Source organism: Quercus suber, unplaced genomic scaffold (assembly GCF_002906115.3).
Source record: "Quercus suber isolate HL8 unplaced genomic scaffold, Cork oak 2.0 scaffold_401, whole genome shotgun sequence".
NCBI lineage: Eukaryota > Viridiplantae > Streptophyta > Magnoliopsida > Fagales > Fagaceae > Quercus > Quercus suber.
The window spans coordinates 179,221-465,913 of record NW_027069852.1 but is presented as its reverse complement, the minus strand read 5'-3'; the positions used below and the strand labels follow the sequence as shown (position 1 = coordinate 465,913).

Sequence of the window (286,693 nt, the reverse complement as noted above, 5' to 3'; positions counted from 1 at the left end):
TCCTTCTGTTGTGCCTCATGCCATCCATAGAAACTAGTCAGGTACCATTTAAATCCATCCTCCTCCATTACTAAAGCCAAGACATGGTTTGCAGTGTAGTTAATGACCTCCAAATTTACAGTATTTTTCCATAAAAAAAGCTAACCCTCCACCGGCATTAGAAAGTTTAACAATAACCTTATTTTGAAAAGGTAGATTACTATATAAATTTTCAAATCCATCATTGTCCAATCTTGTCTCTATAAGAAAATAGACTGTGTGATCTTTTTCCTTCACAATCTTGCGAAGGCTTCTACCTGTCCAAGGGTTCCCAGCCCTTAACAGTTCCAACTTATCAGCCTCATTGCTCCCAGCAAGAGTGGCTGTCCACCCCCATCGATATATCAACAATACTTCCTTCCTCATTAACCACTTTACCTCTTTTGGCATTTTGTTCTTCATATTGCCCATCTTCAACATCCCTCAGGTCATGCTTACCCAATGCCAGTAGCGTAATAGCCCTAGCTAAACCACCAAGGCCAAAGTCCATTCTATTGATACGAGTCCACGTATTTTTAGGCTTTGTAGAAGATGGCCCAAGTTCCCTTGTAGTTTTATTATTATTGAGAGATATATGACTTTGAACTTCATCTATCTTATATTTTGTTCTCCCCTCATCCGTTTTAACAAAGGATATGTCCTCGCTAAAAGTTTTGTACAATTCATCATTATCATTTAAGCTTGGCGTGATTTCTAGACTTACCCTTAGTGCATTAGAATTATCTTCCTTCACGTTTGCTTGGCGAGCAAAATCTACGCTATCAATGCGTGTGATTTCCGTATCCATAACTGAATTCACGGGATCATCCTCATCAGCACTCCTAGGGTTTTCTAGACCTAACTCCCTCATTGCCGCCGTCTTCATCAAGTCATGCACCATCGGAACTGGACTATGTCCTGAATCATTGCCTGTACCCTCCTCCATACTGAACTTGGGACTGGTATGTTGACTTGCTGAGACCCTTGCATGACCCCCTACTGCCTTTAGAAAATCTCTGTATTGATACTCCATACTTCCACCATTTTTCTTTGCTGCATAGTGTGTTGCACAATGCTTCAGATCATGCCCTATTGCTCTCCCTCCGATCCAACAATAAACCCTCCTCTTCTAAGAGGCTTCGTTATTGGTAATGCCACTCTTACTCTCATAAAAAATTTGATATCATCCTTCTTTCTTTTCCATTCCACCTCCTCAACCTCTCCTAATCTGCTTCCAACTTCCGTTACAACCTAGGGAGAAATCATGTCAAACGGAGCCCCCTAAATTTGAACCCAGAGCGAGGCTTTCTCCATTTGGATATTTCCCACATTCATTCCTTTCTTCCATCGTTGTAGCATGAGAAGTTAGTTATCAAACGACCAAGGACCTCCTCTCAGAACCCTATTCATATCAAATTCAAATTGAAATTTAAGTTGAAACAGAATTGGCCCCACTTCTAAAATCTGCAGAGAATCATCCAATCCCCATGCCCTCCTTATTGTGTTCTTTGCCACCAGTTTATTAAAGGATTTGCATGTTAGGAATTTCCAAATTAGACTCAGGTTACAACTTTCAATGGCTTCTAACCTTCCTTCGTCAGATATAGCTATGATTTCTTCCTCCTCTGATGTTAGCTTCATTCCATCCATACTGTTAACCACATCATCTGCCATGTTTGTAGTAAAAAAAACAAGCAAATCAATACCCTTCACTCAAGGCCGAGGGAGGAAGAAACTCGTGCTTACGCGAGAGAGAGAGAGCTCCACTCAAGGGAGAGAAACTATTACATGTGTAGTTTAGCTCTTAGCATTTTGAAACAAATTTAACATAACTTTTGATAAAATTAATCTAAATAAGCTATTGAAAACATATTTGGTTTTTATGAGTTCCAATTAGCCCAAATATATATTGAAATACTATTGTATTTATATCTATAATAAAAAATAAAATAAAATAAAAGAGCTACGGACAATAAGCAATATGCTACAAAAAATAATAATAATAATAATAAAAAGCACAGCTATATATATATATATATATATCTAAAAGTTTAGCGTAATAGGCTTCTTTTGAGTCACATTAGTGTAGAATTTTGGTTCACTTGGTCCGTTGGGTACACTTCAATCCATTTGGTCCAATTTGATCGATTTTGGTTCACTTCTATCCAATTCGGTCTATTCGGTCAAATTTAGTCCAATTTGGTCCACTTTGGTCATTTCGGTTCATTTTGAACTAATTGGGCCTTAAAATAATAAAAAAATTATTATTTTTTAGAAAATATAATTATAGGAGTAAGATATTTCCTAACATATATCTTATATTTTATTCTAATGTTTCAACTCACAACCAAACTTATAAATATGTTTAGTTATTCTATTATAACATATTTTATTCCGTATGAAAAAAAACTATCATTACTATCGTAATTCTCATTCAGTATACCAAACGTGCCCTTAGTTCTACATGTCTCTCCATCTTTATCATTTTTTTCTTTCTTCTTCAAATTCTAAAAAACAAATCCAATCATGCACATATATTCCTACCTTCCTATATATAAATATATAAATATATATATATATATATATATGGGTTAGGTTCAAGTTACACATGATGTAACTCTAAGCAGTGTTACACCAACCAATAGTTTTTAATTTGATGCAAATTTTGACAAATCCACCGTTAAATTACATTAACTTTGCATATTCTTCATGCTTGCAAAATTTCAAGGTAATCAAAGATCAATAACCATATCATCAATCAATTGTTTTTATTCAAGTTTTTGTAGTTTGAATAATGCATAAAAGATTAATTTGTGGATCGAATGGTAAATTACATTTAATTGACATGAAATTTGATATGCATGTTAAGAATATATAAAACATATAATTCAACAGTTGGATAGTGGCGTAACATTACTTAGAGTTACACCAGGTATAACTTGAACCCAACTATATATATATATATATATTATATGAGATGGGTTCAAGTTACATCCGATGTAACTTAATAAGAGTTATATATTTTTCTGACCATTGATTTATATTAGATTTAATGGTAAATAACACACTAATTGCCATGTTATCAACTTCCTAAAAATAAGTGATGGCAAAGCATTGAAAGTCATTAATGCCTTTATATATTTTTTATAAAGTCATTAAGCTACACTTTCTCTCCCTATCATTGTCTTCTTCTTCTCTTCTCTTCTCTCTCTCATCTGCCTAGGCCTCTTTGAGCTCACCTCCTCCTCCGCTAACCCACTCAACTCACTGGAGCTACACGTTAAATTTAGCTGGTTAAATTCAGAAGTATAATTTAGTTTTAGATATAAGTCTAACACCAATCTATTAAATTTTTTTACTGGTTAAAGTCCTCTGTCACTTAACAATGAAATAGGGGTGTTCTAGTAGTCTGAATGAAAATCTTATAAAAATTCAGAGAATTGAAGCTCAGTAAGAATTGGATCAAAGTTAATTGTTATGATGATTTTAGAGTTGCATTGTTTTAGAAATAAGAGCCACACGTGGGACATGGCACAGCAGCCTCATCATTTAGGATATATGAAAGGCCATGGTGATCAAAGAAAATAGTGTGAAAGATATAAAAGGACAAATTTATCTATCAAAATACTCCTCCACGCAAAATGCATTTTATATTGTTTTAATTATAGCAGTCAGTAAATAAAGGGCGAGACAATGAGTAATTTTGGAAAGTTAAAATGAGGAAAATCATAGCCATGCCTAAATCAAAAAAAGTCTTTGATCTCTTTAAATGAATTGTAACGTTGAAATTTATCAACCATCTTGTTGGCTTTATTCCGTGTCAATTTGCTTATAATTTAGCACTTAGTAACCCTGTATTTAGGTGGGATTCATGTAAGGGTAGTGTGTGAAGAGAGTGTGAAGAATTGCTCATCCTTATGCAAAGAAGCAGAGACTCGCGGCTAGGACTCGCGACTAACTCGCGGCTTGCAAGCCGCCAAATGTTGTGCACGTGAGAAGCATGCGGGAAGGTGAAGGGTCACACCAGTTGTCGCACTACAGAACAAAAGTCTCAGGCTGGCCAGGCCATTACCTTGCAACTTGGACAAGCTGCGAGGTCAAGCCGCTAACCAACCCTATTTGGTAAAAACTGACTCTTTGTATTCCAAACACACACCACTATATATAGACCCTTATACCCACGAAATCAAGAGAGCTTCCAGAGAGAATTTTGTTAGAGAAACCCTAAAGAAAAACAAGATTGCCTCGTCCCCAATCTTCACTAAGAGACTTTACAAATTCCTCTACTCTCTTCCTCTCCATTGATACATCCTTGAGAGGCTATTGACTAAATCATTTTCTCATCTCACCCACGTCTGTGAAAAGGTACATTTTGTGCTAAGGGAAGCAATTTGAAAGGGACCAATGATTATTGGTTGATGCTATGTGTTAGGACATATGTGTTTTCACTTATTAAGAACATATGTCACTTATTGATGTAAATTGGCTAATCGTTTGATAAAACTCACTCTACTTGTAATTGGGTAGTTCTAGGTGTTTTTAATACTTCAAGAAACAAGGTTTCAAGGTCAAGTGTCGAAATCATCAAGTCTGTCCAAGAAAAAGCAAGCTGAAGTGCAATTTCATTAAAGCTCGACACCTACTCGATAGCTACCTCGACACCTGCTATCTGTCGAGATTTAAAATTTCAGATTTTCTGATCTGATTCTTAGGATCCGTGAATATGTTTTTGGACCTTCTTTTCTCCAAACCCTAAACATATAAAATGATTGTTTTAAGAGCCGTCAAGTGTGACACAAGTTGCAAACTTATTGAGCAATCTCTGTTCAAGCAAATTGTGATCAAAAGACAAAGTTCTTGACCTAGTTCATCTTCTCTGAAGAAGTTGCTGTGTATTTGCATCATAGGGTTTTGTGACCAAGCATCTTCCTGATCTTCATCGTGTAGGATGAACTAAAGAATTTTGTAGCCAACCTTTCTCCTTAAGTTGGTGTTTTGAAGTCACGTTCTGGGATCCGCGCATTGGTTAGTCACGTACTTGGGAGCCGTGCATCAAAGGTGGGAACTGTCGCTACAGATCAAGTCCAATTGGGTATTGGGGTAAGGGTTCAACTGTAGGTTGGTAAGGTACTTGGGATTCCTTTACTTGTAACCACTTGATTTGATAATAGTGGAGTTTCGGGAGTGGTGACCTGAAAATCACCCGGTGGAGTTTTTGCCACGATGTTTTTCCCCATTCGTAAATAAATCACCGTGTCATTTAATTTCCACTGCATATTTAGTTATTTGGTGATTTATTTGTGCTTCCACGAAATTGCATGATAAATTGATTAATTAATAACTTGACTAAGTAATTAATTGGTTTAATCACAACGGGTCATTCAGATTGTGGCCTATCAAGTGGTATCAGAGCGGGCACACTCTGATTAGGTTTAATCTTTACAGTGTTGATCCATTGACCCCTGCTTGTCATGGATAGAGGACAGTCATTAATTATACCTCCTTTATTTGATGGCACTAACTATGCATACTGGAAGGTACGCATGAGAGCTTTCTTGTAGTCTTTAGATGAGAAGGTGTAGCAGGCTGTAGAGATTGGCTATACCAAGCCAAAAGAAGAACCAGCCAATTGGGATAACGCAAAGATCAAGGCGGCTAACTTAAACAGCAGAGCATTAAATGCCCTATTTAGCGTAGTCACCAATGAGGAGTTCAAGAAGTTATCCTCAACTGAAACTGCTAAGGAGGCTTGGATCATCCTCTAAACAACCTATGAAAGAACAAAGGCTGTCAAAGATTCAAAATTTCAGAAGCTCACTATAAGCTTTGAAGAAATTAAGATGGAGAAGGATGAGTCGTTTGATGAGTTCTATGCCAAGCTAAAGGACATAGTGAACTCTCAGCCTTCAATTTTGGAGAAACCATCCCTGAACCCAAGGTTGTAAGGAAGGTGCTTAGATCTCTACCTGAGAGATTCCATGCCAAGATTACGGCAATAGAAGAATCAAAGGACATTGACAAAATTCCTTTGACTAAGCTGATTGGAAACTTGCAGACCTACGAGATAAGACTATCTAGGATTGGCAAAACTAGCAAAGGCAAGAGCTTGGCCTTGAAGGCAAAGAGCAGTGATACAGATGAGTCTTCCGATGATGAAAATTCTAAGATGAAGTCCTATATTACAAGGCATTTTAAGAAGTTTATGAAGAATGCCAATGGGAGGAACTTCGACAAGGACCGCAGACAATCCAGTTCTTCTCAATTTAAGAACCAAGACAAAGAGAAGAAGGACACTAAGGATGGCGGTCAGTACACTATTCCGACTGGACCAAAGTGCTTTGGATGTCATGGATTCGGTCACATGAGACATGAATGCCCAACATATCTCAAGAGCATTGGGAAGAGTAAGGCACTTGCTGCAACCTTGAGTGACACTGAGCCCGAAGATGATTCCGACAATGAGGATGACGGAATCTTAAATGCCTTCACTGCCACAGTCAATCCTACTGAAGGGATTGTTGAAGAAGTGGATGAAGAAGAAGAACTGATGGAATCCAAATTTGAGAAAATGGATGATCAAGATGATATCCACTCAGCCTATGAGAAGCTTTACAAGCTCTCTGAGAAGCATGAGAAATTGTATAGGCTAGCCACCAAGAAGCTCAGTGATGTGGAACTTGACCGTGAAGAGTTGTCCACAAAGGTTGATGAGGTGAATCAAACTATTGGAGTACTGAGGTTTGAGAACAACTTTTTGGCTGAGAAGACCAAGAAGCTTGAAGTTGAGCTGTTTCAAGTTAGAGCTCAATTGAAAAGGACTTCAAGTGCAAAGCTTGATGAGATGCTGAGCAATCAGAAAATTGCTTCGGATCGAACAGACTTAGGGTATGGTCTTTCTTTCTCTAATACTGCTTCTACTAGTAATACTGTTTTTGTTTCTCCTGCTAATAACACTGAAATTGAGAACACTGATGTTAAAACTGAATTAGCTAGTGAGAACTTAGACAAGGATAAATCAATCTTAAAAGCACCCCCTAATCAAGATAAGAGAGATGCTAAAAACCCTAAGACTAAGAAGACTAACTCTCAAAAGCCTAAACAAAAGAAGCAGCATCTCTGTCATCATTGTGGAGCTGCCAGTCATACTCGACCTAATTGCTATAAGTGGTTAGCCACTCAACAGAGCAATAGCATAATAGCATTTGGAAGCCAAAATCAGCTTCAATCCTCTCTTGCACCTCTTGGAGATCTTCTAAAAGTCCTCATGTTCCTTTCGAACTTGAACGGTTTCAACTCTTCCCCCTCATCGTCTGTTCAAGGATTCAATCAAAAGAAAGGTTCTTCCAAGGTGTGGAAGAAAAAGGACTCTAAGTGATTTCATCACTTTCTTTTCCCTTCTTGCTTTTCTTGTTTGTTGCATTGCTTGTGTGTTTTGCATTTTTGTTGAGTCAGTCTAGTTTTATGCTTTGTTTTGTTTAACATGTTTTTGTATGTTTATTTTCAGTTTTGTTTATTTTTGCTTTTAAAATAAAATAAAAAATTGAAAAATCAGAAAATACAAAAACAGTGTGTGTTTTGTATACTTTGGTACTTGTGTACTTTGGATGGCTATTGAAACAAAATTTCTAAACTTTGTATCTCTTGTAGCTTAGATGAGCATCTCTATGCACAACTAAGCAAGTGAGTTTTGTGGCTCTTGTTTGTGATGAGTAAGATTAAGTTATCTCTTAAAGCTTAACACTCATATCATTCTTTTTGACGGGTGGGACTAGAAAATCCTAAGAGAAAGACATAAATAACCATCTCACCACTGTTACTCGCCAATCATAAATGACACATGTATGCTTCGGCATAGCAAAAGTGCAGTGTCATAGACACCTGTATGCTTCGGCATAGCAAAAGTGCAATGTCAAAGACATTCGTATGCTTCGGCATAGCAAAAGTGCGATGTCAAATGCTTAACATCTTGGGTATTTCTTTTCTCTCTTTTATATTCCCATGTATGGTATGCTAAAATAAAAGAAAATATGCAAAGAAAATAAAAAGCAAAAAGATCAAAAATGCTTTAAATATAGTTGCAAACGTGTATTCTAGGAAATGTGGGAGTTATAGGATGTACCTCGAAGGTGATAGTCCCCATCAAACAGTTATGATTGTATGTGAGTTAAAGTTATTTTCTCATATCTCAAATCGTCATAACATGTATACACATATGCAATCTTGTGATGTTTTTCACACACAACACACAATATTCTTTGCTACTTTTGATACATGTGCAGGTACAATATGATTTGGCCATCACAAAGGTTCTACATGTGCTAATGTATGCTCACTAAACTGTCTTAACTTATTTTTGAAAAATAAAATTGGTTAGACTTATTTAGTGTATGTGTGTATTTTTGAGGATCCATGTGCTTAAATTCTTGTTGAGAGATGATTTTGAGAGCTTTATATGTTGAGTGGATCTTTGATTGAGGTGTATGTTGGATTGCATTCATGTCTGTGTTTTTCTTTTCTTGAAAAACTGCTTTTTCAACCTGTCTTGACACCTCCTCGATACCTGGTTATCTGTCGAGCATCTTAGGCCTTTTTCTTATCGTAATCTCGACACCTCTTCGACACCTGATGGATCGATCGAGAAAGTTCCCGTCTCCTCGATACCTTCTAGATACCTGGTCGATCGATCGAGATTCTGTGCTTCAAAACTGTTCCTTATTCCTTGATACCTCTCGACACTTGAAGCTATCAAAGGCAAAATTCTCGACACCTCCTCGATAGCTTCCTCGATACCTCTCGACACCTCAGTTGTCGAGATTTACTGAGGTGTCTATAAAAGGACTTTTCACGATTTTTCACTCATTCCTCGATCTCTCTCGATCTATCCGAAGGCTTTTCATCTCCCAACCATTTTTCTCTCACTCAATTCTTCAAATCCTCTTCATTTTCAGCCTTCCCTTGGTTTTAATCACTTGGTAAGTTCATTTTTCCCTTCCTTTTTCATTCATTGCATGTTTTGAAACCTAGTTTTTGGGATTTTTGAAAATTTTTGGGGTTTTTCAAAATTGATGAGTTTTTCTTGAAATTTTGGGTTGGGTTTTCATTTAAATGCTTTCCAAATGACATACATTGCATTCCATGTGCATTAAAATGACGTTTACATGCATTTAGATGTGTGCTTTATGCTGTGTGCTGGTAGGATTGGATTGAGCTGAGCTCATGATGCCTTTTGCTTTGCATGTCACATGCTCATGCATTCCCATGCATACGTTCTTTTTGTTCATCATATTTGCTCTATTTGAACTATGTTGGGACTTTTCTGAATGTCTCCCTCTCTATCTCATTCTCATTCTTTTACGTTAGTAGTGTCTATGGCACCCAAATGTAAATCCACTCCTGCTCGAAATCCTCTGCATTCTGGAGCTTCCTCTTCTTCTGACTCTGCTCCTCTTAACCTTCGGTTCCGTGATGGAGATGCCCACAAGGCATTTACGGAGAGCTTTTCTCGATGAGGTGTTCATTTGGAACGCCAAGTCATTCTGGTGGACTTCGCCGACACTGACCTTCCCTCTGTCATTCACAGTAGGGGATGGGAGTCACTGTGTAACGTCCCGGTCACTTGTCTTCTCGTGTTGATTCAGGAGTTTTACTCCAACATGCACGGGATAGATCGTTCAGTACCTCTCTTTTTCACTCGCGTTCGAGGTACGCGCATCCCTGTCACACCGCAACTAGTTGCGGATGTGCTTAGGGTTCCTAAGATAGAGTTTCCTAACTATCCTTCTTGTGAGCGTCTAAGGACTGTGTCCAAAGATGAGCTCATCTCTACCTTTTTTTTAGCGCCCTGCTGATTGGGGTGAGCATCAGTACACATCATGTAGGCCTTTTGCTAAAGGTCCTAGATTCCTGAATATGGTGATGACGTTTGTACTCCATCCTTTCTCTCACTACAACTCTATCACAGAGCCTTGTGCTCAATTTTTGTTATCTCTTCTTGAGCATCTCACTATAGATTTTCCTTCTCACTTTATTCTTTCTATCATAGATGTTCATCTTAATTCGGCGTCCCGTGATAAGCTCATCTTTCCTTCCGCTATCACGAGGATCTTACGCTATTTTTCCATTCCCTTTCTTGTGTCCAACCACTTCACACACATTTGTGCCATAGATGCCACTACCGTAAAACGTAGTGAGGCGCAGTTTAGGTCGCGACAGTCGGATTCCACTCCTCCCTCCTGTTCGGCTCTATCTAGATTAGCTCCATCTACATCTGCTCCTTCTTCCTCTACGGGCGATGTATATCTAGGAGACATTATGACGCAGCTGCAACGCATGGACACTCGCCTTGATGCACTCTCTGCTGAGTTGTATCAGGTGAATGTTCGTGTTGGTCGTATTGCACGATGGCAGGCGACCATGGGTGGTTTTGCTCCAGAAGCTACTCTTTCCCCACCTACTCTGGCAGCTTCAAATTCTAAGGATGATGAAGATGATGATGATGATGATGATGATAGAGATGCTATCTCTACTGATGAGATGTCTACATGACACTCTATCCTTTGTCACTCGTGACAAAAAGGGGAAGTAATTTTAGGTTATGAGAGTAGTCATCTTAGGGGGAGAGTTAGTATAGGACATTTTGATAGGGGGAGTGTTGATATTCTTGAGGGATATAGTGAGGTTTTTATGTATCTTTTCTTCTCTATTCTTTATAAATACATTGATCTTGTATATGAGGTCCTTTGACCATTTTCACATACATTGTACTTATACTTCTTTATATATGTGGATGTACGTTTCTTTCACCTCTTTCTTCATGTGTTGTTTCTTCTCTATCTTTATACACATATTCATTATATTTGTATGCAATCTATTATTTCTATTTCACACAAGATGCCTTGATGAGTTTTGTTTAAAGTGTTTCAAAAATACAGGTTGTCAAAGTCTACTTGCCATAAACTCTCTTCTTCCAAAGCTTTTCAAGAGTTTGTGTTAGGATAGATTTTATTGTATTCAATAAGTGAATATGAGATTAGTGATTTATGACTTCTCTCATATGTTCATTTGCTTGTTATGATTTTGTCACGGATTGCCAAAGAGGGAGATTGTTAGGACATATGTGTTTTCACTTATTAAGAACATATGTCACTTATTTATGTAAATTGGCTAATCCTTTGACAAAACACACTCTACTTGTAATTGGGTAGTTCTAGGTGATTTTAATACTTCAAGAAACAAAGTTTCAAGGTCAAGTGTTGAAGTCATCAAGTCTGTCAAAGAAAAAGCAAACTGAAGTGCAATTTCATTAAAGCTCGACACCTGCTCGATAGCTACCTCGACACCTGCTATCTGTCGAGATTTAAAATTTCAGATTTTCTGATCTGATTTTCTTGGGATCTGTGAATATGTTTTTGGGCCTTCTTTTCTCCAAACCCTAAACATATAAAAGGATTGTTTTAAGAACCGTCAAGTGTGACACAAGTTGCAAACTTATTGAGCAATCTCTGTTCAAGCAAATTGTGATCAAAAGACGAAGTTCTTGACCTAGTTCATCTTCTCTGAAGAAGTTGCTGTGTTTTTGCACCATAAGGTTTTATAACTAAGCATCTTCCTAATCTTCATCGTGTAGGATGAACTGAAGAACTTTGCAGCCAACCTTTCTTCCTTAAGCTGGTGTTTTGAAGTCACGTATTGGGATCCGCGCATTGGTTAGTCACGTACTTGGGAGCCGTGCATCAAAGGTGGGAACTGTCGCTACAGATCAAGTCCAATTGGGTATTGGGGTAAGGGTTCAACTGTAGGTTAGTAAATTACTTGGGATTCCTTTACTTGTAACCGCTTGATTTGATAATAGTAGAGTTTCGGGAGTAGTGACCTGAAAATCACCCGGTGGGGTTTTTGCCGCGAGGTTTTTCCCTATTCATAAACAAATCACCGTGTCATTTAATTTTCGCTGCATATTTAGTTATTTGGTGATTTGTTTGTGCTTCCACGAAATTGCATGATAAATTGATTAATTAATAACTTGGCTAAGTAATTAATTGGTTTAATCACAAGGGGTCATTCAGATTGTGGCCTATCACTATGGTGTATAGCGGAATCTGGTAAGCTAAAAAAGAAATAGGTTCGCCGCAACCTCGTTGGAGTAAGAAACTTGAAGGACTTAGGTACACTAGGTAGATTAGGCTTAGAGGGTCTTCTGCTATTGATATATCCCAACTACATTCTTTAGTGGATTATTTACCGCTTGGAGGGCGGCGCAGAGGTTTTACGCTAAGAGCTTCGGTTTTCTCTTCAATAACACATCGCGTGTTGTCCTTGTGTTTGCATCTCTCTTCCTTTATCTTTGCCAATTATTTTCTATTGTAGATGTGATTATATTTGGTTTAGATTGTTTATCAATTCTGTGTTTGGCTTATGTTTATGTTCCACACGTTAATTTTTTGATTATAAGCTTGAATTGATTTTTTTGTTATTTGGGGTTTAAACGTTCAAGAATGTTTTACACATTTTTTTAACTTTCACGAATCTTAGAAAATGAATAAAAGTTTCTTTTAAGGCCACTGCAATTGGGTTTGCCTCCTTGAACTCCTTCTCATTCATGCCATAATATCGCAACTGGCTCTGTATTCATCGTCAAAGAGGGTGGCATCGAATTTGCAGTTTTTTTTCCCTCTTCCTCTCAACGTTTAGATGACTGTAAATGTAATAAATGGGGAGAGAGAAAAAAAAATGCTATTATGCAAGATGAGGTGGATATAAGAGATTTCTAACCGTTAGATCTAATAGAAATCAATGGTCATAAAAAAAATGTAACTTGAACTCATCTCTCTCTCTCTCTCTCTCTCTCTCTCTCTCTCTCTCTCTCTCTCTCTCTTTATATATATATATATATATTCTCTCTCTCTCTCTCTCTCTCTCTCTCTCTCTCTCTCTCTCTCTCTCTCTTTATATATATATATATATAAACCTCAGAGAGAGTTCAATTATAATTTTGCGTCATGTGTCTAAATTTTGTGGGGACCACACCATAACTATCTACTTAAGTTTTTTAATCTTTATGCCAAGTGAGTTAATAAGTGCAAAATACTAAGAATATAATATTAATGAACTATAAAATTAAAAAAAAAAAATCACATATACTTAATAAAAATTACTACATGTTCTACTTTATTAAAAAAAAATGATTAATTATTTATAATTTTATAATAAAAAATTTGCTTAATTTTAAATATATTCATGCATTTGCATGAGTTACATACTAGTTTCAAATAATGGCAATCACTCAAAACTCAATTAAAAAAAAGTATAAACATACCATTTGTTTTTAATAAAAAATTTTATATTGATCTCTTTTTCACTTTGTCTTTCTCTTTGTCTGTCCCTCTTTCTCTAATTGCTCCACACTAGTATAGTGATAAAATAGTACTCTACAAATAAGCAATAAACCAATCAAACGTCCACACGCGTGCTAGAGTTTTGGTAGTTAGTGGCTTCAACTTGGAAATAAAATAATTGATATTTTTAGTACTGTTGACTTCGACTGACAATTGAGTTTGATCTAAAAACAGTGTTTTTCTCCTTCTTCTGCTTCAAGACTTTACAGAGACAATTACAGCAACTGGAGAATGAATGAAATGGAAGAGATAGAGATTGTCATAGTTGGTGGTGGCATTTGTGGTCTTGCTACTGCTCTTGCTCTTCATAGGTACTGTCTATTCACTTCTTTTCTTGACTTCTTTCTTATACCATGTTCGGTAACTTATAACTTCTGAGACATATAAAAAACCAAACAAAATGAAATATGGAAATATGTATAGGAAGGGTATCAAAAGTGTAGTATTGGAAAAATCAGAGACACTGCGTGCAACAGGAGCAGGTATCACTATCAGGGCAAATGGTTGGTGTGCTCTTCATCAACTTGGTGTTGCCTCAAACCTCAGACTAACTTCCCTCACTGTGCAAGGGTAGGTCCTTTTTATTATTTGATAGATGTGTCATATATCAAATTCATAGCTTAAAACTAAGAAAAAAGATTAGTGAAGTAGTTGTTCAAATTTAAGTCTATATGTGTGTGCTGTGTGGAATTGTATATTTTTCTTATATTAATGTATTCTACTCAACACAGGGGGAAAAATATAAGTGTTGCTAGTGGAAAGCAACAAGAAAGACCATTTGAGTAAGTTCCTGTGCTTCTAAATTAGCCATCTTTACTGTTTGTGCAGAGGCCAAATCTGAAAATTATGTGAACTTCAACTCAGTAATCTTCAAACCAAATGATATGACAATAATAATGCCTTGAGTGCCAACTAGTTGCTTCAAATTTCGTTCTTTCTTTATCTATGTATAAGACCATATTCTTCAAATATTTTGCATAAATGAGCTACTTAAAAAAAAAAAAAAAAGCATTGTTTCTTACTCAAGACAGATACAGAATAAATATTATGAATATGTTTCATCACTTGATTGCTTTCAAAATGAAAACAACTACCTTTTAAGTTACAAAAATTCTTGAAGGGTATGATGAGAGATTTGATTGAAGACTCAAAGCCTATCCTACTTAACTATGTAATATACACAAGAAGTCCTTTAAAAGGGGGAATAAAAATGCTTAATAAGGATTAAGGAACCATATAACCAATTTTTCAAGATGTCTACAGGAAGGGGGAAATTCGATGCTTGAGGCGAAGTGAGCTTATTAAAGGCCTAGCAGAAAACTTGCCTCCTGGGACAATACACCTTGGATGCCAAGTACTCTCCATTAGACTAGACCCACTTTCTTCCCGTTCAATTATTCAACTCCAAAATGGACGTACCATCAAGGCTACGGTATTCTTTCATTAATTTTGTTTAGACAGATGGATTTATATCAGTTTGCTCAATCAAATTGGATGACATACCCTGTGCAGTTATTGTGAGCATCACTTTATAAATCTTATTATCATCAATTTTGAGGGGGCTTTGGAATCATTTTTTGGGGCCAATTGGGTCTACAGCTGAACTAAAATTACTTTGGAGTTCTCATAGGTTCAATCAAAATATATGAGAAATTCTCTCAATGAAAATGCCATATTGAAATTTCCTGAATTTGTAATTTATAGAAAAAAAATCTTAGCATTTCCCAAAACTAGTACTAGCTTTCTCCAGGAATGTACATAAACATTGCTGAGGCTACTCAAATCCTAAGTTGTGTTAATCAATTGCTTCAAGCAGTGTTAGACTCTTTTGAGACTGCTGATCAAATGCTGGAAAATATATTAGCAAGAATAATTTATAGCCCCCACTTTTTGACATATTACGTCTGAATTTAGACACCCATCTAAAGCATTCAAAGTCAAGGTGGCTATACTGGTACAGACCTAAAGTAATAATGAATATACGATGAAAATAATACACTTAAAATTTTTTATCTCTCCTTAGTATTGCTAACAATTGAAGAGAGTTTAATCGCTTCTTTTTTTAAATAAGAAATTATTTTTAACCTTTTACTAATCATATCACAGGTTTTGATTGGATGTGATGGAGCCAACTCAGTTGTTGCAGATTTTCTTGGGCTAAAACCAGTGAAGTTTTTATCATTGTCACAGGTTAGAGGTTTCACTAAATATCCAAGTGGTCATGATTTCAAAAATGAAATTGTCCAAGTCATAGGAGGCCATAGTAAGATTGGGAGGATCCCAATTGACAATAAGTTGGTCTATTGGTTTGCAACTCTCAAAATGAATCCAAAAGGTACACTCCAAGATGACACAATTTATCTTCAACTGTTGCTTCTTTATGCATGTCACAACCTAAGGAAAGCGTCATGTTGACATCTACATCAGTGTCATACCTCAAAAGAACTAGTAAGTAACAATTAGGTTTCATTGATCTAGTTCAAATCCAATATAAGATTCAACACACACTTACACAGATACAATCTAATCTAGTCTATCCCTAACGTCCTTGTCAGGTTATGCCCCAAGCCATATGATATTACCACATCAACACCAGACCATAAAAAGACTAGTCAAGTTATAATTGCAATTCCCTGTAATCATTTATATAGCCCAAATCAACCTAGTATGCATCTGATGTTGGACCTAGTACACATTCACGCAACACACACTCATCCAAATCAATCCACATAATCAAGGGCATTGCAATGTACATTCAAAAAATTATTGTTAGAGACAGTAACTTATATTTTAAATTGGAAGTAACATTGATCTATAGTCCAGGTATTGTAAGGATATATTGGGAAATATCAATATACCAGGCTAGGGTTGGAAGCACAATAAAGTATTTGGAATTGCAAGTGAGGATTTCCGTTGCTCGCTCCCATGAATATAGGCATACTGTTGAACCACATAAATCTCTGTGTTGATATTTTCTCTTTTCTCTCTATTATTCACTAATATTGCTAAGTTCCCAAATCTTCAACAATTTTCCATTTGAAAGTTGTTTAGTTTAAAAAGGTAAAAACTCCATTGTACACCCAACGAATTTCGCATGAGCTAGGTGGCAACAACCATGCCAGTCAAAAGGCATCGGCCTATCAGTACCTAACAAGATAGTTACTAGCTACAGCCAGTAAGTTTAAGAATTTGAGAGTTATAGTCTTGCTAGGCACAGCAAGTAAACTTCAAAAGGCATCAGCTTATCAGTACCTAACAAGATATAAAGTGTACCTATCTTCATTTTTTCACATCCTCATTTTGAACTAATTCAATAGCAAGACAAATTGTTTGATAAGACTATCTAAGATCAAGTAATAATTAGGCAGCAACCCCACACCCTGCTATACATTCTGCAGCAGAGGAATGGAAGTAGCTTGTTGATTTGTAGTTTTGAGCCAAACCTGCAGTTTGTTCCCAAACGCTCCAGCTGTTGACAGTCCAGGACCAATTGTCAAGACAATCACAATCCAAAACAATCTATGATTAAGGATATAAGTGTTCCTATATAATCTCAAAGTAATATGCATATTATTAGAAATTAAATTTAATGATATTTCCCCTGCAGTGCCAATATGTTACTTGCTTTCCAGTAATTGTGTTGTTACTGTGGCAGCAGGCTCAAATTTTCACATAAGTGTTTATTTATTATATGAACAGATGTGGTTGCGAAGGATCCAGAGCTCCTTCAACAAATGACTCTTGAATCAATTAAAGGCTTCCCTACAAAAATGTTAGACATGGTAAAACACAGTGACCGAGACTCTCTCTCTATCTCACGCATGAAATATCAAGCACCATGGGACATACTACTAGGAAGTTTTAGAAAAGGAACAGTGACAGTGGCTGGAGATGCCATGCATGTCATGGGTCCATTCTTGGGACAGGGTGGCTCAGTAGCTTTAGAAGACGCAATCATCTTAGCAAGATGCTTGGCACAAAAGAGGCATGAAATTGATATTAAGACCAATGGAAGCCAAGTGATAGCGTACAAAGTTGGAGAAGCATTGGATCAATATGTGAAAGAACGCAGGATGAGATTGGTGCGGTTGTCAACACAAACTTATCTCACTGGTATACTAATAAAAAATCCACCATTGCTAGTGAGATTTGTATGTAACATCCTAATGAAGGTTCTCTTCAGTGACTCCACTGCTCATTCTCAATATGACTGTGGCCGCCTCTAAGATATGGCATTTTAAGTTGAATTGTAGAATCTATAGGGAATTTTAACTTTGTTTAATTAGGATAAAAAAAATTGCTGTTCAAAACAGATACTTGTTGGGTGTGAACCCTTGTGCAGTGGTCTCAATAATGCTTAAAAATAATTTTATTGCCATTGTTTTACAAATTTTATTCTGTTCATCTTGTATTATAATCTATTTGAGTCATCTTTCTATGTTTTACTACGACCGAACCATTGCTGCATCTCCAGATGTGTAGGATTTGTTTTGTCCTATCTTTGAAGAGGCAGTTTTCTGTTCCTCTAAAACAGCACATAAGGGAGGCCTGCTATCAAGAGTGGCATTTTTAAATTTTAAGTAACTATATGCAAATTGGTATTCAGTTAACAAGGATTGTCGTGCATCATTGCAGAGAGAAGTTTTACCAGTCCAATTGCAAGTATTTTAACTCCCATGAGATGTTAATTTCTTGTTACTATAGTTTCACATTGTGTATGTCTAAATGCTAGTAAAGTGTGAGAACATGGTCCCCAATTGGACAGCTTTAATGAATACTCCTACATTAATAGCCTTTATAAGATGTTAGGAGGGTGATTTCAAAATCAAATGACAATGATATTATATAACTTTATAGAGAGCAATGGCGGAACTTTGGTTCAAATTCTGGCAAAAGATTAAAAAGATGGAAAACAAAAGCCCTACGGAAAGTCCATTATGTCCACCCAAAACCGTGTACCTCATGAAGATCTTTATAAAGGTGCCAAAGGTCATTCATTTCTAGGCAGCAAGAGTGCAAAATTCTCTCTCTCTCTCTCTCTCTCTCTCTCTCTCTCACATATACACCCCACACAATATGTCAATGGTGAATAGTACTAACACAAGAAAAACTACCAATGGAAGTTCTCTATATGGGAATTTGGTGCTGAATTCCAATTCCATCAAGTAGCAGCCACTGCAGATGATTACCACAGATGGATCTCAGCTGCATCAAGGCTTGCATTTGACAATGAATTGAGAATGACAGAAAGATATGAAAACATAGGTGGTGATGGTCACTGTAGAAAGAGTAATATTTAGATCTATCACTGAAGTACTCTGAGATGAAAATTCATCACACTTTTCATGGGATGAAGCCTGATAAGTGGTATAAGACTCTGCCCTCTGCTGAAATGCTGCCTAGGAATGAGGCCTTGGGAAGCTTCATTTTTGTATGTAACAATGAGACAATGCAAGAGGATCTCTGCCGCCAACTTTTCAGTAATTTCTCTAATTTTCTTGTCATTGTTCTGTTAGATTTTTCATAGAGTTAGAATGAGTCATCAAATCCGTAAACTTCATGAGATGTTTCTCACATCACTTATGGGTTTGGTTCAAAGTTCAACCAAAAAAAAAAAAAAAAAAAACTTATTTAGTTACTATGTCATCCAAAAGTTACCATCTCAATTGAACTCAACCTACACAAATCTGTCCATTTAAAATTTGATACTTATTAGTAGTATTACTTCGTATTAAGCTATGAAAATATAGCAAATTTGAATTAATGTGTCATTACTTTCTTTCCAATTACTAATCCAATTCTGTTTACCGGCTTACCTTAGAAATATAAGGACTCTTTTAGGGCAATAACCCCTGGCATACCCCTTTTTCTATATAACTACAATTCTCACCAGCTGCATGAAGTATTCCAGGTATGAATGGTAAAAACCTTCCTTAAGGGGGCCTCTACTCTCAACAATTTGACTCAGCCTAGAAAATATTTAAAAAGCTAAATTAAGTCACAATTATATACACTTTTTCTTTCTTCTTTTGAGTTACTTTTATTTACTTTGAAATGAAAAAAGGCAGTGATTTTTGGAGGAACATAGACCCAACAGCATGGGAAGACAAGAAGTTCAAAGGAGAATCAAGATTTCCAGCACAAGTAAGAAAGACTGGTGATGTGATCAATACATTCTCTTTTAACTTCTTTTTGTGAATTAGAACTTCAAAGGATTGACATTGTTAATATCTGACTTCATTTCAGGTTAGAATTCAAATCAAGAAGAAATGCAAACCATTAGAAGAAGATGAATTTAGGCCAATATTGCACCACAATGATGGCCCAAAGTTTTGATTGAAGCTCTCTGTGCCTGAGGTAAGCCTCTATGTCTTGCCTATATACTTGGTGTCAAAATTGTTACATGCCTGAATTAGTACATTCTTAAAAAAAAAAACGAAAAAAAAAAAAAAAAAAAAAAAAAAAAGCAGATTGATACACATGCCTTAATCATTTCCACTAGGCACATATTGAGTTTCAAATTGAATTTATGGCAGACACTTGCATTGTTAAACTTGTTTAAAGAGAAGGATACCATGGCAACCTGTTTTCTGAGTCCTGCTGCTTCTCTAATATCATACTGCATTATAAGGAAGCTACAAACAAAAAGAGAGACTACACACACACAAGCGCGCGCATAATGCAATGGGATTTAATCAGACGAAATACCTATAACTTTCAAGTTTCAAAAATAAATTTCTTCTTTTAAAATCGAAAGGCATCCTTTCTTGTCTTCAGTATAATGGATTCCAGCCTCATTATATGGAAACAGAAAATGGGGTTCTAGGATTTTAGCAACAAGACCAGTTTCTTTGCAGAGTGATTGTATTAGCATTTTTATGAACTCCTACTTGAGAGGCTTTCAAACCCTGCACACCACATTTGATCAGAAAACCAGAAGAGGACAAACACAACAGTATTTTTTGGTGCAAAAAGAGAAGCAGCACACCACATTCATTGCTATTAAAAAAAAAAAAAAAAGGCTGTGCTGACTTCTGTTAGGTTACATTTTTTTACACCTAATTTTATATAAGTACCACCTACTTATGAGTCTTTTTGCTTAATATTGCTGAATTTGGGGTTTATTTACATTATGGGCACTATTTTAACTTATTTAAGGAAGTGAGGAGAGAGAGTAAATTTCGGCAATGGTGTTGCCGAAATTCCTGCTGTCCAGATGTGAAGTGCTCGAAGTGTGCTAGGGTGCCCAAAAAAATTGTGGCAATGCCATTGCCGAAAATGGGAGGGGAAAAAAAATTCGTGGCAACCAAGTTGCCAAAAATGGAGGAAAAAAAAAAATGCTACGTCCACCACATTTTTCACAACAAATTACAGGTGCTTAATTGTTATTGGTTCAAATTTAAATATAACACTAAGATTACTTTTTTGTCTCAAAAAAAAAGTAACAACCTGCCACTTAGGATTTATTGTAAAAATGTTGTGAAAATGTTGTGGACATATCATTTCTAAAAAAAATTGCAGTGCCGAAATAGAAGGAAAGAAAAAAAAAAATGGCAAATTGATTTTTGGCAATGGCATTGCCGAAATAGAGGAAGGAAAAAAAAAAGAAAAAAGAAAATAAAAGAAAAGAAAAAGGCAATGCCATTGCCACAAAACAATTTGTGGCTTTTGCGGCACCCCATTTTTTTTTTAGAAATGATACATCCATAATATTTTCACAATATTTTTACAACAAATCCTAAGTGACAGGTTGTTACTGATTGTTACAATTGGGACGAAAAAGTAATCTTAGTGTTGGGTTTAAATTTGAACCAATAACAACTAACCACCTGTAATTTGTTGTGAAAAATGTTGTGGACGTAGCATCTTTTTTTTTTCCCTCCATTTTCGGCAACTTGGTTGCCACAAATTTTTTTCCCCCTCCCATTTTTGGCAATGGCATTGCCACAATTTTTTTGGGCACCCCAGCATAGTTCAAGCACTTCACATCTAGGCAGCAGGAATTTCGGCAACACCGTTGTTGAAATTCAACATTTTCTCTCTCTCCCTTTTTCTCTTTCTCTCTCATACTTTTATTGGAATTTCGGCATTCACTCTCTCCTCTCAACCCCTAAATAAGTTGAAACAGTGCCCATAGTGCAAATAAACTCCAAATTTAGTAATATTCAGCCAAAAGACTCCCTATTTATTTTTAAGGAAATGCTAATGAGTGCCCTTAGAGCACTGGTTAAGAATCCAGTTAAAGAAATTTTTAACATCACTTTTATGGGAAATGAAAAAAGCTGTCAAAACATTAATTATTTTTTTTTCTTTTCCCATAAAAACTTTATTTAACTGGATTTTTAACTAGTGCCCTAAAGGCACTCGTTAGCATGATCCTTATTTTTAAAAACCACTAATAAGTTATTAGACTTTCCCAAATATTTTTTACCCTATTATTATATTAACCACAAATATTTCATATCCCATTATCTAAATTAGGTCATGATATAAATTATCACAAAAAGCCTAAAAAATTCATATTTTATCTAATTTTATTATCATTATTTAACTAAGCCCAAAACTAGCCCTATGAGCCCAATTCATGCATAACATTCTTTTTTAAAGCCCAAGGCTACTTATGCTTAGCAATATTTCAAAAGCTCAATTTTCATTGGTAATATCAAAAGCTCAATTTACGTTGGCATTCTTAAAAGCCCAAGCTAGTAAAAAGCTCAAAATTATCAATACTTGGCAAAATACTATATCATAAGTATTTTACTTAAAGTCCAATGATTAACAATTTTTTAAGTTCTTAATAAACTTATTACTATAATACTAAAAGCCTATGAAATCTATCTTATAAAACCCATGATAACCATTTATGTTACATGACACTATTCATTTTTCCAAAACCCATGGCAAACTTATATTAAGTCCATGGAGAATTATGAATTTGTTTTACTAATATAAAAACTCAATGAAAGTTATGATTTATCTTAAATCCAGAATATTTATTTATTTCATACCATATTATAAACCCATGGTAACTATTTATATTACGTAACACTATTCATTTTTCCAAAACCCATGACAAACATATGTCAAGCTCATGGAGAATTATGAATTTGTGTTACTAATATAAAAGCTCATGGAAAGTTATGATTATTTATTTTAGACCTATGACATTTATTTATTTCAACCATATTATAAACTCATGGAATTTATATAATAATAACCCATGGTCACTATTTATATCACAACATTTATAATATTTATTTACAAAACTCATGGTGATTATTCACCTTACAAGCCCATTATGATTATCTAAAAAAAAAAAACCATGAGAATGTCACATTATTCCACTATAGTGGCTGTTACTATATTTTATTTGAAACTCATGGATATTGCCTCGACTTAAAACCCATGGTAAATATTATTCTCAAGAAATATTAAAGGTCATTATTTAAAAGCCCAAAAAAAATATCATTTACAAAATAATCCATGCAAAAATTATGAGAAACTATTCAAATTGTTATTTAAAGCTCATGGAAACTAATACCCAAACCCTATCATAAATATTTATTAAATCTCATGAATACATTTTGTGGAGGAAAAAGCCCAACCATACGTAGTGGGCCTAAAGCCCAATATGAAAGTTATTGTATGTCCGAAGAGCCTAAAATTGTCGAGGGGTACTTCCCGTGAAAGAAGGATACATGGGGACGAAGAAACTCCGTCCGAAGAGAGCATTAGTGTTCCGAAGAGATCATTATCATTGGATGAAAAGATTCTGGGTCATATAAATATCTGGGGAGTTCGAATGAGCTTACTAGTGACTTTAGCAGTCTAGATAAGCTTTGGACACGCTTGGAGACGAGGAATGGAGAAATATCTAAAAGGAAAAGCTGCCACTACCGTATTAAATGCAATGCAGCAACTTTTCTAGCCGCATTTATGTGGAGAAGACCCCTGAACAGTATAACTTCAGCTACCGCCACTCACAAAAAGCTGAGGGAGATACATGACATGACATGCACTCAAGTAAAGAACTAGATAAAGAACAAGTGGACGATGGGGATGATGGGGGAGGATGCTATATAAAGAAGAAGGGCTCCTAATAGAAGTGGGGGGAGAAAAAAGAGAAGTCTGACTGTAACCCTAAGAGTTGTAACCCGTACTCAATTTATCATAAATCTCTTCGGACTTCAGCTTATTTGATCTTTACGTATACTTTGATGCTGGTTTATACTTGTATGTTGTGATCATCCGTTGTAAGCTCCATAGTTAACCTGGCTCTATCATCCACACTCTACAAATTTATTGTTTTTGGACTTGGGCTACAAATCCTAACCCTACACATTTCATTTTTACTAATAACTAAAGCCCATGTGGAATAAAGATCCATGGCAACATATGGTAACTTTGTCCATTTTGTAGAGCTCAAAATGAGAAAGCAAAAGGATAGGCCCAAGTGGAGAGGACTTCCAAGTCAAAGGTCCATCAAAATACTAAATCCTCATGGCCAAGCCCAACATGAAGTCTCAACCAAAACAACATAAACTAACCCAGCTAGAGAACTCCATTTAGTTCTGCCTTCTGCTGCAACTAAGCTTCCAAACCAAATTAGGAGCTGACCACCTATCCCACTGCTAACTTTGACGTGAACAACACCATAAGCTGACACCTAAAGGCTAATGGGCAATAAATATCCTTCTTCTCCAAGTTTTGGTCACAACTTAAGGAAGCCATAACCAAGACCTCCAAGATTATAAAATCCTTAACTAAATAGTTTATTTTATTACTAAAAATGTATGTAATTGATTCATGAACCAAGCCCATGAATTCTAAAGAGGAAAATTTGGTAACATGTAGTTTGGAGGGCATAAAGGGATCTCCAGCAGAACCTTTCCTCTAAACCACATGTTCCCAAGAGAGACTACACACACAAGCACACGCACATAATGCAATGGGATTTAATCAAACGAAATACCTATAACTTTCAAGTTTCAAAAAAAAAAAATTCTTCTTTTAAAATCAAAAGGCATCCTTTCTTGTCTTCAGTATAATGGATTCCAGCCTTTTTATATGGAAACAGAAAATGGGGTTCTAGGATTTTAGCAACAAGGCCAGTTTCCTTGAGAGTGATTGCATTAGCATTTTTTTGAACTCCTACTTGAGAGGTTTTCAAACCCTGCATGCACACCACATTTGATCAGAGAACCAGAAGAGGACAAACACAACAGTATTTTTTGGTGCAAAAAAAGAAGCAGCACATCACATTCATTGCTATGAGGAAAAAAAAAAAAAGGCTGTGCTGACTTCATCCCTAGATCCATACACCAAAGCAAAACTTAAATGCAGTCCAAGTAACATTATCATGAATTATGGCTTTGCCGACTTCCTACCCAAAAAAAAAAAAAAAAAAAATGGAACAACACCTAAGTATTGTACCTAAGTCCTGCTCTAATATATATATATATATATATATATTGATTCTATGAGGGATCACCTTTTTAATAAATAAAAAATAAAGAGGTTTCATTGGATTTGTTCAATTTAAAATATAACCAGGTAACTGGAATTAGAGGTTGAAACTTGGAAAGGTTGATGGAGATAAATTGTGGGGGTGCCAAATTATTAGTAAAAAAAGTTCATTCCTAACCAAATTTTTATGGGTGAGGCATTGTTGTTGATTTTTGCACCGTACCACAATTTGACAAATTTTGTATCCATGACCAAACTATTCCACAATTTTTTGTTACGACTCTGACGTGGCAAATTATAAGTGGTTGTCAATTATTTACACATAAACTCTCTATTTTTTCTTCATTGCTCTCACTCTATCACACCACAGCTGTGGCAAAGAAGTTGTGTAATAGTTTGTGGTACTAGATTTTTTTTTTCTTAAATTACATCTTATTTCTACTTATACTAATCATTCCAGTATGTTTCGACAATTTTGACTAACACTTACAATCCAACTAGCACAACCTACATCTCTTCTACTCACTTCCTTCTCTTCATCAATCACATCTATCCTCCTCTTTCTTCTTCTTTGTTTTCTCCACCATCCATTTACGCGATATTTTTTTCATTAATAATTCAATTGTTAGGAGAATGATCATTTAAATCTTAAATATCTTTATTTAAAAAAATCATAAAATTGAACTACAAAGTTTTTCGCCACCAATTCAAACTTTATTGTCTCTTTCTATTTGTTGTTTGTAGGTTTATTGGTGTGTGCACTTGTGTCATGATCTTTTTATTAAATTCCCAATTTTTTTTCCCATCAAAGCCATCACATATAATCTTTTATTATTATTATTATTATTATTATTAGATCACATGTATTCTATAAAGGTGTTGTGGGGGATGAAAACCCAGACATACTTATTGGGCTATGGGCCCTATCCCGAGGGATACTGTACGTCCGAAGAGTAATAGTGGGTCGGGGGTAGGATTCATCTGAACGCAACCAACCCAGAAGTAAAAGAAGAGTAACGTCCGAAGAGATCACATTTTGTCCGAAGAGATTACACACCTCGGACGTAAATAGTCTCGACCCAGCCAGCGAATAGAAGGTCCGAATGGACTCTCGGGCAATCCCAACAACAAAGATTAGCTCTGAGCGTATCTGGGGATGATTAGGACGAGAAAATATCTTAAGGAAAAGCTGTCATCACCGCATTAAATGCACTACAGCTGCTTTTCTGGCCACATTAATGTGGAGAAGACCCCTGAACAGTGTAATCTCAGCTACTACCACTCACGGAGGGGCAAAGAGAGTACCTGATGGGACATGCACTCAAGTGGATACTTAGATGAAGAACAAATGGACGATGGAGATGATAGAAATGGGTGCTATATAAGCAAGAGAGGTCTCTGATAATAGGGATCAAAAAAGGAGGGGGAAAAAGGAATTAGAAAAATTCATTGTAGTTCCAAGAATTGTAACCACCTCACATTTTAATAATAAACCTCTTCGAACAGACATTTGTAAAGGAAGATGAATGTAATCTTATGTCAATGAATCCTTAAAAGATATAATTAATCTCTGTTTGATTCACACCTAGCCCAACTCTTTTGCTCACTCTCTACAAATTCATTGTCTTGGGTTCATTGGGCTCTTAACCCATCCCTCTTGGGCCTGGGCTGCCAAATCTGACCCTACAGGTGTCATTCGACCTATATATTGGGCTGGGGCATGGATTTGCATGTATAATAAATTACATGGGTTTTAACTTCTATCCATAATCCCAAAATTGTGTATTGATATTTTTTTTTTGAAAAATATGTTGATTTTCTAACAAGAATTTTGTAGCTCAATTGATATTTAATAATTTCATCTGAAACTTCAAGGTTGAAATCCATCTCTAGCAACTAAGGAATTATATTATATATACTCTTAACCAAATATGGAAAGTAGGGCAGTAAACGAGTCAAGCCAAGTCGAGTATTAAAAGTTCAAACTTGTTTATTTAATATTTTTTCTTCAAAAACAAGCCGAGCTTGAGCTCATTATATATCAAACAAGATTTTATTCTCAAGTTTTGCTCATTTTCTTATCGAGCAAGCTCAAACTTGTTCACTAGTTATTTGATTAACTTATTCGTTTTATCTATATTGTGAAACTATGACTAAAATATTTTATCTATTCACAATCCCATGAATTTTTATTATAAATAGATTGTATATATCATTAATAAACTACAAATAATAATTTAATATCATATGAATCTATTAAAAAATTTATACAATCCAATTTCAAGTCTATATTAATAAATTTTAAACAAGTATACATATAAAATGTTATATTATATATAGTTAAATTGAGCTCTCATATTAACAAATTTATTCACGAACACAGTATTATGTTTGAATTTGACTAATTTAATAATCAAGTCTAAAATTGAGACTTAAACTTTACTTGTTTTCTAAACAAATAAATAGAAGTTTACTTGTTTTCTCGAGTCAATTGTTCACAAACAACTTGGTTTATATACAGCTATACGGTGGGAGGGGAAATTTGAAGAGTAGACAACAAAGGCCACACTTGTCTTCACCCTTCACATCTCTTGACCAAATTTAATAAGGTGGGACCTATGGTGATAGGTCCCAAGCTAAGTTGTTCAAGGTTAGAAGTTAGAAGTTAAAACCTGGCCCACGAGTGTAAAACCCTGGCTGTAGTATAGCTTAAATTGTTATTTCCAAGAAATATAAAAATTATTATTCAAGGATTTGAATTTTATTGCTTTTTTTTTTATTTTTACCTTTGCCACTCCTTATTTAATTTTTTTTTTTTACATATATGTTATATGCATGACTCTAGTGCAATATGCGGGATTTTTATTAATTAGTAAATTAGACCATATAATATGATATAAAAAGTTAACCTAAAGTATAATTATTCAATATTTTGAAACCATATGGTTGAAAGAGAACCACTCAAATTTGTCAACAATCTTCTGTATTAAATTTTATTTTTATAATAATTTTTTAAAAAAAAAAGATAATAAGATTTCTATAAACATAATTTTGTGAATTTCACAACTTTCATATGACAAAATATTTTGTCAACACTTCTAAAATGCTTGAATAGTTGAATTTGCAAAAGATGCCCTTACAAATTAGAGAGGAAGAAAAAGCTTGTAATAATCAATAATTGTATCAACCAATAAACAACTTTTGTAAATTTTATTGTAAATATTCACCAATAAATCGGAAAGAAGTACCATTACGAGATTTTGGGTGATATTCATAGCAAAGAGTTGTGATGTTTGGACTCCATCAAGTCTAGTAAAGTTTTCAAATTTGATATAGCAGTGCAAAATTCCTCAGTAATCTTGGCAATAGTTTAGGATTTTTTAAGAAAATAACTATAAAACCCAAACTATATCATTATTTAGGCAACGTTTCAAACAAATTTCGTTTCTAACAATTTGAGTTCAAAGAACTATTTTCGGGTCATTAGTTTCCTATTTTGCCAACAGCTAAGGTGGAAGAAGTGTCCACGTAGGACCAAAAATCGAGTTCATTGGACTCGGTTTTTGTGGGTAGAAAACAAGTCCTCTGAACTCGATTTCTGGATACAAAAACCGAGTTCTTTGAACTTGATTTACTAGTCTCATCCACTAGTTTCTGGTCATGTGGGTACTGAGCTGGAAATCGAGCCTACTGGACTCAATTTCTATGAATGGTCCCCAACCCTCCACGTGTTGCCGTGGGTCCCAGTTGGGACTTGTTTTCCTCCTTACCTCTCTCTTCAACTCTCAGACCTTCAGCACTCAAAATATCTCTTCACTACTTACTTTCCTAAGCTGTCTCACACAACACATCTCAGTTAATGTTTTTACAAAATTGTGATTATTTGCTAGTGTTTTTTTTTTAAGAAAAATTTAGAACATATTAGGAAAAGTTTTGTTTCTGTTTTTTGTTAGTGTAAATATTGTGATTAATTTTATTTGTTAGTATATTGTGATTATTTGCTAGTTTTTTTTTTTTTTTTTACATTAATATTATTTTGATGAACTTGATTACTTACTGCCAAACCAATGTCTGAATATTTGGACACATTTATATAAGATCATTAATCTACATAAGAAAAAATTGTTTATAATGACTAGTAATATTATGATTAATTATTGGGAATATTGAGTACTAAATATTGTGATTAAATTACAACATATTGGGAATTTTTTTTTGTTAGTGTAAATATTGTGATTAAATTATTTGCTAAGTTTTTAAAAAAAAATTAATATTGTGATTATTGGGAATATTTAGTACCAAATATTGTGATTAATTTTGTTATTACAACATATGGGAATATTTGTTTTGTTTGTTAGTGTAAATATTGTGATAATATGCTAAGTTTTTTTAAAAAATTAATATTGTGATTAATTTTGGGAATATTTAGTACTAAATATTGATAATTTCTCCTTTTGATCAACTTTTATATTGAATCCATCCCATTTTACTCCTTGCAATGCCTCCACTACAATTCTAGGCTATCCTTGGGATCAAATTATATTGTTATCAAACTTATCTTTTTTCTTAATTTTTATTTTGTAAGATTGAATTTCAAGTTAGTTTTTTAGTTGATCAAATCCTAACTATCAAAACCCTTGGGATGCTAATTTCATGTTTCTAGAGTTTTATAACAAAGACAGTTCGTGGCTTAACTTTGAGAACCTTAAAAGCATTATGCATAAGTGTGTCAACAAGTAATTATTGCATTTACTTTTGTCCCATCAAAGGACACCAAAGGAACCATGCAAGTTCCTGCCTCATGGATTTGATGGCTATAAAAAATAGCATATGACCTCAGCGGTGCTTATGGCACACTACCTCCTTGTTTGCATTAATCCTATGCACTCTTTTTACCATAAATTATTTCAAGATATATTTGTTTAAGATTTGTAACAGAGATTTCAATGGATAACTGGTTGATATATAATATTTTTGTTCATCATAACTTATTTGAATGGGTTTTGAAAGTCATGCCCCTAGAACGATTTGGAATTTTAAAATAATATGAAATTGGTGATGAATATTTTTGTATGTGACCTGAGGTGAGTATACGCAAATTTGGTTGAGGTTAGTATTGTTGGCATTTCATACGCAAAGTTTTGTGATTGATGTTGATTGAGAGTAATAAATTTGTCACTAACACAATTGCACTTGATGATCTATAGGTTGACAATGATCCATATAAATATATACTACGGTAGACCCCTTAGCAATGCCAACCCTTATGACGGATTCTCATTTTAAGGTCCAGGTATCCAGTGCTACTATATGATAATATACCGTAAGCTAAAGACCCTGAATGATTTGAAAGTAAAAATTATGAAAGAGTTGCAAGTGAACCCTATTTTGCATGACTTACATATTACTTTCCGTTCTCCACATGAAATCCTCAATCAATGCATTAATTACAAATATATGGCGATAACAGATGATAAACATGTGAAATTCATGTTTAGTAAGATGCAGAAATGGGAACAAGTAGCAAATTTTGAGTTGTAAGTCACTTTGGAGCCGCGTGCGGAAGTTGGCGTAGAGGAAGAAATTGTACAAACAACTACATCTTTACAATTTGCAGTCCTAGATAATCAATGCACCACATTAGGAGGCTATACACCCTTTTTTCAAGAGATACCAACAACAATTGAGAGCGAACCTGGAAATAGATATGAAGATCAATTTTGTACACATCGAGGTGAATCCTCTATAGTTCCAGTAGTTGAAGATGAAGACGAAGACTGTTTTGGGGAAGATCTTGACGAGAGAGATGAGTACGAAGAGAGGATTGAGTGAGACGACTTTGACAGGGGTGTTGATGACCATGAAATTACTCACATTCCTCATGTTGATGATATGGCTGAATGTGATGAAGATGATGCGGTCGCTAATGTTAGAGTTCAACATGTTACAAATACGACCCCCGTTTATGAACCTCCTGCCTCATCATTTTATGAAAATACTTGGGAAAATATTATTGATACTAAAGTTGTTCAACAAGCATTTGATTCTTCTTGGAATGCGAACATGAATTTTGTGAAAGGGTTGATTTTTGCGAATAAAGAGGTGGTGAAACGTACATTAACAATTTACGCCGCAAAGTATAACAGAAACATTATGACTAGTAGGTCGACCAAAAGTAGACTGTCTGTGAAATGCGTTGATGAATCATGCATGTGGTACGTTGGAGCAATCGCGAAGCCTAAACATAGACTATGGATGGTCACATCTTATAGGAGTACTCACAGTTGTATACCCCTTGCCACAACCCTTAATAGTAGAATGATAAATTGTAATTTTCTTACAGCAGAATTTGTCCCATTGTTGCAAGAAAAACACATAGCAACAATTTAAATATGTAACTTCCCAAAAAAAAAAAGCTCTATTGAGCACATTTTATTAAAGGCCAGCTAGATGACCATAATCAAAATCCTACATTTTACTTGAATTGAACAAATCATTTCCTCACATAAATTTGGTCATACAAAGTTACAAATGCCTCACAAGATAGAAATGGTATTTGCAGCAAACTCTGCACCCCCCAAAATCTATCAAGTACAATGCATGCCAATAGAAAATCATCCATTACCAATAAACCCAGAAAAAAGAAATAATCAAAGCAAACTCATATATGATGCTATCAGTTGTAAGGAATAGAGAGAGAGAGAGAGAGAGAGAGAGAGAGAGAGAGAGAGTCCTTACTTTTGTGAGGTAGTCGAAGCCAACTAAAATCAATGTCTGAGGGAGAAAGGTTGAGCGAGGCGGAGACGGAGCGATGGGAGCGAGAGGCAGCGACAGCGACGGAGCGACAGGCAGCGACGGCGATGGAGCGAGAGGGACTAAGACTGAGACTAAGAGTGAGAGGGAATGAGGATTGAGAGCGACGGCAACAGAGTGAGAGGGAATGAGAGTGAGAGTGAGAACACTATGTGTTTTGAACTTAGTGTTTTTGAGTGCCTGCGATCTGTGTTTTTTGATGGACACGTGGATGGCCGAAAGGAAATCGAGTTCAATAGACTCGTTTTCCATAAACGAGTACAATGAACTCGATTTCCTTTAAACCAAATCGAGTCCAATGAACTCGATTTCTAGGTCTACAAACCCAGTCCAATGAACTCGATTTCTGGGCCTACGTGGACACTGTGTCCACCTCAACTACTGGCAAAATAAGAAACTCGAGTACAATATACTCAATTTATAACCCAAAAATCGAGTCATCTAAACTCAAATTGTTAGAAAACAAATATGTTTAAAACGTTGCCTAACTAATAATATACTTTGGGTTTTATAGTTATTTTAAAAAAAAAAAAAAAATCCAATGGTTTATGGACAAAACTTAGGTACAGTACCTTAGATGCTATTCCTTAGGTTTCTCTCTTAGGATTCAATCATATGGTTTCTTAACTAAAAAAATACACTTTCATCTCATAAGAAAAATTTCACATGACAAAATTTTAAAAAGGGAAGCTAAAGAACAGCACCTAAGTACTATACCTAAATATTGCCCATAATTTATAAAGACAGTAAGGAAGTGCTTAATGTCTAAACCCTTTTGTGTATTGGATTCACATTTTCAAACCCGTTAGTTTTTTATTGTTATACCTTAATTATATGTACCATACTTGATTACTTATTTAAATTACAAAATACTTCATATTAATTTTCTTTACACACAAAAAAAGAAAAAAAAGAAAAAAAAAGAAAGGTTTCTTTAATCAAAGTGTCTCTTTCTCTCTTAAAATATTATCTAAATTTCCATTTTAAAAAAAATCTAATTTAGTATAAAAGTGCTTAGCACTGCCTAAATTTTATTAAATAGAATTTTAAATGTTCATTGTTAAGTGAACTCAACCCGTTTAAAATTCAGTTTCAAGGTTTATTCTCATCTCCATAAAATAAAACCAAACATACCAACGACACTTGACAAATCAAGAAAACATGTACACAGTACACTTCTCTTTGTGAAAATTATTTGATAGAGTAATCCCACATACACAACAATTGAATAGTGTTAAAAGATACTACCAATTTTACAAAATAAGTTTACAAAAACTGATGTAACAATACATGTCAGCAATGGGCTTCAGCCACCAAATGAATATGTTTAAATTATTTTTTAGTAATTGGTGACATCGGATTGTAAGTTCTGTACAGTAAAATTAGTAATATCCCCAACAAACAATTTTCACTTTTTCACATTAGTTGAATTGAGGTATTATTACTGGTTTTATCAAGATCCTTCACCAACATCATTTTTTTTCCTTACCAATAACAACTAGTCAAATTAACAGTTGTGAACTTTTTGCACCTTTAGTCTTATTGTATTTGATGTGAGAGCTTCTGAAAAGCTAATGCAGATCAGCTTAAATGCTGAAAAGTGAGCTGGTGCATTCATTCTTTCGGTACCATGTACATTACCAACAGCAACGGAATTTTGATACTTGGAAGTGCAAGGAAACCGAACCAATTGGGGTATAAGATATCAGATGCACAGCAATTGTGTGCATGAGTATCACTGCTGGTGCAGAGAGTTTGGTTTTGAGTATAAAATAAACACTCACAAAAGTATTTTGTTTCCCAGCAAAGCAAAAGTAAGAGAAATGAAAGGGAAGCAAAATAAAAATAAATAAATAACAGTTCCAATCGGAGAATTCTATGAGATGAATGCCGACAATTTAATCAGCAATAATTCATTCTCCCACAAATCCGGTAACCATCCAAAACATCTCAATCTGCAGAGTGGTGTGTGTACTCTTGGTCATGGGATTATCTACTTGATTTCCATGTCTACTCCTGTCAACAAGAAAAGGTACTTGATAATTAAAGTACTCTAGCAAAACCAACTATTAAGCAGTAAAAACAAAACAAGTCAAGGTTGCATTCAAGTTCCTACCACAAAATACTAAACTAAGTTAGGCTGACAGAATTTTGTTGAACTTTCTCAAAGTATCCAATCAATTATAGCATACACAACCAAAAATGAAATACTTAGATAAGTTGTACACGGTTACCGGCATTAAACTTGGAAGTTTCCAAAGACGTGTAAAATTATTATTGCTGACTCTCTTCCGGAACACAAAGATCATGTAGCAAAAGTTGCAACAAGACAACCAGACAAGAAGCCCCAACATTAGTTTAGAAATGTAAAATGTAAAAAGTATAAGGACCCAATTAGAAATATCAAAGACCACATTAATGCTTGTGCACATTAAGGACTAGGGGTGGTGGATCTATAATGACTTGCACATTAATAGATCCAGATATTGCAGCATGCCCACAGAACAATGGGGCGTGAAATTTGGGCCATTTACGCTAAACAATCTTTTGGTAGAATCCAATACTTGCATATATTGGTAGATGAAAAATCTTCAGAATCCACCAACAAGCATGTGAACCTCAAAGACAAAAATGTCTTTCCATAATTTTAATTATTTAATGTGTAAATGATGGCTGATACAAACAATACACTGCACCTCTTTTGATTTTTAACCCCTTGAATGCAACACAAGCAGGTATTAAAATAATTGATTATGTAAGGCTAAGAAAATAACATATTGCAAACATAACAATTCAGCACGACTATCCAAGAAAATGTTGCAAATAAATGTCAAAGTAAGCATACATACTATCTTCTGGAAGTAAATGCAGCACCAGGCATCCTGTCAAGTTAGGACAGAAATAACTCAATAAGCTTCAATAACCATGTGCCCAGGCATAAAATTAATAAACTGCAGTTTGCTAGAAGATTTCAGCCGTACCTTCCCTGCTGTTTTCCAGCAAAATTCAAGTTAGCTCTCCCATTAGCTGAGCCCACGCTTTGGGTACTGCTCAAACTTGACCTATCAAGATTTGATCCATTCCCAACTGTCAAAAACGTAGACTGCACATGCCTATTTTCAGGGCCATTCATTTCTCGAGGTTCTTTAGATTTGCTCAAAATTTTAACATTCGTGACACCTCCAGGAACACCAAAATAAACACCATTTGATTGCTGATTCTGGACTGCAGAGAACTGTGATGGCTCATCAGTCTTCACACTTTTTGAATCAACAGATGGAACCTTCTTCAGTCGGTGAGATTGCGCCATTGGAGTAACAGCCACAGAAGGCAAAAATGAGGAGTAAGGAGAGGATGCCGCAGCAGCTGCAGCAACTTTGGCAACAGCTGCTTCAGCTGCTATCATTTCTTGTGCTCCTTCTCGAAGCTGAATATAGTCGCCCTCAATCACAAATAACTGATCACATTTCAAGGTTCTCAGATTAATTAATACATCTAAATAAACCAATAGAAAACAAAAATGCAAGCATGTACTCTGAAATTCCAATGAACTTACTTCAGGGTGACCAACCACAAAGTCATCAAGCTTTCCATATTTTCTTTTGTAATCATGCCAGTGTAAAGGTGCAAGCATCTTGCCCAGCCTGTTTGGAAGCTGTCTCAACACAAATAACAAATCATAAAACTCACCCAAAATTAAATAAATAAAGCATGCACACTACAATGGACTAAGAGTACACACTAACCGTTGAACTGATTCGAATTCGACCACCAGCAGGAACTGTGCGAACTATGCAAGCCAACAGTGATCTTTCATCAAGAAGAGCAGGCTCTAAAGTCTTTCCCACTGCCAATGCATTTGCCTGTCCAGTTGAAACAAATGATTCAGGCAAAGCTGCACCAGTGGCATTGTTTACAGAAGTTTCACTGAGATTAATAGAATGGCTTGAAGTATCAGATGCAGATGGGTTGGCAGCAGAAGCAGGTTGTTCTGCTGTGAAAACTTGGCCTTCTAACCCATGATTAGTTGATGTTAGAACATTCTGCTCCTGTGACAATTCAAGTACAAGGAGCATCTTAATCACTGCCAACTTACCTGCTGCTATGAAGAGTAACCAGGTTGACTGCATCATAACAGAAATACCAACAAAAAATAATGACAAACCTTGTTTTCGCTGTTCTGCTCAAGAGCATCCAATCTTAAAGCATCACGAAATTGAGAAGAAATTTGTTGCAGGCTCTGCTCAGATTGGGGGACAACCATGTAACCTCTATCAATTGACTCAAGAACCTGAAACAAAAAATTTTGGTGGGTCCTGTCACATAGTGCATACAAAGCCAAAAAACAAACTATTATCAGAACAGCAACAACTTTATTCACAAGACCTGTGCTGCTTCCACAGTGGATGACGAGATTCCAGAATCAGGCATTGCCCCTTGGCTGTTTTGAACATCCAGATAGTCTTGACGTAGACCTTGTCCATTAACAGAAATTTCATAGTTGTAGTTTGCATCTGATCTCAATAGGTTTTGATCAGTTTGGGATGGTGGAAGTTCATTCTGCGCAGATATCTGTGAACCTTCTGAAGCAGCCTGAAAACCAAAAGGTCAATAAGAAACACATTATTTATTATTACCATAGTAATACTGATTCATAACAAGAAAAACAGTAAAAGTGCTTTCATTGGTCAGGACCTGTTGGTTCTGCCACTGTTGGAGGGAACCCATTGCAGGTATCGAGTGAAAATGCCCAATATGAGATGGAGTAACATGTGATGGCAAAGACTGGGGAACCCCTTGTTGATGCATAACATATGGATGCAAAGCAGTCATTTGTCCAGGTGGAAGGTATGTAGGCATTCCAAGAAGAGAGGATGGAGCAATTGGAACACCAGGAACATGATCGGGCTAAAAGTGAACACAAAAGAACATCAAATGCTATGGAAACATATTTGAAATTATTCATTCCACTTCCTATACATGGGAAAAAAAAAATCATTCCTTTCACCAAAAATATATTCCAAAACAGAGAATCCACAACTAAGTCCCAAGAGAATCCACAACTAAGTCCCAATTTCAATTGAAAAAATAAAAAACCAGTTGAATACATACATATGAACATGTGTATGTGTGCGCCATATATGCTAAATTTTCATAAATTATCCACTGAACATCCAGAGATATGTTTCTGAAGTAACAAATTAATGAAAAAAAAGTATTTCAATTTTATAATATATAATTCCATAGATATTTCCATATAACATAAATTTCCTTCAAATTACATTTATAAAATTGTTATAAACCACACCCACATGCCATTCTATGTCAATCAGCATCAATGTTGTCATCTCTCCCTTTTCTCCTTTTCTGTTCTATCTCTTTATACTCTATTGCTAATCAAACTACAGAACTAACTTCCCAGTGAGTCTAAAGGATCAAAGCATTGATCAATCACTAGATATCCTGCCACCATAGTCTCAATTATTTAGCTTTATTTATTTGCTGCCTTTTTGAATTCTGCACAACGCTGGATTTAGTTATGAAACAAACTAAAACATATTTCATTTTCTTCCACATTTATGATTTAAATTAATAGTTTTCAGTTGTAATAGTATCTTTCTAATTACACACACACACACACACACACACGCACACACACACGTGTGCGTGCGTGCGTGTGTGTGTGTGTGTGTGTGTTGTTGGGCTATCAAGAAACCACATCTTCATAAAATAAGCATAGTTGAAATAAGAATATTAAGATGGATAAGTGAAAATTCAAGGAAATAACAAATCATTTGAGATGGTTTGGTATGTGCAAAGGAGAGCAATTAATGCACTAGTGAGGAAGAGTGATTTGATTCCAGTTGAGGGAACAAAAAGACGGAGAAGAAGACCTAAAATAACACTAATAGAAGTAGTTAAAAAAACATGTTAATTAAGGAATATGGTCTTAGATAGGATAGAGTGGCATAGCCAACTCAAGCAAAGCATAATTGTAGTCAACTCAGGCAAAAACATACCACTTTAAAGAATGTTACATTCCTACAAAAAAACAAGCAAAATAAATTGAAGGAACCAATTGCAAAATAGCAACAAAAAGAAAGAATGAAATGACACCTATAAATTTTAAATTTTAAAATATTTAAAAAATTAATTTTAATTAATTAAATTTATAATATGAAAAAAATTAAAAAAATAATGAATGAAATGGTACAATTAGAAACAAACGTTATAAACCAAAATGGTAGCATAATGCATATGATTGTAGCCATTGTTAAAAACACAATTAAAGCTCAAAGCCCCAAGGTATCAATTTGACGTGCTACTCTATGTACCATGTGGACTATTTTGGAAAAACAATCGACAAGACATTTAATGGAGTGGAACCTCCATGATATATAGCTTAAGTCTTTATTTTTGAGATCATTGTATGAGTACATGCTTGCTTTTGGCTGCATCCAGTCTCTTTTTTAGATTCCATAGACTGGGTTGAACTTGGCATGTATTCTTTAGGTGAATCTTTTGCATGCATATTTATATACTCCAGGTTTTCCTTCAATGTACACATATTTATTAATTGTCGAAAAATAAAGAAAGACAATCCCTAGAAGTGCAATTTACCTGGGCTGGTGCATTGCCAGTTGAAGCAAAAGATGAGACATTGTCAGAATTCCCATTTGGAAGGACCCCAGAATTTCCGCCTGATGTGCCACCTCCTCCATTTGCATCTAGCTGGTTTCCATTGCTTTGTCCAAACTGAGATACATCCTTTGAATTTGTTTGGGATATACGTGACTCGTCACTATATATTCCACTCCTTTCTCGTGCATCGGCCAGCTCAAGTTGAAGCTGTTGTATTGTATGCATATGAAGTCTTTCCATCTCTGCAAACTGACAAAAAAACCCAAAAGACAAACAATAATAAAAATGATAATCTTAGAGTGAAATAACACCCCTCCCCAACAAAAGGAAAACAAAAAACTCAAAATCTTCACAACAAACAGATTAAACTCAGGAGAAATTAAACAGCACTGCATTACATTCTGTGCAGTATATGTTAGTCAATATCAATTGACCTAAATATTGCTGAGAAATGCAACGATAGGTACAGAAAATTTGAAAGTTCAGTCACGGAGATCAGATTTAAAGTCAATAACAAAAAGCATAGAATGTGTACATTTATATGTGCAAGTTCATCTACAAAAAAGAGACCTGTCTTTGACAATCCAAAGCAGGTCACACTTGAACTGCTTTGTAATTCTCTATTCAACACACCATAAATGTGCAAAATAGAATCCCAAAGCAAGCTTACCTGTCTTTGACAACCAAGCCACAGCTGGTTATATTGTTCAGTTCGTTCTCGCAATTCAGCCTGTAATGAATGGTTTGTATTTGATTGTAAGACATCCATCTCCTGGACACGTGTAATCCAAGCTTGGGCTTCCCTCAACTGTTCATCTTTATAAAGAATGGTTTCTTGAGCCACCCTATGCTGAAAGATAAGATCATTATCAGGTAATGAACCTCCTAAACAATACCAAGCCTGTGATAATTTCCACGAGGATAAAAAAGGGAAAGTGGGGAAAAAAACATGAAGATAATTTATCATTACAATGATAACATTTCCCAAAAAATAACATTTATTATTAATATTAGGTAAATTTTAATAAGAAAACAATGATTTATTCAACATATGTGTGCAATTTAGAGATGCCTTTCAGTACAACATAAATGCAAATAAAAAACCTGATCCTGCAACTCAATAAGTTGTCTCTCTTTTTCTTGAATATGTTCTTGAAGATCATGTATCTGTTTTATATGTTGGGCTCTTTCAACTTCAGAATGATCGCGCTCTCTTCTGCAGAAGAAAGCAATATAGCCAAATTTGTTCAAAAGGTTCAAACCTTAATTTCAATAATGGCAATAAATAGAACAGGGAAGCAATATATCAAGACACTGTCATTGAAATCATAATAATATATATGGAAATTTTTTTCTTGTTCAAGTAAACGCCCATAGTCAACCGAGTGTTGAGGTTGAACAAAAAAAAAATGATATACTTGAAGAGGAAAGGACTAAAGGCATAAAACAAACACATACATACACGCTTACAACTTGAAGAAAAAGGGTTATGCATGCAAATTCATACCTGAAGGATGCTAGTTCTTTATTTTGTTCTCTAAGAAGGTCCTCTTTAGCCCAGGCCTGCCCAGTCAACCCAATCAATATTAGTAATTTTCAGAGTTTATCAAAATAGCTCATTCGTCAGCATAGAGAACATATCAAAAGTAAGCAAGCACTCAACAAACCGCTTCATTGTCCAATTTGATTGCATGCAGCTCCCTATCTTTCTCTTCCATCTTTCTTTCCAACTCATGTACAGCCTGCTCCCTTTCGCAGAGTTGCTCCTGCCCAAATAAAGCCACGTTTAGAAGCATGACATTGACTGGCCATTAAAAGCATATTTAAAGAATATGGTCTCAGAGATCAAAGCCTGTATCAGCATGTAATTTCAAAAGAACATATGATTTCTTTTAGCTTAAAAGAATCCCCGTAATAATTCACACGAAAAACCAGTCATGCCAGCTTTATTTTCGGTCACGCCAGCTTTATTTTGTAGTCACATTGACGTATGATGACATTAATTGCTTGATGTTACTTTCTATAACTACTTAACAATAACAATTTCAATCAAGTTGTACTCCTATGGCAGACCTATTATAATCTAAATCCAATTATAAAGTCATACTTGAAGCTTCGCAGTGGCATTAGCATGGTCTTTGATCCGAGCATCAAAGGTGGTTTGCAATTCCACTATCTCAGATCTTGAAATTAGCTGGGCTTTAATTTCAATCTCCATCCGTTGCAACTCTTCTCTTTGTCTAGCAAGATCATGAAGTCTCTGTGGTAAAAGTTCATCATTTAAGCCACCATCCACTGTGATTGAACAGTAGCCAACATCAAGTGGCTCTCTGCCCTGCTGCACCTTGACAAAACAGCAAATCATCTTCATTTTCAATAATTCATAGACATTACAAGGTATTTCTGATATCAGATTCCTTACCTCATATATAGTTCTCTCATCCAATTGCCCTAACTTCGAACGCTCCAACTCCTGTGCATTAGAAAAAATTCTAATTAAAGAGTAAAAAATTCACCACCAAGCTTCAAATCTTGCTCTAAAATATACAAATCCCCAATGCTTTGAGCTCAAGTTCAACCCACCAAGTGAAAATATTACTTATAATGTGGTGTATGAAATGGGAAGAGACAAATTTCAAATTTCAGACTTTCATTATTTCTGACACAGGTAAAACTGAAAGATATGTTTTCATTGTCTTTTTATTGGTAAGTTACATACGCACCCAATCGGTTTTGTGCCCTCTCCCTATAACTTATAAGGGGAGGAGATGCCAGTTGAGCTAGAGCTCATTGGCCATAACTTCAACCAAACAGCATAAAATTGTCATTGAAGCTCAACAACACAAGGTCCTCTCCTAGATTACCTCAGGGCCACGTTTCTAACACTTTCCTTTTCCCCTCTATTTTTTGGTTTACCCACATTTCAAATTATCAGCTCAGCATTAAAATTTCATATTCCGAAAATGAATTCAAATCCCTTTCATAGTTTCGGCCCTGAAAATAGTCCAGCCAACTTAACATTATAAGATCACCAGCTCAGTAAAGCAGTGGCATTCATAGTTAAGCAACAAATTATTGAAATTAACAAACTTCACCCACTGTGACAAACATTTTTAGCTCAATGCCCATAACAAATCATCAAACTTAACCCACTGTTTGGTTCCAGTGAAAACTAAAGCTTTTTAAGAAAATTTCCATAAATAAAACACGGATAAAAGAGAAAGAAAAAACAATATCACCAATAAACCCTAACCCTAATCATCAAATTTGCGTCGAGTATAGCAAAGAAAGTTCATCACTTTATTTAATCCCACAATCAAACAACGTTCAAAACCCTAAAACTCACACTCCAGTTTCCCACATTTTTCAGTTGCCCACAAACAAAAAAAACCAGTACCTCATCACCGGCGTTTCGATGCTCCGAGACGGCGCGCCACTCCTTGCGAGCCGCAGAAGACGACGAGGACGACGACGGAGGAGGAGGAGGAGGCATCGAGAGAGACGGACCGCGCGTAGAAGCGGAGGCGGCGACTCCGGCCGAGACCTCCATTGGAATCAAACAAAGCTCCGATACTGCTCCAACTCTCTCTCTCACTCTCTAACGCACACAAAAACCCTAGGTTTCGAAAAGAGGAGCTCCAAAAGAAACCCTAGAATTGGAGAAATTTACGATGGAGGGACTTTTGTGGTGGTGGTGGTGGAGATTGGTGAGAGAGAGTAGTGTGAAGGGTTTTGGATTTTGGAGGGTTTTGAAGAAAGGTTTGGGACTGTAAATTATGGAGTGTGAGAGAGAGAGAGAGAGAGAGAGAGAGAGAGATGATTGGGCGTGTGAGAAACTTCGACCCCAGCCTAGGCTCCCGCCATTTATAGGGCTTAGTTCATTGCCTGATGGGCTTTGTTACTGATATTTTCTCACGCTTTTTGGTGGCGCGTGCATCTTACCTTTCTTATTCTCTTGTTTTTTCCTTTTATCGGGTTTCTCGCGGCGACGCGTGTGGTTATTGTCTCTTGTTCCCCGACTCTCTTAAACTCTACTACTCGCAACTTGAACCCTTTCTCTTTACACCTCCAAACACTTTGTACATGCGGATGTGTCAATTTAATTACAAGACTTTTGACTTTTTCTTTGTTTTTTTTTTTAAATGCAATGTAATTATTGCATTTATTTAGATGATCTATATAGATAGATTTGATATTTATATCAATTCCATAAAGTAATTTGACCAAAATTCATAGTTTTTAAGAAATTTATGATTATGTAAGTGTACATTTTGGGTAAAAATACACTTTGCACTATGAAAAATAGTTAATTATGGCAAAAGTTGTGTAAATAGTTATGATCTTAGCATTGTTTTTACACCATTTTCCTTTGATCAATTGTTATCTTAGTCCACTAAGTTTAAAATTTGTCATTTTAGTTTATTAGTTTTGATAATATGATCACGTTTTCCTTCCTTCCATTGATGTTTAAAAGTTTCCATTAACTCTCTTAAAGCAATGTTGTTTTACATTTTTATCATTAAAATAAAATTTAAAGATTATTATGAATTTACTAAACATCAAAAAATTAATAAATAAATTTAACAAACTAAAATGATAATTGTTCAAAATTAATAAGCTAAAATTATAAAAAATTAAAAAAAAAAAATTTAAACTTTGAGGATGACACTTGATTATAGTTAATGGACTAAATTAACAATTTCTGAACTTAATTGACTAAAATAACAGTTAATCAAAGCGATGTGGTGTAAAGTGTATCTTTTTCCTAATTTTTTATTTATAATATGAGTTTCCCAAAATTAGAAAAGTTATTTGTTAAAAATCATATTCGTTCTCAAAGGTTACAATGGTTTTTGATATGTGTTGTGGATGCCTTTGTGTTCGAACTTTGAACATTTCTCCCATTTCTCATGTGTGTGTGAGAGAGAGTTAACTACTTACCTTTAACTATATTATGCTTACAGCTCAATGTTTTCTTTTTTGGATTGATTCCATTTTAAAGAGTATCTGGAATTGTGTCTGGTCTTTGATCCCTCCTAAATCGAATCATGTAATCACTTGCTATGAGAATGTTCTTAGCACAAGCCGTTTGGCTTAAGACTTCATTTTGGAACACATTTAGGTTGACTATACATATTTGGTTCAAGGAAAGTCATAGATTCTACCCCCTCAAGAATTGTACTCCTAGGAAGATATCATGCGTTGTGTAAAGGATGATATGGAATTGTTCTGATGCTTATGATCACAAGCTGCTACTTATTGTTGAATTAGCGGATCTTTTGAACTCAAAATAGGATCTGTGTCATTGGAAGTGGCTTGGATTCACGAGGATATTAAGCTAATATAGGAATATTTTGTTAGTATATCATTTGTAATTGTTTCTTTATGATATATTCATGTTGCTCTAGCTTTTATTAGTGTTGCAAAAGATATTAAGGAGAATGTTCATTTTTTCTCTTTTCCATTGAATGGTGTGTTATATTAATAAAGTCTACTATCGTTTCCTCTAAAAAAAATGATTAAAAAAAAACTGAATAAAGCTAATTTTGCTCCTTTTTTTAATTATAAATTAGTCCCAAAACTGAACAAAGTATATGAAAATTAAATTGTGGGTTGCTTTCACCAGTATTTCTTTATTTAAAATAATGATAGAATATTTAAAGTTTTAAACAGCCAAATTATGCATATAAATATTTCACAACATCCAATAAATTTGTAATTCATTATTACTTCCGTTCCAGTTTGTTTGTCCTCTATTCCATTTTGGAATGTTCCAAAATAGTCTTATTTCTAAAAGTAAAAATTATTAGTTTACTAATGTTCCTATTATACCCTTACTTTATTATCAAAACTATTTGAAAAGAAAACTAACTCATATTAAAAAAAAAAAAAAATCAATTTAATTGAGGCACCTTTTTAGTTGCCTTATTAAGAATAACTTCTTTTTTTTTAAAAGATGATAAATTTATTTAAGGGTAGTTTTGTAAACTTATACATTTTTATAAGACAGACAAGACAATAAATGATGTTCTCTTAAAAAATTTGACTTTTCAGACAGGACAAACAAATTAAGACAAATGGGAGTCCAAATCTTCTGTCTCATCAATTGTGCTCCACTTCATACTCCACCAATAAAATTTAGACAGCTAGCCTCTCTTATTAAATAAAATATACAACTAACCTCTCTCATTAAAGTCAGAGTTATCTTATTTAATGAGAGAGGCTAGCTGTCCAAATTTTATTGGTGGAACATAAAGTGAAGCACAATTAATGAGACAGAGGATTTGGACTCATAGGAGTACATGTTTGTGAAAAATATCAACACAAATAAGAGTTTGTTGTACTCCACTAAATCTTATTACCACAACATTAATTATATACTAGTATATTACTATATTAGGACCATTGACATTGATATATAAGGTGTGTTACTTTATATTTACAATCCCTTAATCTCCAAGCATTGACATTATATTAATAAGGTGTCTTCGATGGCATGTGAAGATTCTTAGAGCATTCACACAGTGGGCAAAATACAGTGATGAGTATTACTGTATAAGATAAAGACGAATTAAATGCAATATTTTTTTTTTCAAAAAAAAAAAAAGCACTATTTTAATGCCAACTTTTTTTTTTTTTTTACATTATTTTCAAAGTTAAATTTTCCTCTCATTGTAATAGTCATTAATTAATCAATATTTTATATGTAATCAAAGTTGATTTTCGTTTACGGGTTGTCAATATAGGATAGGATACCATAGTTTTATTTATATCAAGAATTTAGAATTGCCTTGTGCTTTAGAGCGAAAGAAGATTATTTTGAAATTTGTAGTACACCACCTTAGATGTTTACTTTAAAATGTATTAAAAATAGTTAAAATGTTTCATTTATTTATATTGTGTTAATATAGAATAAGTTTTATTTTTCAATAATTCATTACAGAATATTTATATGTTTCTCATTATTAAATGGTGAAATTCTTTTTGTTCGTACTTGACCCTCTAAATGAAATCTTGGTTCCATCCTTATCCAAACAGATAGTTGCAGTTGGTGTTCTATGACACTTACTTTTATTAATTTCCACTCATATGACATGTTTGTGGTAAGATAAGGCTTAAGCCTAAGGCTTCCATTAAAAAAGGTATACTCCCTTTGTGAAAAAAGGTCCACCCCATTATAAAAACACCCAAAATTACAAAGTGATGCAAGGGAATTAGACTGATGTGTTACCAATAATTTATATTAAAAAAAGTCATTTATTAGTGTTTAAAACTCACCAATCGTATTCATTAGCACATCAATGTGTATGTTTCATATAGAAAAATTTATATTGCCTTTAACAATTTTCAAATTTATATAATGACAAGTGCTTTTAAAAAAAGTGTGCATTATTTTTTTCTCACCTTTGAAAAAGTCTCCAAACTATTAGACTAATAGAAACTCAATCCAATTGGAAATCATAAAATGTATACCAATATCATACATGGTAGATTGTCAATATTAGTCACCTAATCTCTATAAAAATAAATAAATGTCCCATATGACTACATACTAAACAATTTCTATTTCTTTCTTGACACCGAAAATCATAATTGAAAATTAGTTCATAACCTTACTTAACGATAAATCGTCTTATCCAAGATAAAGTAATCATCTTTTGTAAAATATTAGTAGTTTTTCTTCTTCTTCTTTTGGGTTAACTTTATGTGTGAACCTATTCTCAAAAAAAAAAAAAAAAATTGATATGTGAACCATGGTTAGCATTAATTCATCAAAAATTAACATTGCTCCTAAAAAAAATCAAATTAACATTGATTTGAATAGTATTATATAAATTTATTTAATTTATATTTAAATATAAATTATCCACTTAAATTTATCGATTTAGTCCCCAAACCATACCTAATTGGCCTTGCTTCCGCCATATTTAAAGAAGAAACCGCTTTCTAAATACTATGACCAACTTTGGATTAGCAATTCTTACAAACACATATGAAAACAATTTTCAAAAAATTGAAATTGAAATTAATTTTCAAATAATAATTTTTACATTATACATGTTTGGCTCCCAATTTTAAGAATAATTTACAAAATACTGAAGAAAAAAAATGTTGAGAGACCATTTTAAAAGTAACATGTAGATTATTATTATTATTATTATTATTATTATTATTATTATTATTTGTGGGGACTCAATTTGGCTTGACCCTGAGTGATGGGTTTACAGCCCAATAAGCCCAAACAATAAATTTATAGAGAGTGGGGTGAAAGGTTTAGGTGCTGACCGTCGATCACCAAGTAGGAATTTTCTTACAACGAAGAAAAGGGCTAAGAGTTTTTCTCTCAAGGGGGGAGATGCTCCTCGGCCCGTGGCCAAGGAGGCCTTATCGTTCTCTTTCCCCCTCCCCTCTCTTCACTTTACTAACTTTTCTTTTATAGTTTTCATCTTCCTATCCCCTCTCTCCATCTGTTGATCATCTATTTGCCTTCTTATCTGGCCATCCGTCCCATCAGAGGCCTTATCGGTACTCAAGTGGTTCACTCTGATCAACGTTATCCTGCCAAGGGGTTACCTCCCCATTAATGTGACCAGGGGGAGTTAGTTGAATGCATTAAATGTGAGAATGACAGCTTACTTTGGGGTTAGTCTCTCTCTCTAAAATCCCCCTCGTCAGGCCGAGGATGAGGTGGTCCTCGGTGTGGATTGGGAAAAGAGGCTTCCCCTAAGTTAGCCTAGCAACACCAACAAAAAATGGCATATGCTCCTCGGCCTGGGCCTTGGGCCTGTTTCGCGATGGGCCGAGGCTGTGAGGCTCACAGGCCCCACATTATTATTTTGGATAATAATAAGGGAATAGAGCTTATTTATCTTCTTTTTTTCTTTTTCTTTTTCTTTTATAATGATAAGTTTCAAATTTGAAGCATGTGAATTTTTATGTGATAAAGATATGCTCCTTAATTCAAGAGATAAAAGAGTTTGGACTTTGGACAAATCTATGATATCAAAAAAAAAAAAATTGTATCTTGAAAACATTCATTCACTATTTTCAAAATCCTATTTTGAACTGGAAAAATAGGAAACAATTTTCTGAAAGATGAGTGCTATATTCACAATATTTTTATAATATATCATAGATGTTAAGTTGTTATTGGTTTTAATTAGAATCTATTATTGAAATTACTTTTTTGTTCACCAATAACAACCTGCTCTTTACAATTTGTTGTGAAATTGTTGTAAAAAATATTGTAGACATAACATTTATTTTTCTGAAAACTATATTTCAATAACATCAGCCAAACAATAGATTTAAGTATAAGACCCACCATTTTAATGGTTTCCAAAACAAAAGGTTGTACTTAAATCCTCTTACTAAACATGTCCTATAGTTTCTGTAGTTTTATTTGACTGGTATAATTGGAAAGAGCCATTGCCATTTTGGGACTATCTCTCACTGGGCTAACTTGGGCTTCATTGTTCAGTTCCTAAGGTCTATCAGACACTCCTTAAAAGGCTTTATATGAGTCCAACAAGACATGTTCCAAATTTTCGCAGGTTCATAAGTGTAATAAATCAATGCATCAGAATCAAACACAAAAAACTTTCTATAACATCATACGAAAGTTGTGCCAAAACTCACATCAACGGCCTAATTTTCCAACTGTAAGAAAGGGACTGATAGTTTTGGAAGTCAAACTTCAAGAGATTGTATTGTAAAGTAAACCTCAAATGCATAAAAGGAAAGAACGCCAATAGTTGTCGATGTCATTTTTTGAATAAAACCTTGTAATGAAAACAGAAAGAAAACAACTAGAAGTCGGCACAAAGTGCTTCGCGAAAATTGGGAGCAAAGGCTGGGCTCGGCAAAATGCCATTAGAAAAGATCTCATTTACATAATTTATATAAGGGTCATGTTAATGAGTACCCTTAGGTCAATTATTAATAAATTATTTTTGAAAAATTTTGACACCACTTTAATGAGAAATAGAAAAAAAAAACTGTCAAAATATTAAAAAAAAAATTTCCTTATCTCATAAATACTTTTCTAAAATAATTCACTAACAAATGCCCTTAAGGCATTTGTTGATATTTTCCTTTATGTAAATGGGATCCCAAAAATGTAACAAAATGCATGAGGAGCCGAATTGGCCTCCTTAAAAATCTAGTAAAAGTTACAAGAAACAAAAGAAGAGGTGAGGTTGATAATATCATGTATAAATTCACTCACTTTCCACCTAGATTGGGAGCCCATTTATTTTATGTTACTTTTTGATGAAGGAAAAAAGGATAGGACAAATTGACCACTTCCCATTTATTTCATTTTCTTAGGTGATGATTGATTTTGGATGAAGGGAATGATGAATTTCAAGAAAATTATTCAATACCAAACAGGGACTGAATTTTAAATATTTACATAAATATGTATTATAACAATTTTTCATTTTGGTATGGTATGTTTGGGGCAAGTATACTCTGAAATGGGTGCCTAGTCCATGACATGTGGACGTGGTCCTCTTCAAAAAATAAATAAATAAATAAATAAAAACATAAAACATAAAACATTTTTTAAAATTGTTTTTTAACATTTTCTTGCTGGTCACGAGCACAAGGACAACAAGACTACTGAATAATTTTCCTAAAATCCATTCATTTGCGTAACATTAAAGTCATTATTTGTGATAATCTTTTTTTTTTTTTTTTGAGAAAGATTATTTGTGATAATCTAATAGTAATGACAATATGACATCCTTTGTAATATTTTATGTTTGTATTTCAAACCCCATCTTTCCCCCTATTGTCTACTTGTCAAAAAATTATGCCGACATTCATTTTTATTGGATTCATTCACTAAGCTGGTATCTATTTGGATTTCCTAGTTAGTTTTTATATTTTTTTAGTTTAGTTTATAAAATGGGAAGATATTATTAAAGCAACAAGGGTCTTATTTAATTGGGTGAACTATTGGGCACTCTTGGGGATAGTCCACACCCATTGCATCTAACATAAAAGATTGAGATATAAAAGTAGGACATTGGGGGATATTCTCTTGTTCTTCTGTTTTGGTATCTGCCTATCCTAGCAAAAATATATGCATTTGAAGTAGACACACCAATTGAGAGGAGAGATTGATCCCATTGATTTGATTCTTTTGTGCCAAAGTGAAGGCAGTGAATGACAACTCAAAGCAGGGCCTCCTACATATCTATGTCTGTTTTGGTAAAAAAATTTATTAGTACAATGACATTGTTGAATACTCCAAAGCTTTGGAACAACTATATTTTAGGGACAAAATGATATAGTTTAGGTTTCATTTTTGCCCATAAAATATCATCAGTGTTTTGTTTTTTTTCCCTGAAACTTAACTGGAGTGAATTGAGTAGATAGATAATAGAATCATAGAAAGAAGAAATGTAGAATATTTTTAATTCTTAGAGACATCAAAAAAATAAACTTCTCTAAAATAGGTTATGTTAACGAGTGTTCTTAGAACAATTGTTAATAAATAATTTTAGGAAATTTTTGACACCACTTTCATGAGAAAAATAAAAAAACCATCCAAAAAATTAATTAGTTTTTATTTCCATAACAAATTCCGAAACCAATGCCCTTAGGGCATCCTTTAACTTTTCCATTCGAAAATTGATTTTAAAAACAAAGATAAGATTTGAACCATATTTTGATCTTTTACATATCTAGACATGGATAATTGAATTGTTTCAGTTGGGAACATAATCTATCGTGACACTGGGATGAGTCTCCTAAACTATAAGAAGAACTATATACTTTTATTATCCTCCAAGTAGCAGAAGAATCCTCATTTATAAAATGCCAATTTTTCTGATCTGATGGGTGTCCTCAGACAATATAAAATTATTGTCAATGTAATGTGTCTCAACGTTCAAACCCTCCTGTGTCAACCAGCTCAGTCGTCTTTGCATAATTATTTTAATTTTGGTGCAAATAATTTATTAGTCCATCACCTGTGCATAGTTATTTTCTTCACTAATTGTTTAGAAAAAGTTGTTGACCTTTCATCTTCATTCCACCAGATAATATGATTCAATCCTATATTTGCAACTATCGAGTTATGGGGAATTAAAAAAAAAAAAAGATTAAATTCTATAAGGGGACTTTTAGTGTAAATTCTTTAGTTTACACCATTCAATATGGTAATGTCACATCATCGTATTATTTAAACATAAATACATCTCAATAAATACCATATTTAAAGTTTTAGGTAAAATGTTACCACCGCATACTCTTGGTGCGATGGTCACTCTACAAGTATAAATACTTGTGGGGTATGGGGGACAAGTACCAGGATCCAAGTCTTTAAGAGGGAGCTTTACACACATATACACTTAGATTAAGTTAGAGTATAATTTTATTTTGTATAAAAAAAAAATTAGGTAAAATGTTGATGTGATATTATTAGGTATGGTAAAATGTATTAAGTTTTAAGTAAAAAGATGATATGACAATCTTTTATTGAATTGTGCAAAACATGGGTTTTACACCTCATATTTTACACAATTCAATAAGAGATTGTCATATTAGTTTTTTTATTTAAAACTTAGGGCACGTTTGATATGCTGAATGAAGATTATATTAGGAATAGTAATCTTTAGTAATATGATATTAAATTCTATAAAAATGGGTGTAAAACCCATGTTTTAGACCATCCAATAAGTGATTGTCACGTCAGCATTTTACTTAAAATTCAATACATCCTACATCACCTAATAACATCTCAATAAATTATCAATTTAATTGGATTTATATATGGGTTTTATAATTGATTAAGTGTGATTATATTTATTCTTAAATATGTGATAAGATAATATGCCATGTTAGAATTGGAGGGGTAAAACATGAGTTTTACACCACGTCCTTATAGAATTTAATTTCTATTAGTATAAATATAAGATATTGTATTGAAATAACTATCACTGTTCATAAGTTTGGTTATAACATATATAAAACTTGTAAAAGTTGATATATAAGGAAAATTTATATTTTTGGAAATATATTAATTTTAAAACCTATTATACACATTAAGGAATAACTATTACATCCATTTTAAAGATGAATAACTATTTTTCAATTTAAAGAATGATTATTCCTTTGTAGTAACTAATCCATGTAATATTGAAGCAAAAAAAAAAAAAAAAAACACTAATCCATATAATAAAGATGCAATGAAATGACTGAATTGCTATTACACATAAATAGTTATTCCATTACAAGAACTATTACTCTATAACAAACGTACCCTTAATACATTCTATTACACTTAATAACACCACATCGCTCTTTTACTTAAAACCTGAAATATGGTGTTTATTGAGATGTTATCATATGTGATCAAATGTATTTATGTCTTAGTAATATGATGATGTGTCGTATTCTTATTGAAATGTGTAATGAGGCGGGCTAAGATTCCATTCGAAGTAGTCTATTCGACTTTCTAAATTATATTATATATATTTTAAAAACCGATGTTGTTGTTTTTCAAGATATAAAATTGCTAATTAGGTTTTAGTATTTATATTTTATTTATACCTCTTTTACAAGGTGGGAAAATTTTGTCAATAATTATTCAGTACACTTGTAACATTTTTTATATTTTATTTGTGAAAGTAGTTTTATAGTTTCAATTGAGTTGGATTTCTATTGACTCAATATTTTGGAAGCCTCCTTAGAGGTGGGAAAACAAATTCAAAACACACCTATTTTTTTTTAATTAAAAAAAAGTAATTATCATTTTAAAATTTTAAGATTTTTTTTTATGCAACAGGGACTTGAGGCTCTTAAAAAAAATGGGACAAGTGACGCCTCAGGCCTAGGCCTTGAGCCGCTCCTAGTCAAAGGTTAAAATTCTATCAAACCTTTAAAAAAATAAAAAATCTGGACACAGTTTTATTGGGGAAAATATTACAGGTCTCATTTGTAGATTTATTAGTGAGTGTACTAAAGTAGATGGGAAAAAAATTAATGTGTTTTATACAAGATTTTATGTATTTATTGTGAGGGTCTCAGGCCTACTCCTTCACTTCACAGCTTATAAAGCAGAAAGTAAGAGAAATTCTCTTCGATGTGAGATAGTAAAAAAAGCCAAAGGCTACAAGGACACCCTTGGCCTAAAGCTAAAAATGCACCCACATATATATATATATAATAAATGTTACTACAATTCAATAGTTTTTTTTTTTATTTTTTTTTTTATGGAATACTACAATTCTTTTTTTTTTTTTTTTTTTTGCTCAGCACTACGATTCAATTGTTAGACATATAATACACGTGTACATAAATTGACCATACAATTTGAGTCCAATTATGACTCATTCTAGTACTAGAACACGGGATATTAATGTGTTTTATAGAAGGGTTTTTATTTTTATTTTTATTTTTTTTTTAATAAATGTTACTACAGTTCAATAGTTAGACATATAAATTGACCATACAATTTGAGTACAATTATGACTCGTCTCATCCTAGTACTAGAACAGGAGACAAGGCCATTTACGATCGCAGCACTTACTAGCCACATGTTTTAAAAAAGTTTAATTTATAGCGTCTGTTTGTGATTATAACTTTTGTGATTATAACTTTTTATTATCAGACTAATATACCAATCGATTTTTTGTATAGATGGAGATTGAATCCCAAATCTCTTATTTACCTATTAAAGACTTAACCAATTGAACTAATTAAAATATATGGATTTAAATTAAGTGTTGCAAGGTATAACATTTTCACAACTCTTTTACAATAAAAGTGATAAGTTGTTACTAGTTTTAATTTGAACCTACCGTATAAATATTTTTTAGTTCACTAATAACAACAATTAACAATTTGTTATTTATAAATTGTTGTGAAAATGTTGTATATATATCATTTCTCTAAATTAAAATGTTTGGGCACCTCTATAGTTTACAGGAAATGCTCCGTTCACAACAAGTCTTAGGTAATAAATTGNACGTAAGAGGATTTGATGTTGCACCATCTTCAACTCTTCTCGAGACTAATCCTATAGAATTTAATCTCAATTAATAAAGTAACTTGCGAATGAAATTGTGCCAAATTTGAGCAAGTAATATAACTGATGACGGACTTGAGCTTGGTTGGTGTTCAAAATTAAATTAAATGAATAATATAGACATTTTTATACTTGGCTCGACCCATTCGTTTACAACCCCTAGATGATTAACAACTAGTGGGGAAGGGCATTTTGCACAAAGTCGCACACTTCCATCAGGTGCTGTTGTTGTAGCTCATTCATTGATAAGGAAGTGTTTTCACTTCCCATAAGCCAAAAACCATGGAATTCAAACTATTCTTTTACTTCAATAACTTTACTTGTAAGGCATAAAACTATTGACCCAAACTCTTAAACAATCACGAACCTTCTTAATCATCAATTCCTAATTGGCTAAGCAACAAGTGCCCTTCATTCTATTCAAGTGCTCTTTCACTTTTTAGCTCTTTCTGCTTTCTTCTTCATTAGAATTTTGGGTTGTTAACGAAAATGACAACACTATTTTTTGGCCTTGGCCTAGACTTCCCATTCATCCAAATATCAAAGACAGTTCAAGAACTTTGTCCGAGTGTGTTTGGGTACAACTTATTGCAGTTTTTAAACTTCACTATCTTTTTACTTTTTCTCGCTTTTTCAAAGTTTAAGTATATTCTAACACGCTTTCAGAAAAAAAATTTCAGCAAAAAAGGTAAATAAGTTGTTCCAAACAATACCGAGTATGAACTCAACTAAATTGCCAAGTTGGGTTTGTTCAACCCAATAAGTCAGAGTTTCCAACCTTTTTTATTTTTTTATTTTTTTATTATTATTTGGCTCATTGAGAAACTCTCTAACTTCACACAATCCCACTGCAATTCTAGATGGGTTTTTTTTTTTTTTTGGTTACCTACCCTTTGATTAGTTGCAAACTCTCATGTGCATCATGACTCATGAAGATGACCAGTGTAAACTAAGGACTGGCAAAACAAATAAATAAAGAGTGATGCAGCCATTGTAACCTTCAAGCTTACTCACAATTAAGCATATTCTAATCCCAACAATATAAACAAAACCAACAGCGATATGTTCAAAGAGAGATTTAACTTAAAATGCCAATTAGAAAAATACAAAGTGGCCTTCATAAAGTTCAACGGCAAATCTGACTTTAGTTTCTCTTAAAAAACTGTTTTTTTTTTTTTTTTTTGATGGGTTAAACAACTGTTTTTTGTTTGGCTTTGTTTTTAAATACCAATTATAATGGTTTTTATGCACAACATACATGTTTAATAAAATAAGTCAACACTGGATTCCAATTAACTCACTAATTCCTTGAGGTTCAAACCATGCTTATACAAAAAATCAATTAGTGTCTTAACTTAATGTTAAAGTGCAAATATCATAGAATAGACTTCATAGGCAAGTTGGCTCAACCAAGGGCGAAAAATGTTAATGAGTTTTATAATATTTACATATTAAATACTGTCTATTCGACTTTCTAAATTATATTATATATATTTTAAAAACCGATGTTTTGTTTTTCAAGATATAAAATTGCTAATTAGGTTTTAGTATTTATATTTTATTTATACTCTTTTACAAGGTGGAAAATTTTGTCAATAATTATTCAGTACACTTGTAACATTTTTTATATTTTATTTGTGAAAGTAGTTTTATAGTTTCAATTGAGTTGGATTTCTATTCACAACAAGTCTTAGGTAATAAATTGTTAATAAGTAATATTAGTTTGTCACATAGGATTTGTTATAAAATTATTGTGAAAATGTTGTTAACACATCTTTACTCATAATATATGCTAGTGTATAACCTCGTGCATATGTATGAGTACATTTAAAAACAATTACAATTACACAGATATGAGTTCTAATTATACTTGATATTAGAGTTACAACTTACATATTTTTTAAACCATAGATTTTTAAAATATGTAATAGTTTCTCATATCATATATAATTTAGAATCTAATTGGATTTGGACTTTTTGATTTTTGCACAAAATAATTCACTTTTCACAAATTTTCTTTTAAAAAAAAATTAGATAAGACACATGGCTCAAAATTGAATTCCAATTGAAATCCAATTTAGAATTTAATTAGATCTAGACTTTTAATTTTGCACATAATAATTCACTTTACACAAAAATTTAAAAATTAAATAAGATATATAGTACAAAATTGGACTCCAATTTAGAATCAACCATTTTCTCTCTAAGTTTTAGGTTTCATTGTATACAATGTACATAGGTTGTGTCATGACGTGGGTGCCCTCGTCATTTCCTCATGCGGTGTCCGCTGATTACAGTTGATTTTATTTATTTATTTATTTTTTATTATATAATTTGAATCATTTGATAGATGGGTATTTCTCAAGTTCATGAACATAGAGGCTGCTTCTCATTTAGCACTCACAAATTAAAAAGTAAAAACAACAGCAATAAAATAATAATCAAGGATGTTTAGGAATAATAAATCTAGTCAGGGTCGGAGATTGCAGCTTAGGCACATTTTTTTTGACAATATTCAGCCGAAAACGTACTCAAGATAAAATAACACATAAAAAGCTAAATAAAAAAGCTATTTAATATTTAAAAAAAAAGTATGAATAAAATCACAAACACACACATATATATATTTTTATTGTAAATGAAGATCCCATATGTCAATTGAGGGGATGAAAGAAAAGGAAAGTGATTACAATAAAAAAAAAATATATATATATGTTGTCAATTAAGGAGGATGAAAGAAAGGAGAGTGGTTATTAATAAATAAACCCTACTATTGTTTTCTCTTAAAATAAATTAAGAAGGATGAAAGAAAAATGAGTGCAGTTAAACTTAATTTATTTATTTATATTTTTGGTAAAAAAATAATTAATTTATTGAGGATGGATAACCGATCATAAATTTTTTAACCAAAAATACCATGTTGAAGAGTTTATCACCAATTTTGACCAACAATACCATTTTTTTTCTTTCTTCTTCTTCTTTTAATAACAAATAAGACCATTGTTAAGTTGTAAATTCAATGGATATGAGCTTTCCTTAAAAATGAAGCAAAGTTTATTATAAATTGAAGCAAAATATAATTCACACAGTCATATTCACCATAACTAAACTCAATTTAAGTCAAACAAAATAAGTTGTGATTTCAATTAAATTAAAGTTGGTTATTACTGTGGACTTTAAGGTAAAGCGGATATCTCCCTTTAATTGGGGGGAGATACTTTGAAAAAGTAATTTGTTTATATGAGATGAGGCTACAATCCATCAAAATACTACCTTTATAAACAGATATGTAAAGGTTTATTAGTTTCATTTTCATTTATTTTCCCTTTCAAGAAATTCTTAATTCAGTTAAAAAACACATTGCTCTAGGAAGTAGAGCTTTTTTTTTTTTGTATAAATTTTTAGTTGTACATTTGTTGTCATAGAGAGTGTTAATTAAAATATGAAAAGAAAAGAATGTGGGTGAGTAGAGGATTTGAACCTAAATGTTTCAATAGAAAACACTAAAGGGTGCTAATTGAACCACAAAACTTTTGACTTCATGCATTATCTTTTAATATATATTTTCACACTTAAACCTAGTTAATTCAAGTAATGAGCAAAGTTTTTTTTATTTTTTATTTTTTTTAATAATAATAATTATCATTCTTCTTCTTCTTCTTCTTCTTCTTCTTCAATGGTTGGGCATAGTGCTATTTTGAAAAATAAATATAACCATTTGGGTAAATTCATTATATTTATTCACAATTGGGAACAATGGGCTAATGTGTTTAATGTAAAACTGAAAATGTAAACTCCAATTTAAAGATATTTACAGCTTTAGGGAGGTCGTTAAAGCTCTTTTATTACCAAATGTGAAATAGATTTACTAAAGAGTCTTTTTTTCTTTTTCTTTTTTTCTTTTTTAATAAGAATTTACTAAAGAGTCTTAAGTACCCTTGAAAGCTCCTTCTTTTTTAATTTTTTATTTTAAGTAATGTTTGAAACATGAAATTTCAATATGAAATGCTATTTAGATTATTACTCCAAAAAAAAAAAAAATGCTATTTAGATTAATCAAACACATTAATGTATACTTCTTGAAACAAAATTTGACCACCCATGATGTGAATTCTAATTAGTGTGTATAGATAAAATTCAATAATTTAAACTTTTCATTTGCCAAAGTAAACACCATGAATTGACAAAAATAGATTATATTGAATATAAAATAAAGGTCTTATATAATAGTAGACAAAAAAAAAGAAGAAAAAAAAAGAGAGCCCATAACAGATAAAACAAAAAACATTGTCTAAAATTTATTAAAGACTTAATTATAAATTACACTATCTAACTTTTATTTGTTATCAATTTCGTACTTTAAATTATTGGGAAGTGGCAACTAATTGAGCTATGTAAAGAAAAAGAAAAAAAAACTACTAATATTTAATAAGTATAATGAATGCACTTACCAACTCACAGTGATTATTGACTCATTGGCATGGGAAGTTAAAAACATAAAATTGGAATTAAATTGCTGAGTAAAACAATAACTACAAAAAGTAATGACTTGAATGAACTTTATATTGGTCCCTTTTATGAATCCCAAGCTAAACCACAAGCTAAATCATAAATGCAATTTATGGTGTACAACTCAAAATCCCCCCTTAAAAAAAATAGCCAAAAAAGAAAGAAAAAACCATAGCAACCACATCAACTATATATAGATTATTCCACCTTGTTTATGAGACATACTAGAATTCCTAACAATGTGAGACTTTTAGATTTATGTAAAATTGGTCCCTTTTATGAATCCTCTAGAAAAAGATTTGAATTAAATCACAAGCTAAATCATAAATGCAATATATGGTGTACAACTCAAAATATCCCCTAAAAAAAAAGCGAAAAAAGAAAGAAAAAACCATAGCAACCACATCAACTATATATAGATTATTCCACCTTATTTATGAGACATACTAGAATTCCTAACAATGTGAGACTTTTAGATTTATGTAAAATTGGTCCCTTTTATGAATCCTCTAGAAAAAGATTTGAATTAAATCACAAGCTAAATCATAAATGCAATTTTTATGAGACATACTAGAATTCCTAACAATGTGAGACTTTTAGATTTATGTAAAATTGGTCCCTTTTATGAATCCTCTAGAAAAAGATTTGAATTAAATCACAAGCTAAATCATAAATGCAATATATGGTGTACAACTCAAAATATCCCCTAAAAAAAAAGCGAAAAAAGAAAGAAAAAACCATAGCAACCACATCAACTATATATAGATTATTCCACCTTATTTATGAGACATACTAGAATTCCTAACAATGTGAGACTTTTAGATTTATGTAAAATTGGTCCCTTTTATGAATCCTCTAGAAAAAGATTTGAATTAAATCACAAGCTAAATCATAAATGCAATTTATGGCGTACAACTCAAAATCTTTCATTAAAAAAAAAATCCAAAAAAGAAAGAAAAAACCATAAGCAACCACATCAACTATATAGATTATTCCACTTTATTTATGAGACATACTAGAATTTCTAAGAACATGAGACTTTTTGATTTATGTAAAATTGAGGCCAAAGATCATCCAGGTATCCTAGCGGGATTAATTATTTATAATTTTATATTGACAAAATTTAACTACAAAATTGGTGGTAGCTTTAGGCTATAACCTTACTTAATATATTTTTATTAGAAATGAATTTTGACAAATCCACCATTGGAATACATTTTCTTCTTATATCCTTTATGCTTGCAAAATTTAAAAAAAATTAAAGACCAATAGCTAGGTCATCAATAAATTGCTCAAATTGCAAATTTTGTAGTTTAAAATTATGCATAAAATATAAGCATATAGACCATATAGTAAATAATATCCGATTGACACAAAATTTCATATATGTATTAAGACAGTAAAGAATATATAATTCAACGGTTAAATTTTCAAAACATGTAGTAATGTTATTTTTTAGAGTATTATTTATTGGGTTTTAATAACGTAAGCTCTTAGAGCATATATTAATAAACCATTTAAATTTTTTTTTTAGGAAAAAAAAAAGTGATAAATTCTGTCGATAATTTTTTCAATTTTTCATAAATTTTTTTTTAAAATAAATTATTAATGGGGGTTCTAAGAGCATACATTAATAGGTTACACATTAATCATACCTTTAATTTATTTTTAAGTTTATATCTTATTCTACAAAAACTTTTAATTTTAAATAATATATATATTATTTTAAAAAATTGAAGAAGTGACTTTCATTCATTAAATGCACACATCTAACTGTCACATTAGCTTAAACTCTCCTACTTTTCAAAAACTTTTATATAATACCACCATTTCTACACTCTCTCCTCTCAATTTCTTCTTCCTTCTTCTCTACTTCTTCTTCTAAACACCTCTCTCTCTCTCTCTCTCTTTCTGCTTTCTCTCGGCGGTGTAAACTTCTAAACTCTCTACCTCAAGCTCTCTCCACCGTCTGATGCTTTGACTTTTTCCCGCCGGTCAAACCTCCAGCCAACGATGGGCCATTGCTGCAGCAAGAGCACCCCCGTCGTCAACACTGACGAATCCCCCACCGTCAACGGTGTTTCCACCGCCGGTCCACCGTCGGCGACTTCCCAACCGCACTACGCCAACTCATCCTCCGCCGCTTCCGCCGTCTCCGGCGGCGCCACCCCCTTGCACTCCTTTTTTGTTAATAACTTGATTGGATTTTGTTTAACTGCTTTACAAGTTTTCTGATATTCTGATCTTCCATTAGTAGCTTATTGCCAGACCCAAGTTAGGTAGGCCTCTATTTACACAAGAAACACTTTTGGGTATCCATTGTAGAATCTTTTCCAAGTATTTTGTGAAATTTTCTTTCATAGAACTGTTAAATTCAAAATGTTTTTCCTTTTTCAATCACATGTTCAACTAATCATGGCTTGATGAAGGGAGGGGGGAATTTTATAAGAGAATCTTTTCCAATCATTTTATAGGGGCAGATAACTATCTATTCCGTAGTGATATACTTGTTGCTCCAAATATGGTCATGGCAACAATATAGCGTTAGGTTTTAAGTAACTTCAATCACTTCCTTGTGGATAAGGGTTCAATTTTGATTGACGCATTTTAATATCTTATAATGGATCTATGCTTTGACTAAGTTCTTACTATTTTTGTTCAATTTTTGCTTGTAAAAGCTTTTCTCTCTTTAGGCTGCATTTGGTTAACAAAAAAGTGATTCTCATGAAAAGTGAAGCGAAAAGAAAGGAATTTTTTTTTCATAACTTTAGAAAGGAATCCTAAAAGAGTTAGAGCAGTAAGTAGACCAAACATGCCCAGAGAAAGCCTCCCCATGAATATTGATCTGCTTCCTGGCATTGATAAAANTATTATTTTAAAAAATTGAAGAAGTGACTTTCATTCATTAAATGCACACATCTAACTGTCACATTAGCTTAAACTCTCCTACTTTTCAAAAACTTTTATATAATACCACCATTTCTACACTCTCTCCTCTCAATTTCTTCTTCCTTCTTCTCTACTTCTTCTTCTAAACACCTCTCTCTCTCTCTCTCTCTTTCTGCTTTCTCTCGGCGGTGTAAACTTCTAAACTCTCTACCTCAAGCTCTCTCCACCGTCTGATGCTTTGACTTTTTCCCGCCGGTCAAACCTCCAGCCAACGATGGGCCATTGCTGCAGCAAGAGCACCCCCGTCGTCAACACTGACGAATCCCCCACCGTCAACGGTGTTTCCACCGCCGGTCCACCGTCGGCGACTTCCCAACCGCACTACGCCAACTCATCCTCCGCCGCTTCCGCCGTCTCCGGCGGCGCCACCCCCTTGCACTCCTTCGCCGCCAGTCCATTCCAGAGCCCACTCCCCGCTGGAGTAGCTCCCTCGCCGGCGAGAACTCCGGGGAGGAAGTTCAGATGGCCGCTCCCGCCTCCGTCTCCGGCGAAGCCGATCATGTCGGCGATACTCCGGCGGCGAGGTCCGGCGAGGGAGACGGGAGGACCGGAGCCGATACCGGAGGAAGGAGGAGCAGCAGCAGGAGGAGGAGGAGGAGGAGAGGGAGAGAGAGGACTTGATAAGAGCTTTGGGTACCCAAAGAACTTTGGAGCAAAGTATGAGATTGGCAAAGAAATAGGGCGAGGGCATTTTGGTCATACTTGTTTTGCTAAGGGCAAAAAAGGAGAGCTCAAAGGTCACTCTGTAGCTGTTAAAATCATCTCCAAAGCTAAGGTGTGTTTTGGGTATGTGTTTATTTGGTCATACATTGTTTATTATTGGTAAAAATTAGTACTTTATGTTTAATTTAATTGAAGTGGGTGATTAGTAATTAAAGCTTGATTTTTTTTTAATTATTTTTTTTAGTTGAGTTTAGTGCTTATGTGGGGAAGTGAAGGTTTAGTTGAAAAGTTGAAATCTTAGTTGCGTCACTCAAAGTTTGAGAAGAAGAGACAAGAAATATGGAGGTTGAGGTGGTATTCAGTTAAATTTTTAGAGCTAGATTATGTTGGACTCATTTGATCCAGAGTGAAATTGGGGAAGTGGGTAAATGGGGAATAAAACTCAGTAAATTTTGATTTGAATTGTGTTGGGTTGTTTGAATTGAGTTGGTTGAGAACTATGGGGGTGGTTATTGGGTCTCATTAAAATAACAGGAAAAAAAAATAGAGAGAAAAGATTATCGGGTTTCGGTTTTGTTGTCATATTTCGAAAAGACTTGGGTGCTCTGTGTTTCTTTATGTTTTAAAATTTCAGTGGTGGATAGGATAGTGTTTTGGAACATGTTGAGGTGGTGGGTGGTGCTTTAAACTGTGATTGGTAATACTGAAAGATGCTTGTTGGTTATTGTCCGTTGGGGTGGCTCAAGAGTCAAGTGTGTCTCTACTCTCTAGTCTCTACTTATGATTAGGTTGTAGAAGTTGATGAACATGCTTATAGCAGAATGGGGGTAGGAGACTGGCTCAGCTGAAGGATTATGAGGCATTTAAGGAAGAGAAATGATTACAGGGAAAGTGAGTATGGTGGGGAAAAAACTGGTCATTGGAAAACTAGTTACACCTCTTGGTTTACTTTTGACAGGGTGGAAAGTATATGTGGTTCAGTGGCTGCAATTTTTTAAGCTGCACCATGTTTTGCAAGGACAAGTTGGCTTGCACGGTGTGGAAGTTTTCTGAAGTAGTAAGATCTTTATACTAGATTGAGGAAAGTAAAGGAAACAAAGATAAGCAGAGGAAGTTGTTTTTAGGTAGGGGATGGGATGTGATGACTGTCAGGAATGCACTACCTATGAACAAGCATGAATAGAATAAGTTGATTGACAGAAGCTTGATTTCCTTTATGATCAGTGACAAATATAGCAGACCTTTATTTTTGGTTCATACCTAAGAAAGCAATGAACACATGGTTACATTCCCATAGGCACATTCTCAACTATTCAGGAAGAATATTCATGACTCCATTGGACTGATGACCAGAGCAGGAATGATGTTCAATTCAAGTTGCAAGTTTTTAGTCATGAAAACAGGGAATTAAGAGCTCATTTTAAGTTGAGGGTATTGATCTTAGTATGCATGAGTAATCAAGTGCTCCCTGCAATGGCACTGCGTAATTAAAATTACCTAGAACTTCATGGCCATTACTCATCTTTTGTTTGCCGATGTCAGTTTTTGAACCTTTTTTTTTTGGAAAATTATGTGCACCAAATACTATTATGTGCATTGTTTTGTTGACTCACTTTATAATTATAAGATTAATTTTTACTATTGGTGCTGAATTTTATAGGGACAAAAGATTATCAGCCAGAGGGAAATTATTGGTTGATTTCAAATTTATGTGCTAGGGGAAGTATTAGCTACTTTTTTTTAGTACTTTTGAGCTAAGGTTTTCTTGGATAATACATCATGAGAATTTTATAGGGACAAAAGATTATCAGCCACAGGGAAATTATTGGTTGATTTCAAATTTATGTGCTAGGGGAAGTATTAGCTACTTTTTTTAATACTTTTGAGCTAAGGTTTTCTTGGATAATACATCATGAGCTTAATAATAGTTCTGGCTTTTGTTCATGTATAACTTTTTAATTTCCAACTCTTCTTATTCTTGTATTATTGTAGGTGAGACAAAATTTTATTCTTATTTTATCTTAATGAAAGTTAATTGATTTATAAAGATGACGCCTCTGGGATTAGTTGGGTTTTAGTATCTAACAAAGTGTTATGTGGCAGATGACAACGGCAATAGCGATTGAAGATGTTCGCAGGGAAGTGAAAATATTAAAAGCCTTATCTGGGCATAACAATCTGGTCAAATTTCATGATGCGTTTGAGGATGCCAACAACGTGTACATAGTTATGGAGTATGTATATCCTTGTTGGAGTGTTATTCTAAGAAGACTTAATTCATGGAGACAATTATTTACATTTTTCTTTGTTATGTGAGGAAACCTTTACAATCCTAGAGTCCTCATGGATGGTTAACTTTATATAAAATCCGAAATCTTGTGAAGAAGAATCATGATAAAGCTAAATATATAGATGGGTTAGTGACCAAATCAAGCACAACAATAGCAAAATTGAAGAACAAAAATAATAAAAATTACCTAGGAGTTGGCAAGTAGGGTTGGTTGGAGTCAGCACCAAAGATTTCCCAACTCTAGGATATTAAGTAGAATATTGATAGCCTAATTAATAATAATTCCTAAGATAAATTGATCGAATTCCTACTTTGGTTTGTGAAGCTTTTCAATTTTCCTGATCTTTTGTACATTTGAACTGCCATGAAAAAATTCGAAGTTCTTTTCATTCAATTGGCCATTAACAACTGGGAAATAAAGCCTTGGTAAAAGGAGACAAATGTGTTTCCGGTAACTGTTTCGATTGCAAGATATTTTTTTTTCTTTCTCAATAAAAAGTTATAGCTTGCCTATGATGCATAATCCATTGATAAATTATAAATTGTTCCAGAAGTTTAAACATTTAATAAATGGTGAGTTTAATCATTTAACTATTATTCTAACACTGCTCTTCACTTGCGGGCCTAGACTCCCCATTTTATAAATGGGGTCCAACACTTGAGATTTTAACTTTTTAAATGGGAGGTAGGGTGGAGACAAGGTTCAAGCTCAGGAGCACCTGCTTTGATTCCATGATGGATTACCAATTGTCCCAAATGTCGGAGTTGTTAGGAAATAGTGAATTTAATTACTTGATCATTATTCTAACCTTAGTTTTAAAAACCGGACCGGACCGGCTGGTTCAACTAGGAATCGGCCTTCAATCCAGTTCGGTTATGATAAAAAACCGGAAATGACTTAAAACCCAGTGAACAGTAAAAACCAGCCGGTTCAACCTGAGAACCGGAAAAACCGGAGGTCGAACCGGTTGGGGGGGTTTTTTGACTTTTTTCGGAAAAACTATGTCGTTTTGGTCCTCAAAATTAAAACTAAAGTCCTAAAAACTAACCCTAAGCCTAAAGTCCTCACCCTCAGACTCTCTCATCTCACTCACGCCTCACTCCCTCACCTCAAGCTCTCAAATCTGAAATCTCAAGTTCTCAAGCTCTCAAATCCCTAGAAGTGACGCACCCAACTCAGAGATCAGTCAAGCTCTCTACTCACCTCAAGCACGCACTCGGCACCTCTCTCTGTGCTCTCTGCTCTCTGCCCTCACGCACAGCGGCACACTCTCAACGCCGCACTCTGCTTCAGCCTTTGTTTTCTGCTCTTGCACAGTTGCACTTGCACTGCACATACCCGTATTGATGAGAGAGACAAAGAGAGGGAGAGAATATTGAAGAGGGAAATCTGGAAATGAAACTTTAGCAATAAGTGGATAGGAAAGAAACTTTTTAAGTCCTGAGAGTTGTTTGAAAGTTTGAATAAATGTGTGGTGGGTGTGATACAAACGTGTAAGTGTAGGATAGGTTGGAAAAAAGTATCAAGTGGGTAATGATATTTTACCCATTGGTGACTTTCTTTTGGTTATTTGACAAATTAAAAAATAACTAAAAATGTTTTGTAATTGTTACACTTTACCTTTTTATATATATATATATATATAAAAAAAAAAAAGCCCTTGAATTTTGTTAAGTGGTGTCCAAAAGTTGGTAAGTTAATATTTAATGTTTTACTATTATTAAATTTTTTAGTTAAAATGACTAGTTATAAAATTATTTATTTATTTTTATAATTAATAATTAATTATTTATTATTTATGACATCATCGGTTCGACCACCGGTTGGACCATAAAACCGGTAAACACTCCTTATTCCGGTTCTTTCACTGTACCGGTTTTTAAAACCATGATTCTAACACAGTTAAAACCGTAGGATGAGGTTTGAGGGAGAATTTTTCCTTCAGGAAAGTAGTTAGTGGTGGGACCTACAAGTTTTCTGACAACCAAATGCATGAAAAATGCTGAAAACAGTTTTTATTCCTTTTTTCCTTTCCTTTTCTTTTCTTGTCAATCAAATGGAGCTTAAGTTGTGGAATGCATCTCATATTTGCATTGTATGTGCATAAATGTGGCACACATTTGTTTTTGTCGAGATTGTTTATAGTTTTGGGTCTTTACTTTGAACACTCTTTGTGAAAATGCCGCTTTTTTCTATATATACTTCTTCAATAATTGCTTGCCTTTTATTCATGGTCACTGAAGGTCTAGTTCTTGTACATGTGCAGAACAACGGCTCAATGATATTGTTGGTAGTGCATACTATGTTGCACCTGAAGTGCTTCATAGATCTTACAGTGTTGAAGCAGATTTATGGAGCATTGGTGTCATAACATATATTTTGTTATGTGGAAGCAGACCTTTTTGGGCACGTACCGAATCAGGAATCTTTCGTTCTGTGCTAAGGGCTGATCCTAATTTTGATGATTCACCTTGGCCTATTGTGACACCAGATGCTAAAGATTTTGTTAGAAGGCTTCTGAACAAGGACCACAGGAAAAGAATGACTGCTGCTCAAGCTCTAAGTAAGTTATATTTGATTTATGAAGATGTCCTTAATTTGATTCTCAGTTGTGAAAACTTATACTCTCTCTTATATTATAACTTCTGAGTTTATACGGTTTGTCTAAATTTTCTCAATTAGTCATAAGCTTTAAATTTCTTATCAATGGAAAATAATATTTACCTCTATTTCTGCAGCTCACCCATGGTTACGAGATGAAAACCGTGCTGTGCCTTTAGATATTTTGATCTACAAGTTAGTTAAGTCATATATTCGTGCAACACCTTTCAAACGTGCAGCACTAAAGGTAGTTGTCTATTATGTAATTGTTAAAAATTTATTATTATCATTTTTTTTTAAGTAAGCTTTGGCCCCAAGAGGAGAGGGAAGGGTATATTTGATTATGTAATTCTTAAAACACATATGGTTATTTATGAAAGAAGCTGACTTCCACCCCTTTCTTTCCCAAAAATTTTGAAAAAGAACCTAGAACCACACACACAGATACAAAAGGTGGCCTAAGATTTAATGTATAGGCGTTTGCCTTTGCATGCCACTTTTCAGTGGCATGTGGCACACTGCTTGGGGCAAGATAGCCTTTCACTTGACATTTTAAGTGTGCATTTTTTCTGGTCTCTGCAGCATATTTCTTTTTTGTTTATTTATTTACTGTTTTTTAAATAAAATTGCAGGCTCTCTCAAAAGCTCTAACAGAAGATGAGCTGGTGTACCTTAAGGCTCAGTTTAGGCTCTTGGATCCAAAAAATGGATGTGTGTCCCTCGAGAATTTTAGAGCGGTTAGTTGGTGCTTCCTTTTATTTAGAATCCTTGATGACATTTAGATAAGCTTTTAAACATAAGATTTTGTTATCAAGTTACACAGTGTAATATAAGCTTTTTGATTAATGAATTGAGTGACTTGTATTTATGTAGTAATGTATTTTTTATTTAAATAATTTCATCATGACATTTTAATTATTATGAAGAAAATTGCAGGCTCTCATGAGAAATGCCACTGATGCCATGAAGGAGTCAAAGGTTTCTGAGATTTTGAATTTGGTAAGACAACTTGACATGCTAATTAGCTTTCAAGAACAAATATAACTTCAGAATAACATATGGAATGTGGGCTTTCACATTTCAGCAAAAAAAAAAAAAAAAAAAAAAACCATATACCATTGTGTTCCTTGTTAAGATTTTAATGTTAGTATGAAATGTCCTATTAGTGGGCAACACCATTTTCAACTCAAATTGAGTCATTGATCTTGACTCATTCTTTTACTTATTAAAAAAAAGGAATAAAAATGCACTTTACACCAACCAAGTTTGGTATTGCTTCTAAATCAGTCTCTCGACTTTCAAAACTTAAATTTACAGCCTTGACTATTACAGTGATGTTAATTTTTCCCTTGTACTATGTTCTGTCAGTTTCTGCCGTTAACCTATCTAAAATGACAATTTTGGTCCAAAATGATGCTGTTTATGGGTGGGTTAAAGGCAATAGGACGGAAGGTGAATTTTGACATTGTTGTAATATTTGATAGTTTAAATTGTAAGTTTTTATGGTCAAGGGACTGATTTAGAAGCAATTCAATGACCCTAATTAGAGGGGTATAAATTGCATTTTAACCCCAAAAAAAAACCCGTATTAGTTTGCATTGAGGGGTACTAGTGAGTCCTTTCATAATTTTGAGATGAGTTAGACATGCATAGCCAGCCTTGTTCCTAAATGCAGGCACATAATGGAAAACGAAAATGGTTTTTCACCTCTTTCCTTATTGGATGCTGTTGAATCTTGTTCCTACAGGAGACATTCATTTGACATTCCACTGCTAGCTTGTTCTCCCTATTGACAAACATAGCCCTAAACTCAAAATGGATTGGATTGATAACATGAACTGTTAATATTCTTTGTTTGTTTGTTCAATTTGAATGCTTTTCCTATAATACTTTATGCTAACTGTTGTAATGAGTAATTTCAGATGGATGCGCTCTCTTATAAAAGAATGGACTTTGAAGAGTTTTGTGCTGCCGCAATCAGTACCTATCAGCTTGAGGCTCTTGAAGGATGGGAGAACATTGCAAGTTCGGCTTTTGAGTATTTTGAACAGGAAGGAAACCGGGTCATTGCAGTTGAGGAACTGGCACAGGTATGGACATCCACGCTCATAAGATCAATATAATGATCTGAATTTTATCCCACCTAACTTGATAAATAATCTCTGCAGGAACTGAATCTGGGTCCTCAAGCTTACCCTTTACTTAAGGATTGGATCAGAGACTCAGACAGAAAACTCAGCTTCCTTGGATTTACCAAATTCTTACATGGTGTGACAATACGTAGTTCTAATACAAGACACTGATTGCATGTATAAACAAAGAATTTTCAACAGAACTTTCATTGACATGGTTTCTTGTCACTTATTTTTTCACCCCAGTTTAAAGAAAAAAGTGTAAAGATGAATGCTTCAACAGGTTGAGAATGAGCGATTTTAGCAGGTTCTTTGTAAACCTTCTTTTGTAAAAGTAATGTTCTAAATTACCAACTTTGAGTGTCTTGAGGCAGTAAAGATAAGATTGTTTAAGATTTTTTTTGGGGGAAAGAAGATTGTTTAAGTTGATATACATATATTCATTCAAGTATATGCCCTTTATGAATTTTATGCTCATTATTTCCGATAAGATATGATAATGCAAGTTTATTGCTTTAATTATGGTCCTTAATCCAAGAGCATGCATTTCGAAATGCCTGGAATAGAGTTTTTTAGTCCAACGATTCAGTCATAACCGTTAATTTTATATTGAAGTTGGACGATATATCGACAGTGCAAATTGCTTGAGGTTTAAGCGCAATTTTTGTGCACTGCTTTTATGAGAACATTATCCTTCCAGTCGCCATGTAAATTTTTACACGGTAAATTTTTACACGGTTGCTAGACAAGATAGGGATAATCTTAGACAAACTGAGGTCAAGATTGAATAGTAGAGCTGAGCCAAGTTGAGTCAAGTATCAAAAGTTCAGAATTGTTTATTTAAATCTCTTTCGAACACAAGCCGAGTTTGAGTTTATTACCAAACTAAATTACAAGTTTAAGATTGGTTCATTTTCTTGTTGAACGAGCTCTTGAGTTTGTTTACTAACTACTTATTTTTTCCCCATATATAGAGACAATTTAAAGTTTTTTACCAGTTCATAAATCTAAAAAAATAATCACTAAATTATAAGTGAAATTATATTATAGGAGTTAATTAGATAGTGGTTTTTGTTTTTGCAATTATAAAAATTAGATTCAATAACCCTATATTTTGAAAATTACATATAATTTAACTATCAAATGGACTATTTATATCATCAATAAATTACTAATAATAATTTGTTATCTTATAAACTTATTTACAAATTTATATAATTCAATATTAAGTCAATATATATTTTATATAATTATACATATAAACATATGTAAGGACACAAATTGAGTCCTAAGCCCAAACAGGAAGTGGATTTAGGCTCAATAAGCATAATACAATGAATTTGTAGAGAGTGAGTTAGAAAACTAGGCTATAATGAGTTGGGAAACAACTACAATGAATCCAGAAGACAATAAAACAAAAATGAACTAGATTTATCTAAGATAAATTATACTCAGTATAGTCCGAGGAGGTCAGTTCTTATACATATTACTTGAAATTGGTTACAAATATTGTTTTAATCGCTACAGTACTCTTGTCTTAATTCTTCGATCATTTTTTCTTAGGACCTCCCTTCTAATTTATACCACATCTCCCCTTTTATCTCTACCCTCCACGTGGACAACAGATTGTTTGTGTTGATCCTTGTCCTATCAGCACCCTTTTAAAGTCTTTGGGGGTAGCTATAAAGTTGAAAAGCACTGTTCATACATTACTTCCTTATTAATGCGGTCAGAGAGTTAGCTACAGAGCATTTAATGCGGTGATAACAGTTTTCTCTTAGATATTTCTTAACTTCCATCTATCATGTACGTTCACAGTGCATATTCTTATCAATAGAACTTCCTGGTACTTAATCCTGGATGATAGAACACACATTTTGATCTTTGCTTCGTTTAGCCGAGGGGATATTCCTCCTCAGATCACCTCCCCAGCCTTTATAGTCATAACATGTTCGTGGAGCTCACAGTCTTACATCTTCCTTACTATTGGTATGCCCTTGAACCACTGAGCCTCCTCGGACAAGGCCCAAGGCCCAATATATATTTGGGCCCCTTGTCCCTACAACATATAATATAATAAATACTTTAATAGATCCTTATACTCACGAGTATATTATTATGTTTATGCTTGGCTTCCTCAATAGTTGAGCATAAACTTAGGCTTGAGTTCAACTTATTTATCAAGTAAATGAAAAAAAAAAAAAAACTTTTATAGATCCGAGTTCGAGCTGCTCCTAATCTTCTTGTAAATTAAAAAAAAATTTGGTGAAATTTAAAAAATATATATATAAAAAAATTCACCTCGCTTAAGAAGCTTATTGATGTCATTGACCTTTAGTTCAAATGACATTTTTTTAGTATTTTTAATGAAGAGCTTTAAAGTTAGAATTTGTTTTCTTCAATTTTTAAAAAAATGAAATTTATTGATGATGAAAGGTATTTGGTATATACTATATATACGGTATACTTCTCACAGCATATACCATATGGTATGGGTCTTACCTTAAAGAGGATATGAATCTCACAGCATGCATATGGGTCTGAGTCTCACTTTAAAGGAAGTCCACCCCACATGCAGAGTTATTGGTGGATTTTAATGTCAAATGTGTTGAACTTATTATACATTTGTACCTTAATACAAAGGTTGGCTTAAATTTCGTCTAGCCTATAATGTTGATTGTTGAACATTCATTCATTCATGTGCCTTAAAAGTTAAAACTAGGTCACACTAGAGCCGTGCAGCCCATAAAGTTATATGTTCTGGGTTATGAAATTTATCTACTTGTTTATGGTAAACAACCTAGTTGCTAGCAAGTAATTTATCTTCTATACATTTGTACCTTAATACAAAGGTTGGCTTAAATTTCGTCTAGCCTATAATGTTGATTGTTGAACATTCATTCATTCATGTGCCTTAAAACTAGGTCACACTAGAGCCGTGCAGCCCATAAAGTTATATGTTCTGGGTTATGAACCTTATCTACTTGTTTATGGTAAACAACCTAGTTGCTAGCAAGTAATTTATCTTCTATTTATTTTTTAAATTCAACCCAATAACTTTGTCTTTTTAAAACTTATTCTATAAGGTTCCAATGTATTTTTTTAACTATTCTTTTGGGTATATGTAGTTTCCTGTCCCACACACACCAGGTTATTAAATGGTGGAATCTCCTGAGGGTGGCATCAAGATTCAGGAACTCATGGATATCATGAGACTTTAAGAATCACTTAGCCAACTTTTTGGGGTTTTGTTATCTAGAGAATTTTGTAACATCTTTTTCTTAGGGTGCGTTTGTTTAGAGGTGAAATAGGGTGGATGGAAAACCTTGAAGAGAAAATGGAAAAGAAATTTTTTTTGAAGTGTGTTTAGTTAGGTGAGGATAAGGGAAAATAAATAGTGGGGCCTAGGTGTTTTTTCCCTAGGCCCGTCAACAAATTCTCTCTAAAATGAGAAGAAAACTGAGGAGAAAAGCTCATGAAATAAACTTTCAAAAATACCACTCATGTTGGACTTCACCTCCAATGTGTCGGCTTTTTTTTTCTTTGATTTTTTCTTTCTTTGTTTACTAACGTGCTTGGCTTCTTTTTTTATTTTATTTATTTTTTCTTTACCTGTTTACTAACGTGGTTTGGCTTCTTTTTTTCTTTCTTCGATTTTTTTCTTTCTCTGTTTACTAACGTGATTGGCTTTCCTATCAAAAAAAAAAAAAAAAGGTGCTTGGCTTCTTCTTTTTTTTTTTCTTCTCTTTCTTTGATTTTGTCTGGACGTGTTAGTCTTTCTCTGTTTACTAACGTGATTGGCTTTCCTATCAAAAAAAAAAAAAAAAGGTGCTTGGCTTCTTCTTTTTTTTTTTCTTCTCTTTCTTTGATTTTGTCTGGACGTGTTAGCTTTCTTCATCTTCATTTTTTTTTAGGGTACTCATATGTTTATATTCTTATTAACTTTGGTTGGTTTTTGTTTTTGTTCCCTTTTTTTTTTTTAGAAAACAGTTTTGGGTTAATTTTTTATGCTATTTTTTTTTTTATAACTTTAATGAAGTGTCTATCTATACACAAAATTTTTAAAGTATAATGTGTTACATTTTGTTTTATTTAATAGGGATATAATGGTAAATTTATACAAATTTTATTTTCAACTAAACAAAAAAGTTTTATATCTTTCCACATTTCCACCCTTTCAACCAAACATAAATGAGGAAAACTAAAATCCTTTTTATCCTCTTACTTTTCTATCCTCGCTCCATTTCTGTCCTTCCATTTTTCCATTTTCTCAACTAAACAAACCTTAAGGTCAAGGGTTATCTTTTGAAGAATGGAAAACTGGTTTGAGTTATTGTGTTTTTTGTCAAAGCCCATATGAATGCCGATTTGTCGCAAACTATACATTTCTAGATAAGATCTGGACGACAAGACCCAAATGGAAAGAAAAGATGGCTTCAAACTTCAAAGTCAAACATCGAAACCAATTATTTTTGACAAATGAAAATATCGGCGCGTTTTATATATATCTTCTCAATTTACACATGGTAAATAAAAGTATTATCCAAATCTTAAGTCTTTTACAAAAAAGTAACACGTGATAAAAGTTTAATATTATTATTAAATGTTAAAAAAGACAAAAAGACGTGTTGTAAATGGTTTTACTAATACTAGTAATATTATCGAATAGGACTAGGACTTTAAGATCGAGATAAGGCTAGACCGGCCTTACCATATATACCACAGCTATTACTTAAGCTAAAAGATGATAAAAGGGAAAGTAAATTTTTATTTTTCCTCCTTAAACTATGAGATCAGTTGGTCATAAACCTCACAATTTATTCATTTATCACAATTTTAATTTTCATGTGTTTTTTTTAGATATACATGTAAAATTTAAATTTAAATATTACAAAAAGATAACAATCTTCTGTTCTACTAATATTGAGAGGATATTGCAACTAATCACATAATTGTTTAGTTTGAAAATTTAAAGGAAACATTCCCAAATGTTACCTATTATATATTAATCTTTTGACCTAACCTTACCTATTATATATTGCAAACCTCAGATATTTAAATCTGGCCTGATTATAAATTTAAACTACTAATACATCTCCATATTTAATGTTTTTTTACATATAAGAATAGATTTTTTATAAAATAACCAAAAACCAATTTGTGACTTGGCATGATAAAGAAAATAATTACCATAAAGCGGATGCCATAAGTTAATATCCTATCTATAAAAAAAAAATGTCTCTCTTAATATATCACTTTGGTCAATTTGGTGTAAGAACATACTTAAATTTGGTGAGGTAGTACTTCAGATAATATTCAATTTTGGGTTAACTTGACTTTTTACTTTGATCCAACTCTTGTTGTAAGAACATACTTAAATTTGGTGAGGTAGTACTTCAGATATTCAATTTTGGGTTAACTTGACTTTTTTCTTTGATCCAACTCTTGATACGACAATTTACTTAAAAAAAGAAAAAAACACTCGAGTTTGGATATTTCAAATTTAGTTATAAATGAGTTTGGGATAAAATTTATAAAAAAATTAATAGGATTTGGGAAGGTGAGGGTTTCATAATGTAAAGTTGTCAAAATTTTTTTTTTTGAGAAGAAAGATAGTGCATGTCATTAAAGTAGGCCGATAAAATTTAAAATCAGCCTTTAGTACAGAGATAACATCTTGTAGTACATCTTCCTTCCAGACCTGATCATGAGAGATAAAAATTGCTTGTCTTGCTAAAGCATGAGCTATAGTGTTATAATATCTACGTACATGAGAACAATGTATTTCTAAAAAGCAAAAAGCAAGGTATTGTATGTCTTTAACTTTGTGGCCGAAGTTGGATAACGAGTAAGAACTATTTTGGAGTGCTGTGATGAGTACCTTCGAAACCCCTTCCAAGATCACCCTATCAAAACCTATCTCCAAAGCCAAAATTAAAGCTCTCCTAAAGTTGTCATCTAGGGTTGAAATATTTTTGCTTTCAGTCCCAAATTTGACACGTTAGCATTTGAAAAACATTAACATAAAAATTATTTGGAATTTATTACGAAACATATTACTCAATTTTTTTTTTTGGGATTGTCGATGCACGTTGTTTTGTACGTATATGATTATGAATAAAATATGCAATATAATATAAGTAATAAAAATAAATTATTAAGGTCAACGCAATCAGTTTCATACACACCAATTTAATATGCTGCATCTCCAATCATGAGTTTTTTTTCCCAGTTTATTAGGAGATGAGACCTTCGCAAGTTAAGCGGCACAAGATGGCAAATTGACAATAATTATATGTTTTTAGGAAAAAGAATACAAACCCTACATGGTTTCTCCTTTAAATATGATATCCTTGTGGTTTTGAATGCCACACTTCATCCCCTTGTTTTATGTGCAAAATAAAACCATTAACATATGTAAAACGTAAATGGTGAGCTGTTCATGAAAATAACAAATATGTATGTTCAGAAAATGTATTTTCTTATTCAATGATAGTAAGTATTTCATAATTAATGGTTTACGCATAAAACATAAAACGAACTTCATGAAATTTCATATTGAACGTTTTTGTTAAAAATATTGATAATTTGATAAATACAATCGAGCGGAAGAACTTAATATCATGACTTTAATCTAGTCAAAATATCAAATATTTCTCTCATTGCTTATTACCAATTTTTTGCCAAATGCAAGGTATCAAGTTAATTTACAGTTCTTTTTTATTTATTTATTTTTATAGGAGTTATATACAGTTCATTAATTTGACCTACTTCAAGGAGAACGACAGTGTACATGCGCAGCATGAACTGGATTTCCAAGAATCCTTCACACTAGTTGCTACCTATATGTGTTGCGTCTCAAGAGAGATGGTAGCAAAAAATACTTGTATTTTAATCAATTAATATTAATAATTTTTTTTTAAAAATTACATCATATATATATATATATTTTTTTTTTCATAAAATAATACTAATTCTTTTTGTTTTTACAACATAGAAGTTTTTTTTTTTTTTTTTTTTTTTGAGAAGAAACAAAGAAGAAAATTTAATCCTTCTATTTTATACACTTATTATTATTAGCATGGATGTCGGATTATCATCACATCTTGAACTTTGAGGCTTCCAAAGAATTTTTAAAATAGGTAATAATAGATTTATATTTTCTTGCCCAGCATAGGAAGAATTTTCTGGGCTAAGAGCTTGAGTTTTCAGGGTGTCATCAATACGTCAATGATGACCCAAGTTTTGTGGGCGCAAATTAACCATTCTATCAATCTATTTTCTAGCCCCATCTGAAAAAAACAACAGAGAAAGACAAGTATGAACCACTGGGGGGCCTCTTAGGCTCAGACCCATTGGTCCACACCGACCCACCTAGCCGTGTTCATTACCATATGCACCAAACACACAAAGGAACCAAATAAAAATCCAACAACATATTTATTTTGTGTCGAGGAGGGACTTCATTCTTATCCCTTGAAAGTCTTTATGCCACCACAAACACACATATCCAATGGCCCCAAGCGAGCCCTTTGCCCCCTTCAATGTCCCAACCGTGTCCTATACGTTTATCTCTCTCTCTCCAACATGTACTCCTACACTTTCATGTGTTCACATTAACGATTAAACATTGGATACTTCAAAAAGAAGAAGAAAAGGAAAAGCAAGAATCAAATTGAAATTTATGTAACTTTTTCTTCTTTGTTAAAGGAATCCAAATATAGCAAAAACAATAAACCATATCATCCAATTCTTCGTCATCATCATTAACAACTACATCAATCTTGGTACTCAAAGAAAAATTTCCCAGAAAGAAAAAAAAAAGGAGAACAAATTTACATGACTGCCAACATGAGATCAAACCCTAAAGCACCAAACATGGTGGTGATGGTGGACTGATTGCTCCTTGTCAATCATGCCTTGGACGGTGCGAAACTCCTCGACATGGCAAGGTATGGTGATGGGTCCCTTCTGGTCAAAGCCAAACTCTTTCTCAGCTTCCTTCAACAACTGCATGAAGAGCGGGTGGTTGATGTAAATCACAGGGATCACAAACCTTTGTTGCTCTTCACCTTGACCCACCATGACTGCCAAACACCCCTTTGGGATGTCTTTCAGCTCTTTCTTGTTGTCATGGTCATGGTGGTGGTGGTGATGGACCTGGTGGTGGTGAAAGNCTTTTTTTTTCTTTTTTCTTTTTTGATAAGAAATACTTTCATTTCATTAAGAAGCAAAAAATAACATAGCATCTTGAGAATCAGTGGATGCGAGAAAAGGTGGACAATCTTCCATCCATGTCACAAAAGAATCAATATTTTTAACAAAAGCTGCCAAAATATGAGCTGACTTATTTCCTTGACGTCCTACATGTGAGGTTTGGAATGTTCGAAACTCACGTAATCTGGAACAAAGTCCTTAGACTACAGTAGAGATAGAAACTGGGGCATCTGTGGGGCTCTCTATAGCATAACAAACAGTAGCAGAATCAATTTCAAAAATCACATCTCTGACTTCTATGTCCCATGCAAAAACAGTAGTTTCATCTAGTGCTTTAGCCTCTGCTTCTAAAGGAGCCAAAGGAAGTGGGAGGCGTTTGCTGAGAGCAGCAATGACCGATCCAAAGTGGTCCTGAATGATCACACCGATTTCAGTCACCCCGAGGTGGGAAAAAACTGCAGCGTCCACGTTGACCTTGTACCATGGGAATGTAGGTGGGACCCAACGGCCATCCATGGCTTCCTTGAGCTGGGTGGGCCGAGTGTGAGCCAACTGGTATTCATGCAGCAATGCTCGAGCTCTCATTGTGATTTCAAGCGGAGATTGGAGAGCTTTCCCCAGGCGAGCATTGTTGCGACTGAGCCATACACTCCATGCCATGATGACGACTAGTTTAAGCAATTTGGTGTCTATGTGTTGCTTGAAAATTAAATGCCAATGGAAGTCCATAAAGTCTCTGTGGTGGAGTCCGTTTATATCAAGCGGTATGTCCGAGAGGAGCCATACTTCTTTAGTGATAGTGCAATCCCAGAACAAGTGCCCAATGGTCTCTGGTGCAAGAGCACAGGCTTCACAGGTGGGGTCGTCAATGACTCCTCTATGGTAGAGGTTGGCTTTGGTAGGTAGGATGTTTTTGCATGCTTTCCATGCAAAGAGTTTGGTCTTGTTTGGCACATGGAGGTCCCAAAGCTTGCGCCAAAACCGGAACTGCTCAAAGTCATGGGATGTTTCTGCCATCCTTGAGGTTCGAGTTATAGAAATCGCCACTTTATAGGCGCTGTTGATAGTGAAGCGCCCCTTTGGTGTGTATGCCCAGATCATGCGGTCTTGTGGTTTGTGGTGACTTAGTGGAATGCTAAGAATTGAGTTGGCATCATCTTTGAGAAAGGTTTGGTGGATAAGGTCAACGTTCCAATCCCCATTCTCTTGGTCAAAGAGAGACTCCGCCCTTGCATTTGCTGGAAGCTGGGCAGGAAGTGTTAGGACCCTAAAAGTGGAAGGCCTTGGTAGCCAACGGTCAGTCCAAATGTCAATGGATTTGCCGTCTCCTACCTGCCAACGATAACCCAAATTTACAACAGGTTGAGCGACTAGGATGCTTCGCCAAGCGTATGATGGTTTTGTACCCAACTCTACATGTAAGAAATCTGTGTTTAGGAAGTAACAGGCTTTAAGTACTCTATGAACCAAGGAATGAGAGTTCATCTGCAGTCGCCATCCTTGTTTGGCTAATAGAGCTAAGTTGAAAGCTTTAAGATCTCTGAATCCCAACCCTCCTTTTTCTTTTGGTGCACACATTTTTTCCTAGCTTAACCATGCCATTTTATTTTTACCCTCCTTTTGGCCCCACCAAAATCTCCGAATCATTCCAGTTAACTCATCACAAAGTGAATCAGGGAGCTTGAAAACGCTCATCGTGTATGTGGGTAGAGCTTGAGCGACTGCTTTGATGAGAACTTCTTTATCGGCTTGCGATAGTAGCTTTTATTCCAGCCAAAAAGTTTGTTGTCAAGCTTTTCTTTTAGAGCCCTGAAGGTGTGCTTTTTTTATCTCCCTACTAAAGATGGAAGGCCCAGATAAGTCTCATGTTGCCAAATAACCTCCGCTCTAAAGCGATTTTTTATCTCTTCTTGTGTTGCTTGTGGGGTGTTTCTGCTAAAGAAAAGAGCAGTCTTCTCCTTATTAAGCTATTGACTTGAGGCATGCTCATATATAGTCAAAAGATGCTCTAGGTGGCTGCATTATTCCGGAGTTGCTTGACAGAAAATTATGCTATCATCCACAAAGAATAAGTGGGAGATATGTGGTCCAAGTGGGCAAGCTGATACACCTCGGAGCTGACCAGTAACTGCAGATTGGTTTAGAAGAGCGGATAGTCCCTCTGCACAGAAAAGAAAAAGAAAGGGGGAGACAGGGTCCCCTTGTCTCAAACCCTTAGACGGGATTATGTGACCTCGGGGTGTCCCATTAATCCTGACAGAGTATGTAACAGAGGTAATACATTGCATCATAAGATTTATCCATTTGTCATTAAAACCCATCTTATACATAATCTTTTCCAAGCAGCCCCATTCAACACGATCAAAAGCTTTACTCATATCTAGTTTTAAGGCCATCTCCCCAACTTTACCACTCCTTTTTTGATTAAGATGATGCATAGTTTTAAAAGCAACAATAATATTGTCAGTGATGAGGCGGTTAGACATGAAAGCACTCTGGTTTTCACTTACAATATGTGGCAGAAAACCCTTCAGTCTATTTGCAATGCATTTGGACGTGAGTCTATAAATAACATTACATAGACTTATCGGTCTGTATTGAGTCACCTTCGTGGGGTTTTTGGTTTTTGGAATGAGGACAATATGTATTTCATTGAATTTTGGAGTGATAATACCCAAGTTCAGAAAATCAAGAACAATTTTTGTGACACAGTCACCTATAAGAGACTAGCAATGTTGATAAAAGAGAGGGGGCATATCATTGGGACCCAGGGACTTTTTTGGGTGCATATGTTTGAGCGCCTTATGAACTTCTTCAGCTGTAAAAGGCCGAGTAAGGAAGCTATTCATCTCTTCTGTTACCACAGGTTGGACCGCGTCAACAAGGAGTGATGAATCTATAGGTCCATTGGAACGAAAGATAGCCTCGAAGTAGTCCAGAATGATGGTCTCAGTAGTTTGAGCATCTTCCTGCCATTGCCCCGCCTCATCACAGATGCCACGAATGAAGTTTCTAGCCTTCCAGTTAGATGCTTTTTGGTGGAAAAAGGAGGTGTTTCGATCTCCATCAGTGAGCCACAAATTTCTCGAGCGTTGGTGCCACATAGTATTTTCAGCGTCTAGCCATTGGTTTAAAGCTCTTCGTACCTCCTGGATTTCAAACTCATTACGGATAAGGTGTTGCTCCAATGTTTGAAGCTTCTGGTTTAGTCTCCCAATTTGTTTTCCAACATGGTCAAATTCAGTTTTATTCCATACTGAAAGACGATCACGACAACTAGAATAACAGTTGATGATTGCAACACCATCCGGTTTATAAAGACCTTTATGCCATGCATCTTGGACAATTTCAGCACACCGGGGATCTTGAAGCCACATGACTTCAAAACGGAAGAGAGGTTTGGGGCGGGGTTGTCGAGCCCTAGGCTGATTTAGACGTATGGCAAGCATGGAGTGATCCGAAGAGGGCATCAAAACATGGTGGACAACAGCCTTGGGGAATAGCAATTTCCATGTTGGAGTGGCAAGAGCTCGGTCTAGCTGTATGTGAATGAGGCCTTCAATAGGGTGGTTGCGAGACCAAGTGAAAGAAGAGCAAAAAAATCCAAGGTCTATGAAATTATAGCTATGGATGGCAGTGCGGAAGCGATCCATTTGGCGAGTTGGTCGTAAGCATTCGCCTGCTTTCTCAGACTGACTAGTAATCTCATTAAAATCACCAACGCACAACCAAGGAAGATGATTAAATTGTTCGAGAGACTTAAGGAGAGTCCAAGTTTCCTCACGCTTGCTAGTTTCGAGATGCCCATAAAAACCTGTCAATCTTCAACATATTCCTGTTGTTTCACAAAACACATGAGCATTAATAAACCAATGCGAGAAATTTTATACGTGTACCTTTGTATCCGGTTTCCACAGAAGAGCTAAGCCGCCACTTTGACCATCACTAGAAACCACGAGGCCTTGATTGTAGTCCTAGTTTTGTTTCTTGGCGTTCAACTGATCCGTGGAAAGTTTTGTCTCCATTAAGAAGACATAGGTGGGAACTTCTTTTTTCCATGCTCTCTTAAGAGCATTAACTGTTCGGGGGTTCCTAAGCCCCTGACAATTCCAACTTAGTACACTCATTAGTCCTGACGGTGCTGCCAAGCAGCCACCGCCGATCCTAAATTTTTCGCCATGATTTTTCCCAAGGTACATGTATCTTCATCAAGTTTCTGTTTCTTGTCAATGGATGTTGCATGGGAATGAGATTGACTCTCAGGCTTTCGTTTGGGTCCAATAAGGGGTGAGTGGAGTTGTAAGTCCAATGTTTGCTTTGGAGGCCCAACTCTTTTCCAAGTTCCTTGAGATGGGTCAATAGTTTTTTTAGGCCTATGAAGAGGCCCATGGAGAGGCACGTGGTTAGAATCCTGCACGTGCATGATTGGGTTATCACCAAGATGGTTGTCACTTACATAAGGTGTTGGTGGGACATGGTGTGTCTGGTCGGCGGAGATAATCACGGGATGGTCCAGTGATGGAGTTTCCTTTTGAGGAGTGGTTGACTGTGATGGGAAAGGATAGGTATTTAAAGCCTTATCAATGTTCGAGAAATGCCCATCGAAGAGATTCTTGTCAGCCAAAATTTCCTTATTGGTTGAGACACTATGTGTAACTCTTTCCGAGAAAGTGGGTGGGTCCATATCTGGATGGGACAGCATGTGTTTCAGGTTTTCTGTACTGGTGTGAGTTGGGGGTTGTATCGGGGTGTTGTGGGTTATCAGGTTGGTGGGGTTTGTCACCGGAGTGTTTGCAGAAGTGGGTGTTGATGATGGGCGAGGGGGTCGTGGTGGGCCGCTAGGTGGTTTGTGTTTCAGAGTGTTGTTGTCGGTGACCACTTGGGACTGTTGAAGATTGATGGTGGGTGCACGTAACCATGCGTCGTATTGCTGGTCTTCAGTTCTCACAGTCGCATTATCATCGGTCCAGAGTGGACAGTCTTTTTCGTCATGGTTAAGGAGGCTGCACCAGTAGTAGAAGATCGAAAGCTTCTCATATTGGAAAGCCACCCACTGAGGTACCGCTTCGCCAATATTCACCATGCATCCCCTGCACAAAGGTTGGTTAATATCCAATTGGATTTGCACCCGAAGAAAACGACCGCGACATTCTCCAGTGGTGGAAGCGTCAACCTGTTCGACGGTGCCCAGAGTCTTACTGATAGCTTCGGCTGTGGCTGTGTTCATTCTGTAAAGGGGAATGTTATGCATTTGGATCCAAAACGACGCTCTATCAAATGTAGCGTCCTCCACTGATTCTTCACCCAATGGTTTATACAAGCCAATCAAATACTTGTCAAAAGTCCACGGCCCCTGCATCAACAACTTCTGTGGAGTGGACTCATCTTCAAAGATTATTAATACTGTAATTGATCCCAAGTCTCGCACTTCAAAGGTTTGAATCGAATGCCACATACTCCGTAAGGTTCTTGAGAGAGCCTCCAAGTTAACCTTTCTTTAGTGAAGAGTTTTGCGACGAGGATGCGGCTGTTACATTTAACTACTGGTGGGAGGTCAATAGTTTGGTTTTCTTTGGCTTTGAGAGACAGCCGTGCCTATTGTTTTGCAAGGTCATCCATTTCTGAGGAGAGGGCAGACGAGGAAAAGGTATAGCGAGAAGATCTGAGAAGAAAGAAAAGTCACCGAGCTTCCACCGAGGGAAAAAAAGCTCTATTCAGAGAATAGAGAAATTTTTCATCAACCTAGGGTTCTCGAGAGAGCCCTACGTGAGAAAAGCTGGTTTCTTTGTTACTCTATACTTTTTATTCCATACTCCTCGTATTCTATATACTGTATACTATGTTTCTCTCTTCTCCCCCCCCCCCCCAAAAAAATAATGTCAATTTTGACAATTGGACTATATTTTCTTTTTATATTTTACAAGTTTGTAAAATTTTCTATTAATAGTTATGTCAGAGAATAGAGAAATTTTTCATCAACCTAGGGTTCTCGAGAGAGCCCTACGTGAGAAAAGCTGGTTTCTTTGTTACTCTATACTTTTTATTCCATACTCCTTGTATTCTATATACTGTATACTATGTTTCTCTCTTCTCCCCCCCCCCCCCCCTCCCCCAAAAAAAATAATGTCAATTTTGACAATTGGACTATATTTTCTTTTTATATTTTACAAGTTTGTAAAATTTTCTATTAATAGTTATGTCATCAATTAAAATGTTAAATTTAAAAATTTTCTCAATTTTAAATTGTGAGTATACGTAGTTATGTTAATTTTTTTAATGGGAGTTGTAGTCATTTTGACTATAACCAACAATGGGAATATGTTATGTGTGTCTATCATATGCAATGAACATTGTTTACTTAAATAAAGTATTGAACACATGTTATCTTCCTCTTGTTAGTTATATAGCCTTAAACTACAATTAAATTTGAAAGTTTTAAGTTACAACTTGTAAACCAAACATTGTTCATTAAATATTTAACAATGCAAATAAAAAAAAATTATGGTTTGCATGGATTGGTCGGTTGTAACTTGTAAGATATCATATTCCCAACCTTCTGACCTAAATAATAAATTGATAATAGTAATAGAGAACATAATGCCAGCCATAACGTTGATTTAAATTAATGTGAAATATTCGTGAATGGTTACTTTAAAAATGTGTGATCAATAATTCGAGACAATTGGCAATATAAATATTAATTGCGGCTACCTGTGGCTGTATTAAAAGTTTGTAAATTTAGCAGATTAGCCGTTAGGTTTCCTTTTTTTGGTTTTCAAAATGTAAAAAATACTAGTAATGTTACATGCACAAGCTATTTTACAATTTAAAAAAAAAAAATTATTTTACAAATTATTTTACGAATAGTTGATGTGTTAGATGGTTATTGGTAAGAAAAATTGTGATAATATATTAGTGATGGATCCAATTGAAAACTAGTAAAATATTTTAACATCAACATTTTATAAAAATGTTATAAAATAGTTTGTGTAGGTAGAATTATTCGAAAAGTTACTCGGTCTGGATGGACCTTTTTTCTTTAATAATTCCTCTCCAACTTTTGCAATGGTGTGTGTCTAGCTATTGCCTCCAAGATTTGTTTGAGTTTAAAATAATTAAAAAGAAAAAGAAAAGAAAAGAAAGTATAAACAAAAGAATGCCGATGTCATGTGCTCGTCTTAAGTCTTTTTTTATTTAACCCGTTGAACTGAGATGGTTTGGACAAAATTGGGAAATGCTCCGTTTGGGTAAAAATAGCAGCATAATGCCCTTTTCTCCAAACTATATAGGGAAATGCCCCTTTTTTGTAACTCGATTTTCTCAAAATCGAGTTAAGCCCTATAGCGGCGTTTTTTAGGAGCCTATAGTGACGTTTTTATGACTTATAGTGGCGTTTTTTAACTCGATTTATAAGAAATCGAGTTATAGGTAAAAAAAATTAAAAAAATTGCCTATAACTCGATTTTATGGAAATCGAGTTACAAAACGTTACTATAGATCTTGAAAATGTCACTATAGGTCTTTAAAAACGCCGCTATAGGGCTCTAGAAATTTTTTTTTTTATAACTCGATTTTGAGAAAATCGAGTTACAAAAGAGGGGCATTTCCCTATATAGTTTGGAGAAAAGGGCATTATGCTGCTATTTTTACCCAAATGGGGCATTTCCCAATTTTGTCCGAGATGGTTTTGTAATTATGTTTGGTTCTTGGTATTAAAATTTTTTAGAATATTATCTCTGTTTCTTAATTATGAGTAATTATTGTTATTTTATTTTATTTTTTTTATTTTGGTTTTTGTGGGGGTTCCTTCCCAAGTTGGATATGGTTGGTATGGCAAATGTCGTGTTCAGAGAATATATTTAAAAAAAAGAAGGTAAGTGGAACATTTTTCTTAGCGTTAAAGTTGCTATTCAATAGTCAACAGCCTTAATTCATAAATTAGATCTCTCACCTTCAATTATAGAATTAAAAAAAGAAAAAAAAAAGTGGGTTTTCACTTTTCAACGTTACTTGAAAGTCTTTAGGCAATATCTTTGTGTTTATTAATTTTGTTAAATATAAATTTCTTGTAAGGATAATTGTTGAATTTCATTTACAATATGTTAATAGGTGAAAGTGTGAAACGATTTAATATTCTTATCCAAAGTCCAAACTCCGGAGTCCCTAACAAGAAGAATACAGTATTATCCATTTCAACTTAATTTCCTCTCCTTTCTCTCTAATCTTTTCATTCCATCAGTGTTAGATAAAACATCAATATCCAAAATTAATAAATATATACCATTGAAAACAAAGTTTGAACGTAATCAATATTTGCTTTTGCTCAAATTTAAAATAATAAAAAACGCAATCAATATTTTCTAAGGAAATTATCTGAAATTCAGATTCTTTTTTTTTTTTTTGTTGAGAAGAATCAGAAATTCAGATTCAAATGCCAGTTTGATGACATATTCAAACCCCACTATTTTTTTATATTCTTTATCATTTCCTTGATTTAAGCTATTTCTCCATTCCCCCCAGCCCCCAAAATAAAAGAGAAAAGATTTAAGCAATTTCAATTTTAAAATATTGCTTATCCATTTAACTATAAAATCTGTAATTGAATTTAAGCCATGAGAAAGTTGCACATTTTCCGTAGCAGGGTGCCATCTATTTTGATTTTGAACAGTTTATCCAAATTGGAGATGTACAATGATAGAGACAAAATAAATTTATATATATATATATATATTAGAAGGAAATATTTATAATTTGGTGAAATAGAATAGTAACTAGTGTAACACTTTATAACTTTTTTTTTTTTAATGAACTACTTATAACTTTTATATAAGTACACCATTAAAATCATTTTTATTAATATATCAATCATACTCCTATACTCCAATAATGATTAAAAAAATTGTAAAATTTTTCAAGAGTCCTGTTAAGGAGGGTACAAGAATTATTATTATTATTCTTTGTTAGGGTGTCCAATGGTTATTGATACGGAGATAACTCAGAATTTTAGGTGGTCCCTTATCATCATCAAATAGTATTCTTTAATACCTTTTAGGGAATGGTGTTGTCTCATCGATTGTACTGCTTAGCATGATCCCATGAGCCCGGTGGGGAAAGGGGACTTTCAAATTTGAGCGGTTGATTAATCCATTAATAAATCTAGAGACATGCCATATTGCACATCTAAATTTACAATTTATTAACTTTTGTGATTGCGAGCCGTTAGTATTTTTTGTCCATGGTAAACTTGTGCAATCCATCGCTTTTCCCAATTACTTGCAATCGCATGAGTCAACAAATTATAAAAATGAGTATAAATGAATTAGATGCCGACTCTACGATTATATAGATGGATGCCAATTGCTTTGCCAAATGTGAGTTTGTGACATTGTCTAGAAAAATAGGGGACATTGTGGGTCAATAACGTATTAAACAAGAGAGAAAGTGAGAAGAGAATTTGCACGGTGTAAAGGAATAAAGGTAGGCACGAATCAAGCAATATAGTCCAAGAAGTGTGGATGGGGAAAGTCCTAAGTGGTTTTGCTTTGAAACAAAGTAATGCTAAAGTGTCAAGCAATGTGGGGGCTTTCCTAACCTTTATTTTATTTCTTTAATCCAAAGGGAATTGTCCATTCCTTTGTTTGTCTCCATACTATACTACTATACCACTGTATGTTTATACTATAGCGTATTTCACAATCAATTCCTGTTTCCTTGTTCCTCAGAAAAAAAAAAAAAAATTCCTGTTTCCTTGTTGTTATTATTATTATTATTATTATGATTGAGTTCAATCATTAGAAAGTATATTTCAAAATTCACCAAATACTTATAAGTATGACACAATATTCATTTTTATTTTTATTTTTCTTTTTATGAAGAAAGGAGTGACTTCACCTTTCATCACCAAAATATTTTTCTAACATATTTAATATATTTATCTTGATTTAAACCACTCACATAAATTATTTCATTTGCAGTGGCCTTTTGTTTTGTCAACTATTCTTATTAATATTATAATCAGTTTTTATATTTACTAATGATAACAACAATAGCAATAGTATCTAGCCAATAGCATTTAACTTGGCACATTCTAATATTATTATCAGTTCAAATCTCTCATATTTTATTGTAAGTTATAACTATCAAATTATCAAAATAAGAAAGCTCACATTTATTTGTGAGTCACCCTCTCCTAAAAGATACTATTATTTTTGAGTTGTGACTTGTTTTATGCTTTGTTTGGTTGGGGTGAAAAGAGAGAGTATCGAAAATGGGGGAAAGAAAAGGGAGAGAAAATGTGATTTTCATCATATGGTTTGAGTAAAATAGAAGAGGAAAGAAAATGGGGGTAGGTGAAATTTTCCACCTATACCCTCCATTCTTTTCCCTACCATATTGGAAAGAAAAGATGAAGGAAATTAGCATTGAGAGGAAAGTACAAAATTACCCTCAATTTTCTATAATCTATTATAATAATAAGGACATAATTGTAATTTACTCTTTGTCATTCTACTTTTCCAACTTCCCTCCCAACACACATAATGTAAACACAAATATTTTTCATTCTCCTACTTTTCTATCCTCTATCATCCCCCAACCAAATAGAACCTTAAGAACCCGAAAAGGTCAAAAATGCATCCTAGGCTTTTAGAGAATAGCATAACATTGACCACTGATTCCCAAGTCATTTAAAATTAAAATTTCCCCTTTTTTTAACACAATTGTTGATGTAGTTTGTTATAATTAGTTTATTTATAAAAATAGTATTGATGATTTTCATCACATGGTTTGAGTAAAATAGAAAAGGAAAGAAAATGGGGGGTAGATGAAGTTTTCCACGGTTCCACCTATACCCTACATTCTTTTCCCTACCATATTGGAAAGAAAAGATAAACGGAATTAGCATTGAGAAAAAGTACAAAATTACCCTCAGTTTTCTATCATCTATTTATAATAATAAGGACATAATTGTAATTTATTCTTTATCATTCTACTTTTCCAACTTCCTTCCCAACACACATAATGTAAACACAAATATTTTTCATTCTTGTACTTTTCTATCCTCCATCATCCCCCAACCAAATAGAGCCTTAAGAACCCAAAAGGTCAAAAAGGCATCCTAGGCTTTTAGAAAATAGCATAACATTGACCACTCATTCCCAAGTAAGTTAACATTGAAATTTTCCCCCTTTTTTTACACGCTTGTTGATATAGTTTGTTATAATTAGTGTATTTATAAATATGGTATTAATGATGTTCCTCATAAGAATGCTGCTGCTCAAATATCAAATTACAAATTTTTTTTTTTTGAAAGTGCTTAAATCATAACTTACCACTTTAATAAATTGAGGGAAAAAAAAAAGGTTATGGAAAATTTTGTATCCATCTGCTCAATATAACCAGACCTATTAGACCACCCCAAGAAGATACTATTTTGATAATTATATAGAATTTTTGTTTAGTTCTCTCCCTTTCTATATGTCCTCTTCTCAAAAAAGAAAAAAAGAAAAGAAAAAAAAGATAGGCTTTAGGAATAAGGTTTTGGGCCGGGCTGGCAAATCTGGGTGGCTTCAGAGTTTTAATTTACAAACTTGAGCGGGTTCTGTAGCCCCCCACAACTTCCATTAATTCTCTTCAATCCATCTCGGACCTTTATATGGTTTGGCCCAATAACGAAGATTTCAAGCCCATTTTCTTTGTGAGACCAGGATTATTTATTACAGCCAGGCCCAGAAACGGTGGGATAGAAATCATAAACATCAGAGAGGATATGAATGTCATGCAAATAGCTTTTGCACACAATTTTTTAATTTTTTTTTAACTAAGTAGATGAATGCCTTATAAATGTAAATTTTAAACCCACTTCAAAACTCCCCAGGTAACCTGGCAATTATAAGCCAAAATCCAATTCTCTTCTTAACAACATGGGACAAAATCTAAGGGACCCTTAAAAAGAGTTTTCTTTTTCTATTACAATTTAGGACTAGTGAAAGCGTATTCACACAAACAATAATATAAAACAATCACACAAACAATAATATTTAACTTTTAATTTTAGGAACATAATATTTTTCCAAAGACTGTCAAACGAGTCTGACCCAGTGATATTCAGCCCATTTTAAGGGTTTAGTTCCAAGGTTAAATTCCTTTAACTTTTACTTAAAAAAAAATAGCCTTTTTTTTTTTGGTGTGTGTTGGTTGAGAATAAAAAGAAAAGGTTAATTACTTGAGCATTGTTTACACATTTTATTGTATTGACAGCTCCATAAGCATGAAAATTTGAAGATTATATACTATATTGATAATACTCCAAAGGTAAGGGTCCAAAACAAGGTTAATTTCATCGTCATTGTCTTTGCCGCCGATGATACACATATTACTTGGCTGTACATTAAACTACAACTTATCCTCAATCGATCTTTCATCATCATGTACTCGATTAAAAAGAAAAAGAAAAAGAACTAATATCAATTTTAGTATCAATTTTACTATAAAAACTAAAAAGTTAACAAAAAAACGTGGGGAATGAATATAATTAATACTATATCAATAGTTGGGTGAACCGGCCATGACCGTAAGTGACCATTAATTGCACAACCGTACTGACACAATTTTTTGCATTATTAAAAATTTTTATTTCATTGGTAGGTCCGTACCATGAAATGTTGAATATTTTATACCATATTGGTGAAACTCCAAAGGTAAGTGTCCAAAACAAGGTAAAGTTTCATCACCATTAGCATTGTCTTTGTATTTAGATCTATCTTTACAGTAGTGTTTGGTTCGTTGTGATGTGCTCTTAATCCGGTGTAAATTATAATAATGTGATATTAAGATTTTTGGTTTATTTTATTTTTTCTACTATTACTATAATTTAAAATTATAAAATATACCATATCATCTTAATCTCGTCACCTTTTTAGATAATATAATATTGTATTCTTGTATTGAGATTACATTAATATGAGATTACATTATTATAAGATTACAATAATGTAATATTACGGCGTGATGTGCTCTTGATGCAATGCACATTATGATGATGTGATATTAAGATTTTTAGTTTATTTTATTTTTTCTACTATTACTATAATTTAAAATGAAAAAGATATATCACACCATCTTAATCTTACCACATTTCTAAACAATGTAATATTGTATTTTTGTATTGAGATTACATTAATATAATATTACAATAATGTAATATTACAGCGAACCAAGCATCCCTTACTCGTGTAATAGTAACGACAGATGAGTGATAAGTAAGAGATTAATTAGGAAGTGGTGGATCTGTGTTTGGAATATGATTTAATTCCATACTCCATATATATAAGCATTACCAATGATAAAGATAAATACCTGAGACTATAGGATGGCAACAGCTTATTCCTTTTTATTTGATAATTCACTACTCCTAAGCCCACTCATTGCTAAGATATCTTGTAGCTTATTCGAACAAACTAAACTATAGAATCAAACTAATCAAATTACATCTTCATCTCTATCTCCTTATCACTGCGGTTATGCAACTTTAAATATGGCTGTCCGAAATTAGGGCATGGGATTTGCAAATTGCAGCACGTGCTTGTTGCTACGAATAGGTAACACTTTGCAATACATATTTTACTTGGCTATACATACAACTACTATAAATATCCTCAGTCATTTCCTAACGATGTGTTAGATAAATAAAAAGAAAATTGAAAATTCTAGAGAGGTAAAAATTCTTTTAAAAAAATCATCTAATGCTTTTTGTTCTTTGTATTTTGGATGGGATATTTTTCAGTGCCTCCCAAAAAAATAAAAATAAATAAACAACAACAACATATACTCGTACACATAGTATTCACAATTTACATGCGTTGGTACACACAAAACACAAAAAAGTGGTGTTTATTTTTAAAACATAAAAAGTGGATATATATAGAAGATTTGAAATAAGTTATGTGAAAGAATCGTTTCCTATAAAAACAAACATGATAATTTTGCGTTTGTTGCGGGATTAAGAATTTTAAGTTAGTTATAAGATATAACTCTATTAAGTAGCAGAACAGAAACACAAAAAAGAAGGAAAAAACTAAAAATAAAACTTCTATATAAGGTTTTGCACATGCTCATTCTTTTTTGGGTGCAAAATCGTTTTCCTTCTTGTAGTAAATTTGAAAGAAAGTAATTAGAAAGAACAATAATCTAAAAAAAGGTCTAAACATAGCATATAGCAACATTCTTTAGAGGGCAAAAGGAAAATATCAAACATCAAATAACAGCTTCACATTTTCCTCTTTTCATTTCATTCCATACAACCAAACCGTACACTGCGGTTGACCAAATATCAACGTCTCACCACACGATGTAACCCAAAATACATAATTCCTGATATGTTCTCATAAGTATAGTCCAATATTAATTTCATGTCTCTACTATAGTCCTAGCTAGACAAGTTGACATTCCGCCGGATTTTTATCGTCCTCTGCCGGCTGTGACCTGGAGGCTGGAATCCACTGGCAGCACTCTCCTCCGGCAGCCAATGCGTCAGCAATTGGTCTAATTACCAACATACCCTCCCCCATTGCAGCACACAAAAATGTACTAATAAACACAACAAGTGCCACAGCGCCATAGGCTAGGTCTTCAGGACTCCAGAACAAGGACAACCCAAGAGACAGAATTTGCACAGCCAAAGATGTCAAAACCGAGAAAGCGAGCACATAGATTCGAACCCTCAAGCTCTTATTGATCGCTAGGGACACAGCTTTCCAGCAAGAAAACAAGAAGCATAGACAATACGCAATGCAAAAACTACCAAACGCAATGGTACTCAACAAAGGGTATCCGCACAGAACATTCTCGTTACCAAAACCATCCTTGAAAACCACGAAGCTCCTTGTGAAAATGGAAGGTAGTTTTTCCTCCAAAGGCACAAGAAACACAAATACCGCTTGGAATGTTAATATGGGAAAGCACGAGATGAGAACAAAAGGGAAAGCCCAGATTTCTCTCTTGGCTTTTTGTTTGATAGAGATGTTAACAAGGAAAAGTAGGGTTACCAAGAAGGCAGGCTCGAAGAACCCTAATGAGAGAACAACATGGATTTTGCAAAGGCTGGCATGGTTGGATTCGTTCAAGGAAGGGAAAAGAGGGTAGAGAAAACGCTTACAAGAGAAGGGTATGCGAAGAAGCTCGTTGAGTGCCCACAAGGTAATGAAAGCGACGAGGATGAAACGGACTGACCAGAGAGAATTGAATTCTTGTAAATGGTAAAGGGTGCGCGATTTGAAGCGGAGGTGGAAGATGAAGCAAAGGGACAAGATGGAGAGGATAAGGAGCAATGCAATGAAAGCAAGGGTGGTGTAATCGTTCAAGAGAGAATCAAAGAGAGGCAATGGAGGAAAGAAAAACATGGAGAGAATCTCTCTTTCCCTCTTGTGTCTCTCTTTTCTCCCTCTCGCTCTTTTTAGCTCTCAAACCCGGGTTGATATATATTTATTTGATTAATAGTATATATCACTACCTTGTGTTTTCTATAATAAGGTAGCTAGGTTTGGTGATTATGATATGGGTGGTGGTGGTGGTGGTTTTGGTGGCAAAATCCGAAGTGAAAGTGGCGGCGAGAGGGTGAGATTATGCATGGAATGGTAATCATATGGAGGAAAGATGGCATTTGGTGGTAGGAATGGGATGGGGGAGAGAGATTTGTTTATGGTAAAACTTTCTCCCCCAATTCCCAATCGGCTGGAAAAACAGGCTAGATTGGTACTAATAAGGTAGGAAAATTAGCTTTGTGTTTTGATTAGAGAGAGAGAGAGAGAGAGAGAGAGAGAGATGTTGGAGGAGGAGAGAATTGTGTTGTAATGAGATGCACCCTTAATCTCGGGTTTGTACGGTTAAGGAATTTTTTTTAGAAGTTAAGGAATTAGTTTGTTTGATATGCATAGGATTTTACAGCTTCTATATATATATATATACAGTTTTTTTTTTTTTTTTTTTTATTTTATGTGAAACATATGTATATAGTTTATTGGACATGCATAGGATTTTACTGCAGCTTCTATATATATTAGTAGTATACAGGCTTTTTGAGATGAAGAGGCTGCTATTCCTGAGGCTTAATCTTGTGGAGTCAATAGAAGGATTTAGGCATATTAAAATCCAATCTTAGAAAATTGAGATAAGTTACAAGATATTAGTAATAATATTATTATGGTAATATTAGAAAATTGTGAAAATTTCTTAGTTTTTTATTGAAATCGTCTTTCAATTAAAAAAAAAAAAAAAAAAAAAAAAGATATCTCTGCCGACCACCTGTGTGATCTTACCAAAGAATTATAATTTATTATTTAGATTTTTTTTAATGATTTTTATTATTATTAATGAGTCTTATCCATTTATCTGTACCTTTAAATTATTTGTTAAAAATAATTTTAGGGACATATATAATTGGGAAAATTTATAAACAATTTTAATTTGGAACATTAATGAAACATTACATTTCTTGTAATCATCAATCAATTATTCGTTTAGACTCTTCTAAAAAAAATTAAAAAAATTATTCGATTAGATTTTTTTTAATTATAATTTTATAGGAATTAGACTATATGGATGTCAGATTTTTTTTTTCCTACTATATTTTATTAGGAATTGACACCTAATATATTCTTTTAATTGTGGATGCGATCAAGAAAAATCAGATTCTGTTACCCAAATTTGTAGTTTATTAAGTTGGTAGATCTGAATTGTATTACAGCTTGGATGGATACACTTCCATTATATGATTATAATTTATGGAAAGCAAATGAATTAGTTTATGGGTATACTATATATATGCCTTTTTTTTTTTTTTTTTTTTTGAGAAACCAGACTGGGACAGCTTGGGCGTTATTAATAGAACCTCAATGAACATCAAATAAGACTAGAGGAGCAATGTCAGCTGGGATGTACTCCAACCACACCTGTAGCCCCATACAAAGGTATATACCATCCAATGGATTTGTGCAGCTTTAATGGTTTTTGAGTTTGACCAGACTGTCAGCAATATTATGGAAAGGTGAATCCTGTGGGTACAAATACAACAGCTAGCTGTCTTTTATGTAAGGGAAGGAGAAGCTCCTTCAATTTTTTTATTTCCTGTATTGTACTTTGAAATGCCAACCGTAATACTTTGTGATTCGATCAATCATAAGTATTAATGACTCCATTATTGTGGGATTAGTGAACTGGTTATTCTCTTGTGTAGAGAGAGAGAATAGCCCTAATGCATGACATAATTTATGAACAAACAAAATATTATGTCATGGTTCTCTCTCTTCAAATTACTAAAAGACTTTCATTTCTCCATATTAATTAAGAAATCTACAAACATAAAGTCCAGGATGAGGAACTTGCTAGCTAACAGAAGAAATCATTTCTAGGAGCTCGTGGGCCTCAACCAGTGATCTATATTGGTAAATTGATCAAATCTTAGTAATTTTTTTTTTTAATAATAATTCAATAATTACAATAATGGTAGGGAGGATTTTAATTCTGATTCTACTTATAATGGAGAGTAAGTAATGCTATTAAAATATAAAATTCTTGACAATAAGGCTAACAAGTTAGAATATGCTGATTTGAAATTACATCAGTAATTACGTACAATAATGAAATTGATTCTCCTTAAGCAAAAAGTAAGTAATATTTATTGAAATATAAGACTCTCGATACTAAGATTTTAATCAACTGATACAGAAAACTACCCACCTAAGAGCAAGGGGCAAGCTGAGATAGCCTCGCATTATATGACGACCCTTGATAGTAAGTAATTAATATCAAAACATTGGGAATAGGTAAAAAAATTTCCATAAAATAACCTCTAATTTGAGAACACTACGAAATATCTAATGCAACAACAACACTTGGTAGGTAGTGGTAACCCAGCCAACAGACAAACTTAAGAATAACCTTGCATAAATATTGAACCAGAAACATTGCTTATGTTGCTCCCCAATACTTTGTATGTATAACGATTCTTAACCCATTGTTTATATTGATCTTTTACATGTAGTGGTAAGCGTGGAAACTAAAGTGAATCATCACATCAGGGCACAGTGTGTCATCACCTTCACCGGCAATATAAAACCTACATTTCCTGCAGTGATCACTTTCTGCTCCACCTAAAGAAATAAAAAGTTCCGTTCTTTAACCTTTGTCTTTGGACATTTGCGCACCTGCATCCCACTACTGATAACAAATATATTGAAATGCCTTTTATTTCATATAAATTGTGGTCCAAACCATACTCTACGGGAAGTGTGTGCATGTTATGGTACAGTCCCAATGTAATTAAGAATTCTCCTCGACCTTGCTTACTGGTTTAGTTTAGCATTTGGGAAGTAGATTCTTGTTTTTCAAAAACAAATTTTCTGTTTTCTTCTGCTTTCAGAAGGAAAAAGGGTTGTCTATTATATATAGTAATAACAATCTGGATGCTTAGACATAATTCTTTGAAAGACAAAATATTCTTTAGATCTCCTTTAAAGATTTGGCTTTGATAATAGTATGTGATATTTCATTGATGTGTAGAAAACTCTTTATATAGAGGAGTAATGCTACAGCCATAAAATATTTTACAATATTTTTATAAACGGTTGATGTGTCTAACTTCTTGTTGGTTTTTATCTAGACTCGCTATTAATATTATTTTTTTATTTACTAGCAATTACTCACGACATCAACAATTTGTAAAATTTTTTGTAAAAAAATTTGTATCTCTAATATTACTCTTACATAGAGTTGTTATCAAAAAAAGAAAAAACTCTTTATATAGAGCTTTACAAAGGTTAATTACAATTATCTGAAATAATATGTGAATCTTAGCAAATCACTGAATTTAAAGAAACAAGTTGAAAAAAAAAAGAATTCAAATAAGGAATTATATCTTGAAAGATTTAATTTGCTTTATTGACGAGTGATTGCAATTAAATTGATTTCGTGATTGTACTCATGGAATAATAATTACCGTCATCTCCAATTAATTTTAGCATCCGTACAACTTAATACTACAAGGAATATCCATAGAGATTCTGGTTTTAATAATATAGTATAAGCACATTGTTGATGTACCTTAAATATATCATCAATGACCATATCTTTCTTGTTTCCTTCACACACCCACTCCGTCACTATCAACAAGTTTGATTGCCAGTGCCAGATAAAAAAAAATGTATTTCATTTCATTCAGTGGCTACATATATGCATCCCACCTCTTACATGAGAAGATAAGAGGCAGAGGAGTAGCATGAAACAGCAATGCGATTACTAGCTTATAATTACTTTTTCAAATTATTTCAAAATAATCTAAAAAAATCTAAATCTTTATCACTTCCAATATAGTATCGTAACTAAATCCAGTGTCAGTTCATTTGGATAAAAGTATTTCAAGATAAGGATCTATAATTGAATAATCTGAATAAATTAAGTGTAAAATGACAACTTTTATCTTGATAATATTTTATGGATGATTTAAGATGTGTATATATCAATATGGAATTTTTTTTTTTTAAGAAATAATTATAATATGCTGTTAACCCCTCAGCCTGAATACTTTCTCTACTAAACCCCCCAAGAACTTTGTGCATGAAAATGTGTCAATTCAGTTACAAGGCCTTCAGCTATCAATATGTAAATTTGAAATGATTAAATGCAAGGTGTTATTTTAAATCAATGTATTTTCTATACTATATATAAGAAGATTCCCTTATTTCAACTGGACTTTTGTGTGATTTAAAAATACCCCCATTAATGAAGAATAATTTCATTTAGAAATATAGTTATAAATATTAAATTACAAATTTCATTTTGAATTCAAAAAGAGAGTTCCTATTTAAACCCTAAAAAAGGGAAATGCAATTTTTTTTTTTTAAAAAAAACAGTTACTACTTATCTCTAAAGTTTATCATTTTTATTTGTTTAAAAAAAAATATAATTCTAAATTATAATATATGCAAATTATTAACTTTTACTAAAAAATAAAAAAGCCTCTGAGTACGCGTTCAATTAAGAGTAACTTTATTTAGAAATAAGATCACAAATGTCAAATAACAAATTTCATTTTGAATTCAAAAAGAAAACTCCTAAAATTTAGGATTTTTTTTCCTTTACTTTCAAAAAAAATTTACAGTTATGGCTTATCTCTAAAGTTTATTCTTTTTAATTGTTTAAAAAATTAAAAAAATGTATTTCTAAATTATAATAGATGCAAATTATTAACTTTTACAAAAAAAAATAATAATCTATCATGTGCTGTTAAATTGATGTAAAATAGTTTTTACTAGTGAATAAATATATTTCAAATCCATTGATTTTAAATCTTAAAATCTAAATGCAATTTTACACCATTTCCCAAGTTCATATTGAGTATTTTTTTTTTTTTTTTTTGAGAAAAGTTCATATTGAGTATTGACTCTAAAGTCTAAAGTCTAAACACACCATATAGTTTTGTCCTAGCTATTAGACTAGCAATATTATGAAAGCTTACAAACACTTTTTTCCAAAACTTACTTAAAACTTTGAAAGTGGCATAATTTGTATTGTCTTTAATGTTTTTCTAAAATTTTACGAGATTACAGTTCCAAAGGAATAATCTGACGGAAATAACAATCCACAAACCATAAAATTTAAGAATCACTGGAATGAGCATTATTCATCACAAATATGGCAATCATACATTGCCAACGTTGTCTTCATCCTTCAAAAAGCTAAATTACAAAAACAAGAATAAACAAGAGAAAGATGGCTCGTAATTTCACTAAGTGCCTTACTTTTTCTTTTTCCTTTTTTGATGAACATTAAGTGGCTTACTTATGCATTCAGAAATAAAATTAAATAAATTGTCTGTCTTATGCAATACAAATTTAAAAGTCTGAAAGTCTTTCATCCTTTATTAGAACTAAAAGTTGACAAAATTAAGAAGCAACCTGACCTCTACTGCTGCATAATAAGTAGTATTTTATAGTAATTTGCATACCACATGAGGGAAGTCATTGCTTCTCCATTATTTTGGAACAACTACCAAGAAAAGAATCACTTTAATTGTTCATAGTTCACACTGATACAGAGACAAACAATAACGTTTGCACAGTTTGCTACATTGAATTTAGTACATGACAAATAAAAGGAGGAGGTGGTGCATGCATGGGCTTATTGAATCTATTGATTCCATCCCTAGCGAGCTATAGCAGCTAGCTAGGCTTACTCGGTTTTCCTCTTGCTACTTTGTGTTACGATGATCCATTATGACTGTTTAGTGTTTAGACATTAAACAGTCACGCCATTGAAAAATAAGAAGAGGAGATTATTCTCAAAAAAGAAAGAAAGAAGAGATTATATTCTATATTACTTATCTGTAGAATTATTGGTGTAATGAAAACAACTATAGAGAATGAAGCATAATAAAATGGCTTTATATGTCATGTGATTTTTTTTTTTTTGAGAATCAAGTCATGTGATTATTGTTGCAAATAAAACAAAAATGTTATATCGTAACATGTAACTTAATATATTAACTTAGGTTTTACACGAAGAACATTGTAATCTGGTATTTTCTAATATTTTTAATGGAAATATTAAAATTTCAAATTAAAAACCAAAAATAAAAAACAGTTAGGTTTAACCTGTTATTTGATTTAATGTGAGCATATTTTAACAATACAAGATAGTAAGATACTAATATAAGACAATTTACTCCTTCTAAAACCTTATCACCAAATGTTCTAGTCATTTTTAAGTAGTATTTATTTTATTTCATCTGAAATATATTTATAAAAATTCTAATTAATACAATTTTTTTTGACCGAAATGATAGAATTATTAATACAAATTAATAGTTTCCTTTTTCTTTCCTCTTATCAAAAGCATGGTCTAAACTCGATCTAAAGTCTAAACCAATACAAATTCATACCTAAAATATTTATTAATACAAGATAATTTCTTATAATTTTACATATGTTTAATCAATGAATTTGTGCTTTGTAGGAGAATATAGTTAACACACCCACACACAAGTCCCTACTTGATTGAGAAAAAAACATGACACTAATAGGAAATCTCCATTAAAAATTAAAGGAAAAGAAAAATATTTAATGCCCCGATCTTGTCAATTAACACGCATACGATTACTACTTAAAAAGAAGTAATTAAATTAATTAATTGATAAAAAAATAAATGGGAGATTATTTTCATTAAATCAAAAGAAGCCGAGCCTAGATAATATCCGGGGATAAGATCCAAAAGATAGATAGCGTCAAAAAGAAAAAAAGAAAGAAGAAATGAGAAAAGAGATTTTGAAAAGATGGCAGAAAGATGCCTCTTTTTATAAAGAGAGACACACAACAAATTAGAATCAATTCTCCAAGAATATTATTTACCGACAAACACAATCTGTTCTAGCTAGAATATTCCTAGTGCAGCTCCATACCTAGCTAGCTAGCAAGGTATAGTATTCCACTAAAAATATATCAACAAAAATTCAATGTAAATATATATTTGGAAAAGCATTGGTAAAGCTGAGAAGGTGAAGATTGTACAGCTCTGCAGATCCACACCCACCCCACTAGCAACAAGTTATACAAAACCAATACTTAATATTTTAAAATTGAAGGAAAACATAATCTTTGTAGCTAAAAGTGTATTGTCCTTTTTCTAAATAATTAGGCTTTGGTAAACTAAACTTTTTCCACTAATCTCCTAGGGGATGAAAGGCTCTCTCAGTAGCCTTCTCTTAAACCCTAGTTAAAAAATAAAAACGAAGATACAACAATTATTGAAGCTAAACCCTAAAACTGAAGAAGGGAAACATATAGAAATTACCAGAAATTTTGAAGGCATCATGAGAAGAATCTATCCAATGATAAGCCCAAAAAGGAATTTGGAGGAACTGAAAAAACACAGTCATGATGGCAATAGTTGAATAACCCAAGACTAGAACTTAAAAGCAATGATGAAAAAAAAAAAAAAAAAAAAAGTCTGTGTTCTTGTCAGAACCCAAAGATAAAAAAAAAAAAAAAAAAAGAGTCTGTGTTCTTGTCAGAACCCAAAGACTAAACAGAAAACAGTCAAAGCTTTTCATCATTACACCAATCTGATAGTAATTAACCACACTAATATTTCCACAAAAGAACAAAATCAAATCCACAAAAAGTAGAGAACTTATAACACCAAAAAAATGATGGGAAATTTTCAGAATTAAGCAAAACCCACCTGGGCGATCATACAGGCGATTGAATGAATGAGATCTTAAGAGGTGAAGATGATTGTACTGATCAAAAAGGAAGCAATAATTGAGGGGAATGAAGCCTGGTCCGAGGACGCTGACACACATATATATAAATCGAGTTATGATCATATGTGTGATCGGTTTTGAAACTGATAAGGAACAGAAAGAAAACGATCGATTTAGCTGGTGAGTCTTGGCCTTGGACCAGATAACATTCCCCTCAAAAGAGAAAGCTTCCTCATATCCTAGCTATCCTTATTCCTTGATATCTCTTTGCAAGCAAGAGACAGCAAGAGACTTCTTTGATCTTCTTCTTCATATATTTTTGTGTGGTTATTCTTATCTCCAACAGTGCAAAGCTTTCTTTTATGAATGGAATGAGATTTTGGTTTATGCTATAATGAAAACATGATGATGAAAATAATCATTTTGGTTTTAGGGAAAGATAAAGGGCTGCAGAGAGAGAGAGAGGGAGAGAGAGAGAGAGAGAGAGAGAGAGAGAGGGTGCATGGGGTCCTGGGATCGTGGTCATTTCTGGAACCCAACTGTGGGGTTGGGTGTGACTGCCTTTTTTTTCTCTCTTTCTCATACTTCATATGCACAAAATGTGTATTTTTGGGTAAATTTTAAAAGCTATTCTTATGCTTTTTTTTTTTTTACTTTTATGTACTGAACTTTCACTTTTTCTTACATTTTTTTTTAGCTTTTTCAAAGTTCACTTTAGAATACTTTTAGAATACTTTCAACGAAAAAAAACTATATAAGTTGTTTCCAAAGGAACATAATATAAATCAGTCAATATCTACTCTTCGATTTGGATCATTATGATCATGATCTCGATTTGACTATATATATTTTGATTCTTGAAGTAGACAATAATATTATGGTTGGTGGAATCATTCTCCTTCTACCAATCGCCAACCTTGTTTGAAGTAGTCATGGCAAAATAAGTTGAAAATTGAACATCTTATAAATTCGTAAATACTCACACATGAATGTTTCAAACTTTATTACAAATATATAATGCCATAAAATTAATGCATTAATGTTTTACTATATTGTTGATGGGGTATGAATCAAATTAGTTGACTTGTCCGTTGTTAAGATTTTTATAATAAAATTAGTCAATAATTCATGCAATATGTATAGAAAAGTTTAACAAAATATCTTCTTCTTTTTCATTTTTTTTTTGGGTCTAATTAACTATGAAATTTAATAATTATGGTCATTATTAATAGGTATTTACTATATTTTTGTTTGTATATGGAACTACATACTCTACTATTTAAAAAATATATGATTTTGTAAAATTTTAATGGATGGATTAAATATAATATATATATATATATATAATTGAATAATGAAGCATATGACAACAGCATTAGTCGAGAGAGTTTATAGATACAAAAAATTTCACGTTCATTAATGTGGCAAATTATTAGTGGCGATTAAAAAACTAATGTTAGTGGTGAATTCAGATAATAACCAATTAAAACTCATCAATTCAACAGTTTTTTTTTTTTTTTTTTTAAATTATTAGTGGCGATTAAAAAACTAATGTTAGTGGTGAATTCAGATAATAACCAATTAAAACTCATCAATTCAACAGTTTTTTTTTTTTTTTTTTTTGATATACGAAGCATTGCTCACATAAGCCAACAAACACTGTTTCAAAATTGAGTGTGCGAAACAGGGGGCAGCCCACCAAGATCTACTGTGAGGTCGGTGAGTAGAGTTGGAGCCCAATTAGCTGCCAGAGCTGTCCACTGAATGCAATAACACTTGTTCGTTATGGGCCAAATTTATTCATGCACGAGTAGGCCCATTACATTTCTACGCCGGCTTGCACTAAATAACACTGATGGGTAAGCCCACTTAAGATTCAATAATGGGCGTTGTCTAACGGGCCTGAATGGGACAACTTTTATTTTGTTTTGCAGGAATGAAAAAAATTGATTTGACCAAGAAAATTGCTTAAGTAGACCTGACAAAATTGGATCTGGATTTGTTAACCCGCTTCAACTCAAGAAAAAAAAAAATATATGTACCAAACAATATTTGTGTTAATAACTTGAGTAAATTGGATTTCTAAATGCACTTGGAACTTTTTTTTTCCACTTTTTTTTCTCTAAACAAATGCAATATGTTTCATAATACTCGAAATTATGGACCAGGGTTGAGGGGTGCTATCAACTAATGCTACAATCTCAGCAAAAATAAAATAAATAAAATCAACTAATACTACAACTTCACCCACACAAAAATGTTTTTCCGAACTCTGGACAAAAACAGGTATGGTCATATGACCACACGGTAATTGGCCACAAATATATTTGTTATGCATGTGTGAACGGAGGTTACATATTTAATATTAAAAAAAAATGAGTAATTAATATAAAATAATTAGGTCCACATTTATTGATTTAAACTTTTTGGTTAAGTGGCTTAAAAAAAAAAAGACTTCTCAAGGTATTAGTATTTCTCCATATCAAAGATTAAAAATAAAAAAACAAATATGGGTATTAGTGTTTATAAATCAAAAATCTCAATAAGTGGTATTAAAGTCAATGGATGATCTTAAAAAAACCCAACAAAGCAGAATTTCTAATGATATGACCAAAGCAACACAAGATTTCCACGGATGGCATATGAGAGAGTCCATGGAATTTGTTAGGTATAGAAGTATGAGTGTTATTCTCATGGTTGAAAAATGAGAGTCCATGTATGGAAATTGTTAGGATATATATGTGTGAGGGAAGTCTTATGACCATATATAATCTAGTCCGAATATACTAAGTTTTAATATATTCCAACCATCTTCCTTCCCCTATACTCTACTCTCGTCTCTCTTTATCTCCCTCCATTCCAATCATGCCTTTAAGAATTTTTTATTAATAGAATTTAATTGTTACAGCAATTGAGAGAGAGAGTTGATTTGAATCTTGGTACTTCTCAAAACGAAGACCAAACAATGTCAATAAGATACAAAACTCTTTAGAATCTTTGTGGATTAAAGGACCAACCATCTCACTTGAAAATTGTAAGCATAAAAATTTGTTGTTAACATAATAGAAATCAATCTAGATATAGCTCATGTAATCATATATATAATCCATAGATACTAAGAAAGAGTTGGATTGTTGGATTGCTAATGATCATCAAATAATTTATGACTAATTATTAGAGGACTAACCAACTCACTTTGTTGCAGCTTTTAGGCACAAAAAATTGGCATATAAATTGGTTTGAGAAATGAAATGAATTATTAGGTCATTCAAGCTTGCGCAAAAGAAAAGAAATGCTAATTAATCATTGCCGTTCAAGACAAATAAGTTGGTCATTGTCAAAGGCAGTAGTTAGAGATAGACTTATGGAGATTCGAGGGGGAGGCTTTTTTCATATACACGCAGTTTCTAGATGCAAACCCAGCTTCCTGGACGAGGACAAAGGGGTATTTGTTGCTCAATACTCACTACAGGACATTACATATAGTAGTTTTGGTGACATTTTGAGGAAAGCATCTTGCTTTACGACATTTGATCCTTTAATCTTCCCAACTTTTCTATGTATTGCTTTTGTCTTCATGTTCACATTGTCTCAGAATTTTGATTTTGATCCTTAAAGTTAAATTGTTTGGATTTTAGTCCCTAATGCTGTTTTAACATATAGTTAGAGACATGATAGAATTTCAACATATAGTAACAAACTTTACCAATTGAGCTAACTAAAACACGCTTCCTAAAGTTGTTTTTTCATCCTTTCAAATCCATCCAGGCATGTTAATGTGAACCTTGCAATTTATGTTAGTTATAAGTCCAATTAAATTATGTCAAGTCAACTAAAGAGTCCAAAAAAGAATTGTAAAAATTCAAATAAATAACTATCTAAAATTAAAGAGACTTAAAAAGATATACCCTATTTTAAATTTCTTTTTGGGAAGTAGCAAAGAAAAAAAAAAAAAACCCTTCTATGGAACTAGCATGGATCTAACTCGCTCCAAAGTCGAGACCTGCGATCCTCAAAACACCAAGAAATCTTCACCAAAGGCGGCACACAGTCAAACCATCACCCACATAAAAACCTAGTTTGTTGCCAGTAAGCCTATAGCCTCCAACTCCAAGCCATGTTATCTCCACAATTGGTCATCAAAATGGGAGAGACCATCCAAACAAAAAATCCACAATCCGCCTTCAATCCACCACCAAACATCTCACAATTTGCAAAAAATGCTAACTCTATCAATATTATACCACAAAAGGACAAGTCAAATTACCATTAGTGATTTTCATAATAACTAATATAATTCAAATCGTCCTAAACGTGCCCGTATAACACACACTTATCAAGTACAATCCAATATTCACTCTGATTTGGGTTGTTGAGCCAAATAATGAATTTAATAATTGGATATGTGGCGAAGATAAAGAATTGGCTATGTAGAAATGAAATGCAAGTAGGATTGCCAAGTCATAAATAAATTAATAAAAAAAGTAAAACCCAAAGTAAAGACAAATGGCATTAATCTATTAGAGATAGAGGGGCAATTTTCTCGATCAATTTCTCCAAGTAAGGCACATGCCAAGCACGTGAATTAAGAAGGCAATGGTTACCTCGAAGTGACTATAAATGGTTTCTTAGTTTTAATATTCGCAAGATGTTTAGAAAAGAAGACACAAATCAATACATGCCACGTGACAAGGAAGACAAAATTAACTGTCAAAGCCTCGAGTATAAACAAAAAGATTATTCTATGAGAAAGGGTACGCACATTCAGACATAAATCTAGAATATCATTTGTATTTGTATCAAGTAGTATGTAGGCAATCCATAGGCTTGTAAGAGGTTTTATACATGTAAGTTTGTATTCAAATTCCTAATTTAATTAGGCATTACTCTTTTTACGTAGGTTGTTACCCTTTTTTGCAGTTTATTTTACTTTGAGTAAGCTTGGTATATGTTAGGCTTGATAATTTAGGCATCGTAATGTAGGAATTTTCTTATTCTCATTGTTAACTTGTGGATTTCACAAAAGTCTAATTAAGTTAAGCATGGACAGAAAGACCACAAGTAAAACAGACCCATGTTGGGAACTAAAACTCAATTTTTTATACATTTAGGGCTTAAAATTAAAATTACCTCAAATTTTAAGGATATAGTTTACATTTTAGTCTACACTTTATTCTAGTGCATTTAAGGTGATTGCATGGTATATACAGTAGATTTCAATCTACATCCATTGTGGTATTTAAGTACTCTCATCTCCATAGGTAAATTATAATGTCCCCTTCAAATGCTGAATGATAAGACTGTATCCAAAGTTCCAAACCATGTCTAAATGTCCTACTTGAATGGGACTAACACAGGGTAATTGCCCTTTAATGACCAATAAAAATTGTTGGTAAGGAATTTTCAGAACTTCAATCAAAGAACTGTTGTCAATATAGTAGCAGTCAAATTTCAGGTCTTGTTGGTTAACTGTAAACGTGTTCCAGGGGATGTTCATTGTTTGTGTTTATTTTTTATTTCCAAAAAATGAATTTACTTTCAAAATGTGTTTTGGAAATCAAAACCTATAGGGCTCAATAATTCCTTGCCAAATTGTCAACAATTTAAGGCTCCCGTAGCGTGCAAGCGAGGACAAATTAGAAAGAGTATCCTAAGCTTATTGACCGACACCTATTCTTGTTCACAAGACACTTCACCAACCATGACATTGACACCTACTGTTTTGGTAAGAATACATGACATATACACGCCAAACTGTAAAGCCATTTTGGACAATCCAATACCACCAAAAAATGAACAGAGTTTGGAAAAATAGTACCTGAATCAATGGTCTCAAATTATATGAACTTCGTGGCCAAATCTATACCTGAAACTTGAAACCAAAATGGGTATGAAATGAAGTTGGCCTTTGTCTAAAGCCAACTGGTATGATTAACCTATCATTGTTTAGGTTGATTTTTAATATCTCATGTGATTTAACTTTACAATCTATTATTCATCATTCATTTGTCTGTGTTAGGCGACTTAATTAGTTGATCCTCATATTCTGCTTAGGAATTTATGATCTACTCTAAGACTAGTACGAAATCTTATCCTAGATATTCAAGTGATAAGAATCAATATGAGCCAGAAACTTCATGCCAAAGATTGCACCCATCTTTTTGTTCAAATTATGCAGGATGTCATTTGTTCAAATTATTGTTACATAGCTTTAATCTGTGCCTTCAGTACTAAGTAATTAAAAATGTTTCCTTCAATGGAACAAGACTACAGGAGTTTATTATATCCATCAACATCTTGTAAAACTAGTACAACAATCTTCATAAAATCACTATGAGTTTACTTCCCAGCTGAGTAAGTGGTTGATTAATTAGTGATAGTAGTGACAAAGTGCTAATATATACCTGTATTAGTCAAATCTAATCAAAAGTCTATTTAGAATTAACTGCCACCCTTTGTGAATCAAAACCAGAATATGTTAATAAAGAGAGAGAGAGAGAGAGGGAGCCACTTATTTCAAAGTTCATTGCCAAGAACTTTTTCTTCTGACAAGCTAATTGTCAGTGATTGATTGTGGGAACTTTACAAAAATCTAATGTACTGAAAAAGTGCATGCAAGTTCAAAGTTAGTTGATTAATCTCTATCTTCCAGACGCTGATAAAGCTTAAATTTGACTACTCAGACCCCATGGCCAATTATTTTTGTAAGCTAGCTACATAACAGCAGATCTAACCACAAAATATCGGTTCCACACTGATCCAGACAGCAAAGATCAAAAGGTTGACACGAACAGTTCGAAAATTTTCCTCAGCAAAAGATCTAAAGGTCGATAATAATATCTTGAAAATTTTCCTCTTTACTCACAATAAAGTGATCCTAAGTTTGAAAATAAGAGCAGGAAACAATGCTCTCACATACCTTGCCACATGCAAGATTCTGTAGTCAAGAAAATATGTTAACTAAGAGATGCGTTCTTTTAACTTCTAAGATAAACCAAACCCCTTAAAATGAATAGTGTTTAATTTTTTTTGCTTTTTTCTGTTCAATTTTCTCACTGACTAACCAAATGGCATTTTTGTCATTGCCATTTTCTTCATATATTTTATATCATTTGAGAAAACTACAGTTTCCTCATATAGTTTAGTCCTATTACAATTTACTACACAAACTTTCTAATTACTACATTTGAAACTAGAAAGCTTCATCTTTTTCAGAAACAGTTTTCAATGAAATTAGAAACAGATCTCAATTGTATGCTTTTTCCTTTCCTTTTTTCTAAATTTTCCTCATTGGACAATACCACTCAGTCACGAGTCTCTTGGGTAGCCTCCAATTATGTGTACGCTTGCAAAGATGACCTGTGTATAATTTACTTTTCCATTTTTATACCACTGTGATGGGACTCGAACAAAAACTATGCATGGATCACTGTCTATAAATAAAAAGAGAGAAGATAGGAATGTCCTCAAAGGCATAAGATGGACATTGCAATACGGTATCTAATCCCATTGGTTGGAGTAATCCATAAGTCATAATTATCTGAAAGCAAAAGTCCATATACTCTCTTCATGCCTAACTATATATCCTACAGCCAACCTCCATGGTAGAGTTCCAAAGCTCATTCATCACAAAGATATGACTCTCTTTGCTTCCAAAAACAAAGAGAGTTATATCTTTTATTACTCTATTAATTAAACTACTTTGATAAACAGTTCTTCCTGTCTCAATTGAGAAACAAAACAATGGAAGGTAGAGAGTACATGTACAGTCCAGCAGTGCCAGAAGGTAACTATGAAATCTTCACTTGCCAGCAGCCACCTCAAACTGCAAGAAAGAAGAAGAACAAGATTGTGAACAAGAGCAGGTTTAGTGCTGAACAAATTAAGTCACTAGAATCCTCATTTGAATCAGAGACAAGGCTCGAGCCTAGGAAGAAGGTGCAACTGGCACGAGAGCTTGGGCTGCAGCCTCGCCAGATTGCCATATGGTTTCAGAACAGAAGGGCTAGATGGAAGTCAAAACAGATAGAGAATGAATACAAAATACTCAAAGATAATTATGACAATTTAGCATCCCAGTTTGAGTCCTTAAAGAAAGAGAGACAATCCTTGCTCATACAGGTACTGTTTTTTTAAATATATATTATTATATTATGAGAAGGCATTAATTCCCATATGTTCAAGTAGTCAACAGAAATATACCAAGGATATTACAAATTTTATCACATAGTTCTTTCAAACTGATATGTGGCATCAATCACATTCGTTGTCATGACAAGTTGTAAACTTTTTGTAGTAAAACTGACAGTAGCTTTGAAAAATTTTCCATGCCATAAACATGAGCATCTTGTTTGATTTTGCCAACAGTTGCAAATCCTAGGTGATCTGCTGGAAAAAACTCATGGTGGGAATGAACACAGCAAGGGTTTGGAAGGAAATAGTGCTGTTTGTACATCAAATAATGTAAATACCAATAGTGAGACTAAAGCAAAGCTGAATTGCTTTCAGGAGGGAATGGAAGGCAGTGCAGTCATGTGTCCACATGAAGATAAGACTGGCGTTGGAAACTTAGAGGAAGGACAAGGACTTCTGAACGTGACAGAACATGTACATGTTCCCTTTGCATCACTTGAAAAATGGTACACTTATGATTCATGTGGTCTGCTTGATCAGTTATGTAGTAGTTCATACTAGCTATACTTTTGGACTAAGAAAAATGCACCTAGCTTACAAATTTTGGATATTTGTTTAACAATTGGACCTTCGAAAGGACCAGAGGAGAGAGGGAATGGTGAAGTGGATGGCTCCAAGTACATTCAGAATAGTCCATCAAGCATCCATATAGTAGATTAAAGGAATGCTACAGAGCTCAAGACAACTGAAGCAAGCAAAGGAATGGTCACCTAGAGGTTTGTTCAGGCGTGTTTGCCCGTGTGAGTGTGTGCATGTGTTGTGAGGCAAAGACTGCGATCTTGTAGAAATATGACAAACATCAATACCAAAAGTGCAACATTATGCTTGAATAATTTAGCAGTGTATTGTTTGATTGTGTGAATTATAGAATTAATTATTTCTTCTTTGTGGCTTATGGTGTATACATCAACACAATAAGATGCAAGACTTAAATGAAACCCACAAGCCAAGTCAGTGAGGTTCCATGAACAAATTACCATACTTTATTTAACTAAAAGAATTTCTGAGAATGGTTCTAAGTTAAGGTCAATCTGGCACACAAGATGGCCTTAAAAGCACTTAAACCTCAGTTACACAAGATGGCCATTAATGGGAATGGCCCTGCGCACTAAATCAATATTGGTTATACTGTATATAATACTGTTCAATCACAAGTTTAATTCATCCTAGCAAAAGCTTGTAAATGTTGGTTATACAACTTTTGACAAACTTTTTTTTCTATATTCTGTGTATAGTACTGTTCAATCACAAGTATAATTCATCCTAGAAAAAGCCTGTAACACTAGAGAAAAACATATTTTTGGAACACTATGGTTTCAGGTAGTCGAACATAAAAACAAGGTAGCTCATCTTCTAGCAAAGTGGGATTGGTCTGGTAATATTTTTGGCTCTTTTCATGGTTAGGCTTCCCCTTTGTTCTTAGTCACTCTTTGTGTTCCTGTTTTTTCTTGTTAATTTATTTATCCTAATGTCCCTTCTGCTTTCAAATTTAGAATTTTTTTTCATGCCTCTTAACTTGCCTTCAAGGTTCTGGTTACTGGGTATATGCTATTCTCAGTTTTTCGCCATGAGTTTTGGTTCAAAATGTTAAATTATGAAGCAGGTCCTACTACTTTTTTTGTTTTTTATTATAACAAGGTCCTACCACCACTCTTCAATACTAAAAACACTGTTAAATGGGCTATGCTCTAGAACTTTTAGAGGGTAATCACTGATCACGTCTACATTTTTTGGTCTTTTTCGAGACATCAAATCCCAGAATGTTGCCATCAAAGTCTAATACTTTCATTTGATTTCAAGTCAGCAAACATATATTTTTTACTCCACGGCCCAATCGAAATTCACTTCCTTCTCAAAAATATTCTCATGAAATATGCTGTAATAAAAACTAGTTACTTTAAGAGAAATGAAAGTAACACATTAAAAAATAAAAAATCAAAGTCATACAACTTCTTAAGCAAGATAAGAGCGACACACTGACACTAACAAGCTCTTTTGTTTTTTTCTTTTTGGTGGCTTTATGCGTTTCATGAAAAATTATTATTTAAGCTGGGAAGTGACAAAAAGCACTCACTTTGAAACCTCCATGTGAAATCTTCAAGTGGGTATTACTTTATTAGCATAATGGCCTATTCTGTGCTTACTGCTTAGTCTAAAGCGCACACAAATGTAACAAATGTTGACAGCAGGTAAAAAATCATATAATTTATTTATAGTCATGAAATAGGTACTTATATGCACAAGCACGACAGTTTGGCCGAGTGGTCTAAGGCGCCAGATTTAGGCTCTGGTCCGAAAGGGCGTGGGTTCAAATCCCACAGCTGTCAATTTCGTTTTTTTGCTTTTTTTGTGGGCCCTCTCTCATGTTATTTTGGGCTGTGTCCCTAGTCTTCAATTGGGCTTGAATTTGAATTTAAGTTCAATCTGTGTTTTTGAGGGGATAACATTAGTATCAGGCCCAATGGAAGCAAGAATGACAAAGAAACACTAAAATTGGGGAAACTCCTCTTGCCAATAAAATAATAGTAAAAGCCATAACAATTAGGAGTATTCTATTTTTGCTATTAATATGTTTTGGATTATTTATGGGTAAAAATGGCAAAATACCCCTTTCGCCCAAAAATTCCAGCAAATGCCCGCGTTTTAAAACTATTTAAGAAAATGCTTCTGGTTTGAAACTCTATTTTCTAAAAATCAAGTTTCAATGAAAAACTCAATTTGGCAAAAATCGAGTTACTTAAAAAAAAAAAAAAACTATCATATAATTTATTTATAGTCATGAAATAGGTACTTATATGCACAAGCACGACAGTTTGGCCGAGTGGTCTAAGGCGCCAGATTTAGGCTCTGGTCCGAAAGGGCGTGGGTTCAAATCCCACAGCTGTCAATTTCGTTTTTTTGCTTTTTTTGTGGGCCCTCTCTCATGTTATTTTGGGCTGTGTCCCTAGTCTTCAATTGGGCTTGAATTTGAATTTAAGTTCAATCTGTGTTTTTGAGGGGATAACATTAGTATCAGGCCCAATGGAAGCAAGAATGACAAAGAAACACTAAAATTGGGGAAACTCCTCTTGCCAATAAAATAATAGTAAAAGCCATAACAATTAGGAGTATTCTATTTTTGCTATTAATATGTTTTGGATTATTTATGGGTAAAAATGGCAAAATACCCCTTTCGCCCAAAAATTCCAGCAAATGCCCGCGTTTTAAAACTATTTAAGAAAATGCTTCTGGTTTGAAACTCTATTTTCTAAAAATCAAGTTTCAATGAAAAACTCAATTTGGCAAAAATCGAGTTACTTAAAAAAAAAAAAAAACTACATGGAACTTGAGTTCCATGTTTTTTTTTTTTTTAAGTTTGATTGCTTATAATTCGATTTTCTAAAAATTGAGTTTTTCATTGAAACTCGATTTTTAGAAAATCGAGTTTAAAACATGAGCATTTTCCTAAATAGTTTCAAAACATGGGCATTTTGCTACATATTTTGTGCGAAAGGGGTATATGCCCATTTTGGCCATTATATATGACAGGAAAGAGATCATCTAATAGTATTGTCAGCTAACGAGATTTGATTAGATAGACCCAATTTTACCTCCCATATTTGACCCACTATGAGCATTGGATCTAAAACAATAATTTTGACATTGCTATGAAGCCCAAAAGTAACCAATCCACTAAACACCCGCTTATTAAGCAAATAGAAATTAGCTTTGTGAGCTTTGCTTGAACCCACTTGATGCCAGATATGATTAATTAATTAGGTTTGGGGAAACTCTTACCATTATATGATAGGAGCTTGCATCTTAACATTTTGTGGTTGTACCAAATAGTTCAATGTAATTATGTAAACATTACATATTTTACCCTAAATGAAATAAAATAAAATAAAATAAAATACTGCTCCAATTAAAGTTTTATCTTCTAATAAAAGTTGGTACCAAGTGGCTCAATGTAAGTGTTACTCTTCATATAATATGTTTTTTCATGTGATTAAATAATTTTTAAAGTAGTTTATGAAACTCTATTACCAAAGTTGTAAAAAAAATTTAATTTATCACCCCAATTGAAATTCTATTACCAATATTTTCAAATAAGTTTACTGTTTTATTTTAAATTCTTTAATACACTATCAAATTTTCCTTTTGTTTCAATAAAAATTTGGTATTCATTATTTATTTTATTATTCAATTTCAATAATTTTTTTATAATTCTCAACAAATTTGGTATTCATTATTTATTTTATTATGATTCAATTTCAATAATTTTTTATAATTCAATAGTTTGAGAGCTAAAGAATTTTAACCTTGAATACATTCAAGTAATATGATCCTCATGTAACTCCCCCTCTCTCTTTTTAGATTACTTTTAGTAATCTAAGGTGAACAACACTTCAGTTCAAAGTGGGACTACAAGTTCAAAGTGTTAGGTGTCACCCAACAATATGTCCATGTTTATATTATATCCTATCCATTAAAAGATATGACAATATCCACTCAACTCAACCAAGCTCTTTCAACTGTCTTCCCCAACACCCACTAGTTTAGTTAGCAATAATGGGTTTCTTTACCTCAACACCCACAGCCTATTTCAACTCTTTCAGCCCTCTAAATGAAATTTCCCTTCCTTCCTCACCATTTAAGCCCCTCAAACTCCCTCCCTATTGGCCATGGCAAAAGGTATATGTATAATATAATATGTCCTTAAACATTCCTCTCTTTGTTTTTGTGTGGTGCATAATATATATGCTGCATATGCATGTATGTGTGTATTTTGGATTTTAATAGTGTATGTTTCAATGGTATTGGCAGGTGAAGATAGGCCCACTTAGTGTGTCACCAATGGGGTTTGGAACTTGGGCATGGGGCAACCAGCTTCTATGGGGGTACCAGGAATCAATGGACACTGAGCTTCAACAAACTTTTAATTTAGCTGTGGACAATGGTATAAATCTCTTTGATACAGCTGATTCTTATGGGACTGGCAGGTTAAATGGGCAGAGTGAAAAGCTTCTTGGGAAGTTCATCAGGGAGTATCAAGGTTAGTTTTTCTTTCTCAAGTTTCATTTACTCATACTTAGTCACCAAGCGATTAAAGAACATTGGGTTTTCAACTAGTAAACAGGTGGTCACACAGACACAAAACACGTTGATCAATGGTTCTTGACAAAATGTATGTGTCTCCAAGTGTATATGTTTGTCAAGCTGTAAAGATGATCCCTATGATTTTGAAATTGAATTAGTGCCACACTTTTTAATCTTAATGTTCAAATAGCCTTATAAGTTGGAAGTTGAAACCATATGCTACAACAGAAACAGTTACCATTTGATTATTAAACCCTCTAATGAAAATTCGGTTCTTCTGATGTGGTTCATCATTCAGTTTCGTTATCCATTGGCTTCAATGATGCTAGAGACCTTGCAATTCCCTTTCTCATCTTTCTTCTTGAGCAATTGTAAACAGTAACAATGCTTTCAATGCTCAAGTTTCCAACCTTTATTCAGTGAAGAGCAAATTGAAGTTCCTCGAGTTGTTTCTTACATCAACAGATTAGCATCCCTGGTGTTGCCACATATATCCTAGTACATTAAGGAACTTTCTAGTTGTAACTTATTTACCCATTTCTGATGTTGGTGTTGGGCAAGAGCCTGTTGGGTCATTGGAATTTGAGGGTAAAGCTGCCTACATGACCTCTCCCAAACTCCCCAAAAGTGGGAGCTTTGTGCATTGACTAAGACCTTTTTTTTTCTATGTCCCTGTACAACTTACTTGAAACTGGTAGACCACTAAGACCAGTGCATATTGTTTTTACATTTGATGAAGATGATGCCTCCCAAGAATTAAGTTTGTTTAGCTCCATTTCAGCTTTAAGTTTCCGTTTCAGTCTAGCTTTTTTGCAAGCTTTTATATACAGTTTTTTAAAACCTCACTTTTTCTCACTTTTTCAAAGTACAAACATACTTTAGCACATTTTCAGTAAAAAGCTAAATGAGTTGATGCCAAACACACACTAAATGTGAAACGATGAAATATAGCTAATAAACTAATGGATCATACATTGTAGCCATTAGAGGCTTTTGTGGAGAAAGCAGCCATAGTTTCTTTCTTCATCATTGAAAGTTTCAATTTTTAAGAAGGATTTAATGAGTGCTATAGAGAAGATGGGAGGGACAGAAGAAACTATAGGCTATTGTGTCAATGAGATCAACCAAATGTTCAATGTTTGAAAATTTATCTACTCACTTGAAAGTAGAACACTAGGAACTCTAATAAATGGTTAGTGATCAGAGTTAAGTCTGCAACATCGTAAAGATAATATAACTTGATTTACGGTCTTATTGCTCAATACTTGAATGAACTCTCATTCTTGATTGATCAAAGAATTAAAGATGTCCAATAAAAGGGAAGAAAAAGTGGTGTGGGTATTGCAGGATGAGAGTATTTTCGTTGGTTTTAATGCCATACAAAGTACTAAGTGTTTCAGTGCTTATGTAAATGTATCCTCAGGTCAAAAGCGGGGGCAGAATGAAATTGTGATTGCTACAAAGTTTGCAGCATATCCATGGCGCTTAACACCAGGGCAGTTCGTGAATGCTTGCAAGTAATACTACTTTTTGCTGTTTTGTGGTTATATTCTTTGGCCTTTTAGCAATTTTGCCCAAGAGTAGACTGAATAAAATTTTCAGAGACACCCTAATGTAATATGTTCATCAATCACACACAATCCCCCCCCCCCCTCTGGGAAAAATAAAAAATAAAAAAAAAATAACTCTAAACAGATGCATATTGCTTCTATTGCTTATGATAATAAAGCTTGACTGATTTTTCAGGGCCTCTCTAGATCGGATGCAGATTGAGCAAATTGGAATAGGACAATTGCACTGGTCAACTGCAAATTATGCTCCTTTGCAGGAGTTAGCTCTCTGGGATGGTTTAGTGGCAATGTACGAGAAGGTTACCACTATTTAAATAAGTATGAAAACTATTTAGTCAACAAGATAAAGTGTTCCTATTCTTGAACAATGCAGAAAAATCTTTATTTTTTTCATGGTGGCATTGTGATTAGTTTCGAAGCTTTTATGTTGGGAACTGCAGCAATTCAGATAATTTCAATGCCTTTGTACATTTAACACACACAATTTTCCACTCCCCCCCCCCCCCATCTCTCTCTCTTTTCCTGGTGTAATTTGTACATTTAACACACACAATTTTCCACTCCCCCCCCCCCTCCCCCCATCTCTCTCTCTTTTCCTGGTGTAATTTCTTTTCCCAAGTATTTGATCTATTTAATTTTGAAAGGAAGCATGGTTGATTATTTGATTTATCATATATATTCAACCATTCAAAGTCAATTAACAAGGACAATATGCAATATAGTCATATTGACAATATGGAACCATGTAGGGTTTAGTTCAAGCAGTTGGGGTGAGCAACTATGGACCAAAGCAGCTCGTAAAGATATATGAATACCTGAAAGACCGGGGAGTCCCCTTATGCTCAGCCCAGGTATGACTTTATACCTATGTGTCAAGGCTACTATCTTTTGTAAACACATTTCCCTAGCTCCTTTGCTCTCCCTACTACTCAAATCAACATGATTAATGCCATTTGTCTATCATATGCATCACCCTATGTACCGAATCCTCCATCTTCTGCAAAGCAGTATAAGTATCGTTTTATGCTATCAGAAGAGGATATAAACTATTGAGCATCCATCTTACCATAATAATAGTGGATGGTTGTGCTGGGCTTACATTGCTTATGGTGGATATATTTTGTATCATTGTATGGATGTATACCAAAAGTATCGTCTTATATTCTAGAACACCCTAATTTCAGGTGCAATTTTCTTTGCTAAGCATGGGAAAAGATCAGTTGGAGATCAAGAATATATGTGATTCTCTAGGCATCCGCTTGATTGCTTATAGTCCATTAGGGCTTGGAATGCTTACTGGAAAATATACACCCTCCAAACTTCCACGTGGGCCTCGGTAAAATAGGATTATGTTTACACTATCTACTTGATGATAGAAAAGGATGGATGATGAATTCTATACCTAATAATTTCTCCTTTTTGCAGGGCCTTTCTTTTCAGGCAAATTCTTCCAGGATTGGAGCCTTTGTTGAGTTCACTAAGAGAAATTGCACAAAAGAGGTGCAAAACTGTACCACAAGTAATCATTTTTACTTCTCAAAAGATTTAGCAACTGCTGTGCATCTATCAATTATTGGAGTATAATTTGCTAGTCCAATATGATACAAGATTATACTGCTAATGTGTTTCATGTGATATACCTTTCATAAATATTGCATTCCTAAAATTCACGGTATGCTCTAATCCTACATTACTACTGCTTTCTGGCAATTAAGCATGTCAAACTGGTTTTAGTAACATGAGACTTGTCATCATTAAAGTAATGATAAGTTCATAGTATTTTTCTCTCTTTTTTTCCCTGTAATTATCTCTTGTGCTCGTAGAAGGTTAATAGCTTCTTGCTGCTCTACCATAAGCATATAGGGTCAGCAGCAGATATCGCTCTCTGTAGTTCCTATCTTCCAAAATGTACATCTCCAGGTGTAGCATGTGTATTCATCTTTTTCTGCTGTCTCAAGTCCTGGATTTCAGCATGCCCTTCTTATCTAGGGCCTTAAATGCTTAAATCCGTTTCTGCACTTTGCATCCTAATATTTCCATCAAATTTAATGGAAATGTCAAAAAAATTTCAAAAAACTTATCTAGTCAAAATTTAAATTCGACACAAATTTTAATGGCAAAAGACAAAATGCTTATTACTCATTGTTAAGGAAGGACGTTGCTTAGTTTTTAAGTTTATAGAGGACATTGCAAACTACACCATAAATAAGAGGGAGAAAGTTCAAATACCCCTTTAGCTAAATACAGCTCTCTATACCTGTTCTCTTATAGCATAGCTTTTTTCATATTTCCAAGATAACCTTGCCTCTCATGTTCTGTATTACAGAATGAGTAAAGTTGAAAAGGCCAGTATGTTACCATGACCACTTGTTCAGCAAGCACACACAAATTTACCATTATTGTTTTTAGCTAACGGTAGTGCAACATATGATTATTCTTGTCCCTAAACTTGTAATATCCGTCATTCCTAATGCTAATCCATTCTGAAATGGTGAGTCTATTTTTCGCCTAATGTAAGACAATTTTTTTGCCAGGTTGCTATAAACTGGTGCATCTGCATGGGTGCCATTCCAATACCTGGAGTTAAGACCATAAAACAGGCAGAGGAAAATTTGGGTGCTCTTGGATGGCAACTCAGTTCAGGCGAGTTACTACAGTTAGAAAATGCAGCTCTCGAGTCTCCCCAGAGGATGATCCAGAACATTTTTCAGACAAGGTAGATATGGTATTCCTTTTTATATTTCTTAAGACCAAAATTGTGAGTACAAGAGTCAATTAATGTGTTTTATCCTTTTTTACTCTTGATCCACAGATAAAATTTGGATAGATAATAACAGACTGGTTCCTGCTTAGAAGATATGAAGACACAGGGGACATAGAAGGCAAAATATCAACAAAGATTATCATAAGACGTTTGTATCTGTGATAAACAATATAGTATTTATATTTCATAGTTTTGTTCCAAGTATCATCACTCTAGTAATACTCTTGATTTCCTCCTCTTCTTCTTCTTTTTTCCCTTTCGGTTTTTAAATGACAGCAATAAGTTAGAAATGTAGGTGCCAGAGAAACCCAACGCAAGTGCTAACATCATCACTTTCCTTAGCAAGTTTATGCAAATTCAAAGCCCAACAATGACACAACACAGTCATCTGACATATTACAACCAACAAAGTAATGGAAAATAGACTGAAACACAGGATGAACATTTTATCTTCGACTAATGAAAAATATTAGAAGACACAATACCATATATATACATCCTGGTTAGACAATGTATTATTGGGTCTAGATGACTTCTTCTTTTTAATACCATATATATTCATTTTGGTTAAACAATGTATTATTGAGTCTAAATGGATTTAGTGAAATTGAAGCTTTACCAAAGCTGCAAATAAAATAAAGAAAACAAATCAATGATTATTATTTCTTCAGGTACCAAAATTATTATGAAGAAGACAGGTTCCTAACTTCTAGGCTGTCGCTGCCAATTTTTCAACTTCTGTACTTTTTTTTTTTTTTTTTTTTTTTTTTTGAGAAAAGCATAGAGCTGAATTAGTATATTTGTGTCCGCTATGAAGAAGTCAAGCCATTTAGGATCCCACTATCCTATTAATCTAAGAGAATACTAAAATGTTTCAAGTTTAAAATTTTAATATTTCCTTTGTTAAAAAAACTTAGTGCATATATAATAAATCCTGAAGTAAACTACTTCACGGATTAAAATGTGAACAAAATGAAATTGTAACAATAAATTCACCAGCACCCGTCCCAATAAGGGTTTCGTAATGCCAAAAATCATCCTAATTGTATGATTGAGTGCTTCAGGATAATATAATTTAAAACTTTGATCATGCAAGAACTAATTTAAGTATTATTTGATACTCAGATGGATCAAATAATCCAATGATCTAACTTTGGCATGTATGAGATGGAATGCATTAATTTTTACATCCATCCTTAATTCTTGCCTTAAAACTTTCTTCTCTACAAGGCCTTTCAATACTCACATTCCAGATATTCTCTTATCAAAAACACTAATTCTTGATACTAGATCATTTGTAAAAAGAATATTTGTGAGATTGAATATCATATTACGTCATTTGCTAAAATTTGAAGTATCAGATAATCTTATAGATAATATTCCGAATAATTAAGGGATGGTTATGAGTAGGATATGGGTAGGGTATACATATACCCGACCCAATTAATTTATCCATAAATACCTTATTATCTTACCCAATTAGTATCTATACCCGACTGTTACCCGATTTATTTACCAAATAGATATCCATACCCTATCCAAACCCGATTTCTATAAAATTACCAAATATGCTAAAAAACTACTAAAATGACCAAAATATTCTCAAAATTTCTAAAATAAGCAAAATACCCATGAAACCTCTAAAATGACAAAAATATCCTTGATATATCTAAAATCACCAATTATGCTCAAAAACCCCTAAAATGACGAAAAATATCTCAAAATCTCTAAAATGAGCAAAATACCCATGAAACTTCTAAAATGACCAAAATACCTATGATATCTCTAGAATAACCACTGAAATAAATACTATAAATCATATTTGTGGCCTTTCATTAAAGAGCTTCATAAGGACTATTTCTGTGTTGTACACATTTACATGAGACCTGAATGCCAGGAATTTGTATCAAAAGAAAATCGTCAAAATATAAACATTTCCATTCCAGCACAGCACCCTGACCCTAACTAAAATTTGAAGTCTTCATTTTTTTTACCCATATGATTTCTAGGCAGCCATTTGGTGCATGAAAAAGAAAGTAAAAAGAAAATAGTTAAAAATAAAATGAATAAATTAAAGAATTAAATGAAGCTGTTGCTCCTCTCCACAGTAAGGAAAATTCATTCTAAGGGTCATGAATAAATCCTCCGGCAGCTAAAGCAGCTTGCATGACTACAGTGATAACTTCAATAGTCTCATTAACATCACATTGATTCCCCGCAAACGAAGGGCTTCCTGATTTTTTGACATCAGCCATACAGTTTATCATGTTTTGGCTGCACTCTTGACTTAGATATCCACCTGCACCACAACACCATCACCATTATCAGTTTCAATCCTAAATTCTGTCACTACTCACTCATTCACATGACAACAGCACTGTCAAAATCTAATTAAAATGATTCAATTTTATCATCTATCATCATCTTATGAACTTTTGCTGCAGGTACTAATTTACATTGCATAGACACAATCGCACAAATATATAAATATGTCCCTCTCAATAAGTCTTGGCACAAAATCAATTCGATTGGCGTGTATAACAAAACTATGAATTCATGTAAAAGTGATGTTATTCCAATCGCAATGTACCAATATAGTAAATTGTGAAGAAAAAAAAAATCTGTATCCTTAGTATTGCTCATATGTTCCCATCTATCACACTATTGATTAAATAAAGAATACTTATCTCACTCTCTCCTCCTTTATTTATTTATTAATTTCTGACTATTGGTTCACAAGAAGTCCTGACCAATTTGTTTGCCTTATTATATGTCTATATCTCACCACCGACACTATAAAACCTATTTGTAGTTTATATAATGCCCCTAAATCTCACAACTAAATTATTAATGGATATTCAACAACTACAATGAATCCTTTCTCATACCCAAAGTACACATATTAAATGCACCTAAATGTCTTGCAACTAAATTATTAATGGATATTCAACAACCACAATATGAATCCTTTCTCATACCCACAAAACACATATATAATACAGAAAGGTCCCTCTTAGCCTGTATAGTTATCTCTTTAATTATCAAATGCATCATTGTAGATGGGGGAAAAAATGAATTCTTCTCAAAAAATAAGAAAAGAAAAAAAGAATGAATGTGATAGATAGATGTCTGAGATTTGAACATCACCCATTCCCTTTCTTTTCTATATATATATATATATATATTCAAAGCAGATTTGTTTAATAAAAACAAGGTGGGATGAAACTTTCTCGGAAAATCAAAAAAATGAAACAAATGCAAGCAATATCATCCTTTTACTCCGAAGTCAATAACTACTACACTTGAGAGGAGAGTAGCAAACTCCCAACTGTCTCTTTATTATAGATAGGGATCATTTCAGGAATAAAGATGAAAATCAATAAATAGGGATTATTTGAGGGAAGATGATGAAAATCATGAGATGGTTTTTTTTTTTTTTTTTTAATTATCATTTTGGTTTTTTAACCTTTGCTTCATGTTTCAAAATGGTTCATGACATTTCAAATAAATCAGTTTGGTCTCTAACCTTTTGATATTGTGTCAAAATAATCTTTGCCATTAAGTAGAGGAAAAAAAAATCTGACGTGACTAATGTCTAATGGTGATATTAAAATATTAAATTTGATCACTTGGGATGTCAAATGGATGCCACGATAGCCTTAAATTTATAATTTAAAGAAATAAATGAGTTAAACTCACGACTAGTTGTTCTCCAAAAAAAAAAAAAACATTAGCTACGTTAGATCTTTCTGAAATACTACCACATACTTCTGGTGCGATAGTCACTTCATAAGTATAAATACTTGTGGGATGTGAGGGGTAAGAGCCGGAGTTTAAGTCTTCAGGAAGAAGACTCACACACATATACACTTAGATTAGACTAGAGTAGAAATTTTATCTTGTAAAAAAAATAAAAATAATAAATAAAAGATCTTTCCAAAATACATTAGATTTTTCTATCACCATTTATTGGTAGGGGCTATTTTTACACAATATCAAAAGGTTAAGAACTAAGCTAACACATTTAAAATGTTAGAGACTATTTTGAAATATGATACAAGATTAGGGAAACAAATAGTAAATAAACATTTTTCTAAAATATGGTCTTCCAAGTTCTAACTATGGATAGAGTTTAATTTGGCCGTGAACTATTAATTATGTAAACTTAGCTAATTTCATAATCAAGTCTCCTACATTTTAAATATAATAAAACTAATAATTGAAATTGACTTCATTTTTTGAATTTTTTGTATTTTTCATAATACTCTTTTAACATACTTGTCATAATAACCTTTTAACATGTGCTCCTATTTGCAACATTGTTTAGTTTCATTAAAATTTAAACCCAAAAAAAAATTCAAAAATGAAATTTGAAAGTTTAGTGATCAGATGATCCAACTTAATCTTTATCCAATAATTAGAGGACCAAAATTAGTAATTTGACCCTTTTTTATGCTATCAATCCTACACTGTACCATATATAGAATCTAGACATTTCTTTCTATTTTTTTTGTTAACTATTGAACAAGGATTTTGAAGTAAATCAAAATATGAGAGTCTGAGACCATAAAATCCTGCTAGTGTAGAAGAACTTACTTGTTGTATTTCCCACACAATCATCATGCTTCATACAACAAGTGTCGAGGCCATCACAAGGTCGCTCCCCAGGGCATCCACTGTATAAGAGTCCACAGTACTTACCATATCTTAAAAATGGAGCAACTATCATTCCAAAAATAAAAAAAATTAGTTAGCCATTATTGAAAACTTAGCAAATACTCTAATAAACTAAACTTCAATTGATTCTCAAAAAAAAAAAAAAAAAAAAAAAAAAAAAAAAAAAAAAAACTAAACTTTAATTAATTAATTATATATATAAATAAATATTCTAAATGATCAATATCTTCATTTAATTTTCCTTCTGGTTCTATTTCTTTTCCTTTGCTCAAAGTCTTTATTTTTAACTGATTTGCTATAAGTATTTGTATAATTATTTTGTTGCATTATATTATCAAATTTTTTATTTTCATCACATATCAAAATTTTCATTCTCAACTATATATATTGAATCTTCCTCAAAAAAAAAAAAAAAAAAAAAAAAAAAAAAAAAAAACTATATATATTGAAGAGAGAGAGAGAGAGAGAGAGAGAACCCATTAAAGGTTTACCTTTACAGAACTCTGACTCGCATGTGTTACTGCAACCTGTATCCTACAAATGAAAAACAAAGGCAAGCTCAGGAAAATGAAACTATTTTTTTTGATGTATGAGAGATTCTAAGGAATGAGAACAAACCAGGGAGACTAAGGCATCAGAATATTGAAGACCAACGTTAAGGGCATAGACAGGAATGTAATGAAGGTTGAGGGCAATGAAGGAACAAGAGAGAAGAAGAGAAGCAAACTTTAAGGAATGGTGAGGAGCCATTGTTGGGGAGAGAGCTAGAGAAATTCAGGCACAGAAATATGAAGCTTGGTTTTGCTTAAAAGCTCTGATTTTTATAGAACTATATAAGTAAACAAATAAAGGAAAGGCGAGATTGTGACAGGAGTACAGTAATTTTAGGACCACTTTTTTTTTTTTTTTTTTTTCCAATCATCTTAAGTGACAATCTGTGATTAACTGTACTGTGAACTTAGTTAAAATTATTTTTAATCAATTTTGCAATTGTTTTATATGAAAAATTGTGATTAGCTGTGTTATGAACCGGTTTGAAATTTCTGTTAATCAATTTGAGGTGAGAAAAATAGTTTTTTAGTTAATTTTCTGCTTAAGACCTATTAATGTTTTCCTAGTGCATAAATAGCCAAAGATAAAATAACCTCTTTAAAACCTAATCCTAACAAATAAGAACCAACTCCTATTTATATCTTTCTTAAAAAAAATAAAAATAAAAATAAAAATAACTCCTATTTATATACAATCTAAAAAATATATATCCTAATATGCAAGTAGATAATTATTTAAACTTCAAACTTCATCAATTTGAATTGATTAGTTACTGGCAAGGTAGTTAGATTACATAAAATTGGTCAGAGATTTTCATGGATTGGATCAAGAATCGGAATATTCTAATTTCCATTATACTAAAACATAATGAAACATCATTACTAATAATAATATATGCAAAAGAATCATAAGAAAAATCGTAAATGTGACACTAATTGCTCATAAAATGTACTAATTACTTAGTACCAAATTACCAATATTGAATAAATAACAAATTTCAAATTTCAAACTTACAAGGTCCAAGCTCCAACACCTAAAATATCCTAAAAAAAAAAAATAGAGTCCCAAATTAACAAATTTGATCATTGGCAACAAAAGGAAAATTCATTCCAATTCCAAAATTACAAAGACTTTGCAAATGTTTTAATTGTATTAAGATAATGAGAAATGTCAAACCCTTCAAAACCCATTACAATTTGATCAATAAGGCTAGACAATTCTAATCTCACCATATAGTGACATAATTACAAATAGTTATAATGACTTAAATGGATGTCTAATCTATTATTTAAAGGTTATATGAACAAACTACACTAATCCAAATTGATTCTACGGGGCAAGATTGTAAGAATCCTATGATCGTAAAATCTTACATTCCATCTTACATTCCATCATCCATAATCGTGATCCCATTCAAAGCTTACCCCATAAAAGATCCTACACATATCTGGATTGTTTACATGGAATAAGATTACCCCATAAAAGATTCTACACAGATCTGGATTGTTTATATGGAATAAGATCGCAAGATCTCAAGGTTCTTAGATCCAAGATCAAGATTTTGACAATTATAGCTATGGGGACAATTTTTGCTTCAAAGGCCAAGGGCTAGACCATAATTGGAACCTTAGTGGTACTCTAACTCCATTAGCTCATGCCTTATAAGGTAGAAAGAGTGAGACTTTTTTTCCTATGTGGGACAACAAAAATTGCTTAAGCTTCCAACCATGGTTTAGCCCTTGGCCTTTGAAGCAAAAATTGTCCCCACAATAGCTATTAGTAGCAGCTCTAAGATTTTTTTCTAGAAGGTCAATAGTGTCAAAGTTAGGAATAGTCAGGAGAGAATGTTTATTTATTTATTTTGTTTAAAGGATAAGCAATTTTAACAGTAATGCTACTGACGTAATACTTTCATAATAAAATCTAGATGACAAGTTGTCAAAGGTCTATAAATAAAAAAGTGATGTCAATTATGAGTTTAGATAAAAACTAATTACAATATACCACTTAACTTTTATTATAAAATTATTATGAAAATATTATAAAAATAACACTAAGATAATTATATTTAAATTTATTTTAACTGGGTTTGAACAAAATTTAGGTTTAAGGTGTATAAATTTTTTATTTATGAGTCAAAACAAAATAAAAAATTATATATAATATATTTATTTTTTGGCCTGGTTGATGGCTATTGGATATAATAGGTTGTCAGTCACTTGACTTGCTTTCACATAAACTCTTTTTTTTTTTTTAAAGAAAACATAATTACTATGACTGGAGAAAAGTAGGGAGGGTTGTCTTGTAGTAGCTCGTGACATGTTTTTGTAGTGTTGTTCACGCTTGTCTCCAAAGTTCTCTGGCTGCACAATTAAGAAATTGAACCATTACGTGAGACACGTTGCGGGTTAACCTCGTGAACACTGAACTTTGAAACTATTCCGATCAATTTATATACATGTTCCACCAACCCACTACTGCTCAATAATTATTTTCAAAGCAACACTAGTAAATAACTTTTTTTTTTATTTGAAGTAAATAACTTTTTGAGTAATGATAAGTAGACAAAAAATTTGGCAATATATATATATATATATATTTTTTACCGGTTGAATTAACAAATTTTTATTAATTTTTACTTGAATATATTACTGACATTATTATTTTAGTTATAATTAATATGTCACATTAGTTAATGTCAAATTTTTTAGGAGCTTCTAAACTTTCTCATAACTTTTTTCACAATTTGTAAATTTGTGATTGAAACATCACTTTTATATACAATTCATTTATTATTGATTTTGCACTAATTATAATTTATAAGTTAGAATCTTGTTAATAAATACCCTTTAAAATAATTGTTAACGGATAATTTTAGAAAAATTTTAATACCGCTTTTATAAAAAGAATATAAAAATCTATTAAAAAAAAGGCCAGTTTGTTAGAGCTGAAAGTTTTGTACCATAAAAAATCTCTAAAATAATGTTGCATCGTTAACTTCTCCTAATAAGTTATTGCTGAAAGTTTTGTGCCACACCCACACGGTTATTTTCATCTAAAATCACGAGGCATATGTAACAAATTAAAAACCTTCCAAGTTACAAGTTCCAACACAAAACCCATGTCAGAAAAACTGAAATTTAGGTTGTCAAATTACCAATCTTTTAGATATAGAACATCACTTTTATATACTGTTCATTCATTACTGATTTTGCACCGATTATAAGTTATAAACTGAAAGTTTTGTGCCACGCGTTATTTTCATCTAGAATCAAGAGACAACAAATTAAAAACCTTCCAAGTTCCACCGCGAAAACCATGTCACAAAAACTGAAATTTAGATTTTTAAATTACCAATCTTTTAGATTTACTCTACTAAAAACAAAACAAAACAAAACAAAACAAACAAACAAAAAAATCTTTTAAATATACAAGTTAGTGTTGTGGCTTAACGATTTTAAATTGAGAAAAAAAAAAAAGAGTGATTGAGTTGGTAAGTTTTTAATCGTTAGATTACCTTTTATTACTTTTTTACCACATGTCATTCATCAAAATAAAAAATGCAGAATTTAGGAAGGTTTTAAATGAGAGGAGAGCCGAATCCATTATCTTATTATCCACTATTAACAAACTGTTACCTCAAACACGCGTGAAATTTGTTATAAATTTTGGTATGCCTCTAGACTTGTTATGAAAAAGTAATGGACATTGCTACTTTCTCTTACATATGCAAATATGTTATGAATAAGACTTGAAAGTAATATTGCATTCACTGCATTTTTCTTTTTCTTTTTTGCTTTCTTTTAAAAAATAAAAATTCCTACCTGTTTCGATTATGCCACAATGGGACGTCTTTCCACTGAAAGTACGATCATCATAGTTTCCAATTTTCTGTGACTGCTCTTGGAGACATGGACTTCTCAAATTATGAAAAAGGCATAGAGAGAGAGAGAGAGAAAAAAAAAAGTGTGTATATTTGATCTGACTTCTGAGCGAGCCAGTGAGGGACACCAAGGCAAATCAGACATAAATATCTGCGGTCACATCAGCACAGCTCTATTCCTTTTCCTTTTCACCCTATTATCAGTTTTTGTAACCTATAGAACCAAGTTGCCAAAGCACCATTTTAAGCATCCTCACCTACCTTTTGGCTAGTGAACGATAGAGGAGAGGGTACATCAATTTTAATCAACTTGTGTTATTTGCAATTAGGATCTGTTTCTTTCATTGTTCATTTACAAAATGAGCCTGATTTTACCTTACTAAAAATCATTGTTTTTGTGTGGAAGATATGGTATAGGGTTTTGTATGTTAAAATTGAACTAATGAGTGTTAGATGTAAATATACTGTTGTTATCTGCAATCAGTAGGATGAATCACTTGATCGTTTGATTCTTCATTACTCATTTGCAAGAGCAATTTGGTGGAGCTCAAACATAGCATTAAGAACGAATGTGAGAACTCTTGGATAACAAGTTGGCTAGAACAAGTTGGCATCTTTCAACAGAGAAAGATGCCAAGATAATGTTGGGACAGTTTCATACTTTCATTACCCCTGTGGACCCTACGGTTTCATAGAAATTAGATTCTTCATAAAGGCAAAAAGATACCCCTATTTAGAAATTTTGTTAATGTCAAAATTTTCTGTTGGCAGGTACAAAGAAGCATTGACAATGAACCAAGTCATGAGAACCAATCTATCAAAAACAGAAAAAGAAGTCATGATAAACAAAATAGCGGTCACAAGACTCCCAAAACAGGAAAAGCAAAGCAATGGAAGCCTGGTAATGGAGACAGAGAAGGGCAAAATGGAATTGGATTTGTGGCAAGGTCTAGACAGACCCAAAAAAACATTTTTGCTGGCAATGTTAGCTCCTACACTGATTGTAGAAAAAAGATTCAAGTAGCTGGCTGTAAGGGGGGCAATGATTCAAGGAAGAAGGATGAGTTTCAAAATTGAGAGGGCGCAACCAAATTTAAGGTCATGAAAGATGAATCAGGAAGGAGCGTGAGCTTGTGATTTTGCTGTACCCAGGAATGTCGCAGAAGAAGCTTCTTCTATTCTAGCTAGAATTGCGGTACTTCTAGCTAATGATGAACAGAATCAGTATGCTGAACAACTCGGCTTCGATGGGCTCTGAGCGGTAGCGAAGGCCTGAAAAACGAACACGCTGTCAGAGGAGACCGGGGTGGACCGGCCTAAGACCCTCCGATGGCTAAGTTAATATCTTCCTCACCAGTGAAATTCTCACTGTATTATCGTAATCTCAGAATAGTTTGCATACCTGTGCCTGATTTAGACCGGCCCTTATATAGGGAACCTTGGGCAGTTATTTGGTTTGATAACTTCTCCAAGATTCGTGGAAGTCCGAAATTACAGAAATAACTTCCCCAACAGCTACAGAAGTAGTAACTACTGATAGAAGTTACATACTTAGGAGAAATTGTTGGCGATGAACACGGGTTGATTAACCGCTCCAGAATTCTAGAATTTTACCAAGTGTCATAGGGTCGTCCATGTGCTCTGCCCATAGACGAGTCTGTATACATATTGATGTTGTGTGGTCGTCCATGAGCTTTGCACATGGACGACTCTTCTGACCTAATTCTTAGGTTTATTCAATTGATCAATACTTAAGGAAGACCCCTGTGGACGGACTATAGAGGTCTGGCCGTTTGGCAATCTGATAATCATGGACAACCCCTCTGGACGAACCATAGAGGTCTGGCCATTTGGCTAACTGATGACCATGGACGACTCTTCTGGACGAATCATAGATGTAATTTTTGCTATCCCATCAGTTGCACCCTTGTCCAGGGTGTCATCCAAGGACATTATAGGGATTTAATTCCCTTTACGTAGCCACGTGTCGTGATTTAATTCGTTGAGCAGTTAATTCGATTACATTTTTCCATGCAACTGCCACATGTCACCTTCTCATTGGATGGTGTCGCTTCGCTGACCCTACTCCTGGGCCCTATAAATAGGCACATTCTCTTTCTTGCCCTTTACCTTTCTCATAGACTCCCTTCTGCTATCTCGTCCAAGATTCTCGTCTAGCCTTCGTCCTGGTTCAGGTATTTCTTCTTCCTTTTAGGTTTTTGTCTTAATCTTTATTTTAGTTATGTCTTCGCCTAGTAGTACAGAGAGGAAAATAGACGAGTATCAGGACGTCTCGTCTGGGAGTTTTGAGAGTGGTGAGAGTAGCACTAGTTATAGTAGTAGTTCCTCGGACGAGCATTATTCGTCCGAGGTCCCTAGCATTTTCTTAGAAGAATTCCAGGAAATGCAACGTAGGACGGCCTCTGGAGCTGGGGCTAGCTCGTCCAGAGTGTCACCTAGCTCTTCTCATAACGAGGAGGAAGAGAATGTAATATACAGTTGTGCACTCGAGGTAGCATCCACCTTAGACGCCCCTAAGTTAAAAGTTTTAGTAGATAGATACCAAATCCCTAGAGAATTTGAACCGTCTACCTAAGGAAGGAGAGTGGTGTTGTTCTCCTTCCTCTGGTTTGGGAGTATACACTTCTTACCTCTTAGCTGGTCTTAAGTTTCCCTTAAATTCATTTTGTAGAGGGCTTCTTCATAGGTTAGGCATTGGTCCCAACCAGCTTAACCCCAATGGTTGGAGGACGATAGTTGCCATGCAAGTGTTATGGCATGAGGCACTGGAAGGGGAATGTCCTATGACAGTGGACGAGTTCCTCTACTGTTATAAGCCCTCAGAAATAAAGAAGCCAGCTGGTTTTTACCAGTTCTCGTCCAGAGGCTCTCATTATAGCTTGATAAAGGGCCATAGCTCGTCTGACAGGCTCTGGAAAAAAGAATTTTTTATTATTTCTGGAAATTGGGCTGGGGACCCAATTGATGTTGGTCATGCCCCCTTCCCTCCTTTTACCAGCCCCATAGGTCGCCTTCGTCCTGAGGGTATGTTTCCTTTCTTCATTATTTCTTTTATATCCTTACATTCTTCAAACTCTCAATCGTCTAACCACCTTGCTTTTTACTGGTGCAGTTGTTATTCGTCCACGTTTGAATAAGTTATACTTGGATCGAATTGACCAAGTTCGTGCCTTCCCTAGAAGGACTTTTCACGACTTAGTAACTTTCAGCAGCTTGGCTACGTGGGGGCTTGGTCCAGAACCAACTGCTGAAAATCTAAGCCACGAAGAAACTACCCGTCGAAGTAAGTATCGTCTATCTTAGCTTCATTTCCTTCCTTCTCTCTCTCTCTCTCTCTTTTTTTTTTTTTTTAACTAACTTCCTTTACTATAGGAATAATTACAATGAGAGAAAACAAGGAAAAAACAGTAATGAGTGGGGACGAGGATGCTCCTGTGCCTCCAGTCGTCCAGAAGGTTGCCGTCCAGGCTGGGAAGAGGAAATCTAAGAAGATTTCAAGCGCTGTGGACCTAGACGACCTTCCTAGTCGTCGAGGCTCCAAAAAACAGAAAACCACAACTTCTTCTCTTCCTAAGGTCCCTAAATTCACTCCTCCAATGGTGAATCTGGACGATCCTCCTGCAAATGTGGAGCCCGTCCAGATAATTCATCCTGTTTCATCTGATCCTCCCCCTCCCCTCCAGCTAAGACTCCTCGCAAGCCTCATCCGTCTGAGCCTTCAGATCGTCCTTCTAACCTGGTGCTGGACGAGGACTATGCATGGAGGACGTTCAAAGGAATCGTCACTGACAATGAAGTTAATGAATGTTACAATATGTCAGTGAAGGAATTTAAACGTTCTGACATCCATGACTTCTTCAAGGTAGGTTCTTTATTCGTCCCTGTGTGCCTTTAATAAGTTTTTCTTCTTTTCTTTTTAAACAGAATTCCTAACTTTCCTTTGTCCATATACAGGCTATGTCAAAATTTTATACAGCGACGTGCCAGGCGAAGGAACTTGCTGAGGAGGCCAAGACGGCAAAGGAAAAAGCCAAGGAGCTGAATAACGATGTTCTTTTGAAGAAGGGGGAAGTGATCAGGTTGTCTGAGGATCTCAATCGTTTGCAAGAAGCAGAGACGAAACTGAAGGATGAAATTGAGGAACTAAAAGCAGATGCTATTGAAAAAGATACTCGCATCGCTTACTTGGAGGGACAAGTTTCAGAGTTCGCTTCGTCCTTGAAGAAAGCACGTGAGGAAGCCATTTCAGCCTTCAAGAAGTCTGACGAGTACAAGAATCGTCTAGACAGCCACTATGCTGCTGGTTATAAGGACTTCCGTGCTGATGCCAAAGAAGCTTATCCTGATGTAAACTTTGATTCCTTCAAGCTTCCCCTTGCCACAGAGAGTTCTTTGCTACAGACGAGTTTCGAGGATGTAAATGTAATGGACGATGCTAACACTGAAGTTACTTAGGACGAGCCCAAGTGATTTTGTTTTCCTTGGAAAATTTATGTTTTATCTTTTCTGGAGATGCCCGTTGTTTTGGGATTTTATTTTCTTCCTCTTTTTTTTTTTTTTTTTTTTAATTTATTTAAGTACATTCCTCTCGTCCAAGTTTATGGAAAAGCAAAGCAATGGAAGCCTGGTAATGGAGACAGAGAAGGGCAAAATGGAATTGGATTTGTGGCAAGGTCTAGACAGACCCAAAAAAACATTTTTGCTGGCAATGTTAGCTCCTACACTGATTGTAGAAAAAAGATTCAAGTAGCTGGCTGTAAGGGGGGCAATGATTCAAGGAAGAAGGATGAGTTTCAAAATTGAGAGGGCGCAACCAAATTTAAGGTCATGAAAGATGAATCAGGAAGGAGCGTGAGCTTGTGATTTTGCTGTACCCAGGAATGTCGCAGAAGAAGCTTCTTCTATTCTAGCTAGAATTGCGGTACTTCTAGCTAATGATGAACAGAATCAGTATGCTGAACAACTCGGCTTCGATGGGCTCTGAGCGGTAGCGAAGGCCTGAAAAACGAACACGCTGTCAGAGGAGACCGGGGTGGACCGGCCTAAGACCCTCCGATGGCTAAGTTAATATCTTCCTCACCAGTGAAATTCTCACTGTATTATCGTAATCTCAGAATAGTTTGCATACCTGTGCCTGATTTAGACCGGCCCTTATATAGGGAACCTTGGGCAGTTATTTGGTTTGATAACTTCTCCAAGATTCGTGGAAGTCCGAAATTACAGAAATAACTTCCCCAACAGCTACAGAAGTAGTAACTACTGATAGAAGTTACATACTTAGGAGAAATTGTTGGCGATGAACACGGGTTGATTAACCGCTCCAGAATTCTAGAATTTTACCAAGTGTCATAGGGTCGTCCATGTGCTCTGCCCATAGACGAGTCTGTATACATATTGATGTTGTGTGGTCGTCCATGAGCTTTGCACATGGACGACTCTTCTGACCTAATTCTTAGGTTTATTCAATTGATCAATACTTAAGGAAGACCCCTGTGGACGGACTATAGAGGTCTGGCCGTTTGGCAATCTGATAATCATGGACAACCCCTCTGGACGAACCATAGAGGTCTGGCCATTTGGCTAACTGATGACCATGGACGACTCTTCTGGACGAATCATAGATGTAATTTTTGCTATCCCATCAGTTGCACCCTTGTCCAGGGTGTCATCCAAGGACATTATAGGGATTTAATTCCCTTTACGTAGCCACGTGTCGTGATTTAATTCGTTGAGCAGTTAATTCGATTACATTTTTCCATGCAACTGCCACATGTCACCTTCTCATTGGATGGTGTCGCTTCGCTGACCCTACTCCTGGGCCCTATAAATAGGCACATTCTCTTTCTTGCCAAAGAAAACATAATTACTATGACTGGAGAAAAGTAGGGAGGGTTGTCTTGTAGTAGCTCGTGACATGTTTTTGTAGTGTTGTTCACGCTTGTCTCCAAAGTTCTCTGGCTGCACAATTAAGAAATTGAACCATTACGTGAGACACGTTGCGGGTTAACCTCGTGAACACTGAACTTTGAAACTATTCCGATCAATTTATATACATGTTCCACCAACCCACTACTGCTCAATAATTATTTTCAAAGCAACACTAGTAAATAACTTTTTTTTTTATTTGAAGTAAATAACTTTTTGAGTAATGATAAGTAGACAAAAAATTTGACAATATATATATATATATATTCTACCGGTTGAATTGACAAATTTTTATTAATTTTTACTTGAGTATATTACTGACATTACTATTTTAGTTATAATTAATTTGTCACATTAGTTAATGTCAAATTTTTTATGAGCTTCTAAACTTTCTCATAACTTTTTTCACAATTTGTGAATTTGTGATTGAAACATCACTTTTATATACAATTCATTCATTATTGATTTTGTACTAATTATAATTTATAAGTTAGAATCTTGTTAATGAGTATCCTTTAAAAAAATTGTTAACGGATAATTTTAGAAAAATTTTAATACCGCTTTTATAAAAAGAATATAAAAATCTATTAAAAAAAAGGCCAGTTTGTTAGAGCTGAAAGTTTTGTACCATAAAAAATCTCTAAAATAATGTTGCATCGTTAACTTCTCCTAATAAGTTATTGCTGAAAGTTTTGTGCCACACCCACACGGTTATTTTCATCTAAAATCACGAGGCATATATAACAAATTAAAAACCTTCCAAGTTACAAGTTCCAACACAAAACCCATGTCAGAAAAACTGAAATTTAGGTTGTCAAATTACCAATCTTTTAGATATAGAACATCACTTTTATATACTGTTCATTCATTACTGATTTTGCACCGATTATAAGTTATAAACTGAAAGCGACGCGTTATTTTCATCTAGAATCAAGAGACAACAAATTAAAAACCTTCCAAGTTCCACCGCGAAAACCATGTCACAAAAACTGAAATTTAGATTTTTAAATTACCAATCTTTTAGATTTACTCTACTAAAAACAAAACAAAACAAAACAAACAAACAAAAAAATATTTTAAATATACAAGTTAGTGTTGTGGCTTAACGATTTTAAATTGAGAAAAAAAAAAAAGAGTGATTGAGTTGGTAAGTTTTTAATCGTTAGATTACCTTTTATTACTTTTTCACCACATGTCATTCATCAAAATAAAAAATGCAGAATTTAGGAAGGTTTTAAATGAGAGGAGAGCCGAACCCATTATCTTATTATCCACTATTAACAAACTGTTACCTCAAACACGCGTGAAATTTGTTATAAATTTTGGTATGCCTCTAGACTTGTTATGAAAAAATAATGGACATTGCTACTTTCTCTTACATATGCAAATATGTTATGAATAAGACTTGAAAGTAATATTGCATTCACTGCATTTTTCTTTTTCTTTTTTGCTTTCTTTTAAAAAATAAAAATTCCTACCTGTTTCGATTATGCCACAATGGGACGTCTTTCCACTGAAAGTACGATCATCATAGTTTCCAATTTTCTGTGACTGCTCTTGGAGACATGGACTTCTCAAATTATGAAAAAGGCATAGAGAGAGAGAGAGAGAAAAGAAAAAGTGTGTATATTTGATCTGACTTCTGAGCGAGCCAGTGAGGGACACCAAGGCAAATCAGACATAAATATCTGCGGTCACATCAGCACAGCTCTATTCCTTTTCCTTTTCACCCTATTATCAGTTTTTGTAACCTATAGAACCAAGTTGCCAAAGCACCATTTTAACTTTTAAGCATCCTCACCGACCTTTTGGCTAGTGAACGAGAGAGGAGAGGGTACATCAAGTTTAATCAACTTGTGTTATTTGCAATTAGGATCTGTTTCTTTCATTGTTCATTTACAAAATGAGCCTGATTTTACCTTACTAAAAATCATTGTTTTTGTGTGGAAGATATGGTATAGGGTTTTGTATGTTAAAATTGAACTAATGAGTGTTAGATGTAAATATATTGTTGTTATCTGCAATCAGTAGGATGAATCTCTTGATCATTTGATTCTACATTGCTCATTTGCAAGAGCAATTTGGTGGAGCTCAAACATAGCATTAAGAACGAATGTGAGAACTCTTGGATAACAAGTTGGCTAGAACAGTTTAAAAGGGAAACTTCAACAGAGAAAGATGCCAAGATAATGTTGGGACAGTTTCATACTTTCATTACCCCTGTGGACCCTACGGTTTCATAGAAATTAGATTCTTCATAAAGGTAAAAAGATACAACGATTTAGAAATTTTGTTAATGTCAAAATTTTCTGTTGGCAGGTACGAAGAAGCATTGACAATGAACCAAGTCATGAGAACCAATCTATCAAAAACAGAAAAAAGAAGTCATGATAAACAAAATAGCGGTCACAAGCTCCCAAAACAGGAAAAGCAAAGCAATGGAAGCCTGGTAATGGAGACAGAGAAGGGCAAAATGGAATTGGATTTGTGGCAAGGTCTAGACAGACCCAAAAAAACATTTTTGCTGGCAATGTTAGCTCCAACACTGACTGTAGAAAAAAGATAAAATAAGTAGCTGGCTGTAAGGGGGGCAATGATTCAAGGAAGAAGGATGAGTTTCAAAATTGACAGGGCACAACCAGATTTAAGGACAAGAAAGATGAATCAGGAAGGAGCGTGAACTTGTGATTTTGCTGTACCCAGGAATGTCGCAGAAGAAGCTTCTTCTATTCTAGCTAGAATTGCGTTACTTCTAGATATGGACCCTAAGCTGTAGAAACGGAGAAGAAAGAGAACCAATCCAAAATCCTTGCAAATCCTAAGTTGAATCAATTCAAGATCTCCATTTGGTCAGATTTGTTAACATTTAAATTTTACGTTCATAAGTGAATTTAGAAAAACAAAAAATATAAAACTAGCCTCTGGGCACGACAAGATGAAAAAGGAGTAAAATAATAACTTTTTAAGGGCAAGAGAAGATGAGAGATCCAGGGAGAATAAAATGAGGGACTAGTCATTTAGAAGTGTGATTCTTCAGAGCACGCATTAAATTATAACTCAAAAATGCTCGGAAAGTGAATATTTTTTCAACAGAATTCCAGGTCAAGGGCAATAATACATATTTTGCCTCAAAATCAAAGATCTCGAGCCCATAAATATTTCCAATCATAAGAAGACAAAACAGAAGCGCACATATAACCAAACAAAGTACTAGCTTTGATTTCAACATATCAAAAATGAAGAGCTCAACATAAACGCATATCCAATAGCCAAACAAGGTGCAAAACATATTAAAACAAAGTAACGTTCCAACATCTACGAAGGTATTGAGTTCAAAGCTACATGTCAAATTTCTGGTCTACTAGCAAACTCTTTAATGCTACCATGGTTCAGAAACATTAAATGACCCACAACAATGGATAGCACTTCTTCCTCAAGACCAGCACTCTACTTGATCTTCTTCTTTGGCCTCAGCTGCAACACAAGTAACAAGCAAACATTTTTTTTTCATTTTACCAAAAGAAAATATGGGGGAAGCAAACAGAAATAACTCTAGAGAAATGATTCTCAAAAAAAAAAAAAAAACTCTAGAGAATTAGCTACTGAAAATAATCAACCTAAAAGGATATAACAACAAAAATTGATATACCTGGTTGCTGTGTCCACACTTCTTCTTCCTGCAGTTGACAGCACGTGGGTGCAGGCGTGCATAACATCTGTACATCACACAAAATCGCTGGGAATTAAGCCTATGATACTTCTATTGAATAATTAGGATTAGGAAAATCAGGAAAAAATTTAAAAGATACATGTTTTAATCAAGGTGGTCGATACCGTACCGGTACCGGCCGGTACGTACCATACCGGCTGCATACCGGTATCGAAACATTAACATTTCGTACCGGTTTAAATACCGGCCGTACCGGCCAATTTTGGGCAATACCGGCCGGTACCGAGCGTACCGGCCGGTACAGAAAACAGTTTTTTTTTTTTCTTTTTTTTTAAGTTTTGTTATTTTTAAATTTTTTTTAGGACAGAATGGTAACTTATTTGTATTAACTTATTAGTATTATTTGTTTTCTTAGTATGCAATGATAACTTTTAAGTTTTCTATTTTTTATATTGTGTTTTTTTCTTTTTCTTTTAATTGATACTAAAGTATAAAACCGTGAATAATTAGTTCTGAATTGAGGAAATGTTTTATGGTAAGCTTTTATATTTATTACAATATATATACACACACATACATATATATCTATATATATATATATATATATTTACTTATAAATATAAAAAATAGCGGTAAACCCGAAACGGTACACCGGTATTGACCGGTATCCGAAATATATCGTGCCGTTGGGCAAACCGGTACAGCCTCCGGTACGGTATTGACTCCCTTGGTTTTAATAACCACCCAAAATTCCAAACATAAATGCACAAAATTGATTGACATAAATTGTCTACAAACATTTTGATTCAGAGCCAAAGATGAGCTACCATCAATTACCAAAAAAAAAAAACTCCCTTGTTATGAGGCAACTTGGGCTCTCAAAATTATTATATAAATTTAATAATGAAGATAGATTTATTAATCAATCACTTCAAATAAAAAAAATAATTCAAAAAGTAAGTCGTATGTAAAACACATTACTTTATTTTTCAAAATGAGAAATAGCATTGTCTAAGTCAAGAGAACATCAAAATTATTTGATCATAAAGTCCATTAACAACCATGACAAGTTTAAATGTTAGAAATAAATACCAAAAATAAAATATAACAGTTTTGATAAGCATGAGCAAAGCTCAATCAAACTTTCATTAAAACAACTACAAATAACTATCTTACTTGCGGCAGATCATCTTATCCTGGTTGTATTTCCTAGCCAATTGCATCAAAGATGGTTCGATAATACCACCACGGAGCCTCAGAACAAGATGAAGAGTTGACTCTGCACAAGAAAGTTTACATTCAAATCAAACAATAAATTAGCCTAAAACACAAGATTTTAAAATCAACCACAAAACCAAACATGCAAATAGAATTCAGATGACAGGGTTTTAGATTTTAATAATTCTATTGAAAAATAACGTGAAACCTCATGTTTCTTTAAAACCCAGAGGGCAATGATCAATCTATCAAATTCTACATACACACCCAAAGGGTCTTAAACCCACTAACTGACCCTTCAGCCATTTGTTAAGCGAGAATGACAAAACCCGATGAGATATAGTTCATTGGCAAACTATAAACCTATACCTTAAATTAATTTGAGCTCATGTAGCCCCTCCAGCCATTAAACTAAACAAAGACTTAGCTCTAGCAGAACAAGGAGAACACAAATACAATTTGGCTTAAATTGTTTTAATGCGAAACCTCATGTTTCTTTACAAGTGGACTGGCAATGATTAATCTATCAAATTATACACACGCACCCAATTGTTATGGGAGAGGAACACGCCCAATTAGCTATAAGCTTCCAGCTGTTTAACTAAACAAAGGCTTAAATCGTTTTACACATTTTCCCAGCATCCAAACAAAAACATCGATTTGTGATTGTGCTCGTGTTCATTAGGTCATGTTAAATTATGAACTAAACAGCAATGAAATACCATATTTCACAATCTATAACTTGAATCTACATGTATTAGAATGTTCAAATTTCGTCTCCAACAAAACAGAGCCTCAAAATCAATCAATCAAATCACACACCATAGAAATGAAATATACACAAAGAAATAAATCTAAACAATTTTCTTTCTATTTTCTCAGCAACCAAACAGGAAGAACTAACTGACCTTTCTGGATGTTGTAATCGGCGAGAGTACGGCCATCCTCGAGCTGCTTCCCTGAATTTCAATTGATGGATAGAAGAAGCATATGGATATGAGGATTTTTTTTTTTTTTTTTTTGGGTAAACTTACTTTTTTTTATTTCTCTGCTCAAAGCTCCCTCATTTTTTTTCTTGTCTGTGGGTTTGTCAATTGAAAATATGATTTCAATTGATGAATTAGAATATGCAGGCTTATTGTAGACAAAATCTGGGCTTAAATTTTTTTTTTTTTCTGGTTGGGCCAGGAATTGGGCCCAATTCCTAAACGGGGCCCACAAGGCCCAGCTGGGGCAAGTCCGAGCTCCGGAAAAAAACCCGGTACTCAAAACAGGCTGGGCCCAGGCCATGGATCCTGCCCTGCAGGTTGGATTCGAATATGAAAAAATCCAACCCGAACCCGACCTGTTGCCATTCCTGGTCAGGTTTGTTAACATTTAAATTTTACGTTCATAAGTGAGTTTAGAAAAACAAAAAAGATAAAACTAGCCTATAGGCACGACAAGATGAAAAAGGAGTAAAATAATAACGTAAAGGGCAAGAGAAGATGAGAGCTCCAGGGAGAATAAAATGAGGGACTAGTCATTTAGAAGTGTGATTCTTGAGAGCACGCATTAAATTATAACTCAAAAATGCTCGGAAAGTGAATATTTTTTCAACAGAATTCCAGGTCAAGGGCAATAATACATATTTTGCCTCAAAATCAAAGATCTCGAGCCCATAAATATTTCCAATCATATAAGAAGACAAAACAGAAGCGCACATATAACCAAACAAAGTACTAGCTTTGATTTCAACATATCAAAAATGAAGAGCTCAACATAAATGCATGTCCAATAGCCAAACAAGGTGCAAAACATATTAAAACAAAGTAACGTTCCAACATCTACGAAGGTATTGAGTTCAAAGCTACATGTCAAATTTCTGGTCTACTAGCAAACTCTTTAATGCTACCATGGTTCAGAAACATTAAATGACCCACAACAATGGATAGCAATTCTTCCTCAAGATCAGCACTCTACTTGATCTTCTTCTTTGGCCTCAGCTGCAACACAAGTAACAAGCAAACATTTTTTTTTCATTTTACCAAAAGAAAATATGGGGGAAGCAAGAAGAAATAACTCGAGAAATGATTCTCAAAAAAAAAAAAAAAAAAAAACTCTAGAGAAATAGCTACTGAAAATAATCAACCTAAAAGGATATAACAACAAAAATTGATATACCTGGTTGCTGTGTCCACACTTCTTCTTCCTGCAGTTGACAGCACGTGGGTGCAGGCGTGCATAACATCTGTACATCACACAAAATCGCTGGGTATTAAGCCTATGATTCTTCTATTGAATAATTAGGATTAGGAAAATTGGGAAAAAATTTAAAAGATACATGTTTTAGTAACCACCCAAAATTTCAAATGAGCAAAATTGATTGACATAAATTGTCTACAAACATTTTGATTCAGAGCCAAAGATGAGCTACCATCAATTACCAAAAAATAAAACTCCCTTGTTATGAGGCAACTTGGGCTCTCAAAATTATTATATAAATTTAATAATGAAGATAGATTTATTAATCAATCATTTCAAATAAAAAAATAATTCAAAAAGTAAGTCGTATCTAAAACACATTACTTTATTTTTCAAAATGAGAAATAGCATTGTCTAAGTCAAGAGAACGTCAAAATTATTTGATCATAAAGTCCATTAACAACCATGACAAGTTTAAATGTTAGAAATGAATACCAAAAATAAAATATAACAGTTTTGATAAGCACGAGCAAAGCTCAATCAAACTTGCATTAAAACAACTACAAATAACTATCTTACTTGCGGCAGATCATCTTATCCTGGTTGTATTTCCTAGCCAATTGCATCAAAGATGGTTCGATAATACCACCACGGAGCCTCAGAACAAGATGAAGAGTTGACTCTGCACAAGAAAGTTTACATTCAAATCAAACAATAAATAAGTCTAAAACACAAGATTTTAAAATCAACCACAAAACCAAACACGCAAATAGAATTCAGATGACGGGGTTTTAGATTTTAACAATTCTTTTGAAAAATAACGTGAAACCTCATGTTTCTTTAAAACCCAGAGGGCAATGATCAATCTATCAAATTATACATACACACCCAAAGGGTCTTAAACCCACTAACTGACCCTTCAGCCATTTGTTAAGCGAGAATGACAAAACCCGATGAGATATAGTTCATTGGCAAACTATCAACCTATACCTTAAATTAATTTGAGGTCATGTAGCCCTTCCAGCCATTAAACTAAACAAAGACTTAGCTCTCACAGAACAAGGAGAACACAAATACAATTTGGCTTAAATTGTTTTAATGCGAAACCCCATGTTTCTTTACAAGTGGACTGGCAATGATTAATCTATCAAATTATACGCACGCACCCAATTGTTATGGGAGAGGAACACGCCCAATTAGCTATAAGCTTCCAGCCGTTTAACTAAACAAAGGCTTAAATCGTTTTACACATTTTCCCAGCATCCAAACAAAAACATCGATTTGTGTTTGTGCTCGTGTTCATTAGGTCATGTTAAATTATGAACTAAACAGCAATGAAATACCATATTTCACAATCTATAACTTGAATCTACATGTATTAGAATGTTCAAATTTCGTCTCCAACAAAACAGAGCCTCAAAATCAATCAATCAAATCACACACCATAGAAATGAAATATACACAAAGAAATAAATCTAAACAATTTTCTTTCTATTTTCTCAGCAACCAAACAGGAAGAACTAACTGACCTTTCTGGATGTTGTAATCGGCGAGAGTACGGCCATCCTCGAGCTGCTTCCCGGCGAAGATCAACCTCTGCTGGTCCGGTGGGATGCCTGAGAAGATAAGAAAACAAATTTCAAAATCACAGCCGTTCAAATCCCCAAACGATGAAGAAAAATAGCACCAGAACCGTCCGATTCAAACTGTGAAATGGAAAAAGAAAGAACATGAAAGCGAAAGCTTTTACCTTCCTTGTCTTGGATCTTGGCCTTGACATTGTCGATGGTGTCGCTGGACTCGACCTCGAGAGTGATGGTCTTCCCGGTTAGGGTTTTCACGAAGATCTGCATTTTTCTCTCTCTCTCGCGCGCGCTCTCGCTCTGTGTGGGGTTTGGAGGTTTGGTTTTGGTTGTGAGGTTTATATACGTGGATATTAGGGTTTCGGCGGTGTAATGGGTGGTGTTTGGCTGTGACGTTTATTACGTTCTCGTTGGATTTTAAAGTGCCGATCGGTTGGGTTTTTTGGGTTTTGCTTGTTTTTGTGAACGTAGGAATGGGTTATGTGTTGTGGGCTTGGGTAAGAATGTGGCCTAGTAATTGGGCCTAATGTGTCAGATTTCAAAAAATGTATCTAAGGCTCTAAGCATCCAATATCCCATTGATAAATAAGTGTTACTGAATCAAAAAACAATTTTCTTTTTTTTGGTATATCTTTTAAACATGGAATTTATCTTCTAGTTTAGTTTGTGAAACTTAAGGCCTATTTGGCACTTGTATTTAAAAAACAGTTTTTAATTTTTTTGAAAATACATTTTGGTAAAAATGTGTGTAATATTATTTAAAAACTGAAAATATGTATTTAAACATATATATCAAACAGCCCTTAACTTTTTTGTGGTTTGTTTTATGCAAGCATTTATATTAACTTTAGTGAAATTTTTCATGATGTATCAAGTGCCAACATCTCTTATAGAGAAATGACTGTAGAAAAAAATATTGTTATGCTCTCACATTTTTTATTCTCCCTTTAATTTTTTTCCCTTTGTGTTTGTGTATGTTTGCAAGGTGTTAATGTAAAACAGCCGTATTCTTTGATTATTTCACAATGGTGTGGTTTTCCCGATGGATTTCTTTTTTTACTTTCGTCACATCATCGAATTCCATTAAATTTAACAAAAATGTCAATTAAACAAATTACGAATGAGGTAAATGTCTCATAAAGCAAACTAGAGGGGTGGCATGTGTTGCAACAAAACACATGGTAGCTCCAAGTTTTAAGGGTATGCTACATGGGGGTATATGTAACTTGCCTTTTATTTTTTTTTTTTTCTTAATGATTTTTAAATTAAGGTTAAATTGCATATACCACCATTTGTGATACCCTAAAGATATGGAACTATCACGTGATTTATTTTCTAACATTTATCTCCCTTGTGGTTTGCTTTTGAGGCATTTTCATTAATTTTATTGGATTTTGATTATGTTGCAAATGTTAACATCATCTAGAGATAAAGAACTGAATAAAAAGATTGTTCTATCGTCACACTTATAGACTTCTGGTTTTCTTTCTAACTTTCTCCTTCAATTCCCATTTAGATTTGTGTAAATTTACAAGTCGTAAGCTTTAAGGTTGTTTTCTTTTATTCTTCTCTAACGGATGTAGATGGCAACTACCATATTTTGTGGCATCATTTTTTTAGCATATTATACACTAGGCGTAAAGCCTAATACCCATAGTCACTTGCAGTTAACATAGTCCATATCGCATGACTACCTACAAACAAATGCATCATGCCCATTAAGCTGACCAACTTTCTACCCCTTGGCCCAAGCCCATGGAAAATTATACATTTATAGTATTTACGGCAAGGGGAGAAGTGACCTGACAGGCAGTTGAGTGATTTTTAGTGAGTAACAAAATGTGTAGTTATCCCTTTGGTCAATGTGTAAGCTTAGAACACATGAACAAAGTTTTATTCCATTCTATTTGGTGCATAATGATTCCTCCTATTTCCTCTCAATCGTTCATATCAATTGAAATTGACATCCACTACATTAAATGTCTCATCTATTCTTTTTGACTTTTTAATAATGCATCTTTCCTTTCTAGCTAAAGCCAAGTGCTATCACCTCATAATTTCTCAACTAAACTAAGTTTACTGTAAGGACCAGATTTGAGTTCTTAGTCCAAACGGTGTATGTACTTAAGTCCAAAAAACTTAAAACAATGAATTTGTAGAGAATGAGTTAGAAAATTAGGTTTTAATGAATTAGACAAACACCCAGGTAGATTTAGATGACAATAGAATGTAAATAGACGGGGTTATGCTAAAGAAAATTGTCATCGGCAATGTCCGAGGAGATCTATTCTTATAAATTACTGTCAGGTTTGATTACAAAGTTAGTTCTTGATGTTATAGTGTTTTTCTCTTGGTTTCTCGATCCTCCTATCTATGGGACGTTTCTTTCATTATATTGCTCTCTTTGGACAATTTTGGTCCTCTACTTGTTGGTCATCTAGACTACCATTTGAATATTTATCCCATCGGACACCCTTTTAGGCTCTCTGCACATTGGGGCAGGCAATGCTGTACTGTTCAGAGATCTTCTCCTCATTAATGCAGCTAGGAAGTTAACTTTAGAGCATTTAATGCGATGGTAACAGTTTTCCCCTAAAATATTTTAGGACTTCTCTTTGTCTAATATATTTGCAATACTTATCCGCATCGACAGAACTTCCTAGAATGTTATCCTAAATGACAGACTACCTCTTTGGACCTCGGTTTTGGCTAGCCGAGGATGCATTTATCCTCGGCCTACCCTCTTGAGCCATTATGACCAAAACTAACCTTTTTATTTACTACCATAGTCTCTTCTGACCAAGATTTCCCCTCCTCAGTCAACCATTCATCATTGGCTTAGGCCACAGGCCCCAAAATATAAACAGTTATTAGAACCCCCGAGCCTAATACCCCTACATCTACCATAGTGGGAAATTATTATGTACTTCCGGAGTACTTAATAATTTTTCAACTTTTTGCCCAATGTAGGAGAAAATCTTGTATAAGCAAGCGTATACGCCTAGCTCACTATGTACTTTCCCCCAATGTACAAGGAAGCCATGATTTATCTAGCAACCAAAGACATCTCTATTCTGCAAAAATCAAACCACACCCATCATAAAAGATGGACATGAGGGAGATAGGACACAAGAGACACTCAAACAACATCAATAAATCTAGGCTCATTCATATATTCCCCTACACATCTTTTAAAAAAAAAAAAAAAAAAACCCACATACCAAGCATGCACACACTGGATCTCGCTCTCTTCCATCCAGACAAGTTATTTTCTTGTTTTAGAGTGAGTTTGGTTCAGCTTTATGAAATTGGGCTTTTTGAAAAAGTTGGGTTTTCAAAAAGTGTTTTATGAAATTGGGCTTTTTGTAAAAACTAAGTGTTTGGTAAAACCTATTAAAAAATGTTTTTTGAAAAAGTTTAGTGTTTGGCTAACACCTATAAAAGTGATGGTTTGAGTGGTAAATTACCAAAAATGACAATGTATATATAAAAGAGTTTATTTCATACTTAAATAAATATTATGAAATTATTTTTTTCTCGCCAATATTAACTAATAATAACCTACCACTTAAAATTTATTGTGAAAATATTATGAAAATATTGTGACAGTATTTCTCAATTTTAATTTCTTATTCTTTATTTTATGTTTCCATTATTTTATTTTATTATCCATATTTCCTTCTTTCTTTTTTTTCCTTCTTTTTTTTCTCTCTTTTTTTCTCCTCCACACACATACCCTTACTTTTTTTTTTCTTTTTTTCCTTCTTTCCTCATTTTCCCTACCACTTCCACCACACATGCGCGCGCCATTAGTTTTTTTCTTTATTTCCTTCTTTCATCTTTTTCCCACCACCTCACACTCCAGAACGTTCCATACAGAGCTAAGCTATTTCTTCCTCTTTCTTTTTATATTTTCTTTTTTCCTTTCTCCCTTTTCTCTTACCACTTCGTCTGCAAGTTTCTTTCCCTCTATCCCATCAAAACACACAAACTTAAAGGTCACACACAACCACACCATTTGATTCTCATCAAACGAAGTTGGCTCAATACCATGTCAAAACTTTGGTGGTTTTTGGTAGCAGATCAGTGTTGCTTGGTGTTTTGTTGATCAAAACTTTATCTTCAAAATGTATTTCTCATATCAAATTAGACATAAATGAAATTTAAAAAAAATATATATACAGAGGAATGCGCGTTGAAGAAGACGAAGAAAGAAGAAGAAGAGGATGGCGTGAGAGTGAGGTTCAGGGCAAATGGCAGAGCAGAGAGATGAGATGAGAGGAATGAGGAATCTGGGCGTGAGAACTGAGGACATCTTCTGATTTATTGAATGGTAATTTGGTAATTGCCTTGTGAGTCCAATAGATATAAATGAACATGCACGAGCTTTTCCAAAATGCACCTCTGAGCTCCTTTATGGCATTGCGCGTCCTCTTTACAAACCCAAAACGCAACTTTTTCCAAAAAGTTGTGTTTTATACCTATCCAAATGGGCTTTTTGTATTTGCTTTCTTCAAAACGAGCTTTTTGGGTTAGGAAAGCTGAAACAAACAGGCACTTATTATATTATTATTTGTAATATCTCACTTTCTTGGAGCTTTAATAGAAGCTTTTGCAAATCAAGTTTATGATCTGGCTAACTTAAGGGCCCTTTTGGATGGGGAGGGAAACGAGGAAGAGTGGAGGGGAGTAGATAGGGATGGCAATGGAGCGGGTGGGGCCTGAGGATGGGGTCTTCGTCCCTGCCTGCATGGATTTTTCTTGCCCCATCCCCACCCCACCCTGCATAATGGGGAAAATTTCTTGCCCCATCCCCTCCCCTTAGGGCCTCGCGAAGCCCCGCCCCACCCCGTAAAACTCTATTTCTTGTTAATTTGCCTTACAACTATTACCATTTTTTCAAATAAAATGACATGTTTCAATAATAAAAATATACTTGAAATTATAAATAAATTTATCTTATCAAATCAAACTAATCTGGAGCTTTTATTTTTATGAAGGAACTTTTATTTGGGATTCATATATATATATCTTCAGACCCCTTCTTTTATTTGAAACTAATCTGGACTATATATATTTTGATCAAATTGGAACAAATTATAGCTCCGGATTAGGTTCATATATATTTGAACAAATCTAGACTATATGTATGTTGATCAAATCTGGAGCTATATATTTGAACCTAATCTGGAGCTATATATATTTATAGACCCGTACAAGTTGTTCCAATTTGTTCAAATCCTAAAAGCATTGACTTAAATGCCTTATTGTGCCATACCAACAAAGATTAGATGACCCTTAAAAGTCTATAAGAATGAGACGTCTGGGTCTGAATATCGTTGTTAAACCATTAAATATATTATGAATAACAACAATTTGATAAAGACAAAAGAAAATGTTAAAATTGATACCTTATTTCCAACTTTGCTAGAGAGAAAAAAGAGGTAGAGAGCCATGTTAGGTAGAATAAAATAAGCTAATCATATTTTTGTTTAAATAGTAGATGTGTGCACCCAGAACGGGCTTAAAGGGCTAGCTCACTCTTAGGCTCACAATATATTGATAATGTGGGTTTTGGATTTCCTACTTTGGGTGATTCTAGCCAAGAGACCCAACGATTTCTTTCAAGCCTCTGTATTGCTTCCCTCTCACTTGTATGACTCTATTGCTCTCAACTCTCAACTTTCTTCAGAGCTCTCTCTACCAACCCCTTTCCCTTCCTTGGCTTCTCATCTTTATAGCCAAGCATGAGTGGAGGGATTATGATTGCTTTCAAAATTAGTGTAATAGGAGGTCTAATGTCATTAATCATAGGTGGGTATTTAGGTTGGAGTGGCTTTGAAACTGGTTCCCACTCCAGTGAATATGCTTGGTAGCGATATTCCCCAAAGCACTATCGTACATACGAGGGATAGTGTATCCGAACGCCTTTCTTCTTGCTCGGGGTGGTTCACCAAATAAGTACCAGGTGGTGAAATAAGGTGCATGCTAATGTAGATTGTCTACTCAGGCTTTTGAGCAGTATGAGGCTTAGGTACATGGCATTTGTGGGTTCGGGTTGGAGTCTTAGGTGGAAAGAGGTTGGGCTCATGGGCCACACTGTTGAGTTAGAATCCAAGGCCTAAATGGGTTGGGCACCATAGTGCCGTACATTAGCCCCCCCTTGATTCATGCCCGGCTCTCGGGAAGAATCAAGGAACCCAAAAGGCACTCACTATCTGAGAAGCTCAATGGGTACAGTTGGGCAATTCCAGAAACTCATAAATGTGCTCTCAAAAGGCGCTTTATAGCTGGCCGTTTGGTTCAATTGTCATTATAACTTGACAGTTCGTGATCCAAGGCGGCGTGCACATCAATTGGCATTGGTATCTATAAGGTTTGCTTCATTATTGCTAATTAATCCTCATTATTGCTGACTAATCATTGCTCATTGCCCTTTGGCTTTTATAAATAGCCCATCCCAAATCATTCATTCACTTTTTCACTCTCCATTCTCTGAGTTTTCTCTCTGCTATGCATTCATCTGCACGCTTGTCCTTCAGCCCAAAATCTCTTTCTTTCCTAGTGCCTAAAGTAAGTTTTCTACCCCTTTCCTTTATTTCAATCTCTTCCTTTAGTTGTTAGCATTTAAGATGGGGTTCACTTTCCTTCTAAACACTGAGGCGTCCTTAGCCACTTTCAGGCAAAGCTTTAACATCCCTGATGATGTGGATGTGGCGTACTGCCACGAGAGTGAAATTGCTCTCCACAGAGGGGCCAATACCACTTTTTTCCCTTTAATGGCAATTCTGGAGGGTGGGGTTAGATTTTCTGTGGACCCTCTCTTACTTAATACCTTTAGGTATTATGGGCTGAGTCCCGACCAACTTCCCTCCAACTTTTTCCGGGTAGTTATTTGTGTCAGTAGGTTGAATTAAATGTTCGGTTTGCAATTATACCATCACAATATAAACCACATGTACAATTTGTGTGGGAGTAAGAAAATCAACTATTACTTAAAAGTTAGAGATATAAGGGTAAGGCTTATCTCCTGCCTACCCGATTCCAATAGAAATTCTACTAAGGAGTTTGTCCAAGTGCGCGGCAATTGGTTTGTCGGTGAAATCCCTCCCCCCCTTCTCACGCGGGCAAACCAAACGTACTATAATTTTGGGCCAATTTTACTCTACTCTTTCCTGTCGTCCTCTCTTCAATCCAAACAGATCACAAGTGTCGTTTGCTGGGTTTTTTTAGAAAATAACTACAAAACCCAAACAATATTATTAGTTAGGCAACGTTTCAAACATATTGCATTTCTAGCAATTTGACTATAGAGGAGTCGATTTTACTGTTCATATTGCCTTTTTTTGTGAGCCACGTAGGAAAGAAGTCGACTTCAGTGAAGTCAACTTCTACACAAAGAAGTCGACTTCAGTGGAGTCGACTTCTACTTCCCTAAAAACCCACCAACTCCAGGTCCACACAACTAGCTTCCAGGCGAAGCATTCCAGGCGAAGAACCCAGGCGAAGCACGAACGCAGGCGAAGCCAGGCGCCGACGAACCCAGGCGAAGAACCCACAGCAAACGAACCCAGCAACACCGACGAGCAAGACCGACGAGCAAGCGAACACAGGCGCCGACGAACTCAGCTGCCGATTTCACCAAACCCCGACGAACCCAAGCGCCGATTTCTTCACCAGACCCCGACGAACCTAGCAACATCGACGGCGAAGCACGAAGAACACGCCGATTTCTTCACCAGACCCCGACGAAGCACGAACCCAGGCGCCGATTTCTTCACCAGACCCCACGAACCCAGCAACATCGACGGCGAAGCACGAAGAACACGCTTCTCTGGTTGTGAGGTTTCTTTGAATTTCTACACAGGGAAATCAACTTCAGTGGAGTCGACTTCTTTGTACAGAAGTCGACTTCTTTCCTACGCGGCTCAAAAAAAAGATAATATGAACAGTAAAATCGACTCCTCTATAGTTGAATTGCTAGAAATGCAATATGTTTAAAATGTTGTCTAACTAATAATATTGTTTGGGTTTTGTAGTTATTTTCTAAAAAATCCCTTGTTTGCTTGACACCTCACATCGTTAGTGCGCCAAGTGCTCAAAGTCACCCAAACAATGTATGTAACGAAAGTTATGAATCACACAAAAAAAGTCTCAAAAGAATCCGAAACCGGCCAACATGATCAAAGAGACACGGTAGTGACACAGTTGAGAGTGTTTGAGAGGTCACACTACTTCAAAAACTCTGTTATAAAGGTGCATGGCACCCCCAATTACTCTCCGCACTAAGCTCTCCATTTTCACCACCTCTGTACGATTGTTCCACGCGTCCAGAGCCAGTCCTCTCACCCAGGGCATCATCATAACACAAGCCCTTCGTCAACGCTGCTCCCACACTCAGACTCAGACTCAGAGGCTCGTCTCTCTCTTCGGTGAGCGATAAAAGGTTGGGTCATTGTTGTTGCAGTGGTAGCAGTAGTAGAACAAGAGTGTCAATGGCAACCAAGGGTGAGGTGAAGAAGGAGGTGTTTGAATCGGAGGAGGATCTGGCCGTGTCTCTCGCCAAGTACACTGCTCAGCTGTCTGATAAGTTTTGTAAAGAGAGAGGAGCTTTCACTGTCGTTTTGTCTGGTGGGTCTCTCATCAATTCCCTCAGGTAACTGCAATAAAGTTTTTTTTTTTTTTTTGGGTCTTAATTTTGACTGTCATTGTGCTTGTAAATGTTTTTACTTTTGTTGTTTTGTAAGGTTTTTTTATGTACCCAGATGATATATGTTTGTTTGGTTGCTGGGAAAATGGAATGTTGTAGGAAATGAAAACAAAATGGAAAATTGGGTTTAGAGCCAAAATGAACTATTGACTGTGCTTGATTTCTCTGGTTTGGTGAAAAAGGGGAAGAGAATATAGAGAATTGAATCATGGGTTTATTCATTATTAAGGACCACATGAAGTAGGTCCAATTTTTTTTTTTTTTTCCATTTTTTCCCCTCAATTTATTATGTTCAATTTTATTGCAGAGCTCAATTTACAAGTTAAAATGATTTATTGTTTGTCTTTTACTTTGCGTGGTTTTATTTGTTGTCGAAAGGAGGGTTTAAAGATAATTAGTATGGGGTTCTTAATAATGTGAGTGGGAGTCTTGGTAATTGCTTGATGTTGGAATTGCAGGAAACTAGTGGAACCCCCGTACATTGATTCGATTGAATGGTCGAAATGGCATGTCTTTTGGTTGGATGAGAGAGTGGTGCCAAAGGATCATGAAGACAGTAACTATAAGCTTGCTTATGATGGGCTTCTTTCTAAGGTAGGATTGATTGTTGAAAGTTTTCTGATTTCATATTACTAAGAATTTCCGTAAGATTGTGCTGTTCTTTGTGATATATTCATGCTTTATTCTGAATATTATGTTGGGTGTATGTGAAATTTATTATAGGAACTTTAAAAACTGTGGATCTAACACTAATGGCTGCACTGCTTAGGAGTGGCTTTATTTGGGTAGAAAGCATTGCAAGGGCAATATTAAGGTCAAAGAGATCTTGGGATCAGGGTAGTGAGAAAAGATGTTAATATATTATGAACAAATTTATGAGAGCATGGTTTATTTATGACTTTGTTGTGTTAAATGATTAGTTTGGTTCAGGTAAATAAGCAAAGGTTTGGGTATTGTTAATTGATAAAATGATGTCTTATACCATTTCATGAAGATTGATAAAAATTCTAGATGCTTATCTATGATTTATATGAAAGTTTATTTTTGGTCATATGTAGTTAGAAGGCTGGCTCATCTTCTTTAGTTAAATTTTTAATAGCAAATTTTATTTTGTCTATGGCTGTTCTGCTTGTGACAGTCTTAGTTAATTTAAATCTGTTAAAAAAAATCTCTGGGCAGGTACCAATCCTCCCTGGCAATGTTTATGCCATTAATGATGCCCTGTCAGCTGAGGCTGCAGCTGAAGATTATGAGACACGTCTCAGACATTTGGTTAAGAGCAATGTTTTAGAAATATCAGCAGCTAGTGGGTTTCCAAAGTTTGATCTCCAGCTGCTGGGTATGGGCCCTGATGGACATGTGGCTTCTTTATTCCCAGGCCACCCTCTTCTCAAAGAGAATAAAAAATGGGTTACCTTCATTAAGGACTCGCCAAAACCACCTCCAGAAAGAATTACTTTTACCTTTCCAGTGATCAACTCGTCTGCATATATTGCCCTTGTGGTGACTGGTGCTGCTGAAGCTGGAGCAGTGCAAAATGCTTTAGGAAATAGTCAAAATTCTGAGAAGCTGCCTGTTGCAATGGTTTCACCTGAAGGGGAGTTGGCTTGGTTCTTGGATGCAGCTGCAGCTTCAAAGCTGTAGGAGTGGGAATTTCTACAGCTTTGTGAGTTGATCAACATATATATTAGTGTGTTTTTATCTTGTACTGTGGTTAGCAGAGATCATATAGGTGTTCTGTTGTATTTTGTGATCTCTGTGGTATGTAACAACTAGTAAGGTTTTTCTATCTTCTGTGATGGTAATAAAAGAATGGTTTGAATAATATCTGGTTTGATATGCAATTGGATATTAGTTTTTCTTTTGTTCATCCTGTTTTTCTCCCTTACACACACTCACATAAATGTAATGTTTTTACATTTACTAATGACTAAAATGCAAATTGCACTTGTCCAATTACAAAAATCGTCAACTCATTTAAAAAAAAAAAAAAAAATGTTCCTCTCTCATCTCCATTTCTCTCCCTTTTCTGTTCTCATTGCTGCTGCCCTCTTGCCTTCACTCATTTTTCTTCTTTTTCCATTGAGCTCTACTTCTGACCATTCACCTGGATTCTGGGAATTTTGTCTCATCATTATTGCGGTCTAAGATGGAGGAGTGAGAGGCCATGACAACAGCATTGCTTGCAATGACCACAGCCATTGGCATGGGGGCTGCACCCGTGGCCGTGAGCACCTGGTCTTCACCTTCGGCTGTCAGTGGGTTTTCTAACAATAGCACAGCTGTAAGGGATATTTGTTTTCCATTTTTAGTATTTTTGAAAATAGGTGCGTAGTTTTCTAGGATTTATGCTATAGATTTGTTTTGTTATGGACTAATCTTTCCCTCTACTGGGAATTAAAATGAAATTATAAGGTCATACACTGTTTTCTTTTCTATCTTTGGCAACATAGCTCAGTAGTTAAAAGGAATTTCTTTCTTTTCATTTTTATTGATTTGTTTTGAGTTTGGGTGGGAAAAGTTTATAACTCTGCATGTGGTTTGAGTCCATTGTTGTGATCATGGATGTTGGGTTTTGATATAAAAATTCAAAAGATTCTAGGAAACTGGGTTCTGGGTTTGGCTAAAAACAGCAAGATCACAGAAAAAGGTGATTCTTTTTCAATTCAGGATTGATTTTTCATGAAAAATTTGGTGTTATATTTAAGTTTATAATTTGAAGTGTATTGTGGCTGGATGATTTGGCGTGGCTGTGTTTTTGATGCGACTAGAGAGGCAACTGGTGGTGGCTAGGGAGACAGAAAGGGAAGAGTTCAAAACGATGTAGTTTTAAGTGTCTCAGAACAACGTTGGTTTGAGTTAAACAAAAACAATGGATGTTACAAAAACGATGTTAAACATTTGGGGCAAAGATGAAAATATTTAAACATCAGGGACCAAAATCAAAATGATCTCAAACAAGGGTATAGTTTGCATATCTACTAATTTATCATTGATCAACTTGTGCTGCTCCATTTTTTTTGCCTATCAAAAAAAAAAAACTTGTGCTACTCCACAATGCAGTAATTAGTAGAGAGGGTAGCACAGTATTCTGCTGTTCCCTTTTTTTTTCTCCCCTCCTTGTGACTCATTCTCTATTAATTTGGTGGCTGATGCTTTAGCTAAAAAAACTAGATCCCTGTACAGTACATTTGTTTCTCTATTAACTTATGATTGTTTGGGCTATTGTAGAAATCTATAAACATAAAAGTTATTTCTTAGTCATTTCTTCCAACCATGGCTGAGTTTATTTTACTTATGTTATCTTTTGAGGATTGTAATATTTATCAAAACAATAGGTGTGTGCAGAGATGATGATTCCACCACTATTCTGCATTTTGGTGCAAAACAGGCAATGTTTGAACTAATTTGTTGTATTTGCCACTTCATAAGTGGCAAATACAACGGATTAGGTCAATCTAAGACAGCATTTGTCTTGGAGATTTAATTAAGTTTCTTGATTGATATCTCTAATATAATATGATTTTTTGTCATCCTTTTGATATTTCTAACTTCTGTCCATCAGATTTTTTTTAGGAAATTCCCTTCCTTTGTCATAATTGTAGTGTACACATTGCCTAGAACACGGCCTTCCTTTCTCATGGTATTGTGAAGAGAATCACATGTTCTAGTTGTTATCCATCCTTGGTATCTGGAGGAACTTGATTTTACTACAGGCATGAAGATGCCAGGGTCTTTCTCTTGGGATTTAGTAGTTTGTTAAACTAAGATGATGAAAAACACACATACATGAACTCATCTTATCATAGGGGACCATTTATTGGAGCTTCTTGTCAGTTGGTGTAGTCTGTTAGCCATAGGAGTGATTCTGGTTACTCTTTGTCAGTTGGTTCATCTTGCACAATGGTGAGAATCTTGAAATTTAACAGGTTGGTTTAGCAGAGAACTTTTTATCAACCCCCCCCCCCCCTCCCCCCAAAAAAAAAAGAATAACAGTAGATTACTTGGAGACTTTGTAGCTGAGCCGTCTCCCTTGAACTGGCATTATTTTCAGGGTGCAGACAAAATGGTGACATGCTGTGCTCATCTGTAGTATGCTTAACTTATTATATCCTGCCATTCCTAATGATAGATTGCTAGTAAAAATTTGAAGAACCGCCATTCAGCAGGTCCAGTTTTGTTTATTGATAATGTTTGAAATGAACTTGGTAGTGCTCATCGCTGTATATATGCTAATAGTTGCAGGGAATTGACATACGATATAATGAATTTTATCTAAACATTCGCTAAACAAGAGATGTGTTTTCCAGATTCCTTTACCAGAACTGCGGGTCCTGATGACAATATGCTGTTATGTTGAATGAGATTCTCCTCGTAGTTCATTAAGACACCCATCTTGTATGTATTTGTTCATTCCTTTGTATAGAATTATTGCTTTGCTTCCATGAGATGTCATGTCGAAAATCATGTCTGTACTTATATGGTCACCCCAGGTAGGGTCTTCACGATTGGCATCCCCAAATTTTGTATTTTACAAAATATGTACAAGCTTCGAACCCAACAGAGCACCATGTGCATGTGTTAATCAATTTGTCATGTTTCTCATGCATATGATCTAAAGATAAAAGATCCTGTTATTTTGTCATGTATTGGGGTTTTTTCTGAGCTTCCTCTTTCTAGTGGACTTTCATATTGGTACAGCTACTGCTACACCCATAAGCCGTCACCCTTATGGTATTGGTAGGTCATGCTAAAAGTTGTCAATGCTTACAAGCAGTCTAAACCCATCGTATCGTGTCTTCTAGTATTTTTCATTAGTCTAAGATAAAATGTTCATCATGTGTTTCAGTCAATTTTCCATTACTTTGTTGGCTGTAATATGTCAGATGAATGTGTTGAGTCATTGTTGGGCTTTGAATTTGCATAAACTTGCTAAGGAAAGTGATGATGTTAGCACTTGCATTGGGTTTCTCTGGCACCTACATTTCTAACTTATTGTTGTCATTTAAAAATAAATAAATCGAAAGGGAAAAAAGAAGGAGAAGAGGAGGAAATCAAGAGTATTCCTAGAGTGATGATACTTGGAACAAAACTTGTGCATAATGATAAAGCTCACCCCACCATTAGTTTGAAATATACTCAGCGCGCGCTCGCACACACATGTATATCAACTATCGTAATTTCAATTCCAGAATTTGAGATTGCTTCATTTCCTTAACTTGTTCTACTTCCTGACATGTTAAAGCAGGGTTGATTTTGATGGCTGAATTGTCACCCTAATTAACAACCTGTGTTGTGAGCACAGAGCTTTCTTTTAATCCCCTGATCCAGCTGAACTGTGGGATGGTCTCAAAATCATATTTTTAAATGGTACTCAAATCTGAAATTGCTCATAACGAGTTTGTGAGTTGTGGGTTGCATATGAGAATGGCCTTCCCAACGCCTTTATATAAAAGAAAGTTGGATAATCAATGCCTGACTTGTGCACATGACTGAAAATTAGAATACCTCCCACTCTGAACATCATCCATTGGCTCAACTAATTTTAGTTTAATTAGATACATCACATATTGTCTATTCCAGATAAATTCACTTGTATGAGGTTTTTGTATCTTTTCCTTTTTCGAACAAAGCATTGGAAAGAAATAACTTGTGTCTTAATCAATGGATGCTTTTTTGATGAGATTAATCAATGGATGCTTGCCCCAAGAAGAGAACAATATTTTATAAATAAAGATTAGTCACTTATTCATGTGCTTCTTCCTTTTTTTTTTAATTATTATTATTATTTATTTTTTGGGATAAACATCTTATCATCTTGTTCAATGTAATGGATAATGGAATTTAATTTTCATGCAGAGAAGAATGGTGTGTAGAAATGGCAACCATTTATAATATTTCACATTGGGATATACTACAAACAACAAGTTCATTGATTATGTGAACTGCAAGGGTGTAGTTTTGTTGCTGAAACCTGAAAGTGGTCCTAAAGGTCTGCTCCGATCTTCTTATATATCAAAACCCGAGAACTTTAGGCTCAGACCAAAGTCACCAGGGGTCCAAGCTAGACATGATGGATTTTATAGCTTGAACAAATTCTCTCTTGATTTCATTTTAAATAATAAATAAATAAATAAATAAAAACTCGTGAATCAAAAAAAGAAAAGGAAAAAGGGAAAAGCATCTTTTACTTTTATATTATTTCATTCTTTGTCTGTTAGATATTTTGGGGAATCCCGTAAACCGATAGTGTGGTGGATTGAATTTGAAACCTTCAGGTTTATGTCATGTCTCAGACTAATAAACCTACCACCACGATGCCCCTTTGGCTCATTCTAAAATTTGTTCTAAATATAGCAATTCTACAATCACAACAACCAATAGAAAAATAAATTTCTTGCATGGCATCCACAACAAAAAGGTACTTTGAGAATTCGATTACAAAGATTTTTTATTTCTTTTTAAGGAACAACATGATACACAAAGTAGTAAAAATTATTGTTTCTGAGTCACTCTCACATAATTGCTCTACTGAAGTGGCTAGTAAGAAGAATATAATGCCTGCATAGAGCTTATGAACTTTCCCAAACAGGACCCTAAAAGAAGCAAAAACAACCCCTTTGAGGATGTTAATGTTAATGTTAATGATCAGATTCATAGCGTGCTTTCCTCATAGATGAGAACCATTCCTTATAACATAAAAGACTAAAATGTACCTGCACTCTTGACCTGAGAGCATGACTTATGAGACACTCTTGGTGTGTTGTCACAATCCCATAAAACAAAGAGCTCACTTTGGACCTTAGTTATTCTCTTGTTTCACTTTCATGATTGTGGTAGCTAATGCAAAAAGGTGTGAAATGTAGGCCATGAAAAGTATGCAAAGGACCACTTTCATTTTGGCCCTTACAATAGATCAAATCCTTGCATGCCACAGAAAAAAAAAAGAAGGAAGTCTCCAAGTAATGACTCTTTGCAATTCCAGATGTTACCTTTAATTTGTACAATGAATAATCACTATATATATCTTGCAACTTGCAGCAGAAAACGTGTATTTTTTTCTTATTAGGGACCCATAAGCTTTGTGTAAGACTAGGAAAATCAAAAATGGCAGACCAAATGTTTTGTCACATACATCTATGAAATGCCTTTGTCACAATTATGTAGAAAAGTTGATTATTGTAGAAGATTATGGCCACCACAAATATATAAGATTAGATCATTGATATTCATATTGTAATTTACTAAAGTAGTTCTACATTTTGTAAACCAAACCATTATATTTAAATTAAACAAACCTAATGCACAATTTTTTATTTTTATAATTGCTAACATGACTTATTATAATTCTTTTACCTAATAAAAATTGTATTTATAAGCGATAAAATTAGATGTGAAAGTGATATAATTTTTTTGGGTAGAAAGTGAAAGTGATATAATATACCTTACAATGACCTCCATTGTAAACAAGACTTCCATTTCACGCCAATGTAGATACTCTTTGCACCAAGTATTTCCCTTTTTTATTTAGTATTTTCATGAATTAGTATATGAGTTTTTCTTGGGTCTGGATTAGGTTTACTGCTTTTTATTATATATTTAAATGGTTCGTTAACGAAGGTTCTTAAAGGGACCGTTACAATGATACCATTTACATTTTATGTATAACATCACAGCGCCTACCATTGCTGAATGTTGACCAATTCCTCTTTAAATGACTTTCCTTTCCTCGCCAAAGTTAGATGTTCGTTAACCATTGGACTTGGTTTTCTAATCAACAAAAACCCAAAACCAACACCCCAGACAAGCTAGTCAATTCGTGCCCTGATTGATTATTAGTTATCAAAATTAATACTCTTTCTCCACTAGTTGCCTCATCTATAATAAAGTGCTCAACAACCACAATTTTTTCCTTTTTTATTTTACACCAAAGGTGAAAAGCATGGATTCCAATTACAATAAAGTAATCTTACTTCTTTGCAATTAATTTAAGCAACTTTTGACTGAAATGGGATGAGGAATTTTAAGATGGGGTTTTCTAAATCAATTCCATTTTTTTGGACTAAAGTTGACCATTTTTCAATAGCAAATTTTGTAAATTCCAAGATAAAGGAAAAAGGAGTTACTTGCTTATGAAAATCTCAATGAACATGTAGATGAAAATTGAGCATGCTGAAGCTGCTTTATTATTACACTTTCTTACAAAGTGCAAATGGACAATGACTTGTAATCATTTGAATGACCTAACCTGCTTTAAAGGAGTAACAATTCATGGCCTAGCCCAGCTAGATATTTTTTAACAACAGGTTTAAATTTCAGAAAAGTTGAAATTTTTTCTTTGTTTTATGTTCATTTTGTCTTTCTGGCCAAGAACATGAGAAGGAAATCTACCTAACAAAACAGGATAAAAAGAGAAAAGGGTCAAGCTTAGCTTATGCAACACTGTTATAATGCACAGGGTAAAAATGAAGAAAGAAGGAAACTTTAACTCAAATTAATTTAAACTATGCATAATCAAGAAAGAGTAACTTGAAGTAGCAGAAATAGTATAATAATGAATAAACATGTTACAAGTAAATGCTTGATTAGAGATTGACCCAGAGTTTGGCTAGGTTTTACTAAAACTAAATCCATAAGTGTTCTTCTTATTAGACATCAGTGCAAAAAATGCAGAATTCATTGCTAGGTGTGAGGAAAGCCTATTAGATTTCTCATATTCAGCACAAGGAAAAAAAAAAAAAAAACCAGCAAAAATCAGATTTATCACATGCCAAACATTAGTTTTCACGTCTAAATTTTGATTTGTCTTTGCATAAATAATAAGGTTGAGGTAATGATTTTCGAGATTCGTTAATACAAAAGAGAGAAGGGGAAAAAACAACTATTTTCTACCAAAAATCATTTGTCATTATTGCCATTCATTGCTTCTTCAATCAATTCCATAATTTACTTTTAATTATAATTAAGCCATATTCAAAATGTTTGACATGATAAGTAACAAAAAGAAAAATCTAATTCGCATTACAGTTGTTGTTTTGAAATCTCATCTCATATACGTTTGAATATAATTTGAGAAAATAATATACTGCACGTGAAGAATTATACCTAATTTTGCCCTTTTGCATGTTTTGAAATCTAACTTAGATATTATTTTCAATTAATGAGTACATGTCAAGATGTTAAATCGATGATACAATTAATCACTAAATTAACTCGAGTTGTAATCACTTGCCAAGGAGAATAAAAAACACAAAAAGAGCTACTGGAATGGATCGGTAATAGACTCTTTGATGCATAAGTTAATAGGGTTTATATCTAAAGGATTGTTTATTATGAAATGAGATCAAAACTGTTTATACATTTTTTCCCATATAGCCTTCTATTATGTTTGTTTTTGGAGAAAGAATCACTCGGTTATTTTAGCTTGGGAATTGAAATTCAAATATTGGTACTTCATTTCCTCGGTAACATCTACAACAATAATGATTTATCCCAGAAATCTCGGTGATCAGTTAGGTTTTAAATGCCATTCATTGCGAGGAGTTAGTACATTCTCGTCGTTTTTCTACTCAGGTTAGCTCAACTATGCCGAGCTCTCCTTGCTATTGCCAAGTCGCTAGCTTGATATGGCTGAGTTGGCGTATCATCATTTTGTGACGAGTGTCATATCATCACATTGCTCATTAGAAATTTTGAATTCCATTTTAATGCCTTTTAAAATAATAATAAAGAATCCATTTTAGTAAAATATTTTTCAATCCAAATTCAGGTGTGTCAATCTCAAAGATCGGACACAATCACACAAAAGATAAATTTGCTTACTGTGACATCTTCTAGGTGACTTTTGTAATACTTGGAGATGGAGTCTACATTGATTAATTTAAGATTGTGACAATATTAGATGAGCCACTATTGTGTTTCAATTTCACCAATTTTTCTTATAATAGATAACGATTGTTATTACGTAAATTATTGTGATTTATGACCAAAGTTTTGAATTCGGTAACATGTTAAAGTTCACAATAAATACCGACATGCAATTCAACTATTTATTTGGTAGTTACATCTTCCTTGACAAAACTAAAGTAGAGTTGGTCAAATACACTGCATTAATTTCCTCAACCAAATTCAAACACATGATTTAATTAAATCTAATTCCCATCAAAAACAAAAATATTACTATTTTTCATGTATTGATTAAATTTTAAAAAAAATTTAATCGTTAGTGATTATTTTACAAGAAAAGTCAAATAAATACAGCGTCAACTCCATGATAATTGATATTTAATATCAAATCAATAAACTCACTCCATAACGATTGCTCTTTATTAATTTTTTTCGTGTAAGTGAGATTCAACTCCTAAATATCTCATTCGAAAACAAAACACTTTACTAATTGCGCTGTCGCTAACTGTATTTCATGTAATTGGGATTCAAAATTTCAAACTCCAAATCTCTTATTTGAGAACAAAAAACTTTACTAGCCGAGCTAAACTAGAACCCATATGTCAATTGTAGATATGATTAGTATTAACATTTTTGAGATTCATGTATCCTAACCAAAAAAATCAAAGAGCATCATAATAATTAAACACAGTGGCTACCTCACATGATTGGACTTAACAGTAACACCACCACTACTATATGTCCAACCAACAAAAGCAACCAAACTCATCCAAAGAGAAACGACACCGTTTTTTTTTAAAAAAAAAAACCTAAACTCAAAGACTTGGTCTTAATCTAGAGAGAGAAAAGACAAAAAGAAAGACATGAAAAAAAATTCATTTATATAAACCAAAACCCAAACGCCAGTTTCAGTTTCTCTCAGTCTCACTTTCAAATTTTTTTCTGTTAAAATTCTCAAAGTCCTTATCTCTCTCTCTCTGAGAAAGAATAAGCAAGCAAGAAGATAAGGGCATTTTGGTAATTTTGATTATTTTCTTCATTCATTCATTCATGTTCTTCAACTACAAGAACAACAGTCCCGGCGGCGGCGGCGGCTGTGACGGCGGCGGCTGGGTCTGGATAATGGCTATGGTGGCTCCGACGAACGCGGCGGTGGTTTTCACGGCTCTCGCCGGAGTCGCCTTGGTCGCCGCCGTAATTTACACTGCTCGTAGGTAAATTAAAAATTAAATGCTTTACTTCCTACTTTTTTTTTTTCGTTGTGTTTGACTGAGAAAGATACTGTACTGTAGCTGTTTGAAACCCTAGAAAATAGGTCTGAGAAAAAAAGTGTGTGAGTGTGTGTGTGTGTGTGTGTGAGAGTGTGAGAGAGAGAGAGTAGAAATAGATGAAAGCTCTAAGACGAAGTCACACTTCGTCGTCGTCGTCGTCGTCGAATTCCTCTCCTTCTTCGTCGTCGTCGTCGTGGATTCATTTGCGTTCGGTTCTATTCGTTGTTGCTTCTTCCTCACCAGCTTCTTGTTCTTCTTCTGATCGGTGAGTCCTTCTCTCTCTCTCTCTCTCTCTAGATTCTTCTGTAGCTCTGTGGTTTTCTCTGATTGAGCTTTGATTTCTGTAAAGTTCGCTTATTTCGATTCAGATCTCGGTCTTTTCCTGCTCAAAAATCGTGTTTTCTGTACCAATCTTTAGCTCAATCTACTTGCTTTTGTGGTTTAGTCTCCTTGTTTGAGCTTAAACAAGCTTCAATGCTCAATCTACTTGTTTAAGCTTAACCACTGTAGCTGCTACTAATTACAGATTTGTTGAAGTTGGAGCTTTGGTTTATTTATAATTCTAGATAGTAATTTTCTGTTAAAAAATTGAGTTTCTTTCTACTTGGTTTGGAAAGTAGATGAAAGTGGATCATTGTCAAAATGGGTTAATTTACTTTGCTTCTTTTGTTTATATACATTAAATGTTGTGATTTTTCTGTATCCGCGAAGAAAATAACTTACTCATGGTTTGTGTTACCAATTAAAGACATTTCGCCGAAATTTTCAGTGGCTTATTAGGTATATAAGGTTTTGGGAGTTCCAAGCTGGGAACTTAAAAGTTGGTAATGAATCAATTTTTCGTGATCTGTATGTAACATGACTTTTCCTGCGTTGTTCTACCATGTATCTCATTTTTTTTTAAAAAAAAAAAAAGAAAAAAAAGAAAAAAAAAAAGATCGATGCTTTACATGTTCGTCTGGAGTAATTCATGTCCTTCACCGCACCCTCTAAAAGAATAGCATTTAGGTTTCTACGTTTTAATGTTAATCTTGAATAAGCTAAATGACAATTTGGGGGAAATTGGCTGAGGTTGCCAATGCCACTTATTTGGGATCTGAGACTTTTTAGAGTTTAAAGATGAACTGAAAGGCACTGGGTGGTGACTAATTGTATATTTTCATTTCAAATTTGTTTTCTTTCCATCTACGAAGACTGAAAACAGTAAATGAAGAAATGATGTCTGATTGGAACCCCAGTGAGCTTTTAATTTTGTACAAAAATGGTTGAACATTTGTATTACATTTTACCATAACATGTTTTGTGTGGAAGTTGGATGCTAGCACTTCAGGGTTAGGATATTTCTTGTGGCAGATTTTGACCTCTAGTTCCTGTTGGAGTGATCTCATCATGACCTCTCATTACAAATTGGTTTTGAATGGAAAATTAAACCAAACATACTATGCTTTGAGAACTCATTTCCTTATATTGCCCCAAAGCTTTCATTAATATAATTTGACACTTTATATAAAGAAATATCCTTTTAATTTATATGTGATCATTGTCTACTTTTATTTTCATATGCTGGCTTCTCTTTTGGTACAACTATTAATCTTTTTCCTTTCTTTCATTTTCAGGGGTCGTCTTAAGTCACCATGGTCACGCAGGAAAAGAAAACATGCCCTTTCACGTCAGCAATGGACAAGTTTGTTTACACCAGATGGGAAGCTCCGTGATGGTGGAGTTAAGTTTTTGAAGAAAGTTCGCAGTGGAGTGAGTTACCATCCTTCTCATTTCTCTGATATCTCTAGTCAACAACATAAATTTATATTATCCTCTGTTACTAAGATTGGCTTCCTTATTTCTGATGCAGGGTGTCGATCCAAGTATTAGGGCAGAAGTTTGGCCTTTCCTTCTTGGAGTGTAAGCATTCTCAGCCTTTTGTGTGTGTGGCCTGTGTGGAGTAAAAAGTATTTCTATTATTATTACATTCCTGTATCTGTGGGATAGCACTTGTTATCAATTCTGATTACTGAACTTCTATACATTTATATCTCCATAAATTGAATTTTGGTCTCTGGTCCTTGTCCTATACATTGGGGAGAATTTGGATGGCCGTTTCCTCCTTCACTCTGGATGATTTAGCAATTGCCATAATATTATGACCTTCCATGTGCATGTTGCTGTGGAATCTTTAAGATTCTATCTGCTCTCATCTTGTGGAATCACGACTTTTTCCTCCTTATTTTCCTGAGCTACCCTTTTGGTTCTTGTTAGTGGTACCTGATTTGTTGCAGTTGTCTTGGTAAATCTAGTTTGGTCTCTTAAAACCAACTCTTGTTCATTTTTACTGTTCCTTGATTCTCAAATCTTGTGGTTTACTGGTTCCTTATCTAGATCAATTGGGTCAGCAAAAGTTACTTTCGAGGCTATAGACTTGTTAATTTGTGTTTATTATTCATAATGGCTGTATATTCAATTGAGTAAAATCCAGTTCTTGGGTTATGGATAGTCAACCTATGGTTTATGGTTGGAAGCTTTTCTGCCTTTGGTAGTGTGGTTATTTTAAAATTTCAAAGCCTTCTTTTAAAATGTTTTTTTTTTAAAAAAAAAAAAAGAAAAAAAAGAAAAAAAAAAAGATCGATGCTTTACATGTTCGTCTGGAGTAATTCATGTCCTTCACCGCACCCTCTAAAAGAATAGCATTTAGGTTTCTACGTTTTAATGTTAATCTTGAATAAGCTAAATGACAATTTGGGGGAAATTGGCTGAGGTTGCCAATGCCACTTATTTGGGATCTGAGACTTTTTAGAGTTTAAAGATGAACTGAAAGGCACTGGGTGGTGACTAATTGTATATTTTCATTTCAAATTTGTTTTCTTTCCATCTACGAAGACTGAAAACAGTAAATGAAGAAATGATGTCTGATTGGAACCCCAGTGAGCTTTTAATTTTGTACAAAAATGGTTGAACATTTGTATTACATTTTACCATAACATGTTTTGTGTGGAAGTTGGATGCTAGCACTTCAGGGTTAGGATATTTCTTGTGGCAGATTTTGACCTCTAGTTCCTGTTGGAGTGATCTCATCATGACCTCTCATTACAAATTGGTTTTGAATGGAAAATTAAACCAAACATACTATGCTTTGAGAACTCATTTCCTTATATTGCCCCAAAGCTTTCATTAATATAATTTGACACTTTATATAAAGAAATATCCTTTTAATTTATATGTGATCATTGTCTACTTTTATTTTCATATGCTGGCTTCTCTTTTGGTACAACTATTAATCTTTTTCCTTTCTTTCATTTTCAGGGGTCGTCTTAAGTCACCATGGTCACGCAGGAAAAGAAAACATGCCCTTTCACGTCAGCAATGGACAAGTTTGTTTACACCAGATGGGAAGCTCCGTGATGGTGGAGTTAAGTTTTTGAAGAAAGTTCGCAGTGGAGTGAGTTACCATCGTTCTCATTTCTCTGATATCTCTAGTCAACAACATAAATTTATATTATCCTCTGTTACTAAGATTGGCTTCCTTATTTCTGATGCAGGGTGTCGATCCAAGTATTAGGGCAGAAGTTTGGCCTTTCCTTCTTGGAGTGTAAGCATTCTCAGCCTTTTGTGTGTGTGGCCTGTGTGGAGTAAAAAGTATTTCTATTATTATTACATTCCTGTATCTGTGGGATAGCACTTGTTATCAATTCTGATTACTGAACTTCTATACATTTATATCTCCATAAATTGAATTTTGGTCTCTGGTCCTTGTCCTATACATTGGGGAGAATTTGGATGGCCGTTTCCTCCTTCACTCTGGATGATTTAGCAATTGCCATAATATTATGACCTTCCATGTGCATGTTGCTGTGGAATCTTTAAGATTCTATCTGCTCTCATCTTGTGGAATCACGACTTTTTCCTCCTTATTTTCCTGAGCTACCCTTTTGTTCCTTGTTAGTGGTACCTGATTTGTTGCAGTTGTCTTGGTAAATCTAGTTTGGTCGCTTAAAACCAACTCTTGTTCATTTTTACTGTTCCTTGATTCTCAAATCTTGTGGTTTACTGGTTCCTTATCTAGATCAATTGGGTCAGCAAAAGTTACTTTCGAGGCTATAGACTTGTTAATTTGTGTTTATTATTCATAATGGCTGTATATTCAATTGAGTAAAATCCAGTTCTTGGGTTATGGATAGTCAACCTATGGTTTATGGTTGGAAGCTTTTCTGCCTTTGGTAGTGTGGTTATTTTAAAATTTCAAAGCCTTCTTTTAAAATGCATCAGTTTTTTTCAGTTAGAAGTTTCATTCATTCCTTTCAAAACAACAGTATGAATTTTGGAAACTTTTGGCTTATAGAATTCATTAGTTTGAACACTGTGTTCCTTCCACCATCGGCAGTATCACTTATCATTTGAATATCTTGCTTCTCTCTGTGGTGCATTTGTTTAGATGTGCTATGCTGATTCACCAAACTGTATATTTATGTTGCCTTTGTATCTAAAGGTTGGTTCATACCTCTGTATGTTGACTGAATTTCTTTATTTCAACAGTTATGATTTGAACAGTTCAAAAGAGGAAAGGGATAATATAAGAACCCAGAAAAGGTACGTACACCAACTTCATTTAAAAGTTCCAAATTTCCAATTTATTAATTGCATCACTTCAGGATAAGTTGTGTGGGTTTTAGACTGCATGATGAGATTCTTAATTCCCTTCTCTTTAGACTTCTAACCTTAACGGTGGTTATTTTCCAATCTTTTAATGCAGAAAGGAGTATGAGAAACTTCGCAGACAATGTCGGAGACTCCTAAAACGTAGCAAAGATGACTTTAAATTGAATGAAATCGGTAGAATAAGCTGTGATGGGTACAGTGGGAATCTTGCACATTACACAGATTCTCCGAGCTCTGAAGATGTGGTTAGCGCCAGGGAGTCCCTTTCTAGTGAGGAAAGGAGTCCAGATGTTGAATACTCTGACAACCCCTCTAGTGCAATGTTGGAAGGGGACGAAAATGCAGGACGAATCACAAATGCTGATGCTTCTACACTAGACGGCGAGTCATCAGACTCAGACTCATCTGAAAACCCTGAAGTTAGTCAGACTTTCCCCTCTACAGAAGAGAATGATCCTGACATGAATTGCAAAGAGGATTCTTCTCCCTCACGGACAGAAGTCTCTTCAAAACTCCACAAAGATGAAGATTTTTCCTCATGGCAGCGGATCATCCGCCTGGATGCTGTACGTGCCAATACAGAATGGATACCATACTCCCCATCACAAGCTGCGGTTTCAGAGGTGAGGGCACGGCGTTCTGCTGAGGCTGTGGGACTGAAGGATTATGATCACTTAGAGCCCTGCAGGATCTTCCATGCTGCCCGACTAGTTGCTATTCTTGAAGCTTATGCGCTATATGACGCTGAAATTGGCTACTGCCAGGGCATGAGTGATCTTCTTTCCCCAATAATTGCCGTTATCACAGAGGATCATGAGGCATTCTGGTGTTTTGTGGGTTTCATGAGGAAGGCACGGCATAATTTTAGGCTTGATGAGTTGGGAATCCGAAGGCAACTTAACCTTGTTTCAAAGATTATCAAGTGCAAGGACTCTCACCTTTACAGACACCTGGAGAAGCTTCAGGCTGAGGATTGCTTTTTCGTTTATAGGATGGTGGTGGTACTGTTTAGGAGGGAATTAACATTTGAACAGACCATATGCCTCTGGGAGGTAATGTGGGCAGACCAGGCAGCCATTAGAGCTGGGATTGGCAAGTCTGCATGGGGTCGGATAAGGCAGCGAGCCCCACCCACAGATGAGTTGTTACTTTATGCAATTGCAGCTTCTGTATTGCAAAAGAGGAAACTGATCATCGAGAAGTATAGCAGCATGGATGAGATTATAAGGGAGTGTAATAGCATGGCTGGGCAACTTGATATGTGGAAGCTCCTTGATGATGCGCACGCCTTGGTGGTGACTCTCCATGATAAGATAGAGACATCCTTCTGATGGCAGTGCAATTTTTGAGCTAATGTTTTAGGCCACAGTTCTTTCTAGGGATCGTGGCTCTTTGGCGGCATCTTCAAGTCTTTAGGACTGCAAAAACAATAACCTGAGGTGCTATCTGAATGGAGTGTGGAATTTATGGCGTTCATTTTGCTACCGCTTACTTTCAAGACACAGTTAAGTGAGGGTGGCAAACATTTAAGAGATGCCTTATTTAACTCAGCCAAAAAAAGAAAAAAAATGCCTTATTTAGATTTATTACTTTGTATGCACCCTTATTCTCTACCAGAAATCTTCCAAGGGAAGAAAAAGCTGCACAGGCTAGCAAGAGCCTGTTTAGCAGTCAGAATACCATTTCGGATGAGGACTAGTGAGAGTTTGGTAATAAGATCCCATTGATATTGTTATTTTAATAGATTCTCAAAAAAGAAAAAAAGACAAAAAAGAGTTATAGAGAATGGACTATGCCTGTGTATTAGATAATCAAGAAGGTGAAAAATGCTAGTCATTGATTATAAAATGATTTCAACTTTTGTTCATAGCTGTTCCCAATGATGAACCAACACTCGGGCACACACTCTCTACTTACATGTGCCCTCAATTGAAAAACCCATCCCAAGGCTAGTTGAATATTGGGTTTAATCTTATCCATGTGAGTGAATTGGATTTAATGATTTATTATCAAATCATTAGAATGGTCAATTTTTTTATTTTTTTTTATTTTTAATATTGATAGCATATGATAAATTTAATATACTCATTTTAAAATGAATTAATTAAAGAGTTAACTATCTCAGGGAGAATATTCATGTGAGTCAGAACTCAACTAGCCCTTGAGAGAGGCAATGGCTGGACAAAAAAAAATTGTGATGCATTCTCATTTTTTATATTGCAGTGCATGCTGCCAGAAACGATTGACTTTTGGAGTCTAGGCAAAATTGCATCCTCATATTGACCCAGAAGGGCCAGAACCTATTAAAAGGCATAAGCAGCCAGAACAGTAGTCCTTAACAGATGGCACTCTTTTGAGGGTTTACTTTCAGTCTAGATGCTGAACAAGCTCTAACATTAGTGTTTGGTCATTCTCAAAATAGTATCCCAACTTGCTATTTTACCAATATATACACACAAGATGAGTTTTACCCAGGTATGCATTTCTAAATTTTTTTAGCAACTGTGGATGGTGAATTCTCACACGTGTATATATATAATGTAAAACCAAATATATTATTTTATTAAAAAATATCTCACTCCAAATATAAATAAAGAAAAAAAAATTAAATGAAATAGTAAAATAATATAGATTGGAATGTTGAGTGTATTGTAAAGTGAATTGATATAATAAATAAAGTAACTTTTTAAATGGTAAAATACTCTAGGTAAAATACTGGGATATGGAAATACTGGATATGAATTCTCATCGAGTCTAAATTCTAGCTCTCTAAAGACCAAAAATTCTGGTTTTATAATCAAGCCCAAAAATAGGCACCTTGAGTAAGGCTGGCACGAATTAGACACCACCATCCACCAAGCTACACCATGTTGACTGCTTTTGTCCATTGCCAACAGTGTCCGCATGGCTGACATTTTTCTGATTCTTTTTTTTTTTTAAACAGTCGGTGGCGGTTCAGTGCCCTTGACTATTATTTCAACGAGATTTTTTTTTTGGTAAACTATTAATTCAGGAGTTACGTTATTGTTATAGACGAGTCGTTTCTTGCATAAACCCATCACTTTCACAACTTTATTATTCACCAGTAACAAATTACTGTAGTTGTAAAATTTGTTGTGGAATATATTGGACTCTTTAGAGTTAAAATTGAAAACAGCCTCTACCCTTGCTTATCATCCAAATATAATAATACAAAGTCTAAGGCTTCATTGACACATAACACTGGCAAAAAGACCCTCAAACTATTGCTCAATTTTGACAATAACAGACACCAAAGAGAAATTTAAATTAAAACAAGAGAAGCAACTGTCCTTTTTAAATTCTTAACTAATGAGGACAAATGACTCGCCCTTGGAAACGACATATTGTAAACGGTAGTAGGCTACTCCTTCTTGGTGAAGTGTCGGACGGCAAAGGCTAAACCCAAGATCAACAGGGGAACAAGAAACTGTAAAATCTTAATCAGGAACTCGGGGGTCTTATCATGATTGTACGCAGCTTGTTGGGGTGGAATGTAAGTCCGTTTTTGCGGAACAGTGGATGCATCAATCTCTCCAATGTAATATTTCCCCATCATTTCTCTGGCAGAATCACTGTGGCCCACATCTTCAAAATCATTTGTTGCATCCTTCCCTGAAAAATTTTGAGACAAAAATGGTCTTATATGGTTGTATATTGAGGCCCTTGGGCATCATTTTGTATGCTAAGGTAAATGCAATGGTTTTACCTGTTGCGGATAATAGGACTTCATCACCTCCAGGATGATCTTCCATGAATGCTGTTACATCATACACCTAAGATTGAAACTCAAAACTTCAGTAAATAAGATAAAACAATTCCATATATTTATGAACAGGGAAAAAAGAAAAAAGAACTGATTATTTTTATAGTAGGCCGAAGTCATCATTAAGAGGATTTTCCTAAACTGAATGTGGGCTCTTCATTTTCACCACAGCTTGAGGATTAGATGATGCAACTTGGTGTACAAGAGTGCCACTAAGACTTGTAAACCAAAATGATTTCATCATGGGTGGAATCATTGCACATAGATGTTTGCTGCATGTAAATGCCTTTTCATTGAAGCAAAAACTAAAAATTTTGTTCGTCATGTAAAACTATTATAAACACCGATTCAATAGACGTAGTTGATGGGCAGCAGGTGAATAATCCTGTCCTGCCCCTTGTTGGTCCCAAGGGATGGAGGAGGCTAGGTTAGTCAAAAGATGGTTATTAGTTCAAGGACAAAAGCTGCCACTGCTTTTTTCAGGGTAGGAAGGGGTAGAGAAAATGATTGAACCCAATAATTGAGAACCAGGCTCTACCGGGAAGAGAGAGAGAGAGCCCCAATAATATCTATCATGAACAGGGCACTTTCATGAACATCATAACGTGGAAAGAGTAGACCATGCTCATAATACTGTAATTAGATGGCATATGTATGTAGATGTACTCCCTAAGCATCTAGATGAACATGAATTTTTTAGGCTGCTCTATGATCAATGCTACATCCCTTGGAAATGGGAATGAAGGAACACATATTGGAACAGTGACCACGATGGAATAAATAGGTTTGGTTTTCCCCTTCGTGGTCACCGACCAACATGCCCCCAATCTTGGGCATGTAGCACAAGATATATGGTGGGCTTGATAGTACTTGAAAATGTACAGATGATCAAAGTCAAGCTTTGACCACATGGAATAAATAGGTTTGGTTTTCCCCTACGTGGTCACCGACCAACATGCCTCCAATCTTGGGCATGTAGCACAAGATATAGGGTGGGCTTGATAGTACTTGAAAATGTACAGATGATCAAGGTCAAGCTTTGACCTCAGACTACATGTAAGTTTTTGGTATCTATAGTGTAAAACCAACCCCACGGGAAGTGGGGTGTTGTAAAAGTTTGACCATGAAGAGTGGAAAATCATTCTCTCTGCAATGGCATTCGACATAACCGAGCAAGACTCAGTGTCTGACAATTCTGTTGCAACTAGGAGGATTTTATAAAAAATAAGAATTGAAAGCCAATTCATTGTCGCTGGAATTGGGTATGAAGAGTTTCAGAGTTCTCCAGAGCATGCAAAGCACCAAAGCAACAACATTCAGGCAAGGGAAATAATAAGATACAGTGAGAGTGAAAAAGAAAAAAAATTATGATCTATTATAGGGACCAAGGTGAAACTTACACAAAGAAGCTTCTTAAATTCCAAATTTCAAATTATACATTTCCCTAAATTTTCTCATAAACCAAGCAGCTAAAAAAAAAATCCTAACAATAGGGGAAAAAAACACATCATGAAACAGAAACACAGAGTCATTTTATAACATACAATATTTCCCATATAATCAAATATATATTAGCCAAGCTAACAATGAATTAAGACGAAAAGGTTTGAGATCTCCCGTACTACAGACCAAAAAGTCAATTCCCTTTACACAACTGAGCCTAATCAGACATCTGCTTCCTTAGTTTCAATTTCCAAGTTTTCTCAACAACCAAGCGGATAGCTAATAAATCAATCCAGAAATTGAAAAAATAAATAAATAAACGAAGAAAGATCTGACCTTCCCAGAAATTATAAGCCAACAATCCTTGGTCTTGTTGTGCTTTTCCACATCTTCAAAAACGTGAACCTTCGGATCTGAAGCCATTTTTCACTGACACCAATCACAAAAACACCAAAACTTTTAAAACCCAGAAAAATTTAATAATCCAAAACCCCAAAAATTTAAATTTGGGAAGGATCTAATAGGACCCAATAAGATTCCAAATCACCAAACACCAAAACACCCAATACCCATCAATGTTTATGCAGTAAAGGTCTAAAATTTATGTGTTTATATTCGATACAGAGGATCTAAAATAGAGATTCTGAGTCAAAATCAAACAAAGTAAAGCATCTTTCAAGGTTTCTGTCTTACCTGAAAGAGATGAAAAAGGCTTTAACAGTCTCTCTACCTTGTTCTTGTCAAACAGTCTGTCAAAGCTCAACTTGTCCAATGAGGGACCATGAATTTATAACTCAGGTTCTTGTTCCTGTCGAATACCAAAATGCCCTTCACATCAGAACCAATTACAAGACTTTCTGCTTTAGAGAAAAAGTTGGTAGCAACAAGAGGGGCAATTCAATAATTTGTGTGGCATTAAAATTTTTTTTTTTTTTTTTTTTTGAGAATGATTTGCGTGTGGCATTACGTGTAAACGTTATATAAAAAAAAAAATTATTTATTTATTTGAGTAATTTGAATAATGCCATTAAAGTTGGTACGTGTGTTTCACGATAAACTTTTTTTTTTTTTGGTGAATACGTGTGTTTCACGATAACCTTATGTTAGTAAAAGAGTGATTTGAGATTATCCAAAAAAAAACAAAGGGTGATTGATTGCAAGGTTTTGTTTTGTCTCTGTTTTTAAAATGTATATAAGCAAAATGAAATATTCCAAAATTTTGATTTTTGTTTTTGTTTTTGCAGCTTCTGGCTAGACTATTGCGCTCTCTCTTTGTCTATAAAATATTTTGAAAATCTTATAAATCGATAGTGTAGTCCTAATTAGGAGTAAGATCCATATCAACCAATAATTTAATATATATATATATATGTGTGTATTATATCAATAGGTAAAATTTAGAGAAAGTTCAATTAGAATTTGAAATTAGAATCTAATTTTGCGCTATATATTTAAATTTATGTGGAGACCACACTATAATTATCTACTTAAATTTGTGTCATGTGTTCACTTAAGTTTTATTTATTTATTTACTTATTTATTTTATTTTTTTATCTTTGTGTCAAGTGAGTTAATGAGTGCAAAATACTAAGAATTTAATATTAATGAACTATAAAAAAAAATCACATAAATCAATAAAAAGCACTACACAACAAAGATCACCACACACTCTATCTTATTAAAAATTAGAAAAAAAATGATTATAAGTAGTATTAAATTTAAGCAATTATTTTAATATGTGACTAATTACGTTTACTTTTTTTAAAAAAAAAATTGACTAAATTATTTATATTTTTATGATAAAAATTGTGTTTAATTTTAAAGATATTTATACGTATTCGCATGTTACATGCTTTTTTTTTTTTTAATAATTTGACTAATTATTTATATTTTTATAATAAAAATTGTGTTTAATTTTAAATGCATCCATGCATTTACATACTATTATATATAAAACAAAAAAAAAAGTTTAATTTTTGATTGACTTCATAATTAATTGTCACATATGTTTTTGGGCCCCTATGATTTTAAAACATTATTATTCTATTATATATATATATACATATATAAATTTATTTTAGAATTTATTTTATACCTAAACCCTCTATTAAAATCTTATCAAATCATATTTTATTTAAATAGTAAAATATGTGATTCCATGCACAAAAACATTCATGATAAATTTGTATTAATAACTACTACAATTATTAAATTTCATATTTAGACAACAAATAAAAAAGAGAAAAAAAATTACCAATATATTTTTGTTAAACTTTCCTATGCAATGCACAAAGTACCAACTAGATATTCAATATTTTGAAAGTATAAAAACATGATTCTCACTCCTCTCATATAAATGGTAGGTCTTATTGATTAAATTCATAGTGAGATTCACCATTTATGTAAAATGAGAGATTAACATGATGTTATACCATCCATATAAAATAAAATTTAAAAAAAAAAGCACAATGGTATTCTAATAAAAATTTTCCTTGTCTAGGGGCACAAGTAAATATACATTTAATAGAGTAAAAATAATGTTTCTATATGTTTTTAAAAATATAAAGTCAAATTACTTACATGTGAAGAATAACACACAAAACCATAATGAATTTTTGGATTATTAATTCTTAATACCTTATTAGTTAACAAGATTCTTAGTTTATGGTTATGTAAAACTTTTTTTTTTTTTTTTTTTTGTACAAGTTATTTTCTAAAGTAAAATAAGTCAATAAAAATAAACTCATGCTAAGACGCATTTAAAGGAAATTAAGGTAACATGATATGCTTTTAAAAAAAAAAAATTAATCATTTAATAGTTGTTGTTAGTATTTTGATTGGTTTGACCAGACCAATAACTCATCCCCCCATCAATTGTCCACATGCGTTACCAAATAAGTGAGATTTATGTCTACATTAACACTTTTTGGAATATGAGTAATTTAAAAAAAAAAATAGAAAATTATCTCATTTTTCTATATTTTGTAGCGACCTTAGAATGAGTTTGAAAATTACCTATTGACTTCTCTTATTTAATTTCACATAAATTATAGTTGTTTTTCAAAAACATTTAGCAAAAAATAACTTTATCTCATACCAAGATAAATAATGGAAGTAATGAGATAGATTTCTTTCGACCAATTTTTATTCGATATTACCAAGCACGAAAAATGTGAAAAACTATTTTCAAATAAGACTTTTCATTGAATTTTAACAAACACCACACCAGTGTCACTCTGAACTAGTTTATCTATATTTGACAAGTCTTCCAAAACTTATTCCAAAGAATAATCCAATGAAATTCTTATCATCTTCCATAACTATTTCCTACGAAAATAGGATGTAATAATTATTTTCATGTTTAGAGTAACTTTTTTTTTTTTTTTTGGCAATAAAGGAAATTTACATGGCCTTGTGGTGAGCACAAGAAAGGCCAGTTAAAATTCCCATTTTAGCAAGGTGTGTGGTGCGGTGATGACTGATGACCTACCTTCTTTCCATGTAAAGGACTGATGGAGTTGTTTCCTCGTAATAATTGAACTAAATAAATACTCACAGCTTGTCTCATGGTCATCCATACACTTCTTATTGTGTCACAATCGTTAAGATTTGGTACCAATGATTCCCATCTGTTTTTTTTTTGGCTGAAACTAATAATTCCCATCTCACTGATGGTCCTTGCCTCCTAGGAAGTAGAAATTGCTGTAGGACCTTTAAAAATTTTTCTTTATATATAAAATATATATATATATATATCTAAAATTTTTAAATCGTATCTTCCATTCTATTTTCGCTGTAGATCATTCGGGCCTTTTTTGTTTGGGATCTTATAGTTTTGGATAGTTTATTTACAGAGTATTCATAAAAAAAAAAAAAAAAAAAAAAACTGTAACTTTTATATTAAATATTTGACAAAAAGCTAAAGATTATTATTATTTTTTTAAAAAGATAAAAAACAAAAAAGCAAAAAGTTAAGCCAAATGCACACTTATATCTTAACTCCTAAGTGCATCGACCTCCAGTTAAATCACAAGCGAAGAGAGTAAGGTTTTGTTCGTAGACTAACCATTTTTTCGGGGTGCTCACGGGGACCTTTGTCTATTTTGTAATTTTCGCGGTGAATGATGAAGGCGTGGATCACTTTGATTTCTCGTTAACTTGTCTTTATTGTTTGTTTTGAATTAATGATGTGATGGATGAATAAGTTTGTTTTTATTGACTTGTTTATACCCGTAACCGGGTCTTAATTTTCATCTTAAATTAACAGTACATTCAAGTTTCAAAGTGGCTGTGGTGTTGTAACAATTGACAACTACTTCATTTATGCATAAGGAAAATTATTGAATGCTTTGAGGGTATCATAATTGCATACTTTTCACTCTCACATAAATTATGATATTATAGGTATACAAGCCACACAATTGTTAATATTACAAATGCATTGACATACATTATATACATTACGTCTCATTAAAGAGGGAGTATTATAAGGAAAATTATTGAATGCTTCGGAAGTATTCAATAATTTTCCACTCTTAATAAATTATGGTGTTATAGGTATACAAGCTACACAATTGTTAATATTACCAATGTATTGACATACATTATACATTACGTCTCATTTTAAAGAGGGAATATTATATGCATCTGGTACATATATTTCCTCCTCTCATATTGGATGGACCATCATTAATATTATCAATGTATTAACACACGCTAGGCCTTCCGTGATTCACTCCATGTGAGAGAGATGTATTACGCTAAATGCATGATAAATTTTTCCCACATTCAGGAGGGGGCTCACTTCTTTCATTGAAGAAACAGTCCGAATTATAGGCTTCATCCATAGATTCCAGTGAGCGCTTGGATCTATTCCTAATTTCTAGGCAATGAATATCCATAAGTAGGAGTTAATTTCTAGGCATTGAATTCCTCTAGTGGGACTAATAGGACCACTAGACTATTGACTATTGAGGAGTAACATTGGCTTTAAACCATTCCTTGATCATATCAATGAGTCATGTATGATTTATGAATTCTTTCTTTTACTTCCACCACAAACAAGCAGAATCCTTTTCAAGTTACAGCTGAATGCTTGAATGAAATATGTTACAGAATATTGTTGCATAGTTAAAAGATTCACTTCTTTGTAGAGGAAAGAATGACAAAGAGGGGTACGTTTAATATAGTAAATGAAAATTATGTTAGGAATAATAAAAATGTTGTAAGGAAACAACTATTAATATTCATAAGTTTGATTATTATGCATAGAAAGTTTGGTTGTCACGTATGCTTTCATTGATGTCATAGATTGGGCATTGAACAACCTGAGATAGCGATTTTTTGCACGCTCAGCTGGTTGTTTTGGACTAACAGAAATGAAAGGATAACTTCAATAGGGAATTCCTTGTTTTTCTCCTAACCAGCTTGCTAGGCGTGCTGTGGAAAATATGCTATGCAGTTGGGGTGGGTTTTCATGAAATTCTTTAAGAAATGTTTGGGGTTTTTGTGTGGGGATTCCACTCCAACAAAAATTGAGAAAGTTGACGGGAATGACTATTATTAAATAAAACATAAGGAGAAGTCGTTTAAGACAATTTAGAAGATGGTTTATTAATTCAAATGAGAAAGGGATTAGATGTGGAAATGACATATAATAGTGATTATTCAACTGTTAATGATTGTTCATTGTGTACTATTCACCGGTTAATAATTGTACATTTTCATGGTTAAGCTTCATTGCACTTTCAAAGGGGTCATCAATTACAACATGGAAATTGATGTTGTCTTGTAGCTATACATTATTGTGTAAACAGATTGGGTGACGATGGGTTGTCTTTTGCAATAAGAACTAAGAAGCACACATACTCTGAGATGTCAACATTTGGGGATTTCCATGTGTCCATATTATAGTTTAAAGAATAATATGGCTTTTCACTTTAGTCAATAGCTTGCCGTATTATCTCTTTGTTGCAAAATTGTGTGGTGCACCGAAATCTGAAATGCTCTTTTTTTACTACATTTTCAAAGTAGAATTGCTAGTCACATCTTTGGGGGGTTGTTATCCTGCTTGTTCTATGCTGTCTGCATCACACTTTTGGACCGCCATCACAACCTTCAGTTGAGAAATCCTATTTGTTCTTGTGGTATTAAATTTAGTTGCTTTTACGGCTATTCCTTTTTATCTAGTTGGTGAAATTATTTATAACTTGTATAGTGTAGGACATTTTAGTTGTTCCAAATATCCAAAAAAGTGAGACCATTTTGAAAAATACACCCAAAAACTATTGCAACCCCATATTTTGATTCCTAAAGAAAACTCCAAGAATCCACTCGCAAAAACCAACTTTGACCAACAGCAAATGAAACTTTTACAACAAAGCCAAAACCAACTTGGATCAGTTACATTTTGTTTGTAACTTTGTATACATTAGACTGCCAAAGCCTCCCTGGGACTTGTGCTCATATACATATCCTATTGCAACGTTGGAACAATATCTTAAATACTCGATTATTGAAATAGGCTTATTGTCTAATGTCATCTCTATATTAGTCTAAACTGTTTGTTTCGCTGGAAAATCTTCTATAAAGATAATTTTTCATGTTTTCTAGTGTTTTGTAACATAAAAAATAAAAAATAAAAAAATTTGGTCAACGAAAAACTCTTATAAAAATAAGGCTTATTTTCTATAGGTTATTTTCCAAAAAAAAAATGGAAAACAATCTCTCTCTCTCACATGGCACATAACTCCTATAAATATTACCTTCTTCTGACTCAGGAAACAATATTTTCTTTGGCTCATTCAGCCTTTCTCATAGTAAAATCTCTTCCCTTTGTTTTTTTTCTCTCTTCTCACACCCGCACTATCACCCCCTATGGCCTTTTCTCTTCCCACAAATTTCTCTCTCTATTTGTCTCTCTTCTCTTTTTTCTCCCTATTTCTTCTCCCTCTATAACATTGTTCTTAAATAAGGTTTTTTTTTTCCTCCTCACAAATCCGTCAATAGTTATATAACAATTTTTGGTATTTATCAAACTATTTGTATTGGATTAGTTTGTCGGTAAAACTATTTGGCATATGTGGCATTTTGAACCATTTAAAATGGAACTTGTGGATATAATGGTTATTTTGCTCTTGATTTGTGCCACTATAGTACACTTCCAATGTACTTAGTTTTTTTCTAATAAATTTTTTTACGTTACTTATCAAAAATACTGTTAATATACACGAACAAGATGAGTATCTGAGATCATGAAAATTGAACAGCTAATTTTGATTGTATCCATTATCAAAATTTTAGTTTGAAAATCAATTTCATTCTTGATTTTTTTTTTATTTATTTTTTATTGATTACATTAGATGGGTTTACACAATACACATATTATACATGTTTTAAATTATACAAGAAATATTTTAAAACTTGTGGATACCAAACACCAAAAAACGTTCTCAAGCCCATTTTCAAGGTTGTTACCAAACACCTTGAAAATGAGAGTTTTCCAAAAAATGCTCTCTAGGAAAATAAACCATTTTCCAGAAAACATTATTACTGAAACAAATAGAGCGTAAGACTATGACTTCAGTCTTCATGTAAGATTATACCTCTGCACTAAACTTCAACACTTGATATGCTACTTGAAGCTCATGCAGATTGGAGGATTAATCTTGGCCAAAGCAAGGATTGATGCAGGGAGAATCCACAATCCATCTCCACATATGAAACCGGAAGCAACTGCAGGAACCATCAAGCTTGCCTCTTTGCTATTTAGCTTATGCCATACAAACACAATCAAACTTCCAACACACATATCAATTGCAAAGTAAGCACCAACAAGGAATGGCACAGCCATGGCCATTGGAAGTGGAACCCATTTCCCAATGTTAGTAGGGGTAAGATCTCTCAGCATGTTGGCAGCCATGGCAAAGGCAAAAAATCCATAACAAAGCTGCAAGCAATGATGGGGCAGGGCAGAGAAGCCTTCAACACCTAGAATTGCCATGTTGCGATAAATGATGGCATATGGGGCTTTGTATTCTCCATTTGGGTTCCCAACATCAAAAGCCTTGTAGAAAAGAAAGAATGTGAGAGGAGCTACCACACAGCCTATGGCTGTCCCAATAGCTTGGCTTACAAGCATTGATCGAGGGGAAGTGAGAGTGAGATGGCTAGTTTTTAAATCATGCATCAAATCAGAAGAGATGGAAACCATGGATTTAATCAGACCACATCCCACAAGTCCTGCAACCACACCATTATTTTTTCCACTCACGGCAGCAAGCACAAAAAGAGCCACTTTCCCATAATTATAAGCCATGTTCATGTCAGTTAAACCCGCACCATAAGCATTGCAGAAGCAAAGAGAGGGTGCAAGAATATAGGCAACAACTACAAAATACCACTTCAACTCCGGGAACATGAGTGGAATCACAATGATAGCAACTATGGAGAAGAGCATATACCCTGTACCTGCCACCCACAATGGAATCCTGTCTCTTATGAATACCTCATTTCGTCGCAGATCTTCAAGAGGCTGATTCTGGTTTTCTGGCCCTGCATTAGTAAAAGAAAACTGTGTAAAGGTTATACAAAAATGAAATCCTCACTGAAAGTGAAATTGCCCCATGAGGGTAGTTCCTTGAGTCTAAACACCAATTGCAGGATGCCAACAATTTAAACAATCAATTAAGTGGATTGCTAGAGTTCCTCAGTTCTTTGGTGATATGACTGCATCAGCATGCTAAGCTGTAAGTGTGTGGAGTAATTGGCTATGTACACAGCAGGAGATTAGGCACACCCAGGAGATGTAGCATAAGTGACCCACTTACATGTTTTAGGGCCCTTCTTGTTCACTCTGCCATGGATGTTTCTAGATGTGAAATATAGTATCTTGAGAAAATTGTAGAGCCCATCCCCAAGGATCATTGCGATGGAAATAAAAACCTGCAACACACATGAGGAGATATAAGACTGGATTTGTCATATTTACAATCACTCTTCAATATAATTTAGGATCCTGCTTAAACAATAGTCTTAAAAAGTCCAGAACCCAGACCTTGTAACCATTAAGACTCTTCATGCTGCTTTCAGATAAAGTTTCAGGGAACCACTCTCCTTTGAGCCCCCTTATCAGTGGCCACATTATTCCCCAAGAGAGCACAGCACCAAAAAGCAACGACAAGTTCACAAGATGGGAACAGATCATTCCTGCTCCAATATAAGTCATACTGAAATCAAAGTAGAATCTGCAAAATTCATTTTCATTAATCAATGATATGATCACTCTCAGATAAGGCTAAAAGATATGCAGAGAAAATTCTGAAGAACGCACGAATTTTTCCAAGCTTGCAGTCCAAATGTAGGGAACTGAGCAAATCCGCATGTCTCTCCAGCTGAATAGAACCATTGAAAGAAACCCCAAAGGAAACTCATCGAAAAGAATTTCATGAATCCATTAACCTGCTTCCTGCAAATAAGATTGAAACCTATTAAGAGTTGTTTCACACTTAAATTTGCTTTGAATTAATTTGAAATGAGAATTATAAAATGAATGCGTACTTGGCTATATTGTCTCCTTTAGGAGTATGAAAGCCATTAATAAGAACAGCAGTTGCAGTTCCACTTGGATATGGTAATTTGCAGTCTATTATCATGACCTGTAGAAGAACACAAATTCCATGACCAACCATTTCAAGTTCAGAAAGAGACAGAGAAACCTTGCCAGAAATTCAGATTATTATAATGCAAATGTTCATATAGAATTATATATATAGATTTGGAGGACATCAAAACCCTTGAATAATTAACTAAACTCCCAATATGCCAAGGTCAATTTCTAATGAAAATAATAAAAAAACACAAAGCATACCTTTCTGAGAGGAACCAATGCCAACAGCCCAACAAAGCAGCTTACAAAGAGGAAACCAGTCATCCAACCAATCCCAGGCTCCTTGGTGTTAGGAGTATTCCCATCTGTATCAACCCCTGCTTGCTCATATGTCCTCCTATTCAAACCCAATAGATAAGATCCAAAACCACCTGCAATCCCATAATTGATTACATATAAAACATATGCAATAGTAACTTGTAAAATATCTAAATTAACAAAAGGCAAAAAAAAAAAAAGAAAAAAAAAAAGAAAAAAAGAAAAGAAAGAAGACTGTAAACAACAAAACAAGATCAAAATCACCAACCTCCAAGAGAAATGCTATAACATGCAACTGCACATGTCTGAATTATAGTGTTCTCCTGTCGAGTGAATGGAATTGATACAATTCCAGCCTTCTCAAGTAGTGCAGTCCATGTTCTGATAAATACAAAGGCAAGGAGAGCAGCCGAGACATTGAGGTTTGGGACTAGACCAGTTGTGAGGTTTAGCTTCATCACTATCACACTATACATGATTCCAATAGCTAAGCTTGCAACAAGTCCTCTAATTGTAATCTGTCTCTTCCATGGGGCAATTCTCTTCACGTCTTCTGGCTCTTCACGAGTCTCTTCGATATCCTCTCTCTCAATGTTCTCTATCTCATTTGATTCTTCCTTGTTCATGTTCCCCATTTCAATTATCAAAATCTTCTACCTAGTCCTACACAATCCAAAAACAACGAAAACATCAATAAAAAATCCAACTTGATGAGAAAACATTCAAGTAGACAAAATAGTACACATGAATGATCTTACCTTTGCTCAAGAACAAAAAGATCAGAACTTTGGAAAGCTTACAAAAATTCAAAACTGTTTCTTTGATTTCTACTTCCAAAGACCAAAATATTGCCCGTGAGTGTTTGCCACCTTCTTCAATCTATACACCTGAATACCTTTACATGCCACGATAATTCACAAACCACCAGATGGGTAGTGGTGCATCTGAGCGTTGACTCACAAGAACCTCTCAAATGACAATACAACACCCACAAAACCCAATTGGGTTTTCAAATCCAATCACAGGAGTGTTAAGTTCCACACCAAAAAGATGTGAAAACCACACGATTCCCCTTTTGGGTCTCTCAGAGAATCACCTTTAGACCAAGATTAATTACTCCTACATGACCGCATTTTGCTGCAAGATACCATATTTATTTATATATGTTTTTAATACACCATGAAAATACCATAGCAGGATGAAAGGATGAGCATCACAGGCCTTACCATCAGCACAGCTCTGCATGTACTGCAAAGAAGTACAACTTCCACAAGACGAGGTTTTTGTAGTACAACACAAAAACTTTCCAACTACAGCTTCATTGCATTGAACACATGTCCGGCTGCAAAGGCTAAATCTTCTCGTTGACTCTTCTCTCTCATTGGAAAAGAGAAAAGTTGGTTATGATAGGAATTCAAGTGGTTGAAAAAAATAGAGCTCGGTTGGCTCTCCCTTTTGAAATTTCTAACTTTCCATGCGAGCACTCACTCACCTGTAAAAGGACCTAAACAAGAAGTCAAGAACTTGAAGCATCACGCGAGCAACAGGAAGTTCTCTTTGAACTCTTTTAAAGGTCAACATACCCACAAAGCGCACTAATATATTACAAGGTTTTTTTTTTTTTTTTTTTTTTTTAAGATGATAAAAATTCTACTCAAACTAAATTTAAGTGTATATATACATGTGTGTTTTTTTTTTTTTTTTTTTTTTTTAAGATGATAAAAATTCTACTCAAACTAAATTTAAGTGTATATATACATGTGTGTGTTAATCTCTCTCTTGCATACATAAATTTCGGCCTTTGTTCTTTCACACTTCATAAATACTTATACTTGTGAAATAACTATTACACTAAAAATGTACGGTGATAATATATTACAAGGTTAAAATCTTCTTACTTCAAAATTTCACGGTTTAAATTTGAAAAGAGTGTACCAATTGTATACAATGAATTCTGAGTGTGTGGTAATCATTGCTCTTGATAGAATATAAATGATAGGGTAAGATTTTTTGGAAGGTGGACATGCTATAATGGAGACAGTATCCAAAATTGAACACATATTTGAATCATATCATGTCTAATACAAAAAAGTAATAATATTGTACTTATTTATACAGATACATGTCCAAAATTTAACATGTATCTCTTATAAAAAAAAAAATTAACATGTATCTAAATCGTACTAGATCCAATAAATAAATAAATAAATAAAAAACATTTGTATATAATGATGTACTTATCTATAAACAAAGATTGTGCAATATTTACGGTAATCGAGAGCCAGTGAAGTTGTTGTTAGGTGGGGCCAAGAAAGTGTGCGGTGATTTTTTCATCTTGATCTTTTTTATATTCTTGTCGGATTGAGATATGTTTTGTTGTGGGACAAAATTTAGCTACAAAATTTATTGTAGTTTTAGGTTATAAATTCACTTAATAAAATAAATATCATTACATATTTTGAAAATCTAACCAATTACATGTTTTTTACGCTGTAAATGCATATGTCAATTTTTGTGTTAATCGGATATCATTTACTATATAATCTATAATTTTATATGTTATGTATAATTTTAAATTAAAAAAACTTGTAATTTAAAATTTTATTGATGACATAGCTATTAATCTTTAATTTTCTTGAAATTTTGCAAACATAGAGGATATAAGAAGAAGATGTAATCTAATAGTAGATTTGTCAAAATTTACATCCAATAAAAAGATATTGAGTGAGTTTGTAACCTAAAACTATAATTGATTTTGTAACTAAATTTTGTCTTTGTTGAAATTAAATAATTTTTGTTAAAAATATAGTAGATAAAAGTAAAAATTAGTTAAAATAGTATCATAAAACTCAAGAATAATATTAAAAAATATAATAAGATTCATAAATAATAATAAATAATAAAATAAATTAACTTTTTATGCTGAAGTCAGACGCACACTTATCCATTGGAATCCAATTGAATGGTTAACCTTACAAGTCACTCCTGTGTCAAATTTTGATTGAATTTCACAACAATCGTGCCCATGAGAATAGAACGTCTCATCAACGCGCTTTGATGGAGAGACTGTATAATTCGGTAGAATTATTTAATTCTCGCAGCACTGTTTAATGTGACTTTTAAAAAGAGATGTGTGGTAAGTAATTCTCGCATCACTTTTTAATGTGACTTGTATCGTATTTAAGTAATTCAAATATGTAATTTTGTTTGGTAATGTTGTTATAGTAATATTATTTAAGTGTTATGAAAATATATATAGGTAAAAAAATATTACAGAAATATATGTTATGTTGTTTAAACAACAAAAACTGTTATTCAAATAACATTAACAAACAAACCCTTAATTACCTCAAAACTGAAAAGATAAACAAACAGCCTTTCATTTCTTGTGCTTCTTTTTCTTTTTTTCTTTTTCTTTTTTTACTATTTCTTATATTTATTTAAATTATTGATGATGCAATTAAATTTAAGTCATTCATTTCTTTGTTTTTATTAAGAGGAACATTTATGTATTTCAAAATAGATAGTATGATTTTAAGAACTCCATCATGGGATTACCTTATTAGTAAGTTTAAAAGATCTTAATATGGGTTTAACTTATTCAGGACTCACATGTGACTCATTAATTAGAGTTGACCAATTGGCCAAATGCTTGGGAGTCAGGATAATGCCAGTACTTTCCTTTGGAGTCCAAATCTTCTGTCTCACTTTTCCTGTTCCATTCTATACTCCACCAATAAATACTTACCACATATTCACCTAATTAATTAAATATTATTATTATTGACTTATTAATCCTACAGTTATTAATTAATAGTATCACGTGGCAAGTATTTATTGGTGGAGTATAGAGTGGAGCAGGAAACTCTTTCCTTTGTATTGTTGGTTTTGTTTAGATATCAATTCTTAAGGAAATATCATTTAAGTTTTTTTTTTTTTTTTTTTTTTTAGATATCAATTCTTAAGGAAATATCATTTAAGTTTTTTTTTTTTTTTTTTTCAAATACAAATGTGTGTGTGTATATATATATATATTGTCCTGTTAACCTCTTAGGGCATTTGTTAATAAACTAAATTTAAAAAAATTTATATCACTTTCGTGATAAATATAAGAAGATGTCAAAAAAATAAATTTTTTTTTCTTTTCTCATAAAAAGTTTTTAATAATATTTCTTAAAGCAATATCCTTAGGACATCTGTTAACTTTTTCTTTTTAACTTTTTATTTTATTTTATGTGTATAGGTTTTTAAAATTATCATCTTTTGCATAGCTGAAATAAAATTGTGTATTTATTTTTCAAATAAAGTGATTTTTTACATTCCTAGCCCTTCATTTTATGGCAAATCAAAACTCCACTTTTTCTCCTCAGATGCGAGGGAAAAACTGGAATTTTGAGGGGCTATTGTGGGGATAAGAGCCCAAATTTGTATATTGGGCCTTGTGCCTTATCCGAAGACGTGGACATGTCCGAAGAGGAGTAAATGATTGAGAGAGACCCTAAAATTGAAAATCACATAAGAAAAGAATGGAGGAATATAGTCTGAGGAGTAGCTCCTTCTCGGATACGTTGAATATCAGTTAAACCTGTATTTGGGTAATTTAGGTGACTTTCCAGGAAGTTCCAACGATAAGGATGTACCTCAGGTACGTACAAAGGTGATAGGAGCTCAGAAATATCTAAAAAAAAAGCTGCTATCACTGCATTAAATGCACTGCAACAACTTTTCTAACCTCGTTTATGTGGAAAGACCTCTTGACGGTACAGTCTCAGCTATCACCATTCACAGAGAGCTAGAGAAGATGTCTGATGGGACATAAACTCAAGTGAAGGCTTAGATGATTAACAAGTGTACGATCAGGATGATCTGAAAAGAACTATATAATGCAATGACCTCTCATAAGAGGGGGATGAGAAAAAAATGAGAAAAGGAGGACTGTCGTATTCAAATCTGTATTAGCATTTAGTTCTATTAGTTTATTATTATAATCCACGTCCTTGGACAACCAGTTCATTCAATTTTTATGTATCTTTCTTACTTGTTCATTTTTTAAATCCCTATTAACCGTTGTTAAATTCACTAAGGACCCAGTTCGTTTACCCACTCTCTACAAATTTATTGTATTTAGCTCATTGGGTCTATATCCCATATCCTTAGGACTTGGGCTACAAATTGTGACCCTACAATTAATATTAGTTGTTAGTTTGTGCAATGCACGAGAAAGTTCAAAAAAATTATATATGATCATATTACACTAATAAATAAATAAAAATCTAATTATAGAATTTGTATAAATAACTTAATTTAATTAGTATAATTGTAAATAAAGATAGATTATATCTATTGAATTTTCAAACAGTATCATAATTTGGTCATTTTAAAATAAAATAGAGAGTGAGAAAATGGGTGAATGGAGTAGCCTTTTTAGATCACAAGCTGGTTTTTTTTTGGTATTGTTAATTAATTGAGTTACCTTGTATTTTATTTTGTGATACTTACCACCCTTGTGGTTTGCTTTATAAGATATTTACTGGTTTGCTTCATGTAGTATTTTTACTAATTTATTAAAATTCGATGACATGGCATCACAACACATATTGGGAAAAACTTAAAGAAAAAAAATTGTTCTAACTTAAAGTTTAAGCCTTGTGAACATACACAAACTCTAATGAGATTTGAAGGAGAAAGTTATAGAGAGAACCATTACCATGAGGTCGTGGTAGAACAATCTTTAATTTTCTTCAACTCTTTCTCTATATATGATGTTTTGGCACTTACAATAAAATCAAATTCCGCTAAAGTTAGCGAAAAAGTTTCATAAGCAAACAATTTTTTATAGGTGAAGTGAAACCTCATCAAGTAGGATTTTTTGGACACATCCTTGGGAAGTAAACCAAAGATACACGACCTCCCCCATCAAAACCATCTCATAAACAAACTATAAGAGAGATAAATGCCTCATAAACAAACCACAAATGAGGCCAGTGTCATAAATAAACCACATGGTGATGGTATGTGTACTTTAGCTATAATTTATTCCATCTGATAGTGATTTTATCAAATTGTCAAATTAAAAATTTGAATGTAATTTACGTTTTGATTAAGTAAGAGTGTTTTCAGGGAAAAAAATAATTATCAATTTTTAAGATTTAATCTATTTGAGAAATCCCATAACAAATTGCTCACAAACCCTCTTCTTGTTTGGGATCTGCTTATTTTGCTAAAATTGAAAACTTGTTGCTAAAAATACTGTAGATAAAGGTAAAAGTTAGCTGAAATAGTACAGTGAGATCCATGAATAGTACCAAAAAGTGCAGTGGAACCCATGAATCATACAAAAAATAAGCTAAATAGTAAAATAAGCTTGTTTTTAATTTTTGCCAAACACACTAAATAATGACAATACGGTAATACCATACTCCCTACACATCACTTGAGTTGATTATATCGTAGTGCCCTTCTTTTTAACAACAATAATCATATTTTATTTTTTTAAAACAACAATTTCAACATATAATATATATGATAATGTGTTCTTTATTATTGTGTCAAAACACAATTAGTTTTGTGGTGTGGTGAGATTTAAACTCTAAATCTCTTATTTGACAAAAAAAGATTTACTAGTTGAGCTGATTAAAATTCACGTTGTGTTGTATATTTATAGTATTATTATAATGTTTTCATTATGTGGCACAATATCATCATCCTTTGTATATAAATCAGAAGGTAAAATTTAGGTATAGTATTTTAGGTGATATATATTAAGTTCTCAACTTAAATTCAAACTCATGGCTATATTGACTAATGAAATACAAATAATGTATTCTTTTCCTAGGACAAATAAATTCAATACATAATTCAATATCATGCCAAGAACATTGTAGTTCAATTGACACCTCCTAGTGTTTATAATTGAGACATCTATGATTCAAATCCTCCTACTCTCAACTATTGATGTATTAAAAGAGGGAAAAAAAAAATCTTAAGCAAATACATTTTTATACATGAATACATATAAACATATAGAATTGTATATACTTAATTTGAGTTCCATACTCATAAGTTTGTTCATCTGTTATGTTTTAACTTGACTCATTTAATAGTTGAATCTAAATTGTTGGGCTATTTGGAGCTTGATTTTTTGTTCAATTCGATTTTGACCTGACCTAACTTGAAAACATTACAGTTTTAAATGAGATTTTTTTTGAGGTTTAATCCATGGAGTAAATGCTTGGGTTTGACCCCCCCCCCTTTCTAGGTTTGTATATATATATATATAACCGCTTTAGAATTAGGGTTGATGTATTATAAATTGCCTTTATACTATTCTCTAACATAGTGAAAATCGCTACAATTCTGTGGACATAGTCATTTTGCAAAATCGTATGAAATTTGTATTGTGAGATTATTCTTTGCATGTTCTTTTCTATTTTGTTTCTTAAAAATAAGAAAGGGCAAATTACACTATATGTGATTTGGCTAAAATTTAAGTTACCTATCTGTAATTTAAAATTTTACATTTTAACCACCTGAGGTTTGACTGAAATTTAAGTTGCTTACTTGTAGTTTGAAATCCCATGATGCAACTGTTATGTTGGATTCTTTTTTTATCTTATTTAATATTGTATTTTTATGTATTTTTGTGTTTTTGGATGAGAGAAACATAAAAGTGAAGCAAAATCACATACTTAGTTATGTTTTTAATAAAAGTGGGTTAACTGAATTAATCTCAGGTGATTAAAGTGTCAAATTTCAAACTAAGTAACTTAAATTTGGCCAAATCATAAGTGGGTAAGTTATAATTTGCCCATCCCTTAAAAAAAAAAAAAAAGTTAAAATTTGCCCAAAAAGAAAAGAAAAGCTATTTAAAACTTTAGGAAATTATAAACCAAAAGCCCAAACCCGGATAAATTTTCCTAGTTTGGATTTATGAGTTCCCATAATCCGAGCCCACACAAACACAATCAACCAATTCAAGCCCATCCCCTCAAATTTCGAATAACCAAAATTTACCAAAACCACCCCAAACCTACAAACCCTTGTAGGACAAAAATGAAACCCACTATTAAGGGCAAAAAAGTACTTTCAATAATTCCCCAAATCCAGAACACACCACCGTCTCTTTCTGTTTCACTTTCTCACCTTGTTCCCCAAGCGTTCTTGCGTGGAAACCAATTATCATCTCCGAAACCCCAAAACAAAACCAGAAGCAAACTCCAATAAACCCTAAATCCCAAATATATATTCACAGAGAAGAAAAACCCCAAATTTCTAAATACAGTATATAATAATGGGTGGGTCATCGGAGACGAAGTTCTTGCAAGAACTGGTGCTCTACGCGGCGAGCGCCGCCCTAAGTTGCTTGGTGTTGTTCGCGGGGCTCCGACACCTCGACCCGAACCGGGAAGCTTCCAAGAAGGCGCTCGAGCATAAGAAGGAGATCTCTAAGCGCTTGGGCCGGCCTCTCATCCAGACCAACCCTTACGAGGTAAGCTTCTTCTATATCAAAAAAAACGCCACCGTTTCGGTATGTGATTGTGTGGTTTCTTGAAGAATTTGTGAAAAAAGTTATCATTTTTATGAGTTTGGATTAATGGGTTTTTTAATATTCTATGGTGAATTTGTGAAAACTTTCCCAATTGCATAGTAGAGTTTGGATACCGTTTATTTTGTTAAAACTGAAAAATTATTGCTAAAGTCTGATATATAAAAGGCAAAAATTAGTTAAAATAGAATCATGAGAGCATAAATAGTGGCAAAAAGTGTAGTAACATCATGAATAGTAGCAAAAATAAGCTGTAGCAAAAATAAGCTGAATAGTTGAATAATTTTTATGTTTAATTTTTAATTATCCAATTTTGGATAAAGGTTTTCTTTTTAATGAAGTTATGCATTTTTTTTTTTTTTAAGATAAAAGCACACTACTCAGACTGGCCATAGAGATAATATAGTGCACTCACTTGAACCGGCGGCAGCATTGATTAATTTTTTTGGGTTTCATGAAGCTGCCATTCTGTTGATGATTGTGGTTTTGTTATTGGCTTTGTTCGTATTGATGGGTTGGTAAATCTAGAAAAAGAACATGGAGAAGCATGAATTTTTCGGTTATGAAACAATTTCTGTTGGGACAGAAATAACTTGTATGGATGCTGTATGGATTATGAATTAGGATATGTTTGGAGCGGAGTAAGATGAGGGAGAGGGTTTGAGAGGAGAGATTGCTGGCTGCCTTCACCACCCCTCTCCCCTCATCAGTCATGTCCCTTCATCTGAACATAGAGTTACTCGCATAAGTGTTAAGAGCCTTGTAGCTTAACTGACATCTTCTGGTGTTTCCAAAAATCCCCTCCCCGTTGAATTATCATAATAGAGTTAGTCACACAAGTGTGAACGCTAGCATAAGAATGATAAGCTAAAGAATGTGGAAGACCTTTTAGGTGCAACTTGTCTTTGCGCAATAGATTTTCTCATCTTTATTGATTAATGTTGGAATAGGGGAATTAAAATTATGTGAAATGAACTCTAGTTTGTTTTTATGCCTGACTTGCGTTTCTTCATTATTTTCAGGATGTCATAGCATGTGATGTTATAAATCCTGACCACATTGATGTTGAATTTGACTCTATTGGAGGACTGGAGGCCATCAAGGAAGCATTGTATGAACTGGTGATACTTCCCCTAAGGAGACCTGAGCTTTTTTCCTATGGGAAGCTTCTAGGTCCCCAGAAAGGGGTCTTGTTGTTCGGACCTCCAGGTACTGGAAAGACCATGCTTGCCAAAGCTATTGCAAAAGAATCTGGAGCTGTTTTCATCAATGTCAGGATATCAAATCTGATGAGCAAATGGTTTGGTGATGCACAAAAGCTTGGTGAGTGTAGATTACAATTACACTCCCCCACGCCACCCCTCTGGATTTGAGGGTTTTCTGTCATTGCCCTGGCAAACATACACAACTACATGAAGTTATTTTGGCCTTGTATATATTCTGTTGTGATGGGGCTCATTATTTATGGGTAGTCAAATTTAGTTTGACTCGTGATCATAGAAGCGTGAATGATCAACTAAGAACACATGACTTACTTGATGTATTAGGTTTATTTAGCTGAACAGAATAAGACAATGCATAGATGCTTTCAGCACAGTTTCTTTTGGTTAATGAGTAACGACTATATGGGAAGAAGATAGTTTAGGTGCATTCTGTTGTGGACTTATCTTCATCCAATCTAATTGAAATGGTTTTCCAATCATAGGTTGACCATCTAATTTATAATATATTTTGCAATTTTTTTTTTGTGCTATTAACATGAACCTTAAATAATGAATATAAAAATAATTGGAATATATTTCATAGATATGAATTTTTATAAGAAAGTATGAGTAGTATGAATGGAAGAGAATGTTGCACTTTTTGCAGGAGAGTGTATTGACAAGTATATACCTTGTTAATATTGATAGCAATCATACATAGATGTGGGGAAACGATTTTCTGATCAAAAGTGTTGAAGTAGATCATACTATTTTTTTAGTTGTTATTGTATTTCTTTTGCACAGTGTAATGCTTTGATTTTGATGATTATTAATTTTTTACTATGGTTTTGCAGTGGCTGCTGTATTCAGCTTGGCTTATAAACTCCAGCCAGCTATCATATTTATTGATGAGGTTGATAGTTTCTTGGGTCAGCGCCGTAATACAGATCATGAAGCATTAACAAATATGAAGACTGAGTTCATGGCTTTATGGGATGGATTCACCACTGATCGTAAGTTTGTGCCTTGGACAGCGCCTATGTCTTATGATTTTCTCATTGAAAAATTGAATCTAAAGTAGGTTGTTCTTGCAGAGAATGCACGAGTGATGGTTCTTGCTGCTACTAATCGCCCATCAGAACTTGATGAAGCAATACTCCGGCGTCTTCCTCAAGCATTTGAGATTGGGATACCAGACTGCAGGGAGAGAGCTGAGATACTGAAGGTGATTCTGAGGGGCGAGAGAGTTGAAGACGACATTGACTATGTCCGCATAGCTAGCTTGTGTGAAGGTTACACAGGTTCAGATCTTCTCGAACTATGCAAGAAAGCAGCCTATTTCCCTATTAGGGACCTACTAGTTCAAGAGAAGAGTGGGAAAAAATCTTCTGTGAGTATATATATCATTTTCTTCTTCTACAATTTAGTCCTTTTCATTTTGTAATTTAAAAAAAAAAAAAAAAAACAAAAAAACGAAAACAAAACACTCTCCAATTTGGTAGCATGCTTTGGTATGGCAATGAGATATTTTTCAATTGGTAAGTTACACATGCACCCGATGGGTCCACAACTTTAGCCTCCACCTAGCACTTATAAGGGTGGAGGTGCCAGTTGGGTCATTTCATTTGAATCTTTGGAACTGCCAACCCCACCTAACCAAAAAAAAATATTTGGAATTCTCTTGCAATATGGACTAAACTTATCTTGAATACATGAGGATGTCACCCTTTTAAATTTCACCGCATACCCGATATTCCATGAGTTCTTTTCAGATGGTAAACATAATTCTATTTGTTAAGTCCTGGTTTCATTTTCTTCCTTAATCTCCTTTGCACTGCTAAAAACCATGGATGTCCTTGGGAGTCAGAAATTTAAGAATCAGGGCAATAAACAACATTCTGTTAGTATTGCATGACAGTAAAATTCATGGCATCAAGTAACTTTTATATCGGCTTTTTAAATGTTGAAAAATGCTAACATGCCTGGAGAATAAAGGAATTCAGGTATTCTTATTGTTTTAGTATTAAAAGAATTCTAGTTATTTGTATAATTTTTTTTTTTGCAAAATTTACCTCTTTATGTAGATGTAATGTTCTGAAAGATACTCTTTTGTATGTGTGTTTTGTTCCAGCCACCGAGGCCATTGTTTGAATCAGATTTGGAGAGAGTTATTGCCACATCAAAAAAGACAAAGGTAGCTGCTAATGAATACACTGGATTGAGCTCACAATCACCAGGGTGGTCGAGGAATTCGGAATCAGGTGATTATCCTGTTCAAGCTGCAATAAGTGAGCTCTCGAAGCTTGTGGTTTCCCAAATCTTGAATATTCAATCAGATGCCCAGGAACCTTGAATTCATCACAATTGAAACCTACTCTCCTGAAGCAAATTTGTTATGTAGTCTAGAGCTGTAACTTCATTAGTTATAGAGAATTACTATACATGTCTGAAATTTGTTGTGGGGTTTTCATATTTTGGATGTCTTCCAGAATTCACATTTTGATGTAGCAATTGGAACCATCTTTTTAATGCAGCTCTGATTTCAGTTTCTCTCCTCTTTATCTTTGAACTTTTACAAGTTATGCTTGGTTTGCGGAACATTATTATCTCCTGAACATGGTCATTGTGGTTAGTTTCTTTGATGTTCATACACACCTCAAAGAATTGAGTCATCCTGTGGTTCAGTCTCTATGTGGGTGCATCCAGTGGTTCATTTGACAGTCGATTTATAAGAATTTTAACCCTTGTGAGTTCCAACTCGATTGAGCAACAAGAAAATAAATTTATTTACTTTTGTTTTGGTTATTTGAAGAAAGTAGTAAGTAAATAGGAACGGGAAAATAAATTTTGATAAAATATTCTTCTCAAGGCCAATCTTTCTTGGATATTAATCAACTTTGGAGAGAATTTATTTTCCTTTTCCTTTTTCTCCTCTCATTTGTAAGGCCTACAGGAGATTGAAAATCAATTGTTAATCTGAGCACTTAGTGATTATATTCAAATTAACCTCATGCACAATTGGATCTCACTAACACTTATTAATCATGGATTGATATTAAGTTGGACATGATTAGTTCTTATCACTAACACTATCTTACAATTGTGAATGAACCTAGTGTAACTCTTTTACATATTTAGCCTAAGGCTGATGTGGATCTTATTACTTAAACTTTCTGTACAAGTAGTTCAGCTGGGTTTTTCAAGAGTTCTTAGTTCATTTATTTAGCTAGGTTGCAACAGCCAGCCACCAATGATTAATACCATCTAGGAAATAGTTGGCAGTGGAATCGGTTTGGTTGGGTTTCAACTTTCAAGTGTTGTGTCAAAGCAATACTTCCTAAAAGTAGGCAGATGCAACTAATTAAGCAAGTGCAGGCTTATCATAAACTTTGGAAGTTGCTGCCTTTTCCCTGTCGCATTCATTTACTATAGAGGCAGGACCACTTGTAGCTGTAGCAACATAATAGAACAGAAACTACAAAAGCAAATTTGGAAGAAGTGATTTTCAGTAGATTTGAAATATCATCAGTGAAAGGAGATTCCCATTTCCTTCTAAGTTCTATCTAAAACTTTGTATATGATATTGATATCGGCCTAGGTGAGCTTATGCCAGAGTCTGAAAGATGGAACAATATCCATTTCCTTCTTTTTAAAGGGATTGAAAACCGTCGGAAAAAAATAACTAGTTATGGACAAACATCTCCACCAAATATGTTCAAGTTAAACCACTATGCTATTAATAACATCATGGGCCAGAAGAATAATTTGTATTCTTTCATGAAACAGAGCCATAAAAAATTATATGGTTTTTACAAATCGAATCATATTAGGAAATCGCTGTCTGCAGATTTTGTGGCTGATATGACTATGATCATGGCACAGCTCAAAGACAATTGGATATCAGTAACCACTAAACTGTCCTATCTTGCAGCTTGAGTTTGTGACACTGATTAATGGACATTCCTGTCCACAAAACAAGCATGACGTTAGGTAGTTTTGGCTGTTGATCCTTGCAAGTTTGTATCTTTTATAGAGAGTCCAAAATTTTCCACATCAAGTAAATGTGGAAGCTGATATATATAGTCATGCCAATTTTCCAACTAGACCCCATTTGTCATACCCCACTAAATATTGCTCCTCATTATTCAATATCCATATCTTGGGCAACTACAACGCTCAAATTCATATGGGTCCAACAGAGATCTACAATGGTTAAGCAGCAGAGCAAAGCTCTGAGTGGTTTAGTACCTATAGACATATATAAAAGACACACGAAACAATATCTGCACATTAGAAAACTTGGAAAAAGATCAGTTTACTTGTTCAAAGCTGAATGCTACCAACTTTGTAGAGGTAGATAGCATGTGATTCTTTCAAACCATTTGTTTATATGTTTCTTACAAGGAAAGCCGCACACCTTGTGACTTGCGGGGTACAATAAATTTGTTAGTGTTAGGCAATGAGGACTATAGGCCCATAGGGTAGAAGATGACTAGCAATTGCGTTATGAACCAAAGCTGGCAAAGTTGCTCGTTCAAAGTTTTTTTGTTAATAGCGCAATTAGCATGAGATCCTATCAGAATTTTGTTAGATTAATTTTTCTGTTCTCATTTTTTGTCTCTGATTTTCCATACATGTTTGACTGCCTAATACCGATAGTTTATTTTAATTAGTTAATTGTTTTTTTGTTTTTTGGGTGGCATCTAGGGTGTGTTTGAGATATCTATTTTCCATTGCCTTATTTTACTTAAAAAATAAGCTGGGTAAAAAATAAAAATATTTATGAAAAATGAGGTTTTTAAAAAGAGTCAGCTTATAAGCTATACCCCCAAAAAAAAAAAAAAAAAATTGTACAAAAGGTTGTAAACAAACCAAATCTTTACTGTGAGTTTAGATTTACAGTTTTTTGCTTTTTGTTTAAATTTTATTTAAAATAATTTAATTTTTAGATTTTTGAAAATTTTAAGTTAGCTTTTGGTTTTTTGTTTCAAGTTATACAAATAAGCTATTAGAAACAAATTGCTTCCAGGACATGAACTAAAATTTAAATTTTGCCTATGTGACAAACCAAAGTATTTGAATAAATCCAAACTTAGATATATATGCTTCCTGTAATGTGGATACGAAAGTTAATACGACTCATGATTAATATATTTCAACTTTTAAGAAAATTTGTTGACAAACGTATTTTTATTTTAAGTTTTATAAAACTATTACAATTTACAAGTGAGCTGTAAATGAATTGATTAGTAAACTGGCGTATAGTTTGGTGGCTAATATGTAACAACAAATGTAGAAATATAGGCTTCTTGGAAAAATTGTACATGAACAAATTTCGTTCAGGAAATTAACAAACTGAGTTTGAAAAAAAAAAGTATAAAGTTTGGCCATAAGCTTGGGTTTAGCTTGAGCTATGATGACAGAAATAACCTAATTAGTTAGAACTCATGATGTTTGGTTTGGGTCCACTCTATATGATCTAAACAACCATCAATGATAGTTTAACAATAGCGCAATTAGCATGAGATCCTACTAGAAGTTTGTTAGATTAATTTTTCTGTTCTCATTTTTGTTCCTCTGTAATTTTTCATACTTGTTTGGCTGACTAATACTGATAGTTTTTTTCAATTACGCTTCATTTGTTTCGATGAAAAATATTGTATAAAGAAAGTTTTTTGTGTTTAGTAGCATTAGGAAAAAAAAATGAGTTGAAAGAAAAATATTTTTGGTTAACATAAAAAGAATAACTTATTTTTAAAGATTGTTTTCCACTAATATTTTTTGGAAAACAACTCTATCTCACAGTAAGCTAAATAAGAGAAGTTAAAAAATTGTTTTTCAACTTATTTAAGATTACTACCAAACATAGGAAAATGAGATAGTTTTATAGAAAACATTTTTTGGAAAATGACTTATTTTCTATAAACATTATTGCCAAAATAAACAGAGCGTTAGTTAAACCTTTTTTTTTTTTTTTTGGTGGCATCTAGGATGTGTTTGAGTCTTTGAGATATCTATTTTCCATTGCCTTATTTTACTTAAAAAAAATAAACTGGGTGAAAAATAAAAAATAGTTATGAAAAATGAGGTTTTAAAAACAAGCCAGCTAAGTTTATAAGCTATACCAACACAAAAAATAAAATAATAATAATAATAATAATAAAAATTGTACATCAGGTTGTAAACCAAAAAAAAAAAAAATTCTTTACTGACAGTTAATTTGGTTTTACATTTTTTTTTTGTTTAAATTTTATTTCAAATAATCTAAAGTTATAAGATAAGTTTTAGCATTTTGTCTCATATTTTGCAAATAAATTTACTAGAGATAAATTGTTCCCAAACGGACATGAACTAAAATTTAAATTTCACCTATGTGACGAATCAAAGTATTTGAACAAATCCAAGCTTAGGAATATACCATTCTTGTAATGTGGATACGAAAAGTTAATACGTCTCATAATTAATATATTTCAACTTTGAAGAAAAATTTGTTGACAAATGTATTTTTATTTGAAGTTTCATAAAACTATTACAAGTGAGCTGTAAACGAATTGATTAGTAAACTCGCGTATAGTTTGGTGGCTAATATGTAACAACAAATGTAGAAATATAACGGCTTGGAAACATTTTACATGCACAAATTTGAAATTTCGTTCAGGAAATTAACAAACTGAGTTTGAACAAAAAAGTATTAAGTGTGGCCATAAGCTTGAGTTTAGCTTGGGCTATGATGACACAAATAAACTAATTAGTTGGAACCCGTAGTGTTTGGTTTGGGTCCACTCTTTATAATCTAAGCAACAATCAATGAATACTTTAATAATAGTTTAATCTTTTTTTTAGCCAAAAAAATGTACGAACAACAAATATACTAAAAAAAAAATGTTTTGTTTCCATTATAAGCTACCTATTCAATAAACGTTGAATATATTATTTTAAAATTTATCTCTAGAGTGGTGTTATATACATTACAACTTCACTGCATAAGTTTTATAAATTGATATATTATCAATTATAAAAAAATAATTTAATTATTTATTTATTATATTATGTCAATCTATATTAAAATTAATTAAAATTTAATAATTTCCTTATTTTAATAATATAAAAAAAAAAATGAGGCATCATTAATTACATGCTTAATAATTGACATTTTACATTTGACAATAACGTGTTGGTTGTTCCTAAGCACGGATCATGTAAAGGCTAATTAATGAAAGAAAAAAAAAATGGTAAAGAATATTCGATGAAAAAAGCTTTGAATTAGGTGGCATTAAAGAATTGAAGAAAAGTGTTTAAAATTCATAATCAAACCCACCCTTTGTCAATCCAATTGAATAATTTGCCCACATGACCTACTACTAATACTTTTCATAATAATCATCCCCCTATCTCTCTCTCTCTCTCTCTCTCTCCACAATGGTCCAAAGTCATTGGTCGTACATTCACAGCCAAGCAAAAGAGACTAAATCCTCTCTCTCTCTTTCTCTCTCTCTCCACCATTTTTGACCTTTTAAACTCGCCGACCTTTCCACCTCTAAACACCCATTAAATTCACCTCCATTTCTATAATTTCATTCTCAACTCCCTGTTCACTTTCCTTGCTCTTCCTTAGTTTTTCTCTTTTGCTCCTAAACCGTTATATTATTATCCCATAAATTTTCTTACCATGTTTTTGGTTTTCTTGTTCGTTACCATTTCTTTTCTCCTACTAGTTCTTAGACTCTTGTACAAAACATCCGTAATTCACATTTTCGTAAAAGGGTTACGATCCTTAGGGGACAAGTTTCACTCATACCAGTCCTACAAAATCCCACAACACAATGAACACTTCCAAGAAAACCAGCTATACCACAAGGTTTCAATTTACCTGAATTCGTTGCTTGCCACAATTGACGATGACTCTGATTTCACAAATTTGTTTTCGGGTTCTTCTAAATCCTATGACATCTCTCTCCACTTCGATGACAACCAAACCGTCCACGACACATTTTTTAGCGCCCGAGTGTCGTGGACAAACGAGGAATCAGAAAAAGAAGGTTGTACTAGCAGATCGTTTGTACTAAGAATACGAAAAAACGACAAGAGAAGAGTTTTACGACAGTACTTACAGCATATTCTTTCGGTGGCGGACGAGGTGGAGCAGAAGAAGAAGGAGATCAAGCTGTACATGAATTTGGAACAAGGAAACAGACGGTGGAGATCAATTCCGTTCACTCATCCAGCTACCTTCGACACGGTGGTGATGGATTCTGATCTGAAAAACAAGGTTAAGTCCGATCTTGAACAGTTTGTAAAGTCGAAGCAGTACTATCACAGGTTAGGCCGTGTCTGGAAACGGAGTTATTTACTTTGCGGTCCGGCGGGTACAGGAAAAACTAGTTTCGTTGCAGCAATGGCGAGGTTTTTATGTTATGATGTGTATGATATTGATATGTCAAAGGTTCTGGACGACTCGGATTTGAAGACCCTTTTGTTGCAAACGACGTGCAAGTCACTTATTGTGATCGAAGATTTTGATAAGTTCTTTGTCGGAAAATCATCAACGGCGGTTAGCCTGTCCGGGATGTTGAATTTCATGGATGGTATAGAGTCGTGTTGTGGGGAAGAACGCGTGATGGTATTCACGATGAACAACGGTAAGGATGAGATTGATCAAGCCGTGATGAGGCCTGGGAGGATTGATGTTCATGTGCAATTCCCATTGTGTGATTTTTCTGGTTTTAAGAACATGGCTAGTAGTTACTTGGGGGTGAAGGATCACAAGCTATTTCCACAATTGGAAGAGATTTTTCAAAGTGGGGCTAGTTTGAGTCATGCCGAAATTGGTGAGATTATGATCTCGAACCGGAATTCGCCGAGCCGGGCATTGAAATCGATTATCATGGCCTTGCAGAGCAACATTGGTGGACAAAGATTGAGTGAGAGTGGTTCAGGTAGGTCTAGATCAGATGAGGGAAGTGAGGGAGCAGCAAGTGTGTTTTGTAGAGAAAGTGTTCATACGGTGAGGGAGTTTAGGAAATTGTATGGACTTTTGAAAATGGGGAGTAGAAGAAAAGAGTCTGTGGATTTGAGTTCAGCTGAGAAGGAAGGATCACAACATGGAGTTCAAAATTAATGTAGGTTTGTTGTTAATTGTTACCTATAGAAAATTTTAAATTAGAGAATTGTAATGTATTTTATTGTTTATAGAATTTGTTTAATGATGTAAGTAGTGTACCTTAAAAACCACTTCACAATTTTCTTTAAGTTTGTTATATTTATAATTGTAAATTCATAGTGAGAATGTCAAGTTTCTGTTTTTATTTATTTATTTATTTATTTTTTAGGATAGTTTCAATTTAAAATGTTCGTTCGTTCCTGATAAATACTCTTTATCATCAAATTAAGATACCAATTAATTTAGTGTAGTTAAGAATCGAACCTCAAATATCTTATTTGATAATAAGAAAGTTAGTTTTGTGATCCTTGGTGTAGCTGATATTTTTTGAAGTTTGAATTTGTATAAATCTTGAAACTTAGTTTTCATATAAGTTTGAGTCGTTTTCTATATATATGGCTGCCGTTGACAAATATTGCATGGCCATGTGGTGAATTTCTAATCACTTTTCATATTTATAAATGACTAAATGTAGCATTTTTCTTGAATAGTCTAAATTAATAAAAATGTAACAAATTTTATCTCTTTGCGCTGTCTCTTGTTAAATCTAGTCTATATATGTGATTCAATAAATGGACAAGGCAAACTTTGACGAATATATTTTTTTTTTGATACCAAAAAAGGGAGAAAGCAACCCAACATATTACACAACAGTTTTTTTTTATACCAAAAAAGGGAGAAAGCAACCCAACATATTACACAACAGCTGGATTAAACCAGCTACAGTTAAGAGGCATTTGACATGCCAAGATAGCAACTGACCAAACAGAATTAACAACAAGCTTAGGCACTAAATACACATCATAGCAAAGTCCATTTTGGTTCAAAAAATCTAAATCAACTAGCTTGATCTGTTGCAGCCAGTTTGAGGTCTTCCTGTGCTGAAGTAGATGGACTAAATGCCTGTTGGTACCTAGAAACAAAATATAATGGAAACCATGGTTTTTAGCTTTGAGCGCAGCTTCTACCATAGCATCCAACAGCGCCCCACCTGTTGTATCTGCTACACTACTATTTACACCATAGAACAAGCTATCTCCCTGCCTAGTAATAGCTTCATAAGCATAAGACCATCGTTTTTGCTTCCTACTCCTAGCTCCAACAATTTTAACTATCAGTTGCCACTGCCCTGAGGATGAGTAGTGGTCTGGTTGAGGTCTTCTTGGTTGGCTAGTGTGGTTTGGTTAATCAAGGAAGGCCTCTTTATACCTACAAGCCATAGATTGAGAAATTAAAATCACACTCATAGGATTAGGATGTAAACCATCACAGAGCACCCTGTTCCTGTGTAACCAGATATGCCATAGAGTTGTAAAAATTGCTTGTAAATAAGCCATAGAAGAAGTCTCCCTAGATTTGAACTTGATGAGAATAGTGGATAGCCATTGCTGGACACTTAAATTCCTAAAATCAGTAGCATGTACAGCCAAGGTTGATCCGTGCCAATAAGCCCTTGTAAAGGGGCAGAGGAGAAAGAGATGAGTTGAGGATTCAACATCAGAATTACAAAGGGGACAAGTTGTTTGGGTTGGAATGCCCCTGTTGTTCAAATTAAGGAGAGTGGGCAATCTGTCTTGGATAAGTTTCCAAACAAAAGTATTGATTTTCAAAGGTACTTTGACTCCCCAAATCAGATTTCACACATTTTGGTTTCCATGAATATTCCCAGAAGAATGGGAATCTTGCATAATAATCTCATAGGCTCTTTTGACATTGTAATTACCATTAGCCTCATTGGAAGACATCCAAATCAACTTGTCTTGCATATCATGAGTTTTAGGTAAGGGAACTTGAAGGATTTGTTTGCTCAAAGGAAAGGGGTATAAGGTTCAGACCAAATCAGCTTTCCAAGTTTTGGAATTGTGATCAATAAGATCCCCCACTGTACCTGTTTGTAGTTCAGGATGATGCAAGTTACCATGAGAACAAGGAAACCATTTTGGATGATTAAGTGGTATATTGAATCCATTACCAACTCTCCACTGCCCCTCCCTAAGTCTAAAATCTCCCTGCTTTACAGTATTCTTCCAACACCAAGAATGATGAGACTTTGGAGTGTATTCTTGTAATGAACAATTTGGGTGGTATTTTGTTCTATAAAATTACACTTTGCCCTTCCTATTAATATTATCGATTCTATTAAGAGTAATCTACAATATTTCTACAAATTGTTGAGGTAGCTAATTTTTATTGGTTCATATCTGGATCCACTACTTACACCATTTTTTTACTTACTAATAACAACTTATCACATCAACAATTTGTAAAAAAAAGTTTATATAAAGCATTTTCCTTCTTTTAAAGATTATAAAAAAAATCTATAGATCCAAAATCTAAAACAATATATAATTCCAAAAAAAAAAAAAAATTATCCCACCAACAAAAATTACAAATAGTGAAGCTAAAAAAAAAAAAAAAAAGAAGCTCAATTAACTAATTTTACCCAAAACAAACAACTTGGGTCTTTAAAAAATTTTAAACAAAATAATTGTCCTTACCTCCTATGTGTTTGCCCAAATCATCTCTATTGCAATAGTGGGGTCACAATTTATTTGTATGTGGGGTTAAGCTTAATCCTACCAACGGAGGCCCCAAACAAGTATTAGTGCTCCCCCTTAATTCCCTTGAGTATCCCAGCATATAAACTCTATTTGTTTTCCTCTCTTGCTTTCTCTCTCTCTACTCTCCCCCCCAATGTCCAACCCCCTCTTCCCTGAGTTCGACCTCCTCTTATAGTCCTCCATTAGCGGGGTGGCTATCATTTCTTTTTCCACTTACTCACATATTCTCATGCCCGCCAAAATTCCAAGGGATCCTCATGAATTCAAAAGATTCCCTTAGAACTTGTTCTAGACGCTAGAGAGTGTTCGGGAGTGGATCCCTTTCAGGACCACTGGCTCTCGGTGAACAATCTTATTGGGATTGTACACAGATTTCCTTTGTGGTCAGCTCTGCCCCGCTGACCTCTAAGGAATTCCTCGGGGTATGGTCACCCTAATCCCCGGTGCTTAACTAGAGATCGAACCCATTGTGATAAAGCCCGGGGTTGTTTCCCCCATGCATATTGGGCTTACATCGCCTAATGGGCCTTGGGCTTCGTCCAGGTGGGCTGGCTTGGTTCCTTAGGCCCAACTCACCCACAACCTAATAATATATGAGTTTTATTTTATATTTAAGAAAGATATTATAAATTTTTTTAACCCATATGTAAAATATTTAATATATTTAGTATATATTTGTAATATATATTTAATATATATGAAAACCAACCAAATCGTATGACGTTGCATGGTCTAAAACCACATTGCACCACACCATAACTGTTATATTAAAGTGCGGTGTAATGCTAAATATAGCTCAAAACGAACCGAACTACACTGTGAATACCCCTAATTGAATATCATAAATCTATTACAAAATTTCACCAATATAAGTGAAAATGGATAAAAGCCTCTCAATGTGGATGAGTATTGCCTTATATTGAGAGAAAAAAGAAGAAAAAAAATAAAAAATAAAGTAGCACCTTACCATGTTTTATTATAGATAATTGGGTAAACTATGTATTTAGTCCTTATTCTATACACCATATTTTAATTTGATCCTTAACCTTTCAATTGTGTCAATTTGGTCTCTAACTTTTCAGTACCGTGTCAATTTAGTCCTAACCATTATTTTTTAGAAGAAAATTGATAACGCCTCTAATAGCCAAAATAAAAAATTAGCTTTCGTTAATTTGACAATACACTGAAATTTTATTTTGATTGTTTGTCATGTCATTAGTTTTCATCCAAGATATAACGATATGGATTAAACTGACACAACACTAAAAGGTTAGAGATCAAATTGAAATATGGTGTAAAGGATAGGGATCAAATAAGTAGTTACTCTAGATAATTTTACAAGAGTACTAAGCAATATGTAATTTTGTATATTTTATAGAAATATTATGATTTAAATCCTTATTCTCCACTTATTATTATAACAATAAAATATATAATCCAAAAGAAAGAAAGAAAATTTTATGTTGCAAACTGCAATGCAATGCTATGATGCATATGTGCAGTTATGGAAAAAAAAAATTCCTTTAAAAAAAAAAAGAGTAGCTACTGCCTACAAAATGACTGGTTCAACTTTTAATATAATGCAGTTATAAATCAATTCTAGTCTCTAGATTAGGTACATACAAAGTCTACTAATTACTGCATTAATTCAAACTTCAATGAACTAGTAATTCATCCCTAGGTTTAGGGGTTCGTTTTGTCAACTAGAACTCCAATCACGATTACAAATACATACTCTAATCACGTTTAAAAAAAAAAAAAAAAAAAAACTGCCATTTTTGTCTTCATTCGAAGGTAGAAGAAAACAAGAAACCAATCCATTATGGCATTATCAATATTTTTTTTTCTTATCACATGATAGGTTTAATGACCAATAAGATAAACAAACATATTGTTCTTCAACCTTTGACTAATTTATTTAGGGAAATGTTAACCATTACCATAAAATTCTCATTAAAAATAATATATTACGAGGTTCAATTAATAAAAAATATGTATAAATTAATGAGAGGACGGAAAATATCACTGAAACAACAAATATAATTAAAAATGTTAATTCTATTAACTTTACACTATACAATTGGTCAAAAATTTGATATAAAACTATTTCTTAACAATCATCTTATAGTGCCCGTTAACACTACCCACTTATTTATTTTCTCGATCCTCAAAATAAGAAAAAAAAAAAAGTTTTATTTATTCTCTCAATAATAAGTTAGGGCACTTGGGCCTTGATTAAAAAGTTGGGCCTAGAATTAACAGTTAGGAATACAAAATTATTTGTGGAAATTCTCAATCTTGTCCCTCCCATCTTATCACGTGCATATCACGTGAGAAATGAGCTCGGCTTCTTCGTCCCCATTTCGTAAAAAACTGTCAAAAAATTTCAGATCGATCAAACACACAGTTTCGTATTTCTCGCTGAAAATCTCTGTTGTATTGCCCCCAAATTCCCCAAATTTCCAATCCTAGGGTTTGTGTCCAGACTCGGTACTGTCCTCTCTTCCTAAGGTGTGGAATCAATTTTCTCAATCTCCAACGCTAAATCGGTTCGAATTTCCAATTGATCCTGATTTCGTTTCCTTTTTGGGCTTTAATTTTGTTATTGATTGATTGATTGATTGGGTAGCTAATTCTATATGTACCCACAGAAAATATCACTTGGGATTTATGTAAATGTGTTGTGGGGTTTTGAAAAACCTGAGCTTTGGTATTCCTGGCAGTTTTTCTTGATATTTTGGGTGTTGGGTATGTTTTATTTTATTCAAATACACACACAAACACTCAAATACACATACATAAGCAATTTTTATGTATTAAGGTGGTGATGCAGGGTTTGGAAAAAAATGGGCCTGTGTGTTTTTGGTAATTGAGTAGTGTAGCTATTTGTGTAATCTGTGGGGTTTTAAGCTTAGTTTGAGCTTGGATTCTTGTATTTAGTGCACATGCATTGGTTATGAGCTTATCCCATTTCTGTCTTCCTTTTAGGGTTTCTATTTTAGCTGAATATTTATTGACTTTTGAAGATATTTAACTTTGGCAATTGGTGATTGTGCATGTTTAGCTACGGTCTTAACATTGACACTGAATTTTGCAGGTGCATAGAGTAAGGCATTAGGATTTGGGATTTGATTTGATTTTGATCAGCATGGTAAGTTTGCACAATTAGCTTAAGACAGATCCAATGTTGTTTGATACATTTTTGAAAATGCGTCTTGACAATTTTTTTTTGTCCCAGAATTACCTGATTGGAGCTTTCAAGCCGGCCTGCAATGTTTCAATCACATTTTCGGATGGAAAAACTCGCAAGCAGGTAGCTTATTGATTTTAACTTTGTATAGTATTCTACTTTAAGCACTAGCCAGGGTTGACTTAAAAAGGGCAGTTTGTTGATGTTGCCAATAAGTCTTTTTATTGAAAAATTGGTTTCTTCTGAGTGTTGATTTAAGGCATGGCATCAAGTGTATGTGAAATTTGGTTATGATGATGCATGGACTGTTTGAATCTCTCATGTTATTGTGATCTATACATTTTAACAACGAAACTCACCATATATGGTGTAGAATGATTCATCATTCAAATAAGTGCTTATGTTCTCTGCAACTGTGTGGGAGTATTACTTGGGACAATGTTGGCCTATGACTGCTCAATTGGTGGCTATCTAAGCTGCTGGGGTACGGATATGGGTATGGGGATGCAACATTTCTTGATACATGTATTAATTACTTATTAAATTTATTTTTTATATAGTGTTAAGCATTTGTTTTTTATATATTGTTAAGCATATATCGATTTAAAATATTGTTAAGCATATATCAATTTAAAAGAAATAATGGATAATAAAGTGAACCCATGACCATTAAATTTTGTATAGAATACAAACCAAGAACCAAAAGAGTAAATAAAAGACAACTAGATAAGTGTTCAACATTGAAACCAATATATAAATAAAAATTCTTACAAGTTTGGGCTATCTCTCACTATCGGGGGTTGAGTTACAACAGTATCTAAGTCGTATCACTGGTGCATCTAGATGTATTGGCACTTAAAAAAAAAAAAAAGAAAGATTGGGTATGTATCTTAGAGGTATCCGGTATGATACTGGTACGATATGTATTGGATACCAGTACATGAGCAAAAATGGAGTAACCGTGCATCCTAGGTGGCTATAACTTCTTTTTTTTTTTTTTTTGGTTGGGGGTGGGAGCTTTCATTTCCATGTGATTACTATTCAAAATTTAATTTCTACTGAAATTGAAACATTTTTTATAGTCTTACGATTTACGTTTTTTTTGTTTTCTATGCGCTTACATAGGTCCCGCAAAAGAAGGAAAATGGTCAAACAGTTTTGGTCCCACTTTTCCAAAGTCAAGAAAACATTGCTGGGAAGGTATTTGATTGATAGCATGTATTTGATTGATAGCATAATTTTAAATGTTAAATTATTGCAATGCAAAATGTGAATTATAGGAAGTGTCTAAGAATTCTAGATTGTTAACAGCATTACTTAAAAAATATTTTCTTTCTGTGGTCTTATTTTCAGATTTCTATAGAACCATTTCAAGGGAAGAAGGTTGATCACAACGGCGTGAAAGTTGAGCTCCTTGGCCAGATAGGTGTGATTTTCGTTCTGTTTGTTTCGATGTAAAATATTTTCCGTAAAATATTTTCCCATTTTTAAGTGTTTGATTGCATGTAAAATATAGTCAAAGTTGTAAAATATTTTCCTTTGACTAAAACTTTGTGGGTAAAAACTTGTAAAATATTTTACCAAAAAAGCAATTGGAAAATATTTTACAAAAATCTGACAGCCTCACACCGGACTCTCTCTCCCTTTCTCATACTTAACTCATCCTCTCTCACACTAGCCCAAACCAGCAACAACACCCACCGGCGACTCTCCACCTCCACTCTGCCAGCACCCTTCGCCGCCCTTCACCTCCATTCTGGTGGCACCACCATCAGATTTCGGTCTGTTTTGTCATTGGAGAAGTCGCCGTGAGAGGCCCGACGTGAGCCTTATCACCGCTGCTCCATTGCTCGTTGGTTGGATTTGGTTTTGAAAGCTACAAACACCACTGCGAAGATCTCTGATCTGGAATCGCTGAGAGTGAGTGGGTTTTTTGTTCCTTCATGATCTGGCTTTTTGGGATGGCTTAGGGGTTGCGGTGGGTGGCTGGGTGGGTTTGTGGGTAGTCTTGGTTGGACGGGCTGCGGTGACTGGTTGGCTTTTGTTGATTTTTTCTCTCTGATTTGTGATTTAGGTGGCTAGTGGTGACTGTGGCGATTGGGTTTGTGGTGGTTGGTGGTTGTTGGTTTGTATTTGCATTTTCTAGTATTGTGGTCAATCCAAACACTTGAAAATTTTTTCTTGAAGATGTTTACATGTAAAATTTTTTACATGTAAAATATTTTACATTTGAAAATTTTTTACGTCGAAGCAAACAAAGCGTTTGTTTCAAAGTTTCAGTGTGGTACATTATCAATAATTTTGTGAAACGATAGGTTTAGCGTGAGAATCACAGGATAATAATTTTTCGTTACCAAGTTTTTATTGGGCTTCTTGCTTGTAACAAATATTCGAAATATTAAGAGCACAATGGCTGAAGGATTTTATTTTATATTTGCTAGTGCAGTATGTAAATCTTTAAATAATGCTCCTCTTTGGATGCTTGTAATTCGTTTTTGAGGATTTGGATTAGTCCTTCTGTTTATGATCTAGACGGTCACTTAATTACTATGATTCTGAATGAGTATGATATTTCCTGATGTTAGAAGGTTCAAGACTGTTTCTTTGGAATTTATGACTGATTTCTTTCATTTCAGTGTAAAGGGTGTGCATTGTTGTTAGGGAGACCAATTGCCCCAATTTGGCTTCCTTTTTTCTTACTTTTAAAGAATCTCTATTATTGACCAATTTATTTTGTGGTTACATGATTAGAGACTTTTTTAAACAAAAGAAAAAAAAAACGTTGAATGTTATACAAATAAACATGCTTGAAAGTGATAAATTTCTTTTAACTTGTTCTTCCTTGATCTCAAGAGTGATAACATTACTAACTAAATATAACACAATATTAAAGTTGGTTTAGCTTTGATAGATTCCAGTCATGAGCAGTGACAGAAGCATCTACTTTACTAACTTTTTCATATTTTGGTCTTATTGTTTTTCTGGTTCCCTCTCCTTAGTTGCTAGTCAAAGAACTTTCTAGGATTAATTTTCTCTCTTATTTCTGAGACAAATCAGCAATGAAAATTTATTTTGCTTGCAGAGATGTATTTCGATAGGGGAAACTTCTATGACTTCACTTCCCTTGGTGAGTATACTTTGGCTTCCTAGTCAATATCAACGTGGCTTCTTTTCATTTATTCGTTGTTCCTAATTAAATAACTCCCCCCCCCCCCCCCCAACCAAACACTCACACACACATGCATGTGCAAAGAAGTTCCTTTTCTTGCAATTTGTATTATGCCAGGTATCATTCTCAGATTTAAAAATGTGGAAATTTATTTGATTGCTTTTAATTTTTAATGCTCTTTGTTTGTAGTCCGTGAACTGGATGTTCCAGGAGATATATATGAGAGGAAAACATATCCATTTGAGTTTTCTACAGTTGAAATGCCATACGAGACATACAATGGGGTGAATGTGAGGCTTAGGTAAGCCATTTATCATATTGTAAAGCTTTCACTGTTGACCAGTATATTCGTACTTTCTGTTAGTATCTCCTGCTGTGGCATTTACCATTTACCACTTGCTGTGGCTATAGTACTTACTTACTTGGTGTTGTTGTGTAAGATAGTAATTGTTTGTGCATCCTCTGCCTTTGGTCCTATATGTAATTACCTATTTTATGATTCTGGTTTTGAACTTTGAATAATGCCTTAGGCTAGGGGCAGAACCTCCTCTCCCCTACCCTATCAGCAGCATCCTTTTATTGTGTCTCATGTAATAGAACATTTCGAAACCTGTTTTCTTCTCATTTTGTGTATTGCTTGCTTCTGAAATTTCCTGAAATTTAATATGTTATTGTGTCTTAGCAAGTCTGCTGCCTAAAGAGAGAAGACTTATTTAATCTGTTATTAGATTATAAGTTATGGTAATAATTAATTGCATATTAGTTTGCCAACTGCAAAGTTGCTATGTATTTCATGTAATGAGTAGTTTCCAATGATAATCCTAACATTAATTTTGAGAACTTGTGATATTTTGCCATGACTCACTGCCTGCTATTGAATTCTATTGTGTCTATAATTGTTTCTTTTTTAGAGGACGACCAATTGTGCTTATCATTTCAATACCTTTGGCTGTCTCAATATATTATTTCTTTTATTCCTTCACTAAATTATCATTTAATCATAATTGAAGGATATGACTAAGTTCATGTTAGTTTGCCTAAGTAGATTGCTATGTAATTATTACTGGTGATAATTAAATAGGAAATGTGATGTTAGCATTAATGATTTATGATATCCTGGAAGTCTCCTTTATCCAGGTATGTCCTGAAAGTCACAATCAGTCGCGGTTATGCTGGTAGCATCGTGGAATACCAGGATTTGTGGTATTGTCTCTCTCTCTGCATCGGTAATTGGTGATTAGTTTGCATGTAGCCTCAAGTAGTTGTTACTTCGCTTCATAAATTTGGTATATAATTTAGTTTAGGGAGTTTTGATTGAAGAGGAAGCTTATATTTTCCTTGTCACCTGTCTTTTGTTGGTCACACATTATCTGCTTTCAAGTTTCAACAATTATTTTGGTTCAGTGTTTGTGAAGATACAAAAGTTATACCTATGTACTTTTTCCAGTCTATTCCCTTTGGAATTTTTAACAAAAATTCTGTACAAGTCTTTTTTCCTTTGTTATCTTTATATTCACTACTGTTGTAGCATCTCACTTCTGGTTCATATATATATATATATATATATTTAATTTTTTAATTTTTCATCAGGTTCGCAACTATACCCCACAACCATCAATTAACAACAGCATCAAGGTGAGTGCAGCAACATAGCTTTGTTTGGTTTTTTTGCTACTGTCTCAATGTCTTTGTAGGGATGCTATGGGTCATTTCTTATTTAAAGAGGATTTATTGCGTTGATTAAGTGAAAAGTCTGGTTATAGTTGCCCATTTGATAGTGTATCATTTTGGAATTATGTTGCATTTGTCTAATGCAGTGTTACAACTAATGTCACTGGTGATTCCCCCTTTTTTTTTTAATGGTCTATGCAGATGGAAGTTGGAATTGAAGATTGCCTACACATCGAGTTTGAGTATAACAAAAGCAAGTATGTCAAACATGTACTATAACTGGATTTTTAAGTTGCAATTGAATATTGGCTAACCCTGACTGTAGTTAGATCTGGCTAAACCTGGTGTTTAGGGTGGTCCATTTTTACATGGTTGCCCGTTCAATCAATAATTTATAGCCTTTTTGTCTAACTATTCAGGAGTACAGAGCAAATTAAATTGTTTTATGTAGCATAAGTTGGAGGGGATCATCTATGTCATCGCTTATTGTTGTTTTAAATATGCAGGTATCATCTGAAAGATGTTATTATCGGTAAGATATATTTTCTTCTTGTAAGAATCAAGATAAAAAATATGGATCTGGAGATCAGGCGTCGAGAATCAACAGGATCGGGGGCCAATACCATGTCGAGACAGAGACACTTGCTAAATTTGAGTTGATGGATGGCGCTCCAGTCAGAGGTATTCTTTTAATTACCATGCTTATATGTACAATAAAGAAACGCTTCTATTTTATTGGCAAACATAAAATATACCCTACCAATTCAGTTTATTGTGATCATCAGGTGAGAGGTAATTAACTTATTGGTTTCTGATTTTACATGTTGCACTTATATCAATTTATTGAATTGCCAATAACTGTAATGGCTTACAATCATGTGCTTGATTTTACAGGTGAATCAATTCCAATCAGACTGTTCCTTAGCCCTTACGAATTGACACCTACGTACCGAAACATCAATAATAAATTCAGTGTGAAGTATTATTTGAATCTTGTTCTAGTCGATGAAGAAGACCGACGGTATTTTAAGCAGCAGGAAATCACTATATATAGGCTTCAAGAAACTTCCTCCTGATTAATCATCTTACATGGTATGAACATTTGATTCCCGTGGGAAAGAAAAAGAAGACTAAATTGCCTCAGAGCAACTTGTAAAGCTTTGTTAGGGTTCATTTTGCTGGTGTGAGAATCTTGTTTCTATAAATGGCTATAAATAGCTTTGTATTCTTGCCAGTGACAGCTTTCATACAAAATTGTTGCAAATTATGTACATGGGCCATGGTAGGGCGGGGAGGATATTGGCTTTCTGTTATGAAAAATCATCTGAGATCAGCCATTATGACTTACTGTTGCAGCAAAGATCTACGCTTTTGTTTAAAACTATGGACCATCTATATATTTTATGTTTTTTCTTTTCTTTTCTTGCCTTTTATTTTGTAGTTTTAGTTTTTTGAGACGTCTATAGTGTTTCCATAAGCATACAAGGATTACTCTTTTTAATCGTGATTGTTCTTGTTTTAATAGATACTCTGCAGGAAGATATAACCACAAGAAAAAATCTTGAATGAAGTGTTGTATGATTTCTTTTTATTGGCAAATGACATAGTAGTCAAATGTCAAATTGATGATAACTAGAGTCCTATCATTAGACAAATAAGAATCACAACCGTGTTAACCATATCAGGGGTTAAGAAAGGCATATGAAAATCGTCTTGAACCTTTGCAAGTGGTAGAGAGAAAGCTCATGCAACACAACAAATAATAAAAGTAACTATATATAATTTATTGGGACACCTGGTGTCCTTATTTTCTTTTCATTTTATCTTTCATGGTACCTAGATGCATATGCATATACTATAATTTTAAAAACCACACCGGACTAGTCAGTTCAACTGGGAACAAATCCTAAATCGGTTTGGTAAAAATTGAAAATCCGAGTCTTTTCTGGTTATTTGACTATTCCAATTTTTAAAACCATACATATATGTAATTCTTTCTAGATTTGATACACTTTTTTTTTTGCCTGAATAGAGATTTGAAACACTTGAACAGACTATGAATGAACGATCACACAGTACTCTTAAGAGTTTTAAAGCTTCACCCCCCCCCCCCTTTTTTTTTTCAGAAATTATGAACCATTTAGCAATTTTGCCAAAGAGCCAAGAGATTTCCTTATTCCTTAAAGTTAAATTCAAGAGTAAAGTTGGTATTTAGAGTTTTTATTAGAGAAGAGTTATACAATTACCTGTAAATCAAGATCTTCGAAGTTAAAGAGAGTTTTTCACTTAAATCAAGTTGAACTACTATAAAAATTCTACAGCTACACTCTCTACTCATAATTTTGTTTTCTCTTCTTTGTATTTATGGTAAACCCATCATGAATTTAATTAATATAATCCTCCATAAATTTCTTTTTGAGTGATGATTATTATACACCTGTGTGTACGTAATGCATGCGTCATATCAGTTCAAATCTAAAAATATGTTATTTTTTTAAGTGAAAGTTGTAACAATTCCCTATTAACAAACTAGTTTGTAGTCAAACTTTGTCCAAAATATATAAGGGGTGTTTGGTTTGTATTTTAAAACAACTATTTTTAATTTTTAAATAATATTTTACGTATTTTAATGCACTTTTTAACTCACATATATTTTCACAAATATTTTCAAAAAATAATTTTTAGTTTTTAAACCTATTTACCAAACCGCCATAATACCCGGGAAATTGAGAACACGCTGTTGGAAATTGAAAGCAACGAACGGGCGCACAGCACGAACTATGTTTACCACCGTGGGGAGACTGATGAGCCAGAATCTAAACCATCTCAGGGTTTGCGCTTTCTCTACAGCTACAAGAGTTGGAACCCACAATGGCAGCTTTCACTGTGACGAAGCTCTCGCCTGCTTCATGCTTCGCCTCACTCACAAATTCTCTGCAGCCCAAATCGTTCGAACCCGAGACCCCAAGATTTTGGAGTCACTGGACGCGGTGGTCGACGTTGGAGGACTTTATGACTTGACCCGAGACCGCTACGACCATCACCAGAATGGCTTTGCCGAAGTGTTCGGTCATGGCTTCACTACTAAACTCAGCAGTGCTGGCTTGGTCTATAAGGTGCTTGATTGAATTACTCATGCTTCTGTGAATAACTTCTTTGATTTTATGTTACTTAAAAGCATTTTTTTGGTTTTGTTTTATACAATGCCAATGCATTTCTGATATGGGGTTGTTCAAAGTCTCTAGTTTTACTTTTACCTCCTCGTTGATTATTATGTTGATGTTATTAGTAGAATTTTGTCATGATATTCATTTGGATGATCATTTTTTTTTTTTTTTTAATCTCTAATATATGTTCAAAGTTGGAGCCTTGTGTTCTTCGAGTTTCATAAATGCCCATTATTGGAATAAGATTACAGACCTCATAAAGTAACATGCTTCTATGAATAACTTCTTTGATTTTATGTTACTTAAAAGCATTTTTTTTAGTTTTGTTTTATACAATGCCAATGCATTTCTGATATGGGGTTGTTCCAAGTCTCTAGCTTTATCTCCTCATTGATTGTTATGTTGATGTTATTAGTAGAATTTCATTTTTACACAATTTTGTCATGATATTCATTTGGATGATCAAAGTTTTTCATCTCAAATATATGTTCAAAGTCGGAGCCTTGTGTTTTTCAAGTTTCATAAATGCCCATTATTGAAATAAGATTACAGAGCTCATAAAATAACATGCTTCTGTGAATAACTTGTTTGATTTGATGTGACTTAAAAGCATTTTCTTAGTTTTGTTTTATACAATGTCAATGCATTTCAGATACAGGGTTGTTCGAGTCTCTAGCTTTACCTCCTCATCACTCATCAGTTCCATGCACTTTCTACTTTGATTATTATGTTGATGTTATTACTATAATTTCATTTTACACAATTTTGTCATGATATTCGTTTGGATGATCAAAGTTTTTCATCTCTAATATCTGTTCAAAGTCGGAACCTTGTGTTTTTCGAGTTTCATAAATGCCCATTATTGAAATAAGATTACAGACCTCATAATGTAACCAAGTTGAAGTTGACTCATTTGCTTGAGTTTGTTTCTTATTAGTCTTTTTACTGATATATCTATGCAATATTAACATATTATAAGCTACTAATAACTGTACTTCTTCGTTTTCTTGCAATCTAATTAAATTTTTTTTTTCCTTTAGCATTATGGGTTGGAGATAATTGCCAAGGAGCTTCAGCTTGATGAAGGACACCCAGATGTGTATCATTTATACCTAGCAGTGTATAAAAGCTTTATGGAGGTACTAAATTGTTTTAGCTGATATATAACATAATGGGAAATTTTCCTTGCTTTCTTTAATGGTAAAGATTTGTGTGTCTTCTATATGCAATATGCACTGCATTACATTTCAAATTCTTTATGCTTTTCAAGTTTTCCCACTCCCTATCAAAATGAGGGAAAGGAGGGGGTGGGGGGAATATCAAATTATCAAAAAAAAAAGAAAAAAAAAAAAGGTAAGGTGGAGTATGGCTTATAAGTCAACTATTGGGAATATTTATCAACTGACAATTTACTTTGTAAAACAATAGAAAGATTTGTTGAACTTCTAAATCACATTTCCAAACAAGATTAACTGAAGTGTGGAAAATATACTTGTTGATTCTTCCTGTAGTACGTAATGTTTAATTTATGCAAGATATAAGCCTTTTCTTTACTTGACACGGTTTTCATTTTGGATGTGCCTAGGAATATCTATTGAAACAGTCATTTGAATTCTCTCTCTCCATCAGTGTGTGTGCTTTAGTTGACTTAGCTTTTTATGTTTTTCTCTTTCTTTTTCAACATCACTCATTTTTAACAGGCAATTGACGCCATTGATAATGGAATCAATCAGTATGACACTGAAAAACCTCCAAAATATGTAAATAATACAAACTTGTCTTCAAGAGTGGGAAGTCTAAATTTGGACTGGGTGGATCCTGATCAATCATCTGACACAGAAAATGAGGCCTTTCAACGAGCAATGACTCTGGCTGGCAGTGAATTTTTGGAGGTATCTCAAGTCTCCTTTTGCGTGCGTGTGTGTTATGTTAAAATAGTTTCTCAAACACCTGTTAACTGACTGGCAGCTCATTCTTGAGCATACATTGTGATGTATGATTGAAGAGCAGACTAAAAGGCATCAAGTGTATTCATAATGATAACCAAATCTTTACTTTTCTTTAATCACAGAGTGTTCAGTTCCATGCAAAATCATGGTTACCAGCACGATCAATTGTAATGGAGTGTATTGCAGCAAGAGATAATATTGATTCTAGTGGCGAAATCATGGTGCTGATGAGATCTTGCCCAGTAAGTTGGCATTACCTGCTTACCTGCCTTTATTGATAGCTTGATGAAACTTACTTTTGTTTCCAACCTCTAGTTCCTCTGGTTTTGTCTGTCTAAGGGTTGGAGTGGAAGGTACTAGGTCTTAGATTTTGATTTTAACCAGCCTAAAATTAGAAATTATATAATTATGATTATTTTTAACAATATTGATTTTTTCCAGTTTTACTTGGGTCAAATTCTGTTACTGAAATGTTGAATATCTCTGTTCTGTAGGTTTCATACTGAATATTTGTATTTGTTGCTCATAGTAAGTGTTAATTTTTAATTAACATGTTGCTGAATTTTCTATGGAATTGATATTTTAAATAAGCATGTCTTACTTTCAAACATCATAAAAAATCATTAGGAAGCCACATTGTCTAATGTATTTTACAGGATGATCTGTTGAATTTTACGAAATCTTGCTGAAGTCTATACAGGGAGCTAGTAACTGATGGGGGTTCTGATGCTTTATCCATGTTATTGGCTTTTGACATTTATATGTCAATTAAATCTCCAAATCTGAATTTATTGTATTTGGTACACATATGTTTATGATAATATCGCCAAGAGCCTTGTAGCTCAACTAGTTGGCACCTCTTGGTGTATCCAAGCCCCTTCCCTCATTGTAATTATTGAATTATCAAAAAAATTTGTTTATGATACTTTCATCCCCCTCCTCCCCCCCCCCTCCCCCCCCCCCCCCCGGTGTGTGTCTTGCACATGACGGTGTAGTGTTTAAGTAAAAAGGGAAAATAAGATAAATGGCTTATGGTTTAGAGTTGATATTGCAACAAAACATAAAATGAAAAAGAAAAGCAACTGACTTTGGTTTTTTGAATACCAGATTAAAAATTTGAGATGGCGTGTTATAAATTGTTTTGGTATTTGATATCATCCTGCTTGTTATGGAACATTCTTGCTGAATTTTCTTCTTTCAACAGTGGAAGCTTCACATATTTGAGCTTGAGGAGGAAATGAAGATTGATCCGTCCATCAAATATGTCATTTACCAGGTACCTATAAGTGATACTTGTCTTAAAATATTTCATTTCTCTCCATATGGTGAGGACTTTTTGAGAAACGAGGGACTGTTTGACTGTATTCTTTGTAGATGAGTGGCTTAGACAATATGTTAAAATATTTATATTACTCTTTCTATACAGGATGATAGGAGTGGAAATTGGCGGTTGCAGGCAGTGTCAGTGTCACCTGACAAATTTGAGAGCCGGAAACCTCTACCATATCTTTGGAGGGGTTTGGAGCATGACAAACTCTCTGAGGTTGCAGGGATACCTGGTTGCGTTTTTGTCCACATGAGTGGGTTTATTGGTGGAAATAGAACTTATGAGGGTGCTCTGGCTATGGCAAGAGCATCTCTCAAGGCCTAGGAAAAGCTATTAATTGGAGATACTGTAGATACTGTATTCACAGCTTTTGAATGTTATCTGGAGCTATTATATCCCTGATCTCTGTGACTAAGGGTGTGTTTGGATTGAACTTATTGTTGCTGAAACTGAAAACTGAAAACTGAAAACACTGTAGCAAAATAATTTTTAAATGTGTAAATAGTACCGTGGGACCCATTTTTAATATTTTTTATTACATAAACAGTGCATGAACAGTGCGTAAACAGTGCACGCACTGTTCATGCACAGCTTTTTTGTCTCCCAAAAGTAAAAAAATGCGGCAAAAAAAAAAAAAGGGAGGAAAACGCGTTTGCTGAAACGCAAACGCGGAATCCAAACCCCCCCCCCTAAGCCTCTTATGATAATTTCAGGGACCTTTCAGATATGTGTTGGACTAGCCATATGGCATACTCAATCTAATGGAGTGCTTAAAGATAAGCGTTAATCCATCTTTTGAATGAGTACACCTAGGCATTGTCACACTATTTATTACTTTGAAGAGGTACATATGATAAAAAGTAAATTTATTAGAATTGGAACGCTTTTTTGTCAAATGAAAATTGCATTTTGTTCAAGATCATGATTGGGTTGGGTGTCAAAAGGTTAAATACCTTGTCGTATAATTTTTTGAGTTTCTTTCTGGTTAATTATTGCTGCTGTCATTTTTTAAACCAGTTGGTATGCAGACTCAATCATTTATATTGGAATTTTTTGCTAGTAATCTTTGGTGCTCCTTTTATTACTGTTGACTCTAGTTCTAGATTTTATTTAGCTTTGAGTCTTGTAAAACTTGTCGAAACATCCTATTTTAAATGAATAGCTTCTTTTTGTTTCACATAGCATTTGATGGCAAATATTTATTTCCAAATTGGAGCCCTTATCGCAAATGACAAAAAGATATTTAAAGAGTACTTAAATCTGCAAATTTTATATTGAGATGAATTTTCATGTTCTCGTTTGCTGCAATAAGAGTGCTGATACTCAATTTAATTGTAATTTGCATGCCTCACAAGAGACTTGAGCATCAATAGGGGTAAATGGAGGAAAAGCAAATCTCACTAGAGGGGTTTTTTTATTCACTAAAGTTGAAGATCACACTACTTGTGTCTAGTCGTTTGAGTTGAGGGTGTGTCCAAGTTCAACCTCGTGAGAAATAAATGCTGCTTCCATATTAACAATCAGTTTTATTATATAATACATTTAGGTTCCAACTTCCAAGTAAAAATGGGTTTGATTAAAATATTTCCTACAGATTTCAATAAAAGGATCCAGTATGAATGCAACTTGATCTTCGTACAAAGAAGTTAATGTATGGACATAAGTAGATCAATCATGATGAGAGCTCACTGACATTCTCATTTGGGACAAAACTGGAGCTACTGTGGAAGCACCATCTATTTCTTCACTCTTCTGAAGTTATTGGCAATTCCTCTTTCGACCATTCGTATAGGCCCCCTTCTAAGTGGAAGACATTGGTAAAACCATTGAGGACAAGCAAGTAGGCTGCTATAAGTGACCTGCATGGAGTAGCACAGGTATACGTTAAGAACTCTCAGTTGAGCATTGAAGAGGCAGAAGATAACCCATATAATTATAGTAATGCTGGCAAAGATGTATTAGTAATTTACGTTTGCCACAAATATGTGAAACCAAGGAATATGCAAGACTGGACAAGAGACTAGGCTGACCCCATGCTTAGCCCAGTAGATAAGTATCATGAATGTTCTTCCCGCTATATCTAGCTATAAACTACAACAAGTTTCTCTACTCCTATAAATTCGTGTCTATCCACATCTGAATGCCAAAACATTATTGCTTCTTCATTAAGCAGAATGACTTTAACCGGATAACATAGTGTTAATATCTTTATTGACACCTCTCCAATTAGTGTGAAATACAAATTTTGCAAAAGAATGCCTCTAGAGGGAAATTTGAAAAGTAGGCCACTATCTAGCTTTCTATATGACCTACTTTACATTAATTTTATTATTGAATTATCCTCATCTTAATGTACTTCAAATTTTGAATTTTTTTTTAAAAGAAAATTTTGAATTTAGTATAATGCACATGTTGAAGTTGTCTATAGTCTATGGTGCACTGCAATGAAATCTCAAAGGAGAAAAATACAGGAAGAATTGATAAAATTCACCTTGACTGTTGACCTTCTGGGAGATTTTGGGTTGGTTTCATTGTACCTCCAGCTGAGCAGGCTACTATTATCTTTGCATTTTTATCTATTTTTGATTCCACACCTGTTAGCATATGTCAAACAGTCAGTTACTTCTAAAGCTCTTACATAGTCTAAACTCTAAAGTCAGTGCAAAGAAGGGAACCATGATTTGACAACTATGTCATACTCTGTATGAACTCTGGATTTTCTTCTGTACCAGAGAAGATTCCAAAGAATGCAAATGCAGCACGTCTAGCAATGTCCCATGCTGTCCACTCCTTTATAAGCCTATATATTTGCACATTAATAGCTCCTGGGGGATGAGCCTACACCCAAAGCTTTGTAGTTATAATTGAGCATAGAAAGAGTATTACTTTAGCATCATATTTATTGCTCCTGTCCATAAACGATCTACATTGATAGAATAAAATGTGAAGAATGCTTTTTTTTGTTAATATAACAGGCTCAGTTGAGGCAGTTATCAAGTCTTCTCTACCATTTTCTTAAATCCATCATTTTGGGTCCTTCTACGGGTGACTTGGGCAACTTGATTAGTAGAAATCCATATTCATCAGTGTAATAAGTATTAATTATTACCAAAGAGTGGGACTTGCAGTAGTTTTCCCATAATTTCAGTAAACATGCCTAATTATTACTCCAGGTCAAAACCCAGGTCACTATAGAATTTCTTCTATTATTTCAACTCCTTTTTAGCTAATCTATATATTACTAAAAGCTGAAGCGTAGCATTTAATGCTGCTGCTCTCATGTTGCGCCAAATCAGCTGCCACGTCATTTTTAAAATATATATATAATTTGTCCTACAATTTTAAAATGATTTTTAGAATTTTCAGCCTTATGAATATAATCCACTACTTATTTATTTACTTCTACTATCATCCTATAATAAATCCAGCCCACTACTTATTTATTTACTTCCACTATCACCATATAATAAATCTGTATAATTAATCTAGCCCACCGCTTATTTATTTAGTTTCACTATCAAGTCCAACCCAAAACCTTTTCAGTTCAGATTTAGGGTTTTATGTGAGCCTTTTCAGCTTAAAGGAAAAAATAAAATAAAACGTTGAAGCCTTTCAAGCTTTAGGTTTTTTTTTTTTTTTTTTTTTTTTTTTTTTTTTTTCAATTTTCCTATAATTGTTTTTAACGTTTTTTTTAATATTTACGTTTCTCCAACCTTTCTCTCTCCCTTACCATTTCATCTCCCACTACTTCTTCAATCTTTCTCCCTCCCTTACCTTTTCATCTCCCCACTACCGTCTACATTAATATCATTCTTCCTTTTCCCTTCATCTTCCTTTATTTTTGTCTCTTCTTATTCACACCATCTTACTATAAATTTATCACTATCTCTTCTATTCTATGCATAGTTTTTCCTCACAAAAAAAAAGGTACTCTCTCTCTCTCTCTCTCTCTCTCTCTCTCTCAATTTTTTGGTGGATTTTATTTTTATTTTTATTGCATCTCTACTTTAGGTTGATAATTTTTTATATTCTTTAAAATTCTATTTTGGGTTAATGCGATTTAGTTTTGTTTTTTAAATTGTTGTTGTTGTTTATTTTATTTTTTATTCTCTTTGATTGTTAAATGTTATCCTATTGCGATCTAAATAATTAAATATAGCATATAAAAATATAATATTATTCTATTACATAGCATGATTTGGATAATTTGGTATTTATTTTGTTACATAACATGATTTTTTATAGTGCTCAATTAGGATATTAAACTATGAGACTTTACTAATTTTTGTTTATTTTCTAATCCTTTGTAGTGGACAAAGTACTTTTAATAATTGTATATGTGACAAATTGCAAAAGTTAAAATTTGTATATATACAATAATTGTTTATTTGATAATATGTTTTGGGTGGCCGAAATTATAATTTCTAAAAAGAAAATAACCTTAATAGATTATTAAAAACAAAATTTTATCATAATATTGGTTCAATGAATCATTGTTAAGTTTTATTAATTTTTTTTAGTTTACATTTTTTTGGTGTTTTAGATTGTTCCTATGTTACATATATGATTGTTCCTATAATAAATAAAAATATAATTACGAAATGCATTACTCATTATTAGATTAGTTTAAATTGTAAAAAAAAAAAAAAAATTTAATAAAACCACCATAAAAATAATTATCACGCGCAACGCGTGGGTCCGCGACTAGTTTAGTTAAAAATGTAATAAGCAGATTACCTCTTTGAATTCTGCTTCAGGCCGTACATCAAGGATCACAAAGTTGTTTTCTTTCTGGAGGCGCAGAGCCTCCTTTACATCCACACTCCTTACCTGCAAAGAGAAATATATAATTGAGAATATCCATCTTATGTTCCAATATGCATCCCCATATTCCTTCTAGTTTTTGTCTACCTTGATACCTACATTTCATTCAACCAGAGTGATAAACTTGTGTTTCTAACCTTTTTTGTGATGAAATACATGTTCTCTTTCCCTCATATAAACACAAGATACATGATCTCATTCTCATTCTTCATTTCTCGATGAATTATATCACTCTATCCATTATTTTCTTTTTTAGCTTTTATGCAGTTGAAAAAGCTGTAGTGGTCGTCGTTGCTCTGTTGATCTGTTTGTCCTCTAAAATCCTTTAGAGGTATGGATGCAACATTAAACTTTGATTGATCAGATCATGGAATGTGACAGTGTATCAACAATTCCACAAGACATTAATTTTTTTTATTACTGTTGCTAGTGGCAAAAATAATTCCCATCCACTTTGAATGTGCTTTGTGTGCTTTGAACCCCACACCACATGTATTTGAGAGTGCTGTTGCATAGACCTGTTGCATAAGATACAACCTCCTACTTTACACTTTAGAATTGTAGAATTAATATCTTCTTTTAGGTCTCTGTGTGTATGGCTGTGTGCTTGAGAGAGAGAGAGAGAGAGAGAGAGAGAGAGAGAGAGAGAGAGAGAGAGAGCTGAAGCTGCACCTTTTTCTGTAGCAAATATTCCCTCTTAATCTTCCAGTCTTCTTCAGCTAACCCCTCCAATAGAAGAGTAGAAAAAAAACAAATTCAGTTTCAAACTAGGAGATGAGCATATCAAAACAAACTTATAGCTATTTCAGTGATCATATTGTCTTTTGAATGTGAGGATTCTTATAAATTAAGCATAGCCTAGAACAGGAGTACCTGGTGATTTTGCAGGTTTTGTGGCTGCACTTCGGATACTCAGGCCCCTTGGCACAGTATGTGACAACATTCTTTGCCTTGTGGAGCTGACTGATCTCACTGCTACCCAGAAGGAACTATGATCATGAATATGTTTTGGAGAAAATGTTAGCAGTGATGAATGGAAATTAGGATGTAAGGAGGATGTAGATGAGTGTAGGGTAATTGAAGTTATAGTAGCCATTCTTCAAAGCTTCAAACAGCAATGAAATTTTTAAATATTAACAAGTTGTTAATAGTTTGTAAGTGCTATAATTTGAACTGCTGCTGCTTATTTTGCTTCTGTTATGTTGGTGGATTTTTGGATACTTGGGGAGGTGGCCAGGTCATTGAACATTTTGGATATTTAGTTCTGTGGGAATCTGAGTTTGTGGTGGATATATAGAAGGACCAGTTCCTTTTGGATATCTTTCAACCCCATCAGTTTGTCTTCTTTCGGGGCTTTAGTAGCACTTCATCCGAGCTGGCTGCTAGCCTTTTAAGACTTTTGTGTTCCCTCTTCTACATTATGTAAGATAGTGCTATTGGCATTGAGTCTCTATCAAAATTAAGTTATTGCATTGTGTTACATTACAGACACAACTATTTTCACATTCAATTGTGACTGTGAGTGGTTGATGAAATGTGGTAGGTCACACAAGACTATAGTAAACAGAAAATGTCTTGACTACTCACAATCGCACAAATCAACAAGTTGTGAATTTGGGTATACGATTTAGTGTTTCTAAAATTATTCATGTTTTCTAAGCTAAATTTGTCAACTCCTACTTTAGGGAGTTTCTAATTTAATTTTTTAAATAAAAATTCTAGTCTTTAACTTCCATTTATTATTCACTGTAGTCCTTTTGTCCAAATCAATTCAATATGTACCATTAAGATCACCAAAATGATGTCGTTTTAGATAGCAAGTGTAAAATAGTAAAACTAATGGTGAAATTAATCACCAAAATGGTGTCATCCTAGATAGAAAGTGTAAAATACTAAAACTAATGGTGCAATTAAACAAGCGGACTAAATTGAAATTAACCTCTTTTCTAATTATTTGTAATTTAACTTGTTTTTTTAAATCAATGATAAAGTTTTGATTTTGTAACTTTTTGTTTAATTTTTATTTTTTGTTTAATTAAGATGGTGAAGGACTGTCTAAATCTTTTTTTTTTCTTTTTTTTTTTTTTGAGGTAAGCGATAGAAAAAGAAAGATTTCTCAATTCACCAAGAAGAAAAACATTTGCCAAAATCTAAAAAAGACCCTTGTTTTGTGATGAGTAGTGGGTCGCCATAAAAGGTGGGAAAGATTGAATACTAATTTAAATTGGGGTCATGGAGTCATGTTATGTTAGGAACATGTTGGCATCGTTAAATAAAGATACTCTTCTTTGTCAACATCAATCATGCAATTATGCAAACACATGAGCCTCAACCTCACATGCCTCTTAATTTGTGCGTTACGACTTAAGGCATCAACACTTTTGTGCTGGAAGTCGTAAGATGTGATCATAAGTGAGAATGAAAACATGAATTCCTTTCAATTTCAGTCAAAGAATGATTTAAAAATTAGCTTAGCTTCCACCAAAGCTCAGTCAGTATTGGTTATTTGACTCACTAGTTCTTCACTGATTAAGAAAAGTAAAAACCGCGACTCTAAAATCTTAATGAGTTAAAAAAGTGTGCGTGTGTTTATCAATGGCTCCGTGACTCTAACCGCGGCTAGCAGTTTTAGAATTGGCATGTTATTGTAATTGTGTGTTTTACTTTCCACCAAAAGAAAAGAAAAAACCTAAAAAGTCGATGAAAATATTTCTTAAATTAATACTTTTAAGGCATTTGTTAATATTTTCCATATCCTTAAAGAATTTGGTAATTGATTATTTTAGGAAAGTTTTGATACTACTCTTATAAGAAATATAAAAAATTATAAAAAAAAATGGTTACTTTTTTCTTTTCTCATAAAAAAAGTTGATAAAAATATTTCATAAACCAATACACTTAAAGCATTTGTTAACATTTTCCGTAATAAAAATAATTGTAGCTATTTCTTTTAGAAGAAAAATAGTGATAATTAGATGCAATGGTATTGTTTTTATGCTTGTGAAAAATGTTGTATCATTATGAAAATATTCCAATTATAACATGCTATCTTTAATTATAAAAGAATTTTGTGACATTTTTGGTTGGGGAAAGATTTGTTGCCAAATTAAGTTGTAGCAACTCTTGCAAAATGCACACATGTTAATGCCTCAAGTTGATCCCATTTGGTGAAAATTCATTCTTGACACTGAAAAATATAAATTTGGAGAGGTATCTATCTTAGTTTACAGCAAATCCTTTATCTTTTTGTTTTCATTTTTTGTTTTTTTTACTAAAATTATCTTCTTCTTTTTTTTGGTTAAAAGGATGGATATATATTAATCAAACAACAACAACCATTACAAATTGACCACAGAGGCCAAAGTATTGGCAACACGCCTATAATAGTACCCGTTTTTATCTAAGTCAATCAAAACATTCAAATCGGGGGGGGGGGGGGGGGAGAACAAAATTTTCCATCATGGAACAACCCCTTTTGGCCAAGAAATCAATGCATTGATTCACCTCTCTAAATACATGCCCCACCCGGACCTACACTAGTTTAGCTATGAGGGACCTGCAATCATTTAACAAAGGAGAGTAAATACGATTAGGAGTTAGGACATTCAGCACCATTGAGCAACTCCACAATTACCTTGACGTCAAGTTCCACCTCTAGCTGGTTTACGCCCAATTGAATGCCCAAGATTAGACTATCCCACAATGTCCACCATTCAGCCAACACACTAGTGGTATATCCAATTGATCTTGAGTGCCCCTTCACCCAAACTTTATGACAGTCCTTGATTACTCCTCCACCACCCGCCTTGCCAGAATTCCCAATAGAAGTACCATTAGTATTTAATTTGTGCCAACCAATTGATGGGTTATTCCATCTTGTAATGCCCACCATTCTTAGTTTTTTTTAGTTGTTAACTTGTTATAGTCTATTATAATAACATTATAGAGCATTGTCGACATTAATAAGATAGCTTTCCATGTACAGTTCAATCTAATTGCTCAACTAACAGTCTTGAGCACTAAGTCACTTTCTTAAACTATGGCTAATTAATCTAAATCCACCAATCACGTCAACTTAGGACTTACCCGATTTGTACATTGATCATATATTTTAGGACAGTAGTGATATATGCACAAGATCGAACGGTTCAAAAAAAAAAAAAAGTCAGCCTTTATGCTTTGTTCAGCAGCCTAGGGGACTTCAGCCCGTCGGTTTTGTTTTAACCTAGTTAGCATGCATTCCTTCGCGCCTAGCATGTCATAGAGGACCCGTCAGCCAGAGCAAAAGCTGACGGGTTGGGCTCATGGTACCTGCGTGTAATTCTTCCATATCAGTAGATATAGATTAAACTAGATACCTTTAGTCAGAAAAAGGGTTGAGTTCTATGGTTGTTCCTGGCATTCTTGTAGGCATTTTTGGGATTCCCATTGCAGCTTTTCTTGGCATTGCATTTGGCGTGACAGTGTTAAAATTCATGTAAAATCTTTTCTTTTCTTTTTTTGAATGTCAAAATTGGCATGATTTGTAACCAATGTAAGCTTCATCTATACCTATGCAATATCTAAAAGTTGAAACTTAACATTTATTATTGTTACTCTTCTGTTAAATAACTTAAATCACATCAGCTTAGCATTTTAGTCCACTTTGGTTCATTTTGGTCTAATTCGGTCTATTTGATCCAATTTAGTCTACATCAGCTCACTTAGTCCTCTTTGGTCCATTACGGTCTACTTGGTCCATACGAACCACTTTGGTCTACTTAGGTCCATTTGTCCCATTTTGGACTAATTGAGCCTTAAATTATATTTTTTGTAGGTTGCCTTTTCATTTTTGGACTAAAATTTTCCCCCCCTTAATTTTTGGGTTGAAAAGAATAAATATTCTATTTGGACCAAACTCTGTAGTTTTATGTTAAAAATACAAATGATATATGCATTAAAAATTAGAGATATGAACCCTAAAAAAAAACAATAAAATTGATAAATATTCACAAGATTACCTTAAAATTCAAATTTCAATAATATAGACATTATACTTATATTTGGAAAGAAAAAAAAATGTTACAATTCTACACTTATATAATAATTTAAACTTAATGTAACATGTTACATATGTTTCATGGAGCAACGATGTACATTTAAAAAAAAAATTGGATATATTCAAATTATTCATTCGATTATGGTATGTGTGTGTCTATATATATATATATATATATCCTGAGTTTGTGATTAGTATCATGAAATAAGAGAGCCAGCACATTAGCAGAACATTCATTCCAGAGTTTAGAAGAAACTATTAGTATCTCATGGTTCAACATCCTTGGTGAATCGTGAGATTATGCATATCAGCACATAATTATAGATTTTGCAAAACGACTTTTTTTCCTTGAAAAGAAGATTCTTGCTCATGAAAAGTTATAAAGAAAGCTCATTGGCAGTAAATTTGGACCGTTATCATTTTGAAGGCTCAATGTCATGGACCCCAAATACTGAACTCATTGGTCCATTTCGTCCAATATCGCCGACATCAACTCATCTGCGCTGCTTGTTTTAGTTTTTGTTCATTCTCCCATGTTCTTAGATCTTCTAATTGTATGGCCCATCCCATATTCTTAGATCTTCTAATTGTATGGCCCATGCTTTAGCTTCCTGGGCCTCTTTTTGTTCCTATATTGGGTCCCTTGTCACTCTCCCAGCTCAGCTTCTTGAGGCGGAGAAGGTAGTTGGGACTTGGGCCTGGCCCTACTTCTTCTTCTTCTTTTTAATTATTATTATTATTATTATTATTGTTATTATTATGAGTTTGGATTTCTACTTTTGAATGCCCAAAGTACTTTCAAATCTACTTGTTTAGAAAGTTTAAATGATAGGGTAGACATGTAAAATTACTAATTTAAGAAATCCTAAATTAAAGTTTCTTACATGTTTTTTTTTTTTTTCCTTTGTTTTCTTAAGCACATCTATTCCCACGTTCTCATTAATTTTATATTCTCAATAACAAACCGTTACTTCATTTAACATGTCTCTCCATCTTTATCATTTTTTCTCTTTCTTCTTCAAATTCTAAAAATCAAATCAAACCAAATCTTGCACATTTATTCTCAAATTCCCACTCAAAACTCAATTAAAAATGTATGAATACATTGTTTGTTTTTAATAAATATCATTATATTTCCTTTTCTTTCCCTTTGTCTTTCTCTTTGTTTCTCTTTCTCTAAGGCTAGTTGTTGTTGTTGTTGTTGTTATTATTATTATTATTTAAAAAGGAAGGGCATGAAATATCTTCTTTATAACAAGGAATACAAATTGAAGTTCCTTTGCTTAACTACTTGAAAAGTTAAAAATCAAACTAAATCTAAGGTTAAGATTTCATGGTAGATTACAATAAGTGTTGGGACACATTTTCATAATTTAATAGACTCCTAAAGGCATTGCTTAGATCACATCTTACACAAATGTAAAAAATATTAGGTTCTTACTTTTCAACTCTCCCAACCAACATGATATTAAGTTTTATATGAGGCGCCATGATGTTACACTTATCCTCGTTAACTATAAAATTTTATGGATTAAGATTAACTGGATTAAGATTGATGGATTAAGATTAACTGGATTAAGATTGAAGTGCAATAACCGCGGTGCAATAACACTCTCAAGAATTGAAATTAAAAGTTAAAAAGCTCTTCTAATTTTTTAAATCTTTGGATAAATATTTTTTTAACCTTTTTAACTTTTTATTATGTTAACTTTTTGTTTTTGCACATCCTCCCAACCCAACTATACCACCTGAGCAGTTGTATGGAATCAAAACTCGACAAAGAGAAGATGAAAAATCAATGATAAAACCCAAATTCTCAAAGCAAAAAAACCTCGCAGATAACTCGTTGACTGTGAAGTATAAACCATACAGCAAGCATTAATGGTTTCCTTCACACTCACAGTACCATCAATCCTCACCCCACTCTCTCCATCACCACCAATCCCGTTGCTCCACCTCTTTTCACGCCATGACAAACTCGCTCTCACTCTCTGTTCCCAAAATAGTAATTCTCATTCTCAAACAACAATGAAAACATTTTTGTCACCGTTGCTTTTACCCGCAGAGAAGAACCGTGACTTGACTCGATCTGTGAAGCTAAGGTCACAGCTGAGGTATCCTATTATATCTCCGGATGACCACTGGGGCACATGGGCTGCTCTCTTTGCCACTGGTGCTTTTGGTCTCTGGTACCTGCTCTCCTTCAGTATCTGTGTTTTTTTTTTTTGGGACTTGCAGTTATAATTTTTAAATTAAGGACATGTTTGGCTTCTGCCTGGACTTTCTTTTGGACACATTTTCATAATTTAATAGACTCCTAAAGGCATTGCTTAGATCACATCTTACACAAATGTAAAAAATATTAGGTTCTTACTTTTCAACTCTCCCAACCAACATGATATTAAGTTTTATATGAGGCGCCATGATGTTACACTTATCCTCGTTAACTATAAAATTTTATGGATTAAGATTAACTGGATTAAGATTGATGGATTAAGATTAACTGGATTAAGATTGAAGTGCAATAACCGCGGTGCAATAACACTCTCAAGAATTGAAATTAAAAGTTAAAAAGCTCTTCTAATTTTTTAAATCTTTGGATAAATATTTTTTTAACCTTTTTAACTTTTTATTATGTTAACTTTTTGTTTTTGCACATCCTCCCAACCCAACTATACCACCTGAGCAGTTGTATGGAATCAAAACTCGACAAAGAGAAGATGAAAAATCAATGGTAAAACCCAAATTCTCAAAGCAAAAAAACCTCGCAGATAACTCGTTGACTGTGAAGTATAAACCATACAGCAAGCATTAATGGTTTCCTTCACACTCACAGTACCATCAATCCTCACCCCACTCTCTCCATCACCACCAATCCCGTTGCTCCACCTCTTTTCACGCCATGACAAACTCGCTCTCACTCTCTGTTCCCAAAATAGTAATTCTCATTCTCAAACAACAATGAAAACATTTTTGTCACCGTTGCTTTTACCCGCAGAGAAGAACCGTGACTTGACTCGATCTGTGAAGCTAAGGTCACAGCTGAGGTATCCTATTATATCTCCGGATGACCATTGGGGCACATGGGCTGCTCTCTTTGCCACTGGTGCTTTTGGTCTCTGGTACCTGCTCTCCTTCAGTATCTGTGTTTTTTTTTTTTGGGACTTGCAGTTATAATTTTTAAATTAAGGACATGTTTGGCTTCTGCCTGGACTTTCTTTGGTTACGAAGACATCAAAATGTGGAACGAAAATACATTTTTCCTGGGGATTCTTTTAATGAAGTGGCTCTCAAATAGCTTTCTTAATTATGGTTCTATTACAATTTTTTGCTGAATAATTTAAGAACAACCCAACATAGAATTAGACATCATAGATGTTACCTTGGTGGTTTTTGATCTTTAACTGTCATCCAAGAAGTTGGGCCCATTTTGTTCAGGGATCAAAATTACCTTTTGAAAATAGTCTTTTTCAAAAAAAAAAAAAAAAAAATTAGTGGATACATAATTAACGATTTATGACATTCCTAGAAAGATTGTCTCTTCTTTTTTTTTTTTTTTTTTTTTGTTGTTGTGTGGGAAACTCTTGAAAATCATTTTAGATTGAAAAGTACACAACATTTTTCGCAATGGCTGATATGACCAGTTGTGATTAATGCATTATAGAAGTGGTGTCACTGGTGGATTAAGGTGAAAGAAATGTTCTCCAATTACAATCTCGATAGGTAATGTCTGCATTTGTGTGAAAAATGTTGTAAAACGTTCTCTTTTTTAAATAATTTTTGTATAGGACCTTTCTTGGTAACTTAATACGGGATAAATGACATGAATATGTTTTTGGGTGCTAAGGTCCGAGAAGACCAAGATAGGGAGCATGGTAAGTGCTGCCTTGGTGAGCACTTTGGTTGGCCTTGCAGCAAGTAATATTGGCATTATTCCACATGAAGCGCGGGCATATTCAATTATCATGGAGTTTATGCTTCCTTTAACTGTTCCATTGCTGTTGTTTAGAGCAGACCTGCGCCGTGTCATACGGTCTACTGGGACATTGCTGTTGGCTTTTTTGCTTGGATCGGGTATTGTACTTAACATTATAAAGTTGCTAAGGGTCGGCATTCTACTAAATCTATTTCTAGCTGTTGCCTTAATAATGTTGAAAATTAATTTGTTTTGTTTCTTGAATTGTTTCACAACTACATTTGATCACCTTAAGATTTGTTTTTGTACAAATTATTAAAATTTATGGTAAAAAGAAGCTTAAAGAATTCTGTATCTGTTGTTTATGCTCAATAACAGAATGCATCAAAAGGTGGAAAACAAATGCTTGTGTATGTACTCAGTAACACATAGGAATGTGCATTCTTTTCAATGAATAAATTATCAAATCAACCTTTCTATGGTATTGGTTTTCTTTTAGTTACTCTTGTTTATTTTTGTCTATGACAGTTGCAACTATAGTTGGCACTGTTGTGGCATTTCTGTTGGTGCCAATGCGATCACTTGGACAAGATAATTGGAAGATAGCTGCTGCTCTCATGGGTAGTTATATTGGTGGATGTAAGTTGTTGGGAAATGTTATTGAATATTGCTTCTGGAGTGAGCTCTTGTAACAAATGTAAGGAGATATCATGTCATTTCAGTGATAAAAATCATAATTGTTTGTAATACTTTCAAATGATGTCAGATTCCTAACAGCATTATATCATCAATTAGCTCTGTGATAAGTAAACTCTATGAATTGCTCTTCATTATGTTGTATGAGTGGAGTTAACTATCCACTGTGATTTCAAATGGGTGCTTTTGGGAAGGAATTGCTATTGATCCTCACTATTCTTAAGAAAATCTTTGTATATATTTGTATTCACCAAATTCATTTTAAAGTGGGTTCAATTACATATCAAATTCGTTTTAATGTGGGTATTTATGCTCACAGTCTTGGTAGCCATGGTCATTTCTCTTTGCAACAATCATATTTTTGTTAAATTATTATTGCAAGTAGTTATGTCTATAAATTCCACAGTTTATGTTACTATTTCTCAGGTCATATGACTTGTTTGAGCAATAAATATACCAACAAAATCAACTGTGTATGCACAATACAGTTTGATTTTGGTAAACCATGCTGATTTCTTATATAAAGAATGGTATAGGGTAGGTCTATGTATATATTCCTGAATGTTAATGGGAATTATACTGTGCAGTTTTCGTCACCCATGATATTCGCTTCTGGTTATATTGCATTCAGTTGTGAAAACATTTTATTCCCTTGATCTGCTTCTTCAGCTTCTTTATTTTTAAGTCTGGTATTTCTGCTTTGTTTCCCTGGGTGTTTTTGACTTATGACTGTTTTTACCAAGTTCAGTACATAACTGATAAAGATTCTCTTGTTTTTTTTAATTGTTGTAGCTGTTAATTATATCGCAATTTCAGAGGCTCTTGGTGTTTCCCCATCAGTTTTGGCTGCAGGAGTAGCTGCAGATAATGTAATTTGTGCTTTATATTTTTTGTCGTTGTTTGCTTTGGCCTCTAGAATACCTCCTGAAGCTTCAGCTAATGGTATGTAGTATACAATTTGGGTAACTTCACCTTGTGTCCTTTTTCTCTTGAAATAACTTAGTTTGTTACTTTATTTGTTGAACTACAGCTTCCAGTAGTTACACATCATTGTATGAATAGAAAATATGATTTTTCCAATTAGTTTATATTAATTTCGGTTTAAGCATGCTAAGTGTAAATATTATATGTTAACTAAGTATTTCAATCAAGTGTTGTCATCAGTTTAATATTGATTTTGAGAAATACAAGTAACACAATATATCCTTAATCTTGTTATCAAATCCTTAAATTCATTGGCAGATGTTGCTGTGGATGTGGAGTCTGATTCTGGAGGAAAACTCCCTGTGCTACAGGCTGCAACAGCTGTTGCTATATCCTTTCTGATATGTAAGACTTCAACTTATCTCACAAACATATGCGGAATTCAAGGAGGCAGCCTTCCAGCAATAACTGCTGTTGTTGTCATCTTAGCAACTGTTTTCCCAACAAAATTTGGTTTCCTTGCACCTGCTGGTGAAACTATTGCCCTGGTTTTGATGCAGGTAATTGAAATATTTCCAGTTAAGTCAATTTGCATCATATGGAAATGCTCCTCTGATATGGAATTATTGCTTTATGGTGTGAATGCTTATGCAGGTATATTTCTGGATTTGGGTACTTAGCATTTGCTTCTTGCTCACATGCATAGACACGTAGACAGATTGTGCTGATATATATATATATATATATGGGTTCATCTTTTCTGAGTTGAAAAGGAAAAAAAAAAGATTCTTATGTAGCAAATTGTGGTGACTGTGGAAAGCACAAACAAACCCATTGAGCTTTCATGCTGCAAATACAATTCTTCTTATTTGTCTGCAGGATATGATCTAATTAGGCAAAATAAAGCATCATGTGAATGCTATAATCATCAAACATTAAACCCTCAATTAATTTGTTTTCTTTACTAGTGTCTACATGTTCAGTTTATTGGTTATCATTTATCTTGTTTTTGTTTCCCCCTATCTCATAAAAGTACTAATAATGGTTCAAATTAAGCCAAATCCCGCCACCTATATCTAATCTGATTGGTTCATTAAATCTGTTTTATTCTTCTGAAATTAGACGTGTTGAACACGTTTGGACTACACTTTCTGAACTTACTTACAAAAAAAGACAAGACTAATTTGCTTGCAAATCCTAGAATTGATCTTAACCTTCTATGAAGGACCCCATTTATTTATCTTGTGATGTAATAAGTATATATGATCTGAAATGTGTAACTCAAGGTGGTTTACTTGGCAGGTATTTTTTGCTGCGGTGGGTGCTAGTGGGAGCATATGGAATGTCATCAATACAGCACCTAGCATTTTCATGTTTGCTCTCATTCAAGTCACTGTTCATCTTGCTGTGATCCTTGGACTTGGAAAGCTGTTTCGCTTTGACTTGAGGCTGTTACTTTTGGCATCAAATGCCAATATTGGAGGCCCTACAACAGCATGTGGAATGGCCACAGCCAAAGGATGGGGCTCATTGATCGTTCCTGCAATTCTTGCTGGCATTTTTGGAATTGCGATTGCAACTTTTCTTGGCATTGGTTTTGGATTGACAGTACTCAGACATATGTAGAAAATACCACTTCTGAATGTCAGTCCTGTACAATTTGTGTGCTTGCGCGCAGACATTACATTGTCAATATGGAAATCTGTTTATAATTTAGTTCAATGTCTTGGTGAAGTATACAAGTGAAGCACCAAAAATATGAGTGATATTACACAAAATTTCACAGTTTGGTGATGTGGCAAGTTGTGATTGGTGATGGCATCTTTTGCCTGAGTTCTCCCATTAACACTATTTTTTTTGTACACTAAACACAACATGTCACCTCGACAGTTAAAGTGATTTGCAAGAAGTTAGCATCTTTTAATGCATATAAAGGTAATTTGCCCTCATCTCCTTGAAAGCATCTCATTTATCTCTCCCCCAAATGTTTCATATCAAACAAGCAAGTACTGCGCTCCAAACCACACGCATCTCTAGTCTAACTCTTATGGAACCTACCTTTCCAGCAATCCTTAACAAACACCATGGATCTTTAACGGAAAAGAGATTTGGCAATGTAGATGCTAGACTGGAGCAGAGACTCAGTACCAAATTCATTTAGGAAATTGCAGTTGTATTTGCATTAACAACGGTTTGCAGTACTCCCCACCTCCCCTTTTCCAAGAAAACAAGACCAACTTGTATGTCTTGCATGTTGGTACTAAGACTTCGCTGCTATGCGATTGTAAAAGGTGTAGCTTCTCCTGTTAGTCCTATGTTTGTGAAATCCAATTGCATTTAGTTCACCTTGAAGTTGATTGGTTTCTCTTAGACATAGCACGAGTCCCTGGTGATGGTAAGTTGAGGTATTGGCACACTGCTTTCATCTCCAGTCAGCAAAATCATTATCCAAAGCACCAAACCAGACAGCCATGCACATTCCAGTCTAGCTCATTTGTGCCTTACAAGAATAAAGAACTCGATTTAAATTCCCTTATCCTAGCCCCCTTGCTTTGTTGTGACTTGTGAGTATACTTACCAGTCCACTATACATACATACGTACATAGAATTGATCTAATGCCTTGAATTATGTAGATTTGAATTGTGAAGATTTGTGTGGGAGTATATTTTGAGTTCCACATCAAGTGTCTATTAGGTTGTTTTGTATTATATAAAAGATCAAGAAGAATTTTGATTATGACTGGCAGTATATATCTGGCTAGCATTTCCCTAGATCGTGACAACATAGTAAGGAATTGAGCAGCTAGACCTTTAGGATATGTTGAGTTGAGTCCCACATGGAGAAAAAGTTGAAATCATGAAACGCATGATTGGCACTCCATGTTTGGTCTCCCACAAAATAGTATGAATCTAGAGCTTAGATGATCAGTCAGAAGTCTGTGGGAGACATAAAGCATCATCAAGAAGAAACTTCAGTTGCAATGTCAAATTGTGTTGATGAGGAATAAAAATGAAAGAATTCCCATTGGTGAAGTTATGATGCTGCGGGGTGAGTATGGTTCTCACTAAACATCGGGTTCTCTCTAGAGAGGAGGAAGCTGAGCTATTGCAAAGTAAAAAGAAGCTTAAGGACGTTCACCATGCTGACTTCAATGACGGCCCAAGTGACGGCGGTCAGTCACAGAGCCACCAGAATGCATGGGGGTCTCCTAAAGCATCCGTTAAGGACAAATTATTCAGAGAAATTCTAGGAGCTTTTGTAGAAGCTTTTGACTTTACAGATTTGATGGAAGATGACGCTGAGTCAGACAATGAGGTCGCAGATCTTTGGGAAGGTCTAGCCGCAGCGAAGCTTTCCAAGGAAACTAAACTGCAAATAAGAGGACCGTGGACTCAAACGCTGATTATCAAGTTGTACGAAAGATCGGTTGGTTTTAATTTTCTCCAAAGCAAGCTCTAACTTCTTTGGAAACGAACTGGAAGACTGGACTGCGTCGATCTAGGACACGACTTTTATTTCGTTCATTTCACCCTGGAAGAGGATATGGATTCAGTTCTAGAGAAAGGCCCTTGGTTCATTGGAGGGAACTTCCAATCAATCAGACCTTGGGAGCCTTTCTTCAAACCAACAGTGGCCAATGTCTCATCGATAGCGGTGTGGGTTTGTTTACACGAGCTTCTATTGGAACTTTATGAAATGGAGGTGCTCAAACGGATTGGAGAAGCCATTGGCAAAGTCTTACGAATTGATGCCCAAACAGCCATGGAGGCGAGAGGGAAATATGCGAGGTTATGAATTCAAGTGGACATGAATAAGCCACTCATCAACACAGTGCTAATAGGTAGATTTGAACAGCTGGTGGTCTATGAGGGAATCCATAAATTATGTTTTGCCTACTGTAGGATAGGACATAAGAAGGATGACTGCCCACACATCATTCGGAGTTCTACACTGCTGGTGAAAGAAGGAAACAATGAACATGGTGACTCAGTAGGTTCACGCATGATGCATGGCACGGATGGTACAACCAGTGGGAGTGGCATGTCAGAAGGTAGTGGAGCGGCTACGGATAACAACTCGTACAGGCATTGGATGATAGTGACACGCAAGAAAGCTGGACAACGTGGCTCTAGAAATTCCATGGCTTTGGAAGGCCCCATAGGATCGGGAAGATCATTGTCATATCAGGCAAGTGGGCAAGGCCCTTCTATGAAACCCATTACGTGGGTTAGGCCAAGGAGGTCAATAAGCTTAATATAGTTGATTTGGAACCCAGCAAAAAGAACGATCAGCTTGGACCATTTCGCATGGGGACTACTTTGGATGGAACTGAGCCCACTTCTCACATAAGCCCGTCAATAAAGGGCAAAAATGAAATAGCCAGGGGTAGGGCTTCATCTACTCACATGAAGACAACCACACACACTAGTAAGAACACACTTGCACTAAACACTCAGACTTGGCTTTGGCGTAAAACCGATGGCAGCAAGGGAAGATCAGAAAATCCATTTTAGTTTATAGCTTCAGTCCAACCCGAAGTGGGGCATCAATCTAGGGGGAAGAGTAGTGGAGATCCAAGAGATTGTGATTGCAGAAATCCGAGTAAACCCAACGCACATAATGGGTTGGTTTGACAGGAAGTTGAAGGAGGCGTGGAAGATGATTTGTTTGATGACAGAGTAAAGTATGAAGCTGGGGTACCTCCCTCTTACGGATCCAAGGTGGGGGAAGATGCCCAATTCTTGGGGGTAATTTATGTCCGATGGGTTGTCACCGGAGGAGGAGCGGAAGATAGCATGGAGGATGATTCACTCTGTAACGGGAAACTGACATGCCACCAAGCTGAATCAAGTGTCCAAGCTGACCCTGGAGTTCAACATGCACTCATTAGCAAGGGAAATGAACATGGGGGTTTTGAGCATTGTCTGACCTTATGCCCAGGGAAGGGGCGAACAAAGGAAATGATGGCGAAGTTAGGATGGAACTTGAGGATGGAGGTGGAGTTGCTGCCCCCGTTTGATGAGTGCCCAACCCTTAACCATCAGCTCACCATGAATATTATTGTTTGGAATAGTAGGGGTGTTTTGAAGCCCAATTTTCAGAAGCATGTAAGGGAGTTGGCAAAGAATCACAACCTAACAATTATGGTGATTATGGGAATCCGACTTGGGGGAGAAAGAGCTAGGGAGATCACTGACAAGCTCTCATTCGATGGTGCAATCCATACTGAGACAATTGGCTTTGCCGAAGGCCTGTGGCTTTAGTGGAATTCAGACATGGTGGAGATTGAGAAACTGGCTAATACAGAACAAGGGATTCATGTTGAAGTTAAGGTACTATCCTCTAACCTCTCCTGGTTTTTTACTGCAATTTATGCTAATCCTAGGAGTGAGGAGAGATGTATCTTATGGAATAATCTGTCCAGAGTAGCGAGGATGCATAATAAACCTTGGTTGATAGTTGGTGATTTTAATGAACCACTGATTAATGAGGATAAACTTGGGGGTAGACCAGTGAGCATTAACAGATCCCTCCTTTTCAAGGATTGCTTAGATAGGTGTAATATGGTGGATCTAGGATTTAATGGGCCAAGATTCACGTGGACCAATAAGAGAGATGCCAATTGCTTTTTTCCAGGAATTGATTGATAGATATTTCATGAATTCGAGTTGGTGTCTCTTGTACCCAAAAGCCAGAGTTTGCCATCTTACAAGATGTCACTTGGATCACTGCCCAATACTTCTTGAAACGCTACCTAAGAGGATGACTTATCTCAACAGACCGTTTCAGTTTCAAAGCTTCTAGCTCTCCAACCCATCTTTTTCGAAAGTTGTCAATTAGGCTTGGAGGAGGGCTAGGGATCTATCGGAGAATATAGAAAATTTTGCTAAGAAGACTAAGTTGTGGAATAAGAACCATTTCAGGAATATTTTTGCCAAGAAAAAAAGAATCATGGCTCGGCTAGATGGGGTCCAAAGAGCAATTGCAAATAATCCCTCTCCCCCTTTGATCCACCTAGAAAATCAGCTCTTTAAGGAGTTGGACATGGTGAATGGCTAAGAAACGGAGCTCTAGGCTTTAAAAGCTAGAATAAATTGGTTGGTGTTGGGTGATCGAAACACTTCTTTTTATCACATTTCAGCTCTAACCAGGAGGAAAAGGAACCAAATTTTGGTAGTTAAAAATGGGGCAGGGGACTGGTTTTTGAGGAAAGGGAAGTTATGAATTATTTTAGGGAAGGATTTTCTAAGCTGTACACCACAAGCCAGGATTCGGCCACATGGGAGTTAAACTACCACTATCAATGGCAGGCCAAACTTTCGGATTAAGAAAAAGAAGGTATCAATCATATAGTGACCGAGGAGGAAATTTCAGCTGCTTTGTGGTCTTTGAAGGCTTTTAAAGCTCCTGGACCGGATGGTCTTCATGCTGGTTTTTTCCAACGATTTTGGAACATCGTTGGGGATTCGGTTAGAGAAGAAATCAAGAAGGTGTTTAGAGATAGAAAAATTCTTGAATATCTCAATAGCACAAACATTGTCCTTATTCCAAAGGTGCAAGGTCCTGAGACTATTGGAAGTTACAGCCCCATAAGCCTCTGTAATTCTATTTATAAAATCATTTCCAAAGTGTTGGTTGGGAGAATCCACCCCTATGAAGATAAGATTATCTCCCCTTGTTAGGCAGCCTTTGTTCAAAGAAGAAGGGAGTGGATAATGCAATCATAGTCCAAGAAGTCATTCATACAATAGGCAAAATGAGAGGGACAGTAGGTTACATGGCTCTTAAGATTGACTTAGAAAAGACTTATGATAAGCTTAAGTGGAGTTTTATAAAAAGCATGTTGAGCAGATTCAACTTCCCTCATAATCTCATTGAGATTATCATGAGTTGCATTACCACTATCACAACTTCCATCCTTTTCATTGGGGGTAATCTAGAGCCATTTTCCCCAACTAGAGGAATAAGGCAAGGGGACCCCCTATCTCCCTAATCTTTTGTTAGGTTCTAAAGATTTAGGAATTTATGTATTTAGAACTCTAATTTGTATTGTTGGCAAACCATGATCAAAACAGGTTGTTTAGTCTTGTTTAGGCTTGCTCAAAGTATGTTTATTTGTAAAACTGGAATCGAGTGAGTGCAGATTTATTGGACTAAATCTGTAATCCCCACCAACCTTCCCCCAACAGGGAACCGGCAGGGCGGTCACAGTGAAAAATTTATTTTGTATCTTTTCAATTCCATATTGACATAAAATTCTTTATATAAGCAGATTTTCCATCTCTATAGTTAATCCAAGTGTCTGGTCTGATGCAGTCCTTGGCAGTAAGATACCCAAAAGAGACCGTAAACATATAATTAATGAGAGTTCTTAATAAATTCAATGTAATTAGTAGAAATAGATATTTATGCTACTTGTCAAAAAAGAAAATATATTTATGCTGCTTATAATTTTTCCAAACAATTATTTTAGCATTCCATTTGCCCACAAGTTGTTTTAAATTCTAGAATATTGTGATTAGAAGGAAAAATAGTACTAGTACTGCAAGGAGGAAAACAAAAAAGAGGAAGAAAGAAAGGTTGCTCCCTTTCATGGGTGTCTGAAAGACTGAAACCTGGAAACTGGACTGTTTGAAATTTTTTCAATTTAACTGCCTCGTTCTGTCCTAATTTAATTATTTGGAAACTCTTCAGAATACGATATTATCAGTGTAAGTGTCCTGCTCCTGCTTCTACTTCCACTTCCTGAATTCATTATTTGGTGTCTGAAGGATATAGTTTGGAAATTATCATATTTTTAGCTTTTTTTTTTTGTGGTTAAAACCAACTTCCAGTATAATTAACAACCGATGTTTGATATCTTCTATGAATGTTATCTTCTCATATTAATAAATATTAATTGTGTTTTCCCCTTAATCTGTGTAGAGGGGCTTTGAACAACAATGGTTATCAATCACATTCTCAAAGGCAATATTTTTTGGCAATGGTCTTGTTGCCATTATTTCTGGGTTGTTTGGTAATTTACTAGTTGATACGTTTGCTCTTGGCCCTGTGGCACCCTTCGATGCTGCTTCCTGCTTTCTTGCTATTGGTATGGCCATCATTTTATCATCATGGACCGAGAACTATGGAGATCCTTCTGAGAGCAAGAACTTGCTAACCCAATTCAGGGGTGCTGCTGTGGCGATTGCTTCTGGTAAAGTTCCATTTTTAATTATACATTTGTTTTATTCTTTTTAAATACAATCATAGCATGTGGATACTGAAAATAGATCTTCAAGAGTACATATCTTTAGAGAGTGTTCGAGCCTGCATCAAGGACATATCTTCTGATTATTCCACCCAGCAATCAATTATGCCATTCAATTCTTGTTCAAACAATTGTTGTGCTTCTGATCTTTAACATGTCTTAAGATGGTCCTGTTTACTGTGGCAAGCTGTTGGGCGTTGTTAGCTATTAGCTTGCCATTTTTTCTTATGGTTTTGTTCAGCCTGTGTATGCATTTTATAAATACTTTCACGAAATCATCACCTCCTCTTGGATCCAGGATATTGTGAATTAATAAGTTGATTTTGATTAAAATAAAAGATCATATAGCAGGCTAATTTTGGTTTCTTTGCCTTGCTTGTTCTTCTGTCTTCCTTATTGTGTATTTATTTGTTTCCTTGAAGTTCTTTTTCTTTATTTGCTTCATTATGTTTGTCCCTCCTTTAGTATTAACTTTTGTGGTTTAGATGAGAATATTGTGTTTCTCAGTGCAATACAGCTTGCCATTTTTTCTTATGGTTTTGTTCAGCCTGTGAATGCATTTTATAATTTCTTTCATGAAATTGTTACCTTCTCTTGGATCCAGGATATTGTGAATTAATAAGTTGATTTTGAGTAAAATAAAAAATCATTTATCAGGCTGATTTTGGTTTCTTTGGCTTGCTTATTCTTCCATCGTTCTCATTGTGTATTTATATGTTTCCATGAAGTTCATTTTCTTTATTTTGCTTCATTATGTTTGTCCCTCATTCAGTATTACCTTTCGTGGTTTAGATGAGAAAATTGCATTGCTTGGTGCAATACAGTCACTGTTTGAAGGTTCAATGTACACCTTTGTGTTTCTCTGGACTCCTGCTTTGAGCCCAAATGACGAGGACATCCCTCATGGTTTCATCTTTGCGACATTTATGTTGGCTTCAATGATGGGAAGCTCCCTTGCATCTCGGTTGATGGCCCGCTCATCACCCAGAGTAGAGTGCTACATGCAGATTGTTTTTGCAGTCTCTTCTGTCTCTCTCCTGCTTCCCATTCTGACCAGTGTATGTCATGTTTCCATTATAGCACTTTGATATTGATGTAGTCTTATACTCTTCTGGTGTCTTCTAACTTCAGTAATTCAAAACAGCTCATGGTGGCACCTTCCAAGGTGAAAGGTGGAAGCATCTCATTTGCAGGCTGTATTCAAGTTGTTGGCTTCTGTGCTTTTGAGGCTTGTGTGGGAATTTTCTGGCCGTCCATTATGAAAATGAGGTCCCAGTACATTCCAGAGGAGGCCAGGAGCACCATCATGAACTTCTTCCGCATTCCTCTCAATATTTTTGTGTGCATTGTGCTGTACAATGTATGTTTGCATTCCTCTAAATACTTAAATATGTTGCTTGATTTGAGACTTTATTGGCTAGGGCATGTGTAGATAGCCTCCCACTGTTTGTCACTGACTAGTTCTTTTGGTTTGTCTTTAAAGGTTAATGCGTTCCCCATCACGGTTATGTTTGGCATGTGCTCAATTTTCCTCTTTGTAGCATGTTTGTTGCAGAGGCGGCTCATGGTGATAGCAGACAAGCCAAGTATTATTCCTAAACTATATAGTCTTGCTACTCTTATTCAGCTTTAGAATTGGATTGTATCATACTTAATTCAGGCTTGTGTTGTGTTGTAATTGTCCAAGATTAAGTCCATGAATTACAATATAACCTGAATTCTAATCTAAACTCTAAATGTTTATTCCTGGATCATCTGATACCTGTTACTTATCGTGCTATTTTGGTGCTTATAGTTGACTGTGTTTGTATTTGTTACAGAGACACAAGACTGGACATCATTGAAGGAAAAAGATACGGAGGCAGACCCATTAAACATCTAATTGATTTTGAGCAACAGAACTAGGAATTTTCGAGAGGTCGGAAGCGGCTGATTGAGGGTGTATTCATTTTATAGTGATGGCTACGTTATGTAAAGATAGTGCTCCACCCAGCAAAGGAAGGGAGAAGGGGTAGTGAATCTTTCTGTAATGGTTTTCTGGCTGTCACTAAATCAACATGGCTGTGGATTAGTTATCTCTTCAACCATTCTTCAGGGAAGAAAAGATTTGCTTGTCTAATGCTGATACTATTCTTTTCTAATAGAGATCTATAATTCTATGTAGTCTGTATTGATGGTGAGCAATATTTGTTTACATTTTTGTCCATTAATATGTTGATTGAAAGTGCACTCATGAATTAATGCTCTCAATATTTTTCCTTGAATAATGAGTAAATGTATCTTATCTTAGGTGTTCGATTCAATGTTGATGTCATTATTTTTTATGTACAAAAATTTTATTATAAGTGGAAGGGAGATCACAATTCTCCCTTGGAGTATGCCTTATCAAACATTGATAAGTTTCTTATACCAATCATATATCATATATAATTATACATCGCTCAATCAAGAGCACTTTGATTTTGTGCCATCTATCTTTCTAATACCCTATTATTTGGAGCAAAGTGTGTTTAGATTTCAAAGCACCCAAATTTTCTACCAAGTGTCTTAATTATACTCTAATTGTTTGTTAATTGTAATTACATGAAAATTCAAGTTTCTTAATGTAGAAAATATAAAAAGACTTGATTCGAATATATTCTGCTTCTATGTAATACCATGAATGTGTATAGTTTATTGTTTATTAGGTAGTGACATTATATACATACAATGTGTGTATATATATATATATATGTATGTATGTATTGCACCCTTGCATATATAGGGATTATAAACTTGTCTTATATTATATACGAGGGCAACATCTCGGCATACACGGGACAAATTTTGAATAATTCAACTATTATTAAATCAATTATAATATTCTCTTAAGCTTATGTGTAACTTTAAATCCACACCAAATACAATAATCCATCTCCTTAGAAATTTATGTGAACTCGCCTTAGATCTTCACCCACTTTGAATACAACCACTTCCTATGGTTGGAACATCAAAAAACTTCTCTCAAGAGAAAAAAAACCTCTCAAATTATCTTCCTTGTATATGCTTATAGCTAAAGAAAAATCTCATTGGAATTTGAGGCAATTTTCCAACAATCTCCACCTTAACTCATAAGCCATATTTGTTCACACTTGGATCAAATTCCACTAGGAGCCACCAGTTCAATCATGGTTCTAGATGTCTCATCCATATTTAATTCACACAAACTACCAACTAATCAACCAAGCTCTAATACTACTTGTTAGGAGATAAGGCCTAGGTTCGAAGATCTTTATGGGTCCAATGCAATTGGACACTAAACTCAATCCAAGTCCCTTATTCGAGAGAGAACATTGGAGATATTATAATTAAGTAGTTAATATAACATATATGAACACCACTCAACCCGAAAGTCTAAGCTAATGAGTGTGAGCTTAATTATGTTATATTAACCACTCACTCTTCCCATTATTATATAACGTGGGACTTCACTCAACCACGTTTTCCATCAATAGAGGCAACTTCCAAATCCCCTATGAAGAAAAGTATCTTGTCCAAGATCCCTCTACAGGATCCCTCTTCTTGTGATTCTTCACCATGGAAATCTCTTTGTGAATCTAGAGTACAACTACTTGCACCTTTCCTTTGCCTCCTTGAACCCAGACAGCGTTGGATTTCACAATGGTGAACAAGATAGTAGTCACCACCTTCTCTTATTATCTTCAGGCCTCTGGTAACATAAACAAGCATTATCATACGAGTGCGCCCAAGAATTAGCCAGAATTGTCATATTAATGACTTTGATTTTACTGTAACTCAAGCTCCAAGTCAGACATGCTCAATCTGACTGAACCTTGAGAAAGATCAAAGAAGATATGCACAAAACAGAAAAAGATCAAACTACTATGATAATTACTTTGTCTTTTAAAATGCATCTTCCCTTCAAACAACCAATTTACAATGGGTTTGCACTTTGCATGATCTACCTACCTCTAAATAAAGAGAGGACCATCAGAAATTTCAATCATAAGAATTTCACAGAGCAGAAAACACTTTAATTTTCAACTTTTTAATCTCTCCAGTGTCATCAAATGCAATGCTAACAAACCAACATCAAATGCAAGTTTTTTAAATTTTTTATAGTTCCCACGTTACAAGTGGGGGAGAAGGGATTTGAACCCTAACTCTCCTTATAAAAGAGAGCCAGCAATGTGGGAAAGATGAAGAATGTAAGCTTCTGATGCATGTGGGCAAGTGGGAAAGGTGAAGAGAGGGGGAAGGGGGGAGGTGGAAAAGAGAAGGTGAAGAATGAGGGGTGATGAATTTGGTAGAACTTAATCATACTAACTAGGGCTATGAACTTACAATCCAACTCGATGACCATGATTTTGAACCAATAGGAGCATAGAACATGGCATGATCTCCTCCCCATCTTTCCTTAAACAGGTTAGACCATAGATTGTTGTCTGAGGCCAAGCCCTTCCACTTCCTGCATACTTTACAGCAGCAAAATCCCATGTTTATTAAAAAAAAAGAAAAAGAAACTAAAGCTGTGAATCAGAAAAACGAAAAAGCAATGAAAACCAGCACTTAAAGCTGGAAGTTATAAATTATAGAATTATTACAGTCCAATCAAATCGTTGTTCTGGAGACCAACAGACATCAGTTAAATCAATTTTAACCACATTTATGTTTGTTTTTCTTCATGCTTCCTACTTATCATCACTAACCAAAAGATTTCAAGGCAGAAATCCAGCATTATGCAGTGGGTGATGTCTTAACTTAGGCTAAGCACATAATGTTGCGGAAAATGATTTTTTATTTTTATTTTTTATTTCTATTCTGTTCACCATGCCAATTAAAGGGAAAATGGATGGCCAAGAGAACAAAAACACCAAACATAATCATAGAGAAATCTGAACTATGAAACTTTTCCTTTAAACAAAATAAGTAAGAATGTAATTTTTACACAATATGTTGTAATCCTATGAATACAATAAGAAAATGCCAATGAAAACATTGAGTGTTTTGCGTATTGCAGCATATTGTATGAGGATTTTTCAGATGAAATTTTACTCTAGGTTGTAATTTAGATATTCCCAATGTTAATTCCCCTTGTTTGGTTAACACAGAACTTGATTAAAAAATTCTGTGAATTTTTTAACTTGATATTTTCAAGCATCCAAATCCTAAGTTCAAATTCCATGGGATAAAGTGTTGTTTACAAATTTTACCAACATTACTATACCATGCACCGCCATCACTCTTCATACTGTTGTCCCCATCAACACCACGATGTCACCACCACGGCCTGCCACAATTACTGTCATTGTCCATGCCATTGTTCCTGCTATCAATTGTTCATTTTTGGGAAATAAAATAACAGTTATTTTCACTTGAATTTAAAAACTTTCCTTATGACAAGTTGGCTACTCAAAATCTGTAACTGGAACTAGAACAATTCCTCTATTTGAGATCTGTATAACCCTGTTCACAATCAGGTTACTTTCTAAGTGTCTATTACCAAATCATCATTGATGATTCATGATTGATCCCCAAGCATAATTTAGAACTTGCAAAAGCTCAATCAGTCATGAACATGATCCAATCAACACTAATACCACAATTAACAACCACCAGCTCTCTACTCTCAGACTCTGATCTATACTAACCACTCAATCAAAAAGGTAAAATCGAACATTCATCACACACCCCATTGACAATTAACAATTCCATTAATAAACAATTGTGGAATCAACAAACCCACTTCATATATTATCAATAAGAAAATATAGAACATACAGAATATGACATTTCAGTTTGAATTCTCAGAACCCAGTTCAGATCTGACCCCAAATTCAGAAATCAACGCAAGAAAATAAAAAATAGAAAAAGCCAAAATCTTGGTATAAGAGAGAGAAATATTTTGAAGTTACTAACCTTGTTGTGCAATTGCAAGGTTCTGGTGATCCAAGAAACAGAAAATCTTAAGACAGATTTCCACTGGTAAACTCTCCATATCTTTTTTTTTTTTTTTTTGATACGTAAACTCTCCATATCTATTCCATGACAAAAGTCTAATGTAAGATCATGGGTGTGTGTGTGTCAGCAAAGACAGATATCTAAGAGTTCTTTTTAATGACATGCTTTCTTCGTGGAACAGTTTGTAAAAAAATGGTTATTTATTACAGTTTCTTTGTATTACACGTGTAGTGTTTCTACATTGTAGTAAGTAGTTAAAACTAGGCCACGTGTCTAAAATTTACCCAAAGAGGTCAGCTTGGGAACAATTTCGGTTTGCAGTGAAATTTTTTTTTTTTTTTTAATGAGGGAATATTTAGTGGATCAGTGTAATGTAAAAAAAAAGGCTGGAGTTTTCTGGACTTGAACAAGGCCCACTAATAAGAAAAATTTATTTTGGACCAAATAACTTAGTTTACAATCCTCATAAAAGAACAATACTGACATGGCCCACCCCAAGTTTGGGCCAACCTAGTCTTGAGAAGGGATGGTTGAATTAAAAATTTAGTAAAAAATTTTAATAGTAAGATTCTCAGGATGTGAAATTCCATATTTATTTGATTTAAATGAATAAAATTGAATTACCTTAATAATAATAATATATATATATATATATATTGCTTACAACCTCAATATTATAATTTTATTTTAAAACATCAATTATAAATAGGTGGAGGAGAGAAAGATGGGTTCAAACAACAAAAATGAGGCTCCACAAGTGATGCCATTACCACTAAGATATCAATTTGAACCAAAAAAAAAAAAAATGAAATTAATTATTAGAAGAGAGTGTTTCACTTGAATGAAGATAATCCATTTCACTGTTGTGATTTTATTTCTTGGGCCCAACCATGTACACATTAAAACATCATTTAAATTTTAAATGATATTATATATTTCCGAATTTGTAATATTTAATCTATCAAATGGAGATGACGTTTATCTTCGTGGTTGCATGAGATGATAAAAGTTTTATTTTTGTTACTTAAAGACTTAAAAGGGACATTAAATTAAATCTCTAATTCTAAGAACTTCGATACTTTTGAAGGGACTCTACATTCTCATGGAGGTGAGACCCATGGGTGTTTTTCCTTTAATGTTTGCAAAATATAAGAGCATGCTAAATAATATTCTTATGATTCACCAAGAATTCTAAAGAAGGATAATCCAAACCAAACTTTTACATAGGGTTCATGTGCTCTGACTACTAGATTTAAAAAATAATTCAGGTATGAATTTGATAAAAATTATTGGAAAAGATAAATGGTTAAGAGTAAACACGGTGAATATTCTTCAGCTTCCATGGGTTCATAAATAAATAGAGCCTTCTAATTAAAAAAAATCATTTTCTAGCTAAATGCTATCTGTCAAAACACGCAGAATCTTATAGTAGTAGTGTGTAATGTAGATTCTTTAGACAAAAACATATTGTTGGTTCTACTTTTACTTGAGTCATATTCATGAATAATAACTGTGAATTTGGATATAGTTTTAAAGGATGCTATTTTTTATGTATGGACGGCAAGTTATATATATATATTTTTGACGAAGACAAGTTGAAAGGGAGTACTACTAAAAAGTAAACATTTCATAATTAACTACCTCTATGATTAGCAAAAATAAACTACCTCTAAAACCTTCTCTTCTCTCTCTCCCTTTTTTTTTGAAAATAGTAACGGGTGCCTTAAAGGTACTAGTTTATGAAATATTTTTAGAAACATTTTTATGAAAAAAAAAACTGATTTTTTGATAACTTTTTATATTTCCCATAAAAATGATATTAATATTTTTCTAACATTGTTCATTAACAAATACCTAAGAGCACTCGCTAATAGGAAATTTTTTTTTTTTTAAAATCTAATGACGCCAGATTTTATTAATGAGCTAGTGTTACATCAGGTTTAAGACAACTTGCCAAAAACATTGTCACCTTCTCAATCCATACTTCAGCCTCTATTACATAATGTGCATGCCTAACTGATTTGTGAATAGCCATATTTCTCTTCTCTCAACATAAAACAAGCCTTCCCTTACATTAAAAGCCCATGACTCTTCATATACTTAACCATTTAACATATTGATGTGGGTAAACTATATAACTTTTGCTGGAAATAAAAATTGACAAAGCTAGCACATCTTGCTTATGGGAATCTGTTCTAGTTTAAGTTAGAATTTTTTTCTTAAAAAAAAAAGTTTAAGTTAGAATTTAATTTATCATTAATGACAAATTTATCAAAGCAATTGGCTAAAATTTTCCAAGTTAGAAATTACAATTTACTGCAACAACAGCACCATTTAAAAAAAAAAAAAACGATTTCGTTTAATAAATTTTTTTTTGAAAAAGCAGAAAACAACATAGGGTTTACATATATATATATATATATATATATATATATATTGTAAGTAAAAATCAAGTTACAAAAAAAATGTGTCATACACAAGGCTCTGAATTGGTTTCTGTAATAGGGTTTACATATATATATATATATATATATATATATATATATTGTAAGTAAAAATCAAGTTACAAAAAAAATGTGTCATACACAAGGCTCTGAATTGGTTTCTGGTTTTTGGCTAGGGTTACAAACAAATCAAGTTATTTATAAATACTTAAATAGTTTCGGCTTTGACAAATTTTTTTTTTTTTTTTTAAAATTTGTTCATTTAAGAAATGAGCCAAACTTAAGCCTAAAGTTAGGCTTAATTATTAAACAAGCCAATCTCAAACATAAAAATGTGTTGTGAATAAGTTCGTGAGTAGGGGCGGAGAAGGAGACGCTACCCTCATTTCACTCTCCGGATTTGTTTCAAAATCGATGGAGTCAATTGTTCACTTTAGGTAGTTAATAAACCAAAAGAGGGGGACCTTTCAATATTCATGGTAGGTATAGGTAGGTTAAAGAAGATTATGCTGTCCTACATATAGGTCCAGTTGATTAGATTTCCCCATATCTTTATGCTATTTTCCTTCGAGAAATTAGCCACATTCCCTTCAGCTAGAGTAGAAAGACTGTAGAGAGAAAAGTTCCATTTGCTCAGCCAAAAAAAGAAGAAAAAAATAAAAAAACTACGAGAAACGTGGCCTACACAATACCAAGTAGTTGTCTATTTCTCATTCCATATGATTAGTCCTATTCTATCTGTAATATTTCTCATGCCACAAGTAGTAAAACCCGTCGAATGCTTTTCATTTTATTAGATGTACTTAGTAGAACTTGCATGTTTTGTGGTGCGTGAACTAATCTATATTTATATATTACTAAAAGCTGAAGTGTAGTATTTAATGTTGCTACGCTCACGTTGAACCACATTAGCAGTCATGCATGTCATTTCCATGATATTTTTTTTTTCTTTTCCCAACAACTTAAAAATAGATTTTATCAATTTAAAAATAATAAAATAAATCTCACCTCTATCTTCACCATAAAAGCCACTTCTTATTAAATTAATTCCCACCACTATCTCCACCATAAAGCCTATTTATTAATTCCCACCACTATCTCCACCATAATTCCCACCACTATATCTACATATCTATGTCTATATCTATATCAGTTTCTCTCTTCATCTTTGCCAAAACCTACAATTTCAAACTCTTAATCTAATTCTCACTAGCATTTTCCCTTAAAAACCAACAAACACAACGTTTAGGCTTTAGGAAGTTACAAATCTCACCTCTATCTCCACCATAAAGCCCACTTCCTATTAAATTAATTCCCACCAATATCTCCACCATAAAGCCCATTTATTAATTCCCACTACTATCTCCACCATAATTCCCACCACTATATCTATATATCTATATCTATATCTACATCAGTTTCTCTCTTCATCTTTTTCAAAACCTACAGTTTCAAACTCTTAATCTAATTTTCACTAGCGTTTTCCCTTAAAAACCAGCAAACACAATGTTTCAGCTTTAGGAAGTTACAAATCTCACCTCTATCTCCACCATAAAGCCTACTTCTTATTAATTTAATTCCCATCACTATCTCCACCATAAAGTCCATTTATTAATTCCCACCACTATCTATACCATAATTCCCACCACTATATCTATATATCTATATCTATATCAGTTTCTCTCTTCATCTTTGCCAAAACCTACAGTTTCAAACTCTTAATCTAATTCTCACTAGCATTTTCCCTTAAAAACCAACAAACACAACGTTCTGGCTTTAGGAAGTTATAAATTTGTACCTTTTATATTCCTTCTCCCTCAACTTCTTTCTTTATCTCTCTCTACGTTCTTCTCTCTGTCCCTCTATCTAAAACGCCAAAGCAACCTTCTCTCATTCTACAACCCTTCCTTCTTCTTACCTCTCGCCTTTCTTTGAATCTAACAACGATGAAGAAGCATGACGGTTGAATCCGAACTGTTTAAATTGGAGCTATTGACAATGGTGTTGTTGAAGGAGAGAGTGGCCTTGATGATCGCCTCCTAGGCTGTTCGTTTCTCCAACCCAAAAGACTGAGTCGTTTTGCACAATGATTTAAAGGATTCCCAATAGGTTTATTACTCCAAAGATCAAAACTTTTTTTTTTCTTTTTGTTTGGTGGGTTTCATTGAAATTTACTATATGAATGAAATGTTTTATTTCTAAACGTGGGATTTGAAGAATTTTTACTTATTTTGTAGTATTACATAAAGCCCAATTCGTGGAAATGCAAATCGAAACATATGGAAAAAATAGAAAGTAGTTTTTTTTTTTTTTGGATCAAGAAATGGATGTGTGAATATATATGGAGACTTTGGCGATAATTAGTTGGTTGATAAATCTTTAATTTGCAAATAATTTGGAGGCCATGCTAAGCAAGTTGTTATATTTAAAGTTGTTTTAATATGTGGTTAAATGGTATCCTTTATTTTGAAGCAAACTGGTTGTGTTAGATAGTGATTATTTAGAGTTTTGTTGTTACATTTGAATTATGCATCAATTCATAATTTTTGTGCTACTATTTAAACCCCTACTTTAAACTTGGATAAATTTCATAGTGTTACATGTGCACAAATAGTTTGATAAAATTCTTAAGTGATGTTTCTTTGGCCTTTTTTAAAAATGGCATTTTTCATACAATATAACAAAAGTTGCCAACAATAATTTTTTATTTATTTTTATATATTTGGATTATGTTTCTCGAACTTAAAATGAATTACCTAGCTTCTATGGATGGCACCTATTCTTTGAACTTGATTTTAGGTTTCTTTTGATTCTATTCTTTTAGAAAACATATACATTCTCCAATTGTAAGTTTTGGTTTGGTTGACAGACCTTGAATTGGCAAGCAAGCAAAAGCTACCTTTAATAGTTTTAAGGTTGGTAATTAAATTCATTCATTAACATAGCGGATGTTCAGGTATGTGTTTGGTTCTAAGGGGGTGGTTTCTCTCTCTACTATTCGATGAAATTTGTTTTTGTTTTTGTTTTTTTTTTTTTTTTTAATTTAAATTTTATTTATCTTGGGTCTCATACTGTTTTTCTCATTGTTTAATCAAAATGCAGAAATTCAGTTTAATTCAAGGTCATCAAAGCTGTTGGCCAATATCTTATACTCATGGGCCTATCTGTTGGGAACTTAATTGCTTAATGAGATGAAAAGGTAAGTGTTTTTTCTTGAATCATCTTTTTGGGTTGCTTTGAATTAATTTATTCTATAGGTGTTCTTTTGGTGTTGCATAACATATGCTCGATGAAATCTCTTTTAAATTTGATGTGAAATCTTTCCATTCAAAGTCTTTTCCCCTCCTCATGTTGTGATAAATCTAAGTAGCTATACTATGGTTGTAAAAAAATAATTTTTCTTTGCAAATCATTAATTTGGTTATAATAGAAATTTCCCAAATATATTTATTTAAATAAAAAATTAATTTGATTGTAGACAATTTAACTACTTTTATGACTCCATGAATTGACAAATATGTCATTTACTATGATATACAACAAATTTTGTGCATATTGTTTATAGGTTTAATTTTCTTTCTTGCTTGCTTTGCACTTCCTACGAATGGTTAAAATTTTTTTTCATTGCTTGCTTTGAATAATTTTGCTTATTGTTGATTTCATCAAAGAGCAATATTACCAACAAAATAAAGAAAAAAAGAGAAAGGGAGAATTGAGGCTGTGGGTCATGATAGGTAGGATTTTATTTATTTATTTATTTATATTTTTAAATGTACCGTTATGATTTTATGAGATTGTTATGCCCCTTTGAAAATTATTAGCCATTTGCTCTAACCTCTAAATTTGGAATGATGTCCTAGGACTAATAATGGTTGTCGGAGCATCAAAGCCAACTGCAGTGGCTAATGCTGATAGGTTTTCCAGTATGAAAAGGTAGAATGTTGGTGAGTTTTATTTAGTTTCAATTTATTTATAATGTATAAATTGTGTTTCACATCTCCGACCTTATGAAGTTTGACGAGTCCAAACAAGTTCCTATAAGTACACTTTGGTGAGATTTTTTATCTTCAAAGAATTGGCATAACAATTATCATGGAATTTATTGTAGCATAGGAACTATAAAGCAATCTACTATACATAGCCATGAATTTTGATTGGATAAAATACTATTTTGGTCCCTAAACTTTGATAAATTTTTTTTTTTTTCGTTCCTAAAGTTTAAAAAGTTCTTTTTTCATCCCTAAATTTTGTAAAGAGTTTTTTTTAATGGTTTAGAGACAAAAATAGGGATGAAAAGTAAAGTTTAAAGACATAAATAAAACATTTTCAATAGTTTAGGGATGAAAAACGAACTTTTCAATAGTTTAGAGATGAAAAATGAATTCTTTAAAGTTCAAGGATGAAAAATAAACTTTTGATAAAGTTTAGGGACCAAATAGTATTTTACCCATTTTGATTCTATATATCTATTATACCAAGCAATGATTGAATGCCATAAGAATCGGGTCCTAAAAAGTAAAAAGTTTAGGATATGGTCTTTTTTTCTTTTTCTCTTGTTTTGCCGCATTTTCTCAATCCTACTCCTAATAGAAAGTATATATCAGCAGGCTTCATTGTTTCTTACCCTTATCACGCTTATGAAATTTAGACCACACCATTTCAATTTACTTTTGCTGTTGTTGGTTCCCAAACGACATGTTTAGTTTGCTGAGAAAAGGTAGAAAAAGAAAAGAAATTGAAATATGTGGGGTATTTTTTTCTTTTTTCCTTTTCATAAGACATGGGGTTCAACAACAACCACAAGTCATAGTCCCAAAACCTTTGGGTCAACTTTGGATGCTTAACATATTAATTAGGGTCAATCAAATGTATTCTTTTTTGTCATGCTATTTTATTGAAATTCAGAGTGTTTGACACCTCTCTAATTGACATAAGACATTGGTTTCAAATTCACTATTTTGTTTTCTTCAATTTTCTTCACTATTTCTCAGCAACTAAATATGGATAATTCTCATCTGTTTAATGCATGATCATTAAAAGCTGTAGGTCATTGAGAATTAATACATCAATGACTTTATTTTCTAATTGAAAATACTTATAGGAACTATAACCAGAGTTTAAGTGGGTGTTTCTAATTGTTTTCCTACTAATTTGGGCAGGCATCTGTCTTTCATGGTTGGGATGTGGTTGATGGAGCTGTTGACAATTGTTTATAGAATTTCCTGAGTAATAAGATGGCAACAGGAGTGATTATTAGAACCACACCAATTCCAGTATCTGACTTATTCTCCCAGACTGTCCTGGCAATATCTGATAAAGTAAATGCAGCCAAGGATGTTCTCATTCAGAAGGAAAATTTCAAGAAATTCTCGACATATTTAGAGATCTTAAAAGAGTTATTGGAGCTGAATGTAGACCATTCCAAGAGCTTAGAAATGCTCTGCAAACTATCAACCAAGAGATTAAAGTTGCTAAGCACCTAGCACTTGAATGCTGTCACAGAAACAAGATTTATATCCTAATCACTTGTCGGAAGATTGTTAAGCTTTTAGAGGGCAGTACTAAAGAGATTGGTAGGGCGCTAAGCCTCATTCCTTTGACATCTTTGGATGTTTCATTGGATATAAAAAACCGGGTTATCAAGCTGTCTAAGGATATGCTAGATGCAGTGTATTGGGTAACTGCAGTGGAGGATGCAGTTGTAAAAAAGATTTGAGTTAGGAATACAAGGGAGGAACTTTGATCGGTCATGTGCAAATCAATTGTTAGTTCATATTGCTGAGGCTATTGGGATATCCCCAGAGCAGTCTGAATTGAAGAAAGTATTTGAAGAATTCAAAAGGGAAGTTGAAGATGCAACGCAGAGAAAAGACTTGGCAGAAGATGTACAAATGGAATAGATCATTACATTGCTTGAAAAGGCTGATGCCACAACATCTCTTGATGAAAAAGAAAAGAAATATATTGAAAAGCGAAATGCTTTAGGTAGGCAACCATTGGAACCTCTCCAGTCTTTTTATTGCCCCATCACTCAGGCTGTTATGGTTGACCCTGTGGAAACTACCTCAAGTTGAACATTCGAAAGGAGTGCCATAGAGAAGTGCTTTGCTAAAGGGAACAATCTTTGTCCCTTGACCATGGTTCCCTTGAACACTTCAGTTATCCAGCCCAACAAAACTCTTGCGGCGTGAACGACGTATGGGCTTTTGGGCTCATGTTCCTTGCCTTTCATCTCTTCTTTGGACTGGGCACTACATGGGCAGAAGTTTTCATCTTCCTGCCGAGCCCATGTTTCTCTTCCTTGCGTCCGTGGGCCTCTCGGCTATTGCTTTTGCCATATCATTTCATCATGCTTGCTATAACTTTACCCTCTTTTCACTTTGTGTTACACCATGGGCTTGTGATCTGTTGTATCAGCCCACTTCTTTGTCAATTTTCTGCTCCAGGCTTCCCAAGCCCATTTCTCATACCTTTACCTCTCTTGGGCTTTGTCGACCAGCATTCCTATTGTGCCAGCCCATTTCATTATTTTAACCTTCAGGCTTCCTTAGTTTATTTACTACATCTTTACTTCTTTTACTCCCATGGGCTTTTTGCTAAATCCTTTGGGCTTCTTTGGCCCAATTACCACATCTTTACTTCTCATTACTTCTTGGGTTTATTGGCTTTTAGGCAGACCCACTGAGTTTACTAACTCATTTCTTGGGCTTCCTCAGCCCATTTACTCTCTCTCTACTTCTTATTATTCTCATAGGTTTAATACTTTATTCCTTAAGCTTCCTTGGCCTACTTACTCTCTCTTTACCCCTTTTTATTCTTGTGAGTTTGTTGGCCATCGATTCTGCCATTTCGACTTGCTGGGCTTGCTTTACTAGTTCCATTTCTCACTTTCTTCATATTGTTGGGCTTCTTCTGCTGCTGAGCCTTTTGTCAAAAGTGAGCATCAACAAATGGTTAATAAGAATGAGTGGTTCTGTGTGAGTCGTGTGTAAATTAGGTATTGAAGTCGTATATTGGATACTAATAATAAGAATGAGTGGTTAATAACTTAATTCAATATAATTGGTACCAAACCCACATACTTAAACTTTCCTCTAGTTTGATTCAAGTTCTTGTTGTTTATAAACAAGTTTCCTCTAGTTTAATTCAAGTTCTTAGTTGTTTATCTTATAGATTGTTTAGGCATTGAATTATTCCACTGGGTTTGATACTTGCCATAATGTAGCAAACCACCTTTAATCACATCAAGCAAGAGAAAATTAATATCATTCTAAACAGCTTATCCTTCTGTTACCATTCCCTCTTGACCAGTCAGTGGTTTAGTCGTACATAAACTAGATCATAGATGAGTAGTGGAATGTATTACACAACTGGTTTTGGGAACAATCGGCTCTACTGAGAAGTGAGAACTACTACCTTCTTTGTCTATGTATAATTGTGACTCTGGCTCCATGCATTATAATGCCGTCATGACCAGTGAAAGAACCACTTGCATGGTTGATAATAAAAAGACAAGCACAAAAAAGTAAAAAGACAATAGAAGGAAAGAGAACAAGATATATAGGGCCCGTTTGGTCCTAGTTTTTAAAAATTGTTGTTCAAAAAGATGTGAAAACTGTAGTTTAAAAAGTGTTGTTGAAAAACGTATTTTTAGTGTAAATAAAAAAAAAATGTGTTTGGTATCAAAGTTTAAACAATATTTTTCAGTGCTCAAAAAATATAAAATATGTGTTTGGTACTTGTGTTTTAAGTGGTAAAAAAAGCTGACCAAAGTACTTAAATACCATTTTTTTTAATCAGGAGAGAGAACGTCCATTTGATTCAAGTTACTCCTCTCTTTCCTTCTTCATCCGTTCTCTTCCTGAGAGCAGAAAACCAAACCCACGCAGTCCTGATCTCCATCGACGCCGAAGAAGATCCATGGCTGGGCTTGACGTTCCTCAGATCTCATCTCCACTGTCAACGCTCCAAGACCCAGCAGCTAATCGAGCATCTGTTGCCGCCAAGTCGCCGACCCATCACTCCAAGATCCAGGTTCGAATCTCACTTTCACCTTGCATGTCATTCTTTGCTTTTCTCTAAAGACCGAACCGTTCCTTCTTCACTCACAGATTTCTCAGTTTTTTGTTTTGTTTTTTTTTGTTTTGCTCACCAATCGGGAAAACCCCCAATTTTTCTGTTCTTTGTTAGCTGTTGAAACAATATTTGATTTACAATCCAAACATACACGCCCTCCATTCTCGAAATCTTTTAGGTACATTCTCTAAATCTTTTTCTGTTGAAACAATGTTTGATTTACAACCCATTCGATTTGTCATTTTTCCTAACACTCTGTTTGGTTGCCGAGAAAGCCGATTATTAGCTTCATTTTACTGTTTTTTTTAGTTGATTGGGTTTAGTTTAATTACTCATGAATTTAAGCTTTGTGAATATGATGATTTTGTGGTCGGTTTGACTGAATTTCGTTAGTGAATTTTTACTGTTATTTTTAGTTGATTGGGTTTAGTTAAATATTCATGAATTTAAGCTTGGTGAATTTGATGATTTTGTGGTTGGTTTGACTGAATCTCGTTAGTGAATTTTTACTATTACTTTTACTTGATTGGGTTTAGTTTAATTATTCATGAATTTTAGCTAGGTGAATTTGATGATTTCTGTGGTCGGTTTGACTGAATTTCGTTGAATTCAATTTGGATATGATGGATATAATGTGGTGCTGTTCAGGCCAATTCTTCAATTATAGTGATGAACAGAAAGGTTTTGTGAGGTTTTGCCCCGTCTGTTCTGGTTCTGTCAATGATGGTTCTGTAATAAAAAAATTTGAAAGTTTGCATTACTCTTGCACCGAAAGTAGAAAACAGTTATAGGAAATTGCATAGCCATAGGAGGGTCTACTTGGATATGTTGCTATATTTTTGTTGCACGAATTGATAGCTGTATCAAAACAGTAATGTGTAAGTGAGTAGGTTTATGGCTTCTTCTCGCAGATGTCAGACACAATGCATGAGGATATTGACGATGGCCTTCGGTTCCGAAATTGCAACTGTTTCTGTGGCTTGAGAGCAAGCGTGAGGATTTCGGATAAACGAAATGATAACCGGTACAGGCTATTTCAATGCTGCCCAAAGGAAAAATGTGGGTTTTTTCAATGGTGTATTTCCTTGAAGACCCCATTGTCATATGCGGAGGATTTCCAGCTACTACAAAAAGAGTTATGTGTATTGCGAGAGGAATTGAGGGTCATGCATGACAAGGTCCACCCCTTAGATCAGACAAAAAGAAGGGTCCAGATAATGTTCATTGGATGGTGTTTGTTATGCACCACTCTTGTACTACTGCTAACTATGACAATGGTCTAAACCAAACTGTTATGATAATGTCCTGTAACCATATTATCTTATTATAAATTACTGACTCCTCATGAACTTGATGTACTGTGTACTATTTTTGGACGATCTTGAGTCATCCATTTTGCTAGTGCTAGGTATATGTATGGGAATGACTCTTGACTCTTACAACTGTATGTTATTGGCTTAATAGTAGTTTGACAATAGTATGTTATTGTCGCATTCCTCTAGCTTTTCTTTTGCCTACATACATACTGTACCAGCACAATTGATGTTGCTGTTTTGTTTTTTGCTTCTTTTTTTTTTCTTTTTTCTTTTTTTTGTTTGTGTGGAAAATGGAAATAATTGTTCTTATTGAACACAATATCAATGTGAGTAGGATATTGAGTACAGGTACTGTGCAAGTCACTCTATAACTTGAGATCTTAAAAATCATTTGATAATTGATTAGTAAATTCTATTTTCATCTGTGAAAGTACTATAGCTAGCACTGTTGAAGAGTTATTTATATCATCAAGTCTGTAGCAAAAGACATTGTATACTTACATCTCTCTAACTGGAGAAGGACCATTGTGACGTTCTTGAGAAAGCAAGATCTCCACTTCAATCGCCATTTCATCAAGACATAAACTACAACCTGTGCAGCTATGCCAGTTAATAATTCTGGTTCCAGTTTCAAATAAATCTTTTAACTTAACAATAATGTTTCACTTACAATCGACTAAGAATTCTCAATGATTGTTGCTCAAGGCACAGGACAACAACCAAATGCAAAAAAGGCACAAATGTTCACTCCTTTATCAAAGTAAATATATACCAAACTTATATAACTAACAGTGTAAGTATGATATTGGTAGATGAGTCTAACATAATAACTTTGGGACCATATTTGGCTTGTTCTTACTGACATGTCCCTAGTAAAGCAATGCACCTTATAAAATATCTATACAGATTGAGAATCAAATTTTGATAAATGATTAACTATACACATTGAAAATCAAATTTTGAAAAATCAAATTTAATATGGACCCAATGTAAACTAAATATTAACGCATACACCGTTTCTAAAAAAAAAAAAAACTCATACACCAAACATACTTTTATAAACACACAACAGCATCCCCAATTCTCACAACCCAATTAAATTTGATTTTATAAACACCAAACATAAACAGTGTGCTGCAGGTTTTATAAACACACTTTCATGAACACACTTTTATAAACATACTTTTATAAACACACAGTCCCTTTCTTCCAGAGCCTACAATAGATACCAATGGTTGGGGACTCTGCAGGTTGGACCACCATTGGTAACGTAAACTACAAAAGCAAACATAGCATAATGTCATTGTCTAATGCCTCCATAACCAGCATCTATTTTTGTCACAACATATTCTTCAACAAAAACAAGGTTCAAACTTAAAATAGATTTTGAATAGTGCAATATCCACATTTTTAAGAGTCTATTCCCAAAAAGCTCAATCATGGTTGCCTATGTAATCTGCCCACATAGCAGCTGTTATCGCATCACGATACTCTCACATCGCTCGTTGTGCCCGAGAATTAAAAGCTTCTTCAGTGCCTCCACTGCCTACGCGTGCAGCTCCCGCTAAGGTTATGTCGCTGTTACGCACAAATGATCCTTCCCACACATGGAACATTTCATCCGCCCGGTTATACATGCGGATAAAGTTGTGAAGTGCACAGCAAGCGGTCACAATCAGTCGTTGTCTAGAGAAAGAGAAGGAGTGCATTTTAGTCAGGATCGGGAACCTCGCCTTCAACACTCCAAAGCATTGTTCAATCACCATCCGCAATGACGAATGCCTATAATTGAACAACTCTTGTGGGGTAGTAGGTTGCCGGTTCACACCCCGAAACTCTTGGGCATGGTAGCGTGTGGACTTGTGTGGGGGGAGGAATGCACTACCTATTGCGTACCCCGAGTCCACGAGGTAGTACGATCCTGCAATAAGAGAAAATCTGAGGAGCTTAGTAGTTTTGAAGGCATGAATAATTTCTTCCAAACCCAACAGCCTTTTTCATGATTTCTAAAGGACCAAAACTAAATAAAGAGATTGCTATGCAAATCTTAAGATGGAAAAATGCTATATATAAAGTGATGACCCTTTAATCAAGAAGAACAAATGACTATATCAAAATTGGAATTATTGAATCTGGATCAATCAATCTGTCGCCTAACTATGACAATTGAAATGGTAAAATGTACTTGTACTTTATAGTGCTTTTGGCATGGTCATGCCATTCCTAATTACAAGGATACACTGTCAGAAATTTCAAAAGGGTTTGAATTTGCAGTATGACTAATCAATAGAATTAGTGTAAGGAAACAAATAGCCCATATCTTATTAACTTTCCATGGATTGCTCCTCTTTCAAAAGCACAAATTTACTTAACACAACTGTTTATAAGGAAATGAATACAAGGGCAGCGTATTGATGTATTAATGATTATAGGGAGGAATATGTTGTTCACAAATATGCTACATGCATAACCTCTTAATTTGTAAGGTACTTGGGTTTTGCAGGCAAAGAATTTGACATCAAGGAGCAATATCCGCAAAATTATAATTAGTATTTTGACTTTTATACCATTTACAAAGCCATCATCACAATATATACCATATATTTTGGCTGCTACCTCATGTGGAAGAAACTGTTTTAGATATATCTGGTATGACTTTAGCTCTCATGGTATAAGATAATTCAATTTTTTTTTTTTTTTTAACCTCTAGGCGGCCAAGGGAACTCATACTCGGCATGTCCAAGTGCGTCCTGCATGACTCGTGAATCATTCGCACTCCCTTCCCATCCACAATGCATATACGTAAACCGCATGTCGAAGTTGCATGCACACATCACGTTTTGGGTGATGTCACTTCGTCTATCTATGAATGCGGTGGTCCTACTGGATGGGGCAGAAGCACTTATGTGCGTCCCATCAATGGCCCCCACACATTTCTGTTAAAAAAATAGGTAGCTCTAATTAGGTAAATTCAACTTATGTGCAATCAGCTATCTTTCACACTTCATAGGGGATTCTTTCTATTCTCTATTACAGATTTTTCAGATTTTAATCAATCAAAGTGATAATTTATTTAAGAAGCAAAAAAAGAAAAATCAAAGTATACCTCAAACCATGGGTAATATTTCTCATTCCCTCGAAGTGAATGAGGAAGCTCAGCTGCATCAGCGTCGGGCCGGATGATGAGACATCCCAAAGCATGGATAGCACGCAAGGCACGCCGGAACCGCCTTTGAATGGTCTCGAGAGAATGCTGGAAGCGGTTGGCAGTTAGTCGATAGTCAGCGTTGTGTCCGACGATAAATAGCACTATCCCAACGGCCTCCTCAACTGAAACAATACCAGTGTCCTCCTCTAATAGGTGCAGTCGCTTCAACTCATTACACAAGTGCCTAAAAATGGTCTTGTCCATGCGGAATATGTCGTAACACACTTGGAGATTTCCTTCTAGTACTTCAATCACATATGACCTTCCACTCAGGATACTAGTGCACATAGGTCGCTTCATGTAGTACTTTTGTACGTACTCTATACATAGCTGAACGTAGGCTGTGGCAATCTCAAGTTCTACCTCACTATCGTACTCATCTGAATCGGGATCAGTCATGACTGAATCACAATCTGAATCGGTATTGGCCATAACTGAATCAGACCTGTGGGTAGCCAAAAAGTTCACATCAGCCACTATAAAGAAGTACACACACACACACACACACACACACACACACACACATATATATATATATATATGTGTTGCTATATGTATATATATCTATATTGCTGTATGTGTATATATATATATATATATTATTGTATCTATATATATAAGTCAGTATATATATAAATTAGTATATACGGCTGCATGTATATATAAGCGAGTACATGTATTTCTACATAAGTGGGAAAATTTTGCATAGCAATTTTTTTTTTTTTTTTTTGAGAAGTGATTCTGCATAAGTGAGTATATATAAATAAGTATGTATATATAAGTGACTCTATATGTTGCTGGAAGCACTATATATTTTTTTGAGAAGTGATTCTGCATAAGTGAGTATATATAAATAAGTATGTATATATAAGTGACTCTATATGTTGCTGGAAGCACTATATATATATAGTGCTATATATATGTTATTGTGTGTACCAAAAAAAAATTTATAAATATAAATATATATATATATATAAATTTATAGATGTAACTGTGTACTATAGAAATTCCATAAAGAACAAATCTGATTGTCTAAAATATACCTGTCACCAAACAAAAAAGCACAAAACAGCACAACTATACACAAAGCAATTGCAATTATTGAACAACAAAAGCAATTGCAATTTCAACAGCACAAAGCCACAACAAACTAATCCAATATTTCTTACATAACTCGCATAGATGTCCAAAGCATTATATAGTAATAATAAAGGAAGCTAGCATGCAAACATTGCCCAAAATTCCATAAAGAACACCTGATTTATCTAAAATATATATATATATATATGTCACCAGACAAAATAGCACAAAGCTACAACAAAGCAATTGCAATTGCTGAACAACAAAGCAATTGCAATTTAAACAGCACAAAGGCCACAACAAACTAATCCCATATTTCTTACATAACTTGCATAGATGTCCAAAGCATTATATAGTAATAATGCTAGAAGGTAACATGCAAACATTGTCCAAAATATGCATGCAAACATTGTCCAAAATATTAACATAATACATACTTGGCCAATTCACATTAAACCAAAATAACTAAACTAATTAACTTCCTAGTTTGTCTTTAAACGATGCACATTCTCAACCACCTCCACAACTACTGCAATCCACCCCTAATGAACTCAATCCAAGCCCTTCTCCTATCGACTGTCATAGCAAAAAAAGCGGCTCTACTCTTGAAGTTATGAAGCTCCTGCACAACCTTGCAATATGTGACATGATCCACATCGGTGTACTGGTTGAGCAGTGTTATAGCTTCTGTAACTGACTCAGTGTCACCCCCCACAGTAGCATCTCCGGTGTCAATGGACCTTTTCCCCCTCCGGTTCCTCATGTCAGTAAACCCCCTAATAGCTTCAGTCATGCTTTCAAGGGAGTGCCCTTTCCTCCTTTTTCCGCTTGAATTAGATAGTTCAGCTGGCCGCTTTTCAGCTTGCCTCTAGCTTTGAGCTTCACTTGGTGTGGGCAGCTCCTCCACATCATCAACACTTTCAGTGTTGATGTTGACATGCACCCCCGATGATAGAAAGGCTGCATCTAGCTCTCTCTCTTCGTCACTATTGGGAGCTGGTTGGGCAGATGACATTTGGAGGAAACCAGTGGCTGTGTTGGAATTGAAAAGTCTGCCCAACAGGTCGTAGTGTTTCAGCCCCTTTTTCTTGAACTCTTTGAATTTATGATTGACCTATTAACAACCATATATATTGGGTTAGATGACTTATTCATATAAAACCCAATACAAATTAGATGGGTAATTATAATAACCCTATAATAATCATCCACTCTTACATAACAAAAACAAAAAGAGTAACAATAATAATAACCCTATTAACTTTATACCAAAATCACATATTTGTTTTCTATAGTATTAATATAATTTTTAGAATTCAAGACTTAGTAACAGCATCTTTCAATCAACATATCTTCCAAATTAATGTTGGGCCACAGCTGACAGCCACAGGTTAGTCTTACATGAATTAAGAAAATCCAACAAATATTTGTAACCAATCTTTTTAAAAAAAATAATTCAACTAACATTGACAAGTCTGCAATATTTCAAATCAATAATAAAAAGAATCATCTAAACACAATAACACTCAGTCACAGCAATACAAAGACAGCACGTCCAAAAAAACCTCCACTATTTCTAGTTTAACTATTTATGTTTTCAAAGATATATATCAACCTTAACACTACATCACTATTTCAATTAAATATTATTTCCTTCGTATTCATATTTTTAACCTCAAAATCAACCATTGTCTATCACAGCCACAGAAGGTAGATTTCAGCATCATTTGAATTACAACCATAAACTATGCATATAGCTAATTGTAAGAAATTTTGTTTGGAGTATGTTAAAGGACTTACCGCAAATGCAGCAGCCCAAGCTTCCTCACTAGCCGTCACCGTATTTGAAATGGGGTCCCATCCCATTCCTATACGTGCGATGAGCTGGGAGAATGTGCGGTGTCGAGTTTTCAGTCGTTGATATTTTTGTTTAAGTTGTGTCTTGTTATAATTTTTATTCGTGCGATTGTTAAACTCAGTCATAACGATTGTCCAAGTTCTAGTCTTGAACTGCCCTTGGGGCATGTTCCCTTTAGCATCCTCTTCTAACAGGATATCAATGAAATGTTTCTCGACTGCCTCAGGCCACAACCTCTTATCCTCGGCATCAGTCATTCTCTCTTCCATCTAAATAAATGTTTGGTATACTTACATAGACTTATCATTTGAAATTGTATGATATGGATGAACAAACATTAACTTCCTACTCACTAAAAGACCCAAAGCAGCAGGCATATAAGAGAAAATTGAACAAAACTAAAGAAAAAAATACATAGGTATGCATTGTATACACATCAGTTTATCATACACTTGCAGTGGCATTGTATATTTATATAATTGTAAGTGATTATCCCTAAGAAAAAATTATAGTTATGTCAATTTAAGTATATCATGCACCCTTTTATTTTTTACTAACTAAAATCCTCGTGAACTAATTCAATCAAAACCCTTGGACAAAAGGCAAGAGGAAATTAGGACAATTTATATCCATATTATGTACTATATTTGACACTAGTCTCTTATTTTGTCAACACAACGTACATAGAGATACATATGAAACTGACACTTACACCTACTGATCTCAAGTTCACATTAGCAAGAACATAGAGGCCACAAAATGAAGAGAAAATGCATGACCTAGGTACAAAGTTAAAACAGAACAAGCAAAAAAGATTCACTATAATTTTGTCAAAAGAAACTTACACTTACACCTACTGATCTCAAGTTCACATCAACAACAACACGGGGGCCACAAAATGAAGAGAAAATGCATAAGGTAGGTACAAAATTATCACAGAACAAGCAAAAATGATTCAGTATAATTTTGTCAAATGAAATTTACACTTACACCTACTGATCTCAAGTTCAAATCAGCAACAACACAGGCCACAAAATGAAGAGAAAATGCATGGGAAAACCCCCAAAATTATAACAGAACAACCAAAAATGATTCACATATTAGACAGACCTACCAGTAAGGGAACAACACGGGGAGAGGAGGAAGCAGAGGAGGATGCAGAAGAGGTCGCACAGGCTCTGTATAGCACGAGAGAGGTGGATGAGGATGAGAGCAAGGCTTCCATCTGAAGAATATGTGGGATTAAATAAACCCTAACCTTTCATAATGAGAACTGATCTGAATTTGGTTGGGATGTGAAAGAAAGCTGAAACAAGTAATTAATAAAATTAGAATCTTTACCTGACCAAAGCCTTCGGACTGTCCGAGTAATGCAAAACCTATTAGCAGCAGCTTCGTAGTACTCTGAGAAAATGATTAATGTGATTGACTCTCGGTTGGTGATGCGGTGTGTGTACAAGACGCGTTGACGAGGGTCAGTGAGGATTAGCGCTGGGTCGGTGAGATTATTATGGCGAGCTCTGCTGGGTCAGTGAGGGAGTTATGGAGGTTGAGGGGAGTTATGAGAGTAACCAGGGGGTTTTGAAGAGATGAGAGTAAAGGTAGGAGACAAATGTGAAGAAAAGCTGACCAGGTGGGCCCCGAGCTGTGTTCAATTTTAATTACCGAAGTGCCACTGAAATGTATTTTTGTTGTTTAAAATGAGCTCGGAGATGATTCCAAAAACCAGTGTTCAACATGGGTGTTTTGAACAATACTTTTCAAACATCACTGAACAGCACATACTCACCAAACACGGGTTTTAAATTTTGGATACTAGTGTTCAATGTTTAAACACTGAACACTGTGTTTTGAAAAGGGTGACCAAACGGGCCCATAATGTAGGAAAAATACAGATAAAATGAAAAAGGTCATCAAACGGTAGTACGGTATACAAACGTCATATATACTTTACTTAAAAATTGATTTTTTTTTTTTTTTTAATGGGAACTTATAAATTGAATTAGTAATGGATCAAGGGAAATTGTCATTGCACACATTGCACACACAACATTTGGAATTGTGTGTTCAAAACACAATTTTGGTTATAAATTTGAAATGATGGAATTGTGTCTTAAAAACATATTTTCACAATTTAACTAAAACCCACAATTTGAACATCAGATTTTTTTTTTCTTTGTTGATATATTAGTATTTTGGAAATTTATTTTTGGAAATAAAATAATAGATTTATTTGTTATGCATTTGGAAAATCCATGGCACTAGGAATGGATTAGGTTTAGACTCTTGCAACAACACGCTTAATTTGTCCAAACCGCCTGGCCCATTCCGCACTACCCCACCCTGCATGGATATAAATATAATATTTATTTCTAAGCAGATTAGGCAGGTTTAACCATTAAAGTGGAGGGTCGGGTTGGGTGACAGTTTGAGTTTTTTTTTAACCACAATGACCCAACCTAACCCGCCTATATATATATATATATATATTCATCTCTAGTTAGTATATATCTCATATCAAATTTAAGGTTTTATTTATTTATTTATTAACTCCATAATTTATATAAGTTAATATGGAAAATGTGATACTTTTCCAACATATTCTTAAACATATCGTGTGACATGGATATGCTTAATTTTTTTTTTTATATAAAAAACTTAGAAAACACTCGTATTTTAAAACGTGTGCTCTTTGATCTATAAGAAAGTGGACACTCCATATGGTTTTCTTTAATGGTATAAATTTTTGTTGCAAATCCTTTAATGATTTATACAATTTAGAGGAAATACTTTTTAAATTTATTTGTAAATGATAAAATAAAATTTGAGATTTAGTATACAACATATAATTAAAATTAATCCGTCTAACCTAACTAATTTGCCAAGTTGAAACTGCCCAAATTTTTAACTAACTCACAATTTTTTGTAATTTGGTGGTTTGAAATATTTCCAACCCACCAAAAGGTGGATTGGTTTAAAAAAATTACCTCAACTGCTTATTCTGCCTCTCTCTCTCTCTCTCTCTCTCTCTCTGAGAGAGAGAGATATATATATATATATATTAAATAAGATTTCCTTTAATGGTAAGCATGGCCCCCACCCTTGAATTTCCGCCCTTGTATGTGGTCACTTGCTAGCAAGTGGCGTGCCTACCATTAAAGGAAGTCCTACCAAGTGACCACATACAAGGGCGCGGAACGACAGCCAAGGGTGGGGGCCATGCTAACCATTAAAGGAAATCTTATAAGATTTCACCCACCTTGGCTGCAGTTCCACCTAGGGTCACTTGCTCCTTTTGCCACTTGTGGCACTTCCCTGGCCCGTAGATTGGCCCTTTGCTAGGATAGCCTGTAGTTTTGCCACTTGCTGGGATTCCCGAAGATGAATTTAGGACAGCCCGACCCTGTAATTTACTAAGAGCTAGCAATAGTGAAGTTAAATAGTTATATTGTTATTTTAGCTTCACCAAAATACAAAAATTGCTCCACAATAGTGAAGGTATAGCTAAAAAATTTAGCTTCAGAGTTACAATACTCAGCTATTTTTGGCTGCGTACTGTAGCTTGAAGCTAAACAAAAAAAATATTTTTTTATTCCAACTACTTCTTTATTTAATTCTTTTCTTTCTTTCGATTCCCATCATCCTTGTCATGCATCATCACCGAAATGGTTCATGGTTGTGCTTGCTTGTGGGTTTCAGTTTTGGGTTGCTGGATTTTCAAGTTGCTGTGCCCCATCGCCGATCTTCATCTCCCTCATCCCTTTGCTCCGTTGGAGCTTGATTTCTGGGTTTCCGACGACCCAGTTGCTAGGTTTCTGCCGATCTTCATCTATGCTGGGTTTCCGCCGACCTACCTCGCTGACCCATCCCTTCCGCTAACCTAGTTCGTCGACCCACGTCATGTTTGTGTTGTGTTGGTGATTTTTGATTTTGTTTGTGATTGGTGATTTTGTTTGGTCTGGGTTGAGGAAAAAAATTGAGGATTTGGGTTGATGGTTTTTTTTTTTTTTTTGCTGTGGATGTTTTTATTATTATTCTAATGAGTTATTTGTATTGTTTTAATCAAATAGCTAAAAATATAGATCCATTGATGTTGGGTGTGAAGAAGTAAAATAGATAAAGTGACTTTTGTAGGTGCCCAAGAGCTATATTTTTTGCTCCACTACTGTGGATGCTCTAACATGATGGATGTGCTAGTGTTAGATTGACAACAACTATCTTGAGTGTTAGTTCATGGGATATCATATATATCAATTGCATGCCATTCTTAAATTCAAATAAAATATAAATAAATGGACAAATATCCAAAAACTCAATCAATTCGTAAATATTTTTATTAGAAACAAGTAAAGTTTTAGTAACAAAAACCTAACCCTTTAAAGTTAATAAAAAGTGAATTGCATGCAAATTTTAGGGGGAAAAAAAGAAATATATATATATATATATATTAGAATAATAATGTATAAAATTGTGAGGTTTCAAAAACTTATGTAACATAATGTTATCAAATCAACCAAAATTCAAACTTTTATATATCTTTTAATATATTTAAAAGATCAAGATTAATATTCTTTCACTAAAGTGTAAGTAAATTAGCGTAGTTTTCAAAACTTATACTTTTTATTTGAAAGACAACACATTCAATGATTGTTCGATTAAAAGTTCGATTTGCTAAACTAGACTAGCAATTGGATTTGCTAAATTAGACTAGCTATATGAGTGGAAGGAAAATGGAAGGAAACAAATAATTTTTCTCCTAATTTGGTTGGGTAGAAATGAAGGAATTCTACAAAAAAACTGGGCCTATAGTGGCGTTTCACAAACGCCACTATAGGTACTAAAAACGCCACTATAGGCCCATTTGGGCTATAGTGGCGTTTGCAAACGCCACTTTTGTACCGCTATTATAGACCTATAGTGGCGTTTCTTTTAAACGCCACTATAGGACCACCCTATAGTGGCGTTTCCAAACGCCACTATAGACCAATTTTTTTTATTTTCGAAAAAGGCTATAGTGGCGTTTGTCAAACGCCACTATAGGATATTTTTTGTACAATAGTGGTATTTGTAAAACGCCACTATAGCCCCAAAAAAAATTTGATTACCAAAAATTAATTTTTGGTAATCAAAAGAATTTTTATTTTGGCGTGAAAATGTTTTTTTAATTGAATTAAGATTGTAATTAAATTAATATTACAATTTTAATTAAATTAAAAGATACAAAACAAAATACAAACACTGTACTATCCCAGCAAATTCAAAATGAAACACAAACCCACCTAAAAAAATTCAAAATCAAACACATGCAACATGCTCACATCCAAAAATTAAAAAAAAAAAAAAAATAGCAACTTCAAATACAAACAGTACTATAACTATCCCAGCAAATTTAAAATGAAAACACAAACCCACCTAAAAAAATTCAAAATCAAACGTAACATGCTCACATCCAAGGAATAGACCAAAACTATTATCAAAAAATAAATAGACCAAAACAATCATAAATTTAAAAAAAAAAAAAAATGCTTACCTGCAACTATACAACCAATGGCTTCAAACACCATCTACAAATTTGAACAAAATCCATAAGCTGCAACACTATCTGCAAATCCAAAACCCACAAACATTAACACCACCACAAATAAAACAAAATAAATAAAATCAAAATGGAGAGGAATAGAAAAGAATCAAATCAATTCATGTGTGAAGTGAAAGAAGAGTGAAAGAAAAAGAAAAGAAGAAAGATGGAGGAGTACTGGAGACAAGGAAAAAAAAAAAAAAAAAAAAGGAAAGAAGAGAAAGGAGGTTTGAGACTTTGGCGTGGATAGACAAGCTAGGGAGAAAAAGAAACAAAGGAAAAAAACAAAAGAAACCAAAAGGGCAAAGAAGTCTGAGGAGATAAGGGAGAGATATGGGAGAGTGGGGGTAGGAGGCCAGGAGCACCATCATGAACTTCTTCCGCATTCCTCTCAATATTTTTGTGTGCATTGTGCTGTACAATGTATGTTTGCATTCCTCTAAATACTTAAATATGTTGCTTGATTTGAGACTTTATTGGTTAGGGCATGTGTAGATAGCCTCCCACTGTTTGTCACTGACTAGTTATTTTGGTTTGTCTTTAAAGGTTAATGCGTTCCCCATCACGGTCATATTTGGCATGTTCTCAATTTTACTCTTTGTAGCATGTTTGTTGCAGAGGCGGCTCAGGGTGATAGCAGAAAAGCCAAGTATAATTCCTAAACTATATAGTCTTGCTACTTTTATTCAGCTTTAGAATTGGGTTGTATCATACTTCATTCAGGCTTGTGTTGTGTTGTAATTGTCCAAAATTAAGTCCATGAATTACAATATAACCTGAATTCTAATCCATACTCTAAATGTATATTCCTGGATCATCTGATACCCGTTACTTATCATGGTATTTTGGTGCTTATAGTTGACTGTGTTTGTATTTGTTACAGAGACACAGGACTGGATATCATTGAAGAAAAAAGGTACCGAGGCAGACCCATTAAACATTTAATTGATTTTGAGCAACAGAACTAGGAATTTTCGAGAGGTCGGAAGCGGCTGATTGAGGGTGTGTTAATTTTATAGTGATGGCTACGTTATGCAAAGATAGATAGTGCTCCACCCAGCAAAGGAAGAGAGAAGGGGTAGTCAATCTTTCTGTAATTGTTTTCTGGCTGTCACTAGTGGATTAGTTATCTCTTCAACCTTTCTTCAAGGAAGAAAAGATTTGCTTTTCTAATGCTGATACTATTCTTTTCTAATAGAGATCTATAATTCAATATAGTCTGTACTGATGGAGAGCAATATTTGTTTACATTTTTGTCCATTAATATGTTGATTGAAAGTGCACTCATGAATTAATGCTCTCAATAATTTTCCTTGAATAATGAGTAAATGTATCTTATCTTAGGTGTTCAATTCAATGCTGATGTCATTATTTTTTATGTACAAAAATTTTACTTTAAGTGGAAGGGAGATCACAAATCTCCCTTGCAGTATGCCTTATCAAACATTGATAAGTTTCAAATAAATATCATATATAATTATAAATCGCTCAATCAAGAGCACTTTGATTTTGTGCCATCTATCCTTCTAATGCCCTATTATTTGGTGCAAAGTGTGTTTAGATTTTAAAAGCACCCAAATTTTCAACCAAGTGTCCTAATTATACTCTAATTATACTTTAATTGTTTGTCAATGGTATTTACATGCAAATTCAAGTTTCTTAATGTAGAAAATATAAAAAGACTCGATTCGAATATATTATGCTTCTATGTAATACAATGAATGTGTATAGTTTATTATTTATTAGGTAGAAACATTATATATATACAATATATATGTATGTATGTATTGCACCCTTGCATATATAGGGATTATAAGCTTGTCTTATATTATATATAAGGACAATATTGTGAGTGGTCTGAGGGCAACATCTCGGCATGCATAAAACAAAATCTAAATAATTCCACTATTATTAAATCAATTATAATATTCTCTAAAATTTATGTGTAACTTTAGATCCACACCAAATACAATAATCCCTCTTCTTAAAAATTTATGTGAACTCACCTTGGGTCTTCACCCACTTTGAATACAACCACTTCCTATGGTTGTAACACCCATAAACTTCTCTCAAGAGAAAAAAAACCCCCAAACTATCTTCCTTGTATATGCTTACGGCTAAAGAAAAATCTCATTTGAATTTGAGGCAATTTTCCAATAATCTCCACCTTAACTCATATTCAAGTCGTCTTCTTCTTCTAGGATTAGCTCTACTGTAATCAAAGCAACCTTTTCTTCCATCAAGTTGTCTTCTTCTTCTAGGATTAGCTCCACCTTAATCAAAGCAAACTTTTCTTAGACAAAAGAATCATAACTTCCACAATTTAAGCCATACTTGTTCACACTTGGATCAAATTCCACTAGGAGCCACCAATTCAATTATGGTTCTATATGTCTCATCTATCTTTAATTCACATAAACCGCCAACTAATCAACCAAGCTCTAATACCACTTGTTAGGAGGTAAGGCCTAGGTCCGATGATCTTTATGGGTCCAATGCAACTACATAATAAACCCAATCTAAGTCCCTTATTCAAGAGAGAACACTGGAGATATTATAATTCAGTAGTTAATATAACATATATGATCACCACTTAACCCAAAAGCTTAAGCCAGTGAGTGTGGACTTAACTATGTTATCTTAAACACTCANATAGGCCCCCCTTTTTACTGGATTTTTTTTGCTGGCTATATGGCGTTTGACAAATACCACTATTGTACAAAATGACCTATAGTGGTTTGACAAACGCCACTATAGTCCTACCTTACAAGGCCTCTAGGCTTGTCAAACGCTACTATAGCCCTATCCAACCGAAAAAAAAAAAAAAAGCCTATAGTGGCATTTGACAAACGCCACTATAGATCCTATTCCAAACGCCACTATAGGTCCCTATTTTTTTGCTGTATTCTTTTTTTTTTGGCTGGGCTATAGTGGCGTTTGCAAACGCCACTATAGGTCAAATGCCTATAGTGGCGTTTTACAAACGCCACTATAGGCCCTACCCAACCGGAAAAAAAATAAAAAAAATAAAAAGTGCTTATAGTGGCATTTGACAAACGCCACTATAGGCCCTTGTAGGACTAGGAGCTATAGTGGCGTTTTGAAAACGCCATTATAGGCCTTAAAAACGCTACTATAGACCCATTTTTCCAAACGCCACTATAGGACATTCCAAACGCCACTATAGATATGCCTATAGCAGCGTTTATAGAAAACGCCACTATAGGGCACCTATAGTGGCGTTTTTTACAAACGCCACTAAAAAAAACGCCACTATAGGACCATTTTTTTGTAGTGGAGGAAGAAGAAGAAGATCACAGATGGCCTTCGGGCACTAAAAAGCATATAATATTAGAAGTAACACAAGATGAAAAATGACGTAATGACATCTCATGAGGATATTTTGCAATAGCAAAAATTAAAAAGACAATGTCTATCTTTGGTGGAAGTGAAAGTAAAAAAATTGGAAAGCAGAAAATCACTTCCTTAATTGATTTCCTTAAACTTATTTCTCTTGAGAAAATTATTAGGTACTCCCAGAATACTATAAATGCGTACTCCTTCCTCTCACATGAATGGTGGGTCCTACCATGAATTTAATTAGTGGGACCTACCATTTATATGAGATGAAGAAGTATGCATTTATGGTATTCCAGGAGTACACAATAATTTCTCTCTCTCTTGTTAGCATTTTAGTTGACTTTGGAATCTTATTTGAATTTGAATTCTTTACTAGGATTTGGTTGATTTCCTTTCCATGTTTATTTTTATCTTTATTATCATTCTTGTGCTCCAAGTTTACAGTAGGTGGACATTTATTATAAAGGGGTGTATAAGGACCTTGGAAAAAATTGAATCTTTTGTATAATACCTTTGATTACCTTTTGTATTATACCTTTGAAAATAGTTAGATTTTTATCAAGAGTTGCTATATCACTCTTTTATCTCCTTCTCTACATCTTAATCGTGGCTTAATAACCCATTGATCAGAGTAGAGACGTAATGTTGATTATTGTTTCACAATTTATTCCACTACATCATTATGTCGTAACTGCAGGCTTAACTAGCCTCGTATCCTTAAATAATTATAAAGATATTCTTGAAATTTTTCTTAGAAAGACCTGCAATTTGTACTCTTTTATATATGAAAATAGTAGTCAAGTAACTGGAAAGAAAATATAAATATATCTTTGTTTTATGGCACACTTACTATGTTCCAACAACACGATTTGTGTTTACTTCAATTTGGTCACCTCCAACAATTCTAGCCATACCAAAATCTGAAATTTTTAGATTCAGAGTATTGTCAAGTAGAATATTGCTGGCCTTTAAATCTCTATGGATAATTCTTAATCTTGAGTTTTGATGAAGATATAAGATCTCTCGAGCAATTTTACAAATAATCTCAAATCATTTTCCCCAATCTAAACATGTTTGTTTCATCTGAATGAAGAGATTTTGGATTAGATTGAATTAATGCTTACATGCTTATATATAATCTCAACTATTAGGAATTGATATGTTTGTAATTGGAGCACTACTTTCTTATGATGATGAGTAAAGTTTATGTGAAAAAAGAACATACCAAAAATAAAAGAGTCTAAGCTTTATTTAGGCAAGTACTCATAGACTAACATCTTCTCTTCCCCTCGAATGCAAGAACCTAAGATTCTCACGGGGTTCCTATGTTGGAGTTTGGCAATTAGTGTAACTTCATTTTTGAACTGTTCTACTACTTGTCCTAAGTATTTTGATAGTCTTTTTACTACTATTTTCATTCTATTTTGTAGCAAGCCTTGAAATTAAAGCCCAAATTTCATGTTGTCATAGTGCACAATTGTTGAGAGAAATTCAACTAAGTGAATTATTAGGGCAAGCCCAATTTCACCTAACGAATTCACAATCAATGAATGCCTTTAAACATTTTGGATGGAATTTAGGACGCATTAAGCAATTTTCAGGACTGTTTCTAGGAGACTACCTTATAAACTGAGCCAAAACCACCTTTGCCAAGCATGTTAGCAGCAGAGAAGTTATTTGTGGCTGCAATAATGGTCTTCAAATCAAATACTGGAAAATTTGAATTGCTTTTAGATCCATCGAATTCACTTATACTTGGAGAGTCTTCAAAGTTTGGTAAATTGGAGTCAGTGCGTAGCCTCTTCCTTGTCATAAAACAAGTAACAAATGAAGTTAACATATTTGTCCAATTATGAATTCCCACGCAAAAGCCCTATTTAACGAAACTGAGGAAATACACTAAAAGGTACTGTTCGCTTGGCAAGAATTTTGATTCTTGAGAATCTAAGGATTCTCGTGAGTTTAAACTTTTGGCTTCCTTGGATTTTTTGTATTATGTTCCTGTGAATGGGAAAAATTTTATACATACATACAAACATTCAATTGCATCAATAATAGGAGAAAAATTATAATTCACATAAGCATAATTATAAAATTGGAGGAAAATAATTAAGAGGGAGAATTGAAGTTTGTAATTTTCTATATCATTGACAGGATATCCCACTGGGTTGCTTTTATTGAGCCCTAACAAGTATTACTCTATCCTAAGAAGTAAGTGGTTCTGGATAATGAAAGTTCCTCCGGCCTAATGATGGGGTTAGACAAAAATCCTAAATGTTACTGCAAGTTCTGATTAAAGGTGTTTTGATCCCTGAAATTGGCCATAGGGTATCTCCAAATTTAGCAAGAGAGAAATTGTTTGTCAAAAAATGGTAAACCTGCTTTTCTTTTACGTTCATTAAGCTTTTGAGAGTCTTTCTTTGTTGAACTTGCAGTAACATCATCGAACAATGTGGGTCGTCCTCCCCTTGCTATCCTCTCATGCAAGAACGGTTACAAATGATGGTTTAAACTTGTAATCATGTCAAGTTTCATTTTGAGCATATCCAAGTCCATCCAAGTTCCATTTTTGAGGGGGCTGTGAAATTGCTACAGGAATATCATAAGTTAAATGGGGTTTGCGTAGTTCGTAGGAAGTTTTGTTTTGTTGGTTTTCTGTTCTTTGTATGCATGTAGTGTAGACTTCGTTGTTTCTTCGATAGGAAAGTCATAGTGTTAGAGAACATTGATTTATTTGTTGCATATAAGCAAATCTCAAAGGGGAGTATTATATCTTGAAACATTTGGGAAGTATTATTTTGTAAACCCTCAAAGACGTTTGGGAAGTACTATTTTGTAAACCCTCAAAGGAGGTTGGTGTAATTTTCCTTTCGCATTTAATATTTATTCAACTATATATGAAGGTGCTTTCAAGGTAAAAAGAGGTGAATTTATTGTCTTCTTAATTGTAATGAAAACATAAATTATAATTGCAGATAAGACCGTGAGTTAATCCTTCAATTTCTTTCTTGAAAATATCAAGAGATTCTAGTTAAGTTAAAATACCCTTGTCCCATCCAATTGATGATATCTATATACATATAATGATAATTACAACAAAATACAAAGGTTGTAGCGGCGCTTACAAAACATCACTATAAATCTTACAAAACATCTCTATAGTGGCACTTTGTAGCGTTGCTATTGAACTGTTGCTATAGAATTTATCAGTTCATATTTTCAAAATTTTCCATATTCAAGACGCAACGTAACAATTATTGTTAGTAATATTTTGAAAGCAATACAAGCATTTGAAAAATATATATACAATCTTATTATACAATTTAGTATGTTAATTAGAATATTTTAATCTATTTAAAACACTTGTATTAAAACTTTTAGCTTCAAAATTAAATCTAAATCATCAATATCATAATAAATATCCATTTGAAAAAAAATTCAAGATTAAGACAATATTTATATCAAACTATAATTAAAAATTTTAAATAAAATTAAATATTTGATATCTCTAAATAAATTTTAATAAAAATTTATCTAATAGAGTTGTACATTTATTTTTATTTTATTTTCATAATTTTTTTTTAACAATTGAAATATTATATGCTAAGAAAATCAAAAAAGATAAATATATATAGTATTATAGAATTATGGATGCGGATGGTGGACCACCTCTATATACAAAGAAACAAAGAAATTAAAAGGCAAACTTTATATATTTTTTTTAAAGAAAGTACTAGTAATAGATTTTTTTTTTTTAAAAGAGGAACCAGACTTTTGGTCTGGGAAATCATTACTACTTTTTTTGTAGGATAAGTATTTATTACTTTTTTTTTCTTTGGCGAAAAACCCATTTTCGTCCCTATATTTTCACGCGATTCCCACTTTGATCTCTATCTTTTATTTTCATAACTTTTAGTCCCTAAAATAAAAAAATATATTAAAAAAATTAAAAAAAAAAAAAGATCTCATTTTTGTCCCTACCATTAGTGCCCTAACAGCAAAGTCTTCTTTTATTTTCATAACTTTTAGTCCCTAAAATAAAAAAATATATTAAAAAAATTAAAAAAAAAAAAAGATCTCATTTTTGTCCCTACCATTAGTGCCCTAACAGCAAAGTCCTAGGTGATAGACGGAACACCCTATCAAGTAACATGGCGCTGATGTGGCACTTATGTGACAATTAAAATATTATTAAAAAAATATTATTTGGCATTTTTATATGTCATGTCAGCATTTTAATTTTTTTTAAAAGCCATATCAGAAATTAAAAAAAAATTAAATTTAAAGAAAAACCCTAAATCTAATTAATTTAAAATTTTAATTAAAATTTTCTTTTCTTAATATTCATGTTCTTCAACTTGCTTTTCGTGTTCTTCACAGACCAAACCCAGCAACCAAGAATTTAAACCCATATCAGAAGATCACAAACAAAAACAGGAAGAAAAAATTAAATTAAATACTAACAGGAAATTTTCTTCATGTTCTTCCCAAATCCAAGAAGCAACCAAACCAATTTTATAAAACAAAAAAGCGGAAACAGAAATACATGGCTTATAATTTCCCAGATCTACACCAAACCCACTTCAACTACTAACGAATTCAGATCACAAACCAACCTACGTTTTTTCGCAATGTCAGATCTGACGTTTTCGGAGCCTGAAATATTCATTTCTTCAACACAAACCTGAAATCTTCCAAACTCTCTCTATCTCTCTTAGTTTCTTTGAACACTCCAAAACCTTGAACTTTTGCAATTTCCGATTCAGAGTTCAAAAATATTGGATCCAAAAATGTATGGACAGAGCTCTATAGAGTCCGATTTTGCTCTTCTTGAGTCGATTCGCTGGCATCTACTAGGCAAGACTGAAGTGGGTTCTTCGGGAAACGGTCCAATTTTTGGCCGAAGCTCCAGTTTCAGTAGCTTGTATCCTTGTCTCACTGAAAATTGGGGCGAGTTGCCACTCAAAGAAGACGATTCGGAGGACATGGTGCTCTACGGTGTTCTCCGTGACGCAGTCAATGTTGACTGAGTTCCATTCCCTTCTCTCGCTCCGGTACCCAATGAGTCTTTCAATTTCTGGTCCCAAGTAATAAAATCCAAACCCGATATGTTCGTTTTGGTGAAATCTGAGCTCAAAATCTTAACATCAGTGAACAAATTATCGAAAACTAAGGCGGTTATGGCAGTGGAGTTGCCGCTTAAGGCGGGGCCTGCGGTGGTTCCGCCCTGGCTATCTCCTCTTCCTCTGACAAGTCTCGCAACCTATTTTTGATTTTATAGGTTTTTTGTGTGTTTGTTTCCCAAGAAAATTTCTGGGTTTATGGGTTTGCTAGATATTGGGTTTGTTACTATGTTTATGGGTTTGTTTCTTGGATTTACTTTATTTTTTTTTTTCTGGATTTGATGGAGATTGGGTTTGGTTGCTAGATTTGGATTTGGGGGAATCTGGGTAACTAGGTATAAGAATCAAACTTTATAGTTAGTTGGCCCGGTCCAGAAAGTATATAAGATAGTAGCATCTCGAGCCTAAAAGGGTCGATTTTGGGTTAAAAATTAAGCCTTTAAGACTCGGTTTTTATGTTTTGACGTGGAAAGTTTCCTGTGTGGAAATCGAGTCTTATAAACTCGGTTTTTATATAGAGCCTTAGAAGCTCGATTTTAGTGCCTTAATATGCCATGTAGACACCACATAGATCTCGAGCCTTAGAGACTCGGTTTGCTAAAAGTGAAACCGAGTCTCAGAAACTCGATTTTCGAAGAGTGATCAAAATCTGACACGTGGTCTGTGTCCCTAAAGATCAAAGCAGAATCTCAGGTCCTTCACGTGTTCTGGCTCTCAGGTCCTTCACGTGTTCTATCTCTCAGGTCCTTCACATGTTCACTCCCTTTCTCTCATACATGTTCACTTTCACTTTCACTTTTACTTTCACTGATACACTTTCACTGGTGCTTACTTTCACAGCAGCTTAACTAAGTCTTCCCTCTCTCACTCTCCCTCTCACTCTCATACAATCCAAGCACATCCTCATGTCAGGTAAGGGTCTCACTCTCTAGTTAGTTGTTGGTTGTTTGTTGTTTGGTTTTGATATTTTGTCTTTAATTTTTTTTTTTTTTTTGCTTGAGTATGAAATTATAATCATTGATTTGGTGATGTAATTGCTTCATTTTGGTTTTGCCATCTACTAAAAATATCAAATGTTGCTCCAAAAAATAAGAGCTGCCCCTTGCAAAAAAGTATTAAATAACTACTTAAACTTTGGGTTCTAAAAAATAATTGTTACAAATTTACACTCATCAATTATCATCTAGTAAGGGGGACAACTTTGGCAGTGAAATAAGAATGCAACACACATCTTATAGAGATTAGGGGCTTTATTGTGGAAATTTTGTAACTATGTTAATATAATGAATGTACCTCAAAATTGCATAGCCAGATCATTACTCGGCCTTGTATTAAACTTTCTTTTTTAGAGAAAATGAAATTAATCTTTCTTTGGTATTAGAGGTAATGGATGGCTTCCTTTGTGAGTGATGAGAGAGGCTGCTTTCTATTCGGAAGTGGGAACAAAACTAGAAATGCCTGTGGGATAGAGATAATTCTAGTGGTATTTATTTAATTATGGTTTCATTGATACGTTACATATGCATATAATATCTAAAAGCTGAAATGTAATATTTATTATTGCTATACTTTTGTTAAGCTATATTAGCGATTATATTATTATTTTCTTTTCATCATTTTTAATAATATATAATTGTAACTTACCAATCATAATAGGATCATCACTTTTTATTACCAATTCAGTCCACTTTGGTCCTTTGAGTCCCTTGAAACCACTTCGGTTCAATTTAGTTCATTTGGTCCAATTAGATCCATTTCAATCCAATTTTGACCACTTCAATCCATTTAGTTAATTTTGGTCCATTTTGGTCCACGTCGGTCCATGCAGTTCACTTTGGTCATTCGCTCTTTTTTGTCCATTTCGGTCCACTTCGATCTCTTAAGTCCACTTCAGTCCATTCAATCCACTTTGGTCATTCACTCTTTTTGGTCCATTTCGGTCCCATAGGTACACTTTAGTCCATTCAGTCCAATTTAGTCTATTCGGTCCATTTTGGTCTATTAGGTCCACCTTGGTACATCCAGTCCACCTTAGTCCACTTCAGTCCATTCGGTCTATTCAGTCCAGTTTGGTCATTCACTCTTTTTGGTCCATTTCGGTACCATAGGTACACTTTAGTTCATTCAGTCTAATTTAGTCCATTCGGTCCATTTTGGTCTATTAGGTCCACCTTGGTATATCCAGTCCACTTCGGTCCACTTTAGTCCATTCGGTCCATCCAATCCAATTCGGTCCAAGTTAATATAAATCATAAGAAAACAAAATTAAAATAAAATAGTCATTTAACATATATGTGTAATGTGATAAAACCACTGAAATCCCATCAATTAGAGTAAATATTATTCTCTAAACTCTAATTTCATTTTTTTGCTTGGGTATGAAAGAATGATTGATATATATTTAAGATGTATTCTTGGTATATTTGTATTGGTAGGTTTTTAATGATTGTATTGTTGTTTGGTTTGATTTTTTTATTTATATTTTTGTTAGAGATTTGAAATTTTGCAATGGGGTGACTTTTGTCTTTAGATTTTTTTTTGTGTTAGTATGAAATGATAATGATTGTGTGCGTGTATGTGATGTGGGTTGAGCATATGACTAGTAAAATATAGGACTACTAAAGGTCGTATATTTTATAAATATATAGATAGAAAAAGTTTTGTAATTGATGTTAAATGAAAGAGAGAAAAATATGTCACTAACATATTATACTTGACTCTCTAATAGGTTCACAATCTCTGAAGAATATTGAGTTAAATGTATATTTTGGTGGACCCCTTGACAATCCTGGAGGGGTTGACGAATTCCCATTTAGAAGGGAGGGTATCGAATGCTACTACATGATGATACGTCGTAAGTTGAAGACGTTGAATGATTTGAAGAGGAAAATAATGGACGAATTGAATTTGAACCGTGCTTGGTATGACATAAAGATTACTTATCATTACCCATAAGAAGTCCTTCATGAACGGATAAATTACGGGTATATGGCAATCAAAGAAGACAAACATGTAAAGATGATGTTTAATAGGATCCAGAAAATGCCCCAAGTAAATGCTGCTAAGTTGTACGTAAGTTTGGAGGCGCTTGCAGAAGTTTATACTGAGACGGTGCAACAAACAGCTACGTCTTTACAATTTACAAGCCTAGATGATGGATGCACTACAATGGGAGGGTATACAATGGGAGAGTATACAATGGGAGGTTATACACTCCCAACTCAAGATCATGTTGCCAATATTGGTGAAACCCTCCATCCTCAAGAGACACATTTAGAAGAGGAAGACGAAGACAAAGATTATGCTATGAATGATGGTGAAAATGTTGATGATGTGGACAAGTACGAAGAGAGGATTAACTGAGGCGACTTTGAGTACGATGTGGATGACCATGAAGTTGTTCCCATTTTTGAAGAGGAAAATATGGAGAACCATGATGAATGTGAATGTATATAGAAGTTTATAATTACATTTATTTCTATATGACAATAAATACTCTTATTTTTGGGTATAATGAAATAATTTCATGTGGTATAGATCAATGGCTACTTCTGGTGATTTGCTCTCAATTACAATCTCTTTATTTCTATTGATTGGTATTAATTCTTAAGCAACATAAGTCTTACAATATAATTTTTGCCGTAGAGGCATTTTTTTTTTTTTTAATCTTTGGTAAATACAAAAGAGACTAATTGGTGTCTTAATTATGAGAAAAACACAGTACCCTATACCCAAGGCCAAGCCTATACATCTATGAAAAATAAATAATAAACAATGTAAATTTCAAATACAAAAGAAACTTTCCCTTGCCAAACTAAGACGCATTTGTTAGGAGGTTTATCATCACTTTCATCTTCATCTTCATTCTCCTCTTTTACAGCAGAAGCCCAATTTATGCGTTTAAGCATAACCTTGCCATACCTCTTTATGGACTTGTGTCCACCTTCACCACAACACTAATACTCACAAATCACAGCACATCCACTCAAGCGGTTCTCTTGGGCATTAACATCAACTTTGAAGCGTGTCTGAGGGCTCACGTTCAGCTGCTGCACTCCTGATTTCCTTTTCAAGCCTAGTTGTATCTTGGTTAACTTCAATGATTGAGGTGGTGGAGGAGCTGGCTCAGCAAGGGGCTTAATTGGGCCCTCAGTTCAACATAGATAGTGATATTCTCCAACTTTATATTATCCATGGCTCTATCAGTAATGTCACCATAAGTACCACTTTGCAAGAGAGGCACATCCCTAATGATTCCATTAAACAAAATCAATAAAAAGTTTACACCTAAAAAGATAAGGACAGATGGCTAGGCTAAAGTTCGTAAGACTATTTAAAAAAAAAAAAAAAAAAAAACAAATAGAGGACAAGGAAATAGATTGGTCCTTTCTGCTTCATCACGTAAAGTAAGCCCAATAGTTTTTTTATGGGTTGATGTCCTCTTTTTAGTGGTCAACAATGTGAGAAGACAATGTTAACCCTTATAGTTAAATGCCAATAGTTATAGTTCAACCCTCAGCCGTTTCAAAAATCAGAAAACATATAAACAAATCCAATCGTGCCACTGTTAGAGTTCATGTGTATTCACAGAACAGTAAAGAATTAGACGTGCATCTCAAACAACAGCTTTCTCCGCAATCAAATAAATCTCTAACATAAATTGACAAAGACTTAGTTTTTCAGCCCTTAGTTTGGCAGTAAAAGAGAACGATAATCAGATTTCTCATTACCAACATAGCCTTTATATCATATTCATTCACCCAAATCATGGCAATCAAACTAATAAAATGCCTCAAATAAATGGAAATGATTCAGTAGAAACCATGTAAGAAGAATTCAATATCAACTTACCACCACTCAACCTATCAATAAAAGGGTCCTTAGGTTTTTCTTTGGTAATAACTCTCTCTGCTACCTCTATTAAATTTGGATTAATATCAGGTGCTGCCTTTGCCTTAGCCAACTGTGCCTGTTTTGCCTTCTGCTATTTTGCTTGTGCTTCTCCAAATTTACTCTGCACAACCAAAATGTTTACAAGTCAAACAATGTAAGAATTGAATTGGTAGAAGTTATAAAGGAAACATAACGGCAACAACAAATACCTTCAGTTTAATATGCTCAGCATCTTTTGACCATTTGCCTTCTTCAACAAACTGGAAATTCATCCTCTTAGGCCTCAACAGCTTAGTTTTGTTAATACCCATCCTTTCATCAAAATGAGGATTTGAGTCTGGATCAACATCTACTTCAGGTTTCAGAATATGAAATGCTTCCTTTTTCTATTTATTAATGTTTACTGGGAAATTTAGATGACAGGATTAAAGCACTCACAAAATATCCCTCAAAAATTATTTTTACGTGTCTGACAGATTAAAATACTCACAAAGCTGATTAGCTGTGAGGCCTGTAGAAGCACCAGGATCAGCTGCAGCAGATGCAACAGGTAAGGTTGATGAGCTTGATATCAGCCCTGGTGAAACAGACGTAGGGGCAGTTAATAGAACCGGCCCTTTGCCTGTTCCAGTAGAAACAGATTGTGCTTTTGGTTCCTCATTCAATCCTAACATTGACCTGGCCTCTGAACTTGTGCTAGCACCCTTGTTTAACTACATGTTGAAGATTTTAGTTAATACATACTGAAGAACACTTACAATAAAGAAAAGAATCCTAACAAAAAAAAAAAAAAAAAACTGCACACAACTTTAAATGAAAGAGGGATAGAGAGGTTAAAGTGCCAAAAATAAAATCACTGTAATGGCATATATGGACATAGTGCGGATGTATTCTAAGATGAATTGCTTACGAGGGGAATTTTCTTCAGCTTCTCTGACAATTCTTTCTGCATTTGTAAAGCTTTCTTAGCTTTAGCTAAAGCATCAAGAGATAGACTTCCACTTTTTCCAGTAGCCGAAGATGTCCCAACCACTGGAAGGATTGCCTCCAAGGTTAAATAAACTCACAATTAGAAGGTGAAAAAAACTGTCATCAAATGAATCTACCAGGAGCAACAGAACACAGTGGTCATTCACAAAGATAAGTACATTAATTATCTTCATCCTCTGGGCTCAGTCCATATCAGACAAGGCAAGCAGTTGATATGTGTAGGTAGTGCATTATCAAAATGAAACCTCATGTACTAAAATATAACAAACACTAATCCTATACGGAACTGTTAAAAAACATCTATGTATAAATTATACCTGAGCCACCTATCTAATGAGTTCAACAACACCATAAAGATGTATCTAAATTCATGTCACGTTCAACTCAATAGAATAGATTGACAATCACTTTCATTACCTTAACCTGGCAAATACTAGACGAAACATGTATCCCTCCTAACACAATCTATTCAGACGCTGACAGCCCTAACTTCAACACTCTCAAAGACTTCAATTTCTCAAACCTCCAAACTTCAAAGGTTAAACTTCAGCATGAGCACCCCATTTAAGCTAGAACCAAAGTTCTTTCTATAAGAGATGTAATTTTTATTCAAATGAGAAATAGACCAAGCAAATAGTTGACCAACTTGTAAAGAATTACAATCTCAGATTCATAAGGTCTATAAACTATTAAACACTAGAAAAGAAAGTACCCAAGATGCTCCGCAAAACAGTCATACACTTGTATAGGGACCTCATCAACTCATATGGATACATTGCCTCAATACCCAACAATTTTATTATAGAAAGCAAATTATTCAAATAGTTATCAAAATAAGCTTAATTATCCTGCCACCTACGTCATCTCTAGGAATTTTTTTCTTCTCGTAACCCCATTTCGTTGCCAACTATGGAGCTGTTTCTACACCTGCAGAGTGTCTGAAGCTCCATATTCTTGGACCTCATACGTAGGGTCCAAGGAAACTGATGTCTACATCTACAAATGGTTACCATTTAGATGCAGTCCATCGATAGTGCTTTTCTGGTGTCCAACAATTCAAAATATCCTACTTTAGAACCTCATCAGCCTTTTCATCAGTTTCCTTGGACCCTACGTACTAAGCAAAGTTGAAAAATAGATAACCTCCTGATAAAAAACACAGTCACAATAAAATTCACTAGCACTTTGATTTGTGCATTAGTCCACGGTGCTGTGAGCTCCCAGGTTTTGCAAGCAGAATACAAAAGTAGAAAAATGCCTTGTTTATAGCCCCCTTTTCCAAATAACATAGCAAGGCTTTTAATGCATTATACAATTCAACTCTCACATGCTTAATGTCCCAAAACTTGCATCCAGCAATTTAATGTTTCAAATGATTGAGAAAATATTTGTGCCAAGGGCCAATTGCTTTGTTGAAATAAACAAAATTATGTAATGCCAAAATGTTGAAATTAGTCATATTAAATGAGCATGAGAATTAATGTCATCTCCAAATAGCTTTAGCAATGAGGCTAGTTAATTATAAGCTCAGAACTTCTTTTTTTCTTTTTTTCTGTCATAAATTTTTTTGCACAGCAAATAACAAATTTCTTAGAACACCAGAAGAAACTTTGACATGCAAGTAGCAGGCATAGAAGATGATCTTTTATTTGTAGATTTATTACCTGATAAAAATGTAATTGCTGGTGTTAAATCATTTGCAACTCTTATAGCAGCCATATTTTAAACCTACTAAAAACGATTTCAATAAAGAAGTAAGAGAAACATACAAATCCAAAGCTCGATAATAGTTCAGTCCTCTAGTGAAGCCTCTATTGTCAAATTTGCTGACAAAATAATTGACATCTTCTTCAGACAGCCAAGCTGGCAAGGTGGTATTAGGGGAAGTTCTGAATCCTCCTTTAGGTATACAAGGTGGACGTGGACTGCGAGATGTAAGAAATCTCTTTATTATTCTTGCAGTTCCTGCATGAGCAAACTCTTCTTCAATCTCCCCAGGCTCCTACAGAATAATTTAACACTGCTTATAATATTGACGAACTTAAATCATTTGAGAAATAAGAACTTCAGTGAATGGTGAACCATACAGAACTTAGAAGATGAAACTTTAAACATCATGGTACAAAAGAAACATACTCCTAACATGATTTAAAAATAAAATTTCATTACTTTAGAGATATACAAATGGATTAAGATATTACATCCTTTAGATTGAACAC

At 34.0% G+C, this 286,693-nt stretch overlaps 23 protein-coding genes, 3 long non-coding RNA genes and 2 other non-coding genes across 41 annotated transcripts; 16 read left to right on the top strand and 12 right to left on the bottom strand.

Moving 5' to 3' along the window:
- Positions 1-13,535: 13,535 nt before the first annotated feature.
- LOC112038599 (monooxygenase 1) lies at positions 13,536-17,802 on the top strand. Of its 2 annotated transcripts, XM_024071425.2 has the most exons (7): positions 13,536-13,723; positions 13,836-13,982; positions 14,144-14,194; positions 14,676-14,844; positions 15,519-15,602; positions 15,812-15,860; positions 17,112-17,802. In XM_024071425.2, the coding sequence occupies exons 1-7, from the start codon at positions 13,644-13,646 to the stop codon at positions 17,636-17,638; spliced, it is 1,107 nt and encodes a 368-aa protein (XP_023927193.1). In that variant the 5' UTR covers positions 13,536-13,643; the 3' UTR covers positions 17,639-17,802. The 2 variants fall into 2 exon arrangements, with proteins under 2 accessions (XP_023927193.1, XP_023927192.1); XM_024071424.2 differs by lacking the exon at positions 15,812-15,860 and having other exon boundaries at positions 15,519-15,747.
- A 15,560-nt stretch (positions 17,803-33,362) lies between these two features.
- Positions 33,363-42,236, bottom strand: LOC111993978 (uncharacterized). Of its 5 annotated transcripts, none has more exons than XM_065761211.1 (16): positions 41,731-42,236; positions 40,756-40,806; positions 40,441-40,677; positions 40,001-40,099; positions 39,841-39,896; positions 39,438-39,549; positions 39,004-39,183; positions 38,313-38,582; positions 36,387-36,599; positions 36,078-36,284; positions 35,857-35,982; positions 35,438-35,740; positions 35,248-35,346; positions 34,673-35,148; positions 34,537-34,573; positions 33,363-33,707 (listed from the first exon to the last, which is right to left on the bottom strand). In XM_065761211.1, exons 1-15 carry the CDS (start codon positions 41,881-41,883, stop codon positions 34,540-34,542), a joined length of 2,616 nt encoding a protein of 871 aa, XP_065617283.1. In that variant the 5' UTR covers positions 41,884-42,236; the 3' UTR covers positions 33,363-33,707; positions 34,537-34,539. The 5 variants fall into 5 exon arrangements, with proteins under 5 accessions (XP_065617283.1, XP_065617284.1, XP_065617282.1 ...); XM_065761212.1 differs by having other exon boundaries at positions 34,541-34,573; positions 39,438-39,546; XM_065761210.1 differs by having other exon boundaries at positions 34,541-34,573; positions 41,731-42,235.
- An 18,638-nt stretch (positions 42,237-60,874) lies between these two features.
- LOC111993975 (CDPK-related kinase 4) lies at positions 60,875-68,984 on the top strand. The gene is made up of 8 exons (XM_065761201.1): positions 60,875-61,606; positions 63,598-63,806; positions 66,029-66,348; positions 66,524-66,633; positions 67,019-67,123; positions 67,323-67,385; positions 68,309-68,476; positions 68,555-68,984. The coding sequence occupies exons 1-8, from the start codon at positions 61,046-61,048 to the stop codon at positions 68,687-68,689; spliced, it is 1,671 nt and encodes a 556-aa protein (XP_065617273.1). The 5' UTR covers positions 60,875-61,045; the 3' UTR covers positions 68,690-68,984.
- Positions 68,985-76,193: 7,209 nt separating this feature from the next.
- On the bottom strand, positions 76,194-78,313 carry LOC111993973 (putative ribonuclease H protein At1g65750). The gene is made up of 2 exons (XM_024025817.2): positions 76,943-78,313; positions 76,194-76,705 (listed from the first exon to the last, which is right to left on the bottom strand). Exons 1-2 carry the CDS (start codon positions 78,311-78,313, stop codon positions 76,376-76,378), a joined length of 1,701 nt encoding a protein of 566 aa, XP_023881585.2. The 3' UTR covers positions 76,194-76,375.
- A 12,851-nt stretch (positions 78,314-91,164) lies between these two features.
- LOC111993976 (uncharacterized) lies at positions 91,165-92,133 on the bottom strand. Its single transcript, XM_024025823.2, has one exon. The coding sequence runs from the start codon at positions 92,131-92,133 to the stop codon at positions 91,165-91,167; it is 969 nt and encodes a 322-aa protein (XP_023881591.1).
- Positions 92,134-107,448: 15,315 nt separating this feature from the next.
- On the top strand, positions 107,449-109,012 carry LOC111993972 (homeobox-leucine zipper protein ATHB-7). 3 transcript variants are annotated; one of them, XM_024025816.2, is made up of 3 exons: positions 107,449-108,107; positions 108,354-108,625; positions 108,763-109,012. In XM_024025816.2, coding segments are annotated over exons 1-3 (651 nt in total). In that variant the 5' UTR covers positions 107,449-107,729; the 3' UTR covers positions 108,764-109,012. The 3 variants fall into 3 exon arrangements, with proteins under 3 accessions (XP_023881584.1, XP_023881583.1, XP_023881582.1); XM_024025815.2 differs by having other exon boundaries at positions 108,757-109,012; XM_024025814.2 differs by having other exon boundaries at positions 108,354-109,012.
- Positions 109,013-110,426: 1,414 nt separating this feature from the next.
- On the top strand, positions 110,427-110,506 carry TRNAL-UAG (transfer RNA leucine (anticodon UAG)). The gene has a single exon. It is a non-coding gene; the product is annotated as a tRNA-Leu (tRNA).
- A 480-nt stretch (positions 110,507-110,986) lies between these two features.
- TRNAL-UAG (transfer RNA leucine (anticodon UAG)) lies at positions 110,987-111,066 on the top strand. The gene has a single exon. It is a non-coding gene; the product is annotated as a tRNA-Leu (tRNA).
- A 1,597-nt stretch (positions 111,067-112,663) lies between these two features.
- LOC111993979 (pyridoxal reductase, chloroplastic) lies at positions 112,664-117,831 on the top strand. Of its 3 annotated transcripts, XM_024025829.2 has the most exons (9): positions 112,664-112,853; positions 112,986-113,214; positions 114,682-114,775; positions 115,005-115,128; positions 115,579-115,680; positions 116,014-116,165; positions 116,255-116,348; positions 117,364-117,545; positions 117,642-117,831. In XM_024025829.2, exons 1-9 carry the CDS (start codon positions 112,731-112,733, stop codon positions 117,643-117,645), a joined length of 1,104 nt encoding a protein of 367 aa, XP_023881597.1. In that variant the 5' UTR covers positions 112,664-112,730; the 3' UTR covers positions 117,646-117,831. The 3 variants fall into 3 exon arrangements, with proteins under 3 accessions (XP_023881597.1, XP_023881598.1, XP_023881600.1); XM_024025830.2 differs by lacking the exon at positions 117,642-117,831 and having other exon boundaries at positions 117,364-117,549; XM_024025832.2 differs by lacking the exon at positions 117,642-117,831 and having other exon boundaries at positions 116,255-116,329; positions 117,364-117,478.
- Positions 117,832-119,400: 1,569 nt separating this feature from the next.
- Positions 119,401-123,101, bottom strand: LOC111993980 (phospholipase A2-alpha). The gene is made up of 4 exons (XM_024025833.2): positions 122,889-123,101; positions 122,762-122,804; positions 122,190-122,315; positions 119,401-119,892 (listed from the first exon to the last, which is right to left on the bottom strand). Exons 1-4 carry the CDS (start codon positions 123,018-123,020, stop codon positions 119,717-119,719), a joined length of 477 nt encoding a protein of 158 aa, XP_023881601.1. The 5' UTR covers positions 123,021-123,101; the 3' UTR covers positions 119,401-119,716.
- A 12,745-nt stretch (positions 123,102-135,846) lies between these two features.
- On the bottom strand, positions 135,847-138,505 carry LOC111993977 (ubiquitin-ribosomal protein eL40z fusion protein-like; the record flags this gene model as incomplete). The annotated part of the gene is made up of 4 exons (XM_024025824.2): positions 135,847-136,125; positions 136,301-136,367; positions 137,498-137,600; positions 138,448-138,505. Coding segments are annotated over 4 exons (255 nt in total), but the record flags the coding sequence as incomplete, so codon positions are not given.
- A 740-nt stretch (positions 138,506-139,245) lies between these two features.
- Positions 139,246-141,648, bottom strand: LOC112005136 (ubiquitin-ribosomal protein eL40z fusion protein). Its single transcript, XM_024037386.2, has 5 exons — positions 141,474-141,648; positions 141,253-141,339; positions 140,303-140,405; positions 139,703-139,769; positions 139,246-139,524 (listed from the first exon to the last, which is right to left on the bottom strand). The coding sequence occupies exons 1-5, from the start codon at positions 141,574-141,576 to the stop codon at positions 139,498-139,500; spliced, it is 387 nt and encodes a 128-aa protein (XP_023893154.1). The 5' UTR covers positions 141,577-141,648; the 3' UTR covers positions 139,246-139,497.
- Positions 141,649-149,457: 7,809 nt separating this feature from the next.
- Positions 149,458-151,841, top strand: LOC112005200 (probable 6-phosphogluconolactonase 4, chloroplastic). The gene is made up of 3 exons (XM_024037453.2): positions 149,458-149,962; positions 150,475-150,610; positions 151,196-151,841. Exons 1-3 carry the CDS (start codon positions 149,802-149,804, stop codon positions 151,658-151,660), a joined length of 762 nt encoding a protein of 253 aa, XP_023893221.1. The 5' UTR covers positions 149,458-149,801; the 3' UTR covers positions 151,661-151,841.
- Positions 151,842-161,292: 9,451 nt separating this feature from the next.
- Positions 161,293-167,710, top strand: LOC112005130 (rab GTPase-activating protein 22). 2 transcript variants are annotated; one of them, XM_024037379.2, is made up of 5 exons: positions 161,293-161,458; positions 162,810-162,945; positions 163,046-163,095; positions 165,721-165,774; positions 165,938-167,710. In XM_024037379.2, the coding sequence occupies exons 1-5, from the start codon at positions 161,310-161,312 to the stop codon at positions 167,172-167,174; spliced, it is 1,626 nt and encodes a 541-aa protein (XP_023893147.1). In that variant the 5' UTR covers positions 161,293-161,309; the 3' UTR covers positions 167,175-167,710. The 2 variants fall into 2 exon arrangements, with proteins under 2 accessions (XP_023893147.1, XP_065617290.1); XM_065761218.1 differs by lacking the exons at positions 161,293-161,458; positions 162,810-162,945; positions 163,046-163,095 and adding exons at positions 164,420-164,626; positions 164,727-164,776.
- A 1,274-nt stretch (positions 167,711-168,984) lies between these two features.
- LOC112005204 (cytochrome b5) lies at positions 168,985-171,897 on the bottom strand. The gene is made up of 4 exons (XM_024037458.2): positions 171,764-171,897; positions 171,407-171,499; positions 169,571-169,637; positions 168,985-169,476 (listed from the first exon to the last, which is right to left on the bottom strand). Exons 2-4 carry the CDS (start codon positions 171,491-171,493, stop codon positions 169,226-169,228), a joined length of 405 nt encoding a protein of 134 aa, XP_023893226.2. The 5' UTR covers positions 171,494-171,499; positions 171,764-171,897; the 3' UTR covers positions 168,985-169,225.
- Positions 171,898-178,436: 6,539 nt separating this feature from the next.
- LOC112005202 (metal-nicotianamine transporter YSL3) lies at positions 178,437-182,521 on the bottom strand. 3 transcript variants are annotated; one of them, XM_024037456.2, is made up of 9 exons: positions 182,222-182,520; positions 181,754-182,132; positions 181,264-181,658; positions 180,939-181,108; positions 180,629-180,726; positions 180,402-180,536; positions 180,126-180,315; positions 179,899-180,013; positions 178,437-179,623 (listed from the first exon to the last, which is right to left on the bottom strand). In XM_024037456.2, exons 3-9 carry the CDS (start codon positions 181,628-181,630, stop codon positions 178,704-178,706), a joined length of 1,995 nt encoding a protein of 664 aa, XP_023893224.1. In that variant the 5' UTR covers positions 181,631-181,658; positions 181,754-182,132; positions 182,222-182,520; the 3' UTR covers positions 178,437-178,703. The 3 variants fall into 3 exon arrangements, with proteins under 3 accessions (XP_023893224.1, XP_023893225.1, XP_023893223.1); XM_024037457.2 differs by lacking the exon at positions 181,754-182,132 and having other exon boundaries at positions 182,222-182,521; XM_024037455.2 differs by lacking the exon at positions 182,222-182,520 and having other exon boundaries at positions 181,754-182,214.
- Positions 182,522-189,106: 6,585 nt separating this feature from the next.
- On the top strand, positions 189,107-193,296 carry LOC112005213 (uncharacterized). The gene is made up of 5 exons (XM_024037470.2): positions 189,107-189,483; positions 190,563-190,863; positions 191,597-191,755; positions 191,837-192,132; positions 192,874-193,296. Exons 1-5 carry the CDS (start codon positions 189,286-189,288, stop codon positions 193,093-193,095), a joined length of 1,176 nt encoding a protein of 391 aa, XP_023893238.1. The 5' UTR covers positions 189,107-189,285; the 3' UTR covers positions 193,096-193,296.
- A 4,850-nt stretch (positions 193,297-198,146) lies between these two features.
- LOC112005199 (AAA-ATPase At2g46620) lies at positions 198,147-200,047 on the top strand. Its single transcript, XM_024037452.2, has one exon. The coding sequence runs from the start codon at positions 198,412-198,414 to the stop codon at positions 199,858-199,860; it is 1,449 nt and encodes a 482-aa protein (XP_023893220.1). The 5' UTR covers positions 198,147-198,411; the 3' UTR covers positions 199,861-200,047.
- A 4,716-nt stretch (positions 200,048-204,763) lies between these two features.
- LOC112005157 (vacuolar protein sorting-associated protein 26A) lies at positions 204,764-211,911 on the top strand. Its single transcript, XM_065761204.1, is given in 13 exon segments — positions 204,764-204,974; positions 205,561-205,614; positions 205,702-205,776; positions 206,779-206,853; positions 207,007-207,079; positions 208,736-208,780; positions 209,012-209,123; positions 209,960-210,022; positions 210,409-210,457; positions 210,695-210,750; positions 211,000-211,112; positions 211,115-211,174; positions 211,388-211,911. Coding segments are annotated over 12 exon segments (906 nt in total). The 5' UTR covers positions 204,764-204,974; positions 205,561-205,611; the 3' UTR covers positions 211,570-211,911.
- A 1,290-nt stretch (positions 211,912-213,201) lies between these two features.
- Positions 213,202-217,567, top strand: LOC112005215 (uncharacterized). The gene is made up of 6 exons (XM_065761216.1): positions 213,202-213,609; positions 214,701-214,799; positions 215,361-215,552; positions 215,732-215,851; positions 216,814-216,885; positions 217,036-217,567. The coding sequence occupies exons 1-6, from the start codon at positions 213,274-213,276 to the stop codon at positions 217,258-217,260; spliced, it is 1,044 nt and encodes a 347-aa protein (XP_065617288.1). The 5' UTR covers positions 213,202-213,273; the 3' UTR covers positions 217,261-217,567.
- Positions 217,568-218,316: 749 nt separating this feature from the next.
- Positions 218,317-223,090, bottom strand: LOC112005196 (rhodanese-like domain-containing protein 14, chloroplastic). Its single transcript, XM_024037449.2, has 6 exons — positions 222,634-223,090; positions 222,433-222,479; positions 221,674-221,766; positions 219,636-219,774; positions 219,428-219,530; positions 218,317-218,795 (listed from the first exon to the last, which is right to left on the bottom strand). Exons 1-6 carry the CDS (start codon positions 222,854-222,856, stop codon positions 218,681-218,683), a joined length of 720 nt encoding a protein of 239 aa, XP_023893217.1. The 5' UTR covers positions 222,857-223,090; the 3' UTR covers positions 218,317-218,680.
- Positions 223,091-229,505: 6,415 nt separating this feature from the next.
- Positions 229,506-234,123, top strand: LOC136061040 (uncharacterized). 2 transcript variants are annotated; one of them, XM_065761209.1, is made up of 6 exons: positions 229,506-229,845; positions 230,646-230,872; positions 231,243-231,353; positions 232,203-232,352; positions 232,653-232,894; positions 233,637-234,123. In XM_065761209.1, exons 1-6 carry the CDS (start codon positions 229,613-229,615, stop codon positions 233,958-233,960), a joined length of 1,287 nt encoding a protein of 428 aa, XP_065617281.1. In that variant the 5' UTR covers positions 229,506-229,612; the 3' UTR covers positions 233,961-234,123. The 2 variants fall into 2 exon arrangements, with proteins under 2 accessions (XP_065617281.1, XP_065617280.1); XM_065761208.1 differs by having other exon boundaries at positions 229,506-229,920.
- Positions 234,124-240,226: 6,103 nt separating this feature from the next.
- Positions 240,227-242,890, top strand: LOC112005189 (uncharacterized). The gene is made up of 5 exons (XM_065761220.1): positions 240,227-240,533; positions 241,380-241,645; positions 241,732-241,947; positions 242,071-242,173; positions 242,408-242,890. The coding sequence occupies exons 1-5, from the start codon at positions 240,431-240,433 to the stop codon at positions 242,467-242,469; spliced, it is 750 nt and encodes a 249-aa protein (XP_065617292.1). The 5' UTR covers positions 240,227-240,430; the 3' UTR covers positions 242,470-242,890.
- Positions 242,891-243,346: 456 nt separating this feature from the next.
- LOC112005210 (uncharacterized) lies at positions 243,347-246,687 on the bottom strand. The gene is made up of 3 exons (XR_002882187.2): positions 246,507-246,687; positions 244,932-245,062; positions 243,347-244,296 (listed from the first exon to the last, which is right to left on the bottom strand). It is a non-coding gene; the product is annotated as an uncharacterized LOC112005210 (long non-coding RNA).
- A 10,103-nt stretch (positions 246,688-256,790) lies between these two features.
- On the top strand, positions 256,791-258,569 carry LOC136062308 (uncharacterized). Its single transcript, XR_010624097.1, has 3 exons — positions 256,791-257,026; positions 257,183-257,246; positions 257,980-258,569. It is a non-coding gene; the product is annotated as an uncharacterized LOC136062308 (long non-coding RNA).
- A 957-nt stretch (positions 258,570-259,526) lies between these two features.
- On the bottom strand, positions 259,527-266,163 carry LOC112005152 (uncharacterized). The gene is made up of 5 exons (XM_065761194.1): positions 265,872-266,163; positions 265,645-265,755; positions 261,491-262,037; positions 261,089-261,320; positions 259,527-260,305 (listed from the first exon to the last, which is right to left on the bottom strand). Exons 3-5 carry the CDS (start codon positions 262,022-262,024, stop codon positions 259,878-259,880), a joined length of 1,194 nt encoding a protein of 397 aa, XP_065617266.1. The 5' UTR covers positions 262,025-262,037; positions 265,645-265,755; positions 265,872-266,163; the 3' UTR covers positions 259,527-259,877.
- On the bottom strand, positions 262,965-264,794 carry LOC112023775 (L10-interacting MYB domain-containing protein). Its single transcript, XM_024056397.2, has 2 exons — positions 264,473-264,794; positions 262,965-263,786 (listed from the first exon to the last, which is right to left on the bottom strand). Exons 1-2 carry the CDS (start codon positions 264,785-264,787, stop codon positions 263,541-263,543), a joined length of 561 nt encoding a protein of 186 aa, XP_023912165.2. The 5' UTR covers positions 264,788-264,794; the 3' UTR covers positions 262,965-263,540.
- A 4,257-nt stretch (positions 266,164-270,420) lies between the features above and the next one.
- On the top strand, positions 270,421-271,460 carry LOC136062309 (uncharacterized). Its single transcript, XR_010624098.1, has 3 exons — positions 270,421-270,531; positions 270,655-270,757; positions 270,992-271,460. It is a non-coding gene; the product is annotated as an uncharacterized LOC136062309 (long non-coding RNA).
- The last annotated feature ends 15,233 nt before the right edge of the window (positions 271,461-286,693 follow it).

What these genes read in the sequence shown, in the direction of transcription:
- LOC112038599 (XM_024071424.2), top strand. Translation starts at nt 13,644, where the DNA reads ATGAATGAAATGGAAGAGATAGAGATTGTCATAGTTGGTGGTGGCATT. An exon ending in GACGTACCATCAAGGCTACG is followed by an intron (nt 14,845 to 15,518) that starts GTATTCTTTCAT and finishes ATCATATCACAG; the next exon opens with GTTTTGATTGGATGTGATGG. An exon ending in TCTCAAAATGAATCCAAAAG is followed by an intron (nt 15,748 to 17,111) that starts GTACACTCCAAG and finishes TTATATGAACAG; the next exon opens with ATGTGGTTGCGAAGGATCCA.
- LOC111993978 (XM_065761211.1), bottom strand. Translation starts at nt 41,883, where the DNA reads ATGGAGGTCTCGGCCGGAGTCGCCGCCTCCGCTTCTACGCGCGGTCCG. An exon ending in ATCGAAACGCCGGTGATGAG is followed by an intron (nt 40,807 to 41,730) that starts GTACTGGTTTTT and finishes TCTAATGCACAG; the next exon opens with GAGTTGGAGCGTTCGAAGTT. An exon ending in CTGGCAATGCACCAGCCCAG is followed by an intron (nt 36,600 to 38,312) that starts GTAAATTGCACT and finishes GTTCACTTTTAG; the next exon opens with CCCGATCATGTTCCTGGTGT.
- LOC111993975 (XM_065761201.1), top strand. Translation starts at nt 61,046, where the DNA reads ATGGGCCATTGCTGCAGCAAGAGCACCCCCGTCGTCAACACTGACGAA. An exon ending in GACTGCTGCTCAAGCTCTAA is followed by an intron (nt 66,349 to 66,523) that starts GTAAGTTATATT and finishes CTATTTCTGCAG; the next exon opens with CTCACCCATGGTTACGAGAT. An exon ending in TTTCTGAGATTTTGAATTTG is followed by an intron (nt 67,386 to 68,308) that starts GTAAGACAACTT and finishes GAGTAATTTCAG; the next exon opens with ATGGATGCGCTCTCTTATAA.
- LOC111993976 (XM_024025823.2), bottom strand. Translation starts at nt 92,133, where the DNA reads ATGTTTTTCTTTCCTCCATTGCCTCTCTTTGATTCTCTCTTGAACGAT.
- LOC111993972 (XM_024025814.2), top strand. Translation starts at nt 107,730, where the DNA reads ATGGAAGGTAGAGAGTACATGTACAGTCCAGCAGTGCCAGAAGGTAAC. An exon ending in GACAATCCTTGCTCATACAG is followed by an intron (nt 108,108 to 108,353) that starts GTACTGTTTTTT and finishes TTTTGCCAACAG; the next exon opens with TTGCAAATCCTAGGTGATCT.
- LOC111993979 (XM_024025829.2), top strand. Translation starts at nt 112,731, where the DNA reads ATGGGTTTCTTTACCTCAACACCCACAGCCTATTTCAACTCTTTCAGC. An exon ending in TAGTGGCAATGTACGAGAAG is followed by an intron (nt 115,129 to 115,578) that starts GTTACCACTATT and finishes GGAACCATGTAG; the next exon opens with GGTTTAGTTCAAGCAGTTGG. An exon ending in AAACTTCCACGTGGGCCTCG is followed by an intron (nt 116,166 to 116,254) that starts GTAAAATAGGAT and finishes TCCTTTTTGCAG; the next exon opens with GGCCTTTCTTTTCAGGCAAA.
- LOC111993980 (XM_024025833.2), bottom strand. Translation starts at nt 123,020, where the DNA reads ATGGCTCCTCACCATTCCTTAAAGTTTGCTTCTCTTCTTCTCTCTTGT. An exon ending in CGAGTCAGAGTTCTGTAAAG is followed by an intron (nt 122,316 to 122,761) that starts GTAAACCTTTAA and finishes TTGGAATGATAG; the next exon opens with TTGCTCCATTTTTAAGATAT. An exon ending in TTGTGTGGGAAATACAACAA is followed by an intron (nt 119,893 to 122,189) that starts GTAAGTTCTTCT and finishes GTTGTGGTGCAG; the next exon opens with GTGGATATCTAAGTCAAGAG.
- LOC112005136 (XM_024037386.2), bottom strand. Translation starts at nt 141,576, where the DNA reads ATGCAGATCTTCGTGAAAACCCTAACCGGGAAGACCATCACTCTCGAG. An exon ending in CAAGATCCAAGACAAGGAAG is followed by an intron (nt 141,340 to 141,473) that starts GTAAAAGCTTTC and finishes TTATCTTCTCAG; the next exon opens with GCATCCCACCGGACCAGCAG. An exon ending in CGATTACAACATCCAGAAAG is followed by an intron (nt 140,406 to 141,252) that starts GTCAGTTAGTTC and finishes TTTCTTGTGCAG; the next exon opens with AGTCAACTCTTCATCTTGTT.
- LOC112005200 (XM_024037453.2), top strand. Translation starts at nt 149,802, where the DNA reads ATGGCAACCAAGGGTGAGGTGAAGAAGGAGGTGTTTGAATCGGAGGAG. An exon ending in TCTCTCATCAATTCCCTCAG is followed by an intron (nt 149,963 to 150,474) that starts GTAACTGCAATA and finishes TTGGAATTGCAG; the next exon opens with GAAACTAGTGGAACCCCCGT. An exon ending in ATGATGGGCTTCTTTCTAAG is followed by an intron (nt 150,611 to 151,195) that starts GTAGGATTGATT and finishes ATCTCTGGGCAG; the next exon opens with GTACCAATCCTCCCTGGCAA.
- LOC112005130 (XM_024037379.2), top strand. Translation starts at nt 161,310, where the DNA reads ATGAAAGCTCTAAGACGAAGTCACACTTCGTCGTCGTCGTCGTCGTCG. An exon ending in TCTTGTTCTTCTTCTGATCG is followed by an intron (nt 161,459 to 162,809) that starts GTGAGTCCTTCT and finishes TTTCATTTTCAG; the next exon opens with GGGTCGTCTTAAGTCACCAT. An exon ending in TGGCCTTTCCTTCTTGGAGT is followed by an intron (nt 163,096 to 165,720) that starts GTAAGCATTCTC and finishes TTATTTCAACAG; the next exon opens with TTATGATTTGAACAGTTCAA.
- LOC112005204 (XM_024037458.2), bottom strand. Translation starts at nt 171,493, where the DNA reads ATGGCTTCAGATCCGAAGGTTCACGTTTTTGAAGATGTGGAAAAGCAC. An exon ending in GGCTTATAATTTCTGGGAAG is followed by an intron (nt 169,638 to 171,406) that starts GTCAGATCTTTC and finishes TTTCAATCTTAG; the next exon opens with GTGTATGATGTAACAGCATT. An exon ending in AGTCCTATTATCCGCAACAG is followed by an intron (nt 169,477 to 169,570) that starts GTAAAACCATTG and finishes AAAATTTTTCAG; the next exon opens with GGAAGGATGCAACAAATGAT.
- LOC112005202 (XM_024037457.2), bottom strand. Translation starts at nt 181,630, where the DNA reads ATGGGGAACATGAACAAGGAAGAATCAAATGAGATAGAGAACATTGAG. An exon ending in CATTGGTTCCTCTCAGAAAG is followed by an intron (nt 180,727 to 180,938) that starts GTATGCTTTGTG and finishes GTTCTTCTACAG; the next exon opens with GTCATGATAATAGACTGCAA. An exon ending in AAAGGAGACAATATAGCCAA is followed by an intron (nt 180,537 to 180,628) that starts GTACGCATTCAT and finishes TCTTATTTGCAG; the next exon opens with GAAGCAGGTTAATGGATTCA.
- LOC112005213 (XM_024037470.2), top strand. Translation starts at nt 189,286, where the DNA reads ATGGGTGGGTCATCGGAGACGAAGTTCTTGCAAGAACTGGTGCTCTAC. An exon ending in TGGTGATGCACAAAAGCTTG is followed by an intron (nt 190,864 to 191,596) that starts GTGAGTGTAGAT and finishes ATGGTTTTGCAG; the next exon opens with TGGCTGCTGTATTCAGCTTG. An exon ending in GGATGGATTCACCACTGATC is followed by an intron (nt 191,756 to 191,836) that starts GTAAGTTTGTGC and finishes TTGTTCTTGCAG; the next exon opens with AGAATGCACGAGTGATGGTT.
- LOC112005199 (XM_024037452.2), top strand. Translation starts at nt 198,412, where the DNA reads ATGTTTTTGGTTTTCTTGTTCGTTACCATTTCTTTTCTCCTACTAGTT.
- LOC112005215 (XM_065761216.1), top strand. Translation starts at nt 213,274, where the DNA reads ATGTTTACCACCGTGGGGAGACTGATGAGCCAGAATCTAAACCATCTC. An exon ending in GTGCTGGCTTGGTCTATAAG is followed by an intron (nt 213,610 to 214,700) that starts GTGCTTGATTGA and finishes TTTTTCCTTTAG; the next exon opens with CATTATGGGTTGGAGATAAT. An exon ending in TCAAATATGTCATTTACCAG is followed by an intron (nt 216,886 to 217,035) that starts GTACCTATAAGT and finishes CTTTCTATACAG; the next exon opens with GATGATAGGAGTGGAAATTG.
- LOC112005196 (XM_024037449.2), bottom strand. Translation starts at nt 222,856, where the DNA reads ATGGCTACTATAACTTCAATTACCCTACACTCATCTACATCCTCCTTA. An exon ending in AAAACCTGCAAAATCACCAG is followed by an intron (nt 222,480 to 222,633) that starts GTACTCCTGTTC and finishes TGGAGGGGTTAG; the next exon opens with CTGAAGAAGACTGGAAGATT. An exon ending in CCAGAAGGTCAACAGTCAAG is followed by an intron (nt 218,796 to 219,427) that starts GTGAATTTTATC and finishes TACTCCATGCAG; the next exon opens with GTCACTTATAGCAGCCTACT.
- LOC136061040 (XM_065761208.1), top strand. Translation starts at nt 229,613, where the DNA reads ATGGTTTCCTTCACACTCACAGTACCATCAATCCTCACCCCACTCTCT. An exon ending in TCCTGAAGCTTCAGCTAATG is followed by an intron (nt 232,353 to 232,652) that starts GTATGTAGTATA and finishes ATTCATTGGCAG; the next exon opens with ATGTTGCTGTGGATGTGGAG. An exon ending in TTGCCCTGGTTTTGATGCAG is followed by an intron (nt 232,895 to 233,636) that starts GTAATTGAAATA and finishes TTTACTTGGCAG; the next exon opens with GTATTTTTTGCTGCGGTGGG.
- LOC112005189 (XM_065761220.1), top strand. Translation starts at nt 240,431, where the DNA reads ATGGCCATCATTTTATCATCATGGACCGAGAACTATGGAGATCCTTCT. An exon ending in TGCTGTGGCGATTGCTTCTG is followed by an intron (nt 240,534 to 241,379) that starts GTAAAGTTCCAT and finishes TTCGTGGTTTAG; the next exon opens with ATGAGAAAATTGCATTGCTT. An exon ending in GGTGATAGCAGACAAGCCAA is followed by an intron (nt 242,174 to 242,407) that starts GTATTATTCCTA and finishes TATTTGTTACAG; the next exon opens with AGACACAAGACTGGACATCA.
- LOC112005152 (XM_065761194.1), bottom strand. Translation starts at nt 262,024, where the DNA reads ATGGCCAATACCGATTCAGATTGTGATTCAGTCATGACTGATCCCGAT. An exon ending in AATATTACCCATGGTTTGAG is followed by an intron (nt 261,321 to 261,490) that starts GTATACTTTGAT and finishes TTTTTTTAACAG; the next exon opens with AAATGTGTGGGGGCCATTGA. An exon ending in GTTCCCTTGGCCGCCTAGAG is followed by an intron (nt 260,306 to 261,088) that starts GTTAAAAAAAAA and finishes CTCTTATTGCAG; the next exon opens with GATCGTACTACCTCGTGGAC.
- LOC112023775 (XM_024056397.2), bottom strand. Translation starts at nt 264,787, where the DNA reads ATGACTGATGCCGAGGATAAGAGGTTGTGGCCTGAGGCAGTCGAGAAA. An exon ending in CTTGGGCTGCTGCATTTGCG is followed by an intron (nt 263,787 to 264,472) that starts GTAAGTCCTTTA and finishes GGTTGTTAATAG; the next exon opens with GTCAATCATAAATTCAAAGA.